Source organism: Acinonyx jubatus, chromosome A1, assembly GCF_027475565.1.
Source record: "Acinonyx jubatus isolate Ajub_Pintada_27869175 chromosome A1, VMU_Ajub_asm_v1.0, whole genome shotgun sequence".
Lineage (NCBI taxonomy): Eukaryota > Metazoa > Chordata > Mammalia > Carnivora > Felidae > Acinonyx > Acinonyx jubatus.
In genome coordinates, this window is record NC_069380.1 from 149,769,581 (window position 1) to 150,057,938 (window position 288,358).

The 288,358-nt window shown below is 35.9% G+C and overlaps 1 long non-coding RNA gene across 3 annotated transcripts; it reads right to left on the reverse strand.

Annotated features, from left to right (window-relative positions):
• Positions 1-1,412: 1,412 nt before the first annotated feature.
• Positions 1,413-177,888, reverse strand: LOC106969218 (uncharacterized). 3 transcript variants are annotated; one of them, XR_003413716.2, is made up of 9 exons: positions 177,373-177,886; positions 176,577-176,658; positions 142,835-142,914; positions 129,038-129,062; positions 7,597-7,686; positions 6,483-6,675; positions 6,259-6,344; positions 3,723-3,864; positions 1,413-3,361 (listed from the first exon to the last, which is right to left on the reverse strand). It is a non-coding gene; the product is annotated as an uncharacterized LOC106969218 (long non-coding RNA). The 3 variants fall into 3 exon arrangements; XR_001429308.3 differs by lacking the exon at positions 142,835-142,914 and having other exon boundaries at positions 177,373-177,888; XR_008299600.1 differs by lacking the exon at positions 3,723-3,864 and having other exon boundaries at positions 177,373-177,883.
• Positions 177,889-288,358: the final 110,470 nt, after the last annotated feature.

Here is a 288,358-nt window from a genome sequence, read left to right on the forward strand (position 1 = left end):
GATGCTGTGGAAAAATGAAGAGGCAAAATGGTAAATTTATTCATTCATTTATCAATAAATTTTAATCCACTTTTTCATTCATGTATCCATTCATCCATTCATTCACTAGTTAATTCATTCTTTCATACATTCACCAAATACATACTTACTGTGGTAAAACCACAACCAAAAAATAGCCTGAACCCTGTTCTCAGGATCTGTGTCTTCTAGTGGAGAAGGAGACAGGCATATGTGCATGTCATGGAAATTATAAGGTGGAGCGTGATAAATGACGTAAACAGTTTAATATTAAGTACCGTGGTGGTGCAAAAAGGAAGGATAGAGTGGGGAATGTGAAAAGCATTTTGTGTTGGGATTTGACTATTGGTGGCTCTGGAATTTCTGAATAAGAGAAATTATAAAACTTTTGTTTGAGTACAGTTGACACAATGTTACATTAGTTTCAGGTGCACAACATAGTGATTCAACTTCTATATGTTATGCTATGCTTACAATAAGAGTAGCTACCATCTGTCCCATTACATCGCTATTACTGTATCATTGACTGTATTCTCTGTGCTGTGCCTTTTATTCCTGTACCTTGTTCATTCCATAATTGGAAGCCTTATCTCCCATTCCCCTTTACCCATTCTGCCCATTCCCCCATGCTTCTACGCTCTGACAAGCATCAGTTTGTTCTTTGTATTTATAGGTCTGGTTATGCCTTGTTTCATCATTTGTTTTGTATTTTAGATTCCACATGAGTGGAATCATGTGGTATTTGTATTTCTTGGTCTGACTTATTTATTTTAGTATACTACCCTCTAGGTCCATCCTTGTTGACACATAAGGTCCTGTAGGCCCATCTGTGTTGTTACAAATTATAAAATGCTCATCCTTTTTTTAAAAAAATTTTTAAATTTTTATTTTTGAGAGAGAGAGAGAGAGAGAGAGAGAGCGAGCGCATGAGTGGGGGAGGGGCAGAGAGAGAGGGAGACAGTGAATCAGAAGCAGGCTCCAGGCTCTGAGCTGTCAGCACAGAGCCTGACGCGGGGCTCGAACTCACAAGCTGTGAGATCATGACCTGAGCCAAAGTCGGATGCTCAACTGACTGAGCCACCCAGGTGCCCCAAAATGCTCATCTTTTCTGTGGCTTTGTAATATTCATCTGTGGTGTGTGTGTGTGTGTGTGTGTATGTGTATGTGTGTGCACGTGCATGTGTGTGTGAGTGCATACTACATCTTTATTTATTCATGTATCAGTGGACACTTGGGTTGCTTCCATATCTTGGCTATTGCAAATAATGTTTCAGTAAATATAAGGGTGCATAAATCTTTTCAAATTAGTGTTTTTATTTTCCTTGGGTAAAAATTGTAAAATTATTGGATCATATGGTATTTTTAATTTTTTGAGGAAACTCCATACTGTTTTCCACAGTGGCTGTACCAGTTTACATTCCCACCAACAGAGCACAAAGGTTCCTTATTCTCCACATCCTTACCAACACTTGTTATTTCTTATCTTTTTGATTTTAGCCATTCTGATAGATAATAAGGGGAAATCTCACTGTGTTTTGGATTTGCATTTCCCTAATGATGAATGATGTTTAACATATTTTAATATGTTTATTGGACATCTGTATGTCTACTTTGAAAAAATGTCTATTCATGTCCTCTGCCCATTTTTTAATTGGATTGTTATTTTGGTATCAAGTTATGTAAGATTGGCAGAAGCAATGCTATTTCTTTTGAAGCTATGTTTGAATAGCAAGAACACCAAATTTTCTTAGGCTGTGTATTACAAAAAATAAAGAGAACTCAATTTTCAAAGATGGTTTTATTCACATTTTTTCTTATAAAAATTGCAATCGTTTTTTTAAAACAGTAGATTCCATGTCCAGCATGCAGCTCAACTCAGAGCTTGAACTCAGGGCCCTGAGATGAAGACCTGAGCTGAGATCAAGATTTGGATGCTCAACTGCCTGAGCCACCCAGGCAACCCTACAAAAATTAAAATCTTATAAAACATTTTTTCTTTCTCCTTATTTGCTGAAAAAATAATAATTTTTGGCTAGGTTACTTAAGGGGTTATGTTAGCTTGGGCTGCCATATCAAAATACTGTAGACTGGGTGACAGCAGAAATGTATTTCTCACAGTTCTGGAGGCTGGATGTCCAAGATCAGGTTGCCAGCATGGTTGGACTCTGGTGACGGCTGTTTTCCTGGTTTGCAGATGACTGCCTTCTCAAAATGTCCTTAAATAGCAGAGAAACAGCTCTGATGTCTCTTCCTCTTCTTAAAAGAGCAAGAGTTCTACTGGATTAGGGCTCGACCCTTATGACCTCTTTTAATTTTAATCACCTTCTTAAAGGCTCCATCTCCAGATATACTCACATTGGTGATTAGGGCTTCAACATATAAATTGGTGGGTGGAGGGAGGAACACAATTCAGTCCACAGCAGGAGTGGACAGAACCTCACCTCTTGGTGCTCTCTCTGCCTCGGAAACATGAGTGTTATTCCCTTTGAGAACAGACTGGAGAGGTAATAGCACAATCTTCTTTACCAAGTAGTATCTCAGAGTTGTCACAATTAAAAAGCTCAGATGTATAGTTCCAGTATGATTTGCATACTTGTCAAAGGGAGTATCTATTTGAAATAGAAGTAATTGACTCTATTCCTCCCTTTGAGGTAAATGTGTAAAGATTCTCTAGGGATAAAATAACAATTTTGTCATTTTCCAATTGCTGGTTTTGTAGAAAGTCCACACAACTTTTTATAGACTAATAATTAATTTTACAACATTTTTGGATTTTGTTTTTTTTTTCTTGCAGGTCTTAGAGATTTTTGAGCCTATACAATTTAACCATGATTAATGGCATATTTCTCAAAGACCAACATGCATGGCTTATAGCAATAAAAATAATCACTTTTAGTTGACCAAGTAGATAGGAACAATCTGAACTTTTACAAATCAAGAGTTAATTTCAAAGAGGTGCTACTTTTCCAAATAAACCACCTATTTGGTAAAACTTTTGACAATAAAATATGAAAAGGGGTTCCAGTTATTTTCTTTAATTCATGTATCATGAGTTTAACTCATGTGTATTATTAACTCATGTATCATGATTAAAATTCTGCTTTGTAATTCACATTCAGTTATCACTCTCCTTGTTTTATATTGAATACAGCTATGCTGTGCTATAAAAAGATACTTTAGATAGGAATATCTGTTGGTTTTAGACTGTTTGTTTTTGTGTCCCCTCAGTCACAACCATCCCTTGGGAAATGATGGCCCTTGGGAAATCACATGGTGTGTCCTCTTTCCTCTAGTTTGGCATCTTCATGCAACTGAAAGGATGTTCCACTGAACACTGATGACTCTGGAGAGCGAAAAGAAATCACAAATGGGCCAAATGCAGCTTAAGAGTTTTGTGCAGAAGGAGGGGCAGGGTCAAGAGGGTACTTTGTGAAAATTAGGAAGAAGGTGCAGCTTCCCTTGGGTGGACGCAGCCAACCCCATGCCAGGGTATGTGGTTTGGCAAATAGAGTAAAGTCTGCATTTAGTTCCCATTTCCCCTTTTAGGTGGGCAACTGCCTACAGTGGTCTTGCGCAGGGCCAAGTTAAAGCCTAAACTAAGGGATCAGCTTCTAACAGTACCTGCTATTATATTTTGCACACAGTAAATAGTTGGGAGATGATAGTTATGAATGAATAGTATAATCATTATATTTGAACAGTACCCAATTGTTTGTGGAAGACCATATCCCAGAATAAGTTACAAGTCCAGCTTCTAAAGGTTTTCTATTAATCTGGCAGAAAGGCATTTATGAGTAGCATAGTAAATTTATAATATTCTCCTCTTGAAAAAGATGAATGATAATTCTAGAAAAAAAGAAAAGGAATCAGTGTTATTTAGTCCATTTTCTGATCTGTGGAAGTAAATTTGGATTTGGGATTGCCTACATTTTTGTGTGAAATAAAATGATATTTTTCCTTTCTGAAGTCAGTTAACAAGTCTGTCTGCAAAACCAGAGGCTGAGATGACTAGTGAAGGCCCTTTTACTCTTAGGGAATTCTTCAACAACTTATAGGGACAAGTTGCAGTGTTTGCTTAAAGGAAGACACAATTGTTTTATTCTCAGATCTAGCACTGGCTACATAACATTCAGAGTCCCCACTGTACAATGATAATGTGGGGGCCAGGAGGGTGAGGAAGGCAGTTTCCCCTTTGCACAAATGAATGGGCACCCTCCAAGGGACACAACCTCTATGGTGATATATACTTTGTATCTGAGGTGGGCAAGAAGCCCTCTCCCAAACCTGGCCAAACAGCCCAGGGCCCTGCCAGCAAGGGGAAGGGTGGGTCACCTACTGTCCCAACTTGAGATGTTGTGGGCAAGGGCTGGCCTCTCTGTATTCAAGCCAAAATCCCAGCCAAGGAGAATCATAAGAAACAATTTTCACATTGGCCTAAAGAATCTCATTTCACCAGGGCTGGAAGGGAGGAAAAGGTGATACAGACAAAGGTTACTGCCTGAAAGAAAAGCACAGTGTGGAAACCCAGGCTTAAGGAATACTGGTCAACAGAGGGCTCTGCTGATTGGGAAAGAGATCGTGAGGGTGGCTGAAGAGAAGTCGAGAATGACATTCTTTCATTCAGTAATCATTTTTAAGTGCCTACTATGTCTCAGGCCCTGTGCTAAAGCTGCTCATATAATGTTGAGCAAAATCAGATGTGTTCTTTATTCTTACGGGGCTTACCCCAAGTGAAAAAATTAGGGCCCAACTGAGGAGGTTCCTGAATGTCATTTGCACTCAGGGTTTCTCTGTAGACCTGAAAATCTCTCAAGTCAGAAATGTTTATCTTTGTCTCCTACAGCCCCTACTGCTGCCACCTGTAAGTTTAAATTCTTTCTTTCTTTAAAAAAATTATCTTTTTCTACACTGTGCTTATTACATTGGTCCCTATTTCTCCAATATTAAGGAATAACATGTTTATTTTTTAAATTTATTATTTTTTTTAATTTTCCTGCTTCCCACTCTTTATTGTGAATAATAGTGAAGACAGGAATGTGTTACTGAGGAAATCTTTGCCAGAGGTCACTTGTAGTTTTGTTGATTGGAATTCAAAGCATATTACCCACTGTTAAATTTTGCTAGCCAGCATCCAGGAACATATTTAGCCCATATATATATATATATATATATATATATATATATATATATATATACATATATATATATACGCACATATATATATGTGTATATATATATACACATATATATATACACATATATATATATGTGTATATATATATATATGCAGTAAATACTATAGAATATAAATACCACATGGGAGACTTTTTATGGGAAAATTCACTCAAGAAATTCTGAGATAATAACATATGTGACTTACTAGGGACAAGTCTTTCCTGGTATAATGATAGAAGGGATTCCTTTTAGGTCACTTTCTACAACATGTCAGGGCTGCTATCTAAAGTGAAGAGTGAGAGCTAAGATTAACCCTAAGGTATAGATGTGGGATGAGTGAGGAACAGAGGGGGAATATATAAAGCAGGAGGAGGGTAGAGAACAGGCTTGTGGGGTGGGTATGGAAGGTACAGAAGTGGAAAATTGTGGGCAACCAGAAGACAGTGGGTACCTGAAGCATGACAGAGGTAAGGACCAAGAAATGGGGGAAGAAGAGAATAAATTAGGAGGAAAAGGGCCAACTTGCTCTTATTTTCTTTCCCTGCAGTACTAACATTCTACCCAACTAATGAAAGCCATTTTGGAACCATAGTAATTGAGTAACAGAAGCATGGCAGAATGAAGGGTCAACAGTCTGAAGGTTAAGCGGTAAACCCCAGTCGTCCCATTTACCGGTTGTGTGGCCTTGGGTAAGTTGTTTTACTTCTCTGAGCTCGGGTTCCCTGTCTAAAAAGTGGGTGATACTAAGGGGCTCAGACTTACACGGTTATTTTAAGGAATAAAGGAGGCTATGTGTGCAGAATATAGAATGTAAGCTTGACACAGGTAGAGAGTTTGCCTTGATCAATGCTGAATTCCCAGTGCTTAAGACACTTCCTGGCACTCTTAATTCTTCAAACAATTAATGAATAAATAGGAAGAGATTTGTAAGTGGGGTGGCATTTAAAAATGCCTGATCCATGGGTTGTCTGCAGCTGATTAAACTACTCTAAAATGTGGTTACAAAAAGTGACGATTCTCAAAGAATGAGGTTGTCTGAATTCAAGTCCCAGCGCTGGCACTCACCATTTTTTTGTAACCATGGGCAAATTTTGGCCTCGGTTTCTTCTTCCATGAAATTTGGGTAATTATATTACTTACTCATGGGATTACTGTGAAGATAAGATGAGATGCAAAGCAATTGGTGCCTGGCACGTAGTAAATGCTCAGTAAATGTTAGGTGTAATGATGATGATAACAACTTTGCTATTGAGAGCAGTTCTCAGCACTACAGGAAGGTTTCAAGTTACCGAAAGACAAAATCATCCTCTGCTCTTGCCAAAGCTGGAGCAAGAAGCAGTGCTCTTTGTGAATCTTCTTTAGCCCTCTTAGAAGGGTATGTGTGGCCCCAAGTCTGGCAGGGACAGAGCTGAGCAGAGCTGTTCACAGCAAATCTGTGATGATGATCTTCTCATCTGTCTTCTAAGCTGTGGGCGGCTCCTTCTTTGGGAAGCAAGTTATAATCAGAACTTGGAACAAGCTACCTTCCAAACAATGCTCTCATTGCCTTTTCTGCCATTTAATTAATGCCAGTCTAATTTTATAGAAAGTATATAAATATGACTTATGCATATTTGTACCTATATTTTTCTGTAAGGCTTGCCATGAGGTACATAGCCATTTAAATCACATCCTTCTGATAAATATCTCTGGCCTGAATACTTAACATTATTTTTTAGAACCACATTTAGGGAACTTAGCAAGTAGAGGGATGGATATTACTTAAGCCAACCTTCAAGTTATCATTAACTAGAACCAAAAGGTGAACCTCTTATTTCTTCCAGATTATATTTTGCTGTGGGGGTTTAGGTAAATTTCAGCTGATGGCACTCAAGATCCCTTTTGCTCACGCTTTCCTTCCAGTTTCTGTCAATCTAACTCAAGAAACAGCAGTCTATGGAGTGCCTCTTGAAGGTTATGAGGACGGTGATCCATGCATTCTCTTTTTAACTTCAGTGTTACTGCATATAATTTAATTCAGGCCATGACTGAAATACATTCAAATCCTGAAAGAGGTGCACCATAACTCTTGCAGGTTTAGCATGGACCAACTGGGTGTAGCAGAGTGACTGCTGAGCTTCTCTATGACTAAATTTGCACTGTGTCTGTAAGCATGTTCACCAGCAAGCTGATTTTATTAGAACTTTGAAGAACTGGTAGAAAAGCTCTTTCTTTTTTTTTTTTTACCAAACATGGATTTAAAAAATTACACAGAAATCAGCATTGTCAAGTCACATGAAGTGCAATTATAAGCAGAAGGCTTGAAACCTGTTTTTGCTTAAAGCCTTTATTTGATTTAGCAAAAACAACAGCAATAAATTGTATTCAAAAGTACTTTTGATCCTTTTGCAACAGTATTCTTACCAAGAGCAGGATCTACGTAATATCCTCCCTTTTTCGTTTAGGTCAGTTTTCCTTAGGCTTTCCAAAGTATCAGAATCTGTGTTTATAATTCTGGAGACAAAGGATTATTCAGACTCTAGTTAGTGCCCAATACTTGTAAATTGGTATTATTAGACATTTATTATTACACTGATTTTACATTTTTATTTTCTTGACATCTTCCTTGGAACCAGCAGAATCCCAGGGATTAAAATGCAAAAATGTGTCATTAAAATATTTAACACAAACATTCCTGTTCCATTTTCCTCCTGAAATTTTCAGAATTATTTCATGTTTTCCCTTTATTCTCCTTTCCCCAAAATACTGCTTTTAATATTTTGAGACCTTAGGTAGTGAGTGCCTACAATCAATACTCAATAGGAACACAACTGATAATAATAGGGCAGTAAGTTGAGGACTACATCTTTGGCTCAAAGTTCACCATAGGAGTAATTCTTGAATGGCTATAATTTGATTTTTTTCTGATATAGTCCTGTCATATAAGATCTAGTGTTGTACTGTTTCTTTCCTCTTCCTTTGGCTTAATTATCATCCCAGAAATAGATGACTTTCAAAATCCCCCAGATCCTTTGTTTAACAAACATAAATTCATATTTAGGATCTAAATGATGAAGTTACAAAACTGTCATTTTGCTTTTGCGTTTTCACCAACCCATCAGGTAGTCAAGGCGTGTGGAAGCATCTCTTTAAAATAATGAGTATGAAATGTGGACAGGTTAAGTGGCTTGTTCATGTTTACCTAGTCAGAGACATGGCAGCTAGAGGGATTCAGGTCTCCTGATCCACATGTACAAGATTCTCTTTATTACCCTGCACAGAATAGTAATTGTCAGATTAGACAAACGATAAGTAGAGGGCTGGCCAATTTCGTGATGAGACGGCTATAGGTAGCAAAGGATACTTGTTCCCTTAAGTTTATTATGGCAGTGCTGGACAGCTAGCTCCCTGGACACTCTCTTGAATTAGTCTTAAGGTGTAATGGTGATTTCAGGCATACTAGAATATAGCATCAGAGACCTGGGGAGGTCCAGGTAGTGGACTGGAATAGCTGCAGCTATTAAATATCTAGGTCATCTTTTATAAAGGGTTGTAATATATACTCTAGCTTCTGATTTCAGTGCTGCCAGAAAGGGAAAAAAAAATCCATCTTGCTAAAATGTAGTCAGACAGCAGTTTGTCTTTCCAAAACATTATTAGGTATTATTACAGAATGTGAACACCTTTCATTCCTGACAAACAGGAAATGTATGCTGCACTACTGGTGTGTCAATCAGAGTGATAGCATCAATTTTATGGTTTTTAATTCATCCCCACCTCCTGCCGAGCCTTTTGCTCATCCCAAATTATGAATCTTAAAAGGTACGTGATTAAGAAGAAAAAATATGTCTCTGCCTGTGTGAACTCCCTTGTGAGGAGCTTGGAGGCAGATATTTAAGAGATTTGTAAAGCATGCCCTGACCACTCAGTGATTTGGACAAGCGACTTACATTTCCTGCAGCTGGGAGTGTCACCTCATGCTTTAGCTTTAGTATTTTGCTAGCAGCTCAAGTGATATTTTTTATATGCATTGACACCTTTACATTTGTTAAGGAGCAGAAAGAAAATAAATTAACGTATTAAAAGCTGTATTTGTCAGTTCATGATGCTTCAGTTACATTTTCAATTTAGGTTTTCCCAGTCTATTTCTTTCACTGTGGTCTTTTGTTGCTTTTGATATATATGCAATAATAAATACAAAGCCAATTCTGGAGCTGAGCTTTGAATGCACAGTTCTTTTCTTTCTACCCCTTAATTCTTGTCTTCAACATGTAATGAAAATGGAGAGCATTGCCAGTGTCAGTAGAAGTGAGGCTGTTTATAAATAAATAAATAAATAACGTGTGCTTGTGTGTGGCGTGCATGTGTGTATGTGGGGGGGTTGTGGGGTGTGACACACACACACACACACACACGAGTCTATTTCTTCTCAACAGGGGGTTTGGGAGCCTGGGGTGTCGGAATCTGTCCTCCCATGCTCCTCTCTTATTTCTGGTGAGGAGCCATTTTTCCTGTTTTTCCTGTGCAGATCCACCTGGACTTAATTTGCTGCCATGAACTCTGCAAATACCACACACTTATTTAAGATTTGGGAATATCATCTGGTAGTTGTTGAATGTAAGGTGAAGCCATAGTTACCAATTGGGCAAGGTCAACTTTCCCTTTTTCTACTGACCACAGAGTGAATGTTCCATCATTGACAGATAGTTCTCTGCTTATAGCACATGATGACATATTTAATAGGTCTTTAATAAGGATTTTCACTGTATGGTGTCCTCCATGTTTAAATCACTTAGTCATTTCAGTGTTAGGTTTAACACTTTTAGTGCTTGAGTGTTTCCACGAGAGTGCGTGGAGCCTTGAAGTAACCCATGTGGTATTTGTTTGTGAAGGATTTTTCATTCTGCTTTTGCCACACTTTCTCTGATTCAGAACTGAAGTATGCTGATTCTCTTCCATGCAAGAAAGCAAACGTAGAACATGAGCAAGAGCTCTTCTTTCCTTGGTTGGGCACTAGCATAAAACGCTGTTTTGAGAGTGATGGTTAAAGGCATGTGCAAATGTGGCTAATGCAGCAGGGCCTGCCTTATAGGGAGGCGACACCCTGCAAAAAAGCTGCCCTCCCCACTTAGGAAGAAAGGAGGTATCAATGATCCTGTCAAAGGAGCTTTCTCTAAGGGCATAGCCACACCTCTCTTTGTGTATGTGGTGTTAGCACTTCCAAAAGTGAATTTATGAACTCTGTCTCACTTGCTTCATTATGTCGCCATGTGATTAAAGACAAGGGCACTGAAGCTTGGAGAAATTAAGCAGCTTACTTTAAGGTCATGTAGATGGTAAGTGGCAGGGCTAGATTTTGAACTCACATTTGTTTTCTGAGTCCAAACCCTTTCCTTTACCCTGTAGTTGCTTATGATTTGAACTACTTATTTGGCACTTACTTCTATTTAAATTCTCAATTAGATTACTTGATTATGAATTCCTTAAGAACAGTGGCATGTTTATAATAGGGATTTGTACATGGTATACATAAATGAGTATATACTTTAGATTGATTAATGAGTTGAACAGTTTTCCTCATTCTCTGTTTATGTGTTATGGCATTTAATCAAAGCACAAATGTTTACAGGCATTGGAGGGACTTCTGTTGGATATTGAGAACATTGGGTGATTGTTTTAGATTGAATTGTTATGTCCCCCCAAATTCATACACTAAGGCCCTAACCCCCTGTATGACTCTATTTGGAGATGAGGCCTGTAAGGAAGTCATTAAGATTAAGTGACATTATAAGGGTGGAACCCTGACCTGATAGGATTAGTGTTTTTATAAAAAAAGAAACCAGTGAACAAGCTCTTTCCCTCCCTCCTTGTCCTCTCCCTCCCTCTCTGTCTCTTTCTTGCTGTTTCTCCTCTCCCTCTCTCTCTCCCTTACATGTCACATGTCCTGAGGAAAGGCCAAGTGAGGATATAGCAAGAAGGCAGCCATCTATAAGCCAGGAAGAGAGTCTCTCCAGAAACCAAATCACCTGACACCTTGAACATGGACTTCTAGCCTCCAGAATTGTGAGAAAATAAGATTCTGTCATTTAAGCACTCAGTCCATGACACTATGTTATGGCAGTCGGAGCAGACAAATACAGTAATTAAAGCCAAATCTTTTTCAAGCAGGTCATTACCCTGTGGGGTGTGGATAGAGAACAGCCATAGAGATAGAGCGGAATTGGATATATGCTCATGTGCTTTGTCACTTTGGAAGTGAAGGTTAATGTTATTATACCAGCAGGCCCAAAATGCCCTCAAAGTCAAAATGGCATCAAAATGGTTCAAAACATTTTGTACTGTTTAGAAGTGTATACGGCAGTATTTAAGTCTGCCTGGTTAGGGGTGAAAGTGAGAATGATGGCAAAAGTCTTCAGAGAGAAAATGAGAGTCTATGTCCTAAAGAATGAATAGTTTTCTAGAAAATAGGGTGAATGAAACTATGTCTTCCTCTGAGAGAAGAGAGGTATAAGTGAACACAGTGGAATCATGGATTCATTCATTATGGCTAGAGCTTAGAATGTACATGCTTGAGCTATAGAAGGTGAGGTCGGAGAGATAAGAAAGAGCCAGTTTTTTACAAATCTTCATATGTTAAGCTTAGAAATCAGACTTCAGTCTGTAACGTGGATGACATAAAATAATTTTAACTTCTGTAGTTATAGAATCATATTTGCAGTTTAGAAATTTACTCTCGAGGCACTGTGGAGATTGTACTAGAACCCAGTCTTGGGGTAGGATTTAAGGGAGTGATGCTAGTTCAAAAATTCTCTAGGAAAGATTACAGAAAAGCAGGCATGAAGCTGCCTTTGATATTTTCTCCTTAGCTGAAGGACAGAACTCAAATTTTCAACCATTCAGAATTCAAGTAATACTTCCTTCTTTTTATTATGGCCCTGCAATAACTTATTTCTAGAAAAGAAATGACTTATTGTTCTTGTGGATACCACACATCACGAATGACACCCATGCTCTGGTCCTCATCAAAACCAGAGTAGCTCCAAAATGAATAAGCTGGTGGTCTGGTGAGAAATTCAGCATTCTCTATTTCTTCTTCTGAACACTCCTTGGTTTCATTTTTATGAGGTACCACATTTTGCTATGCTTTTAGCTGGACCTCTTTTAATGTTCTTAATCCAGTGTTTCAGAGAGCAGTAAAAAGAACAAGTAAACATGTTCACTGAGAAATCACTAATGTAAGCCCTAAGCCCAACAGGATTCATAAAATATATAACCTCATCCTAGCCTGGCCAGGATGCTGTAGACTGGAACTAGTTGAAATATGGGAGAAAGTTCATGTTTTTGTGCTGTGAACTGGGCTTTTCCTTTGTGCCTAATGAGTTTTAAAACAGTTGTAAAATCACTACTGTTAGACTCTCCTGAGAGCAACTCACATGTGAGAAAGGTGGACAACCTTGTCTTGTGATTAATATGCCTTCCCCACTCAGTATTGTGCTCATTTTTTCCTTTTCAAACAAAACATCAGCCTACTGGAGAGGGACTGTTCTCACTTTTATGTGTCACACGGATTCCTCAAAAAACAGTGATGATTGGTTACCATGACACGCAGATGCCCTTCTTCCTGGGCACTCCGTATCAATCTGGGAATCTCGTCACCCCAGTCACCCTCGAATGTTTCCTTATGACTGCATTCTTACTGGCTGTAAGTAACTCTTTTACTCAACAGGGAACAAGGGCCAGATGGCATGCAGACATGTGCTTGAGACGGTGCGAGCCTCATTTGTTCTCTGTTTCTTGTTACTTACTGTCACTCCTTAGCTAACTACCCAGAAGGGACCCACCCTGTGGGCTGCTTTTTGCCATTCATATCTGAGATATAATGACATTATTTTATTTTATTAACGTTATTGTTATGGGTTTCTTTTTGTTGCTGTTTTTCAAAATGCCTTTAAAAAAAAAAAAAGGTGAGATATAAATAAATGCAACACTATAAAGGGGTCAGCCAGAACACAGATGTGTAAATACAATGAATGTTGTCCCATTCAAATGAATAACCTTGAACTTATTCCAACAACAGTGTTATGGCTCAAAAATAATTTTTATTTGGGAAATTCTCTTTTGAAATGTCTTCAGAGACTTTGCCTATCAATCATAGCAAATCATCATTCTCTGAGGGTGGGTTAGATCTTTAAAAAAAAACCTCCTTGAACAAATAATTATTAGGTACTTACTAAGTGGCAGGCAGTATACCAGGAGCAAGGAGCAAGACAGACATGGTTTCTGCCTTTGAAGACATTTAAGATTAAATCTGAGATGAATGTCTGAGCCCTGGATAATACCTTTACTGATAAGAACAAGATGTGACTGTACAGTGACAATCTTAACTGTCTCAGATGACAATTTTAAGGAAGAGATTTAAAACATTTTGAGTAATGGCAGCATCTCTGGAATAACTCTCAAACATACTACCTAGAAGACAAACACTGACTATGCATACAAGTATAGTGCTATAGAGTTTATAAAACACTTTATATACATTATATCACTCTCTTCTTACAGAAATTCTAGATTATCAACTGGGTTTTAAGTAACACTTTCCTCTCTTATTAAATAAATGACCTCTAGGTGTCTTCTAACTCAAAAGTCATCTGTGATTCTTATGTCTGTACGTCCATACTTTTACACTGTATCAGTGGTTCATTACTTTAGAATAGTTCCCTGTGATCTATCTGGTTGAGGACCTTCCAAACAGAGATGGGTGTCCAATATCTTCTCTTGAAGTTGGCAGGAGGCCTGGGGCTCTGTTGGACTGGGCATCTAGGAGCCTGGCAAGGAATGGACTGGGCTCGTGCTGAGTCTCAAGGTGAGGAATAGAGACTGAAGTTGAAGCCCAAGGCAAGGGAACTCTCCCTAGGAGTGAGGTGGGGTCTGAAATGTCAGGTTCACAAGATCAAGCAAAGCTCAAGGAAATGAGACTCAAAGAAAAATGTTGGCTAGGCAGAGTAAAGCGGTTGAAGAGGCAGAACCAAGAAGGCTACCTGAAGAAACAAGATTTCTTTTTATGCATGCTAGAAACAGAGTTCAGAAACCATTAGAGTAAAAGGACAAAAATGTGAAATATTTTTTTAAAATTGGCTTCCCCCCCTTAATCCTGTCAGTGGTTAAATAGTGAAAATAAGAGAAATGTATCTCTGTGTTAAAACTTTACCTCATCACTTTTCCAACCAGAAGGTCATTCTTATAAGAAAATGGAGAATGTTTCTCAAATAGAACATATTTGATGTTCCTTCATGGTCTCCTGATAGAACATGTATTTACAGTCTGAAATTACAGCTCAATCTTAATGTCTTTGAGCCTTCTTTGTCTATATAAAAAAGTAACATGTTTACAAGTCCAATTATTAAGATTATTAAGATCTAAAAATTTCTGTCTACAGAAATGTATACACAGGAAAAATTAAGAGGAGGTTTGTTTCAAGAGTTTGCTGCTCATCCCAGAAAATTAAATGGAGTGTTTGAATATGTCAAAGCCATGCCAAGAGATAAAGTAGTAGACTTTGATGGCTTTGACTGCATACAAAGAGAGAGACACACACACAACAGGGATGCAGGGGTAAGTAACTTGTAAGAACATTTCTAGGAGTTCTGGGTATAACAGGGCACCTTTGGAAAAAACAACAACAACAACAACAACAACTTTTACTTTTGATCCAAACCATTTCACTGCCATGTTCAGAATTTACACCTGTGTTGTCCCAGCAAAATTTATCCATGGGCATAAGCTGACTGTTCAAGGTGGGATGCAAATACAATGGTGCAGTTATGTACAAATCATGGGTAAAGGAAGCTGCTAATCATCTATTTTAGTTTTCTAGTTTGGGTTTGGTATCATTTTCAACCCTGGGCACATTTAGTAGCTGTGTTTCAAACTAATCCAAAACTTGATTTTGCTTGTTTTCCTGTTTATTTTTCATTCTTTTTCTGGGCGATGTCTAAGTATCTAGGTGCTTTTCTAGTCAGCCATATTCTAGAATTTTAGCACCAATAAGTCTGTTTACAGGCCTTTTCGCTTTGTTGCTGTTGTTTTCTTTCCCTGAACAAATTTATAACATTAGGTCTCACTTTATCGAGAAGCTTTATTTTCCATCTGCTCTCCATTTTTGCTCTATTATTAGGCTATGCTTCTGGTATTCGGATACTGCTTCATTTCCAGGACTCCAGTTGACGTCAGCGGGGAACCTAAGGCAGAGGAGGAGAGCATAATACTGGGCTTGGCTTCACAGGCTGTTTTGGGAAAAGCGTCTGGTCTCTTTGAGGTGGGACTTCCGTTGGATGGACCCCCTGTTCTTTTCCTAAAGACAATGGAGCCTCTGCATCATGTTTAATGCAGCCATCAGTACAGGATGATGTACTTGCTCAACTACCCAAATATATTGACTTTCTGCTAAAAGGCTTTTAACATAAATTTTAAGAGATTAACAAAATACATCACAGACTATTGCTGAGAATGCAGGGATTTTAACTACGTTTCTCCTCCATTGATTTTAGTTAATATATTTTAACCACCCCCTTATTTTACTGTACCTTTTAATTTGTTATTCATTTGTTTGAAACCAGAACTATGCTGAGGCGCTCTGGACCCACAGGAACTGAAATAGTTTGCCTTCATTATCTGGTAGACCTGCTCGAGTCTGTAGGCCCGGACAGAAACCACAAGACTGTACAAACTGGCAACTGTGGGTTTGTCTGTTCTCTATTGATTCTATTTCTGGAAAAAAACATGAACCAATGGGTGAGCCATGTGACTTTACAACTTACCCAAAGCTCTCATCATAAGGGAGATAGAGGCCTTTTGCAGACAGGTCATGATGGGAGCTCAACACTTTTCTGTTTGCCTTCTAAGCATGGCCTTTGCAAGCTTTGACTTACAAGTTTAACTGCTTATACTATGGAATATGAAACTACTATAGAATTGTAAAATTCTATAGCATGTTGTTTATATTTGGTCATATTGTCCCAAACATCTAATAAAATATGTAATATAGACTTGATAGAACTTTGCTTAGGAAGCATCTTATTCTTTCTTCCAATTTGAGAATTACAAGGCAATTTCATCATAAAATTTTAAAAGCAAATAATATACATGTACTTTTCAGACTATGAAACTACAGATGATAGAGTGTTTCCTTCTCTTGAGCTTTGGTATTGATGTTAAATACCAGTACTCAAGTAAGTAGAATGCATGACTTCTCTGTGGTATGGCTTAATGAAAGAGTTCTGGTTTTGGCTCTAACAAGCTATGTGCCCTTGATCTCTCTCCTTTCCCATTACATGTCAAATGACCAGAAGATCTCTAGTGCTTATTCCACTTTTAAGATTCAAAGTGAAAAAAGCCCTTGAAAATACCGGAAAGATCCAGGTAGAGGAGAATACATCCTATTAAACACACACACACACACACACACACACACACACACACACACCCTCAACAGAAAAACCAAAATAGCTCCCCTTCCTCCTCCCCCAACAATGACAATGCAGCCATCTGTTGGACGTTCCATTTCACTTAGCAGCTGCTCTCAGATACAGAAATCTGCATTCCTCCGGCTCGTGCTGGTATGCATGCAGCATGTGTGGGTACTAGCATTTGACTCTCCCACCCAAAGGAATGGCTTTCATTGAATAAAAATGATCACAGAAGGTTTCTTACTCTCCCATCACATATAATGCCTTTTTCCTGATAATAGGCATTTGGAGCTATCTCTGCTCCTCTGCGTATTAAAATAAACTCTCTTAGAGACATTCACATCAAACAATCATCTAAAATTAAAGAGAACAACCAGGAAAAGGCTTCAGTGAAGCTCCTGCCTTGCCAGAAACTTCCGCATTGAAAGAGAGTGGAAGAGGGTGGAATATAAAGTTCCGTTCTACTTTTATTTTGTCAATACCCCCAACATTGCACTTAAGCACTGGGAAATGAATGTTGTTTAAAAGGGAACCAGGAAGCTTTCAGAAGCAGCATTAATCTTACCATCAAACTAAATGAAAATATATGAGATGAATCTCCAAAGGGGACAGAAAAGTGAAGCCCTTTAAATCCTCCACCCTCACCGCTTGCCTCTTCTCCAGGCTGAAATTTTGTCTTCTGTGTGGTATATTATATAAAGCGGTATATCATTAAAAAAGAGGCACTCGGGGTGGGGGTTGGGAGGAGCCACAGTTACAAACAACAACAAAAACCTACAGGCACTGTAGACAGAGAACCTTGGGTAAAACTGGATCTGCTTCTGAGTCCATAATTTAGGACATTTGTTACAAGATGACTGTGGTTTTCTATAAATGTTAGTTTGCTGTATTATTTTCCATGAACTACTTTTCCAAAATGCAGAATATTTTGCCCCCCAAACATGGAAGCACTAAAGCTCAGATGAGGCACTGATTCATGCATGGGGAGTCACTCAGAAACAGCTGGTCAGCCATCTGCGGCCCCAGAGTCCTCTTATTTTTACTTTATTCAGCTAATTCTTTATGTAGAGGAGAAGAAGATGCATCAATCCAGGGAGGAGAGCATGGCTCATGTAAGAAAATGATGACTAACTCCTGCCTGAGACTGGTATCTGGTGGCCTGATGTGCTGATTTGGAGGGGCGGCGAGTTTCCTATGTGCATTAGGCTTTCAACTCTTTACTACATGTGCATTATTTTCTGTGCATCCTGTTCTTTGGGGAAAGGAAAGAAATAATGATTTGCCATTGATTGTTTTGTGGGAATTGTTCCAGATTAGAGCACCCTTGAGAGCCATAACTTGCCTTTTCAAGGCAGACAGAAGAGCCTGCAGAAACAAGGATGAGCCTCAAAGTCAGACGTGTGTGTTTGTCCTCTTTTCTCTCAAATGCCCCTGAATTAGAGCATTTGACTGCCCTAGAGTCTGTGGTCAAAAAATATTGGGGGTAAAGGCAATGTTTAACATAGGTTAAAAGGTAAGCCGTGATTCACTGCCATAATTATGCAAGTTAAAAAAATGCTTAATAAGTATTGAGGTAGTACTGTTTTATTTTACATTTTGACATTAATATAAAAGAGTTGTAGATAATTCAATCAGAATAGCCTTTTGCCTCTCACCACAGGTAAGGCAGATTCGTCGACTGAAGATGGATCGTTATGTTACCCTTTCCTTGTGTCACCCAAGGCAGTTCATTCGATGACAGAGCCAGATGACTGTGTGGGAAGCAAAACACTCTTCCAGTTCTAGGAAGAAGGCTTTTAGGGGCACAGGTGTATGCCGCTTATAGGTGGGTGTCATTATAGTTTAAGCAAATTATTCTGTGTCTCTGGAAACCACTTTTGGCACACTTTTTTACTATTTTCCTTGAATCATTAAAATCTTATACCCATTCTCTCCAAAAACATGGGTATACATGTACACACACACACACACACACACTGTGTGTATATGAATATCCTCCTTAGTTTATTATTTTTTTTACCTAAGCTTGTTATCACAAAGTTTTTTAGTTCCTTAATGACTTACAGAACTATAAGATAAACTTTAATCTTTTCAGATTGAAAAGTAGAGAAGATAAACTTCTGCCTGCATTTAGTGTGTGTAACATTATTAAACTCAGAACACGATTTACTGATCACCTCTAATTTTTTGTGGTGTACAACAATGAAAAGTCTTTAGGACAGTCGACTAGAACAAAAGGCAAATGCGCTTTTAATTGAAAACGCATGCAATTTTTAAAAAAGAATCGGAAACCATCTGTACTGTAAACTTTTGTGTCTCTTATTCATTCCTGTTTACTCTGCTATTCAATCCAAATAAAGATTGTTTCCACCTCAGCAACATAAAAATCACATGGACTATCTCCTTCAGGCTGTCAGTCAGAGGAAAGATATACATATGCCCACAGTATACACTTGTGCTTGTTCACAGTGTTATTTGGGGAAAATATGTTGCATGTTCTCCTGGCTCTCCTAGTTTTACATTTTGAATTAATGCAATTTATTCTAATTTATGACAACTGTTTAAAAGGCTTGTTCTCCATTTTTCCCATTTATAAAGAAATTATTTACATAGAGAGGGAAAAGCAGGAGGGAAAGTGGGCTGCTTTGCATAATCAGGTGTAAGAATTGAGTGGACTGTGTTTTGGTGTCAGCATTGTGTTCTAGGTCTGACTGTAAGCATGTCTTTCACAGCACCCTTTCTGCCTCTTTGGAAATAGGTTCTCCATAATTTCATTCCTTTCTTCTTCTTACAGAAAGCCTTATACAATTGAGTTAATTACCTCCTTCTCCTCTCTTGTTCTCTCTTCCATATTTATATGGGAGCTATCACCATAGTACCTATATGTGTTGTTAAGAATGCTATTTTAGAAAGGAAGAGAGGAAGAAAAGAAAAAAGAAAGATAGATAAGGCAGGGAGAAAAAAAAACAGATTATTCCTTGTCCTAGTTGTAAGGATCTTTTAAGGCCAAAAATCATGGAAATTCTCCCTGATTTTAAAGGTCTTTTAAATAGCTCTGAATAGAAGGGATTTGACTCCTTGTACATAGAACAGTGCCTCAACCATAGTAGGTAATTTTAGAATATTTGTTGACTGGCATCACTGGAGAAGGAGCGCAGAAGCTCAGACAAAAAGATGATAGGGAGCCCATGTTGATTTCAGAGTCAATATAGGATCTGGATCTCCCTTGGGACTTTCATGAAATTCTATTGGCCTATGGTTTATATCCTACTAACTATATATGCACAAAGTGGTATACACACACGCACACACACATATGTGTGTGTGCGTGTGTGTATATATAGTATATATTGTATATATATATACATGTGTGTGTATATATATACATATATATATATATATATGTGTATATACATATACACAACTTCAGCTACTAATATCCTTAAAAGGAGTCACAAGTCAGTATACTAAGTCTTATTATTATGTGACAGTTGTTCTAATCTTCTCATTTGTATTAACTCACCCAATCCTCCTAACATCTCTAGGGGGTATGTCCTGTTATTATCATCACCATTTTATAAATAAAGAAGCTGAGCAATGGAGAGGTTAAATAAGTAGTCCATGGTCCTATAGTTAGTAATGGCCAGTGAAAGGGATTTGACCACTCCAGCATCCAGTGCTCTTAACTACCACACTGTGCCTCCTCTCTCTGACTTCCATTCTGGACCAGAAATTGGGGCTGGGAATATACCTTTAGGGTAATAGGATTTTAGGGCCTGGATCTTGCCCTTACAGTAATGATCTGAACCTCAAATCTAATCTCAGGGGAGGCAACTGACCACAAGACTCCCAAGAAAGTACTATCCTAAATTATCTTTTGTTTATGTGGTTTTAAAATGTTTAAGCAGTGCCTACTTAACCTGTGGAACCCATGGCTTTACACTAAAATCAGGCATTAATTAAACAGACATTTATTGGACAACTAATTGTAAAATTACTGAGGATACAACAGGAAATCATCTTGCTTTTATGGATGTATCAGTCTGTTGGGTGGGAGAAAATTAAACACATGAACGAATAATTAAATATTGCTTAAGAACGACTGGTAGAATCTATATTTTGATGTGTGGATGGTGGAGGTTAGTGCAGACTAGGGATCAGGCTAAGACATCTACATAGATATCTGTGTCTTGAACTTAAGTCTTCAAAAGTTGATAAAGGGTTATATAATCAGAGAACTAGATGAAGACACTAAGAAGAGGAAGCAGTTTATTCTAAGACTTGAAGATATGAAAGATGATGCTTTAAATGTGGTGTAGCTGGAGTGAGGTACCAAAGTGATGAGAAATGGGCTAAAAGTATAAGCAGAGATTAGACCACAAAGGACCACTTGTGGCTTCTATACTGTAGGTAAAGGATTTCCATGAGGGATGATAAGCAGGGCACTAGTCTCATCTAACCTCTTTTTTGAAAATGAACTCAGAAGTTGATGGCCTGGAGGAGGGTAAAACTAGAGAAAATCAGGAAAGGAACCTTCTAGAATAGTGCTAAACACTAAGCATAGTACAACCTTTAATACTCAGAACAATCCTATGTACAAGATATTGTCTCCATTTTATAAGTTTTGAAAAAAATCTGGGAATTGTTGAGTAACTTGTGTAAGATCTTGTAGCAAGTAAGTGACAGCTGTTTTAATTTCATATCAGTTGGACTCCAAACCCTACCCACTTCCCACTATATCATTCTGTCTCCTATTTCAGTGTCTTTAAAAAAAAAAACAAAAAACTACACTCTTAGTCTCCACTTTGAATCACTCAGAACTTCACTGCACTGCCCAGATTCTCTTTCTAACTGTGCTCATAATTTCTTAGTCTCTCTGTTACCTTCCCCAGCCTTTGTCTCAGTGCTACCTGGTTCTCATTTCTACCTGCAGCACTCTGCTCTTCTCCCCCTTCCTCTCTTCCTTTCCACCCATCTCTACCCCTGACTGGATCCCTCCTTCTGAAGCAATCCATACATTCCACACATTTCATTCAGGAACCTGAGAACCATCCTGCCCCCTTTACTCCTCTAACAGTCAACAGTTAAGGTGTCCCCATGTCCTACTGTTTCTAGTTTTAAGCCTCTCTCATGTTTCTTTGTTCCAGGTTTGGTCAAACTGATTATCACTCTTACCTATACTATTGCAACAGCCATTTGATCTAGTCCATAATTATATCTGGATATCAAAGTGATGTATCTGAGTAGAAGTCTGACTGGACTGCTCCCCTGTTTAAAACTTTTCATCGGCTCCCTACTAAAAGCGGAAGAAAATAAAATTTTTTAAGAATGTTCTATAAAGTACCCTGAGATCAGTTCATCAATTCTATATTAAACTTTATTTCCCATTGTTTAACACATTGTCTGGCAATAATAAATCCTCAGTAAACATTTGTTGGGTGAATGAGTGAATGAAACTAACTTGCTTATACTAATATATTTAAAAGAATTAGAGGTACATGTGATCTAAAATAATGACTTCATTTCCTAGCTATCTGAAGGTAGTTAGTAATACTTAAACTATTTATAAATAAAGCATCAGCATTGACCAGTTAGAGTGGACACAGGCTGGGTGTCACTCGATATGTGCACTATCAACTCTGGCTAGACTTTTTTTAGTGGGTAGGTTTTTATTAGCTGAGAATCCCCTCAGTTGAGTTGCTCTCATTTATAACAGGCAGAACAGCGTCTGTGTAGAGTTCTCTGACTTTGGATATCATCCTAGAAGCATCCTCTTGCTCCAGCTGGCGTCCTCTCTGAAGCAGCTGAAGGACCAAGAGGATGGGAGTAAGATTCATAGATGGGATCTGGGGCTTTAAAAAGAGAACAGCCTCTGTGTTTCTGGTGGATGTGAAGCAGAGAGGAGCATCGCCCTCTACACTTCCCCTGTTTTCCCCACAAAAGTTCTGCAGAAAGACCTTTGAGAGTCCATGTGGAAGTCCCCTCCTTTTGAACCTTTTTCCTTCTATGGATTTTTCAGTCTCTAGCCACTTTGTCTGTACACCTTTGGCTACAACCAGTCATATTATGTGCTGGTTCTACAAATCTACATATGTCCCATTGCCTAATTATTAGATACCACTTTGAAAAACTCTGGAAGTGCTTCATGGGCAATGGCTTAAAATAAAGAGCTTAGTTTTGAGAAGCTTATCCATGGTCAGGAGATTTTTGCCTACAGCCATGGAGATTCTGGCTTCAACATGTACCCCATTTTTTTCCTTAGGACACTGTGTGATGTATGAGTGAAAGCACTCGATGGGGAGTTAGGAAAACTATTTAAAAAGTGATTTTTTTCACTACACATTTATGTCATCTTGCAAAGTTAATTATTTATTTTCATTTCTAAAGTAAGGCAGTTAAACCAGATGACCTCAATTGTCCTTTTTGGTTATGACATTCCAGAGTCTCAGTAGATTAACTTAAAATGCCCCATTTATGACCAAATGTAGAAGTTATGGTAAAAGCCCCAGCCACAGGGGACATAATATGGCCATCTGTGCTTGGATCCTGCTGTGGAGGAGCCTAACTTTCCCCAAGACACTGATCACCTCCTTTTGGGGCAGATGTTTTCCTTAAGTCAGAAGAGATATGTCTATACCTGAGTCCAACTGAGTAGATCCTACCTCTTTAGTTAACTGATGTATCCCCTGGGCTTAATACAGTCATTGGCACTTACTAAGTGCTCAGAAAATCTTTGATGAATGACTTAAATATCTCCTGGGAAACTTAATACCTAAGTGGGACTTAAAAGGCTGTAAAGGATAAGGAACATTTCTTTTAGGGCATGCGATACTGAGTGTAATTGAGGATAAGAGCAAGAACTCAGTGTTCACATCTTGACCCTATCACTTATTATCTTGACGACCATAGGCATATTACTTACTCTTTCCAAGTCTAATGCTCTTCCAGAGAAAGTGGGGTTAAAATGGTATCTTCCTCATGTGGACATTGTGAAGGTTGAATAACTACTGAATTATGAGCCCAGTGACTAGCAAATAGTGAATTGTTAATAAATATTAATGCTACTTTACTTTGAGTTCTGAGTAAACAAGATAAAGGGGGGAAAACTTCTAAAGCCTTAGTGATGCACGTGTATTCTGTTAAAGAGCTCATTAACTAGTTATTCAACAATAATGAAATTGAGGTTTCTTTAATATGTTCTCTATTGAGCTGGTGTGTTGTGTGGTAGGGGAGTTGGGGAGGGTTCATTTAAAAGAGAGGATAAGACTAAACAAAAAGTTAGGGAGGGACCCAAACCATAAGAGACTCTTAAAAACTGAGAATAAACTGAGGGTTGATGGGGGGATGGGAAGGAGGGGAAAGTGGGTGATGGGCATTGAGGAGGGCACCTGTTGAGATGAGTACTGTCAACCAATTTGACAATAACTTTCATATTAAAAAAAAGACTAAAGAAATAAGCAGGTTGTCAGCTAGTATCTAATGAAAAGTGAATTCAGAGAGAATGCACAGGATCTATATTGGGTGTGATGATACCACATGAGCTTTGGTTTGAGGCATTAATATAGGGAAATCTAGGGTGGGTGGACAGTGAGCTTGAACCATACAGAGGCTCATTTACTAAGACAAAGGGCACTGGCCAAGTTGGTTCAAGTGTCTGTCTGGCTAGAGTGAAGGCAATAGCCGGAGAATATTGTCCAAGCTCATGTTGGGCCCCAGCAAATGTGAGGGTTGGTCTTAGTGTACACAGCGAATGCTAGAGAGTTTTCTGACATAGCTGCTTTTGGGTTTGAAGATAGCCTCTCCTCTGTGCAGAACCAGAGCAGGCAGTGATTTGAAGGGATAGGAAGCAAGGGATTAGCAAGTGCTAAGGTGTTAGATCATGAACAAGTGGGGCTGGAATGTGGGGGTACCATGAACAAGTGGGGGTGGGCCTAAGTCCTAGAAAACAGGTAGGTAAGAAGCTGAGGAAAAAGCAGAAGACATACTGTGTTATAGGCAGACTCAGGCTTTCCATCTGATCTAAAAGAGCAGGAGGGAGAATAGAGAGTTAAGGAGAGAGCACTTTAATTTAGAGACTGTAGGTCCCCCCAAGTTTTACTCTGATCATGGTTTAAATATCTGGTAGGCATCAGAAATTAATTCCAAGTTACACCACGTGAGATTGACAGCATCCATATGCATTCTGCTTTGACACCATTGGCTCAGAAAGTTAAGTTGGCTGTAGAGATAGATGATAAAGAAACTTGGCAGGAGCTGGCAGCAGAGCTAGAGGGAAGAAATAAAAGCAAAGAAAAGAAGAAGAAGAAAATGAATCTAAATAATACTGACCACAGGGGGGAAAAAACTCTAAACATTAAAAAATGAGTAAAAGTCTTATTTATCAGATCCAAGAAGATTTATCTGATGCAAAATAGGATGATCCAATGACTAAAGAATTTTCATGTTTCCAAAACGACCAAACCTGGAGGATATATTCCTCCACTTCTCCTAGTTATCTAAGAGGCTAGAAAGAGTGATCCTATTAAAACAGGATGGGACAATTCTAATGTTCTCCAATGAGTGCACAGGTCAGAGCTCAAAGAGAAACCTTAAAAAATTAAGTGACATCAAGAAATACCTGAAGCAAACTTCTGGAGACCACAAAGCAGCAACAAGCCCCAAGGTAAAAGAATAGAGAGCTCTGCTAGTGTAAATGGCCCATAGGCATGTTCTATCCTCTTACTGGGCAGAGATATGCTGAGCACTTGCCAAAGGAGAGGTTCTGAACATGCAGTGGTATGATGGTACAGCTGGGGTGGTTCCCCACCAGGAAATAAAAAGTAGGGAAAGGCTTTGAAGTCTGGGGTGTCCACTTTATAATATAAACCTCACAAAATGTTGAGGGAAGGTAAATGGAAATGGGAACATGGGAATCCAGATAGTGTTTTCCCTATGGGTACTCTGCTTTGACACCAATTGTCAATCTTTTTGGACTTCTATAACAAAAATACCATAGGCCGGTGACTTAACAAAATTTATTATTCACAGTTCTGGAGACTCAGAAGTCTAAGGCATGGGCACATGTGCTGTTAGATGAGGGCCTTCTTCCTACTTCATAGATGACTATCTTCTCACTGTGTCTGCACATGGAAGAAGCAGTGAGAAGGTTCTTTGGGGTCTCTTTCATAGGGGCACTAATCCCGTTCATGGGGGCTCTACCCCATGACCTCATCACCCCCCAAAGGCTCCACTTCCTGATACCATCACATTTGGGGTTATGATTTCAATATATGAATATGTGGAGGTGGCCACATTCAGTAAACACATAACACCAACTTTAACCACTTCATTAAATTTTAATCCTTTGATCAGAACTTTTCCCTTTCCCACTTAGAAACTCTAAAGACATTTAAATCATCATTTAGAACTTTTTATAGGCCCACATATTCTATATATCATGTGACTTGTCTTCCTGCATGGCTTCAGGTAACCTTAGATGCCACCCAACTGGTATGATTTGTGAGATATTAATAACTTACACATTTTACTCCATGCCATTGTCAAAATGGAGGTATTTTCCTTGTGGTGCCACACACTAGGAATTATCAGTTATGAGTCCAATTTTGCCAAAAATCTGCCTGGCAGGCTTTGGGGGATAAGATCCAAGAATGCAGGAGAAATAGGGCATGACTATGGTCTTGCATTTGAGTGATTGGTGGAAAATCTTAGAAATGATCTAGATCAATAATGATAATGGTGGAGGCACCCTTATGAGGTCAAATGCAAGATTAAAATTTTAAGACAAATTTATCCAAAATTTCCCTTAAATTTGCCAAATCTTACTGTAGTAAAGAACAAATCAACAGTAGTTTGAAGACTTGCCTACTCATAATGCTAGAGGAAATGCCCAACACTCAGTGTATCAAGTTAGTGTCTTCTCTTGCACAAAAATTAGTGATGACTTAAATATTCTTTGAATAAATTAAACAAATGCAGGTAGATTTTTTTCAGGATATAAAGCAATATGGAAACTGACTTGAGGTCTGAGAACCATTTTTGTTTTCAATTATAGTCACTTATTTTATACAGATTTTAAAGCTTACTTATTTACTCACTAAAAAATTATTTACTATAGGAATAATATAAATACAAATATTAAAATCATACTTGAATGTACTATTTTATAAATGTCTATTGTAATTAAAGTCTTTTTTCAGCACCATGGAAAATTTGCAGAGCAGTCAGTGGGGTATGATTTGACCAAGCAAAGGATTGGTTGATTTGAAGGGATGGTGGAGAATAGAACATTTGTTTGACTTAAATTGGGCAACTTGATTTAAGAAGCACCAGAACAATATACAAAACTACATATGCCATCCAACCCTGTCAAGAAATACCATTCCAATGCCGCAGAGCTGTGCCAGTTCAACTCAGAGTGCCATCTTCAGCCAGGCTCATATGGCAGTGAAGACTCAGTGAAGAGTCAGACCATTTCCAGTCCTTTAATTCTTAGGGAATGGATCTAAGGGGCCAATGTGCCTTTTCCATATTGCGGGGAAAATACAGCAGCAAGCACAACTCCCTGTGATTGCTTCTAACTTTATAATATTCAGCAGCCATAAGGAGTGAGTATCTTCTAATATATGCTGATTTTTATTGAGGACTGCAAATTTTCACATTCCAATTCTTTTTAAAACAAAGACAATGAATAATGAATAGCAACTTCAGAACAGGCGAAGCTAATTCTACTTTGAGCCACCAGTAGGTATTCTTTGGTGATGTTTGGGCCAGGCAACCATCGTTGAAAAGTTACAGTCAGTTTTTGCAAGTTACGTTTCTATTTAACCAATAAGGATCCTGGAGACTTTATTATGACAATATGATGGATTCTTATATTCTACCTTGAAAGGTCTTATTGCATGGCCTTCAAAAGATTAGTAGAAAGGGCATTTATTGTCATTCAGTTTGTTCACTAGTGATCAGAATAAAATAAATTAGGTGTTAAAGAGAAATGCATAACTTGATTTTTGTAGGCACAGACACAGACCTTACTTCAAGCCAGAAAGGTGGGGCATCCTCAACTTTTTCTCTCTAATCCCTTGAATTTAAATAATCACCAAGCCTCCTCTGACCTGCTTCCTAAATTGCTCTTTTTCTTCTCCCTTCCTCCCCATCACCACTGCCACTGCCCTACTTTGAGCTTTCAACATTTTTTCTGGAATGTTACATTTGCCTTGTTGGTGATCCTGACTTTCTGTTCACAGTTATCCAGATCAACTTGCATACTGCTGGCAGTGATGATTTTCTAACATTCCTATCAAATATTAACCACCCCCCCAAAACAATAAAGACACTTACAATAAATCCAGAAACAAACTCCAGGGGCTTCCTATCACTTGAAGGACCAAGTCTGATTCTTCACAGGACTTTCAGATAAATTCACATTATGAGCCCTGCCTATCTTGCTAGCCTCATCTTCTGCCATACTGCCTCATGTTTCCAGTGCACTAGCCAGACAAAACTGTTTGCACTTCTCTAAACCTGTATGGTTCCTCATGCCTCTATAGAACACATCCTCTCTTAGCCACATTGCAAATTCATCTCTGAATCACCACGAGAGCTGCCTGCCAACCAAGAACACCTTCACTGAAATATTATGTAAGAGATAAACTTCATTCATATTTGAGCCATTATATAGTCTTGAATCTTTTTGCTACGGTAGCCTGTCTTACCCTAAACTGTACCTGTGTATGTAGGTACTCCTAGAGGGTACATAGCTTGCCTACTGGACGGAGTGAAAGAATGAGGCAGCCACTTCTGATCAGCTCTAGGTAGAGTGAGAACAAACTCTCCTCTTTATGGTAACACAGTGTCACATGGCTTGACAGGCAGAGGTCAGCTAGATTTTAGCTTTCATAGACCCATGCTTTAAAGTACTGCAGAAAGTTCACAATCATATTCAATGATCCAGGAGTGCCCAGTGTGTGGTAAAGCGTAGGAAAGTGTAGTAAAGAGGAGGGACTTTACTAGGAAGTACAGATATGAAGGACACATAGATTAAGGCACTGAAGTATTAATAAGAAACTATAACTTAGGGGGCAATGTAATGACCTATTACAAATGTACAAGTCAAGAACCTCCAAGGAGGAAAAGAGTACTTATAATTCAGAAAAAATTATATGTAGAAATTTGCATCTCTGCTGGGGCTTCAAAATATAAGGTAAACTTTGATATTCACAAAGTGGAGATCCCAAAAACATTCCATTTAGTTGGAAAGGTGTGGGAAAAAATATTAAGGTGCCAAAATGCACAGTTACTTATCTGGTTAATCTGGGGCATGAGGGTGGAGGAGATGAGAATGGGAAGACAGACTGGAACCTTATAAAATTGTTAAATGCCATGATGGGTAGGTTAGGGCAAGGAGGATCCACAGCAGGATTTTAACATGAATGTTCTATTAACCAGACAAAAATGATTTGGAATGGACTAGCCTGAAGGTACAAAAACAAATTAGGAAAAGTACTGGAATTGTTTGGGCAAGGAGTAAAGAGAGCCTGAATTAGGCTAGTGGCAGTGGGAAGAGAAAGAAGGGAATGAATTTTGGAAGAAGACTTGAATATTTCTCAATGTGAGAGAGGAGAGAAAGGGACAAAGAATATGGCTAATATTTAAAGTCCAGGTGCACAGAAGAAAGTGATATGCTTAACAAACATTGGGATGCCATGAAAAGGCACAACTTTTTATAGAAGAAGAGTTTGGTTTTGAGCTCCTTGATTTTGACTGGCTCTATATACAGAGACAAGTTTTATATCTTGTGTCCATCTTTAGGTTGTAAATAGCAAACACTTAAAAAGCTCTTACTGTATGCCAGGCACTCCTCTAAGCACTTTAACCATATTAACTCAATAAATATTCAAGCAACCATGAGGTAATTACTAATATTATCCTCATTTTACAGAGAGTTGATATACTCAGAGTAACTCAGTTAGGAAGTGACAGAGCGGGGATTTTAACTTAGGAAGTCTGATTCAAAAATCCATGTTTGGAACTGACATGCTACACTGCTTCTTGTAAAGTCACTTAAGGAAAGAAGACTTCATAAGGCAACAAAGAATGTATAATGTAGATTGTGGATGTTTAGGAATACTTCTAATAACTATTACTGATCCAAATTCTTTTAGTGCCTTTGTTCTCCTTAGCTGAGCATTAAGCATCTTCGGAAGTTTCTGATCAATACAGTACAGTATAATAGATAGTAATCTTTTCCAGATAGAAATATGCTTCATAAAATATTATTCAAAAATATATGGGAATGATGAAAAAGACAGGATCCTGTGTTAGATTCTGTCATAGGCAAAGGTGATTCTCAAAAATAATAATATGTTAGTGCCCCAGGAAGAAAGCCAGAATAGTTGGTCAGCTCGGGATCTCACTCAGCCTTATTCTTTATGGTTGGCCTTTAGCCAGAGCAAATCCTTCCAAGTGACAGCTGTCAAATGTCACATGTTACAGATTAAAGTGAAAAACTATTCAGAATGATGGATAAAAATACTATAAACTCCGAGATCCTAAGAATTCTTTATAACTAAATTCTCAGCACCTGGAGTAGATGTCTATCACTTATACCCATTTCCTGGAACAATTTTGGCTTTATTGTAGCACAAATGGCTAGAAATAGTTCATTAACATTACTTTTCAGTTAATCCAGACACTTTAACTAGAGTTTCTTCACTTGTATATCCAATTGAGAGACATGGTTTGTAGGGTAATAGTCCATATCTGCCATGCTTTCTTCATGTCCTACCACATTTCCAGTGAGAAATGATTGGTAAATTAATAATAGTAAACTGACATCTTTATGAAGTCTGCAATGTGGAAAAATCCAGTAAGGAGGATGAGTTGGGTGACCATACACCCTGGTTTGCTTTGGACATCCCTGATTTACCCTTGTTTCAATATAATTATTAATAACCTCCTCATTTGCACTCTCAAAAGTGCTTCTGGTTTCGCTTATACAACATATGATTATTATGGTGAGCAAAGCACTGAGAGTCTTGGCCACAGAATTATACACCTGATTCTACATTCATTTAGGTAATTAAGTGTGGTCAGTCATTTGAAGGCATTCTCAGAACTTCCTTTAAACAAAGACCAAGTGTAACAGTGAACCAAGGGCTTTATTGAAGTACCCCAGAACTCTTCTCTGTTATCTTGATTTTATTTATAATTTGGTTGTGGAATGATGGATAGCTGGATTATTCAACTATTAGAATAATTCAAAATCTAAACCTGAACAAATATATGTAACAGTAAGTTATGATATGATCTAGTGAAGTGAAGCACAGGCTATGAATGTCCTATTCCAACATCTATTCTCCCTTTCCTCCTTACTATCTCAACTCAATTTATTTTGGGTGGCAAAGTATCAAGCTAAAAGACTATGTTCCCCAGAGTAATTTGCAGAAAAAAATGGCATGGTGATTAAGTTATGGTCCACAAAGTATATTCACAATATGTGGTATTTCCTGGAAGTCTTATTAAGAAAGGAGATGGCAGAACTTTCTTCTTGCTTTCTGGAGTGCAATGGAATGACTAGAACTGGAGAAATAATCTTCAACCGTTGGTTAACACACTGAAGGTGGTGGGCAAGCAAGAAAAATGGGCCTGTTTTCCTGATGATCCGGGAACCACTATGTTAGTTCTAGACTGCATATCTCTGGGTATCTGTCCTATGGGAGAAAAATAAACTCTTTACTTATTTATGGAACTGTTATTTTTCTTTTTGGTCACTTGCCGGCAAACTCAATTCTTAATGACTCAGGGGAAGAACACATGAAAATTCCATACACAGAGTTCAGAGTGGGTAGCAGTGAACATTGAGGAAAGTGGGAATGTGTTAGATGGGAAAGTTAGGCTACAGAAAGGGAAGAATTTCTTTCAAGTGTTCATAGAATTTATAAAGGTGCAACTTAGCATTTGGGAGAAACTAAACTATTGAGAAAATTCATGTATCTTATTATGTATAGCAATGGTGATACTCCAAGTGTGAGCAATAAAATGCCCTAAGTATATCAGAAGTATCCCTAGTTGAATTAAAACAATAAAAAGTATCCAAGTGCCCACACTTCAGCTTGGAGTCCTGGAATGTCTGGACAACTTTTTTTTTTTTAAAGGAAGGCATATTATAAAGCACCATGGTATCAATTGACTACAAAATGCTTTCACAACTTCCCAGAAGAGTTTCAGCTCATTTCAGCATAACATGACCGGGTATGACTACCCATTACAATATGCTAGCACGTGAATTCATTATGTGCAATATCTAAGTCCATCAATGTTGATCTAAGCATTTTGATGGCCAGAGCTCATAGATCCATCTAAATACAAAGTCTGAAGTTTTTGGCTTTCAGGAATACATCACGGACACATTGCTTTACCTCTCTGTGGAATCAGAGGGCTTACACTTGGGTATCTAGGGGCTTGCTAGGACTGGGAGCAGATGGTAGTTTTTATATGTTCTTTTTATAAATTCATTTTGAGCAGTTTTTTTGCATGAATATTTCATTTATGACAGGGTGCTGCTTAGTTATATAAAAAGTAAATACATAACGAGCGAGGTGTAAGTATAGCAGCAATGTAGTGTTGAGGCTAATGGGTGGAGAGGATTTTAAAAATACAAAGAATTCTCATTTTCAAAAAGTACTTTGCAAACTTTAAGAGATAAATTAATTGTTTCTTTCCTACTTCCTTTATTCCTCCCCCCACCCCCCTATTCTGTTGTGTGCCAGTCCAGGGAAAGAGGAAGCTTTATATTTAAGAAGTCAAGCATTGGATTTTCAATCCTTATTAGGAGCACTATTTTTACAAGTTTGATAAAGGACCAAAACAGCCTATATAAAGTGAAAATAGCAAGGGCAAGAACCACAAACAGTAGCAGCCTAAGGTTTGGGAGACCCTGGATGGCTGGATATACAACCAACGGGAGGAAGAAAGACGGATGGAAAATAACAGCTGCCATAAGCTGAAGTGATGAGCCTTGATCTTCATAAGGGACAGGTGGCCAAGATATGCTTGCCATATACTTCCCATTGTGCAACATCATGTATATTGTCATCATGTTCTGGGCTTCAAAAACTGTTTCCAGGCTTATTTTAATAGCTTAGAAAAAAATGTTTAAGCCAACTTGAGAAAATTGATCAAATCTGACTTCCCTATGGAGTTGTTTCAGCCCAGGCATATATTATATGTTGCCACAATTGATTGGAATAGGTATTTCTTATTCTTCGCTCTATTTCAACCCAACCTATATTAGCTGGTACCTAAAACTACAAATTAGACAAACCTCAAACTCCCCCCAAAACAACTTAAGTTTTGGTCCGTCTCTCACATCTTGTGTGGTGGAAGAGCAGATACTGTGGTGATTTTGAGCACAATATTTAGCAAGATATAAATAGAATGGATGTCCTGATGTAATAAGAGTGGCATTCATGTCTGCAATGATCTAAAGACAATGTGGGTTGAAGGAAGGTAACTATGACAGAATTTCACATTTTTCTAAATGTTCCTTGAAGATAAAGACTTCATTTTATATTGCAGACCTACAGTATTCATGAGGGATACCACAGTCCCAGATTCATGAATATCATTTCAGCATATAATTGTCTCCATAAAACTTCTATTTTCTGGGTTAGAACCATCATTTTCTTGGATAGTTTTGCTTCCACTTTACTTTCATCAACAGAACGAGCAGCTGACTTTATTTTCAGGGAAAGTATTCACAAAGAAAATAGTTTTTCATCATGTCATGAGAATTACTACATAGTAACTTGACCACAAGTAGAGAATATCTAAACCACTGTGAGAAGATATGTGGGCCAGTCATCTAAGCACACTCTAGCTAAATGATTCCTGCTAGAGTCCTGCCTCTCCCACATGTAATTCAATTTCATGCCTCAGCAAAATTACAAATTGTTACATGTCATGAACTCTTGACTGTTGCTTGGCGGTACTCAAGTAGCAATATTAAATCCTAGGTCAGTAACAGGTTTCTTTGTATTCTCAAAAAATTGCCTATTACAATGCCTTATATATAGTAAATTATCAATGAGCTTTTAGGTTAGTTGATCATCTGATTGATTACTTTAAGTATGTGTATTTTTGTACACACTTGAATGGGTAAGATGTTGGGCAGGCCAATGGAACACCCCACACTGAGCTGCTCTTGGGCCCCCTCTAGTGCATCTCTTAGAGGCAAGTTAGTAATTTTAGTTAATAACATTAGACTAATGCACATACAGTGCTACAGCTGTTGTTAGGAGGGGAAAAGGATTACACAGAAGACAAATGTGGTCTGCATGGTAGCAGTAGATGAAAATTTTAGAATGCTTTTTAAACTTTGCTAACTTTATGTTAAAATATTTTTAAAATTCCCTAGGAAATTAACTTTAGTAATAAATTCGTGAATCAACAAGTCAACTTCTCCCTCAAGACAGTTCATTTATTACAAGCCTAAAGAAAATGCATTATGGTTATTCTTTTGGATCAGCCACAGATGTTGGGCTGCCCACAGGGCATTCCATCATTTATTAAGAACAATGGAAAGATGTGTATGTAGTACTTAACCGAGAAATGATCATGTGTACCACACCTATCTCCTCTATAAAGAGTTTTGCATATTTCTAAAAGTTAATTGAATGAATGATACAAACAATTATGTCACATAGTTTTAGTTTTTAAAAATATATTTTGCCCCAAATTTCAATTTTCCTGGCAGAAAATGGTCTTTCCCACATCTAACTTTCTTCTTGGTAATCCAAAAATTTGATTTCCTGAATTAGAGAAGACATAGTTTTGCACAAAATAATGGTATTTACAGTTTCATAAAAACTCATATTTTCATAAAAACCAAACGAATGTTTTTAATAAAGAGAAATGTATTATAATTTTTGTTTCACTTCCACTTTTTGATTCTCACTAGGTCTTTTATTTCTTTTAGGCTAAGAGCCTGAGGGCTATTATCTATTTTTATGGCTGATTTACATTTTGTTTGAGCTTTCATGTCTTCTTTTCCCCCTTGGTGTTATAAAGAGCAAAGGGGCAAATGAACTAAATTTCTAAGGAATACACCGTGAATTAGTAGAAATAATTACTGCATTTAAATACCAATTACATTGAACTGTTGTATGTTGATGGCTCTGTGAATTAGGAGGGAAAGATAATTCTGAATGCTACGAAAATATTTCATGTGTAAGTGAGAATGGAGGCCAAGACTAGGAGAGACGACTACGATGCACATAGACTGAAGCTGGTTAAAGGAGAGATGTGAAGTGGAGGAAAAAAAGAAAAGCAAAATCAGGGCAAGTCAGTGAAGGAACCTGAAACTGAGGGTTAAAATCTGGTTTTAGAGTTCAGGGCAAACCAAAGATTTAACAAAATACTATTCTATAATTTTTTTTAAGAGCACACCATAATAAAATGGAGTTTTAAAAATGTTTTAGGAGATGATTTCCTGGGGTAAGTTTTCCTTCTGTTACTTGGGCAGTGATTTCCAGTGCTACACAAAACTCCTAAACTTTCCTCATAAATTGTCAGTATTTCAACATCAGCATGAATAATGTATGTAAGAGATAGCATAGGAAGAAGAATTCAGATTTGTAAAAGAGGAACAGCAGATGCTGGAAACCCTAATTGTGGTTATTGGGCAACGTTGTCTAGTCCATAGCTCAAGACTTTGACACTTACTGACTTTAACAGGGTTGTGCAATTCATGGACGTGGGAATTTAGCTTGGCTGAAAATGAGTGTATTTTACCTGATAGTTTTCTCAAGAAGGTGATGGTTCCCAAATGTCTAAATTAATATTTTGACTGAATTCCACCACATATGCCTCATCTCTATTGAGCACAATGGAAGACTTGTGTTTTGGGGTTGATTAACGGAGGACACAGGATTAGCACATAGTAGACTAAATTGTAAATGACTGAAAAGAAGCTCATTTGTGTCTATTTATTCATCCTTATTAATAGTTTTGGGCACTTAGAAATGCCTCAAGGAAAGGCAAAACTGCAAGTAAATAAGTTTGTGAATACTACCATTAAACTCTGGGGTATTTGAAATACACAAAAATGGCGAAAATTAATGGATACCAAGATTTCAAGAAATCAGATTTTCTAAAATACATTTATAATTCCAGCTTAAATTATTGCCCCTCGAATACCAAATATTTACCTGTTAGCATGTAGGTCATATAATAGCTCAATGAATTGTTTGTTCAAGTGTTGATTTTGAAGGCTATTAAAAGAATTTTGTTTAAGTAATTTTTAGTAAAATCCTAATGTATTTCAAGCCACTGAATTTTAAAGATCATTACTGAGCAATGGTTTTTGTTTTCTTTCATTAAAATTTTATTGGGATAACTGGCTAAGGGCCAGGGGAAAAAAGATGGTAAATCAAGTATCTGTTAGTGGTCATTCGGAACTTCAACATTTTTATCACACAATCTGAAAACTCTTTCATACTTTTTGGATGTTTTCAGAAGAAAAAAATTCCATGTAAGCAGAAGGCCAAAGAGACTGTTAAGGAAAATTGTGCTGAGTGAGGAATCAGAATACCCATGTTTTTGAATCCTGGTTCTGTTCTATCTAGTTATATAATACGGGAAATTTGCCCAAATTATCTGAGCCTCATTTTTCACATGTGAAAAATTAAAGGGTTAGAATAAATAATGTATAAGCCATGTTCCATCTCTTATAGTCTATGGCTTTATTACTCTGAGATCCAGTAAAGAAGTTTGCAAGCTCCTTTCCACAAAGTCTTCTTTGAGCTGTACTAATGTGTTCAACTGATAAAGCTAATATTTTCCTACTTCACTGGAAAAAGTAGATATTTTTCCCAATTCAATGCTTTCTTTGATAATTTTTATTAAAATATTGATTGCTGTTACTCCTTATCCATATAGGAGTAAAGTACAAATACTATGTGATTTAGCATAAAGCTTCAGTGCTAGGTATTTTTTAGTTTAATACTTCATGAGGCTGAGGTGCTCTATTTCTGATGTCAGTGAAGAGGCAATGTTTCAGTCAGTTCTCTCTCTCCTTGAGCTGAGCAAATCTGTGAACCTTTCAAGGACTCATGTCTTTATGATCAATTGGTTCCTTCTGATTATAAAAGAGAATTTCATAAAATAGCACCTACTCAGTGGGGTCACTCAGGAATTAGAACTCAGTAGAGGCCAAGGAAATAGGAAGGCTGACAGGGATCTTACAAGGTGAAGAGAAGGGGAAGCAGAACCAGTGTTCATGGTAACTTTCAAAGCATATAAGCAAATGTGTAGCTGATCACAGCTATAACTTCGTATAAAAAGTAATTTAGGACAATATTTTGTGTTCCCTATAAGTGTAAAAAAGAAAACTACACAAACCAATAGCAAGTTTTCCCATGAAAACTACCCTACCAGATTTTGCAAGATAAGCTTATGTGCTGAGAATGATTTCTTATTGATGATAATTTATTTGCTGTACTAAGTTAACTTTCTTCTAATCATCATAATCTTTTATAAACCTTGCCTATTTCTTAGGTAAGAAACTGAAAACTCTTAGAAAGTAAATAGTATTCCTATCGTATCTAACACATTTCTATGTTGGTGCTTAATACATAATTTTACAATGCATTATAGATGTATTCTGAATTGAAAAGTTCTGGTGTTGTGTGCCTAAGAGTCTGTCCATGACTGTTTTTGCGCGTGTGCGTGCGCGCGTGCGCACACACACAAAGTGTACACACACTCCACAACAAAACAAAACTGCTCTTGAGTGAGAGTATTACTAGCATTGTTTTATTTTGCCTGATCTTAGAAAACCTAAGAACCATCCCAATAATAATTTGAGGAACTGGTTGATGATAGGATTCTGTGTATGTAAAGCAAACTGCTTTCTCTCGTATCTCCAGACTGCAAACACACAGTTGACTCTCTAATTAGAAAAGTCTGTTCTGAGGATGCCTGGGTAGCTCAGTCGATTAAACATCTGACTCTTAAATTCAGCTCAGGTTATGATCCCAGGGTTGTGGGATAGAGCCCCGCTTTGGGCTCCCCACACTGAATATGGAGCCTGCTTAAGATTCTCCTTCTCTGCCCCTCCCCATCAGCTTTCACATGCTGTCTCTCTAAAATCGGGAGAAGAATAGTCCGTTCTATAGGCATATTGACACCTGGGGGATAAGAAGGGGAATGTTGTCAGAGAAAGCATGGTTGGGGAGATAGAAGGAAAACCAAGGCTATGCATTATCAGTTTCAATGGAGGAAAAATCGTAAGATGAAAGTGGTGATAACTCATGTTGAATATTGCACAGAAAGTTGAGAGGCTTTGCTGAAGATTTTCAATTGATTGCTGATAGTGGAAGTTGGATTGGAAGTACCTAGGGATCATGTCATAATTAGAAATCAGCATAAAGGGATGGGCTTAGTGAGTTTATCATATATATGAAGAAAAAATACTACTGCAGGATTAGAAGAACACTGATGTTTCAAACTGCAAAATGGCTCTTTGGTTTTAATATCTCATGAGATTTGTTTCTGAATGTAATTTTAAGAAATATTTTCTTCTTCACGTAAGGAACTCTCCTTCTCCCACTGATCGGTCTTCTCAGCACCCAAGATTGCAAATATGACTTACAATGTAATTTGCTCACCCAATGCTGCTTCTCTGAATTTAGTGTTTGTGAGATACGCAGTCTCCCATCTGATGCACCCATACAGTCAAAATGGTCTCAGTCATTCTGCCCTACAAAGTCAGGGGAGGCAAGCTCACCTCTGACCCAAGCTCAGTCTCTTTGTTGTGGGTAGACTGTGGGCAGGATACTGCTATGTCTCATAAATTTCTTGTAACCGTAGCCATCTTTCATGTGTATCACTGAAGAAACCACAGGGACATTCTGGTATTTCAGTACTGTGAATCTACTTGACAAAGGCAAAATTTGTCCTAAACTACATGGCAGGTCTCTTTTGTTTTGTTTTGTCTTTTTTGCTCTGGATTTAGTAATTCAAGGCAGACAGAAGCCAATAATCTAGTTGTCTTCAGCTTTTGACCAGAGAAGATGTCCTGCATTTTCACTAACAGTTGATCTAGATGAGACCTTCTTCCTATTTTTAGACATGGTTGCATTATAATTATTTAAATCGTATTATATATTCCAGTATTACCTTTGTTTTTTAATATCTATTTTCTTTTTGTAGATTTTCTTTTATGGTCCCTAAAGTAATAGAGCAGATTGTTGAACGTTTCTCTCAAAACAAGATTTTCTTAAAAACTAATCACAAGAATTTTCTCTTTATTCCTTTGTAAAGAGGCATGCTAATTTTTTTACAGCTATATAAAAATAACTAGTCAATGTTTTCAAAAAAGCTCTATGGAAACTTTCTCTCTATGATTTCTTTTCAAGAATATGTTCAAAACATACAGTAATGTTCTTTATTTATTTAGTGTTGCTAAAATTTCTTCATATTCATTTCATTTTGTTTGCAAGGTTTCCAGAGACAACACTTTTTAGAGTTAAATGCTAGTTATGGTTATCAAAGTGCTCACCAACTGTACTTTTCACTGAAATATAGGCAGTATCTGATACTTACACCTGGACAAAAATATTTTGATACTAGTTATTTACTCATATCTTAGGCCTCTAATCATTACATATTCTGCTTTTGTGTAGAAAATGTACACATATGCACAGGCATAAATGTTACTCTTTGAATGTTTTCAGGGACATTTCCTGAGTCTTCCCTGGCTTTGTGAAGTGAGTTATGTGACCTTGTCACCCAATGGCTTGCAAGCAGGTGGATATGGGAAGTTTTGAACCTTCATTTTCAATGAAGTAAGAATTTTTCTGGGTGTTTCATGGACATAGCATTAAATTCACTTTTCTATAGTTCTCATTTCCTCATTGTTTTTGGCAGGAATATTGAAACATTTTATTTTTTGAAAAATTTTAGTTTTTATATTTATTTTTTATATTTGTTTTATTTTCTATATTTTAGGTCTTACTAATATTGTAAGAGGCTTAAGCTTTGTATCAATCCGGGTCATGGTACGGAATATAATTCACCACATGGCTCAAGAAAAAAGAGAGACAAGGGATTAAAGATGTGAGAGGAGTAAGGGAATCAACAAAGGCTGGTGAAGGCCCAGAGAGCAGCGAGGGTGGGAAGTTGTTACCCTCAGAGGCTGAAGAGACAGAAGCAGTGTTACTAGAGCTCTGTGAGAACCAGAACTATGGAGAAGGATCTGGCCATGGGAGCCATGGAGGGATGCAGCTACTGCCAGACATACAGGGTCAATGCAGAGAGGGAGTGGACAATAAGCCATCACCTGTTTCTCCTCCCCCACCCTCATTTTCCTCCATTGTCTCTCATCAGTTGACTCCCTACCAGAAGCCAACAACAAGGAAGTCCAGGGGACAGAAAATAGAAGGGATGAGATGCACTTGGGAAGGCAAACAGGAAAACCATTAAATATTTATAAGGATAAAACTACTCTGATGAAAATATTAGTTTTACTTATTAATTTTACTCTAGATTCAGCAGCAATATGATACTGAAAGAGTAGGTGTGCTGTAATATGTACAAGCCAGTATAACAAAACTATTAAGACTCAGGTTTTACAAAGTTACTAATTGGATCCATTGAATTCTCTGGGATGTAAACAACTTTAAATCAGTGTTGTTGTTTTTTAAAGTATTATTTTAAGGGGCGCCTGGGTGGCTCAGTCAGTTGAGCGTCTGACTTCGGCTCAGGTCATGATCTCACGGTTTGTGAGTTCGAGCCCCACATGGGGCTCTGTGCTGACAGCTCGGAGCCTGGAGCCTGCTTCAGATTCTGTGTCTCCCTCTCTCTCTGCTCCTCCCCTGCTCACATGCTGTCTCTCTCTCAAAAATAAATAAAGATTAAAAAAATTTTTAAGTATTATTTTAATTGCCCGAATCCTTTTTTTTTTTCAAACGGCATCTTATAAAAAGTGCCCATATTAATAGAAAATATTAAAGATGGCTGGTTGAAGTAACACTGTGGAGTACCCCTACTCCAACTTCCCCTTCTAACCCTCATACCATGAAAGCCACTAAAGATCATACTGGGAACACTTGGGCTCAAAAGAGCACCCTCTGTGAAACTTTGTTTTATAAAAAGAAATTACAAATTGAATTCTATATTCTTTTTACATCCATTTTCTGTGGGAAAAATATCTAGACTGGCTGTTTCTTCAGTTTGAAGAAATGTGGAATATGTTAATAAAGTTTCAGTGTTATACTGCAAGATGAGGCAGTCTTGTTTCTTCCATCTTTTCTTCAAATACAGAACCTGTCATTGATAATTCCAAGACTGAAGATTTATGTTTCTAAGAAAATGGTGGCTAGATGGTCAGTCTCTAGTGGGAAATGTGAAGGGTGTTTGATGATTCCAGATTAGTATTCTAATCTGAAGTATTTTCACTTCAAAATAAATTTAATCAACCAAGTGCTCAGTGTATTCCTTCATCAAATAATTGATAAGCATCTACTCTGTGCCAAATACTTCGCAAGTATTTGCGAAGTAAATATATCTCTTGTGATATAGAGAAAACAATCATGCCAAGTTTTCTGCTCTCATGGAGATTACAATTTGATAGGGGACACAGGTGGCATATATTAAGCAAACATGTACAAAATAATTACATTTGTAATGTGTTGTTAAAAAGTATAGTAGCTATAGGACACTTAGAATTTTCAACATGTAATATGTGTTTATATATACATTTGTTTAGATATTTAAGTAGATAATATGTTTAATTTATAAATTCTAATGTATAACTGTACACATACTGTGGTGAATGCTCAAAAAAAAAAAAATTAGCACTTTGGGAGACCTAGAGTCCACTGGTCCAGAAAACTGGTCTGAGGTCCTCAGTACAACAACCCTTGTCATCTCACTCCAATCTGTTTTCTTCCATTGCTTCCCCACCTACTCAAACTGAACAGATCTCTTAGATGCCAGTTATTTGCATGCTACGTTCTACCCATCCTCATATAGTCTTGTTTTTGTTGTTGTTGTTCCGTCTATTCTCTTATTTTGCCTACCAAATAATTCCCCATTTTGAACCATTCCCTAAGTTAAATCCTTATCAGCTCATACAACTCCATAAATTCTTCATTGATCATCCAGCTAAAAGTGATTACTCTTTCATCTGAAACTCTGTAATATTTAATCATGTTTGGGACTTATATCCTGAATTATATTGGAATTATTTATGTTTTATACACTCATTCAGTATATATGTAATTAGTGCCTATTGTGTGCCAGTAATGAGCAAATATCTCTCTGCTTTAATAGAGCTCACTTATTTCTTTGGTGGAATTTAGTTCCTGAAGAGTAAGGTGATATTTATGTACGTTTGCAATTCTATCTACTTCAGAACAAACAAGATGCCTTGAATTTGAAAGGTGATGAATAAAAACTGGTGAATGTATGAAGCGGTATCAGCCATTACATTAAAAACTGCCGTTGTGTTAATTCATCCTAAGTAGTCATACTTCTTCACACTATTTTCTATGTGTAACACTAGTGTAGATTAAATCAATGGAGGAATTTACCTTATGAAGTATATGCTGAGTTAATCTATACCTACTTGTACATCTCATAAGGAGGATTATGAGAATAAATGCAAGTATGTTGAAATATGTGTATATTTAAAAAGAAGGCATTATCATTGAAATCGTTATTTCAATTTGACTAATATAAATAAATACAGCAAAGTGCTTTTTGGAAGCTTTCAATATTTCAGTAATCTTAGTTCTCCACTTTATAAACCAAGGCCCAATGATTCGTCCATCAAGGCTGGTTCCTATGAATGCCCAACAAAGAAAAAAGAATAGAAAGGAGAAGTACAGACATCAAATTCTGCTTAGGTCTGCTGGCAGATTTCCATGATGTCAGCCCAGTTTTCTCTTTGTTCCAAGCAGAGGCTCATGAGCTTCTTTCTCTTTCTTTATACCAATTCTTAATCATGATTCTAAGGGTCTTCCAGATATATAGAATGCCTCTCTGGTTTCAGTTGTGAAGCAAATTTTTGCAGACAGGATTTTATGCCTTTATTTTTCTTTGCAGTTGATAGGTGACTCTGAGTTGCAGTCTGACTGAACTCCTGAAAACAGTACCGAGAAGCTGTCTATAAATAAGTAGTTTTGTTTACAGGAACTTACTGGGGAACTGGACTTGTACCACCTGCTGTATAGGCAGTGTTGAGAAGTGAGAGGAAGGGGTTTCAGTCCCCTAAGATAATTCAAATCAGCCAATCTTCTCCATGTAGGTTAGCTTCTTTTCCTTGTCTTGGACTTTATAGACTCCCTTTCTCTCATTAATGCACCTTAGGAGCTATTTGACAGTATTCTTTTATGTTTTCTGATTATACTTTGCCCTCTACTCTATAAGCTTTCTAAGAACGCATTTCCTTTACTTAATGTGTCAACTAAAGAGAATCGGGTAGGATGAGAAGAATTATATGAAAATAAACTGCCTAGAATTATGAAAATAAATATCTGCAAAGTTTTATACTTATCCCCAAATTCTTAATTTAAGCCAGTTAAGAAATTTCAATTCTGTGGGCTAGTGGCAAACTGGAGTCCATATGGAGTTCCTCAATTGGTCTTCTGAGTAGGTGGGATATAAATATCATGACAGCCTTTCCGTTGTGTCCCTTCCATGGTCAGAGATGCTGTCTTTTCTGTCTGGTTGGTCCTATGCTTGGTGTGTCATGACAGAAATTATTGGTGAATTTTGTTTCATGAGGTGACAACACTTAGCTAGCAAGTAACTAAAGCCAGACACTTGTTTCCTAAGATGTGTTTTGTAAACCTAAAATGCCATTAGAAGAGGGAGGCCATTCTGTTACTAAATTAAGGCTCACTGAAGCTTGCTATTAAGGCAAATAAGAAATGAATAGACAAAGCTTTCTGTACATTCTATAAACATAAAGTAAATGAGGTAATAGGAAAAGAGTCTGAGAAAAAAAAGCCCATCACTCTCTTCAAATTTTTACCCATCTAGCCCACACTTACCAGTGTCATAGCCCACACTGATTCTGATGGCTGGGAACATCCGCAAGATGAAGAACTAGTACTGTATTGTGAGTCACATGTTCTATTTTTATTTTATAGTCCTATTTAGAGCGTGGCTACTATTAGGCTTGCCCTGATTTCCCTCAGTTACTGTGATTTAGTCTCTTGATTATTTGCAAAATGCACATTAATAGAGAATGGTTTTAATGGATGCCTGGGGTTAGAGGAATAAAGAAATTGATAGCTTATAGGACAAGAGTCTAAACCTTAACATGTATAGTTATATTTATTTAATTAGAAAAAGAATATATTTTCTCTCCTAACAGTAGAAGAGAATTATTTCGAAGCTTTCAAAAGAAGCCATCCATCAATGAAAACAACAGAAGAAGTGAAGCGGAGCCCTATACACTGCTCTGCTCATTGCCCTGTTTTCATTAGCAATTATAAGGAAGTAGATCCGGAAATAGAGATGCATGATAGCGAGACATCAGTACAGTAACCAGTACTTTCAGACATCACCACAAAAACATACACTCAGGATTTCACAACCCTCTCACATTGGCAATGTCACAATGCTGCCTCCGGCAAGGTTCTCGTCTCCTTTTTGGGTAAACTAGGGTTCCTTTTTTTTTTTTTTTCTTTCCTCACACCAACTCCTATAAATCACTTTTCTTGAAGGGCAAACTAGTTTCTTGGTTTCAAAACCATACTTGTCATGAGGAGGGAAATCCTGTTCATGCCATTAGAAAGTCAGCTTAACATGTTTGGTTAGAGAGTGATTATTAGGGACATTATTTTCTGACAGACTACTTGTGTCAGTCCAAATGTGGAAACCCTTAAAAGCACAATCTAAAAATATCTTATTGGTAATACAATTTACATCATTCTTGTGTATTTACAGAAAAGTATATTACTCAGTAGTTGGTTTTTTTTTTAATATTTTAGGCCTAAGGTGTTATCACTGTATTCATTGAGGTTAGCAAATTTCATCACATGTAGCATCTCTCCTTGTCAATATATTCTTGCCCTTATCACTATAAAATTGTCTTGAAATGCCGCTTTCCTCCATAGGTTAGCAAATACTAAATGAAAAGGCAAATTAATACAGTCAGCAATTTGAGGTTAACAAATCCTAAAACACACTACATACAGACTTTCACCTTGAATATTCAGAGGGTTTTGTTTTTATATGTGAATTAAGTGAACAATAGCTTAATTGTAGCCCCAATGAAATGAAAGGACAAAAAAAGTGGTAATCTGTTATTCCTGGTTACTAGCATTTTAGAGGAAGTTGCCACTAGACAAGCTACTTCAGAAACTAAAGACAATGTTATTGTATATGTGAATGGCCAGGGATCCTACTCTGCAGCTCTATGGAGTGGTGAAGATTAGCTCCATGAAGTTGTCATGGAAGGAGGAAAATAACATAGAGATTCATATCATCACTTTAGGTAATAAGGCCTGAATGGTAACTGTGGAAAGTCATTGCCATAGAAACACCAAGGTAATACTGTGACTCATTTTAGGCAAATTCACCAATTCATGAGGAGAAAAGAAAATCTATAAAAGATTTAAGGGGTTTCACCTCTAATACCAAAGGGCAAGTTTCATGGTCCTCAAGAGAAAGCTATTCATTGTCTTATCTCTTCCCCATTATATGTATATATTGGTGATAATATCATAAAATCACTTAAAAATATAAAGCATCATAAGTATTATATATGATACTAGAAATATGTTTTGAAAAATTCTATTTAACTTGTTAGGATGAGCACTGGGTGTTGTATGTAAGTGATGTATCACAGGAATCGACCCCCAAAACCGAGAGCATACTGTATACACCCACTGTATGTTAGCCAACTTGACACTAACTTACATTAAAAAAGTACATAAATAATGTGGATGACCAAAAAATAAATAACATAAAAAAATAAAAGAAGAATGATTTTCATAATACACTAAAAAATAAGAACAAGATACAAAAATATCTAGGAAATGTTGCAGTATTTAAGATTTCAACCTAATGAAAATTTTCTGTCTTGCATCACTACATTATCCAAGAAAACCATTAAAAATATTGCTTAATTTTATGTTTTCTAAACAAATGGATTATTAATTCCTAAGTGAAATTCAAAATCTAAGTTCAAGTCCTGAGCTGATTTCATGAGCACATTACAGCTATTCCAATTTTTGGATTTTTAATTAAGTCTTGTTAATTTACCTGTGCCGGAACAAACCATATAACAGAAGAATAGAAAACAGATAATTAATTAATGAATTAATATAATTTCATGTTTGAAAGGGACTCATTCCTTAGGAGTTAGGAGAAAGTATTTCCTCTGGCCTCCACCCCCCACATTCTAGAAATGTTACTAGTCCATTTGGAGAGAAGATAAACTTGGTTGCCACATAGACATAGAGAGTGACAAACCTTAGAGGAAGTTGAGAATCATGAAATACAGATGTAATCCTTGTGCATAGTAGCAAGCATGCCAAGAAACAAAAAGTATAATTGGCAAATTATGCTCAGGCCCCACTATGCTTGCTTTACAAAAAAAAAAAAAAAAAAAACAAAACCAAAAAACAAAAAAAATTTCCAAGTTTACTCTGGATCAATGAATAGGCTGGGGGAAATCATTTGTTCATTCATTCATGCACTCATTCACTCCATCTGCAAATATTTACTGAGCACCTACTATGGGGCTACAAACACTAAACCTGAAGAGAGAGTGGTAAGCAAAATAGATAGCACTCAATACATTTAAGTGAACAAAATTACAATATTCAAGGAGTGATATCTAATTCACTGAGTATGTTCTCAACAGGATTTCTTGAAAAATTATTTGGCAATAGATGAACATTAGATAAATCTCTAATCACAATTATCACAGAGAATGACTTGTCTAAAATATTTGGGACTCACTGTGTTCAAATTTTTTATGCTATACTTTGTAAAATCCCGAATGATACAGATACAGACTTGTCCAGTTTTGCTTATGTCCACAAGTGATAATATATGAAGTGTGATGTATGTTGTATGTTGAATGAAGTGTGTGTGTGTGTTAACCACAAATAATGTTTTAGATTCTAATGAGGGATAATATGAAAGTAATATCTAGCATAGAACCTGGTACAGAGAAAGTGCCCAATAAACTATATTTTTCAATGACTGAATCATTCTTTTTGTTCATCTTTTTATACAAGAATGTGCTGGTCATTATCATTATCCCTGCTACAAGTAATATTTTTCCACCTTCACCCACAACTTACTCCTTTTTTCTGTATATCTAATTTCAGTTACTGCCATCATTTACAACATTTCAGGCAACAAAGCACAGTGTTTCATTTAACAGAGTCCTTCCTTCTGGACTTTATAGTCCAGTGGCAGGAGATGAAACCAGAAAGAAACAGCAGGAGGTGGGATGGTCCACGTAGGCAGGAAATGTGCTTAGAGTGTCTGGTACAGTGCAGGCACTCATTGGTGTCTGTGATGGGAGTGGTTGCATGAGCCCTCATGCCTGCTGCCAACTGAGCCCCACACTGCCATGTGTTTTGTAAAGGTTTATAAACCTTTTAATAAAAGTTTTATTTTCAAAAAGCTTTTAGGGGCGCCTGGAGGCTCGGTCAGTTACCCATCTGACTCTTGGTTTTGGCTCAGGTCATGATCTCACAGTTTGTGAGATTGAGCCCCACATCGGGCTCAGTGCTGACAGTGCACAGCCTGCTTGGGATTCTCTCTACCCTTCCCTTGCTGCCCCTCCTCTGCTTGCTCCTGTGCACTCTCTCATAATAAATAAATAAACTTAAAAAAAAAAGCTTTTATAATTATCATTTGAGTAAGACTCCTCCCATTCTCTCAGCATTTTAGTTAAGACCTCAAAGCTGATATTTGATACATAACAGTGTAGTCTAAAATTAAACGACCAAATACCATCTCTGTCAGATCTGTCCTTCACATTCATTTCCATTACTCCAACCAGGCTTTGTATAAAGGTAAGACTAAAAATTCACAAAGAGTGGTTGAAGTAGTAGAACTTGTGAAAGGAGAAATCTTTATCTTGGGAGAATTTATATACCTTCTCCTCACTCAACAAAATGAAAGGGGCTCTGAAGAAATCACTCTTAAAGATTTGGGGAGTGTTTTCCAGAAAGAGAGACTGGCATGTCACTTATTGGCTGGATATTTGCCTATGAAGAAGACTGGCTAATCTCCCCTTGATATTATCTGAGTAGATGGAGAAGATGGTTGGAGAGATGACAGAGAAAAAGGGAGGGAATCAGGTGCACCTCCTCTACCACCGCTGTTAGGCAAGGCTGTGGAGGCTGTGTGTGAGCCAGGTGGATGCCGTAATCGGCGATCAACCTTGAGTTCTCTAAAGGTCCTCTATCTAGGAGGCTGGCCAGACAAAAGTGAGAAGAGGATGTGGTGTGGAGTGCAGGGCCAGGACCCAAGGGAGAGGTGGTTTATAGGAAGTCATGTGAGGTCGTGTAGAGAAAGCACTGCCCATGTCAGTTAAGTCTGCCCCCAGAAAGGGCCACCGTTTCCATGCTTGTCTCAGAGAGGGTATCCATAGCTAAAAGGGAACGACCAACAGTTGGTATTAAGTGATTCTTTCTTCTAATCCCCTCTCTTCTGTTCTAACTCTGGAGGAGTGAGGGGTAGAAACATGTGAGAGTGAAGAAGGGAACCCAAGGGTAGATTAGCTCCCTCACTCCTTCTTATCCATCCTTCAGGCCATATGTCCCTAGACCTAAATTCCTGGGATAGGGGAATACAAGTTTTGTTGGAACTTTGTACAATTAGGGGGACCCTTTCCAAAAAGGAGAACCCAGAATTACAAACACAATATTAGGTACAGGGCTTGTAAATGTACCCTGAAAGTTCAGGGCCCTAAAGCTTAGCCTTCATTATCTTTGCAGGAAATCTAGTACTTATGGGAGTGAGGAAAAGAGGCATGAATGGCATATGAGATTGATGCTTTTCTTTTGTAGAGGTTGTACTTTCATAAGTCCAATATTAAATAGCTAACTAGCTGTCCTCTATCTTATCATCATCATCATCATCATCATGTGGCTTATAACTGAAAGTGATCAGAAATCTAAGTTATGCCCAAATTATAATCAAGAAGCACAGAAAGTAGACTTATCATGGTACATTTAAAGGCAATGTCTGGAGAACAATAAAGTCACTTTCTCATTCAAAAATCATTTAATATCTTCAGCTCTAATTCTGTGTAAAATAGGGGGAAATATTTTATAATTACTTGAACCCATTAATTAGAAGACACTCAATTCCAGGTAAATAATGATAAACATATGACCTTTGAGTGCTATTAACTTTAGAGTTCCTAGGTGTGGACAAAAATTCCAGAACAAGGTCCAGAAAGAAAACTATTATGACAGAGGTCTACCTACATTTTATTTTTGATCTCATAATGACCATTCTTTTGCCTGAGTGACCTTGAGTTCTTGTCATAACAATTTCAGTTGTGAATAGGAATTTTTACTCCTTAAGAAGGAGCTCTATATTTGCATTCTAATAAAATAATAAGAGATTGTGACCATCATATTAACTCACTTGATGCCCAAAGCAGAATATCTTCTTTGGACACTTAGTATCTGATAAGATTTGCTTCTTCCTTCTATTACCATTTATTACCTTATAATTTCAAAGGGAACATGAAAACTCCAGAATCAACTATCCAGGAACTGATGTTTCAATTTTGGGGGGATTTCCAAGAGCAAATAAATGAAGCATTGGAAAGAAGTCTGGCTAATGGCTATCCAAAATGCTCAAATAAATAGTGAGCAAGTTCATCCATGAGTTTATGTAACAAAGTAACCTATAGTGTCTTAAGGCTTCAGTGAACACTTAATAGATATTTTCTCAAGGTTGTGGACAAAGATTCTCAGAAAAGCTATGTTTTTGTATTTCTTTGCCTTGATAATAAACCACTTAGGATAAAACTGTTCTTTATATTTCTTGTGAGTCCTCAGAGCTGGCTACATGCTTGGTATGCAACAGGTATCCAAGTACATTTTGAATCATTGGAATCATCAAATCTATTACCAATATGATATGTGAAATCAACTGTTATTAAGAAGTAGCACGGATAGCAAGAGAGAAGAGAGATTAAGATGTAGCTCTATTTCTGAATATCAACTTTGTTAGTTGCCAAAAGTAGAGTTTAAATTTATACAACCAAATAACGTATGCTAGACTTGATGATGCCTGGATTTCTAAAGTAGAAATTTCTCCACCTTAGATTAAATGAGTTTGTAAACAACAAGACTAAAATGAATTAGAGTCCAAGTGTGTGGGATACAAAATCTGCACTTGGACTGTGCTAAACTGGAATCGGAACATAGAACTGAGCTGTCAATCACTCAGAAGTGGTGGTCTTCTCCATTGAGACTACTGGAAAGAGTGGTATAACAAAATGCCACACTCTGTATGACCTTAACTCAGAAAGCCACAAGCCCTGTCAGTCCTGGCTATAAGCCTCTTCCCCTCCAATCTCTGCGAGGGGCCAAAGAATGAGTTACTGTTATTGTGGAGACCGTCACACCACAGGAAGTAACACTCTCAAAAAGAAGAACATATCTAAGTAACAATAGTAGCACCTTCAACTTGAAAGCTCAAATTCATCTAAGTAGCACTTTCATCTGGAACAAAAAAAAAAAAAAAAAAGAAAAATACCTGGAGGATATTTTTAGTACTGGTCATAGAAAATGCATCTGCTTTGGTCATTTGAAGCAGCAAATCTACTTTGGTGAATATGTTGTGTGGTTTTGAGAGGTTCTCTTAACAGCCTTACATGTATTCAATTGCCTACAGCCTCTGATAAATAGATGCTAACTGTTAGGCTTATCTTTTTTGCACCAATACTTCTCTTTGGGATGTTTCTCCTACCCATCAAGGTGTAAAAAGGGTTGTAAAAATTCAAAGTTCTTAACCCAGGTTTAATCTAATCTGATGACAGAGTTGAGAAATTCTTTCTCAACAGTGAATCACAAATCCTCTCTCTTGCTCCATTCCTTCTGTTGCCCTTTTAGGTCCTGTGAGTTCATCATATTACCCCAGTTCCTCTCTCCCTCTTCACTCTCTCCCAATTGGGATTTGCTATCTCTAGTTTTTATTCTAGTTTAGCCATCTTGCAAATCACTATCTGACACACTTTCATAAAGGGTAACTACAGTTACTCAATGACTTTTCAAAAGATCTTTGCCATATTAGATGAAATCCAAGCTAAAAGTTTCATTTCAGTGTTTAACCCACTTTTCTCTCCTTAAGCTAAATTCTATGCTCCTATTAAATTTATCTCTCCACTGTTTTTCTTATTGATGCCATGCTTAAATTTTGCTTTTGGGTTGTTTCTTTCTCGATACTTGCCTGTTTTCCTCTTTCCAGGGACCTCTGTCCAGTCCTCTTGCTGGAAGCCCTTCTCGGATGCATTTTGATGCCTCAAATAGGCTGCTCCTTCTTTTGAATTCTTCAAATACACAGTTGATATTATCAACCTAATTATCACAGACTTATGAGAGTGACTCTTAGACAACTCTTATTTTTTCTACTGAAGTGTAAATTTCTTAAAGTGTGGGCTGTGCCTTATTCAACCTGCAGTGCTTGGAATAGTACCCTGGACAGTAAATGATTTGTATAGCTACAGATTACATGACTACATATCTAGTTATATAGGTATTTGTACATACTTGAATTAAATAGATAAAAAATTTAGAGCTGCATCAAAAAGAAAATGGGCCACATCTTATTTTATGAAAGAGGTGGTGACTTAATTCTTCATTTTGCTTCCTTTTAATAACTGTTAAAAACAGCTCCCAAACTATAATGTAAATGGCAGGTTTTTTTAACCAAAAGGTTACGAAGCTTGAACACATAATTCAGAAGCCAAAATGAATAATTAAGTCACTCTGGCAGTGACATGTTTTAAATGGAGTGCTTTTCTGTCTGTTATATCCACCAAAAATAATTAATATTAATGATCTTATCCACCTACGACTTTGTCTCATAATAAATTATATTGGAAACTTTTGTGTGCTTTCTTTAAAATAGTATACAGACTTCAGCATTTCCTTAGATGGCATGCTGATCACTTAAGAACATCACTTACAAATTATTTGCCAAGTTATTTTTATAAACTGGAGTTTCTACTGAGGGAAATTACTTTAAATGTTTGGCCAATGTGGGCCTCCAACAAATAGTGCTTGTCAATAAATATTAAACAATCATATGAATATGGAGTTGCAAATCTGAATTATATCTATGCCATGGGATTTATTATCCTCCTCTCACAGTGCCTGGGACATGGAGGCTAAAAGGTCTATTGCAAATCCTGTATTATTCATTGAGAAACATCCACCGAGGACTATGGCTTGAAACTTTTTGCTACTGCCGAGGACTTCTGTAATGAGGCAGGTTTCTTCCTTATGCCATCATATCAGAAAAGAAAAAATGCTGATGAAATTTTAGTGCTGCTACCCTCTTTCTTCTGAGTGGGTTTTGGATATAAATACAGGATCTGAGATACTGAATTTGGAATGTGAGACTTCATTTTGTTTTCACTGAATAGTTCAAGAACAAAAGACTAAATAATTAACCTGAAAAAAAAAAGCCACATTCTAAGGGCTGGATTTTGTCCAGCAAAGCTTGGGCTGTGGAGGAGCTGATAGGCATTTCTCAGCTCTCCTTTGGCTGTGTTTCAGAGGCCTCACCACAAGTGGTCAGGGACTCAGAAGGGGATGGGTTGTCTTCTTGATTTTATCATCAGTGTACTGTGACCGGAGTGGTCATCTAACCGACGGTGTTTCTGTTTGTATTTAATGATCGTGGGATGTGAGGGCCCAGTGGAGCATGGAAACGCAGCCAGGCTGCCTAGTTGGAAGCACTGCTTTCCCACCTAAGAGTTCTGTAACCCAGAGCAGGTTGTTCGACCTCTGCGCATCAGTTTCCTCACCTGTAAAATTGGTATAATAGTAATACCTGCCTCTGAAGGCCATTGTGAAGACTGAATGAGGTATTACTTTTCAAGTGCTTAGAACATTGCCTTGTGTGAAGTCAGCAGTATCAGCTGTGCTCGTTTTGACTTGCTGTGTGACCTCAGTACCAAACATGGTGGCTAGTACCTGGGGGTAAGCATAAATTCTCAATGGTTGATGACACCTGATTCATCTAGTAATCAACTGTGGTAGATTAAATCATTTTCACTTTAGGACACTCTTGAATCTAGTTCACACTTCTGATTCTATGGTCTAGGTCTAGTGCAGCTTAGAATTGCTCTGACCTGGATCCCTTCCAGTGAATCTTCTCTAATTGTAATAACCCCAAAACTCTTAAACTTAAGAATTTAGTTATCTCATGGGGCGCCTGGGTGGCTCAGTCGGTTAAGCGTCCAACTTCGGCGCAGGTCACGAACTCACGGTCCGTGGGTTTGAGCCCCATGTCAGGCTCTGTGCTGATGGCTCAGAGCCTAGAGACTGCTTCAGATTCTGTGTCTCCCTCTCTCTCTGCCCCTCCCCTGATCATGCTGTGTCTCTCTGTCTCAAAAATAAATAAAAACATTTTAAAAAATTTAAGAACTCAGTTATCTCTTGAGAGTGACTGTGAATACAATGTGCTTCTGAATGCCTGAGTAAATTAAAACATAGAGACAACCTGGGCTTTTATGATTTTCTCAAGAATGGGGGTGGGGGTCACCCAGGCCTATTCTGAGGCTCTGTTGCTACAGCTAATATAGGAGGAACCCTAGGGGGACTTCCAGCTCTGACTCATCCTATCTTGAACTCAGTGGATACAGTCAGAACTCACTAGGTTGGAGAATGAAGCAAGTCAAATCCCTTCTTGACTCATTTTGCCTTGGCTCCCTTGAAAAGCAGTGCATCATGTTCTCTAGTGTCTACTCTCGTCATTGGCCTTTTTTCTTTTTTTTTTTTCCCACTTTCCCAAAGTGGAACCTGAGCCATATTAAAAAGTCTGACCATCTAGCAACTGCTTTTCTTCAAAGGCTCATGCTCTTAGCTGAGACTGGTTGTCTAAGTAACAGAGCATGATCTCCTATGCACATTACTGAGTAATAGTTTCTGGGAGACTGGAAAGTATGCAATATTGGCATAATAGATCAAGACTTTCATCAACATAAAAGGAAAGGAATTACAAGGTACTTGCTGACAGGGAATTGTAGCTTGAGAGGGCACTCAGGGGGCAGATACACTAAAAGCATTTTGGCGCAATGAAGTATATTTCCTGGACAGATGTGTTTCATTCGTGATGGAAGGGCCTCACACTTCTCATGAGTCCTAACATGCCAGTTACAACTATGCTTGAACCCATGTTGTGTCAGATACTGTTATCACAGGAAGTTCAATGTTGTCACCCCCTTAAGGTGACATTACTTCAAGAAAGCCAGACCAGAGTTGTTTACTGAGAAAAAGGCAGTGGTCCCATTTTTATTTGGTGTTTTCTCCTGTCATCTTGGAGTCAGGTCAGGTCAAAAATAGCAATTTTTGATTTGGGTTTTATGCCCATTCAATCCTGGTCAGTTTAGCACACAATTCATTTTGCCTTTTTCAAATTTTTCCTAACAGGTCATAAGTAGTATAAGTATTACATTGAGAAAGCTACCTTATAAAGAATGGAGATATTTCCTATTTTCTCAGAGAGAAAAAAGAATCCTTAATAAAGGAATTGAGCCCCACTTTGGGCTCCGTGCTGACAAGGGAACCTGCTTGGGATTTTCTCTCTCCCTCTCTCCCTGCCCCTCCCTATGCTGCATGTGCACATGCACGTGCTATCTCTCCCTAAAAATAGGTGAATAAATTTTTTAAAAAACTAAAAAAAAAATGTTAATGCAATCACTATATATATATATATATACACACACACACACACACACACACACACATATATATGTATTTCTATTGTGTGAGAATATCTGGAAGGTAGAAGTCATTTTCCTCCAATTTTCACACTGCCTACAATTTTTCAGCTCTTCCTTTCGCCTGGTATTTTCTTTAGCGCCAAATAAGTAGATTCATAGTTTTCGTTACCCTAGAGAGCCCCTTTTCATCATAAAGTCTAATAAGAAGGCCCCAGACATAACTACAGTGTCCCAGACTGCCCTTTACACTAGACGAAAGGTAAAACGAGCTGATCAAGTAACAAACTACAAATTGATGCAGGCAGTGAGAACAGAAGCCTGGTTTTCTGCCCTATAACGTCTGCATAGAAGTGGAGAATATGGTTAAAAACATTGGCGGCAGCCAGTTACCGGAATAGCTAGCACTTCCAGGAACAAATGCATTCCTAATGAATTTGTGGACACTGCATTTACCGCAACAACAGCAGGTTTTCTCACATATGCACTCCACAGCACCCGCCTGCACAGGGTTTATTGACCTTCTGCAAACACTGACGGAAGAGGGGGCTGCCAGAGAGTGAGAGGCAGAGAGCCATCCAAAACATCTTGGAAAGGCCTCTGAGAGAATTTTTTAGTGTTTAGAAGACATACTATTCTTCTCTCTGCCAAAGTCTGTCTTTCTTTTTTTTTCTGGTTAAAGCATTCAAAGAGTGAAAAAAAAAATATGGTTTCCTAATGACACAGTCATGCAGTCCCTTCCAACATCCACAATACCTGCCGAGATCTTGTTTCATTCTAAGGCAGCTCAAGTGTCTTGATTGTAGTATAAACATACATCCTGATTGACTGAGAAAGGCTTTTTTCTCCCACTGTTCATTTACATGGTTTTATAATCTTCCTGTGTATTAAACAGTAAGTCTAGCATGAAGAAGTATCTTTCCACAGGGCACAACCTCACTTAAACACTAAAGTTTGGAACTTGGAACTGGTTGGAGAGAAAATACAGTTTTTTTCCCCCCACATCTGGCTGTAGCCAGAGGAATTGAAGTCATCAAACAATGTTTTAGAGACCTCAAAGTCACTGGCTGGTGTCACCACTGGATACTGATAACAACTCAGTATACCCTAGTAAGTAAAAAACCACAGAGTTCATGTTGGAGGAAAGATTCTTTATGAATCAAAGTAATTGTCTTCCTAAGAAGTGTCTCACATTTTGACACCTCACCAAACTGTCCAAGGATAAATATTTAAGGCCTAACTGATCAAACATTACCATCTTATTCTCCTTTACTCAAGAGCTGACCTCCCTAGAACATATCTCCCTAACTGGAATAATTCAGTTCTGCTGGCAAAATACTCTAATGAAAACTGACATCCATTTGCCTTTTCTTTTAGGCACTGGAATTAATGTAACAGAGCTCTCTAGCCACGATCTGTTCTATTTGTGAACAATAAAAGAACAACAGTGATATTAATTGCTGTGATTCAGGTAAAGTACATATTGTGGTCATCACCACTGTTTGCTCTGCCCCACCCCAAACCAAAAACATATAGAGATAATGGTGCCAGAACAAACTGCAATCAAACTTTAAATTCTCAAGCCACTATTCTGTATATGGATCTGGAATAAATAATACAAGTGTCACATTTATCATTTCATTTTACCAGTGTTATTACTAGCTCAACTAAAGACCACATCCGGTAAAACCTTGTTTTAATGACCAGCTCCAGACATTAAATTTATGCTGCTCTGGTTGGTTGTGGTTGGCATCTATTGAATAAATGGCTCTATCCTTAAAATATTGGGTTAACTTACTGATTTGAAACCACTTCCCAGTAACAGTCAACAGTGGCCACCCAGCTGAGATCAGAGGAGTAGAAATAGGCCTTTATGACAGGCACAAGGTAAAAAGTTACCTGTCAAACAATCAAGACTTGAAAGCATCCTAGAATCCTAGATCTGTAAATAACTAAAGTCACTAACCACCATGTGTTCACTCCAGGTATCACCGGTTCCTGTGTAATTGAAGACCCCACCAACTTACTTGATCATTTCTTTGCTTGCTAACATGTAAACCAATGGTAATAAAGGCAAGTGAGAGAATATTAAAGTTAAATGTGAGACTTCTTAATAACTGATCAAATGAAAAGAGGAACACACCTGACTAGAAAACTGTGTAAATGATTTGAGGCTTTGCATTTCACAAGAATGAGATAACTAATAAGGATATAATACCCTGAAAGGTCTGCCCTTCTTAATATATTTCATTAACTCTAAAGTCACTTCTTCCAGAAGTTTTCATGCCAGTAATTTCCCCTGACTCTGGTTATTGATCCATTTGGGGAGCATTTTTTTTTAGCATGTAAGCAGTGGGTCCAGTGTATGTTATGTTTATTTATACTTATTGATGTTTCTTTAAATTAGCTTCCTATAATCTCTGCAAAAGATGGAAAAGATTGAAAAAGACTAGTTGACAACAGATTACACATAGCCTTGGATGAGATATAAAATGTTTGAACTTTATCTATAATCTACCAGGAGGAGTTATTGTAGATTACTTCTACCTGGGTCCTGCACCCAAGTTTCTGATTTACTGATCTAGAGTGAGGTCTGAGCATTGGTATTAAAAAAAATATCTTCACATCTACTGATCAGGATCCAAGAAAAATGATTTAAATGAAGAGACTATAATGAAGGGACAAGTTGCAAAAGTGTGAGCAAGGTTAATCCAGCAAATTCAGTATTAAGGAGAAGGTGGCCAGAAATTAGTAATGTCTGGAGTCCATTTGGCCTCCTGGTAGGAACTGTAATCACAGAGGGACAAAACTGCTGACACAGTTGTGATTCCCCTGACACCAAAAACAAAACAAACAAACAAACAACTAAGGAAAACATAATTTGACACTCTCCTCCTGTCCCCCGGTCTTCTGTCAATGCTTCCATTGGTGAAATCCTGAGAGAAACTACTGGGCAAGGGAACCCAGATGATGTGCTCTGTGGAGGTTATCCTCCTGGGGCATAGGACAGGGTTGAGAAGGATGAAGAAAGTATGGGAGGAGGCAAATAGAAAATAACAATACAGGTGACTCTATAGCTAAGTTTGAGAGTTGCTGTAGATAGTGGGGAGACCAGGGAGCTCAAAGGATCACATAATACACATAGTAAACTCCGAGAATGATTTGTCCCACACCTTCATTTTCACACTTGAAACTGAGGCCAGAGAGTGACACTACACATCCACTGTCATAGAGTTAGGAAGCCTAAGATTCAGGGCTACAAGGATTCCACATTATCAAACACACAAATTGACAAATTGGTATGATGAAAACAATACTTAAGGAAAATTAATTTGGCAACAATGTACCGAGTATCTTTAAAGATAAAAATATTAGAGGAAAATACAAGTTTGGAAAGTATTGGTATGACTTTAAGGGTGAGATTTTAGGATTCTAAACTAAATGGAAGTTGAGAGGGGGCGCCTGGGTGACTCAGTCCGTCAAACATCCAACTTCGGCTCAGGTCATGATCTCGTGGTTCATGGGTTTGAGCCCTGTGTCAGGTTCTGTGCTGACAGCACAGAGCCTGGAGCCTGCTTCAGATTCTGTGTCTCCCTCTCTTTCTTCCTCTAGCCTGCTCACACACACACACTCTCTCAAAAATAAACATTAAAAAAAATTAAACTAAATGAAAGTTGAAATGGAAAGGAGGAAACCAATACTACAGAGCATGCAAAGAAAGTTTTACAGACTTTTGTAAATTGCCATGTGGATGAGAAAGGTGAATGAAAAGAATTTGGAATCAGATAGGAGTTGGATAACTCTAGTCCAGAACAATAGGAGAGAGGTGGTAATAGTGAAATGGCACAAGAGTAGAAGCTGTTTCTGTAGGGAAGGAGTTCAGTTTTAGGTGGTTTGAGTATATGAGTTGAATAGTCCATTATCAGTTGGTGAAATGGGAACTGGAATATGTGGTTAGATATAATGTATACAGTAAATGTCTCCAGTCTTAAGATTTTGTAGTTATTGAAATACCTGTGCTTATTTATCAGGCAGAAAAGATCCTAGAGCCAGGTTAAAATTGTTACTTATTAGGGTAAAAACACGGGCTTGCCCTAATATTTTTCATCCCTAGTTTACTGGACTGAATGACTTATATGTCCTTCGATAAGTTTCAAGAATATTTTATTCTATCATTTGATATTTATACATGTGTAGGTTCCTGCCATCTAGATAAAGGGGTTTCCAGGTAAAGTTAGTCATTATAAACATTCTTAAATTCTTCAGAAAAATGTACTATCAAGGGAGAAGTGTTTCTATCATTTAGTCTCTGGGTATGTTAATTTATTTTGCTATCTGTCCTCCCAGCCCAATAGGCTTATTTATCATCCCTGATACTCTGTTTAAACCATGTGAAAGTAATTTGTTTCTCAAAACAATAAAATTACACCTACTACTAACTTTTATGTTTTGCTTTACAAGTCCTCCCTTACAGTTCACGTGGTGGGTGACCCTTTAATAAGAATGTTTGGGGGCGCCTGGGTGGCTCAGTCAGTTAAGCGTCCAACTTCAGCTCAGATCATGATCACACAGTTCGTGAGTGTGAGTCCCACATTGGACTCTGTGCTGACAGCCCAGAGCCTGGAGGCTACTTCAGATTCCGTGTCTTCCCCTTCCCCTGCTCACACTGTCTCTCTCTCTCTCAAAAATAAACAAACACTAAAAAAAATTTAATAAAGAATGTTCTGAAAAAGTACATTTTCAAAAGATAATTTCTAAATATAGTAGCACTCTATATTTCTATTATTCCACCACCTCACTTACACTAAAAAAGAAAAATTAAAAAATGAAAACTAAATTTTAAAATTCTAACTTTAGTAAAATTCTGAATTTTAAGTAAATCACCCCACAATTTTTTAAGTTATTTCAGTATGTGATAATGAAAATACTGATGGAGAAACCAGAGAAATTTCAAGTAAATCTTATTAAGTAGTACCAGGGTGTTTTCTTTTTTCTGATAAGTGTGTTTCTTTGAAATTGATAGAGAAGTATCTTTAAAGAGTTACTAACAAGTACTTCTTTCTTTTACTATGAAAATAGTCATATTCTTTATCAGACAGTTTTTTAATCTCAGTAAAACCTGTGATAAAGTATCCAGATACATGAACTCACTCTGTTTCTTAAGCAGTATAATTGACTTTGCATGCTTTTCTTAATTATATTCAAATACAGTTTCTTTGATATAGTTAAAGTCAACATTAATCTGTTAAAGCCCACACTTCGATTCAAGTTTTGTAGAAATGCTGAAAAACGTATCAGGGCCCAAATTCTTAGGCTATCAGTTCGACCTCTACTGGGTCCATAGTTTGTTGAAGACTCATGTTGGCATTTGTAACCCATATACCATCTTGGTATCATGGTCATCAACTCTGAAATGTCACGAATTGAAGATCAACTTTATTTTTGGAGGTAATTCTATTATGAGGTTTTTGGTAGTGCTGAAGGTTCTGTGAAGTAAGGGAAAAATAATCTACATTACACTAATTCACATTCCACTGTCAACCACGTTACTTTGAGACTTTACTCTCAGTTTCACACCTTGTCCTATTTCCAGATGAAGCTGACTTCTGAAGAAATGCTCAAATTTTCTAGTCTGCCCACTCCTCGATGGGTAGATGATAAATAAAATCAGGCAGTGTGACTTTTCTATTGCCCACTTCTAAAGGTTTCCACACACTCCTGGAATGAAACACTTTAAGGCACGGTGTTTATTCTTGCTTCATGATATTTATATTTGCATGATGCTATAAATAAGAACTCAAATGCATTTTTAAGCAAGCTGATGAATAATACCGCCCAAACCTTTACATTTTAGTTTTTAGAAGTGAGATGTCATAGTCTAAAGTGTAAAATCCAAATGTAGTTTGTAGGAGGCAAGAAGTGAAAATGAGTAAGGATTTTTTTTTTCAGAATGGAAAGTCCAAATGACCACGTTGCTGACCAGCTATGACCCTGTTTGTAGTTTTTACTCACAGTGCAAGAAAAGCATGTCAGTTAAGTGTTTTTTGATACATACACACTAAGTGTTTCATCAGTTATACGGTCTACCCTATACCCTATAGGCCATCATCACTATAACTAAAAGTCATGAACCAGTCTCACATTCCAGTTACTGTTCAATTTTGAGGCCTGCCTTCCACATATTCACTATCTATGTGTTGAGCTTGGACTTAATGAAAGTTTGGGAGTGGGAGGTGGGGGAAAAGTGGGAACAACACAATCCATGTAGTTCATCACTATTTTTCCATTCCTGGTGATGATTTAACTATAATCTACATGCACATTCTTCATCCATCTGCCCTCAACCCTACCCAGTTTCTTTGAGAAACTTGTTTCTTTTATGACATGTGTTTGAGACATTTGTTCCTATGTGAAAACTACTGGCTGTGTTACACTGGAGCTGCAAACCTTGTCATGATTGCCAGTATGAGTCTGGAAACAGCAGAAGCTTCTATAACAGAGAAACAGAAAATATAGTGACTGAAGAAGGCAGATGTGTCTTTCTCTCTCTCATATAATTGTGCAGGAGAAAATGGTTAATGAGAAGCTTTGAGATGCTAATCTGGGATCCAAGCTGGCAAGTTGACACTGCTTTATATGTGGCTTCGATCTGGGACCCAAGAAAATTTCCCGTTCTTGCCTCTTGCAAGAACAACCAATAGGAAAAGACAAAGAGGAAAAAAAAAAACTTGACGAAGGCAAATTATTATTAAGGACAAGACCTGGAAGTTATACAAATTTCTACTCATATCCCACTGGAAACAACTTAGTTATGAAAGAAGCTGGAAGGGCTAGGTAATAAAAAATAGAGCTGGGTGACCATTCAGGGAAGATCTATCACAAAAGGGAAGAACAAAAGAATGGATAATATGGGACATTAGCAACCTCTACTACAATAACCATATTCTAGCCAACTGAACTAAAACATTAAATATAATATGTAATACATATAATTGCATAATACAGATGTACTATAGGACACTATTAGGCAAAATAATTTAACAAAAAATGAGGTGAAGTCGTATTGAGAAAATATTGTTGTCTCATATTAGTACTAGGCATAATAATTATTCTTGGTACACAGCCCTAGAGAACTAAAATTATGTGAAATAGTGAAAATTTGTCAAGTATATAGAAATACATTTCTAATCCTTTGTGAACATGAGTCCTCAATTTCTAGTTTCCTAGATGAAGAAGGAAAAGTTTAGTCTGTTTATTTGGAATTTCCAGAAAATTTACACAACATATTTTAATATTTCAGTGTTCTACATATCAATGATTATGCCTTAGTAAGTTTTTCCACTGTGATGGATCCATTTAATATAATTTTTCACTGTTTGGTTTTCTATCAGTAGAAACTACTGTATTTAAGAATTATAGGTAAACAAAATTCCTTCAAAATAATAATCAGTTAAGTGTTAGTGAAAAGTATGTAGCTAAGTGGAATGGAGTAGAATAGTTCATGGAACTTTATCCTTCTAGTTCATCTTTGATGAGGGCAAGGAGAGGTGTGATATGAAAGGAATCAAGAAGAACAGATTTAAAGACAAGAAGCAATGACGTTAAGCAATGCAAAACAATAGCACTCACATCCAGTCTCTCAAACAAGAAACCTGGTGTAATCTTTCTTCCTCTAGCTTTACTTCAGTCTCTAATTCATCATTAAGCTGTGGCACACAACCTGCTTAAACATTTCAGATCTATCTCTGGTTCTTCTCTCAATGTCACTAGTATATTGCAAATCTAAATCATTGAAAAGATTTAGACTTCTAACCTAATTAGATTAGATTGCTAATTTGTTTGATACTCATCATACACTTCTGTACCCAACTCTTCCTTCCTGCCATGCTCTGCATTCACCACATAGCATATTCTCCCAAATGCATGTCTGCTCATATCACCCCCCTAAAGCCATATGAAGGCTCTCTAGAGTTTTCAGAATAAAATGTTTTTATCTCAGCAGAGATGGCCCTTCATAATCTGGCTTCTGCCATCTATTTAGTCTTATTTGCAGCAGCTTCTAAATGCTTTCCCTCCAAAAAAATAAATTTATTTTTTGTTCCCTGGATGTATCCTACAGTTTTACATCTCTAGGCCTTGAGTAATACCTCTATCTTGTCTACCATACTTTCTTCAACTTAATATTCAAACTTAGTTTAGAGTTCATTAACAAACAAACTTTCTTTGGATAATTTTCTATGTCCAATACCAGGGTTAAATACTCCCCCAAGCACCAATTATGTCCTGTTAATATCTCTCTTGTGCTACATATCATATGGCATCACTCCATATTACATGATACAATACACATCAGTCTTCTATAATCTGAGTGTTCCTTGAGACCATAGACTATCTTTTATGTCTATTTTCCTTGCATCTAGAATGTTTATAAAAGATAAGAGGTACTCTTTGATGGGCTGTCCAAGTAACTAGTTGATATAATGAGGATAGAAAAGTGTTGTGATATTTTTAAGCTTTGCAAACATTGTGCCCAGATTTAGATAAATCTATTAAATATTTTCTCCATTAACTAGTGATATCAGCTAGTGTATGATACACTAGAGAGTTTTGAGTTCCAAGGAGCCCCAGAAAAGATGAACATTTACTTTACAAACCAGCCACCATATATACCTATTTGAATAATTCCTTATTTTATATGAAACTAAAAAGAAAAAAAAACACCAAAAAATGACAGGAATAAAAATATCCTATTTTTACTCTGTAATGAAATGAAAGATGAAAGATGCTGAAGAATTTGAATGAGATCAGAACAAAACTTATTCCATTGGCACAAATTCCTAGATGGCATTGTAACTGGGTTTTGAATCATGTAGTCAGTGAGTCAACTAAATATCAGTGTGGGTGACCGTAAGGGCTTCCTTCATTCTCTGTGTTTACATCTGGAAAAAGCCACATTAGCAACACATTATCTAATCATGAAATTAGACATCTTGATCAAAGGTTTTTTATAGGAAATTATCGCATATTTTCTATTGAGAAAAACTATTTCTAAACACTAAGGGCCTATTTGGAAACATGTTTAATATATAGTTTCACTCCTACTCTACAAAATAACTTACACACCCTCCAGAAATTCACTATAATAAGATTTCCCCAGTTTGAACTATTTTTGCTTCTGAGGATTTTTTTTTTTACCTTTTCACTCTTTAATTCTGCCTAGAGTAAATGTGTTATTAGGGTTAACCAAGACTACCAGGTCATCTAAATAAAACTATTCAATCAATTAGGTTGAGTGAAATTTCTACTAATTTAATTATTTTCTTTCTTCAATTCTGGCTATTTAGTGGAACAACTACTTTGTTTTGTTACTAGAATTTACTTAAATTGTCAGTTGATTTGATGTTACCTAGATAGGGACAAAGCTCATTTTGCTGGAAGCATTCTAGTAAAATTGACAATCAGTTTTACTTTTGTTGTTATTACTCCTCTTTTCCTTAAGAAACAAATATTGAACGGATACTAGTTATAGAGTCCTTTCCCCTAAAGAGAATTTCTATGGATTAGGAGAAACTTAAGAAGTCAGTAGTTTCTAAATCTTATTGCTTTTAACTCCTGTTTTTAAAAAAGGAAATAGAATTCCTAAAATAACATTGTATGCAAAGAAAAAAAAAAGGAAGAAGAAGAAGAAAAGAATTCTATTTGGTAGACTAAGGAAACTCTTGGGTTGAATCAATTCTTTCCCCTGAATTCTCTATAAACTTCCTCTCTATACCACTTTCAGTTTGAAATAAACATTTACAATAGATATTGAAATGGTTCTTTGATATTGTTAAAAACAACCTCCCACCTATTTTCCTCTTCCTCTTTCCTTCTATTTCCTCCTTTATCACATCTTCTCTTTTGAGATATCTGATTCATACATGAATATTAATTTAAACACTTTACTAGATCTGCATATATCATTTTTCAAAATGAAGGCCACATGTCTATAAAGTACTGTTACAACCACTAATCCAGAAAAATCTTGGTTTACATTTGGAATGGTACTTGTTTTTATTCTTCAAGTAATATAAATTCTGGCTTATAGATATTTGAAAAAAATTATAATTTTCATCAGAAGACTTTTGTGTCACCATGCTTTGTATTTTTCAGAATTATATTTGTGTCACAAAACTGACATTCATTCATTTACTGTTTGTTTTAAATCTTAATGTATGACTAAAATTTTCCTTCCTGCTCTTGACCCATAGTACAGAACAATTTGGTTAACTCATTTCAATTTACTACAAAGTCAAAATTATTAAATATATATCTCTTCTTTCTTTTCCATAAATTTTCCACTAATAATTGATGTTTCTAACTTGGCATAACACTAAGGAGGGTGAACATACCTCCTTAAAATTGGCTCTTGTGCAGACCTTTTCATATAATTCTTACATCTGTTACTTGATATCAAACAGCTAAATGACAACTTTAAAAAACAGAATTATAACTCACATTTTCTAGGATTTAGACAATGCATGTAGTCACATTGAAACAACTCTCAAATAATGGGTATTTGCTCCCTACTTTGCTGATAAAGGATTTCCAAACTCTGTCAAAGTCTTACCTAGTTATGTCTAGGAGTTCACAAAAGTATCTCCCAAGAGCTACAAACTATTCTGTCATGTTCTTCTGCTCTGCTATCACTCTTCCATGAACTTTACTTCTCATGAAGTCATGATAGGAGCCCTTCATTGATGCTATTTGGTGAAGAATATTCCAGATGATTTAGTATTTGTCAAATATTAAGCAGTACATAGAAATAATGCCATATATATATATATATGCCTATGTATATGTGTATATTTTGGTTTGCTTATTTTGAAACACATTTGTAATTTGTTTATTGATATAATAGATCATGAAATTTTTCTGTGCTTACATATATATATTTACCTTACTATTTTTTGTTTTGTTTGCTAGTTCTTACACTTGCATAGTGTTCAAGGAATGACTATACTATAGCTTGTTTGTCCAGTACGTTATTGATGTTATTAGTATTAGTCTGAATGTTTGAATGTCCTATGGGTAAACATACCTTCTCAAACTTAACTCTTGTACAGACCTTACCATAGTTTTTTTTAAAAAAAGTTGTTTTTAAAAAGTTTTTAAAAAAAAACCTTTCCCAGTTTTTTGTTGTTGTTGTTGTTGTTGTTGTTATAAACAATGCTCTAATTTACATTGTGTACATATATTCTTCTACATTTGATTAGGTATAAAGTAAATTATTGGAACTAGGTTAGTATCTGCAATTTAAATTTTGCCAGTTATTGCTAAATTTTCTAAACAATAAAGTGAATAAGAGTTTGTTTTTCTACACTCCCACCAATAAAATCTCTCTATTCATACACACACATATAGACACACATCAGTATATCTGACTACTACTGAAGCAGTTATTTTGATCATTCAAAATAAACTTTTGTCAAAAGACAACTACACTTATTGCCCCACCAAGACTTACGTTTAATTTTTCTGCACTTAGAAAGATGTTAATTGATATTTTTAAACCATTACATTATTTGGCTTATCATTATGCAACAATTTAATTTTAACCATATTCTGGTTTACTTAAAAGCAAAATATTCACCTCCCTGCTCATCCAAACTGCAGAGACTGAAGGTATGTGTTCTGTTTTGACACTACTTCTTAAGGCAATTAGGCCTCTGAAGCAGAGGTGAAGAGAAGGTCAGTGGAATTTTCCTTCATGTGTGTCTGTTTATCATTGGAACAAGCTAAGTTCCTGTTACGTAGAAAGCTTGAATAATTCTGAATTTTGCTATGCTTCTGAACTGGGGCTGTTATGAATTGTTCAGTCCAAAGGTTATAGTAACAACCAACTTAATGGGCTTGCGACTCCTTCATCATTCATAATGCTTTTCAAAATTTACACAAATCCTTTTCCCTTCCTAATGACAAGCACCCTAAATACAGCGTGTCATTTGGCCTTATTCTAAGTTCCAAAAACATATGGGCTATTTAAATGGAATCAGCAAGCAATGAAAGAACTCTATACCAGACTCCATTTTCAAATAGGAAAAGAGAGGATTCTTTGCCTTTATGTTCTTTATTTATACTCTGAATTTTCCCATGGGTTTGCACATGTATACTTTGAAGGTGTTACATTCATCTTCCTGGTAAGATGTATTAGCATACACTTTCTACGTCTCAGTGACTGGAAGGCTGAGAGCACTGTAGGTCACAAAAGAACCAGAAGATTGAGAAAAGTGCCCAGTGCCAGCAGCTCACACACGCATGCAAACACACACACACACACACACACACACACACACACACACACACACGCCTGCACAAAATTACATAGGCTATTGACTGTAATAGGGTGTTGTTTGTAGGATAATTCTCAAATCTTTACTACCTTTTGGTAATATAAAAAGAATTTACTCTGCCAATCAATGCTATGTCACTTAATACTCACTACAATATTGTACCAGATTTCAGAGTTCTTCTACCAAACGTGGGACTTTTGCCTTATCCAAAATAGAATATGTACAACTATCCAGTATTTCTTCCTTAAGTTGACTTGCCTTTTTCACTTACATGACCTTATTTATAAGAAAATTGTTGTGGGGTGCCTGGTGGCTCAGTCGGTTATGTGTCCTACCTCGGCTCAGGTCACAATCTTGTAGTTTGTGGGTTGGAGCCGCACGTGGGGCTTTTGTGCTGACAGCTCAGAGCCTGGAGCCTGCTTCAGATTCTGTGTTTCCATCTCTCTCTGCCCACCCTTGCCCCCCTCTCACTCTGTCTTCCTCTCTCAAAAATAAACATTAAAATAAAATGAAAAAAAAAAAAAGAAAATGGTTGTAATTACTCTGCATTTAAAAACTAGAATCAGTGATATAAAAAGGAGGAAAATAAAAGCAAATACTCCTAAAACAAAATAACACTATTTAATTATAGCAAGGTACTACTGTCTGACATGGCACTGGGCCTTGTCTTCTTTCTTTTTGTTCAAAAAGAAAAACAAAAAGGATTGAAAGGTAATTTTAAAAGATTACATTTTTAATAATGTGACCCATATTTTTTTCATGTCCCTGTACCACAACAAATCATTCCCTGGATCACCATTGGTAAACATCCAAAATTTAGGAAACACTCAAGAGTTTGTCTCTATGAAAATCCCCATGGACCCTCAACTAAGATACACATTTCATTTACTGATATATAAAAGAATTACAGTTTAGGTGTTAGCCCTGTGAAGTAGAATGGAAGAATTAATTCCACCAGACAGGCATTAAAACAAAATTCTTACTCTATTTACTGATACATCTTTTTGCATTTGAAAATAATTTAGTTATTTTTGAAACAATACACATATATAGGGGAAAATATGAAAATTTGCTTGTGTTGGTATTCGCAGTTGCTGTGCTGATACATATTTAGACCACACAGCTCCTCCTCTCACAAGGAAGTCCTTAAGTGGTCAGTGGTATATAAATGGAAAATATCCAAATTTGAGTTCTTATCACCACTCAGAAATATCATGGCTCTCACTTAGGTAATAGAGGTAAGAAAAATCTCAATATTAATTATATCTAATTTCCTCCTAGAGGTTTCCCTACTTACTCTTTTGTCCAGGTGTCATGCCACTTCTATTTAAAAGCCGAAGTCAAAGAAAGAGAAATCCTTGCTATGCCAAAGAAATGAAAGTGGAAAGTTAGGATGAGAGCTATTTTCTTCTCCATTCCCAAGTGACTGCTCTGTTAGATTATTCGCAAAGAGAGCGTGAGCCATGTATTGTTCTTTGAAGTCAAATACGAAGATATTCCACTGACACAATAAGCTACTGTGCATTTTGAATTTGTCACTAATTATCCAATCTTAAAAATACTTAAAAAACAATATTTTATTGCCTGACTTAGCAAATAGAACCCGCATATAAGAAGAACCACACCAGTCAAATAAGGCATTTATAATGTTCTAGGAAAATTCATTGACTGTTATTTCAATGGAATTGATGTTTCCATAATGGGAAACCACTAGAAATTCATATTTGGATTTTCATAATTTTACCCAAGTGAGCAGCCTACTGTCTTCCCTTATTACTCATCTACTTTGTTCATTTTTATTAGAATGAAACCCCTTAGGAAACCTCAACATTCCTGGCAGGTGAAAATACAGAATATCTATCCAGATATCTTCATGCCAGAATTATACAAACTACATTCATCAAACTGATTAGAGATGACAAATACCTTCTCAGTATATTTTTTTTCAAGAGCACAAGGATGATACATTCCCCAACTCTTTACACACTTACACTGACCTTTATCATAATTTTGCTCCATTTACTTGATTAAGGAAATGCATCCAGCAGAAGTTCCTAGCCTGTTGCAACTGCACTACTAGTTATAAAGGTATTTTGATAGTAATGTCTTGAGTTGGCATTATAACTCAACATCTTTCCTTCCTCTCTCTTTCCTACCTCCCAGTACCCTTCCCTGTCCTTCTCAGCCTTTATCTCTTTCCATCTCCCTTATTTCCTTCCTTTAAAAATATATTCATTGAGTGCCTGTATAGGAGTTGCTATTGCCCAAGGTTTGAGAACTCAAGATATTCTTCTTGTGTTTAGAACACCTGGAGTTGAAGCTGAGCTCCATCACTTAGTAGCTATATTATGCAAAGAGAGTTGACTAACATTCTTTTTTTTTAAGTTTATTTATTTTGAGGGAGCGAGAGGGAAAGTGAGTGACAGTGCACAAGTAGGGGAGAGGCAGAGAGAAAGGGAGAGAGAGATAATCAGTGTAGAGCCTAACCCGGGGCTTGATCCCACAAATCGTAAGATCATGACTTGAGTCAAAATCAAGAGTCAGATGCTTAACGGGCTGAACCACCCAGGTCTCCCCTCCCCCCGCTTTTTATAAGTTTATTTATTTACTCTGAGAGAGAACAAGAGAGAGTGGAGTAACATTCTTAATATATACCTAACCTTGAGCATTTATGTTCTGACATGGAAAATATGTTTTTTTTTTTTTTCCTGACACTTGTTTTGTAGATTAAATAAAGATATCTAGGCAAATCATCTAGCACAGGGCCAGGGCCTGAGTAATATTCAGCAATTGGTAAATAGTAGCTGTTTTTCTAGTTACCATAACTGAGGGATTTTTGTTCTCATTGTTCTACTACAGCTTGTTTTTTCATTTATCATTATTTTTTGAGATTTATACCTACAGAAATAGGTCTAAGTCATTCATTCGCAATTCTCTATTGAATTTTGTTATATGAATAAAAATTTATTTTTATTTTACTTGTTTGAATGTGGAATTTTTTTTCCCTTTTCTCCAAGTGACCATTAAAATAGGTTGAGCGTCCGACTTCGGCTCAGGTCATGATCTCACGACTCGTGAGTTCAAGCTCCGTGTCGGGCTCTGTGCTGACAGTTTGGAGCCTAGAGCCTGCTTTGTATTCTGTGTCTCCCTCTCTCTCTCTGCCCCTAACCCACTCACATTCTGTCTCTGTCTCTCCCAAAAATAAATAAACATTAAAAAAATTAAAAAAAATAAAATGTTTAATATATTTAACAATACCCAAGAGTACTGATTGCTAACCTTTCCTCCAAATAATGTAAGGACCATAGACTATCATTTACGTGATCTCTTTCCTCTCTTCCATGTTACTGTTGACTGTCATGTTAGCCCAATCTTGTTTTTAGATCACACAGTTAGTAGTTATTACTAGCTATTGTCAGGTCTTACTTGCATTTGCAAATATGTTTACCAGTTTCTTTGCTTAGTGTTGTTTCTTGCATCTTATTCCTATCTTCTGGGTTCATTCCTTCTTGATGAAGTATTTCCTGTATTCATTTTTATTTAATTCATTCTAACATACAACTTTTTCATATTTTTAACATCTCTGTAATTAGGGTGCACTTTGCAATGGAGGGCATATCGTAGTTTAATTAACAGCATTTTTTTTTCTTTTACTGATACATTAAACAATTGATGACATTTTAAATCCAGTGAAATATGGTAGTTCATTTAGTAGGGGTCTATGAGCAGAATAACTTTCAGACTGTATGTGTCTAAAAGTATCATTATTTCACCTTCACTCATTAATTCTGAACATGGAAGTTTAATTTGACAATCATTTTCCCTTAGCACTTTGAAAACACTATTCCATTTGTTTCTGGTGTCTATTGATGCTGTCAGTTTAATTGTCATTTCTTTGTAAGTAATTTATTCTTTCTCATAGCTTTTAAGATTGTTAAGACATATATGAATCTGATTTCTCCATAAGCCTTTTTTATTTCTGAATTCTGAAGACCATCCTGAGAAAATGACAGATAAAAATTGAGTATTTTAAAAGTACAGCAGTTTTGAAGATGATTATGTCAAAGGTGTGGCTGTGGTAATGGATGGTTGAACTGCTAGCTGATGAAGGGAGTTAAACTTGTGGAGGTTAACAAAAAAGAACTGGTGTATCAGTTCCTATGTCCAGATGAACCCGGAAATCACCCTGACAATAACAGGAATTGTGATAAAGATAAATGCAGAAAAAGAGAGATTGAACCATTCAATGCATGAAAAATCTGAGAAGTTGGTAAAATCTTAGACAAACTGTGGAGGGACGAAAAGGTGATAAAACTCTTTGATAAGATCCTGTAAGGTTCAGGATTTCTCCCGTAAATGAAGGACTGAGAGCCTCAGGCAGCACAAAGAAGAATAAAAGATTTTAACCTATCCACTGATCTAGGAACTTTGTACAAAAGATTCCTTAGATGAGACATTTGTTATCAAGATTTTTGAATCCCAAATCTAACATTTTGTGATACTACACAATGAAAGCTTCAAACGGAACCAAATGAAGCACCTACTAAGTATTCTTGAGATTTTCTGTGTCTCTAATTTAGCTTTAAAACTGAGATGATTAAAGCAGCTACTTTTAGTTAGAAAATTTCTATTGGATTTATATTTCCCTGATGATGAGTGATGTTGAGCATCTTTTTATGTGTCTGTTTGCCATCTGGACATCTTTGGAAGAGTGTGGATGTCTTCTGCCCATTTCTTCACTGGATTATTACTTTTCTAGGTTTTGAATTTTATAAGCTCTTTATACATTTTGGATACTAACCCTTTTTCTGATATGTCATTTACAGTTACCGTCTTACATTGTTGGTTGCCTTTTAGTTTTGTTGTTTCCTTCACTGTGCAAAAGCTTTTTATCTTAATGAGGTCCCAATAGTTCATTTTTGCTTTTGTTTCCCTTGCTGCTAGAGACATATCTAGTAAGTTCCTGCAGCCGAGGTCTAAGAGGTTGCTGCCTATATTCTTCTCTAGGATTTTGATAGTTTCTTGTATAACATTTAGGTCTTTCATTCATTTTGGATTTATTTTTGTGTATGGTGTAGGAAATTGGTCCAGCTTCATTCTTCCACATGCGTGTCTCTGTACAGTTTTCCCAACACCATTTGCTGAAGAGACTGTTTTCCATTGGATATTCTTTCCTGCTTTGCCAAAGATTAGTTGGTCACATTTGTGTGTCCATTTTGGGGTTTTTATTCTGTTTCATTGATCTATGTGTCTGTTTTTGTGCCAGTACCATACTGTCTTGATGATTATAGCTTTGTAATACAGCTTGAAGTCTGGAATTGTGATGCCTCCAGATATGGTTTTCCTTTTCAAAATTACTTTGGATACCCAAGGTCTTTCTCAAAACCACAATGAGATACCACCTCACACTAGTTAGAGTGGCTAAAATTAATAACTCAGGAAACAACAGATGTTGGAGAGGATGCGGGGAAAGAGGAGCCCTTTTGCACTGTTGGTGGCAATGCAAACTGGTGCAGCCACTATGGAAAACAGTATGGAGGTTCTTCAAAAAATTAAAGATAGAACTACCCTATGACCCAACAATTGCACTACGAAGTATTTATTCAAAGGATACAAAGATGCTGATTTGAAGGGGCACATGCACCCCAATGTTTCTAGCAGTGCTATTGACAATAGCCAAATTATGGAAAGAGCCCAAATGTCCATCAACTGATGAATGGATAAAGCAAATATGGTGTGTGTGTATATATAGATATACATGCACATACACATACATACACATACACAAGGGAATATTACTCAGCGGCCAAAAAGAATGAAATCTTGCCATTTGCAAAAATGTGGATAGAGCTGGAGTGTATTATGCTAACTGAAATCAGTCAGAGAAAGACAAATATATGATTTTACTCATGTGGAATTTGAAAACCAAAACAGATGAGAATAGGTGAAGGGAAGGAAAAATAAGATAAAACAGAGGGAGGCAAACCATAAGAGACTCTTAAATCCAGAGAACAAACTGAGGGTTACTGGAGGGGAGGTAGGTGGGAAGGTGGGCTAAATGGATGATGGACATTAAGAGGTGCACTTTCTGGGATGAGCACTGGGTGTTACACATAAGTGATAAATCACTAAATTCTACTCCTGAAACCAATACTACACTATGTTAACTAACTTGAATTTAAAGTAAAAAAAAAAAAAAAAAAAGAAACAACTTTGGGGGTGGGGGTGGGAAGGAAAAAAAGAAAGTTTCCAATGGAGTAAAGAATTCAAGATACTTCACATTTATAAAATTTATATTTTTTTGTATTTTTATGAAAATAATATTTTATGCTACTGTTTGGTTTAGGAAAGCTCACTTTAAGGAAAAATCACTTTAATAATCTACTTTGAGATATTTATCCATGTAGAATACTTCAGTTTAATTGCTGTTAATATGCTGCTTCTGGTGTATTTGCATTAATAAAAGGGATCTGTCTTATAGCAAAAGACAAGGCAAATGGAACTTATAGATACTATTACATTTCTTAACTTTTTTTTTTATTCAAGTTAGTTAACATACAGTGTAGTCTTGGCTTTGGGAGTAGAACCCAGTGATTCATTTTTTATATATGACACCCAGTGCTCATCCCAAAAAGTGCCCTCCTTAATGCCCATCACCCATTTAAGCCACTCCCCCAACAGACACACCCTCCCTCCAGCAACCCTTAGTTTGTTCTCTGTATTTAAGAGACTCTTATAGTTTGCTTCCCTCTCTGTTTTTATCTTCTATTTCCTTCCCTTCCCCTATGTTCATCTGTTTTGGTTCTCAAATTCCACATATGACTGAAATCATACTATACCTGTCTTTCTCTGACTTATTTCACTTATCAATAATGCCCTCCATTTCCATCCATGTTGTTGCTGATGGAAATATTTCATTCTTTTTCATTGCTGAGTAGTATTCCCTTGTATGTACATACCACATCTTCTTAATCCATTCATCAGTTGATGGACATTTGGGCTTTTTCCATAATTTGGCTATTGTCAATAGTACTGCTATAAACATTGGGGTGCATGTGCCCTTTCAAATAAGCATTTTTGTATCCTTTGGATAAATACCTAGTAGTGCAATTGCTGGGTCGTAGGGTAGTTCTATCTTTAATTTTTTGAAGAATCCCCATGCTGTTTTCCATAGTGGCTGCATCAGTTTGCATTGCCACCAACAGTGCAAAAGGGCTCCTCTTTCCCCGCATCCTCTCCAAAATCAGTTGTTTCCTGAGTTATTAATTTTAGCCATTCTAACTAGTGTGAGGTGGTATCTCATTGTGCTTTTGATTTATATTTCCCTGATGATGAGTGATGTTAAACATCTTTTCTATGAATCCAGCATTACCTTGATTCCAAAACCAAAGACCCCAGTAAAAAAAGATAATTACAGGCCAATATCCCTGATGAACCTGGGTGCAAAAATTTTCAGCTAGATACTAGCAAATCAAGTTCAACAGTATATTAAAAGAATTATTCACCATGATTAAGTGGGATTCATTCCTGGGCTGCAGAACTGGTTTTTGCAAATCAATCAATGTGATACACCACATTAATGGAAGAAAGGATAAGAACCATATGATCCTGTCAATAGTTGCAGAAAAAGCATTTGACAAAATATACCATCCTTTCTTGATAAAAACCCTCAAGAAAGTAAGGATAGAAGGACTATACCTTAACATCATAAAAGCCATATATGAAAGGCCCACAGGTACTATTATCCTCAATGGGGAAAAACTGAGAGTTTTCCCCCTATGATCAGGAACACAACAGGAATGTCTACTCTCACCTCTGTTGTTGAACATGGTGTTGGAAGTCCTAGCTCAGCAGTCAGACAACAAAACAAAATAAAAGGCATCCAAATTGGCAAAGAAGTCAAACTTTCACTCTTTGCAGATGATACTCTACATGGAAAACCCGAAAGACTCCACCAAAAAAACTGCTAGAGCTGATACATGAATACATTTCTAAGCTTTCTGTCACTTTTGGCTCTTAAGGAGCTTATGTCCAATCAAATGTGGGGAAATACTATCTCTTACACAGAAAACTTTTTTCTACTAAAGAGAAGAGTCTTTCCATAACTTCATTTGTTCTTAAGTCAATGGTGACAGGCAGGAGTACAAGCTAGTGCTCTGTGGATGCATTTTCTAATAGGTATATTCCTTTTCTTATTGGTGACATAAATGCTATTGAATATCATTTTTCAGAATATACCTATGTCTTTCACCTGCTTTGAAAATCTGTTGAGGCATGTACTTCCACTCCTGGGTGATCTCAACAAAAACATCACATGGGTCCCTTACTTCACACCCAGACACTTAATTTGATTCTCAGATTCTAAAGCACCTACAAATTCTAGTTCCATTCAAAGTGTTATCAGTGGATGTATTCACCAGGCTTTACCTTTATATTCTTAAATATATTATTATAATCCCTACTAAATCCCTGACTTCATCTTAAGAGTATCCAGATGAGATGTTGATTATCCAAACTCTATATAATTTCATAGATCACTTTTTCTTCTTTGTTTATGGTAATAGTGAATCATAAAGGCACAGCACTTTATTTTTCATCCTTTATAATCATAACTTCTCTTGAACAATATATCCTATACAGATTTATAGTCTTCTATCTACTACCAATTAAAAAGATTATTGCATTTTTTTCATTGTAATCATAGATCCTATATGTCCTCTGCTAGCATTTTCAACCTTATTTCTTTATACATATTGAACATATGGGATAAATTTCAAGTCAGAAATAAGCACAAAGGAAATACAATGTAGATTTAAGAAAAAGTGATGGAAGAGACTACATGACCCCAAACAAAAGTCACTGCCATTGGGTGGAACTGGGTGGAGTTTGGTATTTTTGTTCTGGGTCATAGTTTAGAAGTATGAGGATTTTTACAATTTTAGTTAGAAGCTTCACCAAAGTAAAACTGGATACACAGACTTATTTCCACCTGTTAGTTTTGACTACATAATGCAATTAGATGATGTAAGGAAAGTGTATTTCTCCTTTTGCATGTAGCTGTCCAATTTTGTCAACACAGTCCATTGAAGAGAGGGACTTTTCCTTACTGTGTATTCTTGCATCCTTTGTCAAAGATTAATTGACCATATAAGCATGGATTTTTTTCAATGCTCTCTATTCTGTTCTAGTGAACTATGTGTCTGTTTTTATGCCAGCTGTTTTGATGACTACAGCTTTGTAGTATATCTTGAAATCTGAGATTGTGTAACCTCCAGCTTTGTTCTTCTTTCTCAAGTTGGCTTTGGCTATTTGAGGACTTTGGTGGTTCCACACAAATTTTAGGATTTTTTTGTTCTGTGGAAAATGTTGGCCTTTGAGAAGGATTACATTAAATATGTAGATTGCTTTGGGTATTTTAACAGTATTTATTCTGGCAATCCATGAGCATGGAATTATCTTTTCATTTGTTTGTGTCACTTTCAATTTTCTTCATCAGCGTTTTATAGTTTTCAGAGTACAGGTCTTTCACCTCTTTGGTTAAGTTTATTCCTAGGTATTTTATTCTTTTTGGTGCAGTTGTAAATGGGATTATTGTCTTAACTTCTCTATTTCATTATTAGTGTACAGAAATGCAACAGATTTCCATATGTGAATTTTTTATCCTGTGACTTCACTGAATTCATTTATCAGTTGTAGTAGTTTCTTTGGAAGAGTCTTTATGGTTGTCTATATATAGTATCATGTCATCTGCAAATAGTGACAGTTTTACTTCTTCCTTCCCAATTTGGATGCCTTTTATTTTTCTTGTCCAATTGATGCAGCTGGGACTTCTAGTATTATAGTGAATAAAAGTGGTGAGAATGGACATCCTCGTCTTGTTCTTGATCTTAGAGGAAAAGCTCTCAGTTTTTCCCCACCGAGTATAATGTTAGCTGTGGGTATCTCATATATGGCCTTTATTATGTTCGGGTATGTTCCCTCTAAACCTGCTTTGTTGAGAGTTTTTATCATGAATGGATGTATTTTGTCAAATGCTTTTACTGCAACTACTGAGATGGTCATGTGGTTTTTATCCTTTCTCTTTATTGTCATCTACTTTGTTGATTGATTTGCAAATTTTGAACCACCCTTGTAACCCAGGAATAAATCCCACTTAATGGTGGTGAATGATTTTTTTAATATACTGTTGGATTCAGTTTTCTAATATTTTGTTGAGGATTTTGCATCTTTGTTTATCAGAGACATTAGGTTGTACTTTACTTTTTTGTTGTTGTGTCTTTATCTGGTTTTGGTATCAGGGTAATGCTGAACTTGTAGAATAAATCTGGAAGCTTTCCTTCTCTTTTATTTTTGTAATAGTTTTGAGAATAATAGGTATCAGTTCTTTAAATATTTGCTAGAATTTACCTTGAAGCCATTTGGTCCTGGGTTTTGTTTGTGAGTTTTTTGATTACTGATTCATTTTCATTGGTAGTAATTAGTCTTTCAAATTTTTTATTTCTTCCTCATTCAGTTTGGAAGGTAATATGTTTCTAGGAATATATCCATTTCTTCTAGGTTGCCCAAATTGTTGGAATATTGTTTTTTATAATATTTTTATTAAATATTTAATTTTTAATTAATTTATTTATTTAGAGGGGCAGGGGGAGAGAGAGAAGGAGAAAGGGAGAGGGAGAGAGAGAGAGAAAGAGAGAGACAGAGAGAGAAAGAGAGAAAAAGAGAGAGAGAGAGAGAGAGAGAGAGAGAATCCCAAGCATTGTCAGCATGGAGCCCAATGAAGGGAATGATCTCATGAACAGTGAGATCATGACCTGATCCAAAATCAAGAGTTGGGCACTTAACCAACCAAGCCACTCAGGCACCCCTATAATATTTTCTTATAATCCTTTGTATTTCTGTGGTATAGGTTGTTATTTTTCCTCCTTCATTTTGATTTTACTTATTTGAGTTCTATGTTTTTCTTGATGAGTCTGACTAAAGGTGTATCAATTTTGTTGTCTTTAAACAGCCAGCTCCTGGTTTCATTTATCTTTTCTTTTCAATTCTGTTGTCTTTAAACAACCAGCTCCTGGTTTATCTTTTGTTTTTGTTTTTGTCTCTATTTGATTTGTTTCTGCTCTAATCTTTATTATTGCCTTCCTTCTACTATCTTTGGGCTTTGTTCTTTTTTCTAGCTCCTTTATGTGTAAGGTTAGGTTGTTTGACATTTTTCTTTTTTCTTGAGGTAGACCGGTACTGTTTATACTTCTCTCTCAGAACAAGTTTTGCTGCATCCCAAAGATTTTTGGATCACTGTGCTTTCACTTTCTTTTGTCTCCATGTACTTTATTTCCTTTTTGATTTTGAGTTGACCCATTCATTGTTTAGTAGCATATTATGTAGCTTCCATGTATTTTTCTTATGATTGATTTTTTTCTTATGATTGATTTCTAGTTTCATTCCTTTTTTTAAATTTTTATTTAAAAAATTTTTTTTAATGTTTATATTTTGAGGGAGACAGAGATTTAGCAGAGAAGGGACAGAATCCAAAGCAGGCTCCAGCTTCAAGCTGTCAGCACAGAGCCTGACGTGGGGCTCAAACTCATGAACTGCGAGATCATGACCTGAGCCCAAGTTGGATGCTTGGCGCCCCATAGTTTCATTCCTTTATGCTTGAAAATGATACAGGAAATGATTCCAGTCTCTTTGAATGTATTTTTTAAATTAATTTTTTAATTCCTTATTATTGGAAAGAGACAAAGCATGAATGGGGGGGGGGGCGGGTGCAGAGAGAGGTTAGGCACAGAATCCTAAACAGGCTCCAGGCTCTGAGCTGTCAGTACAGAGCCAGATGCAGGGCTCAAACCCACCCATGAGATCATGACCTGAGCTGAAGTCAGACACTTAACCAACTGAGCCACCCAGGCATCCCAAGTCTTTTTGAATTTATTAAAATTCAGTTTGTGGCCTAACATGATCTATTCTGGAGAATATTCAATGTGCACTTGAAAATGTGCAATTTGCTGTTTTTGGAAGGGATGTTCTGAATATACCTGTTAGGTCCATCGAGTCTAATATCTCACAGCCACTATTTGTTGATTTTCTGTCTGGATGATCTATCCATTAATGTGACGTGTTAAAGTCCCCTACTATTATTGTATTATTGTCAGTTTCTTCTGTTATATCTGTTACTAGATTCTTTATGTATTTAGGTGTCACCTGTTGGGCACATATATTTACACTTACTGTATCCTCTTGCTGGATTTTTCCCTTTATCACTATGTAGTCTCCTCCTTTGTCTTGTTATAGTCTTTATTTTAAAGTTTATTTTGTCCAGTATAAGTATTGCTACCCTAGCTTTCTTTTTGATTCTATTGGCATCGTAAATGCTTTTCTATCCTTCACTTTTGATCTTCATGTGTCTTTAGATCTGAAATGAGTCTCCTGTAGGCAACATATAATAGCTGGGTCTTGCTTTTTTATCCATTCAGTCACCCTACATCTTTTGGTTGGAGGCTTTCATCCATTCATATGTAAAATAATCATTGATGGGTATGTCTTATTGCTATTTTGTTGTTTTACGTTTGTTTTGTAGTTCTCCTCTTTTCCATTCTTTTCTTGCTCTCTTCCCTTGTGGTTTGATGGCTTTCTTTACTTTCTTTAGTGTTAGTCTTGGATTCCTTTCTCTTTATTTTTTGTGTATCTATTATAGGCTTTTGATTTGTGGTCACAATTAGGTTCATATATAACATGTTATATATACAGCAGTCTATATTAAGTTGATGGCTGCTTAAGTTTGAACATATTATAAAAGCACTAAATTTTTATCACCCCCCACATCGTTTTATGTATATGATGTCATACTTTACATTCTTTTATTTTGTGAATCTGGTGACTGATATTTTTGTAGATATAATTGATTTTACTGCTTTTGTGCTTTAACCTCCATACGGTTTTATAAGTGACTTATCTACTACTTACTATGTTTGTACTTACCTGTGAAATTTTTTCCATTCATAATTTTCTTATTCATGATTATGAGCTTTCCTTTCTACTCAAAGCATTCCCATTTAAATGTCTTATAAGGCTGATGTAGTGGTGATGAACTCCTTTAACTTTTGTTTGTTTGGGATACTCTTTATCTCTCCTTCTGTTTGGAATGATAACCTTGCCAGGCAGAATATTCTTTGCTGCAGGTTCTTTCATTTCAGCATTTTGAATGTACATGCCACTCCTTTCTAGACTACAAATTTATTGGTGAAAAATCATCTGATGGCCTTATGAGGTTTCTCTTGTATGAAACTGGAGTACTTCCTCATACTATACACAAAAACAAACTCAAAATGAACTAAAGACCTAAATGTCAGGCCTGAAACCATAAAACTCCTGAAAGAAAATGTAGGCATTCATTTCTTTGGCATCAGCCATAGCACTATTTTTCTAGATGTATCTCCTCAGGAAAGGGAAACAAAAGAAAATTAAACTAATGGGAGTACATGAAATAAAAAGCTTTTGCATAGCTAAGGAAACCATCAACAAACCAAAAGGCAACCTAGTGGATGGAAGAAAATACTTGCAAATGATATATCCAATAAGGGGTTAACATCCAAAAAGTATAAAGAACATATACTTCTCAATATCAAAAAGATATCCCAAATAACTGATTAAAAATGGGCAGAATGGGGCACCTGGGTGACTCAGTCAGTTAAACGTCTGGCTCTTGACCTCAGCTCAGGTCATGATCTCACAGTTTGTGAGTTCGAGCCTCACAATGGGCTCTGTGCTGGCAGTGCAGAGCCTGCTTGGGCTATCTCTCTCCCTCTCTCTCTCTCTGCCTCTCCCTTGCTCATGTGCTCTGTTTCTCTCTCAAAATAAACAAATTAAAAAAAATTCTTAAAACTGGGCAAAGGACCTGAATAGATATTTTTCCAAAGAAGGCATACAAATAGCCAACAGACATATGAAAAGATGTCACTAATCATCAGGAAAATGCAAATCAAAACCACAGTGTTGCAGAATCAAACCATCACCAAACACCTGTCATAATGACTAGCATCAAAAGATAAGAAATAACAAGTGTGTTGGTGAGGATGTGGAGGAAAAGGAAACTTTGCACACCATTGGTGCAAATGCAAATAGATGTAACCACTGTGAAAAACTGTATGGTTTTCTCAAAAAATAAAAAATAGGATTATTATAGGATCCATTAATTCCACTAATAATTACCCAAATAAAATCAAAATACTAATTTGAAAAGAATTTATGCACCCCCATGTTTATTACAGCATTGTTTACAATAGCCAAGATACAGAAGCAACCCAAGTGTACATTCATAGATGAATGAATAAAAAAGAATATCTATATCTATATCTGTATCTATATCTATATATTTTTATATATGTATATGTGTGTGTGTATACACACACACACACACACACACACACACATATATATATATATAGAGAGAGAGAGAGAGAGAGAGAGAGAATATATGTATATACAATAGAATATTACCCAGCCATAAAAAAAGAGTGAGATCTTGACATTTGCAACAATGAGGATAGACCTAGAGGGTATGATGCTAAGTGAAAAAAATAGAGAAAGACAAATACTGTATGATTAAAATTTAAGAGGAAAAAAATGAACAAAGGAAATAAGAGACAAAAAAACCAAACAAACCCCGGACTCTTGAAGACAGAGAACAAAGTGGTTATTGCTAGAAGGATTGTGGGTCGTGAGGAGGGTGAGATTGATAAAAGATATTAAGAGTACATTTATCTTGATGAGCACTGAGTAATGTATAGAATTATTGAATCATTGTACATCTGAAACTAATGTAACACTGTGTGTTAATTATACTTCAGTACAAAACAGGTCTTCCTCCTGTTGACTTGTTGCTGATGCTATGTTGCAAGTATTAGTGATTGTGCATGTTATTTGTGTGTGTGTAAACTTGCGAGCTAGTAATTACTTGTAACTCTAAAAATTTATAGATTTTGTTGTTCAGAATTACAAGAGTAATACATTTTTATTTTAGAACATGTATAAATATAAAACCTAAGGTAACAGGAATATAATCCTAATACCCTGGAACAAATGTTGTTAAAATGCTGTTGTATAAATTTGGCAATAGGAGGGCCTTTTCAAACTGGTCTTCACTATTTTATTCCACTTAATAATAGTCTTGACGGGGCGCGTGGGTGGCTCAGTTGGTTAAGCATCCGACTTCAGCTCAGGTCATGATCTCACGGTCCGTGAGTTTGACCCCTGCGTCGGGCTTTGTGCTGACAGCTCAGAGCCTGGAGCCTGCTTCAGACTCTGTGTCTCCCTCTCTCTCTGACCCTCCCCTGTTCATGCTCTGTCTCTGTCTGTCTCAAAAATAAGTAAACATTAAAAAAATTAAAAAAAAATAATAGTCTTGACTATTTTCTCCTCTTATTAAATGTGTTCCTAATGCATGTTTTGTTATATACTTTGTATAATGTGTATGATGAGTCTTGTGTTTTTCTCTTTTCCTCTGTGTCAGGATGTTCTAAGACGACTAGGTACAACTGAACACTCAAAGAAGGATAGGTTTTAGAAAACTCCATGTTTAGTTTCCCTTTATATAATTCCTATACTACCTAACACAAATTATTCAATATTATTTAAACATTTTTTCATAATTATGATACTCTATTCTTCTTCGTTTTTATTGAGATACAATTCCTCTCTCTCTCTTTCATGTGTGTGTGTGTGTGTGTGTGTGTGTGTGTACATATATATATGTATAGTAGTTTCAGGTATACAATGTAATGATTCAGTGCTTGTATATATTGTGAAATAATCACTACAATAAGTCCAGTTAACATCCATTACCAGTCACAATGTTTTGTTTTTTAGAGCAAGTGAGCATAGGAGACGGGCAGAGGGAGAGGGAGAGAGAAAATCTTAAGCAGACTACACACACATCATGGATGGCGTAGCCCAAGCTCAGTACTGTGAAATCATGACCTGAGACGAAATCAAGAGTCAGATACTTAACCATCTGAGCCACCCAAGCACTGCCATAAGAAGTTCTTATGATAGAACTTCTAAGATTTGCTCTCTTAGCAACTTTTAAATATATAATGCTGTATCGTAACTGTAGTCATCATGCTGCAAATTACATCCTCATGACTTATTTATTTTATTATAAGAAGTTTACACCTTTTGACCACCTTCTTCCTTTTCACCTATCCCCAAGCTCCCATATGTAACCACCAACTGTTTGTTCTCTGTATCTATGAATTCATTTTTTGTTTGTTGTGTTTAGATTCCATACATATGTGAGATGACATGCTGTTGGTCTTTCTCTCTTTGATTTATTTCAGTTAACATAATGCCTTCAAGGTCCATCCATGTTGTCCCAAATGGCTCTCCTTTCTAATACAGTCTTGTATTACTCTCCTTTCTAATACAGTCTTGAAATAAAATCCTAAATTGTGTTCAAACAAAATCTGTCTTTATCTTTGCAAACTTCTATCAGTGTTGAAAAAATTAAATGGCTCTAAGACATTTTAAGGTCAAAAATACCAATTTTAAATAATTAACTCTTCTAGCAGGATTTTCTTTAAGTAGGGCTTTAAAGTTCATTTTTTTTCAATAGGCTTTAAGTATTTTGTCAAAATAACTAAAAATACTGTTATAATTAATTATACTGTAATGGTTTTTGAAATCTTCCCTATGTATTTTTTCTTTGGTAAGTGAGATTTCCATGATAGGAAGCAAAATACTGAGAAAGACCAGTGTGGCAGCCAAGGATGTGCACTGTTTAGGATCTACCTTAAGAGAGAACACATATTTAGGATCCATCTCAGCATTCATGCTGAGGTCATATTCTAGCTGAACGTTTTATCAGTCCCTGACAGTACACTGTAGGGAAACTAGATTCCAGCCTCGCTTACCTAATGCAGCTCTACACTAATGGTCAATTTGTGCTCTGGGGCGACACATTGGCCTGGCTAAGACTTTCCAAGAGCTATACGGTAGTCTGAGGAGGCTCTTTTTAGTCTACCTCTTATTTCTTTCCCTCTTCTTTCACAGGTATCAGGTCTTGTCACAATCTGAGAGCCTTACCTGCCTTCCTGCTCACTCTCCCCTTTATCTTTTGCAGACATTCCTCCCAATGAATCACTTGCAGTTCTATTCTCTCTTCATATCTGCTTATAGGAGACACAAACTGATACGGTTTTTATGTACCTACTTAGTTGTTTATAATTACAGTGGTCTATTTATTGAGGCATATGGTCAATGCTATGCAATACCTTGCATTTATTATTTTTCATTCAAAAACAGCTCTGAATACCCTAAGCAAATAAGAGATATGATCTAAAGAATGGCAGAAATTAACATGATCTTATCAATAAAGCTAATAGTCAACGAGAAATTCCTGTCAGTTCTAAAAAAATTGTTTCAAACAGCTGTTTCTTGTATTGGAGATTAAAAACTACCAACATCAGACCACAATACAATGAACAGGAAACATGATCCAGGCCTGAGGGCTCAGCATCAAGAATTCTCTGGTCACCACCCCAGTTGCCAAAATCTGAGAAAGAGACATTAGGGAATCCCATTCATTGTATTCTCAAAATACTAACAATTCCAAATGTTTTGTGGTCAAGGAACTCCCACTTCCTGTTGACAATTTGAGGAGGTTGCAAGGGCTTAGCAATATAAAATGAAATCTGCATGTAGCCAAATTACTACAATTATAGATCTTTGGGAGGGTAGGAATATGTTTCTAGATGCCCCCTCTCCCCCATTAAAATAGATTTTAAAAATACTTAAAGCCTGTCAGGAATAGTTTCATTTACAAATGAAAAATATATTTCATTCATTACATTTAAAAAGAAAGAAGAGTGTTTCTACATATATTAAGACATTGCTTTAAAAACAGGTTTCAAACCAGTGGTAGGACAGCAGCAAAAGTACTCTCTGGAAACAAAAGGTAAGCTAGCTTCCACTTGACATTTTCCTTTCCATTTTTTTTCAAGCCCAAATAGGCTCTGTTGATTACCTACCATGTTCAAGCCAATGTTTCTTAGATATTGTTCCCTGTTTCTTATGGAAACTAAAGAGAAACTCATGACTGAAGCATGATCTTGATCCTTCAGTTATCACGCTGTGTCCATGTCCCTTCACCATCCATCTATCCCTTCTGACTGATTCACCTCCCATAGACTCTAGGAGAGTCTAAGATGCATTCATCACTGTCTCGATGGATCATACACATGTTCCAAATATTTGTTATGCATCTACCTCCAGACACAGTGATATACTTAAGGAAAAGAATCTGTATTCTTCTCAATGTTGCTTCCCTTGTGCCTTTCCCAGTTCTTGGTTGGCACTTGATAAATGTATGTTGCAATTAGAGTCATCTAATACTCACTTTTGAACCATATAGTGCAGATCATGACCTCTTTCCCCCCAAAATGTATTTCCAACAAATAACTATAGTATATTTAAGTAAGCTATATTATAACCATATTTTAAGATTGTCTCTCCAATGCTATGTCTGCAGTTTAACTTTCTGTATTATCTTACAGCAAGAGTGGGGATCTTGCTGGTGCATCAGTGAGGGTGCCCCTGTGAGTATCTCACTGCCAGTCAAATGGCAGAGTTCTGAATGTAGATATGAGTTCATGACTATATGGCGGGGGGGGGCATGTACCTACCTACACCAAGTAAATACAGAGTAATTTATTAAAAAAATATACTTTCAGAAAGCTATTCAGTATCTATTATTTACCCTTCTTATAATGTTCAAGTGCACTCCTAATCTTTTTTTGTCCTGAAATTTCTTGAGAAAAAATAGTTCTATTTCACATTAAAAGTTATATTACTTAACAGAAGGAATCAACTTGTTTTCATGTGATATGTATGAAGTCCTAAATGTGGATGCAAGAGCCCTCAGATACCTATTAGTTACTCCCTTTCAAAGTTTTGTGCTATGGTGCCTTAAATTTTTCAATTTGAGAAATCCTAAGTTCTTTCTTTAATGATTATATTAAAATTTTATAGCTGTCACAATGGAACAAAAACCCTTCCTTTACATACAGTTTTCAAGAAGTCGGTGCTTAAGTATGACGTTCACTTTCTTGGTAGAATAACACCTTTTGGTAAATTATAAGTCCATTTCAGTAGAAATGCTGTTTCAAATATTCAAATTAATTGAATAGTTTTTTCAATTTCTATATGGAAAGAACAGTATTAATAATAATCACAATTATCATACCTTACAGTTTCTGAGTATGTCTAATTTATAAGTTATATATGTTTATACATTTATATTTTATAATCCTCATGACAAACCTATGAAGTAGATATTATGTCTATTTTAGGGTTGGAAAAGTGAGACTCAGAAATTTAAGTGACTTGAACATCTGACAGGCAGTAAGTCTGTGAATAAATTGAAATTTGCAAATCCAAAGTGAATGCCCTCAATCCCCAACCTGATAACCTGTGGTGTCATGTGGAGTGTATGGGCTATGGACAAAGGAGTTTGAGTCTGCATCATTAAGAATTAAGCGTTGAATATGCATGTATTAAAAATACCTTTCCTGTCATTGTTCAAAGACCAAAGATGAACTGAATTGTTGAAAATAAAACCAACTTAATACAATGCATACCTTTACTGTTACATATAGAATGAAATAATGCAGATTATTGTTGATAAGCTAAAACTGTGTCCATTTCTTTTTTGTTCAATAAATTTGTATCAACTATTATTGATAGTTTTGCTGAAACCATGTGACAGTCCTAGCTAATCTGAACTGAAATATGAAAACCTTTCATGACAAAATAAAAGGCAAGGCCATGCAAAACACAGAGGACAGAAGAAAGGGTTTTTAGGAGAATGGTGGAAAAAAAGGAATTAACCCAAAAATAGATAAAGGAAGGTTTATTAAAAAAAAAAACCTGATCAATAATGCAAGTGATAGAGGAAAACAATTAAAATATATTACTCTTGTGGTAGAGTGAATTAGTTAAATACTAAGACTTATGGGATCTCTATAGTAAAGAAATTCCTTTTAAGTTTTTAGACACAATGGTTTATATATTTTTAAAATTTTAATTATTATTTTTCAAACAATTTAGAATTTTATTTCAGTTTCAACTCAAACTGGTAGTGCCACTTTCTACCAAAGAAGGATTGGTTATCAAATACTCTTCATTACTACAATTTTAGGCGGAACCCAGAGATGGCTGAGCAAGTCTTAGGGGGCCCATCTATGGCATACAGAGGAAAAAATGTGATTCTCATCACAGAAAATAATAGCAAACAATGTGCAGGGTGTTTTAGACAGAAGAAAAATCTCCTCAGCAGTATATTTGATAAAAATTACCTGCTGAAACCTTTGAACAGCTGCAAAGCCAGATACAGAATGTTTTGCAAGTAGACTATGGTCCTTGAAACAAAGCAGGTCTATCACTGCTAGCGTGGAACAGAGGCTGTGAGAGACAGACACACAAAAGAGAATGTGCATAACCCACATTCCTTCTCTATCTTTATATAACTTCCCATTTCATGATCAGAAACAAAAACACCTTGCCAGTTACAGCTGGAGAGGGGTATTTAGACTCAGTGAGTTTCCTCTACTGTAAAAGTCTGTCAGGAGTTTGATGCCCAGAGTCTTGATGGTGTCTCCTTTACAACTGAAGGGATTTGTCAAATACATGCAATAAAAGCTTAAAGAAATACATAAGGAATTATTAAATCACACATTTCTTCTATGTAAAAACTTCTGCTCTTTTTGTTAGTTTTACAGACTTTATCCGAAGGGGAAGAAATTGAGCTGAATGCGTTCACTTAGCATGAGACACTATTTAAGGAGGGAGGAGAGGCAAACATGAAACTGAAATTTTCATAACAAAGAAAAAGATAAAAGAAAATAGTTACCCTTTGTTTAGTCTCTGTTAGAGAACAAATACTCATAATTAAACTGTAACTGGAATCAAAATGTAGTTTGGGATAAACAACCTAAATGGCCTCCAAGATAAATTACAGTACTCATTTCTCTATTGTTGGTTTGTTCTCTCCAGTTTTCACCAGGAAGCAGGACTGTGGGGATTCTGTACTTGTATGTCACCACTAAGCAGGTTCTCTTATGCCAGCAAGCTTAGCAACTTGTTTGAGTCTGGCCACTTGCTCACCATCTGGAACTACTTCATATGCTCATTACCAAAAAAAAAAAAAAAAAAAAAAAAAAAAGAGAGAGAGAGAGAAAAGAAGGAAAATGGAGAGAAAGAGAGAAAAAGGATAAGTAACAATATTTGTTCTGGGCTGTCTTCTTTTGCCGGACTTGCTGTATGCCTACCCAGTCATCCATGTCATGATTTATTTGACACCTGGTGTCATGATTTATTTGACATTGGGTTCGACTACAGAATTATTCCCTAGAAATATGTAAATTCTGGATCCCATGTCATTACTCCAGATTTTCAAGAGAAAAACACAGTTTTACTTTTTTAACATTTATTTTTCAGTCTTTTGCAGCTTTTAGCCTTTATTTGCCATGATCCTTATGAAGGTATGTATGAAATGTGAGGAAAATTGACAAAGGGGACTTTTTCTAAAGAAGATACAGACTACATGGCATTTGCTTTGGCTCACATTTTGCCATGGACTGGTGATAGGGCCTGGGAGGTGGGATGGGATGGGGTGAGAGGGTACAGCGAGCTGGTAGTCTCAGAGAGACTAAACTCCGTTTTAGTAAGGACATGCCTTTCACCAAAATGTTTGTCCATGCTAGCCATTTCTTAGGACAAACAGAATGAGGGAACTGATACAAAAGACTTAAAAAAATTTTTTTTAATGTTTAGTTTTGAGACAGAGAGAGAGAGAGAGAGAAAGAGAAAGTGCAAGAGGGGGAAGGGCAGAGAGAGAGGGAGACACAGAATCTGAAGCAGGCTCCAGGCTTTGAGCTGTCGGCACAGAGATGGATGTGAGGCTCGAACTCTTGAACATTGTGATCAGGACCTGACCCGAAGTTGAAGTGAGTCACCCAGGTGCCCCAATACAAAAGACTCTTTGGTTAAAACTGCATCTGTTTAAAATCTGTGGAAAACCATATTTAAAGTTTTAGTACTCAGTCAACATTTTGATTTGTAACTAGCATTGGATAATTTAATACAGAAAAAGCTTACAGATGATGTTGTCCTTATAGCCTAAAGAAACTTCCAGGTATTACGTGTGAAAAGTATTGACATTAACTCTTCTGGCTGATTTTGATTGTTTCACAAGAAAGGAGAGAAGTTCCTTGTTGACCTCCCTAAAAGTAGGGGTTAGTAATTAAGGTGCACGTGCCAAACAAGACCTGAGGGCTTATTTTCATTGGTATGCAGGCTAGTAGCCTTCTCTTGAGACAATAATCACCAGCTGCATTTTGTAACATGTGAGAATGTGTGGGTGGACTAACCACTTCCCCACTTATCTCCTGCTTAGTCTCAATATCACTGTACCCCACCTGGCTCTCCAGAAGCACAAATGCTACCAGCGAGGCCCCTCCCTTGTGTAAGGGATAGTCAACTCCACCTGGACCCACAGTCTAGTACTTGGTCAATCATCAAAATGTGGGAGGGGATTATAAAGTAAGAAAAATAAAACCAGTATTTGTTTAGCATCTTACACCTGCAGGATCATCTTTATAATCTTCAAAGAAGTTAAAGAACTTTCCCAGATGACAGAGTTGTAACTGGTTTAGGTGATTGAAACCTATGACTTCTAGCTCCAAATCTTGTCATAATTTCATTATATTTGATTCTGTGTCTTTCAAAAGAAGATAATTATTATTCTTTAGAAGAAGTCTCTTAAACTGTTCCTCTCAGGAAGCACTGCTCCAGATGCTATTAATCTGTCACAAAGAAAGTGTTTTGTGATAAACTCTTTGGGTATCTATGTGTTAAAAATCACCTCCCCCACTCCCAGGACTTCTTGGAGCCTTTAGTATATTAATGTGAATTGTGAATCTTCTAGATAGAGATCAGGATAGCTGCACTTTGAAAAATCTCTATTTCACATAGTGCATCTGTTAACATCTCTTGAATCCATGTTCCACAGAATATGGATGAAATGCTTTGAAATATCTAGGAAGTCCATTCTTATCAAAGGAAGAGAATAGCTTCATATACTAGGATAATTATAAATGATATTAAGATGATCAGTTATGAAATGAAAAATATAGACTAAAGTAGTATCCTTTATCTATATAATATAAAGCTTATTAACTGATTTTGAACTGATTTATTTGATATTTGGATGTTACATCTTTAGATTACTTCCTTGACAATGTTCTCATGGCAAAATGTTCTCATGGCAACAAAACCCATCACAATCCCAAAGAATGCATGTCCAAGGACTAATGAAGGCTTTGTGTGAATACTTCTCTACTCAGTGAAAACTGTTAATTTCTTATTAAAAGAGAACTTTCAGTGCCTACAATGGGCCACACATAATAGTAGATATAGAGAGAAACTTAGTATAACCTTCAAGGGCCTTATTGTCTCAAAAGGGTATGAGTCTAACAAGTATAACAAACTCCTTTTTGGAGAAGGTATCAGACAATGTTCCCAGACTACCTCATATCAGTTGACTGTATCAAGTAGCCAATTAAATGGCAACACTATTAGTCTAGTTTACTGTGGATTAAATAGAACTCAAAATTTGTCATATTTCTTTTGTGTTTGGGGCAAAAGTTCTCCCCACATCTAGTGGTCTTGGCCACTAACTCTCTTTGTATAAATTTGAATAAGCCAGTTGTTGGTTTATAGCCCTTTTCATACCTAGCTCCTAAGAGATACATGTGCCTCTGGGATTTGTGTGTAGATGAAGTGCAGTCTGTTGTACTTGGTAGCTGGCTAATGTCCCTGGCAATTTTTACTCCTGAATCCTGGGTTCTAGTTAATGTTTTTTTTTTAATTTTCCCTTAATTAATTTTCCCTTAATTTTCCCTCTGCTCCCTCCTGAATAGAATCTTTTGGACCATGAGTGCTTTATTTGGTATTACACCTCAAATTCTTCTACTATATCCTTTTTGTATGTCCACGACATGATCTGCTTATGGTTGAGTAACCTGTACACCCAGGTTACAGATACAAACCTATATACAACTAGGGGGAACATTAAAAAAAAAAAAAACTTTACCTCTGTCTGGGAAATCAAGATAATGTCTCTTAAGCATCTCTGAAGAATGAATAAGGAGAATTTTGAAAGGAGACACTGAGGGTGAAGATTGAGAAGAGGAAGGATATTCTAGACTGAAGGAATTCCTTATGTACAGTCACACAGTGAAAGAGTTGAACAGAAAATAATTTTATATGACTAGATTATAGGATATTAAGGTAGAGACAAGGTTGAACATGACAAAAATACGTATAAATGTATGGACATTAAATATAAAAATATATATTGAAGTAAAAATCAGATATAGATCTTAATAATTTTACTCTGGCAGTGACTTACAAGGTATAAATTGGGGGTAGGTGTGCTCCCATTTGGAAATGATGTGACACTGAACTTGGAAGTTGAACTAAGTCTTTACTATAAATAGAATGTGAATCCTAGAAAATAGAACCTTTTTTTCTGCTTTGTTCACAACTATACCTTCAGCACGTGGAAAAGTGTCTGACACATAAATTGAATGAAAGTAAACGGGAGAGGACTCATTATTTATTTGGTTATCCATCCATCCATCCATCCATCCATCCTACTGTGCATCCATTCATCTATCCATCTGTCTATCAAGCAATGAATACCTGCACCATACTAACCATATCTTAGGTCCCAAAAGAATGTATAAAGTGGGAATCAGAGAAGGCTGAGGACATATACTTATAAACATTATTTAATGGTGGGGTTAAGAAAAGGAACACTGAAACAGTCCATGAAAAAGTAGAGAGGGGATGACACTAACAGTTTGTCACACTGAGAGTTAAAGGGAGACAAGATTTCAGTGATGATAACATGATTGCCAATATTTTAGTGCTTGGATCTGGTTGACACTAGCCGGTCATTGTCCAGTGGACTTTCCCACTTTTTACTGAAGTACAATTTATAAACAGTGAACAGACCCTAAGAATATAGCTCAATAAGATTTGAAAAATACGACATTTTGATTCACACCCTTATCAAAATAGAGGACATTTCCACCTTCCCCAAAAGTTCCCTCCTGTCTTTTCCCAGTCACTTGCTCCCACAAAGAAGAGACCACTGCTGAGATTTTTTTCACCATAGATTTCTTTTGCCATTTCTTCTCTTGAATTATCACATGCATATAAGGCCATGTGAATTTTTTTTAATATTTATATTTGAGAGACAGCATGACCAGGAAAGGGGCAGAGAGAGAGGGAGACACAGAATCTAATGCAGGCTTTAGGCTCGGAGATGACAGCACAGAACCCGATGCAGGGCTCAAACCCAGAAACAAACCGCAAGATCATGACCTGAGCCGAAGCTGGATGTTCAACTGACTGAGCCACCCAGGTGCCCCCATATAGGGCCATTTGATCCTCTGTCACAAGTCAATGATTTTCTCTTTGTGCTTCAATTTGGATAGTTTTTATTACCTAATCTTAAGTGTCTAATTAGCTATTAAACTTATTCATGTGGAAGAGAAGATGGCAGCATAGGAGGACGCTGGGCTCACTGCATCCTGCTGATCACTCAGATTCCACCCACATCTGCCTAAATAACCCAGAAAACCACCAGCAGACTAGCAGAATGGACTCTCCGGAGTCAAGCGTAGACAAGAGGCCCACGAAAGAGGGTAGGAAGGGCGGAGAGGCGGTGCACGCTACACGGACTGGTGGGAGGGAGGCAGGGCGGTGGAGGGGCAGCCAGCCCACCCGGCAAGGCAGAGCCCCCGAGTCTGGCTTGCAAAAGCAGAGGGGCCGGATGGAGTGTGTTCTGACAGCCAGCGGGACTTAACATCTGGAGATGTGGGAGGGTGAGAGGACACCAGGAGGGAGAGGTGTTGAGCCCTGGAGGACAGAGCTCAGCTTGGCAGGGAACTAAGGCGCTCATCAGTGCCATCTCCCTCTCCCATCTCCCAGCTGAAATCCCAAAGGGAACCAGTTCCCATCATGGGACTTGCCTGCACCACACAAACACCCAACGCTGTGCTTCTGTGGATCCATCCCTCTGGTGGGTCTGCTTCCCTCCTGGTGCTGCAGGGCCCCTCCCGAAGTGGACCACCAAAGGCAAAGTGAGCTGAGTCTGCCCCTCCTGCCCCTGTGCACCTTCTGGATCCACCCCGGCTAATATGCCAGATCCTATCAAAGCAGCATCACAAGGCTGGCAGTGTGCAAGTAGCCTAGACAGGGGCCACACCACTCCACAGTGAGTCCTGCCCCTGGGAGAGGGAAAGATAAGGTACACACCATTCTGACTGTGGCCCCAGTGGTGGGCTGGGGACAGACATCAGGTCTGACTGTGGCTCTGCCTACCAATACAAGTTACTCCAGACAGCACAGGGGAAGTGCCCTGCAGTTCCATGCCACTCCAGGGACTATCCAAAATGAGGAAACAGAAGAATTCCCTCAAAAGAAACTCCAGGAAGTAGCAACAGCTAACGAATTGATCAAAAACGATTTAAGCAATATAACGGAACAAGAATTTAGAATAATAGTCATAAAATTAATTGCGGGGCTTGAAAAAAGTATACAGGATAGCAGAGAATCTATTGCTACAGAGATCAAGGGACTAAGAAACATGAGGAGCTAAAAAATGCTATAAATGAGATACAAAATAAAATGGAGGTGACCACAGCTTGGATTGAAGAGGCAGAGGAGAGAATAGGTGAAGTAGAAGATAAAATTATGGAAAAAGAGGAAGCTGAGAAAAAAAGAGAAAAAAAATCCAGGAGTATGAGGGGAGAATTAGAGAAGTAAGTAATGCAATGAAACGGAACAATATCCGTATAATAGGAATTCAAGAAGAGGAAGAGAGAGAGAAAGGGGCTGAAGGTGTACTTGAACAAATCATAGCTGAGAACTTCCCTGATGTGGGGAAGGAAAAAGGCATTGAAATCCAAGAGGCACAGAGAACTCCCTTCAGATGTAACTTGAATCGATCTTCTGCATGACATATCATAGTGAAACTGGTAAAATACAAGGATAAAGAGAAAATTATGAAAGAAGCTAGGCATAAACATGCAGTAACATATAAAGGGAGACTGATAACACTAGTGGCAGATCTATCTACTGAAACTTGGCAGGCCAGAAGGGAATGGCAGGAAATCTTCAATGTGATAAACAGAAAAAATATGCAGCCGAGAATCCTTTATCCAGCAAGTCTGTCATTCAGAATAGAAGGAGAGATAAAGGTCTTCCCAAACAAACAAAACTGAAGGAATTCATCACCACTAAACCAGCCCTACAAGAGATTCTAAGGGGGATTCTGTGAGTGAAATATTGCAAGGACCACAAGGTACCAGAGACATCACTACAAGCATGAAACCTACAGACATCACAATGACTCTAAACCCATATCTTTCTATAATAACACTGAATGTAAATGGACTAAATGCTCCAACCAAAAGACACAGGGTATCAGAATGGATAAAAAACAAGACCCATCTATTTGCTATCTACAATAGACTCATTTTAGACCTGAAGACACTTTCAGATTGAAAGCAAGGGGATGGAGAACTATCTTTCATGCTACTGGAAGTCAAAAGAAAGCTGGAGTAGCCATACTCATATCAGACGAACTAGACTTTAAATTAAAGGCTGTAACAAGAAATGAAGAAGGGTATCATATAATAATTACAGAGTCTATCCATCAGGAAGAGCTAACAATTATAAATGTCTATGTGCCAAATACGGAAGCCCCTAAATATATAAAACAATCACAAACATAAGCAACCTTATTGATAAGAATGTGGTAATTGCAGGGGACTTTACTAATCCACTTACAACAGTGGATAGATCATCTAGACACAGGATCAATAAAGAAACAAGGGCCCTGAATGATACATTGGATCAGATGGACTTGACAGATATATTTAGAACTCTGCATCTCAAAGCAACAGAATATACTTTCTTCTCGAGTGCACATGGAACATTTTCCAAGACAGATCACATAGTGGGTCACATAACAGCTCTTCATAAGTATAAAAAATTGAGATCATACCATGCATACTTTCAGACCACAATGCTATGAAGCTTGAAATCAACCACAGGAAAAAGTCTGGAAAACCTCCAAAAGCATGGAGGTTAAAGAACACCCTACTAAAGAATGGGTCAACCAGGCAATTAGAGAAGAAATTAAAAAATATATGGAAACAAATGAAAATGAAAATACAACAACCAAACGCTTTGGGATGCAGCAAAGGCAGTCCTGATAGGAAGATACATTGCAATCCAGGCCTGTCTCAAGAAACAAGAAAAATCCCAAATACAAAATCTAATAGCACACCTAAAGGAAATAGAAGCAGAACAGCAAAGACACCCCAAACCCAGCAGAAGAAGAGAAATAATAAAGATCAGAGCAGAAATAAACAATATAGAATCTAAAAAAACTGTAGAGCAGATCAATGAAACCAAGAGTTGGTTTTTTGAGAAAATAAACAAAATTGATAAACCTCTGGCCAGGCTTCTCAAAAAGAAAAGGGAGATGACCCAAACAGATAAAATCATGAATGAAAATGGAGTTATTACTACCAATCTCTCAGAAATACAAATAATTATCAGGGAATACTATGAAAAATTATATGCCAACAAACTGGACAACCTGGAAGAAATGGACAAATTCCTTAGCACCCACACCCTTCCAAAACTCAAACAGGAAGAAATAGAAAACTTGAACAGACCCATAACCAGTGAAGAAATTGAATCAGTTATCAAAAATCTCCCAACAAATAAGAGTCCAGGACCAGATGGCTTCCCAGGGGAATTCTACCAGACATTTAAAGCAGAGATAATACCTACCCTTTTCAAGCTGTTCCAAAAAACAGAAAGGGAAGGAAAACTCCCAGACTCATTCTCTGAAGCCAGCATTACTTTGATTCCTAAACCAGACAGAGACCCAGCAAAAAAAGAGAACTACAGGCCAATATCCCTGATGAATATAGATGCAAAAATTCTCAATAAGATACTAGCAAATATAATTCAACAGCATATAAAAAGAATCATACACCATGATCAAGTGGGATTCATTCCTGGGCTGCAGGGCTGGTTCAACATTTGCAAATCAATCAATGTGATACATCACATTAATAAAACAAAAGAACCCTACGATCCTGTCAATTGATGCAGAAAAAGTATTTGACAAAATTCAGCATCCTTTCCTTATAAAAACCCTCGGGAAAGTCGGGATAGAAGGAACATACGTAAAGATGGTAAAAGCCATTTATGAAAAGCCCACACCTAATATCATCCTCAATGGGGAAAAACTGAGAGCTTTCTCCCTGAGATCAGGAACACGACAGGGATGTCCGCTCTCACCACTGTTGTTTAACATAGTGTTGGAAGTGCTAGCATCAGCAATCAGACAACAAAAGGAAATCAAAGGCATCAAAATTGGCAATGATGAAGTCAAGCTTTCACTTTTTGCAGATGACATGATATTATACGTGGAAAACCCGATAGACTCCACCAAAAGTCTACTAGAACTGATACATGAATTCAGCAAAGTTGCAGGATACAAAATCAATGTACAGAAATCAGTTGCATTCTTATACACTAATAATGAAGCAACAGAAGGACAAATAAGGAAACTGATCCCATTCACAATTGGACCAAGAAGCATAAACTACCTAGGAATAAATCTAACCAAAGATGTACAAGATCTGTATGCTGAAAACTATAGAAAACTTATGAAGGAAATTGAAGAAGATACAAAGAAATGGAAAAACATTCCATGCTCATGGATTGGAAGAATAAATATTGTTAAAATGTCAATACTATCCAAAGCTATCTACACATTCAATGCAATCCCAATCAAAATTGCACCAGCATTCTTCTCAATGCTAGAACAAGCACTCCTAAAATTTGTATGGAACCACAAAAGGCCCTGAATAGCCAAAGTAATTTTGAAGAAGACCAAAGCAGGAGGCATCACAACCCCAGACTTTAGCCTCTACTACAAAGCTGTCATCATTAAGACAGCATGGTATTGGCACAAAAACAGACACATAGACCAAGGGAATAGAGTAGAAACCCCAGAATTAGACCGACAAAAGTATGGCCAACTAATCTTTGACAAAGCAAGAAAGAATATCCAATGGAAAAAAGACAGTCTTTTTAATAAATGGTGCTGGGAGAACTGGACAACAACATGCAGAAGGATGAAACTAGACCACTTTCTTAAACCATTCACAAAAAGAAACTCAAAATGGGTAAAGGACCATCAAAACCCTAGAGGAGACAGCAGGAAAAAACCTCTCTGACCTCAGCCACAGCAATTTCTTACTTGACACATCCCCAAAGGCAAGGGAATTAAAAGCAAAAATGAACTATTGGGACCTCATCAAGATAAAAAGCTTCTGCAATGCAAAGGAAACAATCAACATAACTAAAAGGCAACCAACGGAATGGGGAAAGATATTTGCAAATGACATATCGGACAAAGGGCTAGTATCCAAAATCTGTAAAGAGGTCATCAAAATCCACACCCGAAAAACAAATAATCCAGTGAAGAAATGGGCAGAAAACATGAATAGACACTTCTCTAAAGATGACATCCAGATGGCCAACAGGCACATGAAAACATGGTCAACAGCGCTCCTCATCAGGGAAATACAAATCAATACCACACTCTGATATCACCTCATGCGAGTCAGAGTGGCTAAAATGAACAAATCAGGAGACTATAGATGCTGGAGAGGATGTGGAGAAACGGGAACCCTCTTGCAGTGTTGGTGGGAATGCAAACTGATACAGCTGCTCTGGAAAACAGTGTGGAGGTTCCTCAAAAAATTAAAAATAGATCTACCCTATGACCCAGCAATAGCACTGCTAGGAATTTACCCAAGGGATACAGGAGTGCTGATGCATAGGGGCACTTGTATCCCAATGTTTATAGCAGCACTTTCAACAATAGCCAAATTATGGAAAGAGCCTAAATGTCCATCAACTGAAGAATGGATAAAGAAATTGTGGTTTATATACACAATGGAATACTACACGGCAATGAGAAAGAATGAAATCTGGCCTTTTGTAGCAACGTGGATGGAATTGGAGAGTGTGATGCTAAGTGAAATAAGTCATACAGAGAAAGACAGATACCATATGTTTTCACTCTTATGTGGATCCTGAGAAACTTAACAGAAGACCATGGGGGAGGGGAAGAAAAAAAAAGAGGTTAGCGAGGGAGGGAGCCAAAGCATAAGAGACTCTTAAAAACTGAGAACAAACTGAGGGTTGATGGGGGGGTGGGAGGGAGGGGAGGGTGGGTGATGGGTATTGAGGAGGGCACCTTTTGGGATGAGCACTGGGTGTTGTATGGAAACCAATTTGACAATAAATTTCATATTTAAAAAAATAAAAAAATCTTAAAAAATTAGAAATAAACACGCATTTGGAATGTTCATTTCAATTATATTGTTTCTTCAGATTTAAAATTTCCATTTTTTCTTTTTGTTCATATTTCCCTGTTGAAAATATATTTCTATCTTTCCACATAATACCTTTTTATTAAACCCATCAGTATATTTATAATAATTATTTTATTTTATTATTTTTAAAAATTTTTTTTACATTGACTTATTTTTGAGAAACAGAGTGAGACAAAGCATGAGCGGGGGAGGGGCAGAGAGAGAAGGAGACACAGAATCTGAAGCAGGCTCCAGGCTCTGAGCAAGCGGTCAACACAGAGCCTGATGCGGGTCTCGAACTCACAAACTGTGAGATCATGACCTGAGCTGAAGTCAGACGCTCAACCGACTGAGCCACCCAGGCGCCCCTATAATAATTATTTTAAAGTCACTGCATGCTAATTCCAACATCTGTTTCACATGTGGGATTGTTTCTGTCCACTGTAATTCTCCTGGCTCTGTGTCGTATTTTGAAAGTTTTCCCTGTATATCCAGTAATTTTTTATTTTGTTTTGGGCATTATGAATAATATATTACTTAGTCTAAATTATGCTGCCTTTAAAAAATGTTGAGATTTTTTTCTAGCAGTCGGTTAATTTGCTAATAGTGCAGTTTGATTTTGTTGAGGCTTAGTGTTATGCTTTGTTAAAATCACTCTGGAGTAACCATTACTTTAGGGCTAGGTTTGTCATACTCTTAAGGTAGGGCCTTTCTACGGTTTCAACTGAATGAGTGGGTTTTTCCAAGATATATTCCCACTTAGGCTGGTTGGAATTCCAAAGTGTTCCAGCACTGAGTCCACTCTACAATCTCCATTCATTTCATAGCACCTGAGTAACTATGGTTTTCCAGGTCTCAAGGAGTGTTACCCTATGTATGCCCAGCTTATCATTTGGCCAAAGATGGAAGGGTCCCTCTATGCAGATATCTGGGACTTCTTTATTTTGCTCCCTGTTTTCTAATATCCTTTTTTTTTTTTTCAAATTCTGGCCACCTCAGCAGCCATAAATATGGTTTGTCTTTCCTCTGCCTGGAGAGTCTAGTGTTCTCTGTTTGGACTCTAGTTCCCTATGCTGCAATTTGAGAAATGATCCCAGGCAGCATGCTGGGGTGAATGCAAAACTAACTTGTATGTTTACCTTTTATCAAAGATCAAACTTGCTGTACTGTCTGTTGTACAAACTGCAATATCTCATTTTCACTTTTTCCCTAGATTCACAATTGTTTATGGTAAGAGAATTATTCTAATATCCAATAACCTACCATGGCCAGGATGAGAAGACCTTTGCATTAGATTTTGTAACTAGAATGTTTTTGTAAACCAGATTATTTTCAGGATCATAAGGTGGAAAATGCCAGTCTTCCACTTTGTAACATAACAACATTATCCCCAACTCTACATCTCTATAGTCTCTGAGGACCTTATGGAGATTTACTGCACTTAAACCTTATGAAACACTTATGAAGCACTGTTTTTACAAAGTTATATAGTTCTTTACCTTTACCTTTACCTGTATTACTTTGTCTTTCAGTAATTCATAAGCTTTGGTTTATCAGAGGGCATTTTTCGGATCATCTTGAGCAAAGGTGGAAAACAAGCAAATAACCAAATATATTGATGAATGGATTCAGTCAATGCTAAAACTGAAATTTAGGTCATTTTCATGACCACAAACCCAATGAATCCATTGTTTTTTATTTGCAATAAGTTAAGGGGTTTCCCTGTGGACAGTCTATATTCACCAGTTGTATTGGAGTCACACACACATAGCTTAAGTTATGCATAACAGTGCACTCTGCCAAATGACTGCACAGCTGGAGAGTTCATTGGGGGTAGCAGCTGGGTGAGGATCCTCAAAAGATGGGTGGGTATTGAAGGAGTTCCGTCTTGCTTTTGTACCCAGAAGGCTCACTATTAGCATCTTGCAAACACAAAGAAGAGATTAGAGTTTATTGTTCATTTTCCCCTCATGGGGAAGCCATGTATGTTTATGCCCCAAAGATTGCACATTTTAAAGAAAAAGCCACTTTCACTGTGGAATTAACCAAATTGACTATCTTCCCAGTTTGAATTCACTAGATAACTGCTAATCCCCACTTTACATTGTGCTCTAAAGGCAGCAAAGGATTCTGAAGGCCTGAATTTCCAGGTTTTCTCATCTGTAATACAAATACCAGTTAAAGACATAATATCATTTTATGCTACTCTCAAAGGGCATCTAGGAAAGCTGGCTAGCATTACTGCAACATTTTAATTACTGGTGCTTACCACAATTTGCAATAATTACAGTTCATTTAGTGAGCTGGTTCTTAATTGCAGACACTGCTAAAGTAACAATTGAATAAAAAATAAAGTGTATGTGTGTGTGTGTGTGTGTGTGTGTGTGTGTATACACACACACACACACATGCATGCAGACACACACACACACACATACACACATGATTGAGAAAGATGTAAGCTTATAAAGAAAAAAAACTAGCATATTCTACTAGGCTGATTTCTAAAGCAGAGATATTAAAAGCAGTTTTCTAAACCAAAGGCCTAGAATTAAATTTAATCATCAAAACAAGTTGCTCCACCATTTATGACATCCTCTTTCTTTAGTATAATTTGTAATTCTATGCTTTTTTTTGTATTAAAGAAAGCTCAATGAGTAAATTCTAGTATTAATATAAGTAAACCCTTAACTAACTTCTATTCAATATCAGGTGCCAAATCTCAAAGATAGAGAGAATTTCTATATTAAAAGGATTTTGATGTCAAAGTAAAGGCAGTTTAGGGGCACCTGGCTCGCTCAGTTGGTTAAGCATCTGACTCTTGATTCGGGCTCAGGTCATGATCTCATGTTTCGTGAGATCAAGCCCTGCATCAGCTCTGCGCTAACAGTGCAGAGCCTGCTTGAGATTCTCTCTCTCCCTGCCCCTCCCCTGCTTTTGCTCTCTCTCTAAATAAACAAACATTAAAAAAGAAGAAAGAAAAGTAAAAGTAGTTCAGGAAGCCTCAGTGAAATTCTTTTCTTTTTAAAGCTTATTTGTGTTTATTTTGACGGAGAGAGAGAATGTGAGCAGGGAAGGGCAGAGAGAGAGGAAGAGAGAGAACCCAAGCAGGCTCTGTGCTGTCAGCCCAACACAGGGCTCAATCTCACGAATCGTGATATCATGACCTGGGCTAAAAAAAAAAAAAAATAAGATACCTAGGAATAAACCTAACTAAAGAGGTAAAAGATCTATATTCTGAAAACCATAGAACACTTATAAAAGAAATTGAAGAGGACTCAAAGAAATGGAAAAGCATTTCATGTTCATGGATTGGAAGAACAGCCATTGTTAAAATGTCCATACTACCCAAAGCAATCAATCTACATATTTAATGTTATCCCTATCAAAATACCATCAGTATTTTTCACAGAGCTAGAACAAACAATCCTAAAATTTTTATGGAACCACAAAAGGCCTCGAATAGCCAAAGCAATGCTGAAAAAGAAAAACAAAACTGGAAGCATCACTATTCTGGATTTCAAGCAATACTACAAAGCTGTAGTCATCAAGACAGTATGGTACTGGCACAAAAGCTGACACACAGATCAATGGAACAGAATAGAAAACCCAGGTATGGGCCTCCAACAAATGGTCAACTAATCTTTGACAAAGCAGGAAAGAATATCCAAAGGAAAAAGAAAGATTCTTCAACAAATGGTGTTGGGAAAACTGGATGGTGACATGCAGAAGAATGAAACTGGACCATTTTTGTACACTATACACAAACATAAATTAAAAATGGATGAAAGACCTAAATATGATACAGGAAACTATAAAAATCCTAGAAGAGAATGTAGGCAGCAACCTCTTTGACCTCGCTCTCAATGAAAGCATGGGAAACTAAAGCAAACATGAGCTATTGCGACTTCATCAAGATAAGAAACTTCTGCACAGTGAAGAAAACAACTAACAAAACTAAAAGCAGCCTACGGAATGGGAGAAGATATTTGCAAACAACGTATCTGATAAAAGGTTAGTATGCAAAATCTATAAAGAACATACCAAACTCGACACCCAAAAAACAAATAACCCAGTTAAGAAATGGGTTAAGATGACATGATTTTCCAAAGAGGAAATCCAAATGGCTAACAGACACAAGAAAATATACTCATCTTTTCCGATCACGTTTTCCATGCATTGTCAGGGAAATACAAATCCAAACCATAATGAGATACTACCCCATACATGTCAGAATGGCTAAAATTAACAAAACAGCAAACAGTAGGCATTGGTGAGGATACAGAGAAAGGATATACCCTTCTGTTGGTGGGAATGCAAACTGGTACGGCCACTCTGGAGAACAGTAGTTTCCTGAAGAAACTAAAAATAGAACTACCCTACAATCTAGCAGTATTAGGCATTTACCAACAGGTTACAAAAATACAAATTCAAAGGGGTACATGCACCCCAATGTTTATAGCAGCATTATCAACAATAGCCAATCTATGGAGAGAGCACAAATACCCATCAACTGATGAATGGATAAAGAAGTGGTGTGTGTGTGTGTGTGTGTGTGCACATGCATATATATATAATAGCCATCAAAAACAATGAAATCTTGCCATTTGATATGATTGGATGGAACTAGAATGTATAATGCTAAGTGAAATAAGTCAATCAGAGAAAGACAAATGCCATATGATTTCACTTATATGTGGAATTTAGGAAATAAAACAGGTGAACATATGGGAAGGGAGGGAAAAAAATAAGAGAGGAAAACAAACCATAAAAGACTCTTAGTGATAGAGAACAAACTGAGGGTTGATGGAAGGAGCAGGGGTGGGAGATGGGGTAGATGGGTGATGGGTATTAAGAAGGGTAGTTGCTGTGATGACTACTAGGTATTGTATCTAAGTGATAAATCACTGAATTCTACTCCTGAAACCAATATTGCACTGTATGTTAACTAAAATTAAATTTAAAAAGTTAAAAAAGTTAAAGAAAATAGAAAATAAAAAGTGTATATCAAAAAAAAAAAGTTGGTTGCTTAATCGACTGAGCCACCAGGCAAAATTGTTCTTTTTCCTTCTTCACTTCATGGAACACCAAATAATCAGATTTTACCCTACATAAATGTAGGTGATATGGGGGATTAGAATGTTTTCTGGGTGAGGCAGCAAAGGAAATGCTAAGAAAAGTAAACCAAAGTGAAAAGATTAGTTAATGACAGGATTTAGTCTCTTGATAAGAAATGTACATTAGGTTCTAATACTTCTGTCAGTCATATTTTTTGGATGTCTTGGAGCAATTCCCCTATATTCTCTGTGCTCCAGTGTTCCTGATGACTGATAAAAAACAATAGTGGGTTCAATATTTTCTTACAGAAATATCTGTATTTTGATGACAATATGGTTTGATATACTTGAGAACACTTTGAAATAGATGGGATGTACCAGGACACCTTTTGGGCAAGTTCCTAGACTTCTGCTCAGTATGCCCAATGCCATTGCACATCCTTGGCAGTTTTGTCCCAAAGGTGGAAAGCTTTAGGGAAGACTGGGGGAACGCAGGCAACATGGAGAATAATTCCATCAGATAATTCAGTAAACATACAGATTAGCTTCTCAATTCTTTCATAAAACCGTGTCTTCAAATGCAAAGTGAATTGGAAAAAGAAAGCAATCAAGAAACCAAAAGAACTAGAAGACAATTTTCTCTCTGCTCTTAGGAAGCTTCTTCTGAAAGCAAAAGAAAAACGTAAGCCCTGGGCTAATTTCATGCATGTTCTCCAATGTCAAAATATTGTCAGCTCATACCTAGTTAACGTTAAAAGTTATTGTAAACTTATCCTGACATTTTTTAAAAATTCTGAATGATAAAGGAGATAAATTTTGTTGACTTAACAAATAAAATGGGAAGATAAACATTTTTATCTGTTGGGCACATTTATGCATTTCTTTGCTGCCATGGGCTTGAAGGTGGTAACTCAAAAATGGATTCCTTCTCTAATACATAATATAATTATATAATGGACCTTTACCAAGTTAACAGTCATTACTTTCTAGTATTTTTGAAGAGAACATTTTAAGTCAAAGCCACAAAACAAAGAAAACACCCCTCCCTACAAAAGCAGCTGTCTTTTGAGTAGGTAGTTTTGATAGAGCAGGTAGTAATTTGAGAAATGATGCATCTCTCAAAATAAAATACAACTTTATTCAGATTAAAGCAACATTGCAATCTTTGTAAGAAAAAATGACATGCTGGCTCTTAGAAAGAAAAGAATGTCCTGTTGATAGTTCAGGTGTCTTAGGACTTCATGGAGTAGTATGAGGGAGGCAAAATGGCCCCAATGATAAAGTGTAAGGCTATGAATATTAATGTTCCTTTAAAGCTGTGTGATCATGGGTGAATTATTTAACTTAAGGTTTTTGTTAGTTAAAATTAAATAATAATGCTTACCTCATAGTTGTTTTTTTCATTTTTATTAAACAAATGGGTTAAATGAATTTATATGTATAAAGCAATTAAATCAGTGTTATTTATAGCAAATATGTAATAAGTGTTATTTGTTGTTGTTGTTATTATTATTATTATTATTGCTATTATTAAGTAGAAGACAGAAAACTACACTGGAAATTAGGGAACCTGAGCTGTATCCCAGTCTGTTAGCTCACTTCTTAAAAAAAAAATTCAACTTCCTTGAGTCTTGGATTCACTGATTGTGGAATGAAGGAGCTGCATGATGTGATTACATAGGTTCCTTCTTGTTTTAACTCTGCTGGTATTTGCACACTTGAGTTTTATGCAGTGTTGGCTTTGAGTAAAAACCGTTATATAGGTAGTGTGACTTTAGAATCCTTGCCATCTATTTTCTGTAGTTTCCTGCTTTCCAAGGTGACCAGACCAAAGTCTACCCGGTACTTTGTGCCAGCAGGAGAGGTTTTGTGGAAGTGGTATGGAACCATGTTCTGAACGCATTGTGGGTATATCACAGATTCCTTTTGCTTACAAGAGAGATTCCCTGGCAGTGACAAGGAAGCATGAAGTTGCTAATGTTAAATTCCACCTTATAAGTAACAGGTTTCAATATATTATGCTGTGATAACAAATGACTCTCTAATATCAAAACTTATAACAATGACTTAACTTCTTATTCATGTTAACATGCCAGCTGATGCCATTTATAGTCAGCTGAAATTAGTTTGAGTTGTCTATCCCTACTTTACATGTTTTCTCATACAAGCATCCAGGATGAAGGATCTGCACTCATATGAATCATTACATTCTCCAGGCAAAGGTTAAGAACAAGAGGGCGGGCAAGCACGTGCAAGGGTTCTTAAAACTTTTGATCAAAGTACCTTACTTTGTGTCCATTGACATGCCACTGACTAAATCAATTCACAAGGCCAAGTCCAAAAGCAATGAGTAGTGATATAAAACAGAGAGATGGAATGAATAGTTGGGAGCAATAATGTGGCCTGTCACAGTTTTCAAAAGACCTTCTCTGGTTCTCAGGGTTATTAAAAAGCCAAATCCTTTTAAATTTAATCAATGCAAATATTCCTTCTTCACACATTGTTCTTTAATTTCTCTAGTCAATGGTTCATTGATCAATTCATTTGTATTCTTATAGCATCTTATACATATCTCTCTGATGATACATATCACAGTGTGTTATAATTAGGAGAATTATTATGCTGGCACTAATAAAAGTAGCTCTAGGGGAAAAAAGTCTTAATTTGTAACGTTTGTCAATGCCCATGGTGTAAATACTATACCAGGACAGATTTCAAACAGCCATCATGGTAATCACAAAGCGTGGAATTTGGAAAAGATGTACAGTTCCACATTATGTAAGATTTCCAGCATGCAGAAATAACAGATGTAAATAAACTCCAATTCACAGATAATGGTAAAATGTAGTAAAACGATAAAGTGATGAGTTTTTAGTATTACTTGCAGTTTAATATATTTTATTTAATAATACATTTATGCAATTTATTATTTTTTTTAGTAACAGCGTTTTTTAACAAATTGCAAAATTCCTAGAATTGCAGCAGTTGGTTCTCATGAGCAGATACAAGATGACTCCAACACACCACTGAAATTTTGATGTCAGTGTTTATCTTTCTGTTAAAGATTGGGTGCTCTTCAAAGACAGGGACTGAGTCTTAATTATCTTTTTATTCACAGTGTCTAGCATGGTGCCTGGCATTTGGTAGGCTCAATTAATGTCAATTAAATAAATGAGTGAGGAAAAAAGTGAATTAACAGGCGTTGTAGAGAATAGTAGAATGGATAGAAACAAACTTCACTGGATTGGTATTAGTTCTAATTGAGAGAATTATGGAAGCCTCAGAGTCACACATATTCCACAAGGATAAGAAAACAAAAACAAAACAAAAACAGGAAAAAGTCACATTGCCAGATAAGTGGCTTGGATATAACCACTAGAGATATCTTGGTCACTTAAAGATGTATTTTTTATTGCTTTTAAAAAATTTTTTTATGTTTATTTGAGAGAGAGAGCGAGCGTGAACAGGGGAGGAGCAGAGAGATAGGGAGACACAGAATTGGAAGCAGGCTCCAGGCTCTGAGCTGTCAGCACAGAACTTGATGCAGGGCTAGAACCCACAAACTTGCTCTTTCTGATAAAATACTGGACTCTACTGAATAACTCCTTTAGTGATAATAATAGCAGCCATTTACTAAGTACTATGTGCCAGGCATTAAGTATCCTTATATTATTTTATCCTTATAGGAACTATATGAAGTAAGTTACACTGTAATCCTGTTTTATAGATGAATACACCAAAATTTAGAGAAGCTAAGTAACTTGCTTAGGATTCAAAAACAGAATGAGTTAGAGCCAGAATTTTATCCTGAATCCATCTTATTTCAGAGTCTTTTTCTTTGCTCCTGAGAAGCAGAGTTGTGGGAAGTTTTACCTTTTCATTTTACAGTGAGTAAAATTTGCTGCTTTAATGGACTTCTTAGTTACAGACATATATATTTTATTTCTAAAGCACATGAAGGCTTTTATTTTTACATACTCTGATACACCTCCTCTAGGCAGAACTTTTCTTTAATGATGCCAAACTTAGCAATAACACCGGGCCATTGAATATTACTATCGGTCACCAATTCATCAGTTACTTTCTATTTATAATCTGATAATATGAACACTTTTCATTCAGTAACCAAAACGTAATCCTAATCCTTCATCATGCTGATAAGAAATAAAATCTTTGAAGCATCCAATAAAAATTCCTCTTAAGGTATTTGTCTATCTACAGTCTGGTTTTTGCAGGCTTGCTTAAGAAAGCCTGCTCACATGTTGAATTTGTTAATGTTTCACACAAAAATAGTAAACAAACAAGCTAATAACATTCACAACAGTTCAGGAAAATAATCTTTAGAGATATGGCAAAAGAGTGACTTACCCACCTACTCTTAAAGAAAGTAGATGAATTGTATACCTGGATACCAAAAATAAAGTCATAGATCAGAGAGGTAAAATGTGGATACTTTTCAACAATTTGATGAAAAAATAGGCCTTACTCAGTTTTGAAGAAATAGCTTATCAATCTGTCAAAATAGTAACTTTTCCTAAATGTTGTAAACATGACTGCCTGCTGAGTTAAGAATACAAGGCTAAAATTAGATGAGCAATATGGTTGGGCCTTGCAAGTAAAGCGATTGTCCTAATAACAAAAGAAAATCTATTGTACCTTGGCTTTTATGCTGCCACACACTGGTTTGCCTCTGACACCATGTGAAATAGAATTATACCTTGTAGTGCCTAGTAAACTGCCTTGTTGAAGTAGTGGTTCAATAAATATTTCTTGTATTGAATGCATGAGTTGGAATGGGGTTAAATTTACATTTTTATAAGTGTCTTATAGTTATATTAAAGGATCTTATATTAAGGATCCTATATTAAAGAACTAAATGCCTTGGCTTAAGTAGAATTACAGTATGGCACATTTTATTACTTTATGTATTATTATTTTATTATTTATGACATGGTCATAAAGTTTGTTCAGAAATTAACCATGGGTTTTTTATGCTGGATAAGACAAATTAAACACACCTTATCCTTTCTTTGTTACTGAATGCAGCTACAAATCTTGGAGAGAATGCACTGAGCAACTATCTGAGAACTATGAAGAGCAAAAAGCAGAGCAATTGGAGGAGATCAGAATTTGAACTAAAACCAAACTGATAGTGAATTTATCTTTTTGTTTCCTCTAGCAACTCCAGGCCTAGACTCAACTGATCCTGAAATTTGGACGTGGACATCAGCATGGTTAGATGAAGCTCTAAAAGAAACTCTCTAGTTTAGAGATAGAAAGGTGTGTCCTATTAATATTAGTGTTGCAGCGGGGGACCCACAACTCTACAACTCTGAGGAAGGACAACTTTCCCCTGTCAGAATCTGTGGTCACATGTAGGTTGGACAAACCCCTGTGTCCTTTTCCTCTCTCTGGTCTCCTGCTTCTTGACCCTGGATGAGAGTGTAATAATATAAAGTGCACAAGACAGAAGCACAACTCAGTCTCCAGCTTTCTGGCCAGAAAGTACTGGGGATATCAATGGAAAGGGAGAAATCAAAAGAGATGACCATTCAAGTTGTTTATAAGCTCTTAGGCTTACTCCTGAGCTTTGTATACATGGACTTGACCCTATACATTACACTAAAAGCTCTGGGAACTGAAATAAGACATGGACTACCACCAATCTCAGACTGGCAACTGGGTGTGGCAAACATAGGACAGATATAAATAGCATTTCAAAGGCTTTGAAAATGGAACTGACACTAAAACCACAACCCTCAAAAGGCTAGTTAGAACTTGTGGCCTGAATCCAAATTACTTGATTGCCTTCTAAACCAAATGTCAACATACTCCTAAGGATTTAACCAAGACCTAGACTATCATACCATAATATTTAAATTTTCAGAATACAATTCAAAATTTGTCACCATAGGAAGAACCAGGAAAATTTTAACTGTAATAGGAGACTCCAATACCCAAATGATACAGAAGCCAGATAATCTGACAAGGACTTTAAGCGGCTATCATAAATTTCATAATGATGCAAGAAATAAGAGCAAACACTCTAGAAATGAATATAAAGTTAAAATTATCAGAAAAGCAATAGAAAATCAAAAGAAGAACCAAATAGAATTTTGGAACTAAAAATTAAAATATTAAAAATAACAAAACTCATTAGATGGGTTCAACGGCAGAAAAGGGATGACAAAAGAATGAGTCAGTAAACTGGAAGACAGAAGATTAGAAATTATTCATTCAAAATGTAAAGAGAAAATATACCGGAAAATAAATGGACAGAATCCCAGGGACTTGTGGAACAATACCCAAAGTTTTAACATTTATGGTATATGGTCCCATTTATGGTCCCAGGAGAAGAAAAATATCTGGTAAGAAAAGAAAATTCAAGTAAATAATGGCTTAAACTTCTCAAGTATGTATGTATGTATGTATGTATGTATGTATGTATGTGTGTGCGTGTGTATATACATGTATATACATGTATATATATACATATATGTATGTATATATATATATACACACACACACGCACACACATACATACATATATATATTTCTCAAGTATATATATATATTTCTCAAGTATATATATATATTTATGTGTGTGTATATATATATGTATATGTGTATGTGTGTGTATGTGTGTGTGTTTTAATAAACTCAGTAAACCCTAAATAGGATAAAGATAGAGAAATTCAGGTCCAAACATATCATAATCAAACTGCTGAAGACTGAAGAAATATTTCTTGAAATTAGCTGGACAAAAATTATGTGCTATATATAATAGAACAGTAATTTGAATGATTGTGGACATATCTCCAAAACAATGGTGGCCAGAAAAAAAAAATGCAACATTTTAAAAATGCTAAAAACAAATGTCAACTTAGCATTCTTATCCAGTGAAAATACCCTTCAAGAATAAAGGTGAAGTAAATACATTCTAAAGTGTAGGAAACTAGAAGAATTCATTGTCTGAAGACCTGCTCTAAAATAATTGACAGGAAATTATTCACAAAGAAGGGGAATTTTTGTCAGAAGTAGATTTGAAACATTTAGAAGAAAGGACAAGAAATAGAAATGTTATCTGAGTAAATAGAATATACTTCTCTTCATTTCTTTAAATATTTTTCACAGTTGAAAGAAAAAAATTATAATATTTTCTGAAGGTGTTTTTAATGTATGTAGATATAATATAGAAACCACGCATAACATAAAGAAGCAAAGGTAAAGGGACATCTAAATTGGTAAGTTTTCTACATTCCACTTGGAATAGTAAAAAGTTAATTCTAAGTAGACTTTTAAAAGTTAAGTCTGTGTACTATAACCTCTAGAACAGTTACTAAAAAATTCATAAAAGATATGTAGTCCAAAAACAATAGATACATAACAATGGAATACTACAGGAGGGGGAAGAGAAAAGAGAGATCTAACAGTCCAAAGAACAGGAAAGGGAAAAGAAGTAGATTAAAAAAACCCAACAACACAAGGAACAAACAGAAAAACATAAAATGGTAACCTGAACCCACATATAGAACTACAATCAATGTAAATGGTTTATATAAATCAATTAAAATACAGAGAATAGAGCGGATTCAAAAAAAATTTATTACAGTTTGGTCATTTATGTGTCAACTTTGTTGGCCCATCACCTACTCAGATATTTGATCGAACATTATTTTGGATGTGTACATGAAGGTATTTTGGGATAAGATTAATATTTGAATCAGTAAACTGAATAATGCAGATTGCTCTCTCTAATGTGGTGTACTTTTCCTATTCCATAGAAGGCCTAACTAGACCCTGCTGAGAAGAAGAAACTCCTTCTGTCTGACTACATAATCATAAGGTTATTAATCAGTTGACCTTAAATTAGGGAGATTACCCTAGTGGAACTAACTTAATCATATCCCTTTTAAAACGTTTTAGATATCTAGAGCATGTCTGACTGGGAACTATTGTCATATAGTTATTCTTAAGCACAAGGAAGCTGGTCTAAAACTTCTAAGGCTGTTTGTGATTAGCTCATTTCCATGGAATAATTTCATTCCTGAAGAGTGATATTTTCTCTAATTAATCATTGTGTTGACCAGACTAAGTTATCATTATATACTTGCTGAATTAATGAATTTAAGAGGCATCAGGGTACCATGGTGAAACTCTTGGAACCCTCACCAAATAAGAGCAGGTGAGCCCTGCCCCATTCTTGGGCAACTGCAAGTTCTTGGTAGTTTCTAATGAGCAACTCTGGCACAGTTTTTCACATGCTGCTCTCTCCTTTTACCCTAGCTCTCATCTTGAATCCTGATTCTCTTTGTAGCATCATTCACATGCACCTGAATATGCAGTTAAGAGTACTCAGTGGATCCATCTGTGAATCATCATTTTGTATTCTTTACTCATATCACAAATCAACTGCAGATTTGAAATAACTAGAATAATGTTTAAAACACTCTTAGCAAACTCATTCAGTCTTGAATTTATGTACTCACCATTGTACTTTCTACAGGCACTTAAAATTAATCATTCACTACATGTATACACACTGGGAAATAGCAAGTCTGAGCCAGAAGAAAGCCATATGCAGTTTAGGCAATGAGTTTCAAATTGTGGCTAGTCAAGGAGAAAGGTTTTTTTCCAGAGATGCTGGAAAAGGCTTTGGGTTCTACTATTCAAGGGAAGACCTTCATTAACACTTGCTATGAGAGGCTAAATAGCCTCTGTGTCGAGCACACATTCTCATTCTCAGGAGAGACATCTGTTTGACAGCAGAGAATCTGGCTTCCAGGTAATAACCAGGCTGTATATACTACCCACACAAAACAGCCTGGACAGTTTCCAATCCTGACAGGTAGAGAGTTTTACAGTGGCCAGCCCCTACTGCTCCTGGCTCCAAAAAGTGCCCAAAGTGTATTCCATATCCTAAGTCAGGTCATCCCAGAAGGAAAAACCTGAGCCTAGATTTCAAGGGCAAGTTATTTATTAGGGCAGTGCTCCCAGGAGAAACTGGTAATAGAGTTCAGAATAGGGAGGAAGAGGAACCAAGAAAAGGGGCACTATCAGGTGCAGTTCCAGGCTTAGCCAGATTCCAGAAAAAGCTGTGGAGCATGGATACCAAGTCAGTTTGTGATGTCTCAAGGCAAAGGGCCGGGCTCTGTATCTTTTTACCAGACAGTCCATGAGTCACCCCAGAAAGACATAAACTCCCAGGCATTTCCAGCTAGCTACCTACAAGAGAAAGTAGCTCCAGTAACCCAGTGCAGTCCTTTGAGAGATGTTAGAATGAAATCTATGAGAGGTAGAGCACACATCATGGTTGAAGGGAATTGAGGGATCTAGCCAGGGTACCAAGCCAGGGGGACCAATATCTAACTTACTTATGTAGGTTTCTGGGCAAATGCTCATCTGTGTCCTATGATCTGTCTCCCACTTCTACATCTCTCCTCCCGGCTGTTCATCAGAGAATCACCCTATTGCTTGTGTGGACTTTTAGGTAAGGAAATGGGAAAGACTTCATGGATTAAGACATGAACCAGTGCTGCAAGTTACCATAACTAATATAAATGAAAACAGGTGCAAAGGAATTTGGGCTCCAAGAACAAGTTCTTCACACCAACATTATGTTCATTAATGAGGTGTTCTGGGTCTTTTCTAAAGACCTTGAAGACCAAAGTGCTTTAGAAGGCAGTATGGCATGCCACATAAAAGAGCACAGGCTTCAGAATTATGAAGACAACATTGGCACTGATGACCTCTGCCCCAGTGTTATTCCCTGGCGATACTGTTAAATGACAAAAGGGATTTTGCAGATGTAAATAAGACTACTAATGGGGTGACCTCAAGATGGGGAGATTTTTCAGGTGGTCCAATGCTACTGAGGTGATTCCTCTCTGAGCCTCTAGGTAAGATTCCAGTATGGCTAACGTGCTGATTTCAACCTGATGAGACCCTAAGCAAAAAATTGCAGTTGAGCCCAGCTTGTACATGTGACCTACAGAACGGTGAGAGAATAAATGAATATTGTTTTAAGCACATAAATTTGTGATATAACTTGTAATGCAGTAGTTTACTAATACATTATGTTCAAATTCTAACATTATCACTGCCAAAGTGCCGTCATTGTGTATTCTTTTCCCCAAGGCTGCAGTAACAAAGTACCACACACGTGGTGACTTAAAAGCAACAGAAATTTTATTTCTCATAGGTTCAGGGGCCTGAAGTCTGAAATCAGAATCATAGGGCCAAAATCAAGATGACAGTAGGACTGTGCTCCCTCTGGGGGCTTCTAGGAGAATCCATCTCTTACATCTTACATATTCTGGTGGCTATTGGAATTTCCTGGTTTGTGGTTGCATCACTTCACTCTCTGCCTCTGTCTTCACGTTGCCTCTGTTTCCTTCTCCCCATTACCCACCTCCTGTGTGTGTGTGTGTGTATGTGTGTGCGCGTGTGTGTAAAATCTCCTCCTACCTTCCTTTTATAAGAATATGTGTCACTGTACTTGGGGATTTTCTGGATGATCCAGAATAATTTCCCCATTTCAAGATCCTTAATCACATCATATCTGCAAAGATTCTTTTCTTTTAAAAAAATTTTTTTAATGTTTATTTTTGACAGAGAGAGAGCGTGAGCGGGGGAGGGACAGAGAGAGAGGGAGACACAAAATCTGAAGCAGGTTCTAGGCTCTGAGGTGTCAGCACAGAGCCTGACGCGGGGCTTGAACCCACAAACCACGAGATCATGACCTGAGCTGAAGTTGGACACTCAACCGACTGAGCCACCCAAGCACCCCTGCAAAGGTTCTTTTCTTTTGCAATATAAGGTAACATTCACAGATTCCAGATATTATATCATATAACTTCTGAGGGGCCATTTTTCAGTCTGCCACACACTATGAACAGTCATTGAGTATCTCTGAGAATTTTAGATTCCTCACTGAAAAAAATGGGACCAAATATGACTATGTCAAGGGGTTAGTGTAACAAGTAGTAAGCTTATGTGTCTAAAACATTTACCAACATGCTTAGGATGGGGCTGACACCCAGTAGGGGACAATTTTTACTGTTAACAGAAAAGCCATGATCAGTATTTGAAATCCAAGATGAAAAAAAATTTTTTTGAATCTTTTAACAAAGCTATAAGCTCATCTTTCTTTAATCCATTTGATGCTAGAAACTGTCCACTTATCAGCTGTATCTGTGTTAGAAAATTGTCAAATGACTGCTGTCTTACTACCATTATAATTCAATTGGATTTCGCTTTAACTCTGCAAATGTTCACTCATTCTGCTATGTGCAAGTAACTCTGCTGTTCACCAGGACATGCATATCTAAGCAGGACAAAATCTGTGATTTAGTCAGCCTTACAATCCAGCAGGGAAACAAGAGTTTTCCATAAATACTTGCTTCATAGAACATATACAGTATCCCAAATAAGTTAAATATTAATTTATCTATTCCCCATTTTACGAGGTTTACATCCAAACTTGAAAACAAATACCATGAACAACAACAACAACAACAACAACAAAACAAGTACGACATTATATAGGATTGTTAAACTCATGGTTGATGAAATGACAGCACAACATAGTACTCATAAATCGTGTGTGAATTTTCTATAACTTTACAAGTACACATTTTATGAAGAAAACTCAGGTAAGAAATATTTGAAAGTGATCACAATCAGTGGTTTCATTAGCCAACTTTCTAAATCAAGCCTGCATAGGCCACATCTCACAATAGGGCTGCCTGGGGCTATCTGAAACTCATGGAGAAACAACTGGCCTCTGGACCCTCACTGAGTCCTTGGAATGTTTTGTGAAAATTCAGGCATCCACAATAACATGAATGACTCTGAAATAATTTTTTTTTTGCTTTAAATATTTCTGTCATAAAACTATACTTGTGGTATCGCTGTCTATGTTGGCAGTAGTGTTTTAAGTCAACAGAATTTCCTATAAAACAAAACGAAAAGACAGTGACTCACTAATCTGTTTAAAGCAGACAAAACATTAGATAAAGCAACAGAAATTGTTCCAAGGTTTTATGTTTTCCCTTCTCTCTCCCTGGTTTGTTCTTTTTTTCTTTTTCCTTCTTCTTCCTTTTTTTAAAAAATTCTTTGGTTTTTGTCCATTTAGATTTACTTCTGCAATTAAACTTGCCTCAACAATTTTGTGATACATAAGATTAACTGTCACCCTCAGAATATATGGTCTTCCCCCACCCGTCATCATCTGGTGCCCATTGACATAATCAGAATGTAGCATACAGGGACTGGGAAGAAAGTACAATAAAATTAAAATTTATGCAGAGATTTTGTTTTTGTAGAAATCTTTATCTTTTATAAGAGAGGGTAACTGCCAGCAAAAGCAACTAGCCAAATACCACACAGCTGGTAAGGTGTTGGATATTAATATTTGAACTATGATTCTTTAAATCTGATGGGATGGAAATACCTTATCATCCCCATGCTGGTTAGCACCTCATGAAGCAGACCTGAATAACGGTATATTCAGTGATCACAAATATTCTTTGTACCTTTGTGGGATGATGCAGCTTCCATGTAGAGGACTTTTGAAACCGTATTGTTAAGCAGATTATTAGATTATTACAGACTTTCACTGCTACATATATTCCTGTTTGATTTGTGACTGCTACAGAACAAGCAATACAGAGGACATAGGAAGACAAGTTTTAGAAAGAACAGCTTCTAGCTTTAATGTGGGCAGAGTAAATTATGCTTTCCTTTTTGAAAAATAAAAGAAAAAGTTAGAAGCACTTTTCTATTATTTATTTTTTGTTGCTCTTCCCTGTCTAGACATGAATGCAGGATACCAGATGAGCATCTAAGATCTGACAGAGCAGCAGCAATTTGATGGCCTTTAGCATGTCTGTATATAGTGTCATTATATAAGTTCTCTGCACATTTTGCTCACTACTGCAACTAGTTTCTGATTGACGATAAAATAAGGGCTTGTTTTGGGCTAGGAATAAATATAGAACCATAAAAGAACTGATCCTCCTTAAAGAGTCACCTCACAGATGTCAGGCTCCTCTCCTTTGCCCTGTCTTTGGTACCCAGCCCCACCTATAAGGATGCCAGGTAAGGCCAGAATTCAAAGAATGTGATTAGAGATGCGAAAATTCATTTTGAAAAACACTTTTCTTCATCAACAGGTGTTTTTATTTTCCCAAAGGGGTAAAAAGTCATTCCCTTTGTTTCTTTTATTTGAATAGAATCACTGGGTGTAATATTTAAGCAGTGCATGTTTGCTAGTCAATATCATAATAAAACAGGATTCCATTTAAAAATTTTTTTAACCTTTATTTATTTTTGAGACAGAGAGAGACAGAGCATAAGTTGGGGAGGGGCAGAGAGAGAAGGAGACACAGAATCCGAAACAGGCTCCAGGCTCTGAGCTGTCAGCACAGAGCCCGACGCGGGGCTCGAACTCACGGACTGCGAGATCACGACCCGAGACGAAGTCGGACGCTTAACCGACTGAGCCACCCAGGCTCCCCAAAATAGGATTCCATTTTAAATAAACCATAATTTTGCCACTCTCCCAGAAGTGAGCAACAATAAAAGTGTGCGTATCATACCTCCGAAAAATGCGAAGGATCAGCTTTCACAGACTCCAATCAAAAATTAATATTTGCTTCTATAGGCTACAGCCTATGAACTTCACTGACCTGCATCTAGGTGGAGCAGACTTCTAAAACTTTTAGGATGGGAGGAGATCACCCACACATATTTCAGAGAATATTACTGTTTCCATTCTAATCTAAGAGTAAACAGAGCTCTGGGTTTTGACAAATTTGCCTCTGCAATGTGATAAAAGGCATGGGACTGATCCTCCTCTCACTGTGTAATTTTGCCAAAAGGAAGACAGAGTCGGTGCCATAGGTGCCACATTACTTCTCTTTATTCTTTCTAGAACTATGGCATCTAAAAGCATGTTCAGTAGTCATAAAATTTCCCAGGTCAGTTTACAAAGAAAAGTGGATATTCCAACCATAGCTTTGGATGTGGGTTCTTGCTACAGCAATGAATTTTAGAAGGTGACAGGTTACATAATGGGTATGCAGTTAGGCTTGCACCTGGCCCGGGAAGGTTGCCATGCCATGCAAAGAGAATATCAGCTCACTTGCACTGGTGAACAACTGGCTAGTGCTGCCTTTGCACACTTGGTAAGCTGCTCTTGTTACTAAGGACACTGATTCAGCTGTTCCAGCTGTATATGCTTTTGTTCATTCTTACTTGCTCACCACATATAATCATTTCCTCAGATATGCAAGATTACTTGGACTTTGCTTTTATTTAGAAACTGTTTTTCTTTCGTACGTGAGTGACTGTTGAGTATTCAATTATAGCTGAATGTGAAATGGTTGGGATCCAATTCTAACTGATTTCAATGAAAGTCAATAGAGTTTCTAACCAAGTAGAGATCTGTATTAAGTTCAATGCTGAATGACTGTTAAACCTCTACCATTTTTACTCAGGCTTTAATCAGTAAGTAGTATTTTATTTCATTTTTAACTGGACCTTTTTGTGTCCAGAATTGAGGCATATATAGCAGTTTGCTGATATTGGAATTATGTGTATTATTTTGTAAACCTGTATATCGAGGCCAGATAGAAGCACTTAAAATGCAAAAATGAGGAACAGAAGTACCCAGGAGTTTTTTTTAAATCTAAGGAATATTTTTTAGGGGAGATGAAGAAAACGAGGAGCTATTTGACATTAGGTGTTCAGACTGCCAGTTTATGGTAAACAAAGAAAGTTTAGTGTTTTTTTTTTTTTTTAATTCATAATATCATGATTACAGAGCATCACTGCAAAGAGGGTTAGGCTTCAGAAGATAACCAGACAAACCAGTTCTTAAGAGGGTGGCTGATTGGCTGCTTTGCTAAAGATAAATTTTTCCTCTTCCAAATATTCTGAAAAAAAAGTAGACTAATAGCGAGAAGTGTAGTGATTTGCACATTATCCAAGCCATTGAGTTATTCCTGCCTGTCCTCATTCTGGTTCTTGATTTGCAGGCCAGCTATGCTCTGCAGCTGGAGCAAATTATATCAGAGAAGTGCTGATGTGACCACAAGTTGACAAAAGGACATGATTTCTAGTAGCAAAAAAGCAACTAGATTTTATGAAATTGTATCTAATAATGTTGTTTAACTCATGGATCCTGCATCTGACGCCTGCTTTTTATCCAGTCCTTTCAGCGGCCCTTTGTTAACAGTCACTCAGAAGAGGAAATAAAATGTAGCCATTGAAATAAAAATTGCTCTACTCTTTTTAATAGCTCAGCTGCAGGCTCTATTGTTTTATTTAATGGATTGTGTAACTGAAGTCTCTCCTCCTGATGATTCCCATTTGGCTTCTGAGTCCCCAAACTCTGTCAGAATCTTGGGGGTTCCAGAAAGGAGGGGAGTCTGGTGCCTTGCTTTTGCAGAATACAAGTGGAAAGTAAAAGTACTAAGATTCTTTAAAATGTAATTCCCACCATGGACTCTACAGTACTATGTGTAAGAAACAGTGCTTTCTCCTCAAAAGTGAGCAAGATTAGACTGTCCTTAGATTCAAAAATTCTAATTTGCAACATAGAAGTGTGCTTGGCATAAATATACAGAGGCAAGGAGGGTTGCAGGCAGTAGCAAAGGGATGAAAAGGAAATAGGAGGACTAGAATAAATCCTTGTCTTCCCTCTCGTAAAAATCACTGTTGTCCTCTGATCGAGAGATGTGTTCTCTGCCCTGGATTCCCTACAGTGTGTCCCTCTGTCCTGCCTGATTATCCATAGCCAGGGTGGAAAGCATACCTACAAGTCACGTGACTTACTGTCACTCTAAAGAGTATCACATGAATATTCTAAATTTTAAAATGATTTTTGCTTCTTTAAAGCTGTTAAAATGTGTCTGGATTCTGCTGAAAGGATTATAGGTGATTTAACAATGGATATTTTGCTTTTACCTCTTCAAGATAAATTGCATTATGGGTATATTCCAGAGATGAAAGTTAAAGAAAAGTGCCTCCTACATAAGAGTAGCAAGAGAAAGGCTTGGACCCTCTGTTCCATACGACTTATAAGTATCTTTAAACATGAATGAATTGCAAACTATTTACCTAAGATAAACTGGTATGCTATGGTTCTTAGAGAATTCTGCAAAAAGCTTCTATCATTTATTTTTGCCCTGCTTTGACATGTTCCTTCAAAGCAAGTTCATTGTTTTAGGAAGTGGAGGATAAAGATTTGTTAAATCATGAAGTGCTAAGAAGCCTTTCAGCTGAGGAAGATACACAACGTACAAAGCAGTTAAAACAAATCATACAGTATAACCTGTTAAGGATGTAATTGAGATACATGTAATCATTAACCTTGGAACATACTGGGAATCCGTTAATGAATCAAATCAATACCCTCTCCACTGATCCATAATAATTTGAAAGAAATGAAAAATTTAACAGTTACTGTATGTGAGGTTATCGTGGGCTGCAATTAGCTAGCCTCCAGGAGATTATGTTACCTAGTTACCAGAAGGTAAGTATAATTTCCGTAGATGTTCTGGAAAGATTGTCATAAAGACAGGTGTCAGACGTAGAAATGGGTCAGGAAAAGATATTTGGTGCGGCCAAAACCTGGGTCATCTTCCTGTTATTTCATTCCATACATCCCTCTTAGGACATTTCATACTCCCAGTTAATATGGATATATTGTTTTGAAAAGACATTACAATTGAATTTTGTCAGGAAAAAAAAGTGATTATCTCTTTTTATATCTTACTGCACATCTAGATTTCACATGAGATGGCAAAGAGGTCACGGCAGAAACTCTACATTTGGTAACAGAATAACACATGAGCTTTCTGCTGCAGGCAAGATACTTGTGTATGAAAATATTTCATGTTTGTACAACTCTCTCATCTTAACATTCCCGGCATGGTCATTATTGCCAGTGTAGTTTTATAGAAGAACAATAGAAAGAAATGAATGTCTTTTCTCTCTTGAACCCCCACATTTTAACACCCCCATTTTATAAGTAGTATGTGGCACCCTACAAAATAGTGTGGAAAGAACAAAATGATCCAAGGGCCCATGGCTTTTACATACATTGCTTTTATGTAAATCTTAGAAGAAACAATCTTGTATGCGAAGTTCCATAGGAAAATCTCAATTTGGGGGAGATATAAAAAGAGATTGCCATTCTCTAGGGACTCAGTAAATAAAACGGAGAACAGAATTTTAAAAAATGCATGTAAAATATATGCGTATGGAAATGTTAAGAGCCTTATTTTATAATGCCAAGGAGGGCACAAGATAAAAACTGTTGTCATTTGTTTCCAGGGAAAGCAGTCGGTGAGACCCAGGCACAGTAGGATAGTTAGTTAGCTACCACATGTAAAGCTGAGAGCAGATGGTGCCGTTGATATAGAGCGCAGGAATGTGCGTGTTTATGCGGGTGCGTTTCTGTGCGTGTGCGTGTGGAAACCAGCAAGGAGTTTGACACTGATGTACTCCATCAAGTCCAGTTATAAAGAACAAGTAGATAGAACAACATTCTGTGCATCTGGCAGCCTAACTAGCTCTGTCAATCTGTGGATACTGCTGACATTGTACTATAAGCTTCGATTCCATCTGTGTTGTTTATTTTGAGCTGGATTTACTGCACACTATGTGAATTGATGATGGCTAGAAGGTCCAAAAGATTCTGAGTCTGTTTAAAGTTCCAAGGTGTCAAATTACACAGGCTTGTGTCACGAACATTATGAAAGGGTAAGTGGAGAGGCAAACTGATTTCAGTATTTGTTAGACGTCCAAGAAAAATTGCCGAAAATATAGATGAAGAAGGTTTATGAAAACATCTAAAGAGTACATATGAACTCCTGCAATCAAATGTTTCTTTTTCAAGTTGTATTGTGTCATTTTAAAAAATTCAAAATATGTACAAACAAATAGACAAGTCAAATCAGCTCTCCACTCTGAGGTTGTGACATGCATATTATTCAAAACTTCCCGATCAGTACTGTATTAAATCGCCAGAATAAAGGGATGGACTTAATGGGTTAAGGTAGCACCTGCCTTCTTTCTGAACGGCTAGAAGTGAGGAACAAGTGTATTTCTATACATTTGCTGTTAAGTTATTCTGTGACATTCTTTACTTGCTTCAGCTTTTTTCCGCATAATAAGATATTTATAAATCTACTATACAGTTATGAAACAGGCTTTGTTATCTTCACTAAGAAATCATTAAAGATTTGAGAACACAGTTTTTTAATGAAAATGATATACAGCATCGTTTGATGTATGTCATCTATATCAGGGCTTTTGTTTATTTTCATTTTCAACATAATGTTCAGCTGAATGCTATGTCTGTATAATGCCAGAACACTCCCATGAACATGAAGAAAAGAGATTTAATGATTCAGGTGTTATATAAGCATCTGCATATCTTCTGTCATTCAATTTTTATGGCTGTTCTTGTCTGGTTATGCGGTGAGTAGCCCAGATTAGAATTTTACTGAACCACAAATGATACAGACTAGACTATATGCAGTTTGGCCTGTAGTCACTGAATGAAAAAAGCATTCTGCTTATGGTATACAAATTTCAATTCATGCTTTCAATCCCCATTCAGTTAGTGGTTAGTTATGGTTTCATTGTGTCATTGAATACAATTATATTGATATGTAACTCTGTCTTTAAAGGAAAAACACTAATCGTCCTGCCTCATTTGTATCAGAGCTAGGACATCAAACAGAATCTGTGAAAGTGGTTCATTTGCTTGGTAATGTTTAATATTCATTGTTTATAAGTATTCATATTTGTAATACGTAAGGTAAAATATATGATTTATTTACTACATGGTCTCTATCCTTGAGAAACTAACTAGTTGATGAGTTAAGACATTCTTACAAAAACTTCAAACAGCAAAAAATATATTAAATATCTGTTAAAAAACACTGGGTGGCACAAAGTAGACTAAAATTCAGTTGAAAAACTTCACTGCAGTCTTCTATCTGCTAGATAGTAGACTGGAAGCTTCCTTTCCATTAGGTATCTCACCTAACTCCTGAACCCTGGGAGATGTCCTCTGACTTTCCAGAGAATACAGGGGCTGGGAAAATGGATGTAAGTTATCTGGGTCACATAGCCACTAAGTGACTGAATAAGGCTTTACTACCGTTTACCTCCATAAACATATATGGAACATTTGTGTTGTATCAGGCATAGTATTTGGCACTGGAATAAATAAAATTGAAAACCAGTTTGAGGAAGTGTGCAGGCTTATCAAGAATCAGATATAAAAATTTAATGTGAGTATAATGTAGTAAGTGCTGAAATAGATGTATGCATGTGGAATGATGAGAACAGAGAAGGTACCTAACTCAGAAAGCTGATGAAGCTAGACAGAGAGGAAAAGGTGACAGGCTTCTCAGACAGGCACAGGCATGAACAAAGGTATACTGCTCTGAACAACAGGGATAGTGGGAAATGCACCTTTTGGAGCACATCCTGATAACTCATTTAGGCTGCCCAGGGAAACACATTGAACATCACACATTCATAATACCAAGTAATCCCAGTGGGCTGAGGTAATGAGAAAAGGCTTGAATGTTGTTGCCCTTGACTTGTCAAGTTTGGACAGATTTTGAATAGCAAGATAAGGAAATAATTGGATATTGTAGGTGAAGGCAAAAGACACCAACAAATACTTGGAGATAAAGATGTGTAAAACCAATATGGCAGATTAAGGGATGCACAGGCAAATAAGGTAGAATTGTTCATTTTCCATTTTTGACTATCAGTTACTGTGTACAAACTTGAAACTTGTTGTCCCTAGAACTACTACATCTCTAAAATTTTAAATTTCTCTCTCTAGTGACAGTTTCTTAGCCTTCTAGGTTTCATTCAGTCATCCCCATTATCCAAACTGATCAAGACCTTTAATCCGTTAGTTCTGAAAATTGTGCATCTCCATTAGCCCTGATCTATCTAATTTCTGACTGACTTTGACTCCCTGGTCCTCACTTCCATCTCTTTTTTCACCTCAAATTCCTTCCCACATGTTCCTTCCGTATCATAACCTTTGCGGAAAAACCACAAGACTGGATCAATTCTTCCTTGTGCCCTAGCTCTCTTTCCCATTATTCAAGAAACAGTTATTGTCTCTATTCTCCTTTATGCTGGCTACCTTTTCATCTTCATCTTCCTATCTCTTCACAAGGAAAACAGAAGCCATAATCCAAGTAGTACAAATAAATGTAACATGAGCACCCACTGCTTCTAACTCTTTCATACCAAGTGTAGAAGTGTTACTCGTTGTGCATGAGGCCAATCCTTTCATCAGTGCTCTGGATTCTCCCTCCCTCCCCCATGCTCACCCATCTTGGGTTTTCAAGGGTCATAGTACCTTGAAAATCCTGTCTTTCTTCTCTATTTCAGATTCTTATATTTTTAACTGGATCTTTCTCAAATAATATTGTTTCAATATTATTAACTTTCCAATTTTAAAAATAAGCCACACCCTCATCCTCAAGTCACCATTTAAATTCTTTCCTATCTCTTCCTTCTATAGGCAAACTTTTTGAAAAAGTGGCTTAGAGTCACTGTTTTACTCTTCCCTGACTTTCTAAGCATTCCTCAATCCACTGAAGTCTGGAAACCACCCCAAAGAATTTCCTGAAACTGTTCTTGTTAAAGTCATGAATGAATGTCTCATTTCTGAATCTACTCTTACCTTATTTTACTTGTAAAACTTGATATTTCTAATTCCTCTTTGAAAACAATTTTCTTGGTTCAACAATACAACATTCTGTCATTGTCTTTGTAGACTCCTCTCTCACTGCCATTTCCCTACATATTAAGGTCTGCAGGGCTATCTCTTATGCCCTTGGCTCTTATCATTCTATACCTTCTACTGAGGGATATAATTTGTAGGTTCAACTGCTATCTATTTGCTTGTAGCTTCACTTACCACCTCCACGTGGAAGAATCTAATCCAAGGGATAAATCTTCAACTACTGTCTTTCTAATGAGCTTCAGTCAATACTATTTTTTTAACTAACTACTCATCTTCTTTGCTTGAATGTCCCACAACTATCTGAAAGTACATGTCCAAAACTGAATGTACCATCTTCTTCCCTCCTACTTCCACCCAAATTTCATAAATATTTCTCAAAAACCATGAAATTTTTTTTATTTTCAGAACACAATTTTCCCATTCAGGCTAAGGTAAACAAAGTGACCCAGTCACTTAAGATATTTACTATTGAGTATGAAAGTTATAATTCAGGTAGGTATAGGAAACAATTAAAATTAAATGGAGCCAACAATATACTTCTTTAAATTGCAACAGTTGAAAGCACAACAGCTAAAATACTAAATTTCAAAAGCCCAAGTGATAAGAAATAAGTATTTTAAGCAAGTTAAAGACAGAAAGCATTTCAGTTTTATGTTTATATTCTTAGCTCTAAGCACGGTGAACCACAAAATAGTTGATCAATTTACTTAATAAATTAATAGGTTTGTTTTTCTATCTTGCAGAAAAGTAAGAAGCAGTACAGGATTGTAACCAAATCATTCTCACACTGTTATGACTCTTCTCTAATTTATTCCATATACTGAATGGCTGGTAAAATAAGGATGTCAAAGTTGTTCCTATTTATGTCTGATAGAAATACAGATTTCCTTAGAACATGACAGTAATAAAGGAATATCAGGCATTAAAATGACTAGCCAAATTAACTTTGTATAAAAACAAACCTCTATTCTACAGCCTTCGTTTGCAAAACTGACCACTATCCATAGGGAAACTTTTTTTTTTTTTACTATCTCAACCCAGCCTCTCACATCAATGGAAAACTAGTATTCTATACATCTGCTAATAAAGAAAGCAGGCTCTCCTTTAGCCAAAACAAACTTTATCTTTTTATTCCTCAATAAAGTAATTTCCTCCCTGAGCAGTAAGCATGGACTAAATGTTGATAGAAATTGCTAAGTTCAGTTCAACTTTAAGTAATGCTGTAGACTTAGAGCAAAAAGAAATTAAAATTTACTTCAGTCTCATCCAAACTTTATTGTGAAATGTGCAAATATAAAGGATAGTATAGAAAATTGAAGTGCATAATTTAATGAATTATAATAAACTAATTATTAAACTAACTAATTATAACAAACTACTCTGTAAGCACCACCAGGTTACAAAATACAAGTTTGCCAACAGCCTACCCAATTACAACACCTTCCCTCCCACTCTGTCTGGGTGTTCATGGTAACACTTTCTTTGCCTTTTTTTATAGTTTTACCACCTAAAAATGTATCACTAAATAATTTAATTCAGTTTTGCCTGTTGTGAACTTTATATAAATGGAATCATAAATATATATTTATTGGGTGTGACTTCTTTCATTCAGTGTTAGGCTTTTAAGATTTCTTTGTTGTTAAGTATATCTTTCATTCATTTTAATTGCTGTTAATAATCCAATGTATGAATATACTTTTATTTTTCTATTCTATTGATGATGCACATTTTGCGTATTTACAGTTTTGGCTATTATAAATAAAGATGCTATAGCATTTGTGCATAGATATCCTAATATAGCTAATCATGCCTTTTCTATGGTATATTATTAGAAGTGAATTGGTGGGTCTGAAAAAATATATATCCTTAACTTCACTAAGAAGAAAAACAATGAAAATAAAAAATAAATTTACCAATTGGTCATACCAGTTTTAATTGGCTCTACTTAAAAAAATAATTTCTTGAATTCTAAAGGTAAATTCCATCTAGTATTACATATTTCATATGGAAAGAAATGTTTAGTCTGACAAAAATTTCAAAAATAAAAGGCAAATGAAGTATTAATGCCTAAAGGAGACTCACAAATATTTTTACTCTTTTCTGATGAAAATACATGTTTTTCTCATAAAAGTGGCAAGAATGTACTAACCACATTTATCTGAATTGTTAGTCAAGCAACAGTGTAACAGAAATAGAATATAATGCTTAGAATTTCATTTTATGAAATTCATTCTCTTAAAATATTACAAATATTGAAAATATTGTCCAACATGCAATTAAACAACTACTGTATGGGCTTATAAATCATTTGGGCTCTTAATATGTAGCTTCCACTTTTATATTTATAAAATCTCAAGCAGGGGAAGCAGCTTTACACTAAAAACAGTAAATAAAAATGGTATTTTCTTTGACCTGGGAACTAGTGAATGGTTCTCCTGAATTTAAAAAAAAAGAAATATCTTAATTGCTATATTTGATTATAATGCTTTACCACTTTGGCAGAATGTCTGAGGACAGATTACTAATAATTACATAAAAATATGGTTATTTTTAAACAAAAGAAAATGAAAGGTTGTATTAAAAGTTAACGTGATCAAAAAAAAAAGAAAGAAAAAAAGAAGAAAAAAATTCCCATTTTGATTTATCACAAAACAAAATCCCTTTTCTTAATTTACATCAAAATTTTTTGAACTAGTATATGAGAAATTTTTTAGAAAATATATGTCAAGGTCCTAAAGATGTCAATGGGAGAAGGTAGATTTAGTCTCTGCTGTCACACAGCCTGGAGTCTAAAGGGAAATGCAGAAGACGAAAGAAACTGAGATGTTATGACAGAATAAAAAGGCACATTAAAAAGGGCACTTGATCAAGGAAGACCTGAAGGATTAAAAAAGGCATGATGGTGAAGGAAGCACAAGATGTGTTCCAGGAAGAGGAACAAAGGCCCCAAAATAGAAAAGGAACTATAGGAGGATCAGAAATTAGTATAAGCAACTTTGAACTCAGCCAGATATAAGTTGAAATCTCAATTCCTCCAATTAATAGTAACTTTGGTTAAGTCACTTGCCATTTCTATTTCTCCCTGTAAAATGGGGATAATAATATTTTTGTAAGAATCAGCTAAGATAATGTTTATAGAGCAAAAAATTGCTCCACAAGGCAGATAGTAATTTCTGTAGCAGAATCAGATATTTTGGAGTTGGGTGGCCATTCATGTGAGGCAGGAATATGGAGATATAAGCAGTTTAAGTCATCAAGAGCATATGGCCATACTAAATAATCCAGTCCTTAATGCTAAGGACAAGAGGGAGTGACACCAACGTATGTGTGTTTCAGAAAATATACTCAGGCTGTAGGAGAAATTATTGGAAGGGAAAAAAGGCATAACAACAAGTGGGCACCTAAATGAGATTTGTGGCTGCATAGATGGTGAGAATTGAATGTATTTAAAAGATACTGAAATGCAGGACATCCATTTCTGGCAGTATGACAGATGATGGCTAAAACTCTTAATCAACATACCTCAATAATTGTATATGTGTTTCTGTAGGTATACAGTGTGTGTGTGTGTATGTATATATTTTTCTTTAATATTTATTAAATTAGTTTTCCAGTAGGAAAGGAAAATGCAAATGCTCTGGGATCAGAAATGAAGTATGGACATGAATCCATTGAAGTTAGTAAGCAGTGAAGGTTAAATGCTGCCCCGGGTGTGTCTACTGATCTTGAGTAACCTAGAGCTTAGATTTTAATTGCTGACACATGTGGGAGACAAAAGACAAAGCCTTGCTCTATATATCCACCCCTCACCAACCTCCACGTGGAACTTGGATTCATAAAGAGCTACTTCAAGAAAAAGGATAATCTAGAAAAAATACTGTGCAATATTATTATCATAGATGGATTTTTAAGGCAAAACCCCATTGCTAGAAATGAAAAAGGTAATAATATAATAATAAATTCTTCAATTCGTCAGGAAGATGCAATAATTTTAAACTTCTAAATAATAATATAGCTTCAAAACACATGAAGTGAAAATCTGACATCAAAATGAGATATTTCAACACTGTTTACAACTATTATACCAAGATGAAATAATCAGTAATGGTATAAAAGCTTTTAACAACACTATTAAACTAGGTTTTGTTTAACAAATAACACGTATGTGTAAAACAAATGTTAAGAACTGTGTACCCAACTTCTGTGATAAACTTACCATTTAAAGAATACATTGAACATGTTGCTTCATAAAGTCTTGAAAAATACAGAGTCAATATACACTGATAAAAACTGCTTAATTCTAAATTATTTCATGTATAAATTGCTAAAATTTAGTACATTTGTAAATCAAACCCAAAAATATGTTAAAAATTTTTAAATCATACATTGCATAAACAACTCATGGGTCAAAGCAAATTTTTTAACAGAAATTAGAAAATATTTAGACCTAATTAGTATTATTACTAATATTGCAAATCTTATGGGATGCAACCAAAAAAACTGTCAAAAGGAAATCTATAGCCTTTTATATTGATCTCAGAATTTAAAACTTTGAAAATTAATTACTTATTCAACTTAAGAAGTTAGAAAATGCTTAAAAAACTGAAAAGTACAAAAAGGAAGTATCAGAAATTAATGAAATATAAATTAAGTGACTGTATTAACAAAGCTGTAAGTTAAACTGTAAGAAAAAAGATAAGATAGAGGTAAATTATCACTACTTCCTCTTACCTTATCTTAGATGTCCTGAAGCTGTCTGTAAAGCAAGAAAAATAAGTCTTAGGTATTAGAAAGGAAGAAACAAAACTGTCATAAATAGCAAATGACATGATTATCCACATGAAAAGCTCAAAAGGCCAATTATTAGAATTAAAGAGTTTAGCAACTTATTATATATAAGTATTCCATGTTCAGCATGGAGATGCAATAATGTGAAATTGTCCATTCTATACAAACATATTTATACTTACAACACAAATTTAATGAAAACTCAACATGATTTTTGATAGGGTATGACAAAAAATATATATATATACACACACATACATTTACATATACATACATACAGGAAACAGAAAAAAACAGGACATTCTTGAAGCAAAGCAAGAATGGTGGACTTGCTCTATTTGGATTTCCAGACTTACACTAAAGCCACAGATTTCATGGTATGATTTTGGCGCAAGCTTAGAAAATATACCAGCAAAAGACAGCCAAGGAGTAGACCCACCAATGTATTATAAAAACATGACTCAAAATGGGGAAACTGACACATTGTGCAATCAATGATAACGGAATAATCACTTTCTAATTGTAAAAAAAAAAAAATTGCCTCTTACATCACACCATACACAAAATTCAATCCCAGATGGGTTAAAATCTTAAACGTTGAAGAAATATTTTAAAATTTTACAACAAATTATAGGATATCTTTGATTTTGGGGGTGTAAATTAATTTCTTAAATGAGACACAAAATCACTTAATATAAAAAAAATAAGGACTACCTAATTTACATTAAAATTAACAACTGATCAAAAGAAAGAACTCTTCTGTTGATTACAAATATGTAAGAAAGAGCCACTATTTGGTGGAATAAGATTTACACATTCATAACTGGAAAATAATGTTAATCCACATATATATGGGACTTCACTATAATATTCACTAAGAAATGGCAAACAACCTAATGGCAAAATGGACAGAGACACCCGGGTAGTTCAGTTGGTTAAGTGTCCTACTCTTGATTTTGGCTCTGGTCATGATCTCACAGTTTATGAGATTGAGCCTTACATCGGATGCTTGGGATTCTCTCTCCCTCCCTCTCTGGCCCTCCCCCGCTTGCTCGCTCTCTCTCACTCAAAATAAATAAACTTAAAAAAAGAAAGAAAAATGGACAAAAATATGGACACATTTATTTCACAGAAAACAAACTGCCAACAATAAATAAAAATATATCCACCTACACTAAATTTCAGAGAAATTAAAATTAAACCACAGCACACCTACCATATTAATAAAAATAAATGTCTTAAAAAAGGAAATGTTGGTCAGGATATGTACAATAAGAACTCTAAACACCGCAAGCAGGAGTTTAAATTTTTAATCTATACCCTGGAAAATAACTTAGCATTAACTTGTAAAGTTGGAAATATGCATGTACTACAATCCATAAATTAAGACACTTGTTCATGTCATGTGAATGGAGAGTATGTACAATTTCATAGGAGCATTATAATAAAGGACAAATTAAAACACAAATGACCACTATTAAGCTGTTATATATTTATAAAATGTTATACTGTTATACTTCAGAAATTTCAAGTTAACTACTTCTACATGCGGTAAGATGGACAAATCTCAAGTCATAGTGTTAAGTGAAAAAAGCAAGTTGTTGAAAGCATACATTAGAAGACCATTTTTATAGAATTCAAAACCAGGCATTGTTAAACATGTTGTTGGGGGATACATAGAAGAAGACAATGATGAACACAGCCTTTAGAATAGTAACTAACTCTGGGGGAGAACTAGGATGCTCTACAGACAAACACAAAGTGAAATTCAACACAAACTAACAGTGACTTTATTATTTAATTTGGGTGATGGGTTTATGGGTTTAATTTTATGATTATACTTTATATATCTGTGCTGAAAATATGCAACATTCATCATTAACATTTTAAATGAGGCTCAGGTTGAAATGCCAGTATTTGTTAATTTGACAACGGTAAGGAAGAGAAAAGAGCAAAGGAGTCCCATGCTGGTGAAGTGAGCCACTGAGTGGATGGTATTGTTTTTTAGTGAGAGGAAGAGGATCAGAACTGGTAGGTGTGAGTGAGAGAGGGGAAAGAATGTGATGAATTAAGTTTTGGACTATTTAGATTCAGCTACCTGCAGTACATCTTAGTAAAATGTTGGAGGTCAATTTTGATGTAGGACTTTATATGGAAAGAGAAGTCTGGGCTTTACATAGATGGTTTTAGGAATCACTGGCATAATAGATTGGCTCTGAGGTCACAGAAATGAATGAAATTACCTGGGGGGTGAGGATGGAAGTTAAGTAGTAGAGGAATAGAGAAGAGGGCTGGTATGTATCTTTACAGATGTCACAAGTTGGAAATATCAGGAAGTTTAGGAAGTAAAGGATTAATAGATATAAGCCCATGAACTGAAATTGATGTATGATTAATTATGCCAATTCTTCTGTGAGTTCCAGAATACATAGGCGACTGGTGCAGAGAAATGTACTGCAGAGGAATCTTTACAATTCCTGGTTTTAGACTGGCTGCAGCAAAACCCCAAATAAAGCTCTTGCTCCTTGATGTGGCCTGTTAGCAAAAGATCAGCTCTCATTTTTTTTAACACCAGAGCCTAGAGAATTCCAAAATGTTCCACTCTCACTCTTCTGTCTGCCTAAATGAAGCAAACTGTGACAGTGTGAGCCATTTATGGAGAGGCCCAGGTAGGAAAAAGTTGAGAGAGCCTACAGGACCTACAGGCCTTGGTCATATAGCCACAACAAAATGAATTCTGTCTAAGCTTGAATGAGCTTGGAAGTAGATTCATCCCAAGACGACCTTCCAGATGAGAACCCAGCCCTGCTGACATCTGAAGTGAAGTCCAATGAGAGCCAGAGAAGAAAAGCTAACTAATCCATGTCCAAAATCCTGTCCCACAGAAACTGTGAGATGATAAATATGTACTGTTTAAGGTGCTAGGTTTGTAGTAATTTGTTATACATCAACAGAAAACAAATATAAGGGTGCCTGGGTGGCTCAGTTAATTGAGCATACAACTCTTGATTTCAGCTCAGGTCATGATCTCACAGTTCATGGGAAGAGTCTGCATCAGTGCTATCTGCAATGACAGCAAGAGGCCTGCTTGGGATTCTCTCTCCTCTCTCTGCCCCTCCCCTGCTCATGCTGTGTGTATGTGTCTCTCTCTCTCAAAACAAATAAATAAATAAACATTTAAAAAAGCATTCATACTATTGTGTGTGTGTATTGCATATATTTATCAAGGCCTCTGGGCACAGTGGGGAAAAGAAAAAGAAAAAGATGGCAGGTATATTTCTGTAGGAAGATTTTTTTTTTCCTGAAAGCTTAATGGTTAGGAAGAACCATCTTTCTCATCAAAGATTGTATATATTAAAGTAGGAAGTCCCCATTCAGATAAGGTGAATGAGTCAGAAACATCCATTTCTGAATGAGCAAAGGAGGAGTGCTGGAATTTTACTTACAGATTGTACCACTTATTCTCTGAGCTTTCCATTCGATCCTTTTGAGTCTGTGCTCCTAACTTATGTGTCTCTCTTCTAAGACAGGCATTCATAGCTTGTAAGAGGCAGTAGCTAATGGCAGTGCTTTCCTGGTTGAAGCCCAACTTACAGTGAGTAACATTTCTCCCTAGTTTAAAATGCTACAAAGCCTAAGTTGGGCTGGTTAGGTAAACAAAAATAGCTGTTTTTCTATGCCTCTGACATCAATGACTGATGATTACTTTTACAAATTGTTTCAAATGCATAACCAAATAATAAAACCCTGGAAAGCTTGGGAAACAAACAAAAATTATATTAGGAATTCTTTAATACTAAATGGTATTTAATATTAATAATAAGGAACTATTCATATCAGGCACAAAAGAATATAAACCTGGATCTCACAAAATCTTAGTAAAAAGAAATTCTCAATGAAATATTGGGCATCTTAAATACCTTTCTTTTTCATGTATCTTTCATTGATGATACAAAGAACTCATTAAAGGTCAGCCATTCTTTTTGAGGTCTCCATAGTAACTGTGATCTTAGCCACATCTTTGATTTAGAACATCAAAATGTCAGAATTGATATCAAACTCATGAACACCAGATCAGGGCATTTGGTACCATATTTGATGCAATATCAAAAGCACTTACTTGTTTGTACTTGTGTGTTCATACGGTTTCTAGCTTTCTTTTTATGTCTTCTCTCATAAGGGACATAACTTGAAAATCTTAACATATTGCCAATGGAGAACTTATCAATAGGCTGAAATATACCAGAATGGCTGAAGAAGGAACAGATAAACTCAAGAGGAAGCCTCCAAAGCTGATTTTTACAAGGCAGGAGCAGCTTATTGGTTGAACCATTACATGAGAATCCTAAAAATTAGGAGTGTGCGATGTGATCCTGGAAAGACATTTTAGTAATAGAGGTTAAGATAGATGAATATTACAAAGATAAGAGAATGACAATATTCATTGGAAAAATAGAAGAACAACCAGAGGAATAAATGCAGAAGGATTATATTAGTAAATGAAGTTGGGAGCTGCCCTAAGAGTATAACAGGTGGGAGAAACATCAGACCTTGAAGGGAGCAGAATCCCTTTGAACTACTTACAGTTGGTGACCTCAAAGGCTAGTAAAGTCAGGAGACAGCCTCAGCTTTAACACAGCTGCTCTCTGGCATTATTAATGGCATGAGAATGGATCTGGGAATTGGTAAAATAGTAACAGCTAAACCAACAGTTAAAAAATAGAAGTCTGCAAGTCATGAAGCCTATCCATCAATTATGTAAGAAAGGTACCTTCTTATTAGGAATGAAGACGAGGCAAAAATCCTCAGCTCATATTAATCTCGACGACTCTGTCTTTAACTCTAGTTCATTTTGATGTAAACCCAGCCTAGAGTGAGTTTCCAGCTTATGCTGAGAATCCATGTTGGGATTCAGCTCATTTCTCCCTAAACCTTACCGCTCAGCTGCATAAGGGGACCGACCACTCTGGGTAGATGAGGAAAAAAAAAAAAAAAAAAAAAGGTAGGATGAGGTTTACAATGATCCAAGCACTGAAAACAACTCTTTCCACTTGTCTGTTATGTATAATCATACCATTTGCCCTAAGGAAAAAAAAGAGAGAAGAGTATGCTGCTTTTTCAGTTATTAAGCTCAACCTGCTAAGTAGCTGTCATAAAAAATAAAAATAAAAATAAATTTAAAAAAAGCTATTTCAGGGCTCAGGAAAATTATTATTCTGGGGACCAATGTATCTCAAACCTTAGTATACATAACGATCACCTAGGGACCTTGTTAGAAAAAGGATCTGGCCCCTATGCTCAGAGGTTCTCTTGGCAGAGATTTTCAGTGATGTTTTTTTCCCTACCGAGTCCACACCAAATCCTTACTATGAGGCTTGGGTAGACAAAGTTATCTGTAGGAAAATCTGGATCTCTCTCTTTTTTCAAACATATCTCAGTAGATGCTAAAAAGGCAATATTATTATGAATCAGTACATTGGCCTTATTAACATGTTTATTTAAATTAAAAACTTTCATACAACTGCTTTAGCATCTTACTAAAAGATGCTAAATATTATAAAACTTTTCTAAGATTGCTTGGCTTCATGTTTTTAGTGGGATAATTTAAGCTGGTTTCTTCCAAAATTTCCCCACATTTCAGAGGGGAAAGAGGTGTCAATACTTATTGGGTATCTACCCCATGCCAGGCATAGCACTAGTCACTTATTTAAAGGATTTTATTTAAATGATTTATTTACTTAATCCCCACAATAGCCCTCATGAAATAGGACTATTCTCATCCTCATTTTATAAATGATATAACTAAGATACAGAGAGACTGTAAAACTACATTGCTAAAAAGCAAATAAACTGAGATTTGAATCTTATTTCTATTTTGGCACATCATTTGTCTCACTTTCTGAAATGCTTTAAACTGCAAATTACCCAGTGGTCATTATGCTTACACTTCCAACATCTTTTCTACCTTAAAAGGTAGGAAATCCCCCAATTTATATTAAATAATTATTTTATCTGTTCCCAGACTCAGAGCTGGGAGAAGACAGTATTGCTTTTCTTGTTCTTTTTCTTTTATTGTTCACTGACAATCTAGACAAATTAAAGTACACATGAAAATTTCTGTTCCCCACAAAAGCGGGTCAACAGTTCATTTGTTCCAAGCTTAATAACTGTTATCACCACACTCCTTAATCTATTTAAAATATCCTCTAGGAATAATGAATGAGAAAACTTTCTAAGACACCATTTCATATGTTAAAGCCAAATTTCTGCTATTTAGGAATAAAGTTGCTTTCAAATGGATCATAAAAATGTGTCTTCTTTAGACATAATACATTTATTAAAGAGACTTGTGTATTTCCATTAAAAAAAAGATAGAAATATTCAGCCCCATTACAAATTAACAAGACCTTCCAAGAAGATTGAGGCTATTTTCTATGTTCTCAGCTACCTCCAGTTTCTTAATCTATTCATGTATTCAACAAAACTTTTCTTACTGTGTGTTCAGCATAAAGAATACAGTTGGTAAACAAAAGTGATCAGATGTCATCTCTACTTTCATGAAACCTGAAGGCCTTTCATGAAATCTGTGATCATCACTAGATTCACCTAAATTTCTATGCAAATTGTAGTGATAGAAAAACTAAAGCAAATTTATGAAAGTTTTTAATTTCAATAGAAATGTTAATAAGGCCAAATCACTGATCCATAACAATACTACCTTTTAACATCATACATTTATATGTTAATTGTGTGATTCAATCATAAAACTAAGATTTTCATGGCATTTTTTCCCCTTTGGGGTAGTTTCAAGTTTCACATAATTGTAGTAATATTAAATCTAGTAACATTAACAGAAGGAATGAGCTGTTAGATATTTTACATAGTACAATTTCTACCTTTAATTTACTGACTAGAATTTCTTTAATTTTTTTAATGTTTATTTATTTTTGAGAGACAGAGAGAGAGAGACAGAGACACAGAGTACAAGTGGGGGAGGGGCAGAGAGAGAGGGAGACACAGAATCTGAAGCAAGCTCCACGCTCTGCACTGTCAGCACAGAGCCCATCGTGGGTCTTGAAGCCATGAACCCTGAGATGGTGACCTGAGGTGGCTTAACCAACTAAGCCACCCAGGCGCCCCTGATTAGAAACTGAGATAAATATGATTACATTGCTTATTTTTATGTCTTTAAATATACAGATTTTTTTCACAAGAAAGAGGGTTTTAGGTTTTTTTTTTTTTTTTAAGTTTATCTATTTATTTGAAAGAGAGAAAGCATGAGCAGGGGAGGAGCAGAGAGAGAGGCGGAAAGAATCCCAAGCAGGCTCTGCATTGTCAGTGTGGAGCTCAATCTCACAAACCCATGAGGTCATGACCTGAGCCAAAATTAAGAACCTGACGCTTAATTTACTGAGCCACTGAGGCGCCCCTACAAGAAAGAGTTTTTAATCATCTACTTCAAAGTTAACCATCTTCCTATGCAATTCTTTTGTCTCTTCCTTTCAAATACTACCCTGTTAATATTTATCTTTCATCCCTACAAAAAAAGTTACCATTCTGGTGATCATTAATCAGAGTGTCAACTCTCTTTGATAAAAATCTTATAAAAATACATTTGACACAGGCACCAAGAACATGCAAGGAGGAAAGGAGTCTCTTCAACAAATGGTGTTGGGAAAATTGGACAGCCACATGCACAACAATGAAACTGGATCACTATCTTACACCATATACAAAAATTAACTCAAAATGGACTAAAGATGTGAATATAAAACCTGAATCCATAATACTCCTAGAAAAAACCATATAGGATAAGCTCCTTAATGCTGGTTTTGGCAATTTTTTTATTTAACCACAAAAACATAGTCAACAAAAGGAAAAAATAAAACTGTGACTATATCAAACTAAAAATCTTCTGTACAGCAAAGGACCATCAGCAAATTGGAAAGGCTACCTATTGAATGGGAAAAAATATTTGCAAATCATAAAGGGATTAATATCCAAAATATATAAAGAATTCATACAACTTAAACAGATTGTTGAAAAAAGCTCAAACAATCCAATTTGAAAATGGGAAAATGATCTGAATAGACACTTCCAAAGGGTACACAAATGGCCAACAGGTACATGAAAAGGTGTTTAACATCACTAATCATCAGGGAAATGTAAATCAAAACCACAATGAGATATCACCTCATACCTGTTAGAATGACTATTATTAAAAAAGACAAAAAAGATGTTGGCAAGGATGTATAGAAAGGGGAATCCTTTTTCACTGTTGATGGGAACGTAAATTGGTGTAGTCACTATGGAAAATAGTATGGAGGTTCTTCAAAAAATGAAAAATGAATTACCATTTGATCCAGCAATTCCATTTCTGGGTATTTATCTGAAGAAAATGGTATCACTAACTGAAAAAGATATTTGTACCCCCATGTTTTCTGCAGTAGTATTTATAATAGCCAAGACATAGTAACAACCTAAGTGTCTATCAACAGATGAATGGGTGAATATATTTATATAAATAAGATTCCACCATAAAAAAGAAGGAAATCCTGCCATTTATAATAACATGAATGGATCTCAAGGGCATTATGCCATGTGAAATTGAGACAGAAAGACAGGTAGAACAGAATGGTCACCGCCAGAGACAGGGGGTGAAAGGGTGGGCACAGTGTGTGAAGGTGGTCAAAAGGTACAAACTTCCAGTTATAAGGTAAAGAGGTCCTGGGGATGTAATATACAGCATGGTCACTGCAGTTAATAATATACTTTAATGATGCTAGGATAGTAAATCTTAAAGATTCTCATTACAGAAAAAAAATTATAAATATGTCATGATGGATGTTAATTAAACTTACTGTGGTACTCATTTCATAATATATATTACATATAAATGTATAATTGACATATACTATACAACATATATATCATGTTATATAATATATATTATATATTAAACTATTATATTGTACAACCAAAACTGAGATAATGTTATATATCAATTAATTTTCCCTAAAAATGCATTTAAAGCTATCTGTAGTGACTCTCTAAAACAGAGTAAAGCAAGGGCAGATAGGTTAAAAGCAGAACATTTTGTAATTGCATTAAATAATATAAATATATAAAAAATGAAATTTGATTAAGTGTCCATTAAAATACTTATTAAGATTATTGGAGTGCCTGGGTGTCTCAGTCGGTTAAGCATCTGACTTTGGCTCAGGTTATGATCTCACGTTTCATGAGTTCGAGCCCTTTATTGGTGTCTGTGCTGACAGCTCAGAGCCTGGAGCCTGCTTCGGATTCTATCTTTCCCTCTCTCTCTGCCCCCTCCTCCTGGTGCTCTGTCTCTCTCAAAAATGAATAAATGTTAAAAAAAATTTAAATACTTATTAAGATTATAATGGGCACATAAAAATACTTAAAACATTTTAAAAAATGAGATGAGAATCACTAATTTAAACTACCTAAAACAATGAAAAGAAACTGCAATGGAACATCAAAGTATAGAACTGACTTGAGTCTCCCTAACATTACACTGATTTCTATCATCTGGCTTAATAAAAGGAACTTTATATGCATTGAGTAATAGATGTGTCCTTGTTGTTTATTACCTGTGAAATAGAGATGCATTTTAAACTGCCCATGTTTTCACAGAGGAAAGCAACTTTCTTCTCCACTTTCCCAGAAAGGAAAAGTGTAAGAGGAACGCTTTTAATTTTTCTCCCTCCTTCCTTTTTCCTTTCTTCACTGACTGGAGTCACTTACATGAGGGATGAGTTTAAAAGAAAAGTTGAATGTACTTTTTGTACTTTTGCAGAGCCATACCCTTCTGACACATGCATTTGTTTCTACTTTCTACACTACAGTTAAGCTCTTAAGAGCAGCCTCTATCCCTCTGGGGGCGTCTGTTCTTATCCATTCAAATCTGATAAATTAATTTAGCTAACTCATTTGGTCACAGATCAAAATTCTCTCTGATAAACTTTATCCATAATAAAATTAACATTTTGTGCTCCATTTGTCAGTTCTCAAGGAATTACAAACTCAGAAGAGACAAATATGAGTCTCATATATTGAACCTCTACCCTAAAATTCTTCTATTATTTATATATTCAATGTAGGGACATTAGGGAAGTCTATTTCTTTATAGAAGAATTCTGAATAGTTTTTAGGCAACTTCAAGCACAAAATTCATTAAATGGTGTGGGCTTATGAAGAAGATGATAGATCTATAAAAATGTGAGTTTAGTGTAAATGTCAAGAATAATAAGAATCATAGATACAAATAAGGAGAACAAGAAATGATAGTCATTTTCAACATAATTTTCAATACTAAGTTATCCAGTGTATTAAGAATTGACACATTAAGCTTATGCAGAATTGATCAAAATGTTCAAATCTGTATTACTGTAGGAGAAACACTACTAAGTTTTAAGTTAATTATTCAGTCATAACTGATTTATTTTAGTTTTTGCTTATAGTTCTTTTGGTTTAAGTGCTTCACTATGATCATCATGCTCAAAAATTTTTTTCCTTCCATGAGTTAAAAAATTCTGTGTGCCTGTGTGTGTGTGGTGTACATGTGAGCGTGTGTGCGCGCGCGCGCGCACACACACACACACACACACACACACACACACAAACAAGAATTTACAGTTGACTCTTTAAGAGTTTTTTTGCGGTGGAGAAGGTCTTTCCCTGGAGAAGCATGCTTTCTAACCTTTAAATTATTGAATAGAATATTCGTGAACTTCCTTGAGTGGCTTTAAGTTTAACTTTATACCACAGTAGAAGCAGAACTATAAACAAAGTAATCATACCCACATAACAAACATTTCCTTCCTCATCATCCAAAAGCTAGTGTTCCTCTTACCCCTAAAGAAGAAAATTTTAGTATTTCCTCATACATATTTATTCACAAGAATGTTATGGATACCTATATACAAAGTATCTATACATATATACACATGGTACTTTTTGTTCCACACTCTCATTTGCATGTACACATGTACACACTATACACACAGAGATACACTGCTCCTTTTTCCGTGGTAAGCATTAAATGCACAAACTATGAGGAAACTAATCAATTAAGTTCCAAGAGTTTGCATACAATAATTTCCTTTTCAACTGAGCTTTTGTTAAGATAGTCCTTGGTCTACTGCTCTTTGTTCAATTATACCTTCAAATTTCAAACATGTTAAAATTAAAATATGTTGTCTGGAATATTTCTCTATTTGCTCACTGGGTGACCCACGACTTCACCAACTCTGTATACTCTGAGCTCATAGGTAGATGGATACATAGATAGATAATAGATATGTAGACAGAGGTAGGTAGATATTGAATACTGAAATATTTGTATTGATATTTATATATTGATATTTATACTGAATATTGAGTATTTATATATTGAATATATATTTATAAATAAATGTCTATATATTCAATATATAAATATATTGAAATATATTCAATATTCAGATAGATATGTAGACATAGGTAGGTAGATACTGAATACTGAATATATTTCAATATAGATTTCAAAATATATTTTCAATATTCAGTATCTACGTATCTATCTGTCTACCTAACTACCTACCTATTGAACTATTTATCTTGCTGCCTGCTGGATGTCTCCAACATATCTAAAATTGAATATCTGAAGTCAACATGCCTAAAACTGAATTTGGATTTTTGCTTTCACACATGCTAACCTTATTTATGTTCCCTATCTCAGAAAGGGCATCTCCACACAAACCAGAGATCTTGCTTTCATCCTAGTTACTTTTCTCTCTGTACTTCATCCTTCACTTCATATCTAATTAGTCATATTCTGTTTGTCAATAGATCATCAGTTCTCACCAGATTTTAACAGCAGTTTCTTGATTTATTTCCAATATGTTCTTCCTGGAACCTCTACCAATCTACCCTCCATTTTAGTGTCAAAACCATCTTTATAACATGGAAATATGATCATGTTGATCCTCACAGAGTTATGGGGATCATCCCACTTCTGACATCACTATGATATGGAAAAATAATTTAGTAACTTAAGGGCATGAACACTCTTATCCTCTTATCTAGAGCTCTTCAAATTATACCATAAAGTGATACTGTAAAAGAAGAGTAGACTGATCAGTATGAAAGGCATTCCTCTAATGCATGTTTTGGTTTAAGGATGAAAACTAGTTGCTGCTTTTGCTGTTTAGTGGAAGGAAATAATTGAGGCCCTCTTGAGTCAGCAATTGTGCAATACTGTCCTGACTATTTCAGGCCCTGATTTCTACAACTTGATATAACGCTATAGTTTGCAAATCTTTACTTCACCAATAAAGTGCCAATCTATTTAACTTCACATAGCTGATTCATTTCAACATAATTCCTGAGCAAGGTGGCCTAGATCTCTTGCATGTAACATCCTCTCTCTTCATATCAGAGCTCAGCATGTAGGAGGAAAATGTGCTGAGGGGCAGTCCTCCAACAACCGCTCTTCCAACATGAAGCTGTTATCAGCAACAGAACCAAGCAGAGGAAGCAAGTTTTCAAGATCACACCAGCATCCTAGTCCCCAGTCAGGCCTCTGTGGTTTTAAAAACTACAAATTCTGCCAACAGCAAAGATTACATATCCTGTTTTTCTTTTTTACTATGACCTTCTAGTTTATTCCCCAAATCCAATATCTGTCAGTTCCTTATTCCCAATGATCACCAAAGGTGAAAGTCAAACATTCTCTGCTTTACCAAATGATATGTAGATTCCCATCTAAGTCACACCCTATTCCTTTGACCTTCAACCTCAACTGTTCCTTTACTCTCATCTTTTCCCAATCTTGTCAATTCATTTTTCTACACCATCAAACACATTCATATATTCTTCTTTTTATAGACACTTGGCTTTACCTTTGATGTGATCATTTTCTTAATAACCCCTCACTAAACAATTCCTAGGGAGTTGCAAATCTTTTTCAACAAATCTTTCAAATTCTATACTACTATTCGAAATCATTTCTGAGCCTCTTATTTTGTCCATCATTTGTCTTATACTTTCAGTTGTCATCCTATTGCACTCAAGACCCTATCACATGTCATGCTATCAATAACTTGCTAGATTCCCAGATATATATTTACTTGACTATTTTAATCTACAAATTTTTATTTATTTAAAAAAAAATTTTTTTTAACGTTTATTTTTGAGACAGAGAGAGAGCATGAACGGAGGAGGGTCAGAGAGAGGGAGACACAGAATCTGAAACAGGCTCTAGGCTCAGAGCTGTCAGCACAGAGCCCGACACGGGGCTCCAACTCACAGACCGCGAGATCATGACCTGAGCCGAAGTCGGCTGCCCAACCGACTGAGCCACCCAGGCGCCCCAATACACAAATTTTTAATGTCTATATGTGTTCCATTTTTTTCTAAAATAAATTGAACTTACAGTATTATCAGGATTTTCTTTAATAACAGTATGTGTAACAGGTAATCTACATCTTTTTTTAATCCAGTCTAATGCCTTACTTCATTTCTATCATCTCGTTACTGATAATCATGTTTAATCTCTAAGCCTACAGCTCATTCTGTCCCTATCATTCACCTTCTACTTAGGTGAGACCTGATTTAGGTAGTGATCAGTTACAAGTGGACTGAGTCGTATGTCAGGAATGAGATAAAGGCCTAAGAATTGAATTGCAGGGACAGGGCATAGACCAAAGTTTAGGTCAGGACTAGCTTGAAGCTTACGCATTTGATGGAGATCACATAAGGAGTTTATATCAGAGAGGAGCTGAGGCTCAGTGATGAAAAAATTCTGGAAGACAAATCTGAAAAAAATTATAAACTATGAAAGTTTATTGTTTGTTTCTGATCATGAAATGCCCCGAATCTTAAAATGGTCTCCTCAATCTTTTGTACTTTAGATATTTCCCATTATCTTATACCATGCTAACATTTCTACCTCCTTGGTCTTGAACATAATTCTACTGACCATTTTCTCCAACTTGACTTTCAAGCTCCAACTTGACTCTCAAGCTTGACTTTCAAGACTGTCATGAATCTAAAATTGACTATGTTTATGATATACCTATCTATCCTGACCCATTTCAGCAGAACCTATAGCTCATAAAACCCGTGATTTGACTTCATATGAATCCTTCTTGTCACCCTGTCAATATCCTAGTATTTCTAATGTTTCAGTGCTTTCCAATCTCCTCAAGCCCCAAAGGCATGCTCTTCCTTCCTTTTGTACTACAGTCAGAATCACCTCTTTATTGAGATCAGAGTTGGCTTCTGATCAGAGTTCCTTCAACTTTACTCTCTCTACTCCAGAATTTCTTTTTAACTTATCTAGATCTTCTTCTCTGTTACCTCAGGCAAGAGATAGTCTCACCCTTTCCAATATTACACCTTTACTTGCACACTTAGCACCAATTCCAGAACCTTGCTCAATTGACGTTCATCTTCAATAACATTTCCACTGACTTTTTAAAACAATGTGTATTTATTTATTTTGAGGGACAGGGAGTGAGACAGAGGACAAGTGGGGGAGGAGCAGAGAGAGAGGGAGAGAGAATTCCAAGCAGGCTCCATGCTGTCAGCACAGAGCCCGATGCTGGGCTCTATCTCACTAACTGTGAGATCATGACCTGAGCTGAAACAAGAGTCAGATGCTTAACTGACTGGGCCACCCAGGTGCCCCTCCACTGACTTCTTTTTGATTCACCAACATAAAAGTACCTAAAAGTATTAAAAAAACAGATATGTGTGTATATGAATGATTAGACAAATGAATAAATGAATGAATCAATGAATATGTTTACTGTCCCTTGATGACCATTTCTTTATGGGCTAGGGATATTTTATGACCACCACAAAAGTGTGTCCTATTCCCAGCTAGTTGACGTCCTTTCAGTGGAAATTCCAGCTCCAGCACTGCAACTGTTGAATGTGGGCATCAGTCAGCACCGAGTGAATGGTTTTTTTGGTCCCAAACTTTACTCCTTGCTCATGTTTCTGAGCTAGATACTGGGGTCCAACACTAAACTGTAGGCAGTGAGGGTTGACTTGGTGGGGACATTGTCTCCACTCTAGAAGTTTGAGGGTAGGGTTATGGAGATCTCTGAAGCCTAAGCAATGGCCAGGATAAGCCATGTTCAATTTCTGGGCTGAGGTTTTATCACAGCCTTTTGCAATTTTCACATGAATTGGGGCTAGGGTTGATGAATTATTTTTTTAAACAATCTATGATTTATGTAATTATATTAAGGTACCTTGAGGTTTTTCTCTACATTGTGTCAAAGGCATCATAATTATCAATAGTTTTGCTTAACTAGAAACATACAGATTGTAAAAAAGGAAAAGAATCTAAAAATAGTAAAGAAAATCAAGAATTTGAGGAATGTTTCATATCTATGCAGAATCCATTTTACAATTCAAATATTATCAAGAATAGGCCATTGTGTTTTACATGCATTTAATTTAAGCACTCATAAAATGCTGAAATTATCTATGATACTGATTTATATTCTGACACTGGAAATAAAACAACATTATTTTTCTTTCTTTTGCAAAGAGCAAAGGGTTTCAGAATCAAGTTTGTCTTCAAGCAGCAGCAAAGTCTTGCTGACAAGATATTTTGGAACAACTTGCTATTAGGAAGGAAGTCTGAGTAGGAGGATGAGAAATAGCTTATGCCCATATGACACATACAAGTTGTGAACGTGTTAGAAGTCCATGATGTAGAACATAAGAGGATGTAACAATGTATCTCAGTGACATAAAGGACCTTATTCTATTCTTTTGTTTTTATAGCTCTATTCCGAATTAGATTTTCTTCCTCTTCTGTTTTCATTTACCTGATGGTTATAAACATTACAATTTATAACATGATGAGAAAATGGAGAACTTTTCAAAATATCTTGAACAAACTGCATGGATTTTCATGTTGAAGTCATCTAACCTTGTTACTCTAGGTACATGGCAAAAATATTGTTGCATAGGAAATATCAGTAAATTCTACCCTCTTTAATCTAATGACTTACACTTTTACAGTGACTTTATCTAAAACTGTCACAAGGGCTTTGTATGTAAACTTCTCTGCATCTCATAGAAATCAGTAGCAAAAAACTTCACAAAAAGCAAAAACCCAAAAACTCCTACTGTCAAAATTATTATCCTAGAACACAAGATAATCAAATGATTCTTTTCTTTTTTTTTTATTTTACAGAGCAAGCGAGACAGTGAGAGAGACAGCGAGCAGGGGAGAGGAGCAGAGGGAGAGAGAGATGATCTTAAGCAGACTCCATGCCCAGTGTGGAGCCTGATGTGGGGATCGATCACATGACCCTGGGATCATGATCTGAGCCAAAATGAAGAGTCAGACACTTCATTGACTGAACCACCCAAGGACCCCTCAAATGATTCTTTTCTAACATTATAGAATTTGTCCAATAATGAATTCAACAATTATTGAGCTTCTATAAATTCAAAATTCTAACAGGTCCTTGAGGAATCCACAGATGAATAGGCCAGAAGCCTCCATGATCTCATTTTTAGCTCCACTATATCCCCTAAATTTACACTTATCTATATCTTCTAGTAGATGGGCTCTCCCCTTTAAACCCTCATAATATTCTGAATTTCTTTATGGAACAAAGTTTTGTCATTCCTGTATCAAAGTCATATATTCCCTTATACAAATCATGTGAGTAGCTTGTAAGACTGAGTTCTTTGAGGGTAAGAACACCACCTTATATACCTTTGTATCTGCTAAAATACATGCCTTAGTACCTTATCCTTTGTAATGAAATCTCTTATACCCATCTCACAAGGCAGTTTAGAGGGAATGCCAGATGAATGGCACAAACAGTGAAGAGTTATGGGGAAAAAGAAGAGGCGAAGGCAACTTCCAACTTCAGGCCACTTAGAAATGTTTAGGGAGAGGCAGCCTTTGAATTAAAGACCAACTGACACCCTTTGATTAGTAACATTAAGATGTATAATTCTCTAAGTTTTTAAGTTTAAATTACTAAATTAGGGGTGCCTGGGTGGCTCAGTCGATTAAGTGTCTGACTTTGGCTCAGGTCATGATCTTGCGGTTCGTGGGTTCGAGTCCCATGTTGGGCTCTGTGCTGACAGCTCAGAGCCTGGAGCCTGCTTCGGATTCTGTGTCTCCCTCTCTCTCTGCCTCTCCCCCACTCACACACTGTCTCTCTTTCAAAAATAAATAAACATTACAAAATTTAAAAAAAATACTAAATTCTCCAAAGGGAAAAAAGGGACATTCACAATATTTGTTTTATTTATTTATATGAATTAAAGATTAGTGCATATTTGTTTCAATTATGTATCATATAATCACATGTTTATTCCGTCCCAAAACTTAACAGTATAAAACAACAACAATTTTATTGTATTCATGATTTGGTCAGTCATGAATCCAAGGAGGGCATAGCAAAGATGGCTTATCTTTTCTACGTGATATCTGTGTCTCAACCGGGGTGTCTCAACAGGGGTGGCTAGAATGGCTTGCCAGGGGCCTCTGTTCTGCCTGTCTTAGAAGGATTCTTTGGTTCTTCTCCACATGGTTCTTGAAGGTTCTGGTTGCGATGCCTGGCATGGCTAGGGGGCTCACCGGTCCACTTTCTTTCCACTCAGCCTATGTAGCTAACTTGAATGTACTCATAGCAAGATGGTCTGAGGGGATGTATGGTAGCAAGAGAACTTGAGTGGGCATTCCCATTCAAAAGGGGGGAAGAGGGGAAAGTAGTAGTCACTAGTCCAAAGCTTCTGAAATCCAGCCAGGACAGCATTGCCAGTTTCCTAAATGGAGTCCAGTCATGCTTTCTTGGAGCTGTTTTCTATGGTTTTAAACTCCACCGCCCAGCTTATTGGCTCCACACTCTTAAGGATCCTTCCTTTTCCATAGGAAATGGCCCATGTTGGCAGCTGTTTAACTTTTTCAGCCTGCTTTCTGCCTGTACAAAGATTGGGACTCTATTTTACTTTTGAACTGACCCTCTTTCATTTAATATAGATTTCAGTGCTTCCACAAATATAATTGTCCTAAAAACACTGTGGCTTTCTCAGGAATATTATTTATGTTTATTAGACAAAAGCACATCACAAACCTCTTTGAAACAGGTGGCTCTTTGTCTTGGGCTGAGAGTCAGGGTGCTGTGGTAGAATACCCTTTAAAATCCATAAAAACCCTCTAGGAAAAAGGGTCTAAGACGTGAGCTTACAGCTTTGTTGTTCTTGTTTTTGTCTAGTGGAGAGAGTCCATGAGGAATATCACTAAATTGATTTCCATTCTCAATAAAGGGTTCAAGCTGCCCTCCTGACTCCATCTTTAAACTGAGACGGTATTTTATTAGCAGGTGGCTGGATTGATCATTACCCTGAGGCCATTTCTTACTTTGTGAACCTTATTCTAGATGGGTCAACTTTCCTTTATCTAACCTAACTCTAGAGTCCCTCTAAAATCTGCTTAAAAAGTAAACACTTCGTCCGTAAGTTCATCTCTTTTCTCATATTTTGCCACATGTAGTTAGAAGCAGCCAGCGAGCACTTTCAACCTTCTCCTTAGCCACATCAATGAGTTTCTTAGATAACCTTTCTCATTTACATGTTACCACAGGTAAGGCTCATATTTCTGTCACTAGGTAACCTGAGCTCCCTTTCCTTCAGCCTCCAGTGATAATTTCTGGGTTGTCCTTTAAGTCTTCACTGACCACTCACATGCCCTTGCAGCCTCTTTCCACCAAAGTGAATGCCTCACATTTTGATTCTTTTATGAAAATCAACTAAATTCTGGATCCAATAGTTTTATCAGTCAGTATTCACTCAGAGATGCAGAAGCACTATGTGTATGTAGTACGAAAAAGAAATGTATTACAGGAGTTAGGACTCCAACAATTGGGAGAGAAACTAGAAATGTAAAAACAAACAAACAAAAAAGGAGTCGTAATTCCAGAGAAAACTAGCCATCCCTCGGAGAGGTCAATGAGTTGGCTCTTACATGGAAATCTAGACACTATGCCTATCAGCTGCAGAAATGGAGTCACAAAAGGAGGCCGGTGTAGAAACCCATGCAAGGTTATTGGCTGTTCATGACTATTGTCTCTGTGAGTGCACAGTAAAATACCTGGTGGCGAGCCTAGTGCCAATAGATGTGTCAGACAGGAAGGAGAGCTGGCCTCAGGGATGGGAAGAGAAAGGAAAAATGGGAAACCACCTGCAGCTCTAGATCTGTCTCCAATTGTCTGTGGCTAATAACACAGACCACCCAGGGAAGGGGCTTCTGGAAAATATAGTTCTCAGCTTAATCAAGTTGATAATGTAATAGTACATAACTATAGTCATCAAAGAAAATGTGAAAATGACAAAAACATATAAAGAAGAATAAAAATTATGCATATGTTCAAAACTGAGAGGTAAATGCTATTAACATTTAACAGATCTTTACTCTGAAACACTTCATTTTATTATAGAGGATTTAACATTGGGAACATGGTGATTACGAAATATAGCATACTGATGAAGGACCAGGTTTTGGTTTGCTTAGCCAGGTTTGAATACCAGACTTCTCACTTTTAAGTGTATGACCTTTGGACTAAATAATGAACATCTCTTTCCTCTATTTTTACCTAAAAAGAAGGATAAAAAATAGAACCTATCTGTAGGACAGCCTTCCAACAAGGTCCATGTCCTAATCCCTAGAACCTGTGACTATGTTAGGTTTCATGGAAAAGAGGCATTTAGACTGAAGATGGAATTAAGTTTGGCAGTCACCTAGCAGAGTATGAAATCGGAGTGGGGTTATCCTGAATTATGCAGGTGTACCCAATGTAAGCACAAGAATTTTTACAAGTGGAAAAGGCATGAGAAAGCTTGGAGATGTGGCCATGTGAGAAGGATTCAGCCTGACCTTTCTGGCTTTGAAGATGGAGAAAGTGCCACAGTCTGAGGCTAGAAATAATCCAGAAAAGGGAAGAAAATAAATTATCCTGTAAAGCCACCAGAAGGACATAGCCCTGCCAATACCTTGAGTTTAGCTGAGTGAGACCCATTTTGACTTCTCACCTCCAGAACTGTTAAGAAAAGAAACTTGTGTTGCTTTAAACCACTAAAAGTTATGGTAGTTATAGCAATAGGAAATAAATATACTACATCATGGGAGTTTTGTGAGGATTAAATGAAATGATACACGTATGTACAATAATTAAAATAGGTCTTAGCACATGGCAACTACTCAATAAACGTGATTATTTACTATCAAAAATTATAATTTTACATTGATATCTATATCTATATCTATATCTATATCTATATCTATATCTATATCTATATCTATGTATATAAAATAACTCCCCTGTTGCTGGAAAGTTAAATTGTATTCAATTTCTTGTTATTAGAAAAATGCTTCAATGGAAAAACTGAACAGAGACCTTGTCTGTCTTGATGCCTATTATAGACTCAGCAGCTAATACACTTAGTAGGGGCTCTATAAATATTCATTAAATAGATAAATGAAGAAATGATCAACATATTTGTGCCTATATATATTTTCACATTTGTCTTTTGTCTTTAGGCTAGATTCCCAGAAATGGTATTACTGGATCAAAAATGAGCTGAACATTTTCATGCTCTTTATACCTACTGCCAAATGGATTTTCATAAAGGTTACACCAATTTACACTCCCACAGCATTGTATGAATTTGACTCTGTCATTCTTCCCATGTTAACATTGACTACCCTACATTTTAAAATCTCTGATAACTTTTTGCCTTTTTATCATTCCTTTAATTGCATTTTTAATTATTTATCATGTTGAAAAAAACATTAATGATTATTTGACTAATTATTTGACTTTTTAATAATTTATTGTGTGAATTATATGATGGTTATTTTCAAATTAGAAATTATTTTAAAGATAAGGAGCATAAGGAAGATATCGAAAATAAGCTCCCCTGAACCCATCAGCAAAGTTTGACAAATGTTATCAATTTGACAATATTAATTCATTTAACAATTTATTTTTGAAATAGATCATGATAGGTATGTTTGAAATATCTTCTATTCTTCTTTTTCTCTTTCTCTCTCCCTAGGGAGTATTCTGCAGATTCTCATTTATGTTTTTCTACTTTTATGTGTTCGCACACAACACACGTGTACACACAATTAGTATGAATTGCCTGTTTTTCCAGAGTGTATTTTTCATATTAATCAATGAGTTCTTTGTATCATAGGATTTTAACTCTTTGTTTGTCATATTTGTCATACATATCCTCCCTTGTAGTCATTTTAATTATATTTGTTTTTAAATTGATTTTCACCTGATTACATTCATTTGATATAGAATTGTATAGAATTAGTATTAAAGTTCCATGACTTTCATTTATGTATTTAGTATAATGGCAATGCCTTAAGGTAGTAATTATTAACACTTTCTGAGTCATGATTTCTGATCTTAGAATAAATTGCAATAAATATAGGTTGATAGCAGCTATTAAAAATCTGTATTATCTGATTATCTTAACGTGGAATTTGCAAAACTTAAGATCTCTTTAGGTTTTACATCTTGATCAATTCTCTCTTTTTACAATATTAGCTTATGGTGGAGGCTGAAATGATAGTGGTATCAGTAATTAAAATTTATCAAATAAACAAATTCCAGAGATACACTAATATTCATCAAATCTTAAGTAGTATCAAGAGAACACAGTTTTTCTGAGCTACTAAAGGGAAAGGAGTAAAATATATGATTTTCAGTGGTAGACTTCCCTTATCTTAGTATAAAGGTGTTACAAATCATTCAACATTGTTTAAAGCTATGATATTTTCATGAAACACAAAAATGAATTTAATCAAATAGATGTAAGGTATAATAAAATGGCTTCCTAGCATATACAGGCAAGAGATTATAAAAAGGAATTGTATTTTGGACCATGACTTAAGAATATAAAACTTTATTTTAAAATACCAGACAAAATTTTCTCAGTAACATCTAATCAATGGGTAAAAATCTAGGATTCATCTTCCCTTAAATTTTCCTTAGATGCAAACTACCATAAAAGAGAAGCAAAAATGAGCCAGTCACGATGTTGTTGTGGACGTGTGTGGAGAAAGACATGATTTCCCCTTGCCTCCAGAAAACATATAATAATATGACCATTTGTTGGAGTAAAGGAATAAATTATAATCTTAAAATATTTCATTGGAAAGTGTGTTCAATGGGAAGAAGCTATGTTTATGTATGTTCAGAAATCAACAGACAGATACGAAGATAGCAATTACCTAATATAAAAGTATTTAACATTTTTGAACATATGCACACAAAACAATAAAAAACTGCAGTGTCTAATGGTATCTCTGTGACCAGAGATACAATAAAAGCAAAATAAAAATTAAAGGATGAAATTGTCTAGAAATTAGGTTTAGCTGATATTACCACACAGAAATATTTCATTTAAAAATGTGAACTTTAAATACATTTCAATAAAGTAAATAACCAGGCACAATTAAGTCTATATTTGTTAAGGAAATGATAAATATAAGAAATTAAAAGTGTGTTTTTGGTGAACACTCTGTTAAGAAAGTGCAATCACTTAACCTATTCACTCTGATTTTAAATCAGTGCCCTTCAGCTTTCTCTCAGCCAGCTCTGCTGGAAACTGGCAAAGAGCACAAATGGAGACTAAACTTAGATTCTATTGCTTTCCTCTAAAAACGACTCATCAATTTAAAATACTTGGGCAAATGAAACTGACAAATGGCTTTCTACACTGAATATACCTAAGAGCTACGAAAATGATAATAATTTGCTTTTTACTCCTCGATTCATGTAATAAGAAAGGTTACAAATTTCAAAAGAGGGCACTATTTTGGGAAATAGTTTCAGGAATGAAAACATTAGAAGGTAGGCTATTTATAACTTCATATAATCTGATGTAAATATGCTCTGGCAATGGGATAGCCAGACTTGAATTTGAAAACTTCCTACTGTTATTGAGAAAGCTTTCCACTGTTTCATTATGATTTTTTTTTCTTTCAAGATTAAAGTGTATGGCAGGCTATCTTTAGTAACCTGACCTAATGGTCTCTTTTATCCACTCCTTACCCAAAGCCCACCCTAATGCAAGGAACCTTTCCCAAGTGCCCTGGGAAGAAATCTCCTTGGGAAATTCTTCAGAAGGCTATTTAGAGAACACATGGTGACTGAAATAGTTTCTGAGGAGATGCATTGGTTTTTCTTGAGGGAGGGACTGTCTGGGCCTCCCTTGCCAGATTCTTCTGTGGATAGTTCTTTGCTCTCTCTGGTCTTTAGCCTGGTGCAAATTTATTTGTTCCATTAGATTTACATAACTCATATTTTTAGAGAAAGAGATTTCACATTAAATACTCATTTGTAGTAAGAAATTTGGAAAAAGAAGCAAAAGGGAAAAACTGAGGAGAAGGGATGGAGAGAGACGATTTGAATTAAAAAAGTTCAGAAAGTGAAGAAAATATAGAGTCTAGGGTGCCGCCGAAAGGACACTGAGATGGATGCTAGAGAAGGTGTCTATGACACCTTCTGACAGCTGCTGGATTGTAGAAAGATGAACACATATTTTAATAAATATATATCTTGGGTGAGATATGGCCTGTCTGGCAGAATTTGTAAAACAAAGGAGTCTGGATTTTTCATTACACTTTTAACGTACATCTTATTTATTTTTAAATAGTTTTTATCTCAATCTCATTAGCAAATAAATTATCCTAAGAACAATATAGTTCTAAAGATAATTGATTTAATTTTAAAAATGAGATATTCTCATTTTGTTCTCTTTTTTCCCAGGCCACATCCCTAACTGTGGCCAGGTATTTGTGCTGCAACAGCCATGATCCTTTCAAATAAGCTTACATTTTTAAAAGAAACCTTTAAATTGGATTTATCCTAAAACTTTCCACAGACAATCTAGTTGTCCATGTCTTGCAATTAATCGTGGAAATAACCTGTAGGGAAAAAAAAGAACACAGACAAATGCAAAGTTTTACTATCCATCCTACACTTGCTTCAGTTTCAGAACTGATGATGGGAAATATCCTGTTTATTGAGACTGATAATATCCAATTCAGGTATTTCCATCAGAAAGACAAAGATCCTCCAAGTCAAGTATTATCTACATGAAGAAAAGAAGGAGAGGCTCAAACGACAAGCTCAGCTCCTGACTAATTGCCACAATAAGACAATGTGTGGCTTTGCTGCTAGAGAGCTAAATTGGCACACTGTGCGTTCTTGTTGGAATTAAAAGATGGCTGGGGGGGAATACAAGAATACTCTTATAAAAAAAGTTAGGAGGTAATCTCGTTATAAGTTTTCCAAACTTCCCTACTGAATGTTTGTTCCAAACTTTATTTAAATAGCATGTTACAGCGATACCTCATTTACATGGTATGTCAAAGTGTTATAATTTCCACATTTCTAGACTCCCAGGTCCAAGACAGCATTGCATAATGAAGGGAAAGGTTACAAGATTTCTAGGAATAGATTTCTGTGTAAATAATCATCAGTTATTTTATCAACCTTCCATGGACAATGAGGTATCTATGATGTATTGGCTATTACTTACTCAATGTTTTTACCCTCCATGGATTTAGGCATTTTTAGTAAACACAGAAAAGAGATTCATTATACTGTGGAGTATTTCTTTTTTAATTCTGTTACTTTTTTTTTTTTTTTTTGCATTTGCGTTTTATCACAAAATTCATCTAAGCATAGAAATGGTTGTTTCTCATTGGGGAGTTTATCTGCCAAAATGTTATTGCTATAGGAAATGTATGTCACATTGGATTATCACTTGGCACTATCAAGCCAGAACACTGTGAGCCTTAAACTTGGTTTAAAAGAAATCTAATTAGTATCAACTGAAAAAGAAGATCTCTAAAGATATTTCTTTCTTACTTTCCCTAATATAAAAGGTGATTTGTGATAAAACTGTTAATCTGTAATCATTTTTGCTACTCAAAATAAAAAATAAAATTTGACACTTTCAGAACATATTATTCTTAGTAATAGGCAAATTTCCTTAATACAAACTTAAAAATATAGAGGAGGATAATGAATGAATAGAAAATATTATTCCTAGTGAAAAGCAGCCATGAGGGCACTGGTGAATGAAAATATTATAAGGCTGTAAGGTGTTTGTATTCAGTACAGTTCTCCAGAAAAATTTAGTGATGTTTTATTTATTCAACCAATAATTTATTGAATAACTACTATGTGCCAGATGCTGTATTAACAAAGGAAACACAAAGGCTCTGCAATGACCATGAAATAAGACTCTATCATTGCCCTTACCCACTTTATAATCCCATTTGCAGGCAGTTCTAAAGACTAGCTTTACTCCCAAACAAAATTCAGCAGGAGTGTATACACATACACACACACACACACACACGTAATTATATGAACACATACATACATATCTGCACATACACATTTATACAATCATATATGTATGTGTTTGTGCACATGCACATACTTGCATGTACACATAAGTAAAAGGAAGAGGTGAAAATCACACAAAGGACTTGCTCTTTGCAATCTGACATACTTGAATATTACTTAAATGATGTTGAACCTCAATTTTTTAATCTATGAATGGGATTGTCGGTATTTCCCACAGAGGACTTTTTAAAGTATTAAAAGAAAGAGGATATGCAAAGTATTTAGCTCAGCGTCTGCCATATGAAAGCAAAAGAGAGCTATAGTTGTTATTATTTTGTTTTCTTTTGGGAGACTTCTTCGAGGAGACAGCATATAAGCAAGCATTAAGAGATGAGAATATAAAGGAGTTGTTCTATTAAAAAAAAGTAATGTGAGTATATTGTAAGTAGAGAAGGAAAAAGTCATTCAAGAATATGTATGAACGTCTACCACCACCAAGTAGTACATGACATTTTATTATATTCCATGTGAAAAAAATTGTAAGACCAAAAGATGGTGTTTTTTAATTATTATTATTTTTTATTATGAAATCTATTGTCCAATTGGTTTCCATACAACACCCAGTGCTCATCCCAACAGGTGCCCTTCTCCATGCCCATCACCCACTTTCCCCCACCTCCTACGCCCCATCAACCCTCAGTTTATTCTCAGTTTTTAAGAGTCTCTTATGGTTTGGCTCCCTCCCTCCCTAACTTTTTAAGATGGTGTTTTTTTTTTTTTTAATTGCTGTTTATATTTGAAATAAAGATGAAAACTTAGGTCTACTTAAAATACACTAGAGAAATTAAAATATAATTAGTGAGGAAGACATATTATTTATTTAGCAAAGTTTAGTGAAGATGAGGAAAAATAGGAATTTAAGGCATCATCCATAATTTTAAATTGAAAAATATATACTTCTGTGATTTAAAATATGAAAATATTTTGGTTGTAAGCAGATCCTAGAAGTAATAAACCAATGACACACACTCCCCCGATCCCTCCCTCTCTCTTTTTAAACTAATATCTCAGATTTCTGCTTACTCATCTTTCTTCTTTTAATGTTTTTTTCCCCATTATACAAATCTTATCTTTGGGGGTGATTTCTTTCAGATTAGAGAGATGCAAATTTATATTTAAATTGGAAGAATTTCACCTATACATTATCTTAAAGACACGAGTTTAGGCAGGGTCACTCTGAAAAATTTCTATGAAAGCATTTCACACACTGAGCTTTGAAGGATTATAAATGCTTTGGCATGACATCTGGGGGTGGTATTTTGAGAACAGCAGATTCTGTAAAACATACACACATACACATTTGTATAACTCTCTATTCTGTCATAGACACAATTAGGTAGGAGCTATTTTATACATATATTATAGTTGAAAAATAGGAATTGATAGAAAAAATAGGTGATGGAGATGGATTAGAGATAGAGATGGAAATGAAAATCCATTTTGCATCAGCTGCCTCATTCATGAGCTCTGGCTACTTAGGGTCTCCTGAGTGGATAAGTTAATATCACTTCCTCTCTCTTACACATCATTTGCTGTCTACTTATTGAGTCAAAGTGAGCTAATGACTTTATTGAGCTTTATTATAAGCAGTTTTGTGACAGTAGACTTATACTGGTTTTCATTCTTGACTTATGCCCCTGCCCCATAAGTCTCCACGTTGAATTTTTAACCTTTTTAATAGTAGCATCTTAAATGCCAGCCCTGCCAGGAAGTCTTTCCTGGTGCTTCCAGACATTTTAGATCCCTGTAAATTCCCACAGCATTTTGTTTATACGTCTTGAATGATGTGACTTGTCATGTCTTTTTTGGTGGGGCCATGGGTAGGTATTCCTTTGCTGCTAGAAACACTCTGTGAGAAAAATTGTCACATAATAGTATCTTGCTAAACATGTGTTGAGTTGCACTGAATTGAACTAAATTTGTAGACAACTTGTAAGCTGTTTGATTTAACAGTACCTTTCCAAGGCCCACTTATCTGTTCTATTGATAGTAGTTACATGTATCTTCCTAATTCTAGTTATATGTATACAGATATAAATAAGCTCATCCCTTCATGTATTCAAATTACTAATTTTTTTCTGGGTATATATCTGTTGTTTATCAACAACATTATGGTAAAACTTTCATACTAATAAGCATCTATCACTATTCATTGTACTCTAAGCAGCTGTCATATTTTAAATGGTTTAATGACAAGAAAGCACAAATCTTTCAAGTACTTTCTATGAGCCTTATTTATCCACATTCTTATTATTTTGAGGTAGAAACACTAAATAATATATAAATAATTGTATAGGCAATGCAAATGTTAGCATCCTGATTGTAACCCAACAAGTGCATCATACTTTAAAACACAATAGCAACATAGTGAAGAGTTAAAACAATTTCATTGATTTTTATTTCTAGCTCTTAATGCATCATTGGTCTTCTTCCTTTCATGAGTCAATTTCCTTTACTACTCTTGCTCATTCAGGAAATTTTTCTTCTATCATAGTTCTGCTACCATCGCTAATAATTAAAATATATGTGAATATCCTAATGCTTAGCTGTAGTGATATTTCCAGAGACAATGTCAATGGAACTACTGTTTGTGGAAAAGTGCCTTATACTTTTGCTTTCCAAAAGTCATTTTTGGTACTCTCCTTTGATTAAGAGTCCATGCTTCACTCAAACAGAAGTCTATCCTGAAATTTTGGTCCATTACATAATTTTCAGAAGCTGGAAGAAAGGCATTTGCATCATTTCTGTTCCCAGATCTGTTCAATATATACTTCCAGTCTGTCATGCCTGAAATTAATTTTTTACAATCTGGATCTTTACTATATGCTAAAAATTCAGTACAAAAAAGGACCTCCTTCTGCAGAGAATATGTAAGCCAGAACATCATGTTCCATCTTTATAATGAAACACATAGTTCCTATCAAAAGGCAAATTTTTTGTTTCAAAATGTTTGAAGAGAATAATGCTTTAAAAGATTTCAAATAGTTACTTTTATGAAAGTGAAAAGATTTCTATGTCAAATATATTTTAGCGTGAATCATATAATTTCTGTATAAACTGAACATTTTATTTATTTAAAGCTATTTCCCACTCTGTATTTCATGCTTCTGAGGTTGGAAAACAAAAGCAAATAATCCCAGAAATAGTTTCTCTCAAAACACTCATGTTTAAGTGAATAGCTATTAAAATTCAAACTGCTAATATCGAGTTTTAAGCAAATGGTAATATACCATTTTGTCTCTCTAGTCAAGAAGTTTATTACCTTAATATTTTGTTTTCCTCAAAGTATGAAAGTACTTGTTTTGATCTTTCTAACTAGTGTAGGCCCTCCAAAATAAATTTCAAATATCAGAAAAAACCATATGACAAACACACTCTGTATGACCTTTGAAAAATTAGTTACTTCTGAAAGTATGTTCATTCTTCTGTTAAATGGGGATATGTACATGTGAGAATATGTTGAAATTATATATATATATATATACACACACACACACACACACACACACACACACACGTGTGTGTGTGTGTGTGTGTGTATGTAATATAAAAGCCATAACACAGGACCTGAATTACATTCTTCTCTTCCTCTTCCTCCTTCTTCTCCCTGCCTCACCACCACCCTTCCTCCTCCACTTGCTCCTCTTCCTCTCATTTCCCTTTCTCTTATTCCTTACTCTTCCTTAATTTCAAAAACAGAATTTTTCAAGGCTTCAGAACTACAGAGCATTTGACCTGGGTCCAGGATTCAAAATGAGACTTGTATCACACCATAATCTCTCTTCTAACTAACTTTTAAATTTCCTCTAGAGGTTCTCTTGATTTTTGCATAATTTGCCACAGACTATGAGAATAAAACTTTCTCCTGTTTATATATTTCTTTATTTTTGCAAACACTGTATTTCTTAAAATTTTTGCTTAGTTCTTTTGGGTGCTATATTGCTTGGCGCATGGATGTTTGTTAACATTTGGCCTTATTTTTTTTAAAGTTTATTTATTTTTGAGGGGGTTGTGTGCAGAGAGAGAGAGAGAGAGAGAGAACCCCAAGCAGGCTCCGTGCTTTCAGTGCAGAGCCTAATGTGGGGCCTATCTCACAAATCATGAGATCATGACCTGAGGCAAAATCAAGGGTGGAATGGTAACCCAATGAGCCATCCAGGCACTCCTAATGTTTGACCTTTATAGTGTTTTCAAACCTAAACAATAAATTTTTATTTATTAGTGGTGTTTTTTTTTGCATTACCTTCTAATTTGTTTGATAATACTAACACTCATGTGATGTATTTATACAAAGTTTATTAATAAATATTGGTGAATATTTCAGCTATGTGGATTCTTTTTGCTCTGGGTCCATAACCTATATAGCTAGCATTTTTTTCTATTGATCTGATATATTTGTTTTATTATCTGTACTTTATTTCCATTCATCTTCCTATGAATGAAACCTTTATATGAAACCTTTATATGAGGTTTGCTGTTTGTCATCTTCTTTTCTGCATAATTTTATTAGTTAGGGCATAACTAATATTTGCTTTTCTACCACAGCTTTGATATTTACATTATATTGACTAATTATATGTTTACATATGTTTACATTATATTGACTGTATCTATAGTGGTCTAAACTCTTATGTAGCATAAATAATATCGTGCTTTTGTACAACCCCTTTACCTGCTCTGTTAATTTTTCACTGATCTTATCTATGCATTTGTACATCTGTACATTCATTCTTTTCTTTTTGTATTCTTATTACTATTGCTATCCCTACTCTTTGTTGAAAGTAAGTCTTATTTGGATTGCTTAACCAGTCAAAATCCAATTCTCTGATACAGCTACATATCACAAACTGATTACAAAGGGGCACTACTTAAGTCACTTGGCTCCATGTGGCTGAAAACTCAACTCGCAGTGGCTTAAATAAACCAAAAGTTTATTTTTGTCACATCACCATATTCTGAAGGTGAGAAATCCAGGGCTCTTATGCCAGCTTTTATGACATTAGTGACTTGGTCTCCTGTAGGCTTTCTACCCAGCTAAGTTTAGAATGATATTCTGCCACTAGGCTTATCATTCCAAGTTTGTAAGATGGCTAGACACCACTAGCATTTATCTGAGTTTTGGGGAAGAAGAATATTAAAGTCAAAGACAGAAGGTATGTGCCTTCCAAGTCTTTTCCTTTAAAATGCCTATTTTTATCCACAAGAGAGGGTAAGGAATTTTGTATTTATCTGGATGTGTTACTGTCCCATACAAAATCATGACTCTATTATAAAAATAAAGATGTAAAGAAAAGATCTTGCTTAGACAAGTAGCAAAGTCTGCCAAGGGGACTAACTTCCATGTCAGTATTACATGATTCCACTGACTCCCCGGACTCAACCCCCAGTCACTGCTGATTTGTTGTGTGGTGGACCCCAAACTTTGCGTAAAACGTATTTTCTTATGTGTCAATCGGGAATTATGATTCAAAGAGAATAGTTAATCTGTGTTGGATGCTGAGGCTAAGAACCAAGGCTGGGGCATTCATTATCTACCATATGCATATTGAATTGGGGACAGTCCAGAGACAAAAGGGAAAAAAAACCCAAATTCCTCTTCAGAAATTTCCAGAGCTTACGCATGTAAACTTCAGTAAACAAAGAGTAGTTCGTCTCCTTATTCCTTCGACACATTATCCTTTTTGTTCCAAATAGTTTGACACTGTTTTTGTTTCTCAATTCAAATATACAAAAGACTACGGTCTTCTCTTTGGCATTTATATTTTTGCTTTGTTTTAGTACTTCTATTCAGCTAGAATTTAAACTCTGTGGGAGCATGTGTCCCTATGTCTGTTAAATATTGTATTTCCCTCAGCCTAGCATGCCATTTTATCAATGGATTTTTGTTTAATGAATAAAGCTTTATTATAAACTTAGCACCCCCTGATTCTTTTGATTATTTATTTTTGATTTTTTGATTGGTTTCACTAGTAATTACTGGTTTGTATCTATAGCAATATTCTCTTTTAAAAGTACATTTGTCGAAAGATATCTGGACAATGCTCTTAATGGTTCTATAGGAACAGTTAATTTTGGTGTTGTCAGTTATTTGAAAATATATTTTAAACGAGACTATCTTTCTTTTTTCTTCACAAAGGTTAGTGTTTGAGGAGACCAACAATTAGCATTTTCACATTCCCTACCACATTCATAAGTCAAATGAGAAATAATATAAGAAGACAGAGATGACAACCAAAATAACATCTCAATAGCGAGTATTCAAGGAAGAATTGGGTTTTATCTGTAGTCTAGTATGCTTCCTAATGCTGAACCTCTGAATTAGGCACACTCACTCATCCAGAAGTTCTGGAATAAGAAGAAAAGCATGCATTAAGTTACATTGCTCTTATGAGATAAAGTTCAAAGAAACTGAAGTGAAGAAACCCAGTTGGGAAAACTCTCCCAACAAAAGGTTAAAATGGGCATTACACAGTTAGCATATGGTGGGGTCTGTAATCCACTTATTCATAATTCCTCCTCTCAGAGTTCCATCATTACATTCTTCCATATGTTTGTATGGGAACATCCCCACTGTGAGATCTTTGACAAAGCTCTATTCTTTCCTACACAGTATATTCAGGGCATCTAAATTCCCGTTTCCCTTTGGTCCTGTATTTTCTGCATTGCAGAATTGAACTGAGTGACCCTCCAGCCACAAAAACCACAGTTTCTTTATGAGCAGGCATTTTCAGATCTCTGGAAGAGACTGTTTCCACAGCATCTTATGGAAGTGCCTAGGCATAATAAATACACTTGTGAAGCAAGTTTATGTTCTCATACGTAATTAACCAATTCAAAATAAATGTGTAATCATGTAGCGAAAGTTAATTCTTGAGCCTTATGCAAAAGGCTACATTAATTTTAGACTACCCTCCTCTTTCTTTCCTAATACTGAATGTAAAGTGGATTTGAGTTAGCTGATCTAGAACTTCCTGTCTAGGGATGGGGTTCACGATTTATGTTAGAATTTTACTAGTCCACGAAACACATTTGTTAGTCAGTTTAGAAGCAGTAATATTGTTTTCACCCCATTGCCATTAAGACTCAAGGAACTCACTCTCTGTGACCTTCCTCACCTCTGGACAATTAAATCTTTGCCTCAGCTGCTCCTGCTTTTGTGTGATCTGGTAAACGGAAAGAGGCCAGGAGTGTTTGGTGAATAGAACCCATACTTACAGAGGAGAAACAAGCTTCCCTTGCCCCCCAAGTTCCCCACTAGTGCCATTGCTAGAAGAAAAACTCCAAGATCCAGCTATAAACCCAATGAATGACTTAGTGGGGGGACAAATAAAAGATTGTATTTTATTTCTTTGATGCTAAAACTTCTGTTCTTGTGTGTGGGCTTTATATTCTTTGCCAAATTATCATCATGATGTGTCACATGGACTTGGCATTGAAGAGCACACTATCTTGGAGAGAAGTTTTATTCCCCTTCCCATACTCTGCACTGTAGAGTTTGGCTCTTAATAGCAGAGTATGTCTTCTGTATTTGAAAATTAAAAGTGTGTCAACTGGAGATGAACATTTCATTCCTGCCCTTTTTCTTAGACTCTCAGAATTGGACTTAGGGTTTAGGCCTTTTCTTTCAGGTTTATTGGAGTATAACTTATAAGAAAAACTATACACTTTTATTTTAAATAATTGATGAGTTTAGATATATGCATATACCTGTGATACTATACATGTATTCAAGGTAATAAAGATATTCATTGCTTCCAAGTTTCCTTATGTCCATTTGTTTTGTTTTCTAGGTAATAACACTTATCATGAGATTTACCCTCTTCACAAACTTTGAAGTACACAAAACTGTATTGTTAACTATGCACACTCAAGCCAATTTTTGCATCTACTGTTTTCTTCTTCCAGGTCTGACATAATTGGTCATATGAGGGACTGAAATGTTGAGGCCATCCTCAGTATTATATTCCCTATACTGCACCCAGAAGATTGATCATAATGACCAAGATTCTGTGACTCCAAGCCATTAATGTAATTGTTCCAGTTCATAACTCCCTTGTTTGCAACACCTGACCTCTGGTAGCACACCTTTCCAGAAAGAATGCCTAGGGATCCAACAGAAGATACTGTTCTTGGGTCCTAACCCATTAGGTGAGAGAATGTAGAAATTCTTACAGGATTTGGGAATTTGATTCATGTCATTCTTTTAAATAATAGTTGAGGATTATTTTTCTCTTTTGGACAATTTCATGGATATATTAGAGAGAAATAAGGGGAGATTTTTTATATTTGTATAAGACGAACATTGTATTTATTTATAAAAGGCTGTTCATTTAATATACATCTATTATTTTACCTTTACATAAAAATGCAGAATATCTAATGCTACAATATTACTTTTGTATTCCCCACCTTAGTTTGGTAAAAATGTCCCCCTTCTAGTCAGCCATAACCAGAAAATGACTTTGTCCTGCCCCAAGGTAGGCTGTGGTATGCCCCTAAGAACACCAAGGGTTTCATAGTCAAGAAAGGTCTTTCTGTGATAAATTTTACCTCCAGGGTATGCATCAGAATTATCAAAAAAAAAAAAAAAAGAATTAAGTGGAAACAGTGCCTAGAATACAGTTTTGAATATCATCCTCATTTTGTCTAAAATTAGTTATCTTATTCCTACCTCATTAAACTTGAGCTTTTCATTCTGATTTTGAAAAAAAGGAAAGAAAATTGCAACTAATAAGGTAATCAACAGGCCACCTTCAGAATACTATTATTTAATGATGGGACTAGTATATTTACAATGCAATTGTGTAAGTAGAAGTTTTCTCCCTCCCTCCTTTCCTTCCTTTCTCTCTCTCCTTCCCCCTCCTTCATTTGCTCCTTCCTTCCTTCCTTCCTTCCTTCCTTCCTTCCTTCCTTCCTTCCTTCCTACCTACCTACCTACCTACCTACCTACCTACATACCTACCTACCTACCTTTCTGTTTTAAGAAAGTGTTAGCTCCACATTTTATGTGCATTCCTCATGTAGGGACAAAATGGACCGGAATAAACAAATGTGCGAAAACTGTATTCAGAGTTGCTCTGTATAATTAATGAGTCATCATCTCCCTTAAGCAGAGAATCAGGATGTTATTAGATTTTGCTGACTGTGATTATTAGTTTGGAATCTCTTGCTTGCCATTCTGACTTGCCATTTTCTCATCCTTAAGATCTTAATCTTTACCAGTATTCATGTCATGAATGTTGAATCCAAAGGCTCTGACCCTGACCTAAAAGACTTCAACCCCACTTTCCTCTAGACCTGTGAGCCTCTAAAGAGAAGTAAGAACATTCTTTTCCAAATGCTACTAACCTCGGTTGGCTGACTTACCAGACTAACTTATAATATTTAACTATTCAGTAATAATATGTGGGCAATAACAATTTTATTTTGTCAAACTGCCACACTGAGATTTATGTGGATGAAGTGATATTTCACAGTGATAAAAATAAATAAGCCAAATTAGGTAAATTCTTTTATGAGTGAAGGAAACATAATCTGTCATTTCCAGTTTGTGAAACAAAGGTAGCTCAGAGAGCGCATCCAGTCATATCCTGTGTGTTATTCAGCATCCTTAGTCTCTTTTCAGGCCCTTTTGTTTTCTTACTTGTATTTTTTCTTTCTAAATTGTTGGAGTTATTTAGTCCTTCCTCTCTCTATACACTTCACACACACTATTACATGGTTAATTAATAACATCATCTCACATATAGAGTATCTCTTGAATCGCTTGTCATTTGCTACAATGTCAAATGTGCAATATATTTAGTTAAAGCAAAAATACCACCACTGCATTGAATTTGTTCTATTTGGTGATATTACATTATAACTGTCCCAAATTTGTGTTTGTCTTTCTATCTTGAATACTATTGTCTTACCCCATGCCTTCAGAAAATTCTGCTTGCCTGAACTACAGGATTTACAAAACTTTCTACTTTCCTGCCACAATTTTCTTTCTACACTGCTTTTTTTGTGCCATTTTGCTACTAGAGTTATCCATCTGAAAACCAGAAATAATTATGTAATTCCCTCCCATAAAACCTTTACCAACTGTCTTTTGCATATGGATCCCCTCAGTTTGATCTAACTGCTTTTGGAATCTACCTCGAACTTGGATTTAGTAGATGTTCTTCTCTATAGTCTAAGTGACGCTCTTGTACTTTTAATAAGAAAAAAACACAGGTCCAAGGAGAATTCTGGTTTTACATCCAGCAGGAGCAGATGTATAGCACATTTAAATGTCAGTTGTGGTGTTACTCTTCCAGAATAGTCTGTAAATAAAGACAGACTCAAAAACTCTAAAAACAAAGCATTTCAGCCCAGAAACCTCACATCTCAAAACATCTTATACAGAATGGTCCGACAGAAGTGTAAACTCTTAAATGGTTCAACAACCAAAGTAACTCCAGGCAATGGAGTCCTTTAGTGAATCCATGGTGAAAGTCAGGAGGTATAATCATCTTAAATGTCTGAGCAGTCACCTTCATTAAATTTATATTTACTCAGAGGAACAGGTGGTTGATGGAAGGTCCCTGGGTGATTAGAAAACTAAGAGTGAGTGTAAAATTATCTCTTGCCTTGTATTAGTCAACTTGTGTTGCTTTAATGAGCAACTCTGAAATCACAGTCACTTACAACAAAAGACATTTATTTTTTGCCTGCAGGTTTGTAGGTTAGCTCTGCTTTACTCCACGTCTTCTCATCCTAGAATCCAAGCTGAAGACAGATATCTTAGATATGTTGTTCTCCTGGCAGAGGACAGAAGCAAGAGCCCAACCAAACCATGCAGGCACATTTAAAGCTTAAGTGGAGAAGGTACAGGGTCAGATCCATTGGCAAAAAGCAAGTCACATGGCTGATTCTGACAATGAGGTAGGAAACTGTCTACCTAAGAAAGGCATGGTAACTGGGGGTGAATTATACCTGTAGAGAAGAAAGAGTGGATAACTGAGGACAATAATAAAATATATCATAGATCTCAAATATACTATACCTATGATTCTTCCCTACTTCTCATTTGGAATTCCTCATTTCAAGAAAATATTGTGTATCGTCAGCCTTGTCTTCGAGTACTGTGAATATTTGGTATCATATGGGCTCAGGTTATATAGGACATCAGATAATCAGCTATAATAGAATGAATTACAACTTTTAAGCACCAAGTAGTTATTTTTATAATTATTTCTGTATATATCTTGGGTTATTGGATCACAATCTGAACTTTTCAGACATGTATATACCATACATAAGGCATTTTCTTTTAGTACCACCTGGCAACTTCTCTCATGCATGCTTCTTCATTTTCTGATACTAAAGTGCCTTCACATATGGTTTTCCACCCCTTTTTCTCTGGGTGCATGGTTGCCGTTGGGTACAATGGGTGGACATAACACATACTACCAACATACCGGATTTATATAATATTTTAGGAAGGTTCCCTGTACTTCCAGGTTAGGTGAATGTCATACTTTCCACATATTTCTATGCAAGCATACATAAAAAACATTCTTTAAAGATATTAATTTATCAATAATATTATGAACACAGATTTGAGACAATGCTATTATACCACATATAAAGTCTCAAAATAAGTACATGACTTTGAGATTTAGGGTGGATAACCAATTCAGAATTCCAAGAAACTAAAAATTCTGAAGAATTTAATAAGTCTTCATGAGTTTCTATTGGGTATTTGATTTTTGCTTGCAAGTTTAGCCATTTATAGATAAGAAATTAAACAGAAATTGGACTCTCTGAGCTTATAAAAGTATAGTCAAACTAGAGACATATCTAAGAGTGAGTTAGAATAAGGACCTGCTGTGAGGTCATTGGAGAAAAAAAAATAGAGATAATAGCTGAATACAGGGCTTGCACTGAATGATGAAAAATTCAACCTTTTCTTTACTCTAATTTGCAATTTTGTTCCCATGAGATTTCCCCCCATTTTTTTAGCCTCTTATCTTTGCTATGCTGACTCTCCCAGAAGTCATACAATAGTGATGACATGTACATGAAATATGAGTAAAACTGCTATTGTTACACTCACTTCCTATATCAGGATGGTGAAATTTGATGTTTATTTTTCCATTTATCATGAAGAATCTCAGGATGGAGTGTTTTTTAATCAAGTTATGTAATTATCTAGTTTGTGGATTATTCCCCTGGTGCTTAATTTGCTAATTTCCTACAGACTGAATGAAATCTGTCTGTTGTGTTGTTAATTGGACAGCAATACAAAAAGAAGTAAATATTTTGTCTATCCATTTTGCTACAGGATAATTGCACTAATAAAATTTCATAATAAATCATTGATTGAAATTCTAGAATGAGATAATGGTCAAGTAGGAAGAGAAGGTTTTACTTTGTTGCATTTCTCTTTGCTAATTCTATGTGTGTCCTATAGCAATTTTGCTACTCTTTGTTGTTTGATCGATACATTTTTTTAAATATATGAAATTTATTGTCAAATTGGTTTCCATACAACACCCACTGCTCATCCCAAATGATGCCCTCTTCAATACCCATCACCTACCCTCCCCTCCCTCCCACCCCCCATCAACCCTCAGTTTGTTCTCAGTTTTTAAGAGTCTCTTATGCTTTGTCTCTCTCCCAAAGAGAGAGATTAGGGGGAATGTTCAGTCTTCAGCCACCTACTAAGGAGAAGGTAATATCTGGAAGAAATACATTTGTACACACACACACACACACACACACACACACACACACACACGGGGTGAAGAAGTCAGAGAAGCTTGACAAAAGAGAGAAGAGAAAAGTGAATTTAAAATGCAGCAGGGGATGGGGCATATCAAAGGGATGTAAGAGCCAACCTGAACTATCTCTCAATGGTCAAACCTGGAACAAATTGAGCAACAAAATAAATAGTATAATTTTATCGGCTTCCTACGGCTGCTGTAACAAATTACCAGAAACCGAGCGGCTTAAAACAACAGGAATTTACTTTACCAGTTCTGGAGTTTAGAAATCTGAAAAACAGGTGTTAACAGAGCAACGCTGTCTCTGAAGTCTCCAGGGGAGGATTTTCCCTAGCCTCTTTTCTGCTTCTAGCAGTTGCCAGCAATCCTTGGCATTACGGTTTATAAGGCGTATCATTCCAGTCTCTACCTCTGCCATGGTGTTTACTCCTGTAAGTATGACAAATTTCTCTCTTCTTATAAGGACACCACTGATACTGGATTTAGGGCCCACCCTAATACCCTAATTCAGTATGACTTCACTGTAACTTGATTAAATATGCAGAGACCCTATTGCCAAATAAAGTCACATTCACAGAATTGGATGGGCATGAAACTTGAGAGGTACTACTCAACCCAATACAGTGATAGAAAATTGTAACCTTAAGTATAAAACAGATATATATGAATACGTACTTGGTAAACAAAAAAATAAAAGAAAATAAGTGAATGGGGGAGAAGAGGCAAGTGTTACTTATAAAAGGCTTTCAAAAATACACATAGATACTCCTCTCTAAGAGGTGGACCTTATTTCCCCAAACCCCTCCACCACCATCACATCACATGACATCACATGACATCACATCACATCACATCACACCACCACCAGCACACACACACACACACACACACACACACACCTTGAGTATGTGATAGATTTAGTAACTCATCCAAAAAATGCAGTATGTAAACAAAAACAATAGTAATTTACAGAGGAGAAATTTGGCAAACATGGCCTTAACAAAATGATCAGGTTAACATCCCAAGGATATGTCATTTGATAACAAATACACCTTAGTATGATGTGATGAGGAAGGAAATTCATCCATGTATTATTCTCTAAAACCTATAACTCTAGACTAAACATGAGAAAAGTATGAGACAAGACCACATGAAAGGACATTCTAAAAAATACCTGACCAGTAATCCTCAAAACTGTTAAAACTTTAAAAACAAAGAAAGATAGAAAAGATTCCACAGATCAGAGAAAACTAAAGTAGACACGAGGACTCAATGCAAGATAGTATTCTGAAATCAATGAGGGGACAATGAAAAGAACATTAATATAAAAACTGGTGAAATTTAAATTAAGTCTTGAGTTTAGTTAAAAGTAATGTACCAGTGTGGAACTTCTTAGTTTTCACAAACGGACCCTGGCAATGTAAGATGTTAACATCAGGCAAAACTTCCTGAGGAGTATAGGGGAACTCTACATTCTCTTTCAATACTGCTGAAATCTAAAATTATTCCAAAATGAAAACGTTAATGAGAAAAAGCACCTGGTATTTTTTTCGAAAAGAAAAATATGAACAGTTGTTTGATGTAGGAGACCCTGGGTAAAGCACTGGACAAGGAGCTAAAGAAGATGTGCAGGGTTGGTGCAATGTGTTGTGCCGTCATTGCCTTTGTAAAAGATGATGGACATGATTTTATCTTAAAAAGCATTTTCCTCAGATATGTGCTCTTTTTGATGTGATTCTATATTGAAATTTACCTTGAGGTAGGCGGCAAAAAGCTGTTTTATTTAGGTTATATATAAGATTTGAAAACAACCCTTAACTTTCATTGTGGAGTTATAAGTGTTAAAGAAGTGGAAACTGTCTTGTAGAACAGTTTACAACAAACTTGTACCATATCAATAATTCTTAACACCACAGAAGTTATATCTGCCCCTTTCTTTGATTAAGAATATTATGGCATTCTATCTTCCATTTTACATTCTAATCTCCGCCAATGAAGAATTCCTCCTGGCTTCTCTGTAGCTTTCTCCAGAATCCTATACAATACTTTACTTAATACAAATACACAAATATTAGCTGTTGGATTTGTGGCTAAGACTCTCAAAATTCTTTAAAAGTGGAGTCCCGATGAGGTCTTTATTTTAATATTGAACAAAATTTCTGTTTTTCAGTTATCTGATATCTTTGAGTAATCTTTAATTTTTCTCGTTCGTAGGCATCCCAAATAGTTGGGCTGTGTGAACTCTCTGAGATCAAATTATAGAGAAATCCAGTCAGCATTAATAGCCAACTTCTCATGAAAAAACATGATTTAGAGCCAGGTATTTTTTATATACCATGTGCCCTTAGATTTTGGATTAAGTTCCATTTGAAAAGATGAAAACTAAAAGCTTCCTTTCAATCTATTTTGCCTCATCTTGTTAAAATTCACCAACTGCTGAATTTAAACCTCTGTATGTAAACACACTTGTATGTGTGTTAGAGACACAACTATTGAAATGAGTTTCTAGAATACAATATAGTGGGAATTTGGGAAGCAAGTTTGGCTTTTAGGAATATAAGAATCGTGAGAACCAATGTTATTAGTACTAGTAAAGAGAAAAGTTGAGTATCAGTATATTCATGGCTGGAGTTTCAAAGTGTACTTTAATTATAACTCTAGTGCAAAGGCATTATTAGGTGTATGCTTAATTGAAATGGATATTTGTACAGATAGAGTAGATAGAAAACATTTATAGAGTTGAATTTATGCACCTTGTTTATAGTGTTTTGAGACAAAAATACTTCTCTGCAAGAAAAAGATATATACTATAATGATATGTATAATTTGCAAGATGTTTTGGACAGATCAGTAACAGAAATAATAATTACCTTTAGGCCATTTTAGTCTTAAGAAGGTTAAACTACCATCACAGTTTTGTTATGCACCATTCAAAATTTTAGTGTAGAAAGTTATGATACATAATAGGAACATCTAACCAAGCTTATACTTGCCTTTCACACTGACTGCTGATGGAACAAAGGATAATCACGGGAGGCAGGGGTAAAAGAACAATGAAGTTTCCCATGTATGAAGACCTCTGTGAAGGATAAGACAACCATTGATAGATCCTGGACAGAAGGATCTGATTTGGGAGACCATAAGAAGTAGATGGATAGGAAAATACTACCATCAGGGAAATAAAGGGGTACTGAAGATTAAATAAAGACAAACAAACAAACAAACAAAAACAGAATTAGAGAGCAAATTGAACTAAGGACCATTCCAAAGGAATCACTGTCTTGAGCAATCAGTTTAAAATAACATCAGTACAATTTTATTTAACCTTTCGTTAAAAGTCATTCCCTACCACATAACCATTTATTGCTGGTCCCATGGGTTATCTCCTCAGACAGACTTAATGGAATTTCTGTGTGAAATATATGTATAACCCATAGACTAATTTCTAACACTACATTTCAGCGAAGGTTAATGTTTGGTGCCCATCAATAATGTGTGTAGCGATTTTGAGAATACCCCATGTATCTGATTATTTCTGCTTCTCCTTTTTTACCATCATGTATCTCTCAAAATAACCAGTTCCAATGGGTATATTATGATAGTTTTCAAATCTTCACTGAGTCATTTGTCAGTAATCTTCTAGTTGTTAGGATAGTTCAAAAAGGTATATAATTTAGTTAATCTCCATTAATTACTGTAATTTCAGTTGACTTTAAGAAAATGTGATAATTGAAAATTATACTGTGATGGGAAGAATCATCAAGAAGATTGGCTGAAGACTGGCATAATAAATAAGGTTTTGTTTAAATAACTAAAAATGGCTTAAATATCATTCATTACATTTTAGCAACAAAATGGTATATTCACTAATATCAGTTTGACTGATTTCCATATCATTGATTATTGATATTTTATAATTAACAAATCAAAATGCCTTAAAATGTTATCTGTCTGAAGTGGAAAATAGAATCTTTATAAGGACAATTTTATTAATTTTGATATGGTCATATGTCTTATAAATTGATTCTTGAAAGGTCTTTTCAAATGAGAATAAGTGTTTGTAAATTAATAGAAATGTTTTTGAGTTTTGTTACAATTTCATTGAGATATAACTGACATACGGCACTGGATAAGTGTAAGCTATACAGCATAAATGACTACCACAATAAGCTTAGTTAACATCCATCATCTCATATAGGTATTTAAGAAAAGAAAAAGAAAAAAATTTTTTTCCTTATGATAATTAGCTCCTCGAATTTACTCTGTTAACAGTTTGCAATATACCATACAGCAGTGTTAACTATAGTCATCATATTCCACGTAACATCCCTAGTACATATGTATCTTAAAACTGGAAGTTTGTACCTTTTACCACCTTTATCCAATTCCCCCTTTCCATCCTCCAGCCTCTGGTAACCACAAATCTGATCTTTCTTCTATGAGGCTGTTCTGTTTTGTTTCGTTTTTAAATTCCACATACTCTGTGAGATCATGTAGTATTGGTCTCTACCTTATTTCATTGAGCATAATTTCCTTAAGGTCCATCCACATTATTGTAAATGGCTGAATAACAATCCATTGTATATGTGTACCACAACTTCTTTATCCCTTTATCCATCAATGGACCCATACGTTGTGAAATTCTTAAAGGTATTTAAAACAGTGAGTTCTCCTAGATATAATTACTAACTTAACCAAACTATTTTTCCAAAAAAAATTAAAGGTAAACTTAATCTTCTAGCTCAAAATGATCTACTGAATTCAAACTTGTCTGTGTTTTCTTTCTCTCAAAGTCTATCTGGATAGAAATGATAAATTAAAAGGAATGGGCAATAAATGTGTATCATCAGTGAATAAAAATTTTATAAACATTTTGGGAAGACACCAACAAATTAAATATGACTGGTAGAAAAATGAAAGATAAAATTTATCAAAAGTGACAAGAGAACCCCAAAGTGAATCAACAAATACAGGGGTCAGAGATAGGCCAAGGGTCAAGACTAGGTCATTATTTAGTAATGTACTTTCCAAACAACCTGGAAAGTTGAACTCTTCCCCCTATACAGGTGTAAACAGAGCTTTGGTTTGATAGCAAAGGTCTTCAGCAAAAGCCCAAGAGCTGTTCTACAAATCAAGTGGGCATGTGGGTAATGTCCCAAAGAAAGTTATCTTGTGAAGATGCTGTTGTATGAGAGAAAAGTCAAGTAGACCTCAACACTCCTCTAGACTGCCACACAGTACAGAAAACAATAGGTTTCAAGTGCCAGTCAGAAAGCACTCCCTCTTTGTAGTAGAGTATACTAGGCCTAGAGGAGCTTCCTGTTCTGTAACCTGCTTTTTTCCCAGGGGTACTTCAAAGAGACTGCCTGTCAAAACATTCCCCTGACTTCCCCTACTTATGCGGAACCTTCAGTCAGCCTTCTCACTGAGGTGAGAGGCCTCATGGGGAAAGAGTCCTGAATGAGAGCAAACAGAATATGTACCAGTTACTTTTACTATTAAATATAGTCCATCATTTGTAAGTGTGACTACACATCCAAAAATCTTGAAAAGGTGAAGGAAAACCAACCATATGAAAGAGAAACATGAACAAACCGATCCATTTGTCCTTAAGACTATGGAAAGTGGTAGAAGATTTTTCAGTAGGGGAGAGAGTTGATATTATTTGAATTTTTGGATGATTATATTCAGTGCAGTATGGGAAACTAATGCTGTAAGGGGAGCTAAACTATAAGAAACCACTTAGGAAACTGTTTCAATGATTCAGGGGATAAATGATGGTGACTGGAGAGGATGTGGTAAAGGAACTCAGGAATATAACTGAAGTTTAAGAGATAGACTTGACGTGGATTAGAGGTAAGGGAGAGTCAGGAGTCAAGCTGACACCCACATTTCTGACTTACCCTTTCACCTTCATTATTCTTACTTTAGAGGTTAGTAGATACTCTTCTCTGACTCCCTGGGCAAAGTTATTTATCAAGGGACATAATGGAGCCCACCTGGTCCAATTTGCTTTCTGCTGAAGCTGTGAACAATGCACTGATTCATAGGTGGCCTAAGTCTGCTAAATTCCCAAGTACCTGGTTTGGGCACTCAAGACACTTTATTGTTCAATAAATCAGGGTATGTTAAGTATCTGGATATTTTATAGAATTACCAGAGCCCTCCACAGATAAAGAGGATAAGAATAATTTTAAAGTACAATATTAACATAAATCCAGGAAAAAAACTCTGACTTTGTGATAGCATAATACTGAGAATGTTTGAGATTGTTAATTATATATACATATGCTTATATGTATTTATAAATGTATGCATAAATATATACAATATGTAATAAACATATATTATAAAGATATATTTAAAACCTGTTCCTAATTGGTTTTATATTTTATATTTGGTATATGGTATGGTGTTTTAGAGTCTGGAAAGAATAAGGTCCATTATAAAATATTTTGGATTATTAGTATTGATAGTTGCAATCATTTCAGATTTTAATCAAATGGAACTACCAATTAGGCATATACTATGATACAAGCCATAGTCCTGTCTGTGCAATGGCAGGCTATGGAAATGAGTCATACAGCGTTTGGTTTTGCCCTAGATCATCTTTTTGGGTAACGTAGAAATGTCTGGCTGACTATACTGCATTTTCACTTATATTTTCTAATGCTTCATGCACTGTGGGTATAAATGGACCTCAGTGACAATAATATAGGAAGCTTTACTCTTTCTTGTCTCCATTTCAATCTGTTAAACACAGGACCCAATCCCCTGAAATATTTCCTCAATTACATCTTTAAGTTACCAAAGGCTGTTTCTTGGATTCCAAAATAAAATCATGCACTCTAATAAATGCTTTGTATGATATAAAATTAAAACTCTATTTTTAATTTTAGTTCAGTTTTAGTTTAATTTTAGTTTAGTTTAATTTTAGTTTATCACATATGTTCAAATATCTTCGAATCCGTACCTAGAATATAACTTGGTACCCCACGAATAAAAGAAAAAGGCACAGACCATAAAAGGGAGATAAAACTACGTTGTCTCGAGTGTTAAAGGATCCTTGGAAGTATAATGAGTTTCCTGGCATTCTAAAAGTCAGGAAATAAGCATTTGTATATAGGTATTCCAACAATTACCTTATAAAATCTGAAACTGCAGTTAATTTCAGTTTCAAGAAAATAGTGACATTTTAATTTCCCTAAATAATGAACTTCGTTTCTATGCTAAATTAGTTCTAATATAGAGGAAGAGAAAAAATATTTTAAGGTTGCATTTTGTTCCATCTTACAGTACTTAATTAAAGGAGGTTAAACTTACATAATGCTCCTAAATTTGTCTAAGCATGCTTGCATCTAATAGTCCACTGTGTCTCCACCACCTTTTAAGGGACAGCTAGAATCACAATCTCATTCGACCCATGAGAGAACAGAGACTCAAAGAGATGAAGTGATTTTGCTAAGAACACAGGGTTAGTCATCGCTGGTACCATGGCTTGCAAGCCAGGCTTATGACTTATAAACTACTATTTCACTTAGAAATTAGCGAAAATGAGTATTTGAATTACAAATAAAGAATACAAAAGGCCACACAAATAGTGTGATTTGAGGGACTTCGTTATTTTCTCAACAGCCTTCCATGGAGCCTGAATGCCTCAGAGTTCCAGTTAAGTCACTATCCCCAGAAAGTCCCTGGTCGAATGCAAATACCCAAGGTTTCTGATTTACCTCAAATCAATGCACACAATACCTTCTTTCCTGTCACACTTTTCCCACACACTAGTCCCTTGCAGCTGCTGAAATGGGAACCACAATGTAGATGAATGGGACTTTTCAAAGATTCTGTGGTGCAAGAAGTTGAAAAAGGTCCCCAAATCATGAGCATTATAGACTAAAAGGTCCAGAGGCAAAAGTCTGGGCTGGTATGATTTGCCCATGTGTCAGCTAAAAAAATAAGTCCTTACATATCATCTGAACATTTTTCACTGTAGTTTCCCTGTTATATTAAGTTTCTATAAATACATGATTTATTTCGGTAACAACTATTCTAACCACTCAACCTTTGGGAGTTTAAGGGATTAAAAGTCATTCACGCTTTCATGAAAGAGTGGGAATTAGTACTCTCAGATTGTTTTCTACCAATGAAGGTGAGATCACCTATTCTAGGAGACTGACATTTCTGACCAGGAGAAGGGGCAGCCAGGAGGGGAGCAGGGGTACTTAATATAAGTTCAAGATTTTGTTTTTTGTTTTCTGTGAATTTGGAAACACAGCAACCATTTATGACATTGTTTCTATAGATAATTCTCTGAACATAATCTCTTGACAGAATAGATGTTTGCTTATATAGAATGTGCAATTTAGTTTATCACACGTTTGTGCAATATATGTGCAATATATTGATATCATTACATTGTAGTCCACTGCACTCAGAACTCTAATCTAGAAAATTGTAGCAATAGATGAGAATGAACGAAATATATATAGATAGGACACTTTCTAAAATTCCTACATTCTTAGGGGCACTAAGTTGTGGGCTTCAAGGGGCTTTGGAGTAGGAATACAATCCAGGAAAATATGCTTGAATATATACTAGAATAAAAAAAAGAGAGAGATGCAGAAGGTAATAGAACACAAATTTACTCTTTCCCACCACTTAACATAGGGCCAGCCTCGACAAAGAATTTCCATGACAAAACAGATGTAAGAGATCTCAGGCACTATTCCTAGTCTCCATTTTCAATTTTAATTTTATAAAGAAATTCAGGACACATGCTCAAATGAAAGAGCCTTCTTTATTTCAAGGCAACATGTGAACAAAGTGAGAAGCCTCACAAACATCATCACACTATCAAAGAGCAGAACACAACTTTGCCTGTTTCATTTTGAGATTCTGTGTATGTTGAGACTAGAACAAACCTCAGTTTGTGCAACCATCACAGGAAAAGAACGCATTAAAGGACTCCCCTGCATCTTTTACATGAAATGCTATGTCTCGTGTTTAGTCAATTCTTGATTATCCATAGTGACTTTAAATCTCAGTCTGTCTAACTTTTTCCTGTCACCAGCATACACGCACTAAGTTACTTATCTTGGTAGTTCTGCATTTAATTCTAACTTTAACTATGACCGAATATTTTTAAAATAAGATAAATTTTGTTTAACAAAGTACTTATTTTAGAGATAACTACATGAATTATACCTCTGGTAGCATTGTTTATGTATATACACACATACTCACCACAGTTTCCTGTATTTAAGCAAGATGGTTGGAAAACTTTTTTTAATTTTTGAGGATCATGGCTGCGATATATCCGATTATCCTGTGAAGAGCAGATAAAAGAATAAGACTATTATTTTAAGAGTCTTATTTTTAATCCTAAGTCAAATTTCAACCGGATATACATCACTTGGCTACTTCCAAAGGTGACTATGTAATATAATTTGTGGGAAGATGTATGGTATCTATAAAATCGAGGAATCTCGAGGACAACGTTTCTCATAATATTCAATGCGTGATAAATGCATTTTCTTACAAGAATGATTCTTAGCTTCTCAACTGCTTGGTTTGAGAGCCTAGGTGTCCACAATGAAAACTGACACTAGCAACACAAGGTCAGAGATTCTCTCTCCACTCTGCCTGTTTCATTTAAAAATTGTTGTATTACATTTCTTGTAATAAAAGCCTTTCTAAGGATTCTGTATCACTCTTTTGCAAGGCACATTCACATCCTTCAATGAAAGTTGCTATTATCAGAGCAATGTGCTCTTACTATTTATTTATTACAACAACCCTCATGACTGCTTACCAGGCAAGCACTAGAAATATCTAACTCATTACCACTACATAAAATAGCATGGGGTATTTACAGAACGAAAGAGATCAGAGCATGACAAATTCTAAAGCTGCTCGTGTCCCTGTTTCTAAAGAAAAGAAATGCTTTTCACCAAGCACTGGTAACCTAAACTATGGAAGAGCATATATTAGACTTTTAGGGAAAGTACTGCCCAGACAAAATCTTGGTGGAAATACCTACTTGCTATTCCCCTCCTTTTCTTTTTTTCAGTATGGTCTGAATACCCTCGAATGTTCTCAGGCCAGCTGATGAAAGAAAACTGACCCAGATGGAGTCCGAAACTGAAAATGCCTGTTGACTTATTCAGCTGGAAGTTGATCCCGGTTGCTATTTAAATCTACTGCTTTAAGTGTCAGCAGACATGCTGCATTCCTTACAATAGTTCAGAGGGCAGACATTTGGGTCAAAATATTCTTACCCATTCTGTACCTAATGTAGGCTTTACAATGTTTACAAACAGCTGTTACAATAACCCAAAGATCCAAAGAAAAATGTGACATATTCAAGAGTCTGGCAGTGAAAATCCAGCATTTGTTCAGATAGCACCTTGTGGCTGGAGGTAATAAGACCCATGATGATAATGGTATTTGTCACATTCAGAGCAGCTGTATTCATGAAAGTGGAAGTGACTACTCTCTTACACACCCAGCAACTACTTTGAACCCAGGTCTGTATTTTGGCTGCCTTGGCAACAGCACAGCAATAACAACTGGAGCCATAATGGCAACGTTGACCCAGAGATTTTTGGATAAAACAGGAGCCCTGACTTTCAATTCAGAAACAAAAAAAGCATATAAAAGAAATGAAGAAGATGGTATCCATAGCACAGATTTAACGAGTATACTGAGACTTATACACTGTGACACTAGGATCTTTATTGTGATAATTAAGTTTTTACAAGTCCCAAAATTTTCTGGTGGCTGTTCTTTTGTGGAAAAAACATTTCAGGGAAAAGGATCCTTGCAAGTGGGGGACTATTTTTTTGTATGTCTGACACACAATTATAAAGGATAAACTATTCAATAGTTTTGACCACGTTAATCAACGTGGGTTTCCACATAATCATGATGAGAGGGTTATTAACAACAATGAAAACAGAAAATATTGATTGCTCAGCCTTCCCACTGGTTAGTCTAAATGTGATTGGCCACTAGTATCTCTTCTTTTGGTCACATGGTAAAATTGCATTTCCCTGTCCTCATGGCATGAAACACATTTATGTCCTTATGACTTTCTTTGGTTAATGAAATATGAGAAGAAGTGACAGGTGTCATTTCAAGATGGAGCCTTTCAAAGAAGAGTGCAATTTGCTGTTCCCTTCTACTGCCAGGGCAACCAGTAACTTTCCAGATGATAGAAACATCATCTGCCTGATGTGAGAAGATGTAGAACAGAGTTCCCAGGTGTCCTGGGATGAGCAAGAAGCACATGTCTGTTGTGCTAATCTCCTGCAATTTTGGAGATGCTATCCCAGGCTAAGGTAGACTATCCTGATTATGCTCACAGTGTAATTTGTACAAATTTAAGTAATACCATCCTTTGTTGAAATATATTGGACATACACTACCGTGTAAATTTAAGTTTCAATTATAAATACATAAATACACATGTTAAAAAAATAAAAAAGAACATCATTCTTTATCTCTTCGCAGAATGAGAGGCTATAAATGAAGATAATGCTTCAACTCTCTTCACTAGAATAAGATAGACTGTTCCTGTTCTGGCTAGAGATAAAGTGCAGAATCGTGAATTTAGAGTCAAGCTATGTTCTTCAGAGAGAAACATAAATGCTCACTAGGACCAATCCAGATGAACGGTTTCATTGCCTGAACTAGCCAGAAATGATTTAACTTGTTTTCTTGTAAATCAAACCAAAATTTTATGAAATAATATTCATAAGAATGAATGCCAGACCTCATTCATTTTCCTTTTTATTAGCCTTTTCCTTTTGCAGTACACGTCACACCCTACTTTTCCCCCTATAGTCTGTTTCTCTCTCCTTTACTTATATGATATTCTCTTGTCTGACAATAAGAGAAAGTGATTATTGCTACTTCACACAGCAGTCTGGCAAAGTATTTGTGCTTTTGTTTCCATAGTAATTTAAACTGTTTCGCGGAAACCAAGGTTAGATGTTGGCATTATGGAATCTTTGCTAAGTACTATCAGTTCCATCAGGTATTTCTAGACTCCAAAACATATTTGGGCCCTTTGTAATATAGGTAAAGTAGAACACATGTAGTTCTTAAGCAGTCCCACTCTATTTCTGTTTATTTGTGAGATTACTCCAAGACAACAGCTTGGGTGGTATTTCTGTGCTATTAGTTAAACGCATAGAATCAACGTGTGTGTGTCTGTGTATACATGCTCATATAAAGTAAAAAAAGACATTGTAATCAGTTAAAAATAGACATTAACTTTTAAATTGTGACAAGTGACACCATTATATTTCATTTATACTCTTTCTCCAGACTTACTACAATAAAACTCCGCACTTATGGACTTACTTGGTAGAAGGCCATGAGGACTTCCACAAAAATCTAAGCAAAGACAAATTATATTATTTATATTACTGGTCAGAAATAAAATCTTTTTCTTAGGCTACAGATTTTTTTTAAGTTTTGAAGCATTATAATTAAGTTAATGAAATATTATAGTACAGTAAAATTTTTTCAAAAAGCTTTTCCCTTTGCAGAATATCATTTTTTTCTGTAAAGTAGTGGTTTTGCACAAGTTTTACTAGTTGTCAGTTCCATCTATGCTATATGTACCACAAGACAGTCTATGAGTTTATAACATTTATTTGACTCTGACAATAACACAACTCTAAGTATTATTTGAATGAATCATGTTCCATGATCAGGTTGTTCTGTGAATCATGGATTGGGATTGTATATACATGAATTAAGGGGATCTGTTAACAAAATAATAATTTTGATACCTTTTTAGTATACTCATAACTCATGATAATTAAGGCTCTCAGTAGGGGATTTTTAAAAAGAAAACTCCCCACCAGAGCTACCCACATACATCTTTTAAATATGAAAATCCACTTTGCATTGATCACAGTCTTTATTAAGAAGACTGTTGACTTCAGTATGAAAAATATCCCAAAGAATTTCTCACTGTTCCAGGAAATTTCTGAGCAATCATTTTTCTGGTGATCAAAGTGATTATGGGATGAGGTAGGCAAGGATGCGGGACTTCAAATTTTCCGAACACCCACTATGGGTCTAAACCTCTTTTGGGTGCTTTACATATATTATCATGTTTAATGTTCATGATCAGTCCACGATGAAGCAAGTATGATCTCCTTGTTACAGAGGAGGAGGCTGAGGCTCAGGGAGGTACGTAATTTGAAAGGGCCATATACCTGGTAAGAAATGGAGTAAGAATTTATAAATTAAGTCTTTTGATTTTAGCATCTGTATTATTCCATTATGTTATGTTGCTTCCCAGAGTGCAATGTGCTGCGTCTCTAACTTAGGGATTATTTTCAAATGCATTGACTGTAAGTACTTGGCTCCTATGAAATTAATTTAAAATATAAAGAAGATGTATTGTTCATAATTCTTCATCAAGATTTTGACACAGCGAACTGAAAAGAATTACCAAAGAAAACATACAGCAAAAAAAAAAAATGTATAAGAAATGCCTTACACTTGTAGCTTAAGTCATATTTAGGAAGGGTTGGATTGATACTGTTTCTACTCCCTGGTCTCTCCCTCTAATCTCTTTTCTTCCTTTCTTTTTTTCTTTTTCTTTCTTTTCTTTTCTATTTATTTATTTATTTATTTATTTATTTATTTATTTATTTAGGTTTAGTATATTAGAGATGAAGCAGTTCCTTGATCTCTACCCATTTATCCTGGATTTGGAAAAGTCTGAGTTAGAGCTGTAATTTACTCTCTCACTGCAGGTCAAAATGAAAATGTAAATATGGCATTTTATCTACTATCCATACAGAGCTCTGCTGCTTTGATCCTGCTTCCTTCCCAAATCAGATCCTGGACATGTCCCTAATGCTAGCTTTCTGTTATTAAATGGTGCTGTGCTTTTTATTTTCAAACATGTAAAGTATTTTGATAGTTTTTCACTCAGGTTTATAATTATTTGATTTTGGCATTCATATTTTCTAAATTTTAAAATAAGACCTTTCTATAATACTTAGTTCTTCATGAAGATTTGTGGCAAAATTCTAATTAACAGATTGAACAACAAAAGAAACCACTGAACATCCACTAGATTTTTTTTTTTTGGAGGGGGAAAACATTCTATAAAAAAACACTGAACACTGTAAGACACACACTGATGAACACCTACTGCTTCATGAAATTCATCCTCACCTAAATTCAGGTCCTTCTTCCCCCACCTCATTGCCTCTATTCTCTCTACATACAAACAAAAGCCCTCATAAGACCAATTTTAATGGCATATACACCACAACATACATTTTGAAAAGACGGTGTGTAAAACTGAAACTTGGTTTGTGTTTCAAATAGATGAGATGATAGTTTGTCTGCTGAGTTCCATTTTTGTGGCACCACACTAGACAACTTGCTGTTTGTGCTATCCCAATTTAAGGACTATTTTAAAAATATTCCCTTCTCTCTGGAAATTGTAAAAATATGATTTGCTGAAATTTTTACTGTTGAGTTTTCAAAGAAATGTATTGTTTTTTTCTGCAAATTAACTAGTAATAACTGGAATTGAGCCAGAAATACTCCAAGGAAAGACTTATGATGGTCTATCAGTGACAGCAGTGTTGAGCAAAGGTTTTTTTCTTTTAACATAAAATACATGACAGGTAGTGTTCAGCCATTTTGTAATGTAAGTTCAAGAAGATATCACTTTGGGCTATACTTAGCATAGGTATAAGCATATATACTATAGGTGTACGAATGAGGAAACACTTGCTTATACATTAGTAAGTTTCAGGGGGAAAAAAAGCCTAACAATTTTTACATAAGCAAGGTTTAGTCCATAAAGAGGATAGAAAATATCTTATTTTCTATTCAGTTAACAGGTTTTAGCAGTTTTCTGAATACTTATGAGTAGCTCAGAAATTCATATAAGTTCATGTAATTCACACAGCATCTGTTGTGAAAAAATAAAGTGATAATTTACATCCAATTAAAATATTTTTCATTAGATAAAATGCTTTAATAAACTAACAAACATATAAGAAAATAGTATTCATTGGAAATAAAACAAGTTAATTTTCTACAGAGCATGAAAAAAAATTCAAGATTGGTCACCTAAAAAAAGAAATAAGAGTCCGCGTCTTTTATGTAAAAATTTAATCCACTGAATACTTTTTAAAAAACTGTGTGTCCTTAATGCCTTACAATTCATGTAAGTTATTTGAAAGCATATCTGCTTACTGAGTACATTCTTATTAAACTACTAAAAAATATATATCGACCAACCTCTTCGTATCATTTCAGGAGTGCTTCCTAAACATAATCACCTTTCATCTTTTAAATGTTTGCCAATTATATTACACGAGGATATATGCAGCCATGGCTTAAAAGGAAGTTAAAGATTGTTTTTTTTTTATTAATTTGTTTTTCTGATATAAGGATTCTTTACCTTTAAAAATAAGCTTATATCCAATTTGGCAGGCAATTATGCAAATGTATTCTGCTAGGGCAGATTCCAATGGTAAAACATAAAATAAACTTAAGAAAAATGGGGGAGTCAAGTAAAGAGAAAGTTGGTGGGTCTTGCTATTTTTTTTTTACTTTAAATATTTTTAGGCCTCTTTACCACTGCTGTTGGGTCATTTCTCTTAGCTATACTAAAGAGCCTTTGTCAGTCTGGAGGAGGCAGCCATGTGTCCATGAATGCTTATTTAGTACGGTGAGGACAGATGGCCTGGAATTGCTGAAGAAGACCTTAAGATATATTTAAAAGAGGAAAGGGAAAGAAACAATAAGGGAGGAAATAAATTAGAGAAGAGGCAAATGTGTAGCCAGGAAAACTACCCGCATACATACACACACACACACACACACACACACACACACACACAGGCACACAAATGAAGGCAAACTATAAAGTGGTAAGTAGGACCTGATTTTTTATAGATTTGCTTTTTTTGTAGAAACTTTAATTTTCATTATTGTTGATTTGTTGTGTTTTTAGGAGCAACCTGACAATCATAACCACTGCTGGTTTGGGCTTCATCTGTTTTAGTTGATACATACTGCACTTTTGCTTCTTATAGCATCCAAACTTGAAATATAAATTTTGATTCAGAAAAGCTCAAGGGATTTACTTAAATCAAACTGAATTAAATTGAAATCCCTGACACCCTAAGAGTCAATGCTTTAATACAATTTGAGTCTGTCATAATTAATTTATCTTGCTTCACATTTAATTTTTTTCCTGTTATTTTAAGAAAACATACACACTATTGCCGAATCCAAACCTCATGAAGGGCTGGTTCATGCGTCCCGGGAACGGGAGAGGAAGCGAGCATGGAGAATCGATGGGCATGGAGGCATCAGTGGATAACGTTGTTGTTTTTTTCCACATAAACTATGTAAAATGTTGTGAGGTGATCAAAAAGTACATTAGTGTATTTTTATTATGTATTTTTTCTTTCCAAACTATCAAATTAACATTTTCCCATTTTCTTCAGATTTATTCTAGTTCAACCATGCTCTGACTATGCCAGGTAACAGAGGGCTGCTGCTTCAATTGCCAGGTTTGCTAATGCTCATAAAACAAATATTAGATTCCAAATTTCTTATTGCCTTCTGAGTTGTCATGGTTATCAAATGACACCTTCTCTAAATTCTCTCTCACTTTAACTCTTTTCCATGCTTTGTATAAACAGGCTGCTTGAAAATCAAGAAGAAAAAAAAAAGAAACATCAAGTTTGGGTGCTATAAGAAGCATGAAACACAGAAGGAAAGAAATATTTTGTTAACCACAAATTGAAACTGGAAAGATTTTATCCAGAAGCATTAAATGTCATTAAACATAAGAAGTCTAAAAAATACCTGCTTTATATAATGGTTCTCTGAACAGGCTCTTGGTAACTTGCAGCCTGCTAAGTGAGTGACTTTCGCATTGTGGTTAGAGCTTTTCTGCAACAACTCCCACCCCCCACTCCCTCCCCCAACAACCATCAGTGAAACAGGCAGCGAAGACGCTGGATCATTCTAAAGTAAATATAAGGGATATTTTTTTGGATACAGGCACCTTTAAAAATAGAAAGGCAAGAAGATTCATAAACAGAGGCTTTGAAAATGTACAATACTTTTGTCTTACAAAAACATCTGTTGCTCAGATGAGTATTTGGAACACTGAGTGCTTCAGATTACCCCTCAGAAGGTGTGTTGGGTGGTGACTCTCTGTGGACTTGGCCCCAGGGGAGGTCAACCAGACTCTCGGCCTGTTGGCTCAGCAATTTCCCAGTGGTCAGCCAGTCTTGCCATAATCATATGCTGGCGCCCCAAGCCTGTTTCTTAACTGTACTCTGTACCTTCTAATGAAAGCATCCCAAAATATCCCCAACCGCCCAAATTCTGGGGCAGCCATGACCTCAGACTGGACTGCTGGACACAGTATGTTTGCTCAGACAGAATGGCTGATAAAAATCTCCCTGCCTTGGTGACTGAAATACTCATTCTCCTTGCTAGTTCTTGTCACGTCACAGCTTATGAATATTTGCATGAATTCCAGGATCTTTGACTTATACCTGATTAGGAAGTTCTAACCCAATGCATGACACTACAATCTCACGTAACTTGGAGCTTTTACAATTAAAAAAAGAAAAAAAAAACAGGGGGCCAAAGTAATTATAAAATAACTTTTTGCACTTAAACCAATATGTAAAGGGCAACAAAAAGTAACATGTGCAAATCAAAAGAGATAATTAACTTGAATGTTATCTGCAAATTGTAGTTTATCTCCTATACAAAATGGGAAATGATTTCACAGTGGATCTACACTCAAGTGGCTGTGGATGAGGGTGTACTATCTCGGACTACATTACCATCTTTTAGGGAAGATTTCAGCTTAAAGGATAATAAAACAAATGAGGATATGCCACTTCTCATGACAAGTTCAAATGGAACAGCAAGCAAGTAACAGCAGGTCTAAATTCAACAGGTGTTCTTTGGGCACCTCATCTTGTCCAGCCTTTGTGTGACCAAGTAACTAAGCGTCTTGTTCAGTGTGGCTTGAACAGAAAAAAAAATTAGTTTAACGACCTGTTAAGGAAATAAGCAAAAGATAAAACTTAGGGAAAAAAAAACGATCTCTATTGTTATTTTGCCATATTTTATATGCATTCTGAAAGCTTTGAAGCCTCTTCAAAATAATGCTCATAGATATCCAGCATAATTCACACAACCTGATTCTTAAAAGTGCCTTCTTTACTTTGATAGTATCAGTTAGAGCACACATTTGAACTAGCCTCCCAGTATTAATGCTTTTATTTTCTTATTTCAAGAAAAAAAATTTACTTGTAAAAAAGGAGTAACACAAAACATACCAGCATGGTTTTGCTAAAAATACAAAGCATTATCGTTTATATGCTAGTGACTTTCTCCCTACAAGTATGCTTTGTAAATGTGATTGAATGAGATGGAAAAAAATCTTTTATTATCTCAGCTCTCAAAACCTTTACTGTTTAAGCTACACTTGCTCCTAGGTATAGAAGAATTAAAACCCATCAGGATGCTGTAGAGCAAGCAACTAACAGGCACTAATAAGGATCCTTGCGTGCATTTAAGTACAGGTTGGCAAAAATAATTCCTGTATTATTTATTTAAAAATATAATTCTGAAGGCCCAAAGTCTGATGTAGTATTTCTATTACTAACCCATTTCCTTATAAAATTCACATTATTTCCTACCTATGCACTGTACTTTGCTGTGAATCAATAACATTTCCTAAATGTATGCCGACATATTTATACACAGTATTCAAATATATGTGTATAAATGCCGATACTTTTCTCATTGTAGATGTCTTTATACATATGACAATAATTATAGTGCACTTCTCACAACTAGGAAAAAAGCACAAATTCACTGTAACCTAGGAAAACTCCGTGGGGTTTTGGCTACTTTTATTTTTCTTTCTCCACTGGGGTGGTACAAATCTGGTGGAGTCACAAACAGTGTTGAAAACAAGTGAAAGTCAATTTTACCTTGCTAATTTTTCATATGCTTTTTTTCTTTAACTGCAGAGCTTTCTTTTTTCTTTTTCTTTTCAGAATCACTTAAAAAATTTTTTTTGCAATCTATTTTTTCCCCTAGAAAGTAACCCCTTGTGTCCTACCTTAAGCTCCTCACTGAATGATCTCTTTTTCTTCTAATTATATTTCTTCACCTTGGGAGGGACTCACACTGCTTCAGGATAAGCAACCCAGAAGAGCCTAAGGTCAGGTGTGCCCTAGAATCTAACTCTAGAAATTACAATCACGAATATGAGCAGGAGAGGGGAAAAAAGAGTCAGAATAGGGAATTTGTAATGATATTGAGGCTCATTCTGAGGAATAATTAACCGAACAGCATCCTATGTTACATCACTTGCTTGAAATCTCAGAGGACAGACTAAAGAATTTAGGAAACTGATCTGAATTGGCTTCCTAAAGCCACGAGGTTAACAAATTAGTTGTACTAATGATCAAGCCTCCGAGTTTTATTTCCCAAGTATTTAATGCTCCAGGGTCCAAAAAAATAGAATTTTATTCACAAACCAGCAGAACACACAGAGTAACAATGGCATCTCACACATTAAGGGTACTGAAATTTAAAACATCTAAAGAAGAAGAAACAGACTTAATCTGATAGGAGGATTTCGTTCCTCTTAAAAATGGGGTTCAATGAGGGAATTAATGGGGGGCAGCCAGAGAGAAGATTTCTCAGATAATCCTTGAGGTAAAAGGGAAAAGTATGGGGACATTTGTGAAATGCAAACTCTTCAGGTAGAGGAATTGTAGGTAGAAAAGGGAGAAACATTAGCAGAGCTTTTAAACCAGATCTTCAGCTGGGCTTTTGTTTAACACATATGCAAATGTGTGCACTGCTTCATTTGAATATTTATTTACTGCATTTGTGAAGGAAATTGGGGGATTATAGCCTCTTCCCAGCTGTGTTTTAGTTAATGACTGGTCAGCCTATTAGCCTGCTCTACTAAACGGATTCTCTGCACAAGCAACACCTTTTTTTACCCTAACTAGAAATTCTTCACATAAACAACAGTGGGGAAAACAGCAAACCAAATCCAGGGAGTTTTACACCAAAAAAGAAAATATTCCCCCAGAATCATTAGAAATAATAAATTTATTTGACAATGGTGACTTTTGCATTTTTATAATAAACAAAGCAAACATGTGTTCTAAGATGTTGTAGATGGGAAAGGGGAGTTAGCTAATCAGAATTTCTCTTTCCTTGAGGATGAATTCAGGTTACTGTTCTAAATGGTTTTTCTTTGCCTTCCCTGGTACTTGTGCACTTATTGTCCCCTATGAACACAAACACACACATCATTGAAAATGTCATGAATTACTTGGGCAATTATTAATATTTGACAAATTCATTGGAATGTGAATTTCACAATTTCCCCCATCTCCTTACTGCCAAAAAAACACAGAAGGAGAAAGAGTAAATAACATTTCTCTAGCAACTAAACTCAGTGTACTGTCACTGCTTAAACCAACTTATTTAGAGGCATCAGAACTAGTTATGATTAAAGACCTATCAAGACCACATCATTTATAAGGATTAATGGTGAGCAAATCTTTAGGTTAAAAAGCTCTATTGTAACCTACATCTAGTGTTCTATCATGTATTGATGGTTATGAAGAAAAGTAGCATCTATTTTCTAATAAGTTTAAATGTGTCAATCAATAGAAGAAAATTTATCTTATTCTCCAAATGTCTGTCTTCTTTATATCTTTTCAAATTTTATTCACCCTAGATCCACCCATCCATGTGAGAACATACACTAATTCTAATACAGTCAAAATTAATCCATGGAAATGCAAGAGCCAAATTCTTACCATCAAAATTCTACATTTTTCTGTCTGGATCTAAGAAAAGCCTGAACTTTGATTTTATTAGTGAGATGATCTTTATACATCAAACTTATAAAATACTTATTTATCTAAAGTATTAACACTTAAGAGGATCTGTGTAAACAACTTGTTTCTGCTTGTTTGTATATGTATAGAGTATTCCTGCAAAAAAAAGAGACAACCATGGGCGACCTAAGAGCCATGTGGGCATGAAGAACTATCCCTGGAGCAGAATTATCACTTCTCATAGTTGGTAAAGTGAGTATCATACGTCAGATTGGCAATTCAAATATTTACAGAACAAAAGCAAATAATAAAGGAAGATGTGCTGTCAGATCTCCAGATATACAGAGAAGTAACAATTAGGTTGATGAAAGAATAGTACACGAATAAATATTCTACCTAAGAAAACTGATTTAGATACTTCATTGCTAAGATCATAGTAGTGCTGCCCATTTTACGTAAAACCATTTAAAAGAGCATAAAGAAGTTTCAGGCACACATGTCATGCCATCCTTCTACATCAGAAGTGAAGGGTGTGCACTTCTCGATGGCATCATTTTTCTGCCTTCATACATGAGTTTCTAAACCATCTCATAAGCTTGTCAGGCATATTTCTTGTTCATTCCTTCTGTGGGGCAGAGGCAGACAGATTGCTGGATCAGATAGTGCAATACGCTGTATACTGCATTTGAAATGTGCCTTTTTTTAAAGCAGCAGATTTATTGATTTTCTTAAGTAGAAAATATGCACCCGGACATTAGACAAACACAGACTAAACACAGACTGAGGAAAAGCTGATAATTTGATTAAACTGACTGAGCTTTTGTTGTCTGTGTTTGGGGAATTTCCAATAATGTGCAAGTGCCAAGCGCCCCTCTTCTTCTGAATTTAACAAATGTAATCCCTAAGCACAATAAATGTTACAATTATACTGTATTTGGAGAATTGTTTTTCTTTAAAAAATATTTTCATGAGCCCATATATTGCTTAGGTTGAAAGGAAAGTAGGGTGAAAAGCTTGCCTTGCTGAAAACAGAGGACTTTACTCAGAAAGGGGTATTAGCTAAGCAAAAAGCATTCATTCTAAGGAAATATTTTCTTTCTATCTACCTACCCACCTATCAAGATTACTGAGGTATAATTGATTAGATGTAATATGCTCAATTTGGGGGTCAAATTGAGTTCAATATTTAAGGTTTATAATGCTTCACAGCGTCATTTCACATGTCTTAGAGAACAGTTTGGTTGTCTCAAATTGTCGAAAAGTTCTGGTTATTTAATTTAACCTTGTGAATGCCTGCAATGAACTTCCTGGCAGGAGGGTGTGTGTGTGTGTGTGTGTGTGTGTGTGTGTGTGTGTGTGTGTGTGTGTGTGTTTGTCTAACTGGGATGAGAGAATAATAGCTCAAATTATGTGAGGATTACTGACTTTCATGAATTAGTTGAACCAGACCTTGTGAACTTGAACACTATACACCTCTGAACTGTCCTTATACCATTTTGGTCATGTAGACGATGATACTGAGAAAATCGAATTCCCTAATCTTCTGCAAGGACCATGCTATAAAATAACCATTCTGGCTGCTTAACCATGAAGACTTTCACCTTTACTATTTTGTATGCCTATACTTACTAGGTTTTTAAGCATTCATGTTGCTCCTCACCTTCTATTAACCATTCCTTTCAATGATATTTTGTTCCTTCTTTTCCACTAGCTGAATCCTCAGAATTTTGTGTGTTGTTATAATGACATTTCCCCTCCTGCTAGTTTTTGCCCACTCCAGTTCATCTTGGATATTTTTTCTACAACTCTGAACTCCAGCTAATTTAGCTAATATGTTTGAGTGCAACTCTTCGCAAGTCTTTTGTGCTTCTATTTCAACTCTGGGTTCTTTTCTTCGGCCTGTGCCATATATATATATATATAGACACACACACATATATATGTACATACATATACATACATATAAATACATATATACATACATATACATATGTGTGTATATATATACACACACACATATATATATGTATACACACACACATACACATATATGTATGTGTGTGTGTCTTCCTAAGCATAGGCTTAGATCCCAAATAGGTAATCATTATGGGTAAGCAGGTATAATCATAACCTAGAAGGTCACCATTTAGCAACTGCTCATCACTGATGGGACAAACTATTAGCAAGATCACCTCAGTTTTGTTTTTAGTTGTTTATTAAAATGAATTTCAATTACAGACTCTACTGTTCTTTTTAAATTTCCTTTAAGTCAAGGAAATTTATGTACAAATTAAAGTAACACTGAAATTTAAAATCACTTTACCTTCCTTGTATTAATACAGGAATTTATTTAATGATTCATCTCAGCTGGACTGAGGAGGTTTAAACAGAGGCATATAGGAGATAGGTTTAAAGATAATTTAAATCTATCTTTTTTCTGACTTGCCTCTCTGCCTTTTTCAAGCATATGACAAAGATAATTTCCACTAACTTTTTTTTATCCTGCATGAACTCATAAGGGAAAATAGCATCTTAAAAAAATTGCAGGGGTGTCTGGGTGGTTCATTTAGTTAAGCATCCGACTCCAACTCAGGTCATGATTTCACAGTTCAGAGGTTCGAGCCCCGAGTCAGGTTTTATACTGACAGCTCTGAGCCTGCTTCAGATTCTGTCTCTCTCTCATTCTCAAAAATAAACCAATAAACATTTTTTTAAACTACAGTTTTTGGAGAACATTTTATAGTTGTGTGAAGCTTATCCCATTAACTTCCAAAGGCAATTGAAACATATTCCATCTCATTCCATCATTTATAATTTTAGCATTTAGAGATGGTGTGTGTGTGTGTGTGTGTGTGTGTGTGTGGGTACACACACACACACACACATAAATTTAATTATGTAAAAATATATAAATATAAATTATATAATAAATAATATATAAGTTATATAATAAATAATTTGGGGATGCTAAGAACTAAATCATATGTAACAAAATAATTATGGCCCATTTTAATCTGACATACATTTTCCTGCTCTTTTAATCTGCTCTTTTAAAAAGGACCGGTGAGGGGAAAAAGGTATTTTCACTATTAAATACAACAATCAGCTGCTCAATATTAAGGTGATAATTTTCTTTAGAGAAGTTAGCCTATGAGGTCCAATGACTAGAAGTCAGGAAACCCTGGGGTGCCTGGATGGCTCAGTTGGTTGAGCGTCAGACTTGGGGTCAGGTCATGATCTCACAGTTTGTGAGTTCAAGCCCCAGGTCAGGCTCTGGGCTGACAGCTCGGAGCCTGGAGACTGCTTCAGATTCTGTGTCTCCCTCTCTCTCTGCCCTCTGCCCTTGCTCACGCTCTCTCTCAAAAAACAAACAAACAAACACTGGGGCCCTTGGGTGGCTCAGCTGGTTAAGTCTCCAACTTCACCTCAGGCCATGATCTCATGGTTCATGAATTCAAGAACCTTGTCAGGCTCTGTGCTGACAGCTCAGACCCTGGAGCCTGCTTCAGATTCTCTGTCTCCCTCTCTCTCTGCCCTCCCCCAGTCACACTTTTTCTCTCTCTCTCTCTCAAAAATAAACATTAAAAAAATTTAAAAAACGAACATTAAAAAATTTTTAAGAAACCAGGAAACCTATATTCATCTTGTAATTCTGTCTTGAGCAACTTACTTACCTTTTCTCAGTCTCTGTTTCCTCATATGCAAAATCACAGTTAGAATAAATATCCCTCACCCCTAAAGAATTTAAAGGTATTTACTATTTAATATATAAGTTCTGTGGATTTTTATTTTCTCTTTGTGAAAACAGTTTTTGGCAATGATGAGAATCTTTGTAATCAGGGCTTCACTACATTTTCGGGTGTCTAGTAAGTGAATCAAACTTCTACAACCCACACTTCATGAAACCCTAATTCAAATCAAGAAATGTGCCGTGGGTGGTGTAGGTGAGCGCTCACAGCACACAGGAAGCTTTACCGGAAGGTATCAACTGAAAGGAAACACACATGGAAATATCCTGTCACCCATACTGAAACCTTTTGCAGCCAAGCGAGGCCCTTTATGGAATCTCCCAAGCATGGCCACCCACAGGTGCCGTCACATCAGCCAGCTTCTCTTATCTCTTTAAAAAAATTTACTAAATACAGACTTCTATGGTGTGTGTTTTGCTGAGGATCCGTCATCCATATATCTTCAAATGATGACTTGTTTTACAAGGTTTTAATGCATTTTTTAACCAAAAGCTTTCTACAGTACTTAAACTTTCTTGAACTTCAGTGGAATTCATGGAAAAGAAAGACTTTGTAATCTCTATTAAGGAAATTAGTTTTGAGCATAATGATGTTATTCCCCATCTTCAAATAGAAAAAAAAACCTGGCCTTATATAAAATTTATTAAATTATTTTTTAAAGTAGCAGAAAGCTTTTATTCTATTAATATAATCTTATCTCTCACCAAAAATAATCATTAAATATAGGCTTTTTAATTTGTATTGTTTTCATGGAATGAACTATACACTTTGGATATATTATGACATTTAGTAACTGGACTATAATTCCACTACAGATTAAATATGACCAAATTTTATCCACATTCTATTTTTAAAAGCTATTTCTCTATTCAAAATTTTATTCCTGATGCAGGTACGTACAGACATGCAAACAAAACTACAGTTACCCATTTTACATGCAAACATGGAGGTTTTTAAAAAACAGAAGGATGTAACAGCCCATATCATGTCATGCTACCAACCAAATGTATTAAAAAAACTAAAGGCTTCTTCCTGTAACTATTAACAATATTGTAACTGTTTTAAATGGTCACATAAAAAATAACACCTAGTGATAAAAAATGAGAATTTTTCTTAGTACTGTAATCATTCTATTTTGTATTTATTCAAAAGATATTTATCAAGACTTCATCTGCATTATTTGTACAGGTATTTATGAAGCCATGCAATTTGATTTTGTGGTGAGAAGGAGAAAGATATAAACAAGATCTGATTCTAGACACAAACATATTGTTAATATATCAGATGAGATAAGGGGGGGTAGAAATTACTATAGCCCTATTGAATCTTACTATTGAATCTGGTAAGGCATTTACGTTTAAAAACATGTGCACGCATGCATGTGACTATGAGACATTTGGTAAGTAGCAACAGGGAAAATTTCAACTGAGATTGACATGTGGGTTGCCCCTTGAAGGAAAGAACATGTCAACATGTTGGAAAAGTGGGGAAGCCTCTTGACCACAGGAAGGTAAAAGCATCACCAAGATGTTTTTAACCAAATTCATTCAACAGTGGTCAATTTTGATTTAGTTGTAATAGTGCAGGGTGATTGAAGGGGAATTCTAGGTAGTGCATCATAAAAATGAGGTATAGCCTAATTTGTAGAAGGCCTTGAAAGTCAAGGTAATGATGCCTCAGGGTTTGATAGGTAATGAGGACTCATTAATGAGAATAAAGGTAAAAAAGAAAAGGAGTGGCTTACAGTGATGAATTTGGCAACAAGACAGAATAAGCAAGAGAAGATGATCAGAAAGGCAATGTAAAATAAGAGTCTAAACAAAATAATGAAAATAAAAATGAAACGAAAGTAGTGAGTGCAAGAGAAATTCCAGGAGAATCAGAAATGTTGATGACCAATAGGTACATATGAATTGGGGAGAATGGAGGGACAGTGAAGAGGTTTGAGTTTAGAGTATTGGCTAAGAGATAAAACTACTAACACAAAATATGGGGATGGCTACAAAAGAGGACAAATAATGGTGAAATCAGCTACACACACACTGTCTAGGACATATCCAAATGGTAACTTGAAAAGTAAGTCAACTGCATCAGTGTGATTATGATGCAGGATAGCAGGTCAAGCCTGAACTTTTTTAAACACTGAATAAGTAGTTTCAAGTGTTAAATGAAATGAAATGAAATGGTCAGATCATGAATCAGCTTAGAGGGCTGTAAAAACAATTGTTTTAGTTATTTCACTGTTCAGTTACCAATCAGCAACTTCATGCCTCCTTCCTCCCTGCCCCATAAACTCACATACTCCCTTTTCAGGCCTGATCCTCTCCTAGGATCAGGCCTGAATCTTAAGGTCTGGAGCTGCAAAATTAGAATACAGAAAAATAAGTGGATGTCATATTCACAAAGGTGAAAATAAAACTTTTGGAAGTGGATGGTGTCACTAAAAACAGAGGGAATAGGGAGGAAAGGGAAATGGTCTTAAGGGAAGTGCTTAGAATTAGGTTTGCAGAGGAAGTGGAAAAAATGAGAGGAGGCCCAGTAAAAGGCACTGGAGGAGAATCTGGGGAGAAAGGGTCAGGAAAGCTGAGTTTCCTGGAAAGCAGAAAGGAGAAATGGTCAAGAAATCTGAAATGTTGCTGGGAGATTAATGCAGAGATTTCTGAGGAAAAGAGATGGAACCAAAGAGATGATATCACAAAAAGGTTAAATCAAAGCAAGATTTTCAGAGTTACTAAACAGGAGACTCAGAGACCATATTGACTAAAGGTAAATGGGGAAAGGTGAGCACTAGGTGGGGAGGAGATGGGTGGATAGGAGAGGCTAAAGTTGCCTAAAGAAAGATTAAAAAAAAAAAAAAACAGTAGAGAGAAAAGGTCAGAATTTGTGTCAGACTGCTAATTGTGCATAACACTTAATTGGAGTAGTCTGGAGGGACTTCTTTTGGGAATAAAGGAGATTTTGATTAAACTAATGTAATGTATAGAGCTAATCAAACTCAAGTCTACAGTTGTAATGTCAAAATGTCTTATAGAGTAGAATCTTGGTGATCAATGTTTATTCGTTCTGTTGAAAACCTTTCCAACAAGCTGATTAAATCAGGTCTCAAAGTTTCAAACAAGTCTGCGATGGACCGAACTGGGTACCATCACTCCCCACCCCCCATTCATATTTTGAAGCCCTAAGTCCAAAGTGATGGCATTTGAAGATGGAGCCTCTGAGAGGTATTTAGATAATTCTGTTTAAATTAGGTCCTGAGGGTCAAAAGGGTAGTGCCTTCGTGATGGTATTAGTGCCCTTCTAAGAAGAGACACCAGAGTCTGAATCTCTCTTCTGCACCATGAGAAGGCACCAAGAGAAGGTGACCATGTGTGAGTCAAGAAGAGAGCTCTCACCTGAAACTGATCAAGCTGGCACCCAGATCTCAGATTTCTAGCCTCCAGAAATGTGGGAAAATAAATTTCTTGTTTAAGCTACCCAGTCTATGGCATTTTGTTATGGCAGCCTGAATTAATTATGATACAGTGATTTTTACCCCTAATTTGGGGTATTTATAGTATAATATTTAATTACAGTCTAATTTAAGAATATGGAACTTTATGAAACAAAATGGAATCCTCTTCTTCACAAAGTTTGAATAGAAATTTAGTAATGGAAAAACAAAAAAATGAAAGAAGAAACGAAGAAAGGAAGGAGCAAAGAAATAGTCATTTGGAAAATGTTTAAACATCTTGCAAATGTCTTCAAGTAGAATAGCTAAGAACAGTAACTACTGAATTCTATCTTTTACTGCATTCCTAGTGCCTTCTCTAGCTATCTCATTTAATCCTCACAAGAATCTGTTTAGGTAGGTAAAACACTAGAGCTACCCACCTTTCATGAGGAAAAAAAAATGCCCAGGAACTAAAAAAAAAACCTTGCCCAGTATTACCCATATTCCAGTAAAGGAGCTAGGATCATGCCTCTCCATTATCCATATGCTTTGAAGATTTACTTCAATAAAAAATGATTCTAATTTTCTTACTTTTATATCAAGCTACACTCACAAAAAATATTCCATGTTAACATTTACTTACTACCTTTCTGTCTCAAAATGGAGATAGTGAAGCAGCAGGGATAGAGACTAATGCAAACATGAAATGTATAGGACAAGGTTTAGATTTTACATTTTCAAAGCTATGTTCATTGCAGCATTATTCACAATAGCCAACATATGGAAACAACTTAAATGTCCTTCAACAGATGAATGGATATATATGATATCTACTTATCCACCTCCTTTCCTCCCTCCCTCTCTCTCTCCCTCCACACAATGGAATTTTATTCGTTCCTAAAAAAGAAGAAAACTCTGTCATTTGCAACATGGATGGAGATGGAGGACACGATGCTAAATGAATTAAGCAAGACACAGAAATATAAATACTGTATGACTTCACTTATGTGTGGAATCAAAAATTGTCAAACTCATACATGCAGACAGTAGGATGGTGGTTGCCCGGGGCAGCGGGAAAGAGAAATGGGGAGATATTGGTGAAAGGAAACAAAGTTTCAGTTACAAAAGATGAGAAAATTCTGGAGATCTAATAAAGCATGGTGATGGTAGTTAATACTACAGATGTACTTGAAATTTTCCAAGAAGATAGATCTTAAATCTCACCACACTCACACAAGTGGTGACAGATATATTGATTGGTTTGGGGTGATCATTTCACAAGGTAAACATTTATCAAAACATCAAGTTGTATGCCTTAAAATATACAGTTTGTATATGTCCATAACCCAGTAAGTCTGTTAAAAATTGTTTTCCAAACTGTCCATTGTTTATTAAACTGTACTTATTTTTTTAACCCACACAAAAGCTCAGCAAAGAGCTAGTTTCTTGGTCAATCCAAGTGAAAATGAAGAACTCTTAACCTTAAGAATGTCTCTTCTTTCTTAATTGCAAGTTTTTAAAAAGCTGTCTATCCCAAATTAGTTGTAACTTTCAAACTTGGATTTTAAAAAAGAAAAGGGAAATACAATAATCTTCTAAGTGTAAATCTACAGTTTAGATGCACTGTCATTTCACAGAGCAAGTAAGAAGCTCCTACTCTATCTAGCCCAGGCAGTTTTACACTTAGTTGATTTTAATAATGAAAGATAATTCAACCCCCACCTCCTATCTTGGCTAAAGCAGTGCTTGAGCTAGGTGGCCTGTGCCTTATTTAGATCAGCACATCATGTGACTATAGGATCCTGGCAGATTTCCTGGGGCCCAGGGTTGTGGAGGCAAGTAAAATTTTACTAGGTGGCCTTTGGGGGAATCTATGGTTTTATACTTTTCCAGTAGTTGAAGAGAAATAGGCAGTGACTTGATCTTGCTAAAGACCTTGCCCAGTGGTCTGTTAGCATGAGGGTTTGTCTAGGGAAGAACCACCCAACTCTGCCAGAGGCCAGCAGGCATTCATGTGGTATATCAAGATCATCCCTATGACTGTCACTGAGGAAGCAGCATTTAAACTCTTAAAATATCTCGTGCAAAACTAAAAGGAAATTGTACCAAGTATGGCTTCTGGGAGCGAGGTACACAGCTGCTAAAGACAGGAAATTTAAATTAAAGCTGCTCCCCCCCATCCCCCCAATTAGATTCCTTTTTATATATTTTTTCAGGTCCCATGATAATATAAGATGAATGCAGAGCACCAGAGAGATTTCTGAATTTTTCTATTTTCTAAGCAGTCTAATCCAGCGCACCTCAAATTTTCCATTGGTGGTTGATCTGACGATGTAAGAAGGAATAGGTTGGTGGTTTGAAGAAAAAAGAAGGGGAGCCAGAAAACTTCCAACTGCTTACAATTTACAGTTGGCCAAGCAGTAAACATAACTTATAGACCTGCTAGCCTCCTTACCCTGGCCATTTTTATCTTCCTTTCTCCATGAGCTGCTCAAAGCCATACCCCAAAGTACTCTGACACAAAACCATTGGAGGGTGTGGTCTCTGCTTGTACTGGGCAATGAATAGGGAAGCTATTTATTTCTGGGGCATCTCTGTTCAGTGACTCATGTTTGGACTGGAAAATTGGCCACAGCTTTCTAGCAGCTCTTTCCTGCCAGCTAACCTGGCATTCTACCCAGTGCTTCCACTGCCCCTCCCCCTTTCTCCTTGCCCAGTCTGCTTTTATATTCCTAGAGCCCCCACTTAATAATAGTCATTGTTCCACGTTAACCTTGAGGATCTGGGAGGAAGGACAGTGAAGGGCGTAGCTGTATGCTATAATGAGCATTTGGCGCTATAGCAGGTGGAAAAGGCTTTGGGGATCTGGGCAGATTAGGAGGAGAGGGGGCTCTAGCAGATGTTGAAGCAAGATGATGTATTGCTGCTCACTCTGGGATTCAGACAATACCAGTGCAAAAGTGGAACAGGGAAAAGGGGGAAAAATTGATCCGTTTTGATACAAACTGGGCTAGAAACCAGACACACTTGAAAGTGAGCTTTTAAAGAAGACAAATTTGTTTCCAGGCACTGGGTTTTTCGTTTGTCCATTTTTTCCCCCTAACAGCAGATCAATTGCCAAATTGTTCTTTTAATTTGAATGTTAACTACATCCAAGGCTTGACTTATTTCCCATTAGCTAAAGGCTCTTATTAATCTGACTTCTTTGTAGTAAAAGAAAAATAGAAATAGATGTATCGAAAATTCCATTTTCCTCTGTTTTCAGAACTGAGAAGCCATAAAAAGCAAAGGTGAATGACATTTAATTAATACTGGTTTTACCATTTGAAGAAATATATATTTAATGATATTCTTTTGCTTTGTACTAGGCTATTGAATAATTTAAAAAGTTGATAAAAACAAATGTTCTATTCACTTTACAAAGAAGAATAAGAATGAAATTTAATCTTAGTTTTTTGCTAACAACTCCCAGTTCTAATTTCTAATATGTATTTCAATGTGTTTTGTGAAATTCTAGAAAGAGACATAAAGATAAATTACCTACTGCACTATATGGTTTGCATAATTATTCATATATATTTGCACATACACATACACCCACACACATATGTATACACATATATACACATACATGTATATAAGCATATAACATATTCTGAATGTGGATGGACAGATGGTACACAAGAGCTAATCAAATGTAACAACAACAACAAGAACAAATCATGATCCTCAAATGTTGACAGCACTGGTGAAGACAGTTATAGCCAAATGTATTTTAAGGAATATTATATACAGAGAGTTGAAATGGTAAAAATTATTTCTAGAAGTTTTAGCCTCTTGCCTTTTCCCCAGTACACAATACATATATTCTATTAAATCAGTTTGGGTAAAAAGGGGACTAAAACCTGTCTAGATTTCACTCAAGTCAAGGATGACAATAAGAATCTAGAAATTATAACCTCTAAACTGTGTCTACTTAGGCTGCATTATTTATGACTTGATTGGTTTTAGGGGCCATCTATATGACTGGAAAACTATCATATAGAAAGCAAAGAAAAAATTATGAGAAGACATTATCAGAATGTTATATTCGTCAAGGTTCTCCAGAGAAACAGAGCCAAGAGATCATTTGCTTGTTTATTATAGCAATTGGCTCACTGATTTTGGAAACCAAGAATTGCCTTGATCTTCCGAGTGAAAGCTCAAGAACAAGGACAGCCAGTGGTATAATTCAGTCTGAGCTGGAAGGCCTGAGAACCATGTTCCAAAAGAGAGCATCTGAGAAGCAATAGCCAGAGAGTGAGTAGTCCCAAAGACCAAGCAAGAAGTGTCAAATCTCCTCTGACTCCAGCCTAGTTGTCATGTGGTGTCCTTCTTGCCACATCTTCCTGGTTTCAAGAGTCACTAAGGCCAGGCAAGATTCAAAAGATAAGGGAAAACGTTCTAAAACTTGATGAGGGGTGGTGAGGTCACACTGCAGAGGAGCATGTGGGATAGGACACTATGGTTGCAGCCATCTTTGGAAAACGCAATGTGCAACAAGTTTTTCTTACAACATATTACAGTCAGTTCTTGTATTTTTTAAGCCAGTTTTACTCTTCACAATTTCTGAAAATTAAAAAAAATGTGCCTGTAAGTATAAAAAATTATAATTAAAAATATATAAATATCTGTAGATTTCCAAAGCACTGCTGATTGGTTGTAGTTATTACAGTGTATTTTCTTAAAATCTGATCAGTTTGAATCCATTTTTCCTACTCATTAGATGTGAACATTGGGAAATTTTATAAAACCCCTGGAGCCTCAATTTTTTTCATCTGAAAAATGAAAATATGAATATAATTCCATCTATAAAATGAAAATAATACATACTTTATACAATTACTAGGGTTAAGTGGTATATTACAATGAAACCAAACAACTTTCAGGATCTCAAAAAAGTTTGTGGCCTCTATGGGTGTAGGCATTGTCTGTGACTATAGAAATAGGAATCAAGACATTTCTAAATTAATCTCAACAACTGTATTATAGGATATGATTTGTGATGAATGTTCTAAAGTAATAAAATGCTTTATTTTTTACTTAATAATAGTAAAATTTTGATGTTAATTTTTTCAAAAATTTATTGAAGCCTCCAACACTAGTAAAATGAATCTCCAAATCATGTGGTTCCTTGTATACAGACATCATTGTTACCTCCAGAGCTATTAAGTCAACATTCACCCACTCCTTGTGGTAAGGAGAAATTAAGCTATGTGAGAAAGATTAGGAGAGATTAAAATGATAGTGCCAACAGAGACAAGAAACGTTCATTCACCTGTTCATTCATTCAACAAATACTCATCTGAGTGACTATTGTAATACAGATTCTATGGTAGACAGTTAAGATATGAAGATGATGATGACACCATCCCTGCCTTAGAGAAACTCTCCTTCCCTAAGGAAAAGTGACATATTAAGAGACATTTCTACATCGAAACTTAGGAGTAGTAATATGCATACATCTTTTTGGGTGGTAAAGGATTCCTGAAGGAGGTGATGCAGAAGTTTTGTCTCAAGGACAATTATGAATTAGCTTGATGAAATCAAGTAAGTGAGAGAACTGGGAAAACATATTCACAAAACTTCCCTTGAATGTTTATTCTGAACTTATACTATGTGGCTAAATAAACTTCACAGAGCATGTGGTGGAGGTTTTGCCCCGTTCATCCTTGGAGGAGGAGTTTGTTGTCCAGATGCTGAGCATGCTACTGGAAGATAAACGTTAGCTGTGGGGGGGACCTTCAAGAAATTGCCTCATCTGGACAGAGCTGCCTCATCCAAGGCCACACCTTGTCTGAGAGGCTAACATCCCAAGATGTTTGGGTGCAAAGAGTTGGCCATTGTGGAATCCACATGAGGCAACAATGAAGGGCCAGTTTAGCTCCAGAGCTTCCAGTGGGGTCAACCAAGGTTGACATGGAGCCTGTGATACAGCTGGAAGTTCTCCCTCTGCTCCCTTTTTCACAGGTGTTGATCCTAAGGGCCCTTCTCAGTAAATATCCTGTACCGCTGTCTCAGAGTCTATTTTCTGAGAAACCCAACCTGTGACAGTATGATAAGCAGAAAGAATTTTAAGGAATTGTGAATTTATCTTTGTCCATTTGATCCCTTTAATATGGGCATTTCTCCCACTTTATGTTTTTAACAGACTGCTCAAATATTAGTCACATCAGTCTGAATTGTAAAAATAATTACTCAAATTTGGTTGAAAAATATTACTTAGAAAGCATAGCATAAAGCTGGGTTTTAGTCATGAATCGCTCATCCATTTATCATTTGATCATATTTTTGGATAACTGCTTGCCAAAGCTAAAAATTTTAATCAGAGCCATTTTTGAGTAGGAAAAGCAGAAAGGATGCCTTTGAAAGCAATAATTCCTTTTTTGTTTCTTTTTACTTTTATACAATTTAAAAATAGTCAACTGGATTTTTAAATTTTAAATTGATAAATAAAAATGCATTTGATACTCGCCAAGTTGACTCATATTTTATAGATGAAATTAGATTAATTAAGATACTACAAATTGCATGAAGTTATTTATTTTACTCTTCTGTTGAATAGCAAATATTAGCTTTGGTTACACAATGATCATAAGAAATAATTATCTTGAGAGGTTTCACAATATCATTATGATAATTTGTTATATTGCATTTACATAACATTTTAAAATATTTTATAGTCTTAGAGCCCAATCTTTCCATGCATACTCACAAACAGGGTTTGTCTCTTGATGCATGTATGTACGTATTTTTCCTGAATACAGAGATAAAAAAAACAGTGAAGAAAAAAAAAACACAGCTCTTTCACTTTGCTCTCTTTACTTCAGATAATATTGATGTGGCCCCCATATTTCCTCCATTCTTTGCTCCATTCCTTTCTATAAACCATGTGAAAGATAACAATACAATGATACCAATAACAGTCAATATTTGTTGCACTGATACTATACGCTTGTCATCATTCTAAATTCCTTCATGTACGTCAATTTTTTTAATTCTCATAACAAAATTTTGGCTATTATTTTCCCTATGTTAAAGATGAGAGATGACCCTTACCTAGAATGGGATAGAACCACTGAAAGAATACTGTACGTTATGATTGCTTTCACTTTAGGAGTCAAATATAATTTCTTCCTGTTAATCAAATGAGAGGCATGGCCTATATGTTCATTAGGAGTGGTGGGGGAAAAAAACAGAGCATTAATGTAAGTGTATCAAACTCTTCTGAATATAATGCAAGGAATTCAGAAACAAAGAAACAGAAATGCAAGGAAACAGGTGGGACTTTCTTTAGATATATTTAATACGAAGTAAAGTTATAGATGTGTATGTTGGGGGGAAGGTAGCTGAAAAACAGGGAATTTACCAAATTGTCCAGTGTCTGTACGTGGGTGCTGGAAAATGTCATATTTTCTCTTCGAATTTATGTATTTTCCAGTTTTCTATAATGAGTATGTCTTACTTATGTATCTGAAATATTAATATGGAGGAGTTTTAAATGCTAAAATTCTATTTTCATAAAAATCTACTACTATAACAAGTGTGCCTGGTCCCCTTACTTCCCAAGAGTAACTCACTTCTTTCACTGTACAATCATAGGGCTATGTGTGTGCTACATACACAGTGAGGAGGGATGACTGAACGAATCCTCCAAAATCATCTTTATCAAATTCTGAATGTGGCAGGGAAGGTCAGGCCACGTATGCTCCCACATGCTTTCACAGTTATGAATATTATAATTGGGAAGTTAATGTGGCTAATATTACTAATTTACATAGGAGGGCCTCATTATAATGCCATCCTCATTCTTTGTGTTAGTATTTTCTGAAGCAATACGCACAGGGTGTGTGTGCCAGGCACACAGGGACTAGAGCATTGAGCAAGAGCAAAATGGTCCTAACCTGACTGAGGTATAGGCAGGAGCGGAGGACCCAACTTTGTTCCAGAATATCATTCAGATCACTTGACGTTTTATTATTATTTAAAGATGGTAAAATTTCATGTTATATTAAATTTAATGTCATAACTGATTTTCTGGGAAGATATTAGTTAATAAATAGTAAGAATTCAAGTAATCAACTGATTTATGCTTTGCTTAGCACACTAGAGCTGACTTCACAAGCAAAGCCAAGTGCAGAAAGGAAGTTTTTAGATATAGGTGGAGTTGATGATTCTTCTCATTTTGTGGAAAATATGAACAGCTAATTATTTACATATTGATAACTAGTAAAACCTCTCACTCTGGGGCACCTTGGTGGCTCAGTCAGTTAAGTGCCGGACTTCAGCTTAGGTCACGATCTCATGGTTCATGGGTTTGAGCCCCGCGCTGGGCTCTGTGCTGACAGCTCAGAGTCTGGAGCCTGCTTCAGATTCTGTGTCTTCCTCTCTCTCTGCCCCTCCCGTGCTCACAATCTGTCTCCCTGTCTCTGTCTCTGTTTAATAAACATCAAAAAAATTAAAAACAAAACAAAACCTCTCACTTTGCCCATTGTATACACTTCTGAACTTGATGACAAAAACTTTATAGTAACTTCAAACTTTGAGTTTTTTGTTTTCTTGCAAAAAATGCTTCTGGTCTGTTATCATTTTTAAATGTCAAACTTTTAATGAATTTCATCTACGTATACCAATGGGCATAAAAGTCTACTCTGAAATATTTACCATCATTTTGAATTTATTCAAAAGTCACTGTGAACATGTGTACATTTTTTTATACCTAAGGGGATGTTATTGGTGAGATGATCTCTTGTGTGTCAACACCTTGAGGATAGGGACTTTTTCAGGCTTGCCTCTAGCAAGTGCTAAGTGCCTGGGAACATATAATAAATATTCGATGATTAATATTTGATGGGAAGGTGTTAGAATAAGAGGAAAAACCAGATTCTTAACCAAAGAAATTATACTTACTATGTTCTCATTTGTATACTATAAAAAAACATTTTAGATAGCAATTAATTTTTATTATTAGTACAAATAATTTTCTGTACCATATACATATGACTGAAAACTTAGAAATAATAAAAATTTGCACTATATATGTAGAGAAAGAATAAAATAATAAAATTTTCACTCTATCATACGGAAATAACTACTATTTGACATCATTTACCTTGTATACTTTTACAGTGTTAAGGTTATCTAATAGATTCACTATTGAATCTCACTTTTAACTAAATATTATATCCATTAGAATGTTCAATGACACTACCTATATATGTCTTGAAAACATCTGAAAAACTACAATTATTTAGGTTATCTAAAATTTGGGGCTTTATTTATAGTTGCAATTTGCCATCATTTCTTGAGACTTTGCTATGTCAGTTACCATGTCCTTTTATAACAAATCTATAATGTTAGGTGAATTGTCTTCAATTTCAGATCAAAGATTTCAGTAATGCTACTTTATGGAGGAGGCAGGATGCTCACCTGTTAACCACTTTGCTTTTTTGGACCCACATTAGATGTGCCATCTTGATACATATCTTTGTGGTATGGCTTTGTGCACTTTTGGAAAATAGCCTTAACTATATCCTCAGAAGTAGAATTAGAGAGTCAAAAGCATGAACACTTTTTGAAGCTTTTAATATGTTTGTCCAAATTATTTTCCATATGTATTATAATCAAATTTACATTGCTATCAGAATTCAGGGGATCTTAGTATTTATTTAATAGTTATTATATAGATAGGCCAAAATGTATTTTATGGATTTAATGTCCATGTTTTTATTTTAGATATAACAACCATCTTTTAATTTATTAACTAGCTATTTGTGTTACTTCTTATGTGAATGCTCTGTTACACTGCTTAGCTTATCACTTAGGTATTAGTGTTAATCTTACTGATAAACTCTCGAGACATTAAGGATGTTATGCATGACTGACACGTTTTTGAACAAACTTTTACTTATCCATTCCTCAGTGTCACGGTTTGGGGCATTTTATACTTGGTCCTCACAATTATCTTTAGAGATGAGTCCAGTTATTATCCTGTTTGTAGAGATGAGGAAATCTGAGTACACAGAGAGAGTATTTTCCCCAGCTCATCAAGCTAGTTAAGTAAGGAAGTCAAACTCTGGCAGGCTGGTTCGAGGAATCATGCTCTTATACTTTGTATGTGTTATAAGTATTCCCCAAACTTCACATTTTCGATTTTATTATTACATATGTTAAAAATTAGGTTTCATATAATCAAATCCCTTGATATATACCTTCTTTAGTAGGTATAGCAATTTTTTACAAATATATCCCAAGGAAATTAAACAACTATACAAAGTGCTTTGTAGGTATGTTTATCATGATATTGTTTAGAAGAGGAAAACAACTGGAAGCATCTTAAACGTTCAACAACTAAGAGTTGAACAAATATATTATGATACATGAATACACAGACCTAGCACTGCCATTAAAAATAATGGGGAATATAGATCTGCTGACAGAATATGGTCATGACATACTGGTAAATATAAAGGTAAATTTTGGAAATACAAACTATATTTAAAAACATGTGAATTACATTTTTACCTAAACCTATTATTATATTAGTAACAATTTCTCTTGGCTGATTATCTCTTCTTTTAAACATCCTAAAATGAGAATGGATTACTGGTAGGAAAAAATAGCTTTTTCAGAAAAATCAAGGTCCTGACTCTCACCAACACACATGGCTCCCTGGTTAAAAGCAATAAGCACCCATATTTCCAGGAAAAAAAAAAAGTCTTTACTTATCAAGAGTCCAAAGAAACATGCACTTGTTTGGGGGTTCATAGTCTTTCTGAAATATATACAAGAGCTATTAAACAAAGATATTTTTGCACCTCTACATAGATCTTTTTATGAATTATAGGTTTCAAACACAAGCAATCCATTTGTAGGCAAGACTGGCCACATCCTCTTAGGAGTAGACATCTCTAAGAACCCTCTTAATAAACCATTATTCACTGGATATGTACACTAGATAAGAGGCACACAGTAAATACAGGTTGACTATTGAACAAAGAACCAGCACTAGACATTAACCAGAGTTCAAATTTAATCTCATTGAAGGTTAAATTCAGAAGCCTGTTCTTATTCTTAAAATAATTAGAAAACATGTATTTACGTGCACCAAAAGGTAAACTTTGAGGGTAGAGATTTTTATTGCTTGGTCACTGCTGTATCCTTGGCTCCTAGATCAGTACTTGATAAATATTGTTTTAAAAAATAAATTATGTACGATATAAAATTTACCATTTTTATAAAATAACCCATTTGTCCTAATAACTGACAAATGAGGTAAGTTTTATTGTCACCATGTCACAAATTATAAACTAAAGCTTAGAATTTAAGGAACTTGACCAAGGCTTCACAGTCGGTAAATGCTGGATCTGGGACTTGAAGCCACACGTCCAACTGTAAAGTTCATTTAGGCATGCTGTACATCCTCTCAGAACATACCACTCTGTGAGCTCTCTGAGGAAACAGAGATTACTGAACATTCTAGTCTATGGCTACTCAAGTATCCTTTCATTCATTTGTTGAGCAAATACTGATTCCCTAGCACACAAATGTTTAGACACTGGGATTGCAATGGTTTTAAAAAAAAAAAAAAAAGGGCAGGGGAGGTCCCCTGTCACACAGTTCTTACATTCTCCCACGGAAGGAAACAAAGAGCAAACGTGCCAACTAGGGAATAAATAAGATAATTTTAGAGATGGATATGTGATCTGAGGAAACTTTAAATAGGTCGATGAGGGATGGTGCTTCTTAGCAGGAGGGCCCCTCCACAGGAAGATTTAGTAAAGACTGTTACAGGCAAGGGATCAAATGGCAAGTTTAAAAGCCCTGAGTAATAAATAAATAAAGTCAGCACATTTGAGGATATAAAATGGCCAGTGTGCCTGGAACAGGGGAACCAGCGAGGGAAAATGAGAACTAGCTGGGAAGTACCGCTACCTCATTTTTATTTCTTTGGAATTTTAAAGTTACTACGGAATAGGTATGCAATTCAGGCATAGTAAGCTAAATAACTAATATAATATCCCATTAGACAACAATTACAAACTATTAATCCTTTTATCCAAAAATAGGTTATTGTAGCTTTCAACAATACTTTAAAAAAAATGAACAGAGAAAACTTTTTAAGAAAATGAACGCAGTATAAACTAGCATTATGAATGCAGTGAAAGATGAATTTAAAATAAATTACTAGGGATATTAGACTGGCTACAGAAAAGGCTGCTTAACACTGGCATTGGCTTTCAAGAGAAATCATGGAATCTCCCCTCTGGAGATGGTTTAAAATAGGATTAGATATATTCACTCAGTGCAGTCTTGCCTGAAAGCCTCTGCTGACCTCTCAAGGTCTTGCCAGTCCTGTGATTCTGTGATAAAATTAGACTCTTTCATTGGGCGAAAACAACACAGGGTTCACCATGCCAGCTGCAACCTGGAATAATTGGAAGGGACTGATTTTGGAGTAGTATACCTCCTACAGCTGAGACAAGATGCAATTAACAGATCCCCAAACCTCTCTTATTTCATGCTGTACTGAGTACTCCACTGGTTCACAGCCAATAATGGTTGGTATCAGTGATACAAGCAAAGTCAAGTGGTCTGATCCATGATTAAACAGTAGATGTCTTTATTAGCTGCTGACCTTGCTTTGAACAGCATGGCTTCAAGAATTGTGTACCTATTAGCTGATTCTTTGATCCTTGAAAACAGGAACCAGATGAATCCAATAATGCATTTTTATTTGGCCTCTTTTCTGCCATTCTCAAGATTAAATAACTCCAGTTCTGATGCCATGAGCCTTAACCTCATTAAATGACTCAGCTCAACTGTTTAGATACTTAATCATCAGCACTTATCCAATGTATTTTCTCATTTAACAATGTCTACATTGAATATAATTTCAAGCAATTTTTTTTTCTTTGCTGTGACATTCTCATTTAGAAGTGACTGGGCACAGTGACTACAGCACAACTCAATCGTGAGGCAGACCTGGGTTTAATGGCGGCTCTTTCCCACCCAAGATGCCTGAACCTGGAGAAGCTGTGGAACTACTCTGAGCCTTAATTTCTTTATGTGTGTATTAGGGCTAACATGAATGCCTAGCTCACAGAATAGTATTGGGATTAAATGGAGATAACATAAAGTAGCTTTCTTCCCTCATCTTCTGCACAGTTCATCCCACCTCTGATGTACATTTAACATAAAACACTATCATATATGTAATTTTCTATGTTGACTTACTGTTCCCCTTTCACTTCCCACCTTTATCCTTTGCCAACACACACAAACACACATTCATACACACATCCAGAGGTAAGCCCCATGAGGACAGAGATCTTTTTTGGTTCGTCCACAGTACCGACACAGACGCCGACAAAAAATGGTTTTGGGAAAATATCCATGGAGTAAATGAAAGCATGAAACAACTTGTACGGTGGTGTCAGGTATGTGATCAGCATTCCATAAAATGTTAGGTGACTTCTTTTTCTCGGAAATAATGGAAGATTAACTATACCCAACAGTTCATTATCTGAAGCAGCCTTGGGCCAAGGACAGAGCGAAAGAAGCCTGTATAACAGACAAACACTCAGTTCTGGCTTTGACAACGATAACGTAACTTGGGGCAAATCATTTTATTGCTTTGAATTCCTCACATGCAAATTATTTCCACATAGGAGAAACTCTGATATCTATGTTCTTATTAATATGGTCATTGAATATTGTGTGAATACAGATCATGTTCCTTAGTAAAAGTGACACAAAAGACCAAGGGAAATATGCAGTTAGGATGTCAGATGCTTTCAGAACCAGCTTCCCAATTTCCTGGCATCTCCAATTAACCTCACTGTAACATGAGGATATGAGGAAACTGATGAAGGAATGGATGAGTATGTGAGCCCTTCCCAGTGAACATCTACACTGCGACCCTATTTACTCAGTTCTATCCCGCAAAACAAGGGGACAGAAAATCCCTCAAGCTTGGATCAGTCAGAAGAACATGAGTACCCTGGTGTGAGTTTCTGGATCATATCTGCCCTACGTGCCAAGATAGCTACATGTTTGTGTTCCAGGAAAAGTGGAGTGAAGTTGCCTTCACTTTTTCAGCTTACTTTCCTTACTTATCCATCACATTCATAATGTACAGTCAGGTGTCATAAGCTGGATAGTGCAACATTGGGAAGGAGAGAAGTTCATGGCATAAGGCTCAAATTCTGGAAGGAGGAAGAGCAAACTTGGAGATTCAGATTCTAACATAGCTCCTTTCATGTAAAATTTTAAATAGTTATGCCGATTCAAGATTAAAGTATGTATGTTGGTTTGTGTTTCAATAAGTAATTATCTGATAAGCCTAAGAGGATGAGACAGCTGATCACAGGAAAAGAAGATAAAAGGACAAGAGGGCAGAATAAAGACAAGAAAAATGTACACGACAGAAAGAATAAAAATAAATGCAAATTCGAAACAAAAAGAAATGGTATCAACAGGTGGACTAATAACTAGAAAAAGTGCTTTAAGGGCAAAGTTTTTAATTAAAATTTTTTTTCAGAATTTAGAAATTAGATGGTGATTTGATTGGAGAGATGTTTTGAAAAGGGAAAAAAAAATGAATAGTAGAGATGTCTAAAGATGCTGATTGAGAGGAACAACAAAGCCAGATGGCATAAATGGCATCTTTAGGAATTTTGTGGCATAAGAAGCTATGCTAAAAAATGCCCCCTCATTCCTGAAAACGCTGCAGTCACATTCTGAGCATGCTCAGTGTTCTAGCTAGCCATGCTAACCCACTTAAATGTGCTCACCCCGAAACCTCTAAGTTTCTCTCAGCCACTCAGGCCTTTGCATTTTTAGCCATCTTCAGTACTTCATTAGGCTGATTTTGCTGCCCTTGTGGACATTTTAATCAGTAAAAGTTGCTTTCTTTGCGAAATAGTTATGATATACCTACACTCACCAATTTTAAGCAGCTATTAAAAAGAGATTTGATATCAAATAAACTTATGTTAGGTTAAAATTAAGCTGCAGAATAATTTATATAGTATGATTCATTTTTGATTACTAACAACACATGTATGTATCATTTATTTGTATAATTCTAGGGAAATGTGGGGAAATACACATAACTGCTAATTTGGGTTTTCTGAGAAGTGGGGAGGGAAACAGAATGGCACACAGGAACAGGGGAAACCTTTAAATTTTTCTTCAGACTTCTACATTCTTTGTTATAACAATCATGCATCGCTTTATTAGAAAATAATAATGTAAAAAAGCACTCAAAGACTTTCTTACAGTTATTGTGGAGGACTTTTAATGTATATGGACTAATCTTTTATGTGGATTATTTGGAAGCTCATTCATCGTTGGTCCCTAAGTAATTCTCACATTTGATATTTACTCTGTGCATGGTTTAAACACTGTGACAGACACTGTTAACTGTCTATCCAATAACCATTTGCCTTCTTCCTTACTATATGAAATCTTCTAACAGTTGCTGAGTCAACACAGCCAGCTTAAAAATAAAATAGAACAACAAAATAAAATGGAGCAGAATGAAACAAAACAAAACCCAAACAAAATAGAAGATTTTATCTCTACACAACTAAGGGTGGTCATGAGAATAAGATCTAGCCAAAGTGACATGAGCAGAAGTTATGTAGGGCTGCAGAACTCCTTTAAAAGGAAAAGAGGAAGCTTGACCATACCCTTCTGCCTTTCCCATCACGCTCCTTCCTGCTGCCTGGAATAATGACATGAGGACAGAAATTCTAGCAGCCACTTTACCCATGCGGTGAGTCTGAGGATGGAAGCCACACACTGACGATGATGGAGGAGAAAAAGGAAAAGGAAGGTTTTCTAGTGACTCCATGGTTCCAATGATCACACATGACTGCCTAATTGTGGACTTCATTTATTCGAGGGGATGGATTTTGTTGCGTTTAATCACTACTATTTTTGGATTTTCTGTTGTATGCAGATGAATTTAGTACTGATTAACATAGATGTATACAGACTCAGTGCATGTGGAAAATAAAATTTCTTGTGGGAAGACCAGAATTATAAAGTTAGATTCAATTTTTTTTGCTTTTGTAATAACAGTTATATTATTCTCATGCTCATATATAGAGCAGCTCCTTGTTAAATCATGTATAATTCTGGCTGTGTATATTTTGCTTCCATAAAACACTACCAATTCTGATGAATAATTGAGTGCTCAGAGCTGTTGTGAAAGTTCTTGGTCTCTGCCTTTTCCTGCTAACGATAGAAAGTTTTGATGATTTGATTAAATAAAAATAAAAGTGCATGGAGGCAAGAGTGCTCCAATCACTTAAACCTGTTTTTAAGGGGTCAAAGCGCTAATCTGTGAAATTTCAGGCAACAAAACATCACTGTAAATAAGAAATCTGAGCTGAAAGGGAGCACAAGACTTGTTCAATGACATGAGAATAGACCTGGAAGTAAAACTGTCTAATGGGTTCTAATTCTGGCTGTGCCATCTAATTATCATTTGTGTCTAAGTGATATCATTTAGTTTATCCATGCCTCATTAGTGAAATTGGGTAACTGACCCATAGGGAAAGAAAATATTTCATGGTGGAGTGAAGCATGGGTTGAGAGAACTTTGTGGAAGTCTTCCCTCTACGAAAGAAGGTGTATTCTGAATGCCTATGTGCCTAGCCATCCAGATATACCTTTATTCAAATCATGATTTGATCCCTGGCAAATGGTGTTCTGAACATAATATGATGGGCAAAGAACAGAGAAGGTTATGGTATACAAGGGGCTGTGAGCAAGCAGCACTCCTTCTTTCTCACTCCTCCCAGTTGTCAATGGCCATGACAGAGAGATGTAACTCTAGTACCAGCTCCTTTTATTATATAGAAAATGGCTCATGTTACATAATTTGAAGAACTGTCCTGAATCTGCTGTGTAACCCATTTTTTAAATAACGGGATTAAGCAGACAATGGGATTACTATTCCCATTTTACAGATGAGATTATTGAAACCCAGAGGTAAGATATAAGTTGACCAAAGTCACTTAGGAATTGAATGGCAGAGCTGGAATCCAAATTCAGAGTCTTCTTTGATCGAGATTCTAAATCTAATAGTCTAAACATAACCTTTACTGGTTTGCATGGGATAAAGGAAAGCAGGTTGTAACTAATGAGCAAACTGGATAAGCAGATTTAAAGATGTCTGAATTATTCTCTCATTTCTTTTCCCTCCAAGCTGTGTACATTCTTAACAAACCAGACATTCTCAAGTACACACATACATGTGTGTGTGCATGCACACACATACTCCATGTTTGTAGTGTGAGGAGGGAAAGAACAACCATGTCCTGTGTTCCCTAAGAGGAGGCTACATAAGAGCATGAGCATTTATATGAAGATTAAACTCTATTTTCAATAATTTAGTAGTGACAGGCTCTTAACCATAAAGTATAGAATTTTCTAGCAGAATCTAAGACAACAAACAGGTCAGAAACTCTAGCAGACAATAGGCACATCCATCTCATTCACTCCTGACATCTCAAGGCTTAGAACAGTGCCAGTTAAATAAGAAGTAAAAAAATACATATATTTGTAAAGGAATGCTTGAACTAACTCTTCTAACTGTAGGTAAAATGTCCTTTTGAATGTCTAGTAATTTTAAAAATTTGATACGTTCATAATCCACTTAGTTCAGATTCTTAGATACATAAGACTAGAAATTTAAGAACTTTGCCCAATGACACTACAAGATTTTAAGCCCATCTGAGCAGAGAATGAGAACTTTTCTTTTTTTACTACTGTGTTCTTAAGAATGCCATAGTCCCTGGCACAATTTAATGTTTGCAAAGTTTATAAATCAATGATGCACTGGGTTCATTTCCGTTTAAATAAAGACTTGGCTATAGTTACTAGAAATCTAATGGCTTTGAAGAGTTAATCCTGTTTTTAAAAGAGGCCAACATTATATTTGGCAAAATTTTGGCACTACAAAGTTCAGTCTCCAATAGAATAATTTATTTATGTAAAATTAAGGAAATCTTAAAATAAAAACAAAATGTATGGCTTAGGCTATCAATTACCACTGGGTGGAGTTTAGACCAAGAAGAAAAACAATGTTTCGCTGTTTAGGTCTGGTTCAAATATGGCTAAGAGTAAAGACACTGATTTGGATCACAACTGCCCTCATTACATGTAACACGAATTTGTTTTGGTTATTGTGACCACATGATGTGCTCCATCCAACACTCCTGAGTTTATGGAACTTCCCTGAAGCAGATGGGAAGCCATTTACTTTGGGGAGGGCATAATGCTTTTTAAGCTTTAGATCTGACAGGAGAGCTGTGTCAGCACAAAGGAGAGAAAGCTAGTGGCCCCAGAGCAAAATCCTTCTGCCAAGAGGACTAAGAAGGAATTTCTCTGGGAATCATACAGGAAGAAATCCTTCAAGGGATAAGCAGTAACTTCAACCACTAGGCCCTTTCAGATTCTGCTAAGGAAAAGCATTAAAAATCTAAATGAATCCAAAGAAATCTGAAAACTGGATGAAAAATGACCTAGAACACAATGCTGATTTTGACTATGTATATCTTTTCTCCATTGAATATAGAGTTACGGGACTTGCCCGGCCAAAGACTCAGATTACAACAGAGAATAAAATATTTATTAAGCCATGTATGTTAGAAATAAAAGCAAACAGACAACAATACAAATGAACTCAAGTGCCAGATAGGAAAATTAAACGTCCAAATCACTCTATTGCTTACTGGCAGGCCTAAAAAAATTTCTTTTTATTCAAGTTAGTTAACATGTTAATATACAGGGTAGTCTTGGCTTTGGGAGTAGAACCCAGTGATTCATCTCTTACTTATGACACCCAGTGCTCATCCCAAACTGTGCCCTACTTTATGTTCATCACCCATTTAACCCATCCCACCACCCAAACCCCTCTCCAGCAACCCTCAGTTTGTTATCTGTATTTAAGAGTCTCTTATGGTTTGGCAGACCTAAAATTTAAACCCAGTTCTTAACTCCCAATTAATTCAAGGGGTAAAGATTTAGTATCATTTTATAAATAATTACATTTGCCAAAGAAGCTAGTAAACTGTTCTATAAACACAAAATTTTAATTATAATTTTTGAATTCACCATCATAAATCATGGAAATTCACATCAAACACACTTAAGAATATATAACACTACACATCTATCAGAATAGCTAAAATTAAAAATACAATAGCTAGTGTTGGGAAGGACTTTCAGTAACTGGAATTCTTATACACTGGTGGGAATGTAAACTGCCACAACCACTTTCTAAGAGTATTTGCCAGTATCCACTAAAGCTATACATATAGTACTCTGTAATCCCAGAAATTCCACTTTAAGGCATAAACCTAAGATAAATGAAAACATCTTTGCACAAAGATCTACACATGAATACTTAAGCCACTTTATTTATAAGGATAAGAAACTCAAAACAGCCAAATGTCCATTAATAGTGCACTGAATCAACATGTTTTGTTATATTCGTCCAGTGAAATACTATACAGCCATGACAAAACTAAATTGCTGCTTCATACAACAATTTGGGTGGCTATTACAGAAATAATATTGAATGAATAAAGACAGACACAAGAAACAACTACTATATGATTTCATTTATGTGATGTTCAAAAATAGGCAAAAATAATCAACAATGACACAAATAAAAACAATGGTTATTTCTTGGCAGAGAGGTGAGATGTGGCTCAATGCTGGTATTGGCTGTGAAGAGACACAGGGAATCTTTCAGGGTAATAGAAATGTTTTATGTCTTGATCTGGGTAGTATTTAACTACATGTAGGTATGTATGCACGTGTCTATCTACCTATCTACCCACCTACCTACGTGGCAATATGTGTATGTGTCCATTTAACCACTCCCACGTGTATATATACACACACACATATATACACATATACATATATTTACATATATATACACATATATACAATACTGTGGCTATCAATTGAGCTGTATACTTCAGGCTTACATAATTTTTCCCTCATTGTATACATTTAAACCTCAATTAAAAGTCTGCATCTAGGGGTGCTTGGGTGGCTCAGTCAGGTAAGTGTCCGACTTCAGCTCAGGTCATGATCTCAAACCCCGTGTCTGGCTATGTGCAGACAGCTAAGGGCCTGGAGCCTTCTTTGGATTCTGTGTCTCACTCTCTTTCTCTGACCCTCCCCCTCTCACGTGCTCTCACTCTCTCAAAAATAAACAAATATTAAAAAGTCTGTGTCTAAAATACTTATCTTGAAAACAAGCTAAAAATATTAATTGTATATATTCTCAATGAACACAAAGGTACAGTAATCTTTTCAATACAATACAAAATTAGGGCTACTTAATTACATATTAAATGGATAGTTATTTATTTATACTACAGAAGCAAAAGATGTCCATAGTACTAAAACTGTGAGTTATAATAACCCATCAAAGGGCCATAAAGTAATTCCTCAAAACATTTTGTATTTTTTTTCATCATTGCTCCTTTTGTTCAGAAAATGTGAATTTTGACTTGACTAATACCAACTGAGATGAATAAGAAGAGGTGATTAAGGAAAAGATCAGATGACTCAAAGAACTAAGAAGAAAGACAGCATGGGCAGGTGATGTATTGTCAGTACATTTCTGTTTTGAGTCACAGTTTAAGCCATCTGTGAGATGGCTCAAAGAATAAAAGGAAATACAGGACAGAACAACTCTAAGGATTTTAGGGGCTAAGATGGGAGACTTTTTTTCACTAATGCCCCTTGCCATTTTCCTAATTTTCTTAGGGACCTCTACATGGAGAAGAACATCTCCACAGGTTTAGGGTCACTTCATACAGTTTATGAACAGAGCTTAAGGTTTCAATTTTGTCAAAAATCCAAACATCAATTTTTTTCATCCTACTTTCATCAAACATTTGCTCTACCTATCAGAATATGATTACACCAAAATTGTAAAATAATAAGCCCGAAAGTTTTGGCAGTTTCAAGGCCAAGAACTAACTATTCCTACATGTTATTTTATCTCATGTTCTGCTCTTAAGAGCCATAAAAGTAGTTGGCCCTATGTTTCTTCTTCCAATGAATTAAATTTTGCTGTTTTATACCACTTTGACAGCTCTATGGTCAAATAAACTCAGTAAATCATGTTGACTGACTGACAAAGTATTTCCTCTTCATATCAAAATATCTCAAAAGACTTCCTCTTAAAGACTTCTGACATCCCACAGCTCATCATATAACTGGTATTACTAACCATAAAAATATTTTTATTTGAAGGGGATTCCACTGATAATGCTGCTACTCCAGGGTCTTAGAGAGGTTACCAGGCAACCTGTTCCATGATTACCCAGTGTTTAGCAGTAATTCTTGCTATTTAGCCACCAGGTTTTTTCTTTTTAAGGTCTCTAACAACCTTTAAACACAGAGTTCTCATCTTTGACTCTGTGCAGCGGTTACTTTAAGTACCTTTCTTGCAATTGGCCTAAATAACTCAAAGTTATACGTTCATCAAAATTTCATACTGTACTACATGTAACTAAGTAACTTTGCACCATCTTAACAAAGTTTCCAGAAAATACCCAATCAAAATTCCAGCAGCGTGTATTTATATATTTAAACAAGTTGAATATTAAGAAGGACATCCAAGTTATCTAATTTCATTCTTTCCTCTTAAAGATAGGCCACGTAAGACCTAGAAAAATTAAGTGACTTGTCTGAAACCATATGCTTCATTGGCAGATGATGACAATAACACAGCAGTAAAAACTAAGAGCTAACATCTGTTGTATGCCCACCATGTGTCAAATGCTATGTTAAATGCTGTAGGTGAATTATCTCAACAAATACTGACAACAAATCTATGAGGTAAGTTCTATTCTATTCTCCGATAGCCTGTTTGAATGTCCTTTTCACTGACCTGCAAGACCTCTTGTTAACGTTTGACGAATGATTATATGCTTAGTGTTGATATTAATCTTTCAACAAAAGTGAAATGAAAGAATGCTAAGTGGGTTTTTATTTTGCCATTTTTAACGTTAGTTATGTGATATCCATATTGTAATTTAGACATGGTTATTTTCTTAACTTTATCCCAATATTACTGTGCTATCATACTCTGACCATTGTGATTTATTTTTTCTATTTTATTCATAAGTCTGTAACTGAACCCTGGCAGTAAAAGCCAGTGGCTTTCATTAAGTAATTCTGAGATAATCATTGGTTGCATTTTTATTTTATGAAATCTGACTGGTATATGTTAATCCAGAGGTCTTTACAGAATATGCAAAATAACCCGTTTCATGAGCTTGTGATATAAATGAGGTCATTTCTATTTTTAGTATTCAAATTAATCTCTAGAGCCTTTACATGCCCATTAGCAGAAACTCAAGTATCTCTTTTGGGACATGTCCAACTCCCTACATATTTCAGGAACTCTAGAGACTTTCTCATTCAAAAGGATCAGTTCAGCTTCACATTTTGGGAAAAGAACTAGAAAATCTGATCCATTCAATGGAAGAAAGTTCCTTGTTTCTGCTGCAATAACTTTATTCTTAGCCATATTTGTCATTGTAGAACACATGTGGACCCATTTACTGGGATGTTAAATTTATCTGCTTCTCTGATATCACTGGTATTCTGGCAATCCTTTCTTAGGGTCTAAAGGGCAGGAAGTTTATTTCCAAATGTTTCTTTAACCACTATAAGCCTAAGTCCCAGTTCTGAAATTATTCCTACCATCTTGGATTTCAACCCTGAAAGTATGATCCGACTGTGTGAGTGTGCTAGGGACAAGGGTGCCCCACGTTTGGGATCCCAAAATGTTGTAGTACCAAAATTAAACAGAGTCAAACTGCCTAAGATCATCCCTGGATCAACTATGTGATCTTGGTCAAGTCATTTATCCTTCCAGCTTTCCTATGGGCAAAATGTGCATCATAAGGTTGTTTTGAGTTGATTTATATGAGGCACGTGAAAACATCCTTGCTACAGTAATATTATTTTATTGTTATTAAATAGTCACTATCTGAAAGCACGGCATTGGGAGAGACTACCAGCTTGAGACAAACTCATCACCACCTCTGTGCACCAACCCATGACCATATAGGTCTTGGCAGTGAACTCAGTCACCACTCCAGTCATCCTACGTGGTATAAATGCACTGAGGTGCCCTGGGGAATCTCTGTTACCTGTAGACTTCTGTTATCTATCTCAATTCATCACAGACAATATGGTGGGATTGAATCTTAAAAAGAAGTGGTATAGGTCTTGATCCCTTTGTTCCCAAAAGGTTCCCTTGACCCCTATACAAATTTTCCACTTCCTTCTCAGTTACCAACACTACTAATTAACTGGGTATCAGAGGAACACCGCTCACTCAAAAAGAATATCTTGCTATACTCTTTTACCAGGGCAATAATATATACTTGCCTTATATTTATACTTGCAGAGTAAACCTTAGAGGAAACATTCTAAAGCCAAAGAAGGAATTTGTCTAAGGCAATTTTCTCTTTACACCAAGATAAAGACATGACCTGTCGCTTCTAGAAGAGTTACTTGTTTTCGTTTTTTTTTTTTAAATAATTAATGTTCTAGCTAAATCAGGAGCTGTGGTCTCCATTTATTTCACACCTAATTACAAAGTTTGCTTTTTGATAGGAAAACTTGTGTGTATATCTGAAGGATCTGAGACTGAAAGCACAGAATTTTAAGGACAACAGAAGTAAAATCCATAATAATCCAAGCATAACACACTGTGCCTTTTGAAATCATACATGTATTCACTATGCTACTGCTAATTCAGAGAAGGAGTGATTAAAATTCTCCACTCTGGAAAACTGTCTGTAGTAGATAGGTCCCCAAAAGCTGCTTATGAAGTTGCATAGCTGGTAATCTAATCACACCCTATGCAAACATAAAACTCCCTCAACATCACACCTTTTCCTATGCCTGCACATACTAATAATGTACCTAAAACTGGGTCTGTGCCTCCAGTAAATATTTAATCCACTCTATTACATGCTTTTATCTATCTTTATACTATATGCATTCTTTGCCAGTAAGTACTCTATGTTTGTATTGTTTCTTTTTTTTTAATTTTTTAAACGTTTTTATTCATTTTTAAGAGACAGAGTGTGAGCAGGGGAGGGGCAGAGAAAGAGAGAGACACAGAATCCAAAGTAGGCCCGAGGGTCTGAGCTGTCAGCACAGAGCCCTACGCGGGACTTGAACCCATGAACCATGAGATCATGACCTGAGCTGACATCAGATGTTTAATGGACTGAGCCACCCAGGCGCCCCTGTATTATTTCTTTTACATAAAAGGGACCAAGGTAATGAAAAGCTTGATATAAACATTGTACACTTCAGAATACTCATACTAAAAACTAGGAAGTAATTATTGTACTTTGTACCAATCTTATAAAAATAAATTATAGTATAAAAGAGAATTTATAAAAATAATATTTTTATTTTTTGAAGACCAGGAAGGATTTATCACATTAAAAAATCATCAAATTAACAAAAAACATTAGAATTTATAAATGAGTGACTGGGATGAGGTATTATGCCCTAAGAATCTAGGGTTCTCTCATCTAGTTATTTAAGAAGTGACTGTTGTTGGTTTATAAAGTATACTGCGGTCAGAACATTACTTTTAAAGGAAAAACCACATGATACTTAAGTGTGAAAAATAGATGTGCATTACTTACAGTCTTTGCTTATGATACAACAGAACATGAACATTACTTTAACTCTCTTTGTAGCAATGCTGCTATGATGCCATCAAGAGAACCAAACTTTGGTAGTCCAAGTTCATGGATACCCTATTATAATGCCATTATGGTAGGAAAATGATTTCAGGGCAAGTTAATGGAAACCACATTATACTGGTAAGCGATTTTATTGTAAGTCTACAAAGACCACATTATAATGGTCAAACAATTTCCCTGTAAGTCTATGAAGGCTGCATTAATAATGCCATTAGAAGAGCAAAACAATTTCAAATAAACTCTATGGGGACTCATTTCACTGTCATGATGGTGGCAAAATGATTTCAGGGTATGTTTACGGAGAACCCCTTACAATGCCATTATGACAGCATTACAATAGTAAAAAGAAATTATGGGGAGCCCATTATAATGCCATTATAATTCCATTACATTGGTTAAAAGATTTCAGAGTAGTTCTACAGCAACACTACTACAATGGTAACAATTAGGTCATAGAAAATATCATAGTAGATGACACTTACAAGGAAAAACCAGGTCTATGTTTGGAAAGATCAGATTAGTGTTCAAAAAAGAATCAGGTCTATTAAAGTCTAACCTTACTGAGTTTGTGTAATTTTATGAAAACTTCACCCCTAGTTTATCCCATCTGTCTTCAGGGATGGAGGTATTATGATTTAAATTAAAAATTCAATCTCTCTCCTATGATGTAATTTATTTTTATTGCTCCTAACATTTTACCACCTAGAATATGGTGCCCCTGGGGAACTTAATCCTACCTGTGGACCTCTGTTGTCTAGCTGCCACAATCCATTAAAGAAGATTGAACTTTGAGCCCCAAGAGAGAAGGGGTGGGGGGGGTCTTAATCTCTTTGTTCCCAGAAGGTTCCTTGACCTAATGCAAATTTTCTCAACTCCTCCCTGATCAATTCTGCCTTTTAAGTGGATATTCAAAAACCAATTCATAGTTGGCCAATGTTTAAGATTTTGCTACCACATCAGTCAAATTTAGTTTCGTGAAAATGAATCTATTATATGACTATGGATTCTATCCCTATCTTTAGCTGATTGATAAGCATGTGCTATTGACAAGAATATAGAGTATGTAAGGAAAATAAAAATGACTTAGTACACTGAATAATGGTCCCCCAAAGATGTACACATCCTAATCCCTAGAACCTATGAGTATGTTATGTTACATGGTAAAAGGGTCTTTGCAGATGTGGTTAAGTTAAGGATGCTGAGGGGCACCAGGGTGGCTCAGCTGGCTAAGTGTCCAACCTCAGCTCAGGTCAAGATCTCATGGTTTGTGAGTCTGAGCTCTGCATCAGGCCTCCATTCTCAGCAAAGCCCACTTAGGATCCTCATTCTTTCTCTCTCTCTGTCCCTCCCCCGCTGGCATGCACATGCATGTGCTCTCTCAGAAATAAATTTAAAACAATAAGGATGTTGGAACTAGGAAGATTATCCTCAACTATGAGGGTGGATCTGTGTAATTGTGAGGGTCCTTATGAGAGGGAGGTAGGAAGGTCAAAGACAGGAAAAGTAACGTATAGGTAGAAGCAAAGATTGGTGAGATGATACCATGACCCACAGAACGCTGGAAGTCTTTACAAGTTGGAACAGGCAAAAAAGTGATTTTTATTTTTCTTGGAGACTCCAGACAGAACCAGCCCTGCCAATACCTTGACTTAGGCCTTTAAGGCTCATTTTGGACTATTTACCTCCAGAACTGTAAGAGAATATATTTCTGTTGTTTTAAACCATTCAATTTGTGGTAATTTGTTAAAAACTTTGTTCTAAAGATGAGACAAAAATTAACCCATTATGTTCAACTTTTATAAGAGACAGAATATAATTATTTCTTTGTAATTACTCCACTTATTTGCTTGTATGTATTTAGGTGTTGGATCTTCCTTTCTTGGCAAGAGACAGAATATATGCATATGGAGATACTTTAGAGGCTATGAGACAGAAAAAAAAAAATAAAAGGACACAAGATCAGTTACCCTAGCCTGGAGTGAGGACAGGGCAAATTTGGCATGGCATAAGAAAACAAATAGTGCTCAGCCAGAGTCACTGTGCTCATTCACATTTCCCAGCCTCCTTTGCACTTGGGTTGGGGACACAGAAGTGTGTTCTGGCAAATGAGAACATGAGTGAAAGTGATGTGCCACTCCTCCAACAAAGCATTCAAGATCAAGTTTGTCTCCTACTCTCTTCCCCTTCTACAACCAACTTGGAAGTTATATGATGATTAAGGGGAGATGACAAAATGGAAGAAACTGCAATCCTTGAGTTACCAAATGGAAAAGAACTCTCTGCTAAGCAATGTTGGATACTTCTTTGTGTTAAGATACAAAGATTTTGGACTTTGTCTGTTGTGGCAACTAGTATTAATTACCTTGACTAACAACATACAGAGAGCAAAAAGATAATTGAAAATTCCTTCCCAAAGTTCTTTTATTTGGAATTAACTTCATTTCTTCCAGAGGCCACAGTATCCTAGCCCCAAACAAAAGTTGTATAGCTCTTAACGACCACAGCAGCATAAGAGAAAAGGCAATAGGAGATGGGGCTTAGAGATACTATTCCACAAAAAGATATATCATAAGAAGAACTGATATCCTGGAATAGCATTATTGTGAGGAGAGTGTTACAAAGGAACATGTTTTGTAGCTACTGTTAATTTAATTTTCTTAAAAGAGATTTGGAGAAGGATTGAAGATAAAAACAAGAAATTTTTATGAGGGAGAAGTAAGTTTAAGGGCAAGGTAAGTTTGGGAAGCCAAACCTCTAAGGTAGTTGCACAGAGAAGGGGAGTGAATCTAGTTTAATATAATTGTGTGAGCTGACTTACTCCCAAACAACTAGTTTTCCAATGAAGATTCATTTTAAGACACATTAGTGAATTTCAAGCCCCAAGAAAAAGACTCAGACCTTACCAATATTCCAGAGTATGTGGGCAAGGACATTATGCCTCTGAGCTCTGCCCGACAGAACCTGGTTGTAGGCACACTTAGCTGACAGCCTTCAACTATAGCACCTCTAGATCCAGTGTGTTGTTGGTGCTGAGTCCATGCTACCCCAGCTGATGACTACACATATGGGGTTAGCCATGCATAGTGATAGACTCTAGCGAGAAGCCATTGCTAGGGGACTCTTAATCAGCCTGGCTGAAAATTTCTCATAACTGCAATGAATCTCAAGTGTTTCGTATCCAATTCTCCTTTCTTCCATTTCTCCTTTCACAAATGCCAGACGGGCATCATGCCAGGATGTAGGCCTTCTACTCTTCTACTACCCTACACCCATAATCTTCACAGACTTTTCCAGCTTATCATCCAATGTTTCTGAAAAGAACTGCAGTGACACGGGTGACATTGGAAGTCATGTTCTGGGGCTGGCCCCTGTTCTCCCTCAGACAGCAATGAGGAAACCCATCCTGTGTAGAATCAGGAGCATGCTTAGCTTAGCTCCTGGCACAGGTGACTGTTAGTTCTTCAGTATCAATTTTTTATCCAAATGTATTTGTTTATCTGTTTATTTTTTCATTGCCCATTCATGGGTTTGGTCTGGCTGTTGGGCAATACAGACTTGCGATGGGACAGTGAATACTTACTCTGTATCAGTGAGGTAGACCAACAATTTATGCCTAACCGACTTTTTTTAGCCCAAAAAATCAGAGGAATCAGGCTTTCTCAGAGCCCCACCCCAAAGTTGTCTAGTAAATCATTTCATGAAAGTAAATCATTGCATGCACATATATGCAGTATATGTAGATCTTTCTTTAACCTTCAAGTGTGTATCTTTCAGATACTGATTTTAGGATACATTTATAAGAATTTGTCTCATGATTCTCTCATATACAAGAGGAACAGAGCAAGCTGGTATATGGATCAATAATTATGTCCTGGATGTCCTTACCTGTAACAATGTTTGAGTTTATAAGCAGGTGAAGTATAGTACTGTTTCATATAGTCATCGATTCCTGGCCTCCCATGTTGTGTTTAACTGCAATGCATAATTTGCAGTTAATTTTGTGGAACATGTTAGGGAAAAGGGAGAATGTAAGCAAAGGTATAGAACATTTGACTTTGGACAGAAATTATTATTGAATTTAAAATTGTGTAGGAGCACCTTGGGTGTCTCAGTCAATTAAGCATCTGACTTTGGTTCAGGTCATGATCTCGCCTGAACTCTGATCTTCTCAGAGTTTGAACCCTGCATCGGGCTCTGTTCTAACAGCTCAGACAGAGCCTGGAGCCTGTTTCAGATTCCATGTCTCCCTCTCTTTCTGCTCCCCCTCTGCCCCCCCCCACCCCTCACTCCTGCTATCTCTCTCTCTCTCAAAATAAATAAACATTAATAAAAAAATAAAATAAAATAAAATAAAATAAAATAAAATAAAATAAAATAAAATTGTGTGAAAAGTTCTTGCATGCAAGAGCTCAAGATATAAGGCTTTTGCATATTTGTATGGAGAGTAAGCACTCAAAAAGTGTCTATTGTTCCTCAACAAAATTAGCAAAAGCAACATTACATCCAATGCCAAGAGCATGCTAAAAATGTTCCTTTAAACAAATCTACAAAGAAACTGTTAGAGAAAAGTGAAACGCCAAAATAAATGCAACCAAATAAAGGTAGGCAAAAATTACTGGAAGACAGATGGCAAGATCTTACCAAACCTGTCATGTAAATCAATCTACCTGAAATCAAAGTGTGGAAATGTTCAATATCATTGATATGGAGCTATTAAAAGTAACATAGCAATTGTTTAGGATTGTTGAGACTTGTAACAAACTTGATCCAGCAAAGATTGTAGATAATCCATGTTAAAAACCACAGACTCATCCCTAGGATTTTCTAAGACCAAAGCCATGTTTCCCATAAGGATCTATTAATGGTTCACTTGATAATACATTTGGTTAGAAGAATAAAAACGTGTTAACATGAAGCAAAATAGAAAAGCAAAGCAAAACCCCTCTGGAAATAGAATAAGTGAAATTCGAGGTTGTCACTATAAATATTCAAGACAAATATTCAAGTTTCTTCTTGATTCTATTTCATAATTAAAAAATAAGGCATCATACAATATTTATGCACCCCTACACCCCAAATTTCCAAAATAATATTTTGGATATTTATGGTTCAATTAAGTCTAAAAGGAACTGTTTTACTCTTTTCCCTTTTAGTATTAGCAACTATGTGCAATTTCAGAGATATTTCATCCTTATGTTTCTTATTCATTTGCAACTAAAATGATTCAAAAAGTTACCTTTTGACATTTTTAGACTCATTCCCCATGAAGAAAGGGAGGTCATGCTTTGCCAAGAAGGTATGAACTCGAATAATCAAAGGTTTAAGTTAGGTTTCACATTTCAACCACAAGAACATCCACTGAGCTTTCAACTCAGAGAAATAAGTTCTCAAATTTTATGCTTCTCACCTGCTAAACTTCCCATGGTCATGACAAGAATCTTAACCAATAAATTCAAAACACTGTGAAGGTGAGAAATGACTGAATTTTGTGAAGACTGGGAAGCTATATTCTAGGCAAATCCATCTCTAATCTTGGGGCTACAAGAAGGGACAGGATTGCACTTGAGGAAGACACCAGGACACAAAAAGATAGTCTCTTGGAACCCGGTGATAACCACCTGTACATCTCCTGAGTTCTGACAGATATTAAGGTCTAGGCTCAGATGCATTCCCAAGCCACATGAACTTACAGTGGTGAATTCTGGAAAGCTGACTCTGTCCTCAATAGTTGAGATTCTACAGCAAGTTATCAAAAGCTAGACTCAGGTACACTTTGTACCACACTTATGCTTGGTTCCACTGAAGACAACACTAGATTTATCTTATACTCTGTGAGTAGAAGTGAAGATCAAGTTAATCTCCACAGACTTTCTGACTCTGTTTTTCATCAGAAAAACCTTTAGTATATTTCTTAGAAAGGGTGAGATGGACTTCTACCTTTAAGCTGGACCTGGGATTAGAGCTGAGCTATAGCAGAAGAGCTCTCAGACATCTACACCTTGCCCTTCTGCATGGCCTACATTTCCTTGATTTTTCCAGGGTAGCAGAAGGCATATAAATGGCCTGTTGCCCTGGAAACTGCAAAGTGGCCTGCCACAGTACTTTCCTGGCCTATGTGGGGAGGACTTGACTGTCGTCATTATTAAATGCAGAAGGAGAAAATAGTAACAGTTAAGTGCTTCACAAAATGCCCTACTGTTTATACCTACTTCTGCCCTCCTAGCTGCTTTTAAGGGTCAGGGTTGGGACAAAGTCTATCTTTATTTTATACACAGCAGCAACCATAACTGACAAACTAGAGAGGGCAAGAAGTATGGTCCAAAGGACACTGGATTGAAAGTTGCAAGATTTGGTTTTAGCCACAAACCAGTTTTGTGACCTTTAGCAAGTCACATAAGTTAAGTCATTCCCAGTATGCTCATTTGAAAGAAAAATGCCCTGAGGATCCTCTGATTTCCTCATGTCTGTACAGAAGTATGGTTCTGGGTTTTTAAGTGGTGGCGCAAGGGTCAGTAGGAGCTACAGAGTGTCCTTTACGGATACATAGGTTATTTTCAAAAAAAAAATGTTAGGCTGTATTTGTGTCATGCTGAAATTAAAGTCTCATCCAAGTTCTAGTTGTTTTAGTTCCATGAAAGGATGGAATTGGTGCTCCAATGTATATAAATAGATGAGCTGTTGAGGTCAGCATGGAAAAATATCTTGGGTGCAGTTGACATGAAGTGGCCATGAATGATGGGGAAACAGAGTCCAGTTGGTTCATCTCATGTCATACTTGAAAGATCATTTGTGCATTTGTGCATTTATGCTTAAAAGAGCTGACTCAGTAATGCTGTGACAGCTTTTAACTTAGAATTCTCTTATTTTTCTGGATTTCTGTCTCCTTCTTAATGGTATTTTAATGCAGTTTTTGTGTTCAATTATAATAGTGTTGCTAAATACAGTAGGTCTGATTCCACAGAAGAAGAATAGTTTTTTCAAAATCAGCATTTTCCTGCTGATTTGCCAGCTGTTTCAATAAATACTCATCTCCCAACTTCAAATGAGTATATTGCACTCTTACTAAATATAAATGCCATCTACAGCTACTGTATTCTGGCTTTCGAGTGTTCTGTAAAATCAAACACAAAATATACTCTATACGGGACCCCTTTTTTGACCATATGCAGGTGATTTTGCTGACTCAGGTGTCCTGACAAGTAATCAATGTTTGGTTCTCCAATCATTTTTTCCCAACATAGATGGCTAAGTAGGAGCGAGTGAATTAGCACCACCTCTTCCAGTTTTGCCATCTCTATTATCTCTATCTCTAAACTACAAGAAATTACTAGTCAGGGCAACTTAAATTTACAATGATAGGATAGGATAGGATGGTAGGATAGGATCAAATGTGTAGTAGGCTCCAAGCATACATTCTTACTTTTAGACACAGTAAATCAGTAAGATACATAAATCTAATGTAAAGAATAAGCATTGTTAAAAATAAACTAACACGGTAGTATCTGGTGTCCTCAATATAAATATGGTACTTTTAAACACTAATATTGTAATAATCCTGGCTAAGGATCAGCAGGAACAGAGTATATTTTCAGCCGTACATTGTTTTTCTAACAGACCTCACTGAATTGTATGTGTGCATTTTACTTATTTTTAATCAGCATTACAAGAAATACAAGCAATTAAGCCTTTCAATATCTCCTAACAATAGTAAAAAGGCAGCTATAGTAATTGCAGTAAGCATATTTGTTGGTGTTTGTATTTAGAAAAATACTAGTTGGTCTTTTATTTGACAGAAACTAAAGCGGGGGAATTGTTACAGAAACAAATGCAATTCAAAAGCAAAGTTGCTTCACTTGAAAAAAAAAATGTTATGCAAGTCTCTGCTTTTGAGCAAACATTGCTGTCTAACAGACCAGTCAGGTTAATGAGGGGACAGTTGCTGGGTTCTTAGGTAGCAGCCCCTGTTGGTTGATCCTTGAGTTGATAATAAGCCATATGGTAACTATGTCTCCACAACCACTAGGTAGACTATTTTCCAACAAACTATTTTCCCCCCACACCTTTAGAAGATGAGAAAGAATGTGAGGCCCTAAGGTACTCAGACTGGTGTACTACATTCTCAGACACGTGGGTGGCCAAGAGCAAATGGCCAGAAAACACTCTTATTTGGTAACATGTTTTCACAAAATGACATTAGTGGCCCACCCTGAATTCTTGATACACAGACTATCTACACATAAGTGCCAACTTGAGGGGGCAGGAAGGCTGAATGCAAACAACCAGGTATTTACTAGATTTGGCCACATTTGGTTGTTGGGTTTGTCAAAATAACTGGTCATTTAAATGAATTCAATCATTTTAAAAATCAGTTTGTGGATGCAGACACAGCCACAGTCTAACATAGTTGACATTCCTTTCGTTGCAGCTGGAATTAGAAATTAGACACTTTTTTAGACTCTCATCCATTCATAGCCCATTTTCTTTGCATACTTTATGGTTTGAAATTTCTGAAATACATCTTATATGCAATGTTTGATTTGAAATGTTTTAAGTCAGTGTGATGGGAATTGTTTGCAACATTTCTGGGACTTTTATCAGATGATCGTCACACTTATATTAAATCATACACATGTGGAGACATTCTGAGGTTTGATACGAGATTTACAGATAACACTTCTAGTTTACTATAATTCTTACAACTTATGCAGAAGTTTTGGTAAAATCTACAATTTGAAGAAAAGCGATCTTTATGACTTTATAAAACAATAACTGATTACAAATTTGTAAACAGCTATCCTTTTTTTTTTTAACCATTTAGAATTCAAGTACTTATTTATTCCACCCATGGTAATGTAAGCTCTCTAAGGGCAGGGGCTTTGGTTATGCTTTTCATAGTTGTATTCTCAATGCTCAATGTCTAGAGTAGTGCTTATACTACATCATACCCCCACCAAATATGCATTACATTAAGACATTCCACAAGTTTTTCTATGTGCACAACGTATTCAAATGCCATGGCAACCTGTCTTGCTTCCATAGTACAGTGGTTATCACATTCACCTCACAAATGCCGTGGCAGGTTCTGGGGTCACCATGCAAAATAAAAGCTTTTAAAGGAGCTGACAATCCAGTAAAGAGATAAAGAAGTGATTGCAATATGGGATAAACAGTGTTAGATGTAAGTGTAGGGAGGTATGACAGCCCAAATGAGAGACCCCCTAAGATTTTTAAGAATGCCAATGAAGGAGCAACAGACTGATGGCTGGAGGAGTATGTGGGCAACTAAAGGTTATATGAATTCAATTTAAAAAAAAAAGTTAAGGACCATAATTTGAAGGGAACAAAATCACTCAAAGGTTATCTTGGGTACATAGCATGAAAGAGTTGAGTTTTAGAAAGATTGTTAACTACAGTATGGAGAATGGGTTGGAAGAATCACTGAAAATAATTCACTTGAGGGATAATGCAGATGTAAAATAGAGCAATGGCTTGTGAGTTGGAGAGACTTAAGTGGATTTGAGAGATATTTAAGAAACAGGAGAGAAAGAATTGAGACACTTGTGCATCTAGAGAGGGGATGAAAGTGTTGGTAGAGCTAAGGGTAATACCTAGCACATGACTTAGAAGACGGAATTGATGGTGGTGCCATGCAACAAGACAGAGAATGCAGGAGAAGTATACAGGAGGTGGGTGCTTGGGAATCATAAAATTAATTTAAAGTGTGTCACATTTGAGGTGCAGGGTCACAGAGAAGTGGAAGTGCCCAGTAGAAAGTGAGAAATGTGTGTGTGGTACTGAGAACAGTGGTGCCAGCTGACAGATGGGACTCAGAAGTCCTCATCATATACATGAAGTGAGGTCATAAGAGAAGATAAAACCATGAGAAGAGAGCGGAGGATAGGACCAAGAAAAAGCAGCAATCTAAATAAGAATTATCAAAAATGTAAGAAAAGAGAACATTTTTAAAAAGAAGTGAAAAAAGGGAACTTTAAGGGGAATACAGCTGCTGTCAAAAGTGACATTAAAATCAGGTAAGATGAGGACAGAAAAAAAAAAGGTATTGAAAATAAAAGTCTATGAGACTTGGCAATTAGGTGGTTATTGGTCAACCGCAGTGAAACAAAATCGTGTGGTCAGTGGCCTGGAAAATAGAGAGGTTAGGAAGTGAAGGACAGACTCCTTTTTATAGACCTGGCTAGAGCTTGAAAGAAATTCAGAAGCTTATAAGGCACAGAAGATTTACAGAGCAGTTTCCCAGTTTTAGCCATGATTATTTGTTTACTCATTTGTTTCTTTCAATATTGGATAGCGTTAAGAGATTATAATTAAAAGAACAGGGACGCCTGGGTGGCTCAGTTGGTTAAGTGTCTGACTTTTGCTTTTGGCTCAGGTCGTGATCTCACATTTTGTGGGTTCGAGCCCCACATCAGGTTTGAGGCTGACTCTCTCTCAAAATAAATAAATAAATATCTAAAAAATAATAACTAAAAGAACAGAGTCTCTGAGTAGGTGTAAGTCAATGGGATCCAGGCCACAAGGGATGTTATTAGCACCACTAGAAGAGAGACAATGTTTTCTGTGAGATGTTAGGGGAGGAATGACATGTATGTGGGTACAGATAACCTGGTTGGGGGCACCTTCTGGCTTCCATTTGATCTCTGAAGTCAGGCTAATCATGCGGTAAGCTTTAGCAAGCTAGTAATGTTGTGAAATAACTCCTGAATAGAATGTGAGAAAATCATCCTGGGATGCATTTTACAATATAAAAGCATAGATTTAATCTTGTCCTGCTTTAAGTGTTTTTTTTTCCTCCAATTTTAGTGATTGTTTATCAACATCTACAAACAAGGCTAATATTGTCCAGATGCAATCTCTCTGTTACAGTTCATTCCTAATGACCACCTAGGCAGTGCTTCTGGGTCAGAGATGGATGAAAAGGTAGTAAGGACAGAGGAAATGATAGCAGGTTCGTATTCAATAGTCCTTGGCTTAGACACCTGCTTTTCCATTGTTTGCTGGGTGAATCTGCTACTACCACTCTGAGCCTAAATTCCTCCTGTTATAGGCATAGAGATGATAAACTCTGAAGTCCAAAGTTTCACAGGGTGATTAGGAGGATCAAGGAGTCATGCTCATGCATTTAAAATTCCTATGTATGAGCGCCTGGGTGGCTCAGTCTGTTGAGCATCTGACTCTTGATTTTGGTTCAAGTCAGGATCTCACAGTTCCTGAGATCAAGCCTTACATTGGGTTCCAGGCTGACAGGAGAGCACCTACTTGGGATTCTATCTCCCTGCCCCTCCCCAACTCATGCTTGCTTGCTTGCTCTCTCTAAATAAATAAAAAGTTAAAAAATTAAAAAAATAAAATTCCTATATAAATTCAAGCTCTTCTCTTACAGAGTATAGTGTTTATCATAGCAGACATGTAGATTCAGAAAGCGATAATTCAACTACGTCCCATGAAACTGATCTTTCAGAATCTGCCAGAGCCAAATAAAAAATACTCATAGAAAGAATACTTTACCAGAATGCTTTAAAGTACAAAATATTTTAAAGAACACCTCAAATTTGCATCAGAACAAGTTAATGAATGATAGTCACTTGTCTAAAAGTCTTTAATTTTAACATCTTTGATTTACTGATGGATGCAATGCAGTTATTATACCTGGTATAGCAATAATTAAAGTTATGTTTAGAGCTAATTAACTAGTAAGCTGTGTCCAAGCACTGTGCAGAACACAGTGATACAATTACCTATGAAATCAGGCATTCATATATTGTGGATGACAAATCTGACATTTAGAGAGATTAAATAAGTTTTCTTCCAAGATACTATCTGAGTAGATTTGAGCTAAGTTCTTCCTGATCCTGATATTCATTCTCTTAAACATGGCACTCTGTCTCCCAACAGTATACATACATGTACTCTGGTGCAATATGCTATTAGAAGACAGAGTATGTATTTAAAAAGCACAAATAGAGTGAGTGGAGCAAGTTTTGGAGTATGAAAGGGGTGAGAGAAATAGGGGAAAAAACAACAACAAAAAAACATGATATTGGACATCTAGCAATTACTAATATCTGGTGGGAGACACTGAATATACATTCAGATGTTGGATTTAAATATATTTACAAATTAATTAAATATAACCACAATAATATGTTAAATATTTTAAAATATATTCATTTCAATTTTGTGTCCATTCTCTGAACTTCAGGACCATATATCTAACTACTTCCCGGACATCTGTAGGCATCACAAGTATGTCCCTTCAGAACAACAAGCCAAAAACTAGATTACTATATATACCCTGACCACCTACCTCCTCACACCAAACTCTTCTATTATACAACATTTGCAGCAACTGATTTACCATTTAATTCAGATACTGGATATTTGCTAAATATCTCTGGTTCACTCACCATTATCTAATCAGTAATAAATTCAGAGAGTTGTACTCCTTAACTTTTTTTCAACTTTAATAAAACTACTTTCATTTAGACTCTCAATTTTCTTTTACCTAAACTATTGAAGTTTCAGTTTTTTCAGTGAATATTTATTAAATACCTATCATGTGTCAGAACTGCTCTTGATGCTAGAGATACCGATGAAAATCTGTGTCTTTTTTGAGTTTACAATTGGTAAGAAGAATGAGAAAACAAAAGTAAATATAATAAAGAAGTAAACTGTATACATGTAAAGAGATGAAAAATGCTATCTGGTCCTGTAATTTTCATCTATCACTTGCCCCTTTACTGGATTTAACTTTCTAAAATAAATATCATTATATCAGGTACCTACTGTCTCCAAGCTCAGATTTCATAGCATGGCACTTAAGATTACAGATGAACTGACTCCCTATTCAGATATCAAGCTTTATCCCTTATCTTTTGACATGTTAAGTTTCATTTTTAAGAAACTATTTTCCCTCAGTTTGTTCTCCGTATTTATAAGTCTCTTCTGTTTTGTCCCCCTCCCTGTTTTTATATTATTTTTATTTCCCTTACCTTATGCTAACTAATTTGGATGTAAATTTAAAAAAATAAAAAATTAAATAAAAAAACAAACAAAAACAAAAAATAAATAAAACTGTAATACACCAAAAAAATAAAAATAAAAAAATAAAAATAATAAAGTAAAAAAAAAAGAAACTATTTCATTCCTCAACACCACAGTATCTCTTGCCTGTGCTGTTTGACCATGTAGACTGCCACTTTCTCAGTCATTTTTTTCTGGGTGAACACACTGCAAGATTTAATGACTCAGTTCATGGCCACTACTCTCTGAATTCTTTCTGGTATTCACATGCTAGAGAGATCTAAGGTATCACTGTTTCCCATGTATTCCAATTTCATACCATGCCTAATTCTACCATTCCAGTTACAATATTGTACTGAATGTTTTGTTAGAAAATCGCTTCCCAACATCAGTCCTCAGACCCCTTGAATGCAGCGACCACCTTTTCTGTTACCAGTATCTAATCAAGTACTTGTCATCAGCTATGTAGATTAATATTTGCTAAATGAGTAAATCAATATATATTAAAAAGTTTAAAATTATAACAACCAGTTTCTGTGTTACAGCCAATGAAAATATCAATCTTTCTAAAATTTATTCAGATTGCTTCATAGACTATAAAAGTTCGAGCTTACATTCATGATTGCTTTTTATATGACAGGCAGTATCCTGATCACCTCATAGGAATTACTCAATTTCATGTCCAGAAGAATCACATGAAGTAGGTGTTACTATTATTCTTATTTATAGAGGAGGAAACTGAGACACTGAGAGGTTAATCGATCTTCTGCAGTCTGACTTCAGGACCCAAGCTCTGCATCCTCACATTACAGTTTTTGCTACATAATTATCCATTATATTTATTCATGATCTTCCCCCAAATTAAAGAGAATCTGAGAACTATTTAACTAACTGATTTATCTGACTGATGGAGAATGCCATAGTGGATGTTGGCTGCTTCCAGCCCTCATCTGAGCCTCATCTTAAATTTATTATGAAGGTTATAACTGTCATGCCTTCAATTCCATTTACTAAAATGTTTATATTTATTTGCTGTTTACATATAGCTTGTCTAGACCTGTTTAGTTTTTTTTTTAATCAAGATAGGAATAAGTATTTTGACATAATTTAACCTAACTCCAAACTTTTAAATATGTTTCCTGTTATAGAGACATTATCTTGTAGTCATGAAATTTTTAATGAATAAGGATATATACATGTGTTTAAATATGAAAGCACATCACAGCATTGTTTCAAATATATGAAACACTCCTCTTTCAATAGAATTAAGGGATTGCACATAAATTCAAACCTATTATATTCATACTTAAAATTGAAGAAGCTAAGAACAGGCCTAATAACTTATTTTTTTTAATCAAAACATCATATTTATGAAAAAATTTACTCAGTTTTACTTCTATTAAACCCCTTCATGGGCCCCAGCTAGGCATAGTCCTGGACATAAGAAGGAGACAAAAAAATTGCCTTTGCATTCTACTTTTTTCTTACCATGTAAAGCCTGAAAAAGACTCAAAAAAAATGTGAAGATTATCTTGGTCATCTCTAAATCTTTGTTCTATTCATTTCTTAGGGATAGTAGATGGACTCTACATGGGGTATTTTAGGCACCAGTAAATTGTTTATGGACATGGTATGGAAATCAAAGGGTCTTTGGAAGGACAATGAAATCTAATCTGAAAACCAAGGCCTTTCATTCAAAAATAAAAATGACATGAGTGAAAAATAAAAAGGCAGGAAACCCATAGCATATGAACACAGACACAGGTGCAAGAGACAGGATCTTGTATATTTCTTTAAATATGGATCATGAAACAGTCCTGGTCTTATAAATTTAAAGAATATAAAATACATAAAACGTGTTTTGTTTCCCTTAAACTTAAATTCACTGCTTAGTATGTCCACTTGCTTATTGCTGAGGATTTTATGGTTAATTATTTTGAACATACTCATGTGTCTGTCCCTTTTGATAAACCATAAACTCTTAAAACCTAAGTGTGTATCTTTATTCATCTAAGTATCCTAATTATACAGCATAGTGTCTCAATTAATGTGAACTCAATTAATTGATGGTCGACGAAACAAATGCATATCTTTAGCAGTGGGGTCACTGGCTTTGCTATACCCATGTGCTTAGTAATTTTTGGCCTAAGCATGGCAGTTTCAAGTACTGACCCTTGTCATATGGACACTGTGCCAGTACCTTTCACCTGATGGCCCTGCCACCATGCTCACCCCTTCCATGGGAACTGTCTCCCAAGCAGACTGGGGAGGTTCCTCTCACAGGTTTTATGCATCCTTCCTGAACTTGTGATTAGTCTAGTAGTAGATACAGTAGTCACCTGATTTAACTTGATCCAAATAGACCCTCTCTTCTGGGATGTTTGCTAGGTAAAAAACCCCCAAGGTCAAGAGTCACAGGGGTAAATACTCATTAAGAATAGGATCCCAGAAAGAAAAACCTACAAACTTCTGCTGTTGTAGTTTAGTTACTTTTTCCAAATCTGAGTTAATTTTCTTAAATTTCATAAGCTATTTTTCTATTCTTCCAGTGAGTTTTCTGTTAAACTAGCCAGAGTTTTTATGCTTTATGAACTGCTAAAAATATGAGTGAGGAATGAGTTTCAACCCTTTCCTTCTCTCTCCCATCTTCTGTAGAGAGCTGGCTGTTGTGCTTTGTATGTTATATTCCGTTTCTGTGAGAAGCTCAAATATTCAACTGTTTCATTTTTCAGGCCAAATTGCCAGTCCATGAATGGCACAGGTGTATTCTTTCTAGAAATTCTAAAATATTGGAAGGGCGATAAGAGCAAAGATCTAAAAATAGTATTGAGAATTGTCATTCACCCAGAGAAATTCTTTGACAAGGAAGCCTCAGTTTTATTGTTATTTCTATGGTTACCATTTTCATCCCAGAGATTAAAAAAAGAGACCAGTTCTTTTGCAAATTTTTTTTCACTTTTCCCTCAGGGAGAACAATCTGTTTCCTTCTGATTTTCTGTTACCCTGTTCTTTACCCTTCTCTTATACTATTCTTTGAAGTTATGAAGTCCTATTTCACTTACATAAGACCATTGAGATATAGATAATATGGTATAGACCTTTAACTTCAAACACCAACATGAGTAGAACAAAAAGATGCAGGTCACAGGCAAAAAAAATCAGATATTCTACTTGATTTGAAAAAAAAAATCCTATGTTAGAAAATTGAAAATAAGCCAAAGCATTTGTTTAACAAAATGGCTGAGAAGTAGCAAATGCCACTTATTAGGCTATGAGCCCCAAGATAATAGTGCATAATACAAAAATGTTAAATTAATTTTACATTTTATAATGTTTACTGAAGAAATACGACATCCAGAAATTCAAAGAGACTCTACATATATTGAAATATATTAACTAGCCTTTAAATTTCCTGTGAATCGCACGTTTAACTTTGACAAGGTGATAATTTAAAAAAAAGAAAGAAAGAAAAAAACTTGACTATTGATACACTTTGGTAAAACAGCCAGGACTGTATGTTCCCCAGTTTGGTCTATTCACCCACCCTCAAGTACTACACACCCTAGATATTAAAAGAGCAACAGGTAACACATGCTTTGAAATTAAAATCATATAGCAACCTACTTTATAATTAGTGCCACAAAGACCTTCTTGCCTAATTCAAATCTCAAACTCCAAATGCTATCTTCCTTTGTCACCCAAAATAGTACAAAGACTTTAGCTAAATCCTTTATATTTGTTAAAATCAAATATATCAACTAAAAAATTATATATTCAAATCCCTCTATTTTTTATTGTGACATAGTTTAGACAAAAATAAAGACTATCAGACCCTATTTACTAAAACACGTTTGAATGCATTCTCTCTTTTTCACAACAGAATACATGATCAAACCCCTCTTAGATTTTTACAATAATTTAACAAATTATTCTTCAAGTATAAAATAAGAATGGTGATTCCAAAGTGACCAAAGCTTTTTAAATTTTATGAAGTACTTTACACAAGTACATATAAACAGGTAGGTTGGTAAAACATAATAAAATAACCCTACTGTTGGTTTTTACTAATATTATAGCCACTAATAAATATGATACTCACCTATTCAACCCTGACCAGGACATATTCAAAATGCAATGGTGATTATAAATGTAAATGTCTCGTGGACCCTGAGCCCTATTCTCACAAAACCTATATCTTGCAGGGAAGCGGTCATAATAAATGGCAACATATGGAAAATACCACAATATTAATGTAAATGCCATGCTACTGGAGTTTGAGGAAAGGAAAAATATTTTTTAAATATTTTAAGTCTGAATATTTTTAGTAGCTATTCAACTGCTCAGGTTTGCTTTCCTACTTAAGTCCATCATTTTTCATTAATTTTTGGTTATGTTAAAAAGCCAAAAAGATTCTTCCATTAGTTTTTGATCAAGTGTGAAATCTTCCTCTTTGGTACCTTCACTAGCCTCTGTTGGAAACTGCAAGAGCACTGACTAACTTTGTTTCATTATCTTAGTTTTCATATCTCATTAGCACTTCCTTCGCTAAATACAAAGAAGGCAGTCCAAAGTTAAAAGTCCTCCTATGGCTCCTTAAGGCACTGCAAGAAGAACGTTGGCTCCAGAGAGTATTGCCTTGATTCAGGTTATGCTCTAAAATACAGTGAGACTTGGGGCATATTTACAGTCTTCTCACCGCCCCTCCCCAACTATCTACCCAAGGCAAGGCTTTTAAAACCTATTGATGGAACTCTCCCACAGCTCAAGCTGTTGCCTGGTTGTAACTTTACCAACCCTTGGAATCTGGCTCTCAGGCCACTTGGCAACTTCTGTATTTAGGTCACTCACAAGTAGGACTTAAAAATACTACATAATACTCTGATTCAGCTTCTTAATGTGCCTCATGTATGTAGTTCAGAGACCAGAAGTCTGAGTTTAAGTTATGTGCCTTTGAATTTACCAATAGGTTATGTAGCCCTTTTTAATTTTAATTTCCTTTTACTTTTAGTAAAATATCTATATATTTTCTATTTTTACTTTCAAACAATTATAACATTATATTATAATCTTATATAATAGCTGACTGCTGTTAATAAGAGATTAAATACAGATAAAATGTAATAGTTCAGGAGCTATTATCTACGGATGTGTTTGTATCATTCTCTCAGTAGAGTCAGAGTAGTACTCTAAACCAGTACTTGGTGTATGCTGAAGATGTTTTTAGAATACCCCAATAGAAAAACTGGGCAAATATTACATTCACTGATTCACAAAAGGAGCTTTATAAATATTCCCTAAACATATGAAAAATGTCCAGATATGTTGGCATTAAAATATTTTAGATTAAAGCAGAAGTATTTTTGTCTGCCAAAGATTTTTTAGTACTCCTTTTTGGCAAAGGTACAGTGAAAGTGGCACAGTTGCATATTCCTGATGGGATTGTGAACTAGATCAATTCTGGAAGGCTACTTGCCATTTGGTATTAAAGGCCTTGATCATCACATGTAAAAAGGGGGAAATTGCAAAAAGCATTCCATTCTATTTTCTTCTCTTTGTACTTGGTCCAATATAGTTCTTAAGTGAGTTTTGTAGGATTTTATTGTACATTTAATGGAAGAGGTTCTACTAGAATATTTAGAAAGAATCAGGGGACAAATGTTACTGATTGTGAAATCAGAGAAGTTGGTGCTATGACATGTGGATATAGGACTAGAATATGTTTGGGGTTCTCTCCAGTTAGAGAAAGGTTAAAGTGTGGAATAGCTGACTATAAACTGTATGTTGGAGGAGAAGGGAATTCTGGTCAGCCAAGAATTGGACAGTATGAAAATCAGTTATGGAATATAACTGAGAGTTGTTTTTGTTTATTTTTTTGTCTGACCAGCATCATTTATTTAGGAGAAATGCCCCTCACTCTCTTGTATAAAGTTCTGATAATTCTTTCAGCTCATGGCAGGAACAGGACCCAAATTAGGCCAAATACATTCTCTTTTCTAAGAATATGAATCTTAAATGGAGGCACATAGGGATAGAAAACAGTTGGCACTGAGTCCCTTAGTGGCCAACCCTTAAGAAACACCCCATTTATTTCTGCTGCTGAGGTCCCAGGGATTTCTCTTGCTGTCAAGCACTCAAGATTATAACTCACTTTTGTTATGTGAGTTACACAATATTCTTTTCTTATTGAAAAATAGAAAAGAAGGAAGGAAGGAGGGAGGAAAGAAATTGCTCAAAATTTTGAAATTTTAGTAATTCTACTCACAGGAATTTTCTTAAGAAAATTATGAGATATCAACCTAAAAATTTACAAAATAAATTTACAATGGTGAAAAATAAAAACAAATCTAAAGGGCATAAAGAATACTATGATGCTATAAAAACAATTATTTTTAATAAAATTTTATGGGGCACCTGCATAACTTGGTCAGTTGACACTGGATTTTGGCTCAGGTCATGATCTCACAGGTTCATGAGCTCAAGCCCCACATCAGGCTCTGCACTGATGGCATGAAGCGTGCTTAGGATTCTCTCTCTGCCCCTCCCTTGCTCATGCTTTTTTTCCATCTCTCTAAAAAAAATAAATAAGCAAAAATTTTAAATATTTTATAACAGTTCAAATGATTGTTAGTCATAACAAAACAAAGCAACAACTAGAATAAAAACTATATACTATACAATCCCAGTGAAACATACACACATGGACAATCATAACATTAGGAAGAAAAATTTACTACATGCTGACTGTGGTTGTCTTTGGGGTATAAATCTGATTTATCAATTTGAATAAAATGTCATTATCAATTGAGTTATAACAGAGTCCCTATAATTTTTTTTTGTTTCCATATTGTATCTTAATGAAAAAATGGCAAATTTATTGTTATAAAAAAATAACTGTGATTTAAATGTCATAACTTTCATAGTGGGACTGTGAATTTTTTATATTTCTATTTCCAATCCATTTCATCCAATTCAAAAATCCAAAGTAATTTTCTCTTCTATGTATTTGAACCAGAGGTAAGGAGGTTGGTGGGACATGCCTGTATGTTACAGTTCCAAGCCTTGCTCTTTGGTCTAAGTGCCACTCAAATCACTGATTACAAATTAATTCCCACCTTTCAAAATCTATACTGTAGTCCCCTACCACCTTTGGTCACCAATTTCCACCTTCTATCTGAATGTACACACGCTATTACTCATTCTGGCTATCTTGCTTTTTGCCTCAAAAACTCAAGAAAGTGAATCATAATATAATATTTTTTTTATTTTTCTGATGCTGTTTAATTTCAAGGTTGCTGCTGAAATGTTTTCTTCTATTAATTTTTTTTCATTTACATGATGCATTAAAGAGAACTTTCCCCAAAACTACTATTTATAATACTAATCCTTTAAAAAAGTGTTTTATATTAAAACAATCAATTAAAAAAAAACATCTTTGGGGAAAAATAAAGACGAAAGTTTTTTTGTACTCAGCTTATTTTGCATTACTTTGCACATTCACTTACATGATTTTAAGTGGTCTTATGCTATTTGAGTGTATTATCTCAACTGGACTATATTCTTTAAAGGAAAGAACAATTATCCCATTGTCTGTGTTTCCCCTACACAGTGCTTTACACAATATCTTATATACATTAGTGGCTTAAAACGTTTTCTAATCCACTTTATCATTTTTATATATCACGATTCAGAATTTCATATCTAGTTTTCAAAGAGCCATTGACAATAGTACCTATGGAAACAATGAGTACTGAAGCAAACCATGGAGTAATCTTTACCTGTTTCCAGTCTAAATAAACTGCTAATCTCATATACGGATCATTTTAATTTAGTTTGTCCAATAATGAGTTTATCTTGATGTCACAATTTTTCTCCTTATAAAATATAATATTTTAATATTTAGATATAAATTAAACCAGGAGAATATGGCTTCTACAATTCCTTTTATTGACCTATTATTTAGAATACAAGTTGCCATTTGAAAGGGACTAGCCCAGGATTAAATTGTGTGTGCCCATTCATTTTAGTGAAAAGAAAAATGTTTTTTTTAAAAGAATCCCTCAATTTGTACAATAAAAATTCAGCTATTCTATAATTTACCTATAAAAGAGGTGAAGAATACAACATTCCTCCGATCTACCTCTATTTCTCTATATCTACACACACACACATACATATATGTTACCAAATATATTATTTTCTGGTCTTAAAAAAATGAAACATTAGACTTAAAAAAGTTGTTACCTTAAGCGGGGGAGCAACGACAGAATAAAAAAAAGGATAGAGATGGAACACAGAAATCCAAGATATACCTAGTTTTAAATATTGGGCTTTGAATTAATATAAATCTTTGAACATAATTTATAAAACCAAAGCCACATTGATATAAATACAACTAATACCTAAAATTCAAAAGCAAAATAAAACAAACAAAACAAATGACATAGTGTACTGGTGGCACAGCATCACAGGGAAAAACTGTTTCAAGTGGCTTTAACCAGTGATTTTGACAAAACTTGGTAGTATGTATCTTAAATCAAATCATTTAGGAGAAAAAAAAAAGCTTAAGTATCTTTCACTGATCATATTTTTTTTAAACTACTATATTGAGGTATGACTGACATATCAAGAGCTGTATATATTTAATGTATACAACTCGTTGAGTTTGGGGATAAGTGTACATACCCCTGTAAAACCATCACTCTCATCAAAGACATACCCATCACCTGTCAAAGTGGTGTGTCCTCCTGCCCCCTTTATTAGTATTTTGTGTATGTGGTAAGAACTCTTAACAGAAGATAAATCTTCTTAGCAAACTTTAATTATATTACACAGTATTGTTATCTAAAGAAACTATAGTATCTGATAGATCTCTAGAGCTTAGTTACCTTAGAGAACTGAAACATACTCTTTAACTGTCGCCTCTCCACTTTTCCCTTCCCCAGCCCCTGGCAACCACCATTATACTCTCTGGTTGTATGAATTTGACTATCTTATATTCTACATGTAAGTGAGATCATACAGTGTTTTTCAGTCATCACAGTGTTTATGATAATGCTAGTAGTGTTATTTTGAGACTGTCATATGTATATAATCGGAGAAAGCAAATATAGTAATTAAATGGTGTCATTTAGATCTTGGATTTTTATTAGGAAAGGAGATACAGATAAAGATAGAAGTTAATAAAAAAAAAGAAGTAATCCTGAATATGAACTAGGGTATCAAGATGAACCCATGATTCTTTTTTTCTTAGCTAAAAAGTCCTAAAAACATAACTGTTGGTAGCAGTGGGCATTTCTAATACTTGAATTATGGTCTGTAAATATTGTATATTCACTTGGAGAAGTGGCTGAGGAGAGGGCACTGGGCACATAAGTGTCAAGAGATGCCCTTAGGAACCCACTGGGTTTGAGACTCTTCTTGTCTGCCTCCACTGTGTAGCAGCAACCATTAAGCCTACAAGACTTTCTGCCAATACAGAAAATCCTGTCTTTACCTTTTAAAAAGCAGGTGGCAGTAAGGATTTCAAGTTCAGTGGAACTTGAAGTCTGTAACTTGCAAGAGAAAATCCTCTGCCCCACACATGAAAAACAATCAAATCCAATCAAATGCAATCCTCTGCCCCACACATGAAAAACAATCAAATCAAATCAAAACAAATCAAATCTGGAAGAATGTAAGACTGTGGAGATGAGAATCAAAAATTTCACAACTGAGTCACAGGGGATGATGATGATGAAAGAGGCTAATCACACTTCAATTCCTTTTTTCCAATACCCATATATTCTACTATTAAAAATATAGCACCTGATAATGGCCATGAGTTCAGGACCTATACTAGCTCCTAGAAGACAGAGCCAAAGTCCCAGAGCTGATGCTTTAGGTAAGCATTGTGCCATGTTCTAGTAAGCCAGCTGCTTCTGGGTGAGGAATATATGTTAAGACCAGTGGCTATCTTGTTCTAGAGCCTATCGTAACACCTCCATTATCATAAAATATTTGGGCTGAAGGAACATGTGTGGGTACTGTGTTGATAGGTGAGATATTCTGGTAAGCCGGAGGGTGGTAGCCATGATGGCAGCATTTCAGAAATGGAAGGCAGATCAGTATCAAGTGTACAGTAAAGATCAACCTGGTGAGGATTCATCACTAATCATGTTGAATGGGATTGATTTAACAAAACTACCACAGAGTGGCCAACCAGTTACCTTGAGAAATGCTGCCATAGTGTGTAGTCAGAATTCATTTCTGGTAATGGCAAGTCTAGTCTACACCAGTGGCATTAGTGGGTGGTAAAGCTTGTTGAGAAGGAGCACAAACTGGTGGGCCCATACAAAGCCTTCTGCTGCTATCATCATGAAAACACTCTTTATGGGCCCATTGCACCTGCATTAGAATGTCCCTCTAGTTTCTGAGAGCCTGTATCCAACGGAGGCTCATGTACACATTAACATAATATGCAAGGATTCTATTATGCCCAATTTCATCAACTCATCTGATTCATCCAATTCTCGGACCTGCTCCTGTAATTTTATCCTTTTAATGGCCCTAACCAAATCATTTACCACTAGGCAGCAGTCTGTGGAAAGGATAAGTCCACTTATCCTCATATAAAAAGTAAATAACCATGTTTCTGCTCATAGCTCTAGGCACTGAAGGATTACTTTTACTGCTATTCATCAAATTGGCCCCAAAATACTACAACTGTGCACTTTGAGCTAGTACTATTCACTTGGGTCTAACACCAACATATTGAATAATTTACAGATTAAATCCTATAATATCTTCACTTATGTTTTAAAAGAATGAGACAGAGAGAGAGAGAGAGAGAGAGGGAAAGGGTGAGGGGGAGGAAGGGAAATGGTAGCTAGTAACAGGGCACGGTATAGAAGAAACAACTTTGGCCATAAGATGATAATTCTTAAAGCCAAGCAATAGCTACAAAAGTGTGCCTTATACCATTTTTCTACTTTCATATGTGGTTGTAATATTTCATAATACAACATTAAAATAAAACTCCCACTACTAAGTTCTGGCAAGCATGCAGTGAAGTTGCATATGTAATAACATGGGGAAAATCATCATCTTAGCAGTTGGTATGATAATTCTTCTGTGGAGAAAGACTTACTCTGTAGAGAAAATAAAAATCATTTAAATAAGATGCTGTATGCTTAGTGATATGGCCACTCTACAAACTTTAGTAAAGTACCAAACAAATGCTTGATCCATTAAAACTTTCTGGGAAATATGATTAATGAATTCAGTCTTTAATTAAGGTTAGGGAAGCAAAACATAAACAGCCAGCGCAGAAAAGGATGAGAACTGGCAAATGGATTGTACAATGTGTCAGGTAGACTCCAAAAACTACAACATGAATTAATTCCCTTTGTATATATACTTGCTATTTTGTCATCAAGAAGGAAATCTATTTGCCCAGACACAAACTGGTCTGCTTTTGTGATTTTCCTTGACCAACAGAATGTGGCAGAAGTGGCACTGTACCAGTTCCAATCTTAGCCTTTAAGAAATGTAGCAGCTTGTGCTATTTCTCTGGGAAGAAATGTGAAGGTCCTGAGACCACCATGTTGTGAGGAAGCCCAAGTTTGCTACATGGAGTATCTACATGAAAGAGAACCAAGGAACCAGACACATGACCCCAGTCCCAGACCAGCATCTGAGCCAGTCCCTAGCCATGTGAGCAATACTACCAGAGACTCCAGACATTATCAGCAGACATAAAATGCCCTTGGTGTCCCATGTGTGAATTTCTGACCCACGGAATTGTGAATAAATAAAACAATTGCATTTTAAGCTACTATTTTGGGGGATGGTTTACTATGCAAAATTAGATAACTAAATGTCTAACAGTAAGAAAAGTAACTTATACTACATTCATAAGAGTTTTATATATTCTTTGTGAATGAAAGCAGTGAAAAGAACAGGAAATGCTTACAAAGTAATGACAGATGACAATTTGATATACATTATGTGTGCACTCTGATTAAAACTGAATTTAAAAATAATACAAAGAGATATAGAAATATCATATCAATGACCTAAAATCCGTGTTTAGAGTTGATATTAACTAAAGTTACTGATATATAATAGAGTGAAATTATTTTTATTTCATGAATATTGCATTCCAAACACTGTACTCACTCAACTTGTTTTATGCCCAGATATTTATAAATGCTTTGGGATTGTATGGTACCAGGAAAAAAGAAAAAGCTAAGCCTGGAAAATCAACAGAAAAATGATTTACATTGTCTTTTTGAATCACGCTAGGGGACAGTAAAATATTCTATAACAAAATGCCTGGCCTAAGATAGACTTTAAATAAGGTTTAGCAGACAAGAAGAGAGACAGAAAGAGGGGAGGGGAAAAAATGACAAACTTTAGATCTTGATTCCAAGGAAGGGGTACCCTAATATAAAAAAATGCACGTCAAAGGTGCCTGGGTGGCCCAGTCTGTTAAGCATCTGACTTTCAATTTTGGCTCAGGTCTTTTTTTTCTCACAGTTTGTGAGTTCAAGCTCCACAATGGGCTCTGCACTGACAGCTCGGAGCCTGCATGGGAGTCTCTCTCTCCTTCTCCCTCTTTCTCTACCCCTCCCTGCTTGCACACATGTACACACGCACACATGCACGCTCTCTCTCACCTCAAGAAAGACACTGTAAGACCTGATACAATAGGGGCTAATGCAAAAAATAAGCTAATATGTAATATTGTTCCTTTATTCGTAGTTGTATTACGGGGTGGGGGAGGATGGGCTAAATGGGTGATGGACATTACGGAGGGCACTTGTTAGGATGAGCACTGGGTGTTAAACATAAGTGATGAATCACTAAATTTTACTCCTAAAATCATTATTACACTACATGTTAACTAACTTGGATTTAAATAAAATTTAAAAAGTAAATAAAAGGAAATATTACCAATACCACCAAAAAATAGTTGGGTGAACAGTAGAGCACATTTCCGAAGGAAATGACTGAACAGTGGTATTATGAATGGGGTTTAGTTCTAGAAAGGAGCCATGAGATTTGCTACTGGTTACAAAACTAGTAGATGGATGAAGAATCAGCAAATCAAGCTAACGACAAAAGCTTTAGTATATTTTCTAGCATCATGAGGAGATTGATTTTGGAAATCTATTGGAGTTATGAAAGTGTGTAACTCCAGAAGCATCTGACACTGCCAGGATCAGTTATAAGTCTATGAGTGGATTTCGTAGACTTACAATTACACTAGTTGACAAATTATAATTGAATAAAACAATTTCTTTACTGATAAATACAGGTGTAGGTCTTACTCTAGAGAGTAACATAGCACATAACATTTACTTTATATTTCGTCAATCAAAAAAATTTTTTTACAAAAAGTATTTCAGAAACATGGCTAGTTAGCCAAGAACTATATTCTTACCACATATAAGGGATCATTAGAGTTATCTTATCTATAGTTCTGAAAACAAATACCACTAAAGAAATAAAGTTGAAATATGTCATTATATAAATTAAATATGTAACAACTCTACCACTGCATACAATTCACAATCACTACCAATCTCTTTTTCTTTTATTTATAGAAAAGATGCATAGCCTTCCTAACTTGGGGTCACAAGAGTTTAGATTTAGAGTCAAATGTGGTTTTTAACTAAGTCACTACCTTGTATCCATCACTTAAGAGCTACGTGAACTCGGGGAATTTAAATTCTCTGTACTTCAGTTTTCTCATCTTTGATGAAGGATATGTTTGTAAGATAAAAAATTTCCCTTATGAGAGTGTGTAAAATAGTACATGCGATTTGGTAAGTACTCAATAGTAACTTAGTAAGTACTTTAGTAACATCTATCCTGATTTAGAGTATAAACTTCCCATGATGAAACATCTTAAAAAAAGATCATAGTCATTGATGAGGCAGACTGACCCACTTTCTAAAGAAGGCATACTACACATGCTGACTTTAACTATAATTTCCTTCACCTTCTGGAGAATTACCTACTGCTTTAAACTTTATAATATTCCCAAAGTTCTAAATAACCAACTTGCATATTTAATCTCTGGAGGACAACTTCTAATTATTTCAAGTACCAAAATGAGGAAAAAGCACTTAGAAATCTCTTTAAGTAAATACAAATGGAAAATGTGAACTACACAAAGTATTGCTAACTTGGAATGTTATTTTCAAATACATAATATTTAAAGATGAGAACAGTTTATTTAAGAATATTTTATCAGTAAAAAAAGAATATTTTATAAGTTATGCTATTATTATATGTCAGTCAACTGAAAGAGGGGTACTAGATAACAAAATATGAGCAGTGACTTTCCCAAGGTAAGATAGAACCTGGACGACCTTTTGTGATTCCTTAAATCCTTGTCTATCTTGACTGGTTACATGCTTGGGTATTTTACATTGGCCCACACCAAATGGTTTAGGTGAAAATTGTTTAGGTGCTGTGTCCAGTCTGGCTTAGCAAATGTCTCAAAAGTTTAGATTTTCTGATATAATTGTTTACTAAGTATTACTGTATTACATTACTAGATATAAAGCAGTCTAATTTGTTTTCTGATACTTGTATCTTCAAATCTCCATTTCAAATGAGCTTGTTTTAAAACAAATCAAGAGAGAGAGAGAGAGGGAGAAAGAGACAATTGTAGAATTTCTTGACACCATTTTCAGTAACTCTCTGATTTGGTTGTATCCATACAACCATATCAATCCATCCATCCATCAATCCATCAATCCATACAATTGTCTTGTAGCTCAATTAGAAGTCTTGCTTCTAGAATTTATATAAGATCTTTTTTTTTTCTAACAGAAATATGACTTTTGAGGACAAATTCATTTTAACTAAACATTAAATAAACTGGAAAGATAAACTGTAAAAATTTGTGTTATAGTAGGACCTCTCCCCAGGTTGGGGAAAACAAGAGTTGAAATCATGGTTTCTTAAATAATTTCTGTTTATTCTAAGGGGCTGCTTAAAAACACTGTAGATTCAGTGAGGTTCATTTATAATCACAATGATTTCAAATATTTGCATAATTCTCCATCAATGTTCATACAAATGTGCACATGAACTGTCAACACACAATTAGCCTTTAAGACTAGTTTTATGTCAGAAACTGCCCACACATGGTGAACCATCTTGGGCTACTGTACATTGAAAAGATCATATCTGGTTTGTGTGGAAAAAATGACATTCCCAGTTCTTTAATGAAATGATCTTATTGAATTCATTTCCAAACAGGTAAAGAAACCACCCTTTTAAAAGCTTTGAGCTTTTAAAAGCTCATACATTATCAATCGCTTTTGTTTTTCCCACTCTGTTACTTTGCTACTCCCTTCTTTATGTAATTATGTTCTTCCATTTGAGTTTAACCTTACAAGGTAATCTTTTAATATTGTAAATGAATGTAGGGAATTCAAGGTAATGGTATACACAATTAGTTGTACGGTGCTGAGGACTATGGCATCACAATCTCATCATTTTGGTAAATTTTTCAACGTTTCCTTCGTATGTAGCTGACATCTTATCACTTTTCCTCAAAACAATGTTCACAGAATATTTGTGACAAATTTTAATAAAAACAAATTCTGTCAGGGAACACCACATTTTACTATGAGAGGATAGGTATCCTGTGTGCACTGGTACCCAGTGAAATACTTAAGGATTAGTAAATATTCTATTTAAACTCCTTAAGGCACTTTTATCCACTTACCCATGCAATAACTTATTAACTAATTCATTCACAAAACATCTGTTGAGGACTCTGCTAAATGTTGATGATAAACATGTTAAGAAGTGTCTCTCACATAGAGGAGGTGGCTGCTTTGATAATTCATCCTAAAAATCTATGTTTTCTATTCCAATTATATTCCAACTCAGACCACATGGGTAAAAGTGAGCATTTCATATTTCAGAATCTAAACTGTACAGACCAAGGACATAAGCTCTGGTATTAAGTCCAGCTCTGTCATTATGAGATATATGACCTCAAGAGACTTGGAAAAGCCCCTAAGCTCAATTTCTTCATTTGTGAAATGCAGACAATAGTGGTACCCTCATCACCCACCAACATAAATACAAGCTATTTCTCATGGCTTTCTCATTCATCTCAAATAAAGGATAACTTAAGAGTCAATTTATAAAACAAATAGTTCAAAATGTGTTAGTTAATGCCTGGCTTCTTCTTTAAAGGTAGAAAGCAGGAAGGAGTGTTGCTCCCACCCTACCAATAGGAAAAAAGACTATTAACTTACAAAATGATAACTTTGCTTGTACTCATCGGATTGTGAGATTGCAGGACAACCAACTAGCCTGTAATGTAAAGGAAGACGGCTTCCAAGGAGATATGGGTCTTAAGTACTGACTCAGAAGGGAAGGAAGATGGCGTAAGTAATGGAAATTCATCTAAAATTTTTAATTCATTGCTAAAACATAGGCTAACATGAGAGTATAAAACCCCTGGGAGCCAAAAACACAGTGGAGTCCACAGCCACTCAAGGTTCTTCTCCATCAACCTCTACCACTTTCCATGAGAAAGAGCAGAAACAGGGAGACCAGAGAAAGTCTCCCTCACAGTGCAAATGAGAAGAGGAGAGGGCTGTCACTGTAGGAAAAGCCAAAAATCCTGTCAAGACCATTCTGCTCATGGAACAAGAGCCTAAAGTTGTGACAAAGACAAGAACGCTTATCATTCCAGGGTACAGGTATAGACCCATGTGGCTGGGGAAGGAAAGGAAAAAATCCCTTTGGTACTGAGGGATTATCAGAGTCTCCTACTACTAAGGGGAGGGCAGAATCCATGAGAAAATCTCAAGTTAGGAACAAAGAGCCCAAAACTATATAAAGACAATAGAGAAGTCCTCTGTCTTTCACCACTAGGCTGGGAAGCACAGAGTAATAGGCAACAGTGGTACACCTATGGGGGAAGGGAGAGCATGGAGACAAACCCTCCCTGAGGTGTAGGCACACTGGGAAAATCTTCATACTAACAGAGAAACAATGAGAAAAAATGGCAAACCAGTGCCCCTCCAAGCACAAGGTCATGCTAGAGAAACCTGAAGTCAGTTGTACCCTGAAGGTAATCAAAACAATGATGAAAGGCAAACTCACCTAATCTTTTAAAGACTGACTCATATTCTCCACAAGTAGCAAAGGAGAAGAAAGTGTATGGCTATTTCTAGCCATAAATACTATTTACAAATCTTACAAATTATGTTCTCTGCTCATGACAAAACTTAGGAATTAGTAACCAGAGCATATGGGGAAAAAAGCAGATGGGAAAAACTCAAATATTTGGAAATTAAGCAATCCATTTCTATATAACTCTTGGGCTAAAGAAAAAGTCACAAGGGAATTTAGAAAATACTTTAAATTGAATATAATTAAAAGCACAGAATATTAAAATTCTTGGAATTTACCTAAATCAGTACTTTCAAGGAATGTATAGCATTAAATGTTTACTTTAAAAAGGACAAGTCTGAATTGTGAATAAACCAGAAAAATAAGAATAAATAAAAACAAAACTAAACAGAAAGAAGGAAATACTAAAGGGCATAAAACAATGATATTGAGGACAAAATAAGAGAGATAATAATTATAATAAAAAACTGAATCTTTGAAAAAACAAATAAAATGGATAAATCTTTAGTCAGACTTAGCAAGAAAAAAGGGAGGAGAGAAATTACCAAAATCAAATATGAAAGGAAAGACATCTAAGAAACACACAGATATTAAAATAATAACAAAGGAATACTATGAATCACTTTAAGCCCATAAATTTTGACAACAGGTAAAATGGACAAATTCCTTCAGATATAAACCACCAAGTCTCGTTCAAGAAAAAACAATAACTTGACTAGTTTTATATAAAGTAATTGAACTGGGGGTTAAAAAGCTTCTAACAAAGAAAACCTCAGATAGGTTCACTAGTTGGCTTCTACCAAACATTTTAGGGAGAATACCAGTTCAGTGCAAAATCTTCCAAAAAAACAGGAGAGAGTGCTTCCCAACATATTTTATGAGGCTGGCATTACCCTGAAACCAAAATCAGATAGTGTCATTATAACAAAACAAATTTACAGCCTAATATCTCTCATGAACACAGACACAAAAATATTTGAAATGTTAGCACATCATGATAAAGCAACTGTACCATACGAACACATTAAAGAGAAAATATATGATCATCTCAATCAATGAAGAAGAATCATTTGACAAAATACAATACTTGTTCATGATAAAAACTGTCAGCAAACTAGAAACAGAAAAGAATGTCCGCAGTCTATTAAAGGGCACCTCAACAAACCCTTACAGGCACCATCCTACTTACTATTAAAAAACCATTAGGTATGAAAGGAAACCTAAAGTTGACAGCTCATATTATCTGACTTTGGGAGTTACTTTAAAACAACAATAATCAAATTAATATTATATTAAGGAAAAATAGAAAAATACAAATAAACTGTAAAGAGAGGGTCCAGAAATAGATCCACGCATACTTGGTGAATTAGTTTCTGGCAAAGCTGCAATGGCTGTGCAGAATAGATGGTCTTTTCAACTAGTGGTGCTGTAAGTATGGACATCCACAACCAAAATAATTAACTTCAAATTGTACCTCATAGCCTAAACAAAATTAATAAAAACCAATCAGAGGCCCAAATGCAAAACCTATAATTAGAAAACATCAAGAGAAAACATAAGAGAAAAGCCTTGTGAACCTATTAGCCAAGTGTTTCTTTGTAACACAATAAGCATGAGCCATAAAAAAAATATGATAAAATGGACCTTACTGAAATTAAAAACTTCAAAATAAAACCCAAACCTTCACTCTTCAAAAGATGTTAAGAGAATGAAAAGACAAGGTACAGATGGGATAATATATTTGCAAAACACTTACCTGATAAAGGACTTGTGTCTAAATGTATAAAGAACTCTCAAAACTCAATTATAAGAAAACAAACCAATAAAAAATAGGCAAGATATTTCAAAAGACACTTCAGTGAATAAATAAAGCTGGCAATAAGTACATAAACACATGCTCAATATCATTAGTCATAGGGAAGTGCAAATTAAAACACAAATAAGTTCTATGGTAGGAAGGATTCTAAGATGACCCTCCAATGACCAAGCCCTTGTACGTCCACCTCTCCATGAGCATTGGCTGGGGCTTCTAACTATGATGGGATGTCAGGCCATGATTATATTACATTTATGGCAAAGCTGAAGGGGTTTTATGGATATAATTAAGATCTCTCATCAGTTGATTTTGAGCTAATCATAAAGAAGTTTACATTAATGGGCCTGATCTAATTAGGTGAGCTCTTAAATGAGGGTTCAGCGCTCAGAAACAAAGGAAATCAAAGATTTTTGTTGGCAGCAAAGAAGAATCAAGCTGCCATGTTATGAGATGGCCCATGACCGACAGACCTGTAAGAAGCTAAGTGTGACCTCAGGCCAGGAGCCAGTCAGTAAACAGGGACCTCAGTCCCACAGTGCAAAAAACTAAACTCTGCCAATGACCTCAATGAATCTCGAAGAAGACCTGGAGCTTCAGATAAAGTTGCAGTTCTACTGAAACCTTGATTGCAGCCTATTAAGACCTTGCACAGAGTAGCCAGTTAACCCATGCCTAGCTTTCTGACACACAGGAACTTTGAGGTAACAAATTTGTGTTGCATTAAGGTTGAAAGTATAGGGTAGCAACAACAGAAACAAATACAAAATACCATTAAACATGTATGAGAATGGTAAAAACAAAAACACAAACAAAAAACCCCAAAGAGTGTCAAAGCAAAGGCTATTTGCAATGATACTGAACAACCAGAATTCACGTATTACTGATACGAATGAAAAATTACGCAGATACCTCACAGAACAATGTGACAATTTCTTGTAAAGCTGTACATATGCTTACCATATGACCCAGTGATTCCATGCCTGGGTATTTACCATGGGATGTGAAAATATATGTTCACGTACAAACTTGTAGGGGACTGTTTACAGGGGCTTCATTTATAAATGATCCAAATTGGAAAGAACCCATATACCCACCAAACCTCTGAAAGGTTAAACTGTGATATATCCATATGATCGAATACTGCTCACCAACAAAGACGGGATGACCACTTGGTACAAGCAGTAACATAGATGGATATCAAATGTTCTTGTTAAATTAATCAAAAGTCTACATACTGTATGATGCCATTAATTTTACATTTCAAACAAGATAAAACTAAGGAGAAATAAAATAGATTAGTGTTTTCCAGGGAAGACATGATCAGAGATACTGGCTACAAAGGGGCATGAGTGCTTTTTTTAAGGCTGAAAGAACAGTTCTGTATCTTGATTATGTGGTACTAAATATATATTTTTGCCAAAATTCATAAACTAGACACAAACAGCATTAATTTTATTGTATATAATTATGCTTTAGTTAAACAGTAACAAGCAAACTGAAATAACTGCTGTTTTAAAATCCCAGTGACTTAAATACGTAAAGTTTATCTCCTGCTCAGGAGAGTTCAAAATAATTGATTGTAATCCATAAGCTGTTTTCCTGAATATGTGATTCAGGAAACCAAGCTCCCCCATTTTCTTTCTGCCTGTGCATTCATCAATACATGGATCACAAGTTCTCTTGGCTAGCCTGCCTCAGGCTGGCAAAATAAAAAAATAAAAAATAAAAAAAAAATAAATAAAACAAAACAAAGTAAAGTAAAATAAAATAAAATAAAATAAAATAAATCAATCATGGGCTGGCTGACATGAGAGGGCCAGAGAGAGCATTACGTTTGCTCACATCCACTGCAGCTACTGAATCCAAACTCACAGTGACAGAAGGGAGTAGTCAAATTTAGACAATTGGTATATATAGGAAATACAGAAAAAAGTCTTAGAAATAGATAATCTGGCTATTAATAAATACAAAAACATAAACTATTTCCCACAGATAATAAAGTCTGGTCTAACAATCAAACAAAAATAAAAACATAACAAGGTAAAACAAACAATACTAATAAGGATGGTTGTTAATTTTTGTAGAATATAAATTCCTGAGGAATAGGTCTACTCAAATAATGTGTTATTTAAAAATGAACTGATAAAAACATTGTTGCATCCAATGTTCACCTATGGTGTCATCTTTCAGAATTCTTCCAATGAGACCTCTCTCCTGCACTGCCATTCAGATATTTTTCTGCAACGCCACTTGGCTTTTTCAAATTCAAATTAGAAAAATACATACTGGAACAAAGATGATGTCCTGAAGAAAAGCTGCACAAATCACATTTACTTAATATAGATAACCTTCAAATGATATTTTAGGTTATTTATTCAGCATTACTATTCTAATAAGATTTTTCTAAAATATTATACTTTCCTGATAAAAGATACATAGGGATAAAATACAATGTTTGTGTTCCTGGGTTCAACTTTGGGAAAAACTTGAAAATTCTTGGAATTTTCAAAATAGTATTTAGTGACATAGGTTTTAAAATCATTTGGAGAACGCAAAATAAACAATTTAGCTCATTTTAATATTTTGGTTGCTAGATGATATCATATAATAGCACATATGCAAAATTCTGTAACCTATTTTTCTGTATGTAAACTATTCTTTTAGGGTTAGTAAATAGCATTATTACAGTTCATAATCTACAAAGAAATATTTTTTTACTCAATTTAACGTTTTCGAAAAGCTATTTAAAAAAAAAAAAACTTGGATTGAATCATTCCTCATATCACCAGTGATAAATGAGAGACATTTTGTATGCTGTAAGAATTAAAGAAAATTCTTTTCTCATTCCATGACTATCACGCAACTACTGTTTTAATCAACTTGTAGAAGAAAAAAAGTATATTTATAAAGAATATGCTGGTCCTCTTGAAGGATGAGGCAGAGCAAAATTGCCCAACTGCCTACTGCTTCGTATATGTAACAAATCACATATGGTGTTATAGATTCTGGTCATCTGTGTAAAAGTGCAGCTATGGTTCTTGTGTTTATCTAAATTTCATTATTCAAATTATTTTCTGATCAATAAATTGATTTTAAGTTGCAATCTTATGAACTTCTTCTATCAGTCATCATCTGTGGTTATTAATGCAAGGGATATGGCATGTTTGTGTTAAATTGGCACAGCATGAAGCGTGAATTTTATGATATATTTTAAACTCCATGTTCATGAATTGTTTTCTTCTGAGTGGGTGGATCACAGCTATATAAAGACACGTTATGTTTCAAGGTCTGTCTCAATTTGAAATATATATATTTATTTACAGAGTATAAATAAGAAACAAAATGAGGAAAATTAAATTTGAAGAACTCAGGATTTCAAAAGCTTTGAACATTATTTTAAAAATTAGTTTTGAGGGGAGACTAATCAGTGGGACAAAGATTAGAGAAAACCATCAGCCTGTTCTAATGAAAAGTAATAGTGTCAAGAAAAGTGAGACCAAGTGAGGAAGAAGACAACGACCAAGTACTGTGAGGTAGATGGTGTGGAGTGGGCCTTTGGTGTTCCCAGGGATGTCAGTGCCTCATAGATTTTATGCAGCATGATATGCCTGGTTTTAAAAAGATGAGTTACTAATCAATTATTAACCAAGTGACTAATTTGCTGTTTGAGTGGATTAATCTAATAATTCATCAAATTTAGTCAAAAGAACCCAGAAATTTATTAATACTGTATATTAATAATAAATTCTTACTTTTGCATGTATGAAATTTCATACAACATAAAAGTGGGAATTTTATGTACTACATAGGTTCAGAAAAACATTATATATATATAGTGAGTATATAATATACATATAAACTACTGAAATTTACTATCTGCCTTTGTTATTTGTTTTAAATATTTATTTATTTTGAGAAAAAGAGAGAAAGAGAGAGATAGCATGAGCAGGGGAGGGGCGGAGAGACAGGGAGACAGAGAGACTCCCAAGTAGCCTCTGTGCCGTCAGCACATAGCCTTTCCCTTTGGTCTTAAGATCCTTCTCTGTGCTAAAGTCATATTAGATAAACACAAGATTAGCTTCCTATTGAAGTTTGAGCTTAATAATAGCATATTTAATTAAAAATTACACTTGAGTGCTGTCTAGTTCCTTCACTTGTTCACAAATACTGATTATGCACCTACCACTGCCAGGCATTATGACACAGTGGTGAGAAAAACAAAAAAACAAAAAACATTATATGGTGCCTGCAGGGAAGAGGCTTGAGATATAAATTATAACACTTTCACCAAAAAGGCTAGATATTACGATTAGGATACACACAGTGAAGCAGAGTTTTATGGTGATACATGAGCATAAATGAGATCATGAAAAACCTGAGTGAAGAACATCAGAGTGAGCAAAAGTAATCTGAAAAATGAGCACACCTTAATCATCTAGAGTATCCCTAGAAGAGGAAACAGCATGGAAATAGGTTATGCCAGAAAAAAAGGCAAAGACAGGGAGCTGAAGTAGGCAGAGTGAGAAAAGTAGGAAGCATCAGGCCCGTGAAGTATGTCCTGGCAGGAACTTGCAAGTCCTGGTAGGCTGAAGAGGTCTTCTTTCCTTCATCTGAGATCAATAAGAAGGTATCAAAGTATTTTATATTTATGTGCTATAGTTGTCTAGGTGAGAGAGATTGGTAGCCAGCCAAGTGTCCTAAACAGAAATAATTTTCCAAGACTCTGAGACCTATCCTGCCAAGAAAGAAGATTTTATGGTCTTCCGTGTAACCTTAGTTACAGTCATGGTCAAAATCTACCTGCTTGTAAGAAATCAGAGATCTTCACCAATAAGTGCTGGCCATTTAGAAGCATTTAGAAGCAAAAGTGAAGGACATGTCAGTGAGAAGTGAGAAGTGAAGGACATGTCAGTGAGAGTTGCCTGGAAGTTACCCTCAGTTTAGTGCCATACGGGTCTTACTATGAAGCAGCTCTCAACATAGCAGATCACTTAACCAGAACAAGCACACAAGATGAGCCTTAGAGAGAATGTGTAAGGTGCTACTGCCATATTCTATTTGTTATAAGCAAGCCACTAGGTCCAGTCCACACATACGGGAAGGAGACTCTACAAGAGCATGACGACCAGAGGTGGGGATAATTGGAGGATGTTTTAGAAGTGGCCTACCACAGTAGTAAGCTTTAAAATGCACAGCAAACATGAACTGGAGTGACAAAATGAGGTCATGGTTTAGAAGTTGCCTATTAGACATAATAAAATGCATTCTGGTACATTCCAGGAAACTAGCCTGCAAAATAGAAATAGAAAAGGGGAAAAATAATAGTTCTAAACTTCTAGGAGATAATGGTGACAAGGAAGTAATAAGCTCCAGGCAAACTGGGGATGTATGGCACACTATAATTGCCTGTTGACTATTCTGTTTGCCATGAGACTATCAGCTCCAAGAGGACAGGAGTTGTGCTGCCACTTACCCTTAAAACCTCTTATCTAGTATACTGTAAGAACATTTTAGGTGCTCAATAAATATTACAGGAAGGACAAAGAACTTTGACCTCTTCACCTTGTTTTAGAAGGCTTCGCCTATACAAGAGTGAGCATTGATTCCCACAGGTCACATATTAGATGCCAAGGCTTTCTAGTTTCATGATATTTGTTCATTACACTGATTATGGTTTAGGAGAAATGGGTTAAGTCTAAAAATCTATTTGTACATTACCAGAGTAAAATTATATTCCTGATCTTTTAAATGGCACACAGTTGTGAGAATTTGGACAAGGGACAGGAGGATGTGGGAGTAGGAGAGCTACAATTCTTAGCAGCTATCTTTGTTTTTCAGAAGTTTATAAGTGGAAAGTCTTGATACATAATGGAATAACCAAAAATTCAAGGCAATTTGTAACAAGGGTCAACTAAATTATCACAAATGAAGAGCTATGGACATTTAAGGGAGAGAAAAGTTACTAGAATTAGGACGGTCAGGAAACCTTGAGAGATGGCACGGGAATTCAAAGGATGACATTCTGACAAGAAGAGAAGAAGGGACAGACATGCTACATAAAAAGAAGATGTAAGAATACTCAGGGAATTGCTGTGGGGAAACAGAAGCCCAGTGTTATGGATGCTGACATCCTACTGACCACTGTTTGCTGCCAATTTATAAAACTGAAAATAAGAAGTGTCGTTTAAGAAGGACTTTGCTCCTCGCCTTGCTTTTACATTCACTTAACCTGAGTCTCAATTTCCGCACCTGTAAAATTGAGAACGATAGTAATCCAGCATCCTGGGATTTGTGTGAGGATGGAGTGGTATCTGTGTTTAGGGGACTTTATCAGTGGGCATACTTAATTAGAAACCACTTCTAATCCCTTCTTATTTCTTCTATCATTCAGGCTGGAGATTCCGGTTTTCTATTGTTTTAACCACCTTCTAATAGAGGAATGCCTTTTCTAAACCTAAGATTTCAGAAAGCTGTCTAGGAAGGGCTTCTCTTTCCATAATTAAAAGAGAAATAGTGAACTGATAGAGCAGAAGCTTAGAGTCAGACAATGTAAATCCCCCAGGAATTCACAAATTCCCTGTAAACACAGTGGATCTTCAACAGATACATGGTAGGTACAGGCTAATTTTAACTAAAGCTACAGTGACGGACTGATATTGGAGTTAGAGGCATAAATACAAGATAATTCTTCTGACTAGAGCTCAGATTGCACAGAAATAGCTATAATATGAAACCCTTTAATATTTGCATAATTTATGTGAGGTTTCTCATATATTTAATATTATTCAGGAATAGAGTATATTTATAAATTCTTTAATAACTCTCACCTTCTAATCCAAAACTTCAATGGCTATCTTAATCAGCGTAATATAATTTATTATAAGAACAGAAGAAATTAGAAGAACTTTTCACAGGCAACATTTTAGAGGAGAGGATTTAAGAGAAAAACCTGGGATGACTAATGAATATTTCAGAAAATTGATCAAGGGATGCTGTTTTGTGGCCACATTTCTTATTTTTACTGCAGACATTCCATTGGATGCACATACATAAGTGGGTTGCTTTCAATAAATTCTTTGACCGTTTAGCATCTGACACAGGTGGTTACCCCTGTGGTGACCATGCTCTTACATTCTTCTGATCTTTTTTTCCTTTCCACTTTCTAAAAGAAGCTTTCTTCCTCTTTAAACTTTTTGACAATTAGTAATCCTCAAGGTTTCTCCCTGGCTTGCTCTTTTCTTTCTACACCCTACATTTCTCGGTCCATCAGTGACACACACTTCTTTATCTTTGACCCATACCTCTCTCCTAAGCATTTCCTGGACTACGAAGCCATCAATTCCAAGGCACAACCCTCATTACTGTCCCCCTCCAAACCTACACCCTCACCTAATCTCAAACTGGTGAATGATATTACCAATGTCAGACTTCCAACCGATTACTAAATCTATCCAGACAAATCCTCTGTTATCTATACCTCTCCAGCCAAATCATTACTCCCCTCCAGGCCCTTACCAGTCACCCTGGTTCTAGTCTTATAATACCATACCCGTCTTTCACATTGTCACAAGAGACATCTTTCTAAAATGCAAAGCTATTTATCACTCCTCGAATTAAAAGCTTCTTTAACACATATATAGTAAAGTAAATATTCGATAGCATTTAGGGCATTCAATGAATGTTTGTTTCTCCACTGGGCCAATCTTATTGCCTCACACAGTGGGTTCCAGTAATACTAAAGGACTTACCCACCCAAAATACTCAGAGGTGTGTTACAGTTCTGTGCCTTTTCTCAGGCTACTGGACCACTTAAATACCCTGTTCTGCCTTGTAACAACTGCTGAAACGACTTCTTTTGATCCTTCATGATTAGAAGTTGAATACATATATTTACACATACACACAGACACACACACACACACACACACATTTATTCCCAGCACTGGTATATTAAGTATTCAGTGACTATGTGTTAAATGAATGAAATAATGCACACATGGTGACACTAAGCAGTATTAGAATGAGTGGATATCCTTGGTAATTTTGCTTATTTACAATTAGAAATTCATGGTTTTCCCTAGCTGCCATCATGTCAGCTCATGTGGCTGTCTTCCACACACTACTTGTTGCACATACCAGCCTTTAAAATCCATGAACCAATCTTTATTAGCACTGACATTTTCTTCCTTTGATCCTTCACCACATTGCTACTTCAGTGTCCAAGAGTTTCAAAGCTTTGAATAAGTGGTGGTTGAGCTCTTATACACAGAGCTAGTCTGTGTCCTAAAGACCCAAATCTAGTTCCCTATTGCAGGACATATTCCACATTTAGGTTACAAAATCGTATAATACCAAGTATAGTCAGTACTGCTTGTTTTCCTTTCCTTTGTTTTTATTAGTCATTTTAAAAGGTTTTATGGATTATCACACATGCCTAAAAATATTGAGTCCCATTTTAATAATTTAGTAGCAGATATATATAAACCAGCCTGTTTACAAATGCATTCTAATAGTTATGCCTACTTTTAAATAATTACTATGTGCCAGTCTATAGTTTAAATCTTTACTTCTAACAAGTCATTTACTTACCATAACAACTCTATTCGGTAGGTTTCCATTTAACTGATGTGAAATGAGAAGGACAGAGAAATTTAGTAATTTGATCAAGGTCACAGGGCTTATTATGTGGCAGAGGCTCAGTGTTAACTCAGAGAGATGGACTCCAAAGCTTGTTCTCTTAATCACTTTTCTAAGCAAACATACCAAAAGTTACTTTTACTTTTCAGAGAAGTCCCCTAAGGAGCTAGCACTCGTTCATATGATTCTATGTTTTCCCATAACGTTAAGTGGATTTGTCTTTGGGAATCATCTGCAGAGGTGGTTTGCTGGTCTCATAAGCATTATAATCTGTAGACTGATGGAACACTCATTCTCCTCCTTTCCAATTCTTTCTGCTTGGCTCTGCTCCTTTCCCTAAATCTGTTTTTTGGCCAACAATCAACAGATATCCCACGAGTGTGAATGGGCTGTAATATGGGGCCAGTAATCTCTCTCCCTCCTATTCTCCCCAGAGGGAGTGATGAAGGCCACTCTGAGAGTATAGCCTGGAATGCTTAAGCAGAGTCCCTCAGGAAGCAAGCCTAGAAAGCAAGGGTGCATACTGCTTCTTATCCTATGTGTGATAGAGTGATAGGACAGCAGCAATGGGCTACAAGCCATTAAATCAAATCACCTTAAATAAAAAATCTTTAGAGTGTGTTGACAGAGTGGGTAACTATCTATGGTGTTAGCTGATCAGTATCTTCGTTATACTGATAACATATTAATTTTCTTTTGGGGAATATACTGCATCCTTATTTTTCAATTTCCATGTCGTGGTGGCCTGGCCTAAGTAGTTCAGGGTTGTACATGTGACCGAGAAATGGCCTGTGAGTGTCAGGCCTGGAAATTTAAGTCCAATTGTTGGGGAAAAAGCCTGCCAAAGAACAAAGCCAAAACAGTGTCTAGAGAAAGAAAGAGACAGACTATTTATGTTATCATGTGAGCTCCTAGATCCATATGTGCCTAAAGCCAATTAATTCCCCTGGACTTTTCGTTAAATGTACTGACATATCAGGAACATGCAGTAAAACAATTTTTGCAAGCCAAAATAGTTACGGCTCATATAAATAATTGATAGCGCACATATGCCAATCAGGTAATTTTCATTCAAATTGATTATCAACTTGGCTGGATAAACCTTAAGTGACACACTTTACCTAAGTATCTGCCAAGCACATATTAAGCCTCATGTACTCATGCATCATGAGGTCATTGGTCTTCCAGTTTTCAGAAGAATGTTATAAAGTGATACATTTCTCATTCATGTATTATAAATATTAATTAGGCAGCTACTATGAGCCTGCCACTGTATTTGGCAGGAGGATATAATAATAAACATAATCAAACCCATTTTCTGACATAAGTGAGGCCAAAGACTTACAGAAAGTTAGATGCCAAGTACATAATCCCACAAATAAGTGTAAGTAATACTACAACAGTTACGGATTTCCACATATTGATCTCAGGGCCTATGAAAAAAAAAAGGAGGCATCTCATCTTTCAGGAAAATCAGGAACGACTTTCTTGGGTAAATGACAACAGGCCTGCCCCTTTTAGGGGCCAGGTATAAATCCTACGAAGCTCCTGGGGACCCACCCACCACTTCTGTTTCCATTCCCAGAATACCATCTTCACGCTCACTTGACACAACCCCCACCTGCTTCTCCCTGTCTGCAAAAGCATATTGGTGCTCTCAGGAGAATAAGCCTGGAAGATCCTCCAGCACAGGCCCTGACAGTGATCTCAGGAATATTTGGGCAGGAAATTCTGGGGTTCTGAGTACCTGAAATATCATCTAGTTGGGTGAGTTATGGGTGTCAACTGGGCACATCCCCCAAGCCAGCCCAGTGGATTTTTGTCAACCTTGAGAATGGCACAGCAAAGGGAGGGTCATAGTGGGGGCTTCCAAAACAAAAAACTCAGAGCAAGAACTACATCTGGCCAAGTCCAAGGCAGAATACAGGACACTTACATGAGGTGTGAAAGCCAAGTGTGTGAAACAGAAATGCAGAGGAGGTAGGAAAGTTCAGGTAAGGAGAAAATGGCATGGGCTATCGTTTCAGTAAGAGAACATAGTCTTCATTATTAGAAAGTCTGTACCTCAAGTTTCTTGTTTATGATCTTAAACATGAACAGTGCAAATAATAATAATAGCAAATGCTACAGAAAGTAGGTGGGCTAAAATTGCTGAAGAGTATAATTTTCGCACCAAGACATTGCCTTAAAATAACCAAATCACACAATTACACACAAAAAGATGTACAACAAATAATATACTCTCCCCTCCCCCCTCCAAAAAAACTCTTGCTGTGTTTTTGAAAGAAATGATATACTCTGTATAGCCTGCGGCTACCCAATCACTGAGACTAGTTTAGCTGACAGTCACTGAATGTGTCCACAGACTTTATAGTGACAAGAGCAATTTACCTGCACTTTTCTTGTTTAATTAAATAGCAATCGGTGAGTGGTAATTTAGACCCCCATATATATAGGTATATAAGAACGTATGACAGCATGATTTGCTCAACTGTTGAGTGTTAATCATATTTAAGGCACTGGCTAAATTTCTGGGTTTCAAGACACTTAGTTGGGCCTGCTGTTGAACTTAAAAGAATTTATAGCTCTAAGGCATGCATAGATTTATTAAAGGGACACTAAACCCACAGACATAGAAGTGATTCAGTATGTAAAAGACTTTTTTTCTAAGTACTGGGACATGATCTCTCCACAATATTTTCTATTTTGGCTCTGAACGCTACAATAGTGGCAAGTTGGCTATGAAATGGTTTGCCGCTCTTCACCAATTTTATCAGTTACTATTATTAAGAATAAACATCTTTCTTTAAAAAATGATTGAGAGTTCACAGTCTGTAGAACGCTTTAAAAATAGCACTTTAAAATAAGTCTTTTTTCACTATAAACTAGATAGAGCTTTAACTGGATGAGATTTTATCTGATTTTCTTTAGAAAATGTGTATATTCATCAGACATTATCATAGCATCAAGTTTAGCGAATTTTGTCATTTAAATAATTTCAGTTATAAATTCCAGTTTCCTCCTCTTATGTAAATAGCCTCAAAACTGCTTTGGAGCAGAAGCTCTCCAAATATGGTCTCAGCCTAGAGGTGATTTTTTTTTTTACAGAAAGATTTTTTTTAAGTTATATTAACTCTCCAATGTAAAAATCCATGAAACCCAGTGAAAAAAGAATCTGAGAAATTCTTTCACTTTGATAAATCCGAAATGTTGGAACTTTCAAGTTTAAAATTTTCCCTGGGGCACTGCAAGAAAACTGACAGGAGATAAGTTTTAAAAGAATGTTATAACATTTAGAAGTTATAAATAAATTAAACAACATAGGTCATTGCATAAATGAGCATTAACTATTTCTATCAGGCTTGAAATTTTCATGACCTACATTTCTTTGTATCGTATTATGAGGTCTATATTCATTCCCAGAGCCTTTTTTTTTTGAGAGCTATGAGAGCTGTGTGGAAAAGAGGTGAAGCAAGAGAAGGTTAATGAGGGTGAGGGCGAAGGAGCATGCTCCTGCCACTTTTCATTCACGACCCATTTCACGGAAGGGGCTTCTCTTTCCAGGACTGACAGTCAGGCACCTTGCATCACTCAAAAATGAAGCCACATTCAATTAAAGCAAGAATGAGACATTTCATATATGACAAAGGAGGCCCAAGTCTTTGAGGTGTAAAATACACTTCTCCATCTTAAGTAATGGTAAGAGGGATGAGGTACTTTTCAGCTACCAACTCACCAAGAACAACACTATTTTCCATCTCTTTTATATAACCCACTTAAAAATTTTTTTGCTCTGCAGAAGTGTTTCATGGCATTCTCCTGCAAATTGATTCTGAATTGATCTGTGCAAAAATTTTAAATTAAGAGCCAGGTAGCATCCAAATAACTCAAATTGCCATGTGTCTTACACTTAACTAGAACATTCCAGGGAAACTGTTTCTTTAAGCCAGAAAAGCTACAAAAATAATTATTATATTTATTTTATTCTCTATGTATTTCCTTGAGTGAAAAAGAACTGGAGCATTTTGGTATATATTTTTTGAATGGATCATGAAATAATCGTTGGCTAATTTCAAGGAAAGCAACTAATAAATCCTATGACAAAGAACAAAGCCAAGCCAATGTATGCAAAGTGTAAATGTTCGAAGTTGCAGAATGTCAACTTACTCAAACTTAAGTAAGTCATCTACTAACACTCACAGTCTGTCTTCCCCTCTGTTCCTGACAACTCCCAATTTCATATCATTTGCAAATTCAATTAGCCTGCTCTTTACTCCTGTCACATAACCCATCTGACCTCCTCTGTCTTTCTGCTCCATTTCACCCTTCTATCCCCATAGACTCTCCTAGGAACAGAGGAATACATTTTATACGTCCTATCCATCTCTGTTTCCTATTTTCTCTGCTGTACTCAAAGGAGAATTATGAGAACTAATAGTTATGTACATTTTGGTAACTGAATAGAAACTATCTGGAATGATTATTCATCTCGCTCATTTTTACCTAATCTATGCAGTAATTCAATAAATACATGATTAATAATTTTTATGCAACATTTCTATGTGCATTTATTATGTATTATTATCTATGAACACCCTACTGTTTATAATTGCCATGAGGAGAATTTGATGTTACATGCCTGTGACATCAAATTCATATTGTGTATCTCAGTGTGCACAGGAAAGATAAATTTACCTTGGATACTAAGCTAGCTGTGTGGTTATAGGCACAAATATTATCATTAAATAAAAAAGTATTTACGTGTCGGCATTGACCTTTTAATTAAATGGAAATGGCCAGAGTCAATCATCTATTGACAGGTATTTACATAGCAAGTAATTATAGGGTAAAGAGATTATTTCGGTTATAAAATCAGAGGGCAAGTCATACAAATTTTAGAAATAGAGTCGCCAAGTAATCTGTAAGAACATGTAATTGCTATGTTTTTTACTGGCATTTACTAAGCAAAACTAAATTCTTACGGTAAGTAATATTGTGAAGTGACTTGCAATTGAGGGCATTAGTGTGGTTTTATTTTCTTAGTGATTAGGAGTCTGAAATCTCTAATAATATTTACATTCTTACGAAAATGTGAAGGAATCTCGGAGCATGTCAGCATGGAATTTTTTGTACAACTACTCTTCTCTATTGTAGGAAGCCAGGGCATTTCAAAGCTATCTTGGGGGATCATCTCAGTTCATCCCGATTTGTGTCCAGGGACAGTTCTTCATAACTTTAAATGACACATAGTATCTCTTGAGAATTCTATGTCCAGTAATGACAAAGGGCATGTAGAATCATCACAACAGGATTTCTTTTAATTTGAAGATGTGATGCCTATGTATTTTTTAAATAGTGTACCTCAATATAAAGGTATCTGGATTCTGGCTCCAGAGATTTGATCAAATCTTGAAGGAGATCACTAGCCTTTTTATCTCCCTCTCTTCTTTTCTCCAGATTCACCTTATGGTTACAAATTAATATTCAGTTTTTTTAGTCTCTGAATTCTGAACCTGTTGGGCTATAGAAGATACAAATCAGTATCTACTGTGATGGATATGAGAATTAAAAATTGTTTAAATAACACATTTGCTGAAGTTATTTTCTCAATCCAACCCTCAGTTACTTATATAATAATGGATGGCTTTTTCCAATGTCCTAGTGTTAACTCACAGTGTCAGTGGGCTGTGAATTCAGGCTACTGCACGCTCATAATACACATGGTTTATGTATTGCAAATGAAGACAAATGCTCCAGGTGAGCTCCCTTCCCTGGCACAATAGTTTGTATGTCTTTTTGGCTTAGATACTGCTGAAATTTCAAGGGGAGTATTAGTGGATCTGGCCACCAAATGAAGTCCCACATAACTGTCTAAGGAGAATAAGCTAGGAGATGGGACAGATGAAAACAGTAAAAATGGAAATGAAAAGAAACCTTCAAACTCAAAATATACTTTTTTAAGCTATCACTTAATGGTTGTTAAAGGAAATGTATATATAATTGCTTACATAAATTTTACCAGTCACAGGAAGAGGCAGAAAGAGAGTCTTTAGTTAACATAAGTAAAACATTCAAATTGTTTTAGCTCCAGACAGAAGCATGGCCAATGAGAATTCTAAAGAGAAAACCCACTGTGACCAGATTTCCTACGTCTACTGGCACTTCCAAGGACTAAATAACAACAAGCACAAGAGATGGAACAAATACTTCAGAACACTTGCTACGTGCTAGGCAAAGTCAGAGTGCTTAATACCTGTTAATTCATTAACTCCTGTATACAAGCGAGGAAACTAAAGCATGTAGACAGAATTTGCAGTTCTGGGTACTTTTATACTTATGCTAAACTTCAGTGTTTCTGTTTCTAGCATTTCCAGCTTCACGGAGACCAGTGACTTTGGCTCTTGCTGCATCTTTTTCTTTTTTCATGATGTTTACTCTATGCAGCCAACCAGCAGAAAATAAAGTTTAGTATTAATCTGGCTTCATCCACTGAAGAAAGGCGGAGAGAAAATATCCATTTAGCTATAAAAATACACACACACAATACATTGTTAAAAGTAACAGTGCCCTCCCTTTTTTTCCGTCTTCATTGCTTAAACACTCCTCATAAAAACGGTATTTCTTGGCAAAAGAAACCATTTTTCCTTTATGTCAGAGTCACTGTTAAGTTCACATTTGTGTTTGCAAGTTCTGTTTCCAACTTTCCACTCCAGTTCTATCCCCCACAGCAAGAAGAAAATCACAAAATTTGCATATTGTGCTTATGAAGTAGAGTCGCTGTCTCAGAGAGAAGCACCACGGGGTTAGGAATCATGAATACACACACACACACACACACACACGTTGTCGAAGAATATTAATCTAACAAATTTGTCCTCTACTTTTACGTATTTCTCTGCTTTCAATTAAGACGCCTTATTAAATAGCATTCAAACATGTGAAAGCAAAGACAGAGCCTGACAGAATTTCAACAGGTTCTGTGCATTCATACTGTATGTCACCTCTTAATTAGCAACCAAAATGCAATGAACAGATTGTACAGTTTACCATCCTAGCCCAGCTCCTACACTTGCTATTTGTGCGTATACAGCATATTTAAAGAGACCCCCATCCAGTGGGATTTTCATACTTGCTCCATCCCTTGGAACAGAACCACCATCAACTAAATGCCACTTCATGGATGCCTTAGCCTGCAGCAGCAGCTGGCATTACCAAGCAGTTGAAAGGACATTTTAATCTCCTGTTTAATGCATTTTTCTCCACCTGGGAGAAGAAGCCAAAATTGCTGTTAGCAAAAAATGCCTTAGTCATTAACTGAAAGTGCCTTTTTTAAAAGTGTTCCATTACTCCCCTACTGGGAAATTTCAGACTTTATTAGCATTTTTTGAATTTGTATTAGTAGTACCTGAGTGGTAAAATGCTAACGGATGAACATTTAGCTATTTTCCACAGGTTTCTCTTTTGGGCTCGTGTTGTACCGAGCAAAAAAAATAAATAAATAAATAAATAAAATAAAGAGAGAGAGAGAGAGAGAGAGAGAGAGAGAAAGAGAAAGAGAGAGAGAGGGAATGAGCGAGAGAAAGGGGTCAAAATACTGCACTCCTCACCTAGCTCTCCAAAAGTAAGGTCCATAGTCAGAGGAATCACATATTAATTTTCTATTATTCCATCCCTGAAGAAACACACAAGAATGGATTTAGGGACTCTCTCTTACCTAAAGCAACTAAGAGGATATTAAATGTTCTTTAAATGCAAGTCTGTGTATTTAAATCACATGCATGCTGAGCTGGCATTACCTTGCCTTGGTGATCACACTACATTGAATTCAGGCTGTAAGAAAATAGAAATCCTCCCACTAAAACACATGCTGCTAGTCAAAGGGTCGGTCTGTCATTTCGGCACACAAGACCTAACTTGGAAAAATCAGAACCATCCAAGTAATGATTTGAATTAAACATAATTTAGATTGAGGTTGTCATATTTTTATTTGTTTTATTCTGTGTCTGCTAAGCAGACACCTAAATTTTAGAAATCTTCTCAAATATCAAGTAAGCCTGATGCAGTTCTGGTTGTGTACGGTTTAGTTTCAGTAAGGACTACACTCTTTGGTTATGGGCTAAAATAAATAAATATATAAATATAATACAGCCACTTGACTGCCAGATTGAAACTATACTGAAATATTTGATCAAAATACCTAGCTTTTTAGTAAGAAGTAACGAGGAAAAATAGAAGGTCAAAATATTTTTGAAAATAACGTAGCCAGTTATTTATTCCTTCCCTTATTATCATCTTCAACCAACTGACTAATATATTGTTATCTTACATAAATGCCCCAGAGACCCTCTTTATGCCTTAAGTTTTACTTCTGCTATTTCCTGGTTTGGTAACAGAGAAAGCAAACCTCATTTAATATGCAGAAACTACGGTTTCCTGAAGATATAAGTGAAAATGCAGTACTTTCTAATAAATAGTGGAGGCAGCAGGGATAACGAAAGACTATTGGATTTAGCAGGGATTAAGGCTGACAAAGCACAAGACCCAAGGATGTGTTTTCTGGAAAAGTGTGTGGCAGGAGGCTACTGGGCCTGAGTTAGAGAATGCATAGGAAATAGGAAGAGAAATGATTAAGCATTTTCCAAAATTTCTCTGAATTATTTGAATATGCAGAAATCACAATTACAATAACACTCAAAGTCACAAAATAGTAGCGTTCCAGTGGCTTGGCATACACACCCCATACCAATTCCCGCCTCTAATTCTTACCAAAAATTTAAGGAAAAATGTAGTGAGCAACTGCAAGTGGCCATTTTGGCTGGCTTAGTAGAACATATAGGTATGTACGTGGATGGATGGATGGATGGATGGATGGATGGAGAGAGAGACAGACAGAAACAGAGGTATTTAAATCCCACTGAGGAGGTGATCTTCTCAAAGCAGTCTCTTGAGTGAATCATTAGCAAATTGGACTGCATCAGTTATGCAATATGGCTTCACTGTACATTATACGAAATTTTAATAGAGATTTTTAGAGCATCCAGTTATGACCTATTATAATCTAATTTAAAAGCTTCTATTGTTAGAAGATCATAAACACATTGTAGCCTTTGGAGTGAAAGTCCATGGAATGCTTCTGCATAGAATCCAAATGCACCATAAAATTCTACATACAACTACAGGGGTGTTTTCCAAATGATAACTCATAAATTCCTTTCTCGGAAGCACATCATTTCAAGAAGACCACTTACTACTTTTTAAAATCCCTTTATAGTTCTAAATGTATTTGGAATAGAACAAAAATGTTAAGATTTTTTAAAATTTGTATTACCATGTTAGAAAAGATTACATTATCAAGTTGATTTTCATACTCTGATAAATTTTATAGCATTAAAGACAAAGTTCAACATTTCCCACTTAGCAAGTCATTGATAATACTTAATTTACTTTAACATAATTGTTTTACAAAAATCCTGATTTTGAACAAATTTTTAAAATGACATCATATTTGTATTGGGAGACTGAATGCCTATTACTATGTAGACTGAAATAGAACATTTTTAAATCAAAACAGACAAAATTCATAGCTGAAATAATATTTTGAATTTTCATATTTTCATTAAAACATTTTAAAATATGATCTTTGTGGTTCTTTTCATTCTAAATGATAATTTAAAAAGAGTTCAGGCTTTTTGCAAGCACCTACACACAAATGACACAAATGACACATAATGGATATAGACAGTGTTCATCTCAATAGGTAAAAATACAAATTAGATATATTCACCACTATACTTTTTTTCTTTTTAACAATGGGTTTTTCAGTAGTAGAGATATCTTGGTTCTGGTCAAGATGAAAGCAACATAGGACTGTGATCACATAAAAACAACTGAAAGCCTTCTTCAGACAATTTTGTAGAGTTACAATCTCCTTACTCATCTGTGTTTCATATATTTGTTATTTTTTCTGTCTTTTATCAACATTGTATAATAGACAAAAAAAATAGTATATGACTGAGAATAAAAATTTGACATTATATAATGGTCAACAATCATAGTTCCTAGGGGTTTGTGGTCGACTATCAGTAACTGTCATGACATTACTCACCACTCAGTTGATATACCCTAGTATCTACTCACACTACTTCATTTTAAAGGGAGAAAATATTTAAATAATATTATTAAAATTATTTAATATTATTACTACTATTAAATATTATCAAGTTAAAACTTTAAATGGAGACAGGTATCATCATTACTAAAAATGTGACCCCATATTTGTATTATGCTACCATTCCTGAAAATTTTGAGATCCTAAATTCAAGGAGCTTAAAATCATGTAAGACATGATAGAGACTACCATGCTCCAACACCCGCAGGGTCAGATTTCAGACAGAACACAAGGCTAGGTGAACTACAGAAATGTCTCACAGAAGCACTCTCTAATTCATTGATTCAACATGTACCTCTTGAGTTCCACTATATATTAAGCCAGGCAGTGTGCTAGGATTTGAGGTTACAAGATAAAGAAAACAGAATCCTAGTTTTCAAGCAGCTCACTTGCTAATTAGGTCATCAAAACATAAACACACAAGAGTACTACAGTTCTGTTAAGTGGTATAATGGAAGTATAAACTATTGGATGAAAGAAATAGGGGCAAAATGTATATAAAAAAAGATCAGGTGTGTAGGGTACAATTAAGGAAATTCTCACAAAAGTAACACTTGAGCTATATCTTCAAGTATTAGCAGAAGCTTATTAGGCAACATCAGATGGGAAAGGACACTTCAGCAAGGAGAATGACACATGCAAGGGAGAGCACAACCATTTCAGAAGTACACCTGTAATTTAAGTTCACCTGTAAGAGTAAGAGTAAATAAGCTGAAAAGGGTCATGAAAGATGTGGTCTACCAGGCAAAGAATTTGGATTTTACATATAGATAATGGGGAGATATTAAAGGAATTTCAGCACTCGAATAATAAGACCAGACACGTTTTAGAAAGTTGACTGATTTTTGGGGTGCATGTGTGGAGCAGTTGGTTAAGTGTTCAACTCTGGATTTCAGCTCAAATCATGATCTCAGGGTTCTTGAGCTTGAGCCCTGCTTGGGATTTTCTCTTTCTGCTCCTTCCTCCACCAACCCCTGCTCCTTTTCACATGCACCATGTGCGCACGCTCTCTAAATAAATAAATAAATAAATAAATAAATAAATAAATAACAAAGATGATTCTGACAAGCAGGACTCTTTCTATCCTTTATGTCCTCCTTTGACTGTGATCCTCCTGTCACCAACATATGATGAGACAAGAATAAAAAAAAAAAAAACTAGGGCATATTGATAACATTCAATCTAGGTGTGTGGTTATTTGGAAAAAAAATTAAATGAATTTGCACTAGAATTTTTTAACTTATGTGGGTGTTCAATGACAAGAGTCAGAGTATTGCTGCTGATTGAGATGCTCTTTTATATAATTTTATTTGCTTTTAATCTCATCATAGCTCACATCTAGCCCCTAAGTCTCAAAACAGAGTTTAACATATATAATGTTAAGGAATATTCATCATTTGAAGTTTCCTAAAAATGCATTTACTTGAATCTATAGCCTAAGAAACAAACTTCTCTTCTTATGAACAGACGACATCATAGGTCTAACCTTAGAAATAAAAAGATATAGGGGCGCCTGGGTAGCTCAGTCGATTTGAGCATCCAACTTCGGCTCAGGTCACGGTCTCGTGGTTTGTGGGTTTGAGCCCTACACTAGGCCCTGTGCTGACAGCTCAGAGCCTGGAGCCTGCTTTAGATTCTATGTCACCCTCTCCCTGCTCCTCCCCTGCTCACGCTCTGTCTCTCTCAAAAATAAATATTTTAAAAATAAAAAAATAAAATAAAAAGATGAAATGCATATAGTTTTATATATATATATGTATATATATCCTAATTTATATATATATATACACATATATATGTATATATATGTGTATATATATATATCCTATTTTTAAACTTTTTTCCCCATGTTTTAAACTTTTACTTCATTCACTTAAAAACACTGACATTTGGAGTCTTGGCACCCTTGCGGACATGGTGAGCAAAGACACATGAATAGCCATGTTAGCCCATGTTGAGCATAATACTTTGATGTTTGAGGAACACTGTTTCATAGAAAACATTAAACTGAGTCAAGGTCATAACCAAATATCTGAAACACCAAGGTTTTCTTCTCTTATAGTGGCCATTTACTGGGTTATAGCTGTATGTCAGATACTTAGGTGCATTTCATACGGTATATATAATCCTCACAACTTAAGGAGTTATATCCATATATGAAAATGAAAAAGCTGAGGATCAGGCAAGTTACACAACCTTTTCAAGAGTTCCCTCTCTCCTGCTATACCTTCTGGTGAGATCCAGATGCAGAGTATTTGCTCCTGTCTTCTTGATTATAATCCCTGATTGTAATGATCCAGGTAACAACCTAACTCTGTCATCCTGGGTTCTTGATTTTGACACGACAGCCTGATTGACATTTTGCATTCCATTTTGGATCACACAACCTGATTCTCATCTTCTATATCCTGATCTCGATGTTGTATTTGCTATCAGCAAAATCTTAATCCCTCTGTTAAAAGCATAACAGAATAGATTGACTACAATTTGAATCTCCTCAGTCATATAAACTGATGTGTCCTGAAGGCTACTACTGTTGTGAAAAGATATGAATCTAATATTCAACTTACACTAGTGAGATATTTTTTAGAAAGCCCAATAAACAGATTTAACATTGTTTTCAATTAAAATATAATTTTAAAAATATAGAAATAAATGGAAATATGTTTCAAGTCCATACCATGATTACCTAAGAGAAGATGGAAGAGAAAAAGAAAGAGATAGAGGGGTATGGGGAGAGGAGGAGAGAGAGGGAGAGAGAGAAGAGGTGGGGAGGAGGACAAGGAAGTGAAGGACAAGGAGGGGAGGGGTGAGGGAGAAGGAGAGGAAGAGGAAGAGAAGAGGAAGAAGAGGAGGAAGAGAAAGAAAAGAAATAGTTTTCACAGCATACTAAGGAGCAGAGGCATGGAGTAAGGCAAGACTTGGTTTGAGTTCTGTTTCTTCCCTCCCTAATCACTGTTTGACTTTGAAAAAGTTACTTAACCTCTCAAAGAAACAGTTTCCCATAAAATAGAATTAATGACATAAATTCATATGGTCATTATGAGGGTTAAATGAACTAATGTGTAAAAAAATTCTTGGCCAAAGTTAAAGTCCAATAAAAGTAAAGACATAGGGAATATCATCACTAACATCTTAACAATGTTGTATGGTGACAGATAGTGACTGCAGAACTTATTGTGGTAAGAAGTGAGTAATTTACAGAATGGTTGAATCAATATGATGCAAACCTGAAACTAATATTCATTTGTATGTCAGTTATATTTCAATAACAAAAAAAGGGCACAGAGGAAGACAAAGTAAATTCTTATTTTTTTCTTTCTTTTTCAACTTTTTATTTACATTCTAGTTAAGATATAGTGTAATAATGGCTTCAGGAGTATAATTTAGTGATTCATCCCTTACATATAACACCTAGGGCTCATGATAATAAGTGCCCTTTGGAATACCCATTACGCAGTTAGTCCATCCCCCATCCACCTCCCTTCATCAACCCTATTTGTTATCTGTAGTTAAGAGTCTCTTATAATTGTGCAGACCTCTGCAGTGAGCAGCCCAGAGAGAAGCAGTGAAATCCTTGAGCCCAGCTGAAAAGAATTGGCTTCCTTGAGCATGCCCAAGCTCTGGTGCTAGGCCTCTGTCCCAGCACTGAGGTAAGAAGACATACTCAGAACAGGTGAGCAGCTTGTTTAAGATCACACAGCTTGGAGAAGGAGGTAAGATGATGGAGGAGTAGGGAGACCCTAGGCTTGCCTCATCCTTCTAACACAGCTAGATAAATATGAAATCATTTTGATTTGGGTTTTAAACCCAAAAAATCGATCTGAAGACTGAGAGAGTAAAAATGTACAATGAGAGCTAAAAAAAAAAAAGTGTCACATGGTGGAAGGTAGGGACTGTAGAGTTGATGTGGGGAAGAGAATCACTGCAGGTACTGCAGTGGGGAGGAGCAAGACAGAAAGAAAGAGAGAAAAAGGAGAAGTGCATGTAGGGAACTGCACAAGAAAAACTCGTCCCCAAAACCATCACCTGGGAAAAGGGGAGGGGGGGACTAGGGCAAGTTTTTATAAATAACTCACACACAGTCTGAAGTTTCCAAGCTTTGTGGCATTGCCAGTGAGGCACCTGGTGGGTTTAGCAGTGCTATGGTGGAGAAGGCAGGAAGACCTGGGAGCAGGCAGATAGGTCCAAGGATTCCCTGGGTCACATGGGGAGAGGCAGTTCCCATGTTTGGAGTGCATTTGGCAGAGGGGGCATGAGCTCTTCATGGGCAAGGGGCTCAGTCGCAGACACTAAGCTGCCCTGTTCACACCAAGGCTATGGATCATAACAGTGCAGCAAACCTCCAGCTTTAAGGGAAACAGGATCTAGCTTCCTTTTTATTTTTATTTTCTTCTTCTGCTTCTTCTTAGGGATCTAGCTTCTTTTAAAAAGCAGACCAAAACACACCTAGTATCTAGCTTTCCTTCTCTTTTTTTAAATATACATTTTTATTTATAATTTTTTAATGTTTATATATTTACTTTGAGGAGTAGGTGTAGGGACAGAGAGAGGAAAGAGAATCCTATGCAGGTTCTGTGCTGAAAGCATGGAGCCCCATGTGTCTCTTAATATCCTAAACTGTGAGATCACGACCTGAACTGAAATCAAGAATTGGACACTTAAATGACTGAGCCACCTAGGCGGTCCCCCAAGTATTTAAAAACATTTTTGGATATAGCTTCTATTAACAATAAGACCAAAACACACCTAGGATTTGGCTTCCCCCCTTTTTTTCTGGACAAAATGACAAGATGGAAGATTCACCCCCAAAGAATGAACAAGAAGGAGTCATATCCATGGGTTTAATCTGTACAGATACAAGTAAGATGTCTGAACTAAAATTTAAAACAATTATAAGGAGACTAGCTGGGCTTGAAAATGAGCATAGAAAACACTAGACAATCCCTTATGGCAGAGATGAAAGAACTAAAATCTACTCAGGCAAAAATTAAACATACTATAACCAAGATGCAAGCTGAAATGGATGCCATGACAATGAGGATGGATGAAGCAGAGGAATGAATTAGTGACATAGAGGATAAAATTATGGAAAACAATGAAGCTGAGAAGGAGAGGGAAAAGTATGGGATTACAAGGGTGCACTTAGGGAACTCAGCAACTCCTCAAAGCATAATAACATTCGTATCATAGGAATCTCAGAAGATGGAGAAAACCAGCCATCACCAAGACATATCATAGTCAAATTCACAAAATACACAGATAAGGAAAGCATCCTGAAAGCAAGGGAAAAAAGTCTTTAACTTACAGGGAAGACTGTTCAGGTTCACAGCAGATCTGTCCACAGAAACTTGGCAGGCCAGAAGAAAGGGAGCGGCAAGATATATTCAACATGCTGAATGGGAAAAAGATGAAGCCAAAAATACCTCATACAGCAAGGCTGTCATTCAGAATAGAGAGAGAGATAAAGAGTTTCCCAGACAAATGAAAACTAAAGGAGATTATGACCATGAAACCAACCTAGCAAGAAATATTAAAGGGGACTCTTCGAGTAGGGAAAAATACCAAAAGCAAGATGAGAAAGGAATAGAGAATACCACCAGAAACACCACTTGACAGGTAACACAATGACACTAAATTCACATCTTTAAATAATCACTCTGAATGTAAACAGACTAAATTCTCCAATCAAAATGCATAGGATATCAGAATGGATAAAAAATTAAAAAAAAAAGACTCCTCTATATGCAGCCTATAGCATATAGACTCATTATAGACCTATATACACCTGGTGATTGAAAGTGAGGGTATGGGAATCATCTATCATGCTGATGGGTGTCAAAAAAAAAAAGTCAGAGTAGCATTACTTCTATCATACTAACTAGATTTTAAACCAAAGACTGTAACAAGAGATGAAGAAGGGCATTATGTCATAATTAAGGGATCTATTCATTAAGAAGATCTAAGTATTGTAAATATTTATGCCCTCAATTTGAAAACACCCAAATATATAAATCAATTTTATATAAATCAAATTTATATAAATATAAATCAATAACAAACATAAACACACTCATTGATAATGACACAATAATAATAGGGGACTTTGATACCCAACTTATAGCAATGGACAGATTATCTGAGCAGAAAAACAACAAGGAAACAATGGCTTTAAATGACACACTGGAATGGATGGACTTAACAGATATATTCAGAACATTTCATTCCAAAGCAGCAGAATACATATTCTTTTCAAGTGCACATGGAACATTCTCCAGATCAGATCACATACTGGGTCACAAGTCAACACTCAACAAATACAAAAAGACTGAGATAACACTGTGCATATTTTCAGATCACACCACTAAGAAACTTGAAGTCAACCACAAGAAAAAATGTGGGAAGACCACAAATACATGGAGATTAAAGAACATCCTACCAAAGAATGAACAGGTTATCCAAGAAATTAAAGAAGAAATTAAAAAATACATAGGAAAAAATTAAAATGAAAACATGACAATCCAAAACCTTTAGGATGCAGCAAAGGTAGTCCTAAGAGGAAAGCGTATTAAAATACAGGCTTTCCTAAAGAAGGAAGAAAAGTTTCAAATACACAACCTAGCCTTACACCTGAAGGAGACAGAGAAGGAACAGCAAATAAAACCTAAATCCAGGAGAAGAAGATAAATAATAAAGAACAGAAATAAATGCTACAGAAGCAAAAATACAGATCAATGAAACTAAGAGCTGGTTCTTTGAAATAATAAAATTAGTAACTCCCTAGTCACACATATCAAAAAGAGAGAGGACCCAAATAAATAAAATCATGAATGAAAAAGGAGAGATCAGAGGAATACCAATACAAAATATAAACAATTTTAAGAGAATATTTTGAAAAATTATATGGTAACAAACTGGGCAATGTGGGAGAAATGGACAAGTTCCTAGAAACATACAAACTACCAAAGCTGATAAAGGAAGAAAGAGAAAATTAAAATACACCCATAACCAATGTACAAATTCAATCAGTAATAAAAAAAAAAAACCCAACAAACAAAACTCCAGGGTCAGATGGCTTCACAGGCAAAATCTACCATACATTTAAAGAAGAATTAATACCTATTCTTCTCAAATTGTTCCAAAAAATAGAAATGGAAGGAAAATGTCCGAACTCATTCTATGAGGCCAGAATTACCCTGATACCAAAACCAGATCAAGATTCCATTAAAAAAGAGAACTATAGGCCAATATCCCTGATGAACATGAATGCAAAAATTCTCAATAAAATACTAGCAAACCGAATCCAACAATGCATTAAAAAAATTATTCACCATGATCAAGTGGGATTTATTCCTAGGTTGCAAAGGTGGTTCAGTACTCGCAAATCTATCAACATGATACACCACATTGATAAAAGAAAGGATAAGAACCATCATTTCAACAGACGCAGAAAAAAGTATAGATGATAAAGTGTAACATCCATTCTTGCTAAAAATCCTCAACATAGGAGGTTGGGAGGGAGCATATCTCAACATAATAAAGGTCATACATGAAAAACCCACAGCTAATGTCATCCTCAATGGGGGAAAAACGGAGAGCTTTTCCTCTACAGTCAGGAACAAGACAGGGATGTCCACCCTCAACACTGTTATTTAACATTGTACTGGAAGTTACAGCCACAGCAATCAGACAACAAAGAGAAAGAAAAGGCATCCAAATTCACAAGGAAGAATCAAAATTTTCGCTATTTGCACATGACACGATACTCTATATAGAAAGTGCAAAAGACTCCACCAACAACTGCTAGAACTGATAAATGAATTCAGTAAAGTCACAGGATACAAAATCAACAGAAATCTGTTGCATTTCTATACACCAAATATGAAGCAGCAGAAATAAAGGAATCAATCTCATTTACAATTACACCAAAGCAGTAAGATACCTAGGAATAAACCCAGTCAAAGAGGTGAGAGACCTGTACCCTGAAAACTATAAAACACAGATGAAAGAAATTGAAGAGGACACAAAGAAATGGAAAAACATGCCATGCTCATGGACTGGAAGAACAGTGTTAAAATGTCTATTCTACATGAAGCAATGTACACATTTAATGTAACCCCTATCAAAATACCACATTTTTCACAGAGCTAGAACTATCTTAAAATTTTCATGGAACCCCAATAGACCCCGAAAAGCCAAAGCAATCTTGAAAAAGAAAAGCAAAGCTGGAGGCAGCATGATTCCAGACTTCAAGCTCCATCCCAAAGCTATAGCCAGAAAGACAGCATAGTACTGGCACAAAAACAGATACATAGGTCAATGGAACAGAATAGAAAACCCAGGAATGGACCCACAACTAATCTTTGACAAAGCAGGAAAGAATATCCAATAGAAAAACGAGAGTCTCTTCAACAAATGGTGTTGGGAAATCTGGACAGCTACATGCAGAAAAATGAAACTGGATCACTTTCTTACACCACAGAAAAATAAATTCAAAATGAAGGAAAGAGCTCTATTTGGGACAGGAAACCATCAAAATCCAAGAGGAGAATTCAGGCAGAAACCTTTTTGAATTCATCCAGAGCAACTTCTCATTAGACATGTAGACAGAGGCAAGGGAAACAAAAGCAAACATCAACGATTGGGACTTCATCAAAATAAAAACCTTCTGCAAATCAAAGTAAGCAATGAACAAAACTAAAAGGCAGCCTATGGAATAGGAGAAGATATTTCCAAATTACATATATGATAAAGGATTAGCATCCAAAATCTATAAAGAACTTATCAAACTCAATACCGAATAAATAATCCAGTTAAAAAATGGGCAGTGATATGAATAGACATTTTTCCAAAGAAGCTATCCAGACAGGTAACAGACACCTGAAAGATATTTAACATCATTTATCATCAGATAAATGCAAATAAAAACCAAGATGAGATACCACCTCACACCTGTCAGAATGGCTAAAATGAACAACACAAGAAACAAGGGGTATTGGCAAGGATGGGGAGAAAGAATAACTCTCTTGTACTGTTAGTGGGAAGGCAAACTGGTGCAGCCTCTGTGGAGAACAATATGGAGGTTCTTCAAAAATTTTAAATAGAAATATCCTATGATCCAGCAATTTCACTTCTAGGTATTTAGCCAAAGCATACAAAAACACATATCCCGAAGGGGTAAATGCACCCCAATGTTTACAGCAGCATTATCAATAATAGCCAAACTAGCAAAAGGGTCCAAACGTCCATTAGCTGATGTTGGATAAAGAAGATATGCTATGTGTGTGTACACACACACACACACACACACACACACACACACACACAGTGGAATATTCCTGAGCCATCAAAAAAAAAAAAATGAAATCTTCCCATTTGCAATTATGGTGGATGGAGCTAGAGTGTATTATGCTAAGTAAAGTAAGCCAGTCAGAGAAAGACAAATATATGATTTCACACATATGTGGTATTTAAGAAACAAAACAGATGAACATACAGGAGGAAGGAAAAAAGAAAAGAGAAGGAGAAACAAAATCATAAGAGATTCTTAATGATAGAGAACAGAGAGTTGATGGAGGGAGGTGGTTGGAGGATGAGCTAGATGAGTGATGGGTAATAAGGAGGGCACATGTTATGTTGAGCACTGGGTATTGTACAGAAATGATGAATCGCTGAATTGTACTCCTGAAACCAATACTACACTATATGTTAACTAACTTGAATTTAAATAAAATTCTGAAAAGAAAAAATATATATAAACTACAGGTGTGTGAGGGATCCCAGAGTTGGAAACAAAAACAATCAAGAGAAAGTAAAATGAGTCATTTTGCAAGAAGACAAATAATACTGTATCTTTTGAGGCCATTAAAAAAAAAGATGTGGAATGCTATGGATACAAGAACTATAATTTTTTTTCCATAAAATGCTAATATATTTTAGCTCAACTTGTAAAAATCTCAACTGGAAAAAACATATCTGTAGAGTAACTTGGAAAATAAGGAATATATGATTTGAACATTAACACAACATCTGTAGTCCTTCTTCTTTCTATGGAAAAATAATCGTTTTCTATCATATTAGCCTTTCATCAATAAGTATTTCATCTATAGACAATTCAGAAATTGTTTCCACTGTAAGTTCCCCAAATGAGATTCATCCCAATATCCCTAAGTGTAGCCTGTTGATATGTTAGAGATACAAAATGCAAGATGTATTTTTTAATGTTAGTTTATTTTTGAGAGCAAGAGAGAAACAGAGAGAGAGGCACAAAGAGAGGGGCACAGGGGATCTGAAGAGGGCTCTGTGCTGCCAGGAGAGAGATATGGGGCTCAAATCCACGAACCATGAGATCGTGACCTGAGCCTGGATGCTTAACCTATTAAGCCACTGAGGCACGCTGTAAGATCTATTTTTTAAAAACAAATAATGACGGTTTTCTAAGTAGTAAATTCTGAGAAAATATCTAACACAAAACATTTATAAAAAACACTTAATATAAAAATCTTGGAAACAGAAATATCCTGTACAATTATTTGCAATTGTCTGTTCAATTTTATTTTCTTGAATTTCTATTTTTTTGAAAAGTATTTTACCTTTATTACAATTAGAGATTAATTAAAAAATGAAGAATTGGTTTAAAATTTTAAATTGCAGTTTACTTATTTAGTTTTATCTACTTAATAAAACATAAATAAAATTCTGATTTGGGACAAACAGCTACTGTTGAATAAACTTCTATATATTCACAATAGGACAAAAGGAAATCCAAGATCAAAGTCTAATATAAATCGCCAAGTAAAACTGTAATAATAGCTATACTTTAGCTATTCTAGAAATCATGGCCACTGTATATGTACAGACTTTAATTCTTTTAAGGGACAAACAAAAATCTATGTTTTCTTTTACTCTGACAACAGAGAAAGTTGTTAAATTATATATGAAACTGTTCCTTCTCATTTTCTATATACTTTATTCACAGTAGAAACATTTTGATTCATCATTCTCCATACTGCTTTCAAGGCAATAGTATGATTTGGTAATCCTCCTCACTAGAGACTGCTTTGTGTTTTGAAGAAACACCCTCTAGGATTCCAGTCACAGAATTAAAAGGGATGGGAAATATCCCATCTAAATGAAGAGTTCAAAACAATGCCCCTGTATAGCACTTGCAGAACCCATTACCACTTCCCAAGATGACAGGGTATTTTTGCAGGTACAGTAGGGAAGGACAAGTCCTGGCTGTCCTGCCTGTTGACAGAGGAAATAAATCACCCTACACACTGGAGGATACCTTTCCAGACTGCACGCTGGGAACTTCATTACACAAGCTGTGCCACATATTACTATGCATATTGCTGCTGATTGGACATAGACGCATATCCACAGCCTACTTCTGTCATTGTCTTATGGGGGAGATATCCATTTTCCTCCACAGACACAAACAGGCTTGAACAGGACATGAAGAAAATGATAGTATGTGCCCCAAAGATCTCAGTCTTTAGCAAAATATGCTCTTGACTAATGATTTGTCTAACTTGCCCTAAGCTTATCTCTCGGTGCATAAAATGTGGTATTTATGGTTTCATATTCACACAATCTCATTTGATCCGAATGTGATTCTTATAAACATAAGTCTTGTTGCCCCTGGTCTCAGCCTCATTAAGAAGAGGGCAAAGTATTTTCCCATAGAGGAGTTATTAGTGCCTTGCTTTTTGTTTTTAAATTGGTAATATTTTCCATTCATTCATAAAAGACAAACTTTATTTGCTCAAGTTTGTTCATATGCCATGAATATAGTTTAACCTGATTTGTATGAGTGTGATAATGAAAAAAATTGCCAAGGAAGACTTATCATCTTCAGGCTGGAAACAGTACCGTTTTTGCAGTCAACAACATAAAATTAATGAAGCAAAGAAGATAAAATTAATGAACATAACTATTAGCAAGTTTCCTAGTTTAGTTTGAGAAACTAATGCAATTTTAACTGTAGATTCCTCATAATTTAGCCTTTTCTTGAGGAATTTTCTGTGATAAAATGCTTTGGCCACTTCTGCCTTAGTTGATAGTATGGTCCACCAAAAAATACATGCAACATTACTGGTGCTATGCGTGACACCTTAAGCATTGTTAAAAGTATAAAGAAATAGATATTTGCTTCAAACTTAAGCCAAATCAGTTTCATGAGTGAAATAAAACTATAGTTTCAGTGCTCAAAATCCACTAATACATAAAAGAAAAAACAAGGGCTCAACATCAATTGCCAGTTCTTAAATATTGCTTGTGGGCAAAGAGGTAAATAATTTAGATTCTACATTCCTTTGATACTGGATTGGCCTAATATGCCATTTTGGGTTTTAAGGTATTAAGAGAGGTGGTTGTCTTTAAACTGTTTCCACTCTGACTGACATCAATATATCACTCATCAAAGAAATGCTTCCAAAAGTCTGTGAGACTGCAAAGATTAGCTTCTGAGCGGCAGCTGTCATGGAACTTTTACCAGTCTTAATTTTTAGAGTTACAAATGTATTTGTGGGGCAGACACCTGGGTGGCTCAGTTGGTTATGTGTCCAACTTCGTCTCAGGTCATGATCTTGCAGTTTGTGAGCTCAAGCCCCATGTCAGGCTCTGTGCTGGCTGCTTACTCAGAGCCTGGAGGCTGTTCTGGATTCTGTCTCCCTTTCTCTCTGCCCCTCCCCTGCTCACACTCTGTCTCTGTCTCTCTCAAAAATAAATAAACATTAAAAAAATTAAAAAATATATATATTTGTAATTTTTTGAATATCAACATCATTTTCTGCTGATCGATATTTGATTTGGAGTCTGAGTTTAGTAGTTTAGGTCTGCTTTTTATATGTATCAATTTGCCTTAATCCCCATAAATAAGAAAAAAATAAACAGAATTCAATATGCACATATTTTACCACCAGTGTGATTACCAAAATAAGGTTAGTTAATACATTTATCACCTCACGTGAATACAATTTACTTCTGTGGTGTGAACTTTTAAGATCTACTCTCTTAGCAACTTTCAAGAATATAACACAATACTGTTAACTAAAGTCACCATGCTGAATATTAAATCCCCAGCACTTATTCATCTTACAACTGGAAGTCTGAACTCTTGGGCTGTTGCATCTATAGATGCCTTTGGGTATTACGGACTTTTTAACAATACTAATTCTCCCAATCCATGAATATGGGATATCTTTCCATTTATTTGTGTCTTCTTCCATGTTTTTCATAAATATCTTATAGTTTTCAGTCTACAGATCTTTCACTAGCTTGGATAAATTTATTCCCAAGAATTTTATTGTTTTTATGCTATTGTAAATGGGATTGTTTCCTTTCTCTTTTAGATGTTTTGTTAGTGTACAGAAATATAACTGATTTTCATATGTTGATTTTGTATCCTGTAACTTTCCTGAAATCACTTATTAGTTCTAACAGCTCCTTTGGGGGGAGGTGAAATCTTTATGATTTTCTATATATGGTATCATGTCACAATATCCTACCCAGATCCCAAAGCTCCATGAAGGCACTTTTATTTACAGATTGATGCCAAATTATTGCTGTTGAGGGGGTTATATGCAAGGGATGTCTTTTTCAGCCTTTTACTGATGTCATTCTTTCTTCCCCTCTCTTTGTTATTTTTGTTTGGGAATGTAAATGAGTGTTCTTAATCACAATTATCATCAACTCAATACATATAACACATAAACAAATAATGTTATGATGTCTGTCTAGAACACATGAATTTGAACTCACTTTGTATTTCCCAAATACATTACTATCTAAAATTAAATTCTAGGGGCTCCTGGATGGCTCAGTCAGTTAAGCGTCTGACTTTGACTCAGGTCATGATCTCATGGTTCATGAGTTTGAGCCCTGCAACAGCCTCTGTGCCAACAGCTCAGAGCCTGGAGCCTGCTTTGGATTCTGTGTCTCCCTCTCTCTCTGCACTGTGCACCCCACCCTCCACACTTGCACTCTCTCTCTCAAAAATAAGTAAACATTTAAAAACAAATAAACAAAATTATATTCTAGCTGAAGATGATTTTTCCAGAGGTAAGTGTACAGGAACAGAGTAAGAGCAGGCTAGAGAGGGTAAGGCAGAATGGAAGGGATATATTGCACTACAACAAATAATGTGACCTTCTTGGGACAAAGAATGATATGGTAAGCAGCATGGACTGAGAAAGTTAATCTGACAATATATTGTAAAGGATAAGTGGTGATGAGAGAGACTAAAGGTGAGAAGACTATTGCTGTGATCCAGAAAAGAAGTATTAGAGACCTGAGTAGAGTGGCGCCAAGGCAAACAACAACAGTAACAACAGGAATAAAAATAGCAATTATGTATTGGGGCCTTACTAGCAGAGCACTGTGTGAAGCCCATATGTGTAGTATAACACTAATATTTTTTTTTTTATTTTTAAAGAGAGACAGAGAGAGCAATTGGGGGAAGGGCAGAAGGAGAGAGGCTCTCAAGCAGGCTCAATGCTCAGCATGGAGCCTGAGGTGGGGTTCAATCCCATGACCCTGAGATCATGAGCTGAACTGAAATCAAGAGTTGGATGCTTGAGGCATCCACCTAGACATCCCTATAATATTAGTATTTATAACTACTTATTGAAACCTGAAATATTTTCATCCTCATTTCGCAATGAGGAACGGGCCTAATATCACATAGCAGAAATGGGGTTTATACACAGATAATTTATAATACTGCAATATGCAGGAATGTATGGAAATATCTCATTTTTAGTTATTATGGTGTCAAAGTCATATGAGTAGTGACTTTCTGGATATGATGATTAAGGAAGAAATCCATAATATCACTCAAAATTTGAGCATAGGGCAACAAACTAACATTGAAAAAATATGAAAATTAAGAAAATGGCAGTATTAATGGACATCCCACCCAGGATGTGACATAAAAAAATACAGTGGGAAATGCAATACAATTTGGAGAGACATCAAGATATCAGCTTCAGTGAAAATGACTGGCTCCCTAGCTTCTGAGACTATGACCAAAAGTTGCCCTAAAGTTTTCTCTATTCTATACATTAAATAGCTGGAAAGGGTGAAGAGAATTTCATTAACTTTTTTCAACTACAACTTTAGGTACATATCTTCAAAAAGAGATGCTCTTATATTTTATCTTTTAGGAGGAAGAATTGTATTTTTTTTTATCAGTAAGCTCACTGCTTTTGTAATATTCTTTATACGTTACAATAGCGATTATACATTCTAGTCCCCCACTTACTCTAATTAATGTCTAGTTTTTAAAGAAAGAGGTGCCTTCAGCTTTACTCTAGGGTAAGGAACAAACTAGCTACAAACTAGTGATGATGGATCAGCCTAGGGACTAATCATTAGGTGTATCTCAGCAGTATGTAATATTAATTTGCCTTACATTTAAATGAAAATCATGTTTGTTCCTCTCTCTTTTAAGTTCTAAATTTCCCTCACATGCAGTCAAAAAATCATCTAGTTGAGAGTAAAGATGATAATTACAGATAGAGGAAGAGAGTTCAGCTTCAGGCTACTGCAGTGCTAATAAGAGTGTACTTGGTGCCAGCCAAGTACTTTGTATTAAGTACTTTGTATACTTAATGCCTTTAATACTTCCATATTTTTGAAGCAAATACTATTTTTTATATTATATCCCTATGTAAAATCTGATTATTTTGCAGATTACTGTCCAACCAGGAAGTGCTAAAGTTTCAAATCAACATTTTAATTGCAAACTCAAGGCTCTTCTATTGTTTCTTAGATTCAATTCCTATTCAATGAGTAAGAAACTGCTGCAGAAGTTACAGTATTATGAAACACTATATGCCAACAAATTGGACAACCTGGAAGAAATGGACAAATTTCTAGACCCATATAAACTACCCAAAATGAAACAAGAAGAAACAGAAAACTTGAATAGACCAAACACCAGCAAATAAATTGTTCAATAAAAAACAAAAACAAAAACAAAAAAACCTCCCAAAAAAGCACAAGTCCAGAGCCAGATGGCCTCATAGGCAAATTTAAAGAAGAGTTAATAATTATACCTCTCAAACTATTTCAAAAAATAAAAAGGGAAAACTTCCAAACTCATTCCATGAGGCCAGAATTACCATAACCATATGGTCAACTAATCTTTGATACAAAAGAAAAGAATATCCAGTGGACAAAAGAGAGTCTCTTTAACAAATGGTACTGGAAAATCTGGACAGCAACATGCAAAAGAATGAAAGTAGAGCACTTTATTTTACCAAACACAAAAATAAATTCAAAATGAATGAAAGACCTAAAAATGAGACAGGCAACATTCAAAATCCTACAGAAAAACATAGGCAGTAACCTCTTGATATCAGCCATAGCAACTTTTTTCTAGATATGTCTCCTGAGGCAAGGGAAACAAAAGCAAAAATACAACTGGGACTTCATCAAAATAAAAGCTTCTGCACATCAAAGGAAACAATCAACAAAACTAAAAGGCAGCCTATGGAATGGGAAAAATATTTCCAAATGACATATCTGATAAAGGGTTAGTATCCAAAATTATCAAGAACTTATCAAACTCAACACCGAAAAAATGAATAATCCAATTAGAAACTGGGAAGATATGAATAGACATTTTTCCAAAGAAGACCTACAGATGGCCAAGAGACACATGAAAATATGTTCAACATCACACATCATCAGAGAAATACAAATAAAAACTACAATGAGATATCACCTCATACCTGTCAGAATAGCAAAAATCAAGAATACAAGAAATGACAGGTGCTGGTGAAGATGTGGATAAAGGGAACCCTCTTGCACTGTTGGTGGAAAGCAAACTGGTTTAGCCAGTCTGGAAAATAGTATAGATATTCCTCAAAAATTTAAAAATAGAACTACCGTATAATCCAGCAGGTGCATTACCAGGTATTTACTCAAAGAATACAAAAATACTAACACAAAGGGATATATGTACCTCAATGTGTAGAGCAGCATTACTTACAATAGCCAAATTACGAAAAGAGTCCAAGCATCCATCAACCGATGAATGGATAAAGAAGATGTAAAATTATTTATTCATTCATTCATTCATTCATTCATTCATTCCACACACACACACACACACACACACACACACACACACACACACACACAGGAACATTCCTCAGCCATAATAAAAAGAATGAAATTTGTCATTTGCAACATCATGGATGAAGCTAGAGAATATAATGCTAGGTGAAATAAGTCAGTCAGAGAAAGATAAATACCATATGATTTCATTCATATGTGGAATTTAAGAA